General features: G+C 45.6%; 1 protein-coding gene across 1 annotated transcript; it reads right to left on the reverse strand.

The window, feature by feature from the left end:
• Positions 1 to 33,611: 33,611 nt before the first annotated feature.
• KPTN (kaptin, actin binding protein) lies at positions 33,612 to 231,596 on the reverse strand. The gene is made up of 13 exons (XM_086938644.1): positions 231,109 to 231,596; positions 226,695 to 226,777; positions 172,611 to 172,695; positions 171,992 to 172,046; positions 141,209 to 141,284; positions 140,162 to 140,235; positions 131,540 to 131,649; positions 115,721 to 115,819; positions 115,554 to 115,632; positions 69,521 to 69,656; positions 69,072 to 69,266; positions 42,103 to 44,729; positions 33,612 to 34,107 (listed from the first exon to the last, which is right to left on the reverse strand). The coding sequence occupies exons 1-12, from the start codon at positions 231,329 to 231,331 to the stop codon at positions 44,562 to 44,564; spliced, it is 1,383 nt and encodes a 460-aa protein (XP_086794770.1). The 5' UTR covers positions 231,332 to 231,596; the 3' UTR covers positions 33,612 to 34,107; positions 42,103 to 44,561.
• Positions 231,597 to 288,358: the final 56,762 nt, after the last annotated feature.

Consider the following 288,358-nt stretch of genomic DNA (forward strand, 5'->3'; position numbering starts at 1 on the left):
TTCTGATGTCCAATAATAGTGAATATACCAATCTGTGGATTAGGGAAGAAACCCTTAGCGATCATAACAGTATCTCCTTGACTCTATTGGGATGGGGTACAAAGTCATCCGCTAATGAAACCTGCTCCATGGACATAGCCCCCACGAGACTGAACGGCCCAAGGATTAAATGGGCCGGAATCGATCCAGCGAAAAAACATAAGGAGGTAGTAGAAATGTGTAGAAATGAGATTACTTATTGTCTTGGAGATGTCATCAATTCTGCAACCCTGCTTTCAAGCTTTATTAGGATGAACACAAACATTGAAGGAATATTCACAAAGAAACAGTCTAAAACTAAAGCAGCCAGGATGGGTTGGTTTGACAAACATTGCACCTCGTCCCTTCGCGACCTTAAAAAGGCACTAAGTAATAAACCTTGCAATAATATTAACATCAAATTATTGCGTGCTAATTACAAGGTGGCCCTTTCCAACAGGAAAAAGGTCCTGCAAGAAGAAGCATGGCATAATTTAAACTTAGCAGCTGAAACACAAAACAGTAAACTTTACTGGGGAACTATTAACAGCCCCATTTTAAATACAGACGGCATCCCGTAATTAACATCTTATGTAGCTTGCAATGCATGGATAGAACATTACACTAACATTTTCAATCCTGAGGGGAAGGCCTTAGAAACCCTGGCCCATGAGGATTCTGCTTGGTTGCCCTTACCATTGGGAAAAAGTCTGGATGAGGTCTATGAAGGCCTGTCCAATAGTAAAGGAGGAAAGGCTCCGGGTCCAGACGGAGTACCTATAGACCTACTTAAAACCGAAATGAATCTGTGGGCGCCTATTTTAGTGAGGGTTTTCAATGCCGCAGCAGAGGGCTGCCTTCCACCATTTTGGGGCCAGTCGGTCATCATACCACTATTCAAGAAAGGCAGTAAATCGGAGGCGTGCAATTATCGTCCTATTTCTTTGTTGGATGCATCAGTCAAGGTAATGAGCCGTATTATGCTGAAGAGACTGGAAACCTGGGCAAATGACAAGGATATTTTAACCAAGGTTCAATACGGTTTCAGGAAAGGCATGGGGACACTAGAACAATGCGTAAATCTAGATCTCTTAATCAACAAATGTACGGAAGTCAAAAAAGGCAGCTTGTTTATTTGCTTCGCAGACCTGAGCAGCGCGTTTGACTTGGTTGACTACTCTATATTATGCAAGGTTCTGATAGAATTGGGTGCACCCAAGGAGATCGTATATTTCCTGGCCAGGCTTTACGAGAGGCTGTCATGCAAGGTGCGCTATGGTTCCCTAGGCGAATGTACCTCTTTCTTCAAAGTTTCAAGAGGCATACGCCAGGGCTGCGTACTGGCCCCCCTTTTATTTTCTCTTTTTATCAACCAAATTGATTCCATTCTGTGCCATATTCCCGCAGATGCACCTTTGATAGGAGGGAAACCGGTCCCAATTTTATTGTATGCGGACGACGCTGTGTTATTGTCTCGCACACAGATTGGTTTACAGCGTCTTATCGACAGATTTATGTTGTTTATCGAAAGTAGGAGACTACTAGTAAACAAATCTAAAACCTTTGTAATGTCTTGTGGGACGAAAGCCAAGAAAGCTAATTCCAGTTTCTTCATAGAAAAAGTCAAGATGACACAAGTTAAAACCTTTTGCTATTTGGGCATTACCTATGCAAGCAACGGGATGTGGCAACCTGAGTTTGACAACATTAGTCTAAAAATGGCAAGGTCTACCAACAGTATTTTTAAATTTTCTTCTAAACTTGGGGTGAGGAGTATCAAAGATATGATGAACATTTATAATGTAAGATGTGTCACATCAGCGCTGTATGGTGCGGGGGTGTGGGGTCATTGCGTTGGTCCAACTGTGCAGAGAGATGAAAATAAGTTCCTCAGAAAGTTGCTGTGTGTACCGACTTCAGCATCTGTAGAACTGATTCACGAAGAAGTCGGAATCAATCGCATCTCGGATCTAGCAGCATTACGTCCCCTGCTGTTATGGATTTCAATCTGGGCCAAGTCTGAAACACAATTTACCCAGGGGATAATCCTCGATTGTCTCAGGTTGGACCACTCCTCACGCATTAAGTGGCTTAAGTACATACACTATTGGTTTCATCTTCTATTTCAGTTTGATATATTTCTTGACCCCAAATCTGTTGTTTCCATCCCCAAAAATGACATAAAACAAAGGTTTTTAAACTATAAGAAGGAGTGTCACGATAGGGTGTCCGGAACGTTACAATCTGTGATGTTCTACCGGGATTGCAATTTAAATACCGGTTTCCAACCTTACCTTTCTGGTGTCACTCGTAATTCTCACCGGTTTGTTTTAACACGCTTAAGGTTGGGAATCGTACACCATCTTGTTGCATTCCCTGTAATGAAAGCCAGATCTGATACCGTATGCCCTTGCAATAATATTTCACATCAGAGCTGCTGCCATTTTTTATTGTTTTGCAAATGTTATCATTCTTTTAGGGTACTATATCTAAAACCCATCTTTTTAAAAAATAATGTTCGTTCTACGAAGAATGCTTTACAGCTATTATGCTCTTTAAAGGATCTGGATATCTGTTTTTTCGTAGCGTCATATATACTAAAATGTACAGCTGCCAGGAAAGCCATAGTCATTTCATACATTTGATCGTGTTTTGTTATTAACTTTGGCTTCCCGTCTGTAGATTTGTTCGTATATCTGTATGTATTATAAATGAATTTAGTTTGTATTAGGAAACAGACCGTCTATCATCCAAATCCTAATTTTTACTGGTCAAATCATGTTTTTAGAATATTACATATTATGTTTATGATGGTTTTTAAATAGTTTTTAGATTTAGCAATTTTGATGAAATTTTAGGAATTAATGTTACATATGTAAAATTGTTCTGCTTGTATGGTTTGTTTTACAAATCGAATAAAAGCTTTTGAACTGAACTAACTATATCAATGGGGTATGAGCCAATCTAATCATGTTTAGAGGAAAGAGCACAGGCACCTTAGCACTGGTTAGGAAGGCCAGCAAAAACGATGTCAGCAAAGCAGGAGGTCTAATGGAAAAAGGTTAGGAGGAAACCACGCCAAGAATGCCAGGTCTAACAGCAGTGATAAAAAAATCTCTTCTAGGACTGAAATATCACAGTGAACGGGGACATGAGACACAATATGTAAAACGTGGTGTAGACAGCAATGTCCCATGCTGCTGCCACCAGAGTCCACCCGATACATACATTAAAGCATAAGGCATCAAGCACACAAGTATAAGGAGTTCACATTCCTTGTCCAATTTTAATTCCTTGTGTTAAGTTATTCTGTAATAGTAGAGTGCCAAACATTATGATTATTGCATTGCAGTGCAATGTCTAATCGGGGTGTTCTTTCATGCAGATCTTGGAAATCCATCAAAACATCTCTGAAAACAATTAAATTACAATGCACGTTGTTTTGCTGATGTTCAATTGTATGTGATTGGTAAACAGCTTGTTTAGTGTTAAGTTTCAAAATGGGTTGTGTGTGTTTGTGTGAAAGTAAAATGAGTTCAACTTTCCAAACAGATCCAACATGAACTATGGCCTTAGTGGACATGCGTCCGGTTTTGAAAAGCCAAAAGACCATGTGGAGGCAGTTTAGTATAAGTCCTTGTTCTTCTAGAGATTTTAGTAGATGGCGGAATAAGGCTTTAGTATGACCTTATAATTCTGAATCTGATATCTGTACACTGATTCCACTATTTCTTCTGTTATTGTCGCATGTGTGATTTGTGTTATGTCTATTTTGTCCAACATTATTATTTATTGTTTTTAAAGTTGTTCCACTCTGGCTGTCAACTGTTTCTACTTATGGGACTGATCAATCAACTTACCCTCTATGCAACTGATACAAGTTTTCGCCTTCTGAAGGGGAGCGATCTACATCTTTCATAGCTTTATTGAAATCTTGCAAGAGCTGCCATCTCTTAATGTGTGTATAAACAGTCTGATTTCTTCTCACGGCAAAGAGAATTGAAGATTTACACTTGATATTGCTGCGGTCACTCCCAACGTTTAGCGATGGTTGACTCTATTTTGCCTTTCTTTTCAGATCTCTGGCTAGCAAGTAAGTCTTTGATGGATGCTGTTTACAGCACTTTATTTCTGGCAGAGGCCTTCAGGTGTTTATGCCAACTGGTGTATTTAAAATGCTCTTAAAATGATTTGTTCTAAAAACATCCCGCATTTGCCCACAGATAATCACTTGCCGCGCAGATAACCAGAATAAATCTTGTTTCTCTTTTTCATAGTTCGATGAAGCAGACCAGGATTTTCTTTGAACACACAGCAAACAGAACTTACGGGCTGAAATCTCCTTACTGCCAGTGCTCTATTCAGAGAGCAAACATCCTTTCTTGTGCTCCCTTTTGGTGGACACTGTCTCGTCTGGTTATCTCCTTTCAGTCTCCAATGTGCAAGACTGATTAATGTACCTCAAACCACATCTTTTTGTCTGTCTCCTCATACTCCTCTTTAATTCTTCATTGTTACCACCACCCCTCACCACCTTACCACGGTGGTCTGGGATGCGACTACTGCCTCCTCGGCACCTCCCATGTAGCCCATCCAATAGCTGGTAAGCAAAGCGCAGTCTGTGTCACAGGCCAACACTTTCATTCAAATCTCCTCTTAGCTGGCTTTTCCGCATCCATCTTGGAAGTTCGGGTAGACTCGTTCAGCTGTGGGGGCATTAAACTGGGGTATTCTTCTTTTTTGGAAAAAGGGCTAGTCAGTGCTGCTTTTCTGCTGCATCAACCTTGAAGGAACAACTCAGCCATCTGTTGATGTTGTTTCGCTTTTGGGCTAGGCATACGAGCATGTTTTTTCAGTCGAAAAATCTTCTTGTTAAACTTTACTCCAGTAATATACATTTCTGATCTAGTCAATCCTGAATAACTTGTGTTCGACCTCGTTAGGCTGCTAAATCAATAACCTATACATTTAAAAATGATTATATTTGTTGGCTGAAGAAACGAGCGCCAGTTAAATCAAATATGCAGTCCTGTTAAACGGTAGATGGATTTAAAAATTGAATAGTCCTTGGCAAGGTAGCATTACTGAGGGAATTCAAATGTTTTCCGAAGGATACTTGTATGATTTTAGTCTATTTATAAACGTGTAATGATTATCAAGTATTAAAAGTTATGCCAGGTTCTAGTAACTTACATAATACTTCTAACAACGTCTCATATTTGTTTTTTTATTGCTTGCCAATAATATATTTTCTAATAAAAAGAAAAAGGGTGTTTATTATTGTATTGTAATCGCATTTATATAGCGCTTCCTACTCCTGGCGAGGCATCAAAGAGCTTTTTCGGCGAGTAGCACGCTACTATGGGACCCATAAAGGATTAGGGGTGAATTAGTATAGTGAAAATATGAAAGTAATTTGAGTGGTGGATATGTTAGTCAGTTATTTGGATTGAGATAGCGGAGGGATAGAAGAGGGGAAAAGGTTTTCATTTACATAGCGCTTGCTACTCTTGATGTTATCGAGCTAAGCCGCATCACTGAGCACAGCAAGAACGCATCTTCCTTGCCCTCTCTCTATACCCAAATATTATTTTTTTAAACTTGTAACGTCATTTTTCCAAATCAAAGTGTTGACCCACAAGTGCCAGCGTGCAAAGTACTGTTGACTACAAACCCAGGCCGAAGGTGTCACGCGTTACACCACATGGGACCCCTGGGCTGTTGCGGCCTCACAGGGTCTCTCCGCCATTTTGAGAACCGCTCTCCCACCGCGACGCCATTAACGCACACTATTTAGCTAGGGTGACCAGATTCTCAAAACAAAAAACGGGGACAGGTCATAGACATAGAAGTAGGACTACGGTTTGCAGTAACCATCGACATAAAAGTAGGATTATTTGACAGCTGTCATAGACATAGAAAAGGGACCACAACGACAGCTCCCTCCACTGACCGAGATGAAGCATTACAGACAACAAATCTGAGGTCTTTTATTGGCACCCCTCTCCTTTACACAGCAGCATTAGTACTTCTTACTACGTTTACACTTTTAAGGACTACAGCATATATTTGCAAAAAATCAATAAAACATCACAGGCTAGCAAATGCCAGTGCAAAGAGAGCATGCGCGCACATGCTCAACTGGAACAATGAAAAACAGGGACATTTCTGTGTTTACCTGGGACACTAGTTGAAAACGGGGACATTTGAGTCACTTGGAGAAAAGTGTCGGGACACGGGGACACTTCTCCAAAAACGGGGACCGTCCTGGGAAAACGGGGACGTCTGGTCACCCTATATTTAGCTCCATTTCACTTCCATCTGTGGCGTAATTAACAGAAAGCAGCTGCCGCCTCGCTGCTGATTACAGTAATAAGGAAAGCAGGAGGCACCTTCGGAAGAGGGGTGGTAATTAATGGAGAACGAGTGGGGAGCCCCGGCTGTCCCCCCTCCCCCGTCAGAGCGTTGCATCGACACCCTCACGAGCGTAACTGCGATCCTTATTTAAGGGTGCGCGGCTTTTAAACACAGGGTTACTTTTCTCTCAATTAAGCCAAACAGAAAACTCAATGAGATAACAGTAGCCCTGCTCTGCGTGAAAAGAAGGCAGGATTAACCAGTTCCGTGCTGCACAATTCATGTGCATGTGTTTTTTCAGGTCTGGCCTCTATGCAACTTTGGTTGTTTCAAGGCCTCGTGTAATAATCAGAAATAAAATATGCATTAACATATACCATATCGAGGGGCCTTACTTAGGTCTGCCCTTTTTATCCACTGTTCAGATCAATTGTCATTCAGTTTTGCTTCCCCCCACCACACTACTATACAGCATAGGGAACAAGTCAGCACCCTTTAGCCATTGGCTCTTTTGCACTACGAGTGACAGCATTATGTTCACTTCAACCTACAAGGATCGTGCACTTCAGTACAGGGCTGGTGGGTCAATACTTAACTTTTCCAGTGATTTATTATTTCAGTCGTTTTAAATGTGTTAATACTTCTTTTGTGTTTCTTTTTTTATTAATTCTTATTTTTTTGGGAAATATGCTCGCAGTAAACAATAAATAACCGTGGCACCAGCTTGACAAGTTCAGACACATTGACTTTGCCATTGCTTCTTAAATTTGGTATGTTGTGCCACAGCCACTCGATGGTACAAGGATTGTAGAGATGTTTGAAGAGGGCACGGCAGGCACAAAAGTGACAAGTCCTCATCACTTCTGTCCCTCCCACAGAAGAACTATTTTGCTATACATTTCTATAAGCATGGCTCAGTCATCCAGGGTGCAAACCAATGCATTATCAAAGAAGCAGGTATCAGTATTTTCACAATGTGTGCCCTGCTGGCACTTGGACTAGATATCCCTCGAATACCAAATTCCTGCACACCTGTCTTTACTTCCTCTCACCCCATCCCCTAGTACCATCTTTGCCTGTGGTCTGTCCAGCTCTGTTACAACATAGATTGACTAAACATCCTTTATCAGACTTCTGGTTATGCAACCTATGCAGGCCTTGGTACTAATTTACCACCCATTCTCCTCCCCAGCATCCCCTAAAGGAAGCGCACAGCTAAAATCTGCAAGAGCGCTGTGCCTGGCACAGAGAGAACATTGATGGCACATCTTTTCTAGAAACGGTTCTGCTCCCCAGACTCCAGAGTATGTTTGTGAAACTGCAACCACCATTGCCTGCCTGGCTCTACTGCTCAAAGTTCCTAGAATCACAGACGAGAGCTCCCGCTCAATATAACACAAAAACACAACATGGCTAAGCAGCCCGTATACCAGCTCAGCCAGGTGGAGTTGTCTTCTAGTTTATAACTGTTAATTCTTGATGACTAAACTACTAAAAATGGATTCAAAACTTCTTAGGGGAATTGGGTCCTACATCCCACCCACTAACTGTGCATTTTAGCACACCAGGAATGGATTAGCAGCAACACACACATACCCACTAAGAATTCAAGGAGAAAGTGCCGAGAGTTAGGGTTTGCAAGAGAAAGAGGACCACACAGCAGGTCCTTCCTCATCATCGGTCTGGCACATTATAGGTATTACCTGAATCCTGAGCCTGGTTTATTTAGCCTGGTCGCCAACTGCATTCACCACTCAGGTAACTAATTGTAACTCTACAGAGAACTGTTGAACAGGAAACCCGCTGCAGATTTTGACACTGGACACCAAGAGTGGGCCAGATTCTTGAAATTATGTATAGGACTTCAAAGGCATACACAATCTGTATGCACGCTAACATTAGATTAGAACTTACTTACAGTAGTATGCTGCTGCAGTGCTTGCTTCTTCTGGACCCCATTTAATTGGGTTCAGAACTCCAGGCCATTCCGTTGCTGGTTAGTACATTTAGGCAAGACCTCGTTGATTGTGGAATTTAATAATTTATAAGAAATGGGTGATTTTACTTCATCGACAAGTGCATGGAGTGCTTTGTGAAAATTTGAGTAGCACAGCTCACATGGAGTTCCATGTTGCTTATCCAGCCATGTTTTGTGGTAAATAAAATTACCGGGACTATTTTTCTATACATTACATGACAGATAGCTCAATAAATGAGAGGCAGAGTCCGTGGTATCTGAGTCATACGGGCTTTAATTAAGTGGCTCGAGTCACTGGACATCGGGTTCCATCACCACTAAGGTTCAGGAAGGGATATTCAACGTTTTATTAACATCACACATTATATATAGTACAACTGAACAGTTGCATTGAATACAGTAGGCGTAACAAGTGAAAAAGAGAGTGATAAGAACACATGGGCGTAAAAGAAGGCGTGTAAGGAGGCGTACACGGAGGTGTGTGCTGGAAACGTCACAGAAGTGTCATAGGTGGGTGGATGCAAAGAGAAATTCTGCAGGGCCAGCAGAAACCTTTACCATGGATGCGTGCGCAACTGAGCATGACGTGGTATTGACGTGCAACTGGGGAGAGCTGGGGGGCTTGACTTTAGCACTAGTAGAGGAGTCTGGTGTCTGGGATGTCAGAACGACCTGCACCTATAGCATATCTGGTATCTTGTGTTTGGAGGATGTGTTGTCTGAAGTAAAAGGTCTCTCGGGCAGAGGCCGTACATCACTGAATGCTAGTGGGTGCATACGTGTCTTTGTGCAATGCGCGGGGCCATGGGCCTACTATGGCAACGGGTGCAGTAAATTACTTGTAAGGAGACAGGAAGGCCGGGCCCTTTGCTCTGCAGGCTGGAATATGTTTACCTATTTCACTAGACTGGAATGTGTTTTTGCGGAGGCTGAGCAGATAACTGTAGGCAAAATACCGTCTTGCCAGGCCGAGCCGGGCACCGCTTCGCTGGGCAGGAAGTAAGGTAGAGGTCAGGGATGCATACCTAAACTGCAGCTTTCAGAGACAGAAGAGGCAAGGAGCCTCAATTAAGGGCCTGGCTCGACTGAGCCAGAAAAACGTGGAAAACGTGAGCTTTGCAATATTTAAAAGTGCACCATGTAAATGCATTGGAAACGTAGGCCCTAATGCGGAATCGGTACTTTATACATGGAGGGCTCACTAACTGACATGCTAACATTAGACGGAAATGCAGAGGCATTATTAAAACAGGCACGGAAAAGGAATTACATGATAACATGAACATACATGGGGCATGGGTGCATGGATAGGGTGCGAGTGGGGGTCACACTGGATACCTAAAAATTTCTATTTCCTCATTCCCTCCTTGGCCCCTACTGCGCCCTTTAGGATATATCTATTTTCATGAGACCATCTATTTGTTCGTATAACATCATTTGCTCATCTTTTTTCATTCGGGCACGGGAACGTTAACGTGGACGGGGAATACAAGACGTGGCGCACAAACCGCAAATCGCTGGCCCACATTGCAGACAGAGACAACAACTGAATACTATAAGCAATATTATTCCTAGAAATGACAGTACTTTCCATCCCCAGGCGGATATCACACTCCAGAGCCAACCGGACCAAGTCCAGGTGCCAGGATTCTGGTGTATCTGGTGAGCTATTTTATGAAGCCTTGTTATTGCTTTGTATACCGATGGTGCGTTATTAGGAATAAACACACAACAACTGGAGCCGATCACTCTACAAGCCCCGCCCCTATCGGCCAGGATGACGTCAAGAACAAGGCGATTTTGAAGAACAACAAGTCTCATAGCAGACTGCTCTTCGGTCAGGTTACCTAAGGCAGAAGTAGTCTCATTCACTACTGCTTCCAAAGTTCTGGTTAATTTGCGTATCAGTTTACTGTTTTGGACAGGACCTACAAAGAAAAAGAATCCTTTATTGAAATCCGTATATTGCTCTCACGCTGTCTCAGTCTGATCGACAATGGGGGACTCAATCTCCCTCTTATGTCTTATATGCACAAGATGGGTATCTCGATGATAATTGGATGGGGATAGAAAAACAGGTGGCAGTAGGAACGCAATATAACATGTTCCATCCCAATCTACTGGCAGACGTACATAAGCTGTCTGACCACAAATAAAATAAGAATGGCGGGAAGCTTTGAAAGTAGACTTTCCTTTATCGCTGAACTCGACCACAGTATTACAATCACTGTGTCCTAGGTGTACTGAACCATTCTTCCTGACGCATAATTCACCTTTCACTGGTAAAACTGTTATAAACGGCAAGTCCGAATTAGTCTCGGACTGAACGTTCAGAATCATGAGGCTAAGGGAAAAATTACCTAATCCATACACTTCATTTTCTAGATCGGTCCCTGTCCTTTGGGGAAGGCCGTCTTTGTCTGGGAAACAGGCTTTATTCATGACTGTATTCAGGTCTCCCCATATCCAATTGCCCTGGGAAACTTTAGACTTACTGTCTAGCGAGGACATTAAAGTAAACCATGCTCCGCACGAACCATTATGTGTAAACGGATAGGGAAAGAGGGGCAGAGCTCCCTTCATTTTCTGGTAAGGTGGGAGTCGGCCACATACCCAGCAATTCGTGACATTGCTGGTCTGGTGAGAATGGTGTAACATACGGATAAAAGTGTTGTTGCGCAGTGCTAGTCGATAGGATAGTTCGTGAGGGGGCAGGTCACTGAATGTGTGCTCTATGGTGTCATTGAAAGAAGAATGTACATGTGAACCAAGAGGAGGAAAGAAAACATGTAATGTCCAGCTTATACATATAATCGTAATACTCAGAAAAAACATAAAAAGCAATGTAACGATACATCTACTACGTAGATTTTTACAGTATTTCATTTTCTTGACTTTCTGTCTATCTCTCTCACTATTTGGGTCTATCTCATACATGTCAGAAACCTGTCTAACCGCTTCACCCGAGGGGGACTTAAACAATTAAACGCTGTCTGACTTACTAGACCGTAACTTAGCTTTGTACTCCTGCTGCGGAGTTTTCTCTAACAGAGGGAGTTTAGTGTCAGTATCAGAATCAGGGCAGTCCTTGGGAAATGTCTCTGGACACAGTCCATGAAATCTTTTAACATGGCTGGAATGTAGCCACCCTTTTCTTCCCTCTACTTTCACTGCGGTCCTCGTGGTCATCAACACCAGCTTCGGCTCCCGCCACCTGGGCTCCAGAGGGCTTGAGCGGTCGAAGTTCCGTATACATACTAGATCGCCCGGAACGATTTCATGCGGTTTCACTTGGGTGTTGTCCGGGAAAGCAGCCGCGACCTGTGAACGACAAGAGAGTAGTGCAGACATCAAGGAAGCCAGGTAATCTGTCAGCATATTACTATCAACATCAGTGATCTTTCGCGGCATAGGCGTACCCCACATATTCGGTGGTCTTCCAAAGACCACTTCGTACAGGGATAGTCCAGTTCTGGAATGAGCTACCATACGCATGTAAAAGAGGGCAACCGGCAGGGCTACCATCCAATCTACACCTTTTTCTGCACAGACCTTCGCTAACCGTGTTTTCAGAGTCTGATTATGTCTCTCAACGAGACCAGCTGCTTCGGGGTGTCGTACACAGTGAAATTTCCACTGGTATCCTAACAGGAGTGATACCTGTTTCATCAGTTCGGACGAGAATGGCTGTCCATTATCTGAGTACACGACACGGGGCAAGCCGTATCGCAGGAAGAATTCACGGACCAACTGTTTGGCAGTGGTCACGGCAGTGTAATCTGGGACTGGGTAAGCTTCTGTCCATCTGGATAGGGCACATACAACTACGAGGACATACTTGAATCCTCGGCATCGATCCATCTGGATATAATCCATCTGGAGGACTTCAAAAGGGTGGTCAGGAGGATGAAATCCACCTTGTTCCACGGGAATGCCTTTGCCTGGATTGAACTGACAACAGATCATACAGGTACGTACTTTCTGTTTTGCTGCTGCACGTAAATGTTTGTTGAACCAAAGGTTCTGGATACTGTCTAACATGGCTTTTTCTCCTAAGTGTGCGGGACTATGTGCTGTATTAATGATAACTTGAACCATAGAGTCGGGGAGAAACCATGTGGCTTTTCCCCTCGTCATCCATCCCTGATCTGTCTGGACCCCTCCTTGTTCAGTCCATTTCTTGATTTCGTCTGGAGTAGCATGTGTCTGTATGTCGAGTACATCTTGTGTGGGATCCCTGACGGTCATGCAATGCGTCAGTGATGGTACTTCAGTCTTTGTCGCGTTAGCTGGAATGTCTGTATGAGTCTGAGCTGTAAGCTTGGCTGTTCGATCTGCCAGGTCGTTACCCTGGGAAATAGTGTCAGTGACTTTAGTATGTGCTTTGCACTTCATGATGGCTATGGCTGTAGGCAAGTGTATTGCGTCTAACAGAGCTTGAATGAGGGGACCATGCTGTATCTTGGCTCCATGAGAAGTCAAAAAACCTCTCTCCTGCCAGAGGACACCGAAGTCGTGAACGACTCCGAATGCATACTGTGAATCTGTGTATATGTTTACTTTCAGGTTCTTGGCTCGTATGCAGGCTTGGGTCAGAGCGATGAGCTCTGCTGCTTGAGCAGACAGTGTGTCAATACGATGTGTTTCTATGACTTCAGTTTCAGTGGTCACTGCATATGCGGCCACTAACTCTCCTGTACTTGTTCTCATGCATGAACCATCCACATAAAGTGTCAGGTCTGGGTCGGGTAATGCAATGTCTGTCAAGTCTTGTCTTGGTTTCGTCATTGTGTTAATGACTTCCACACAGTCATGTGGTGTAGGGTCTGCTGTATTCGATGGTAACAGAGTAGCAGGGTTTAATATGTTGCAACGTCTGATCTCTATGTGTGGCTGGAACAGTGTCAGTTCATATCCTGTCAGTCGTGCTATGGTCAAGTGCTGAGTCTGTGTCCTGTTTAAGAGAACTTCCACGGAGTGTGGAACCTGTACTGTCAGGGGATGTCCTAACACTATCGAGTCGCTTTGTCTGATAGCTAGAGCTGTTGCTGCAACTGATTTCAGGCACGCAGGCAGAGCCTGGGCTACTGGATCCAATGTACTAGAAAAATAAGCACAAGGCTTGTGTTTTCCTACTTGATCTTGTGTGAGGACAGATAATGCTGTGCCATCGCGTTCAGTGACAAAAAGTGTAAAAGGTTTGCTGTAACATGGTGTCGCTAAAACAGGTGCTTGACATAGGGCTTTCTTCAGTTTATCAAAAGCAAGTGTATGTTCCTGAGTCCAAGGGAGGACAGTTGAAGTCGCTGCCTCCTGTGTTGTCAACTGTATGAGTGGCTTTGCTAGATATGCGTACTGGGGAATTCATTGTCTACAGTAAGAAGTGAGGCCAATGAAGGCCCGTACTTCCTTTTGTGTCTTGGGTTGTGGAAGATGTGCAATTAACTGAATGCGATAAGGTGTCAACTGTCTACCCCTCTTGGACAGCAAGTGTCCAAGGTAAACCACTTGCTGGGCACAGAATTGCAGCTTCGAAGGGGACACTTTATGCCCCTTTTCGGCCAGAAAATACAAGACTGTCAGTGACGCACGTTCGCAATCACGTTCTGTTCGTGCTGTGATCAAGAGATCATCAACATACTGGAGCAGGGCAGTGTCAGTAGGCATGTGAATACTGTCTAGTTGTCGTTTCAGTGCTTGGCTGTAAATACTAGGGCTTTCTGTGAACCCTTGGGGAGCTCTTGCAAATTTGAAGCTTCTGCCATTTAGACAGAATCCGAAGAGATACTGGCTTTCCGGATGAATGGGGACACTAAAAAAGGCGTTCTTGAGATCAATTACAGTGAAGAACGCAGCTTCGGAATCAATGGCAGTCAATAGGGAAGAAATGTCTGGGACCACTGGGTATTGGGGTATGATGCATTTGTTTAATTCTCGAAGGTCGATCACCAGTCTGTAGACCGGTGGTGCATTCGGGTCAGTTCGTTTAAGAATCGGGATGATTGGAGAATTACATACATTGGAGTCAGTTTCTACAACCACTCCTTGAGCAATGAGCTCGTCAATAATTTTCAGTAAGGCCACTACAGCTTCAGGTGGTAACTTGTATTGTCGGATTCGGGGCAGCACAACTCCTTGTCTGAGAGTAACACGATAAGGTGTAATATGCATGCAACCTACATCAGTTGGACCTTGCGCCCATAAATGCTGTGGTACATTCTGGAGTCTGGGGTCAAAATCTCTCAATACATAATGTCCTTTAAAATCACGTAAAAACAATCTCACTCCTTCCGGAGAACAACAAATCACTGCTCCTAGTTCTTTCAATGTTTTTATACCAAGCAAATTTTCTGGACATGATTTCGTAAGTAACAAGTCAGTAGTACGGGACAATGGACCAACTTCTAGGGAAACTGGCTTTGACACTTCATTAACAATAGGCTTTCCTGAAAATCCCAGGGAAACATTTCTTGAGCCTGAGAGGGGTGCCCCTGGAACCTCGTCATGACTGATGGTAGTTCTGCTCGCCCCTGTGTCAATCAAAAATTTTCTGTCTTCCCCTAATACCTGACTATGTACATAAGGACCCTCTTGATCTACAGGAACCTCGATAAGGGGGAAGCCAACCTCCCTCTCTAGGCTGTTTCATGAATACTGTTGATAATCGGGGTAATCTGACTGTGCATACTGGTACATTTGCTGTGTAACGTGTTGTGTGGCAGCTATAGGCTGGGGCACGGCTACTGTCTGTTGCGCGTTCTGAGGAGGTTGCGTGTTCTGCGGAACATGTTCCTGTCTAGGAGGACGCGGTCTTTCTTTCGTCTTACCTGTAGCTATATTGTGTTTCAGGACGGCACATTCATTTATATAGTGACCTGGCTGTTTACAATAATTGCACGTCCCTTTAACAGGAGCTGCAGATTGACTGGTCGGTGCCATACCCCTCTTCTGACCATCAGCTGGGACAGACTGAGCAACTAGTACTTTCATTTTCGTGTCTTTTATACATCTCTGTTCGTGTTCGTGTTCTTCTCTAATTCGGTTCTGGTGGTACTGTAACATTTGTAACATTTGGGAAGGGGTATTAGCTTGCCAGGTACTCTCAACCTTTAGTACTCTATTTTTAACTTGTGTTAAGGAATTCTCTACTAATTTGGTCACAAACAGATGTGGATACGATTCACTACTTGTTTTCAGGCCACTATTAATAATGAAACATTTTTCGAATCTGGAATAAAAATCGCTAGTGTCTTCGTCTTGTTTCTGTTTGCAGGCTGAGATAGCAGCCCAGTCTTCCTTTTTAGTTGTCAATAACCTCGGCAGGACCTGTACTAATAATTCTGGTAATGCTTTAGCTTTTTCCCCAAGACCAGTACCAGGGACTCGTGTATTTTCTTTGTGTTCTAATTCTGCCCAATCAATCTTTTTCTCTCCCACTTCCCATTCTTTTTCTTTAAGTTTTTCGTAAATGCCGGCTGGCAACAGTACCTTTAACATTTTAATGATATCGGGATACGTATACTCCCCCATGCGGAGCATGTCTTTTAATTCACGGTGGAACCCTGCTGGATCTTTATCATGACAGGGCACTAATTTTTTCATTTCCAATAATTCCATTTTCGTCTAGGGTGTGTATACGAATACTCGTTCAAGCTCACCACCTTTTGTCCGGACGGGATGAACTTCTCGTAAGGGATTCTGTCTGTCTATGTAAAATGTTTTCCTTACTGGGGGTGGAACAGGAACGAAATGTGGAGTCAGGAAAGTCCTGTATTTGTGTCGCTGTTCTAGAATGACATTAATTAAATCGGTACCTAGGCCTCTCCATCTACCTAGGAGTAACTCTTCCAATATATTATATAGGGGACCTGGATCAGAATGCTGACTTTCGTACGATGTAATGAGATGTTGAATCATGTACATACCAGCTAGTCGCTGTTCGTCTGGGGAAAGATTAAAAAATGTTTGCGCTACTATGTCATCTTTATATACGCTAGTATTGCCAGCCCATTGTACCGCTGACCGGGCTAGTTCCTGTTCATGCATGGTACTAAGTTCACTATAACCTATTCGTTGTTTCAGTACTTTATCAGTGGCTTGGAATAGATGTTCAAGAGAACATTGTTCTGGTATGGGAGAAAGAAAACTTTTCTTACATTCTGGGCGTATGGGTTTGTCAAAGGGTCTTGCCCTACCTACGTATGCTATTCTACCTTGGTTATTAGTTTCTATATCATCGTCTTCTGAGACATCATCCTCTTTCTCGGTTTTGTTCTCGTCGGCCTGTGCCAAGGCCCGTTCTTTCTCACGTATGTCAAGAATTTCCTTACGGATTTTCCTGTACATTGACTCCACACTACTTTGTTTATCATGTTTTCCGACCGCTATGTTATCACTCCAATCTAACATACGTTTAGTTATTTCTCTGTGCGGTTGATCTTGTTCCCTGATCAAACAATTTATCAAGAACTGTAAAACCATGCGTTGAGTTTCCACCTTTCTGTGTGCCATGGCCTCCTGTATACTTTCTGGTCCCTCCCCCGTTCTAATGAAGTGATATATCTTGTCTAATTTCTCTCTCATGCCTGGTAAAGTGATCAAGTAATCTGCAACGCGCCTTAATCGTAGTGAGTGTAAGACCAATGAGTCCTCATCCGGTACTGGATCGTATATACAATCAGTAAGGTTCTTTCTAAGATTTGCGTATGTTGCCTTTGGCGTTTGTTCCAGTGCTAAGTCTCGTAATGATATTCGTTTTACTTGAGGAGGGGTGGAGAAACCCCCTCCCGCGGCTCCTAGATGTGAGCCGCCGGGGCTTGCAGGATGCACTGGCACTGGTAATAAGGGTGCTGGTAAAGTAGGTCTGGGAGATGTAGGTTGGTCCTGGGTTACAGGTGGATTAAAAGGATTGCCAGGACCAGTGGCAGGAGAAACAGTGGGGGGAATCGTGTCATTAACAGGGTTGTGAGGATGAATATTTGGAGGAGGATTTGTATTTGCATACTCTGGGACAGTGTCATCTAAGTAAGAAGAAAGGAAAATTTCTGCTGCGGTCTGTTTATGACGGAGTTTAGTTGGAACCAGTGGTGGCGGTAAATTACGGGGTACTTCCGGGGTAGCCTTAGGTAGGCCCTCGGCGAGAAGGGGGTACATGCCTTTCATAAGGGCATTTCTTTGTCTGTCTAACTGTTCTGCTTTAACTCGTTCACCTTCTTCTAGTAACTCTAATTCTTGGGCTTTTTCTGATGATTCTCTACTTTTCTCTGCTTTCCTAATTTCTTTCTCTGTTCTTCTATGCGCTTCTTTACGCCACAATTCTATGGCATCTTTCTGGGATTGTCTAGCTTTCTTCTTCCACAATGCTTCCTCTACTCTCATGATGCAATCAGCATCCCATGTCCCTGAGACAGGCCATCTATATTTCTCTTCCAGATCTTTGGTATAGTCAACCCATAAGTCTAAGTACAGTATGGCATCTAAGCCATGTTTATGGTACATAAAATGTCCGGGAGTGTCCCTAGGCGGGACGGGAACTGCTTCTTCGAGTATCCCTTTCCTGGTTCCTATCTGACGTAATTTCGAAAACAGCGGCATATTTGAACTTACTTGAACGTGAACACAATAAACACAGTAATGAATTGCAAACAATCATTCATACCACGACATTAAACACATTTAAAAACATTTCGGACAGATACTACCTGGTACATAGAAAAACATAATTCTGAAAATCTCGAGAGACAATACTAGAATACTGAATTACTGGATGCACTGCTAAAACAGTACAGACATACCGGTCCCATAAAGAGACACGTCATACCGTATCCACCTAAGTGAACACGTCTGGACCGGGTCTGCGTACCCAGACCCGTCTGGACCGGGCACAAATTAATGAACCCGTCCAGATGCGTTCCCAACAACGGTACTCACCGGGAAGCAAAACTGAAGGCCTTGGAAACACGACACTGGACTGGACTGGACTGCTACGGCGTCTGGCTGCTACTACGCATGCGCTTCGGAACAGGTGGGCCTCCGGATACCTCGGACCTTGCTCTCTCGGCTTGGGCTCTGGTCAGGACTCTCCGCATTCCTCACCGCCTCGTCTGGATGCCGGACCGCAGTCTCCGTCTCCTCCGTGGGCCTGAGGGAGTTAGCAGGAAAACCCGCGAGTGTGCACAGAAAGGGGTCCGTCACGGCTGTAGAAGGGGTCAGGGGCCTGCGTTACATCGCCGGCGCGTGGGGAAGGGGAGGGGAGGGGTCCCTATTCGGGCGCCAGATTTTGTGGTAAATAAAATTACCGGGACTATTTTTCTATACATTACATGACAGATAGCTCAATAAATGAGAGGTAGAGTCCGTGGTATCCGAGTCATACGGGCTTTAATTAAGTGGCTCGAGTCACTGGACATCGGGTTCCATCACCACTAAGGTTTAGGAAGGGATATTCAACGTTTTATTAACATCACACATTATATATAGTAAAACTGAACAGTTGCATTGAATACAGTAGGCGTAACAAGTGAAAAAGAGAGTGATAAGAACACATGGGCGTAAAAGAAGGCGTGTAAGGAGGCGTACACGGAGGTGTGTGCTGGAAACGTCACAGAAGTGTCATAGGTGGGTGGATGCAAAGAGAAATTCTGCAGGGCCAGCAGAAACCTTTACCATGGATGCGTGCGCAACTGAGCATGACGTGGTACAACTGGGGAGAGCTGGGGGGCTTGACTTTAGCACTAGTAGAGGAGTCTGGTGTCTGGGATGTCAGAACGACCTGCACCTATAGCATATCTGGTATCTTGTGTTTGGAGGATGTGTTGTCTGAAGTAAAAGGTCTCTCGGGCAGAGGCCGTACATCACTGAATGCTAGTGGGTGCATACGTGTCATTGTGCAATGCGCGGGGCCATGGGCCTACTATGGCAACGGGTGCAGTAAATTACTTGTAAGGAGACAGGAAGGCCGGGCCCTTTGCTCTGCAGGCTGGAATATGTTTACCTATTTCACTAGACTGGAATGTGTTTTTGCGGAGGCTGAGCAGATAACTGTAGGCAAAATACCGTCTTGGCAGACAGGCCAGGCCGAGCCGGGCACCGCTGCGCTGGGCAGGAAGTAAGGTAGAGGTCAGGGATGCATACCTAAACTGCAGCTTTCAGAGACAGAAGAGGCAAGGAGCCTCAATTAAGGGCCTGGCTCGACTGAGCCAGAAAAACGTGGAAAACGTGAGCTTTGCAATATTTAAAAGTGCACCATGTAAATGCATTGGAAACGTAGGCCCTAATGCGGAATCGGTACTTTATACATGGAGGGCTCACTAACTGACATGCTAACATTAGACGGAAATGCAGAGGCATTATTAAAACAGGCACGGAAAAGGAATTACATGATAACATGAACATACATGGGGCATGGGTGCATGGATAGGGTGCGAGTGGGGGTCACACTGGATACCTAAAAATTTCTATTTCCTCAGTTTGACTCTGCATTCTGGTACTTGTAGTTCACTTTTTCAATTAGAGAATGTAATTATATAGTGCTAACTAGCCCTGACGCGGCGTCGAAGTACTTTTTGGCACATATCATGCTAAACCAGAATCCAAAAAGGATTAGTGGATTAGTATAGGGAAATATGTGTTAAATGAGCAGTGGACATGCAAGTCTTTAGTTGGATAGTATAACGGAGGCATAGAAGATGGAAGAGTCTAGAATTTTTTTTTGAGAGATCACAGTAGTAAGATGAGACTTGGTATAAGTAAAAAGAGACATGGAGGAGAGAAGAGTCTCTAGAAAGGGATTATGGAAAGGAGGAGGCAGTTACAGTAGGAAGTTGGTGTACGGTTATATCTGGTGATGAGGGCCTTACAAATCTTCTAAGGAAATGTCATCAGCTTCGGTGAGAATTATTGTTTTCTTGAATATAGTCCACCTTTTTTTTGCCTAAACGATTAAGTATAATAGTTTGAAAGCCTGGAGGAAAGGCTTCATGCCACACTGGAGCCACGTCATCTCCTAACCATGATGCAGCTATGAAGAGTAAGTCAGTTTGTGTGGTAGTGCGTAGGACGTAGATGTGGTTCTTGCTTTTAGAGAGTGATTGAGCATTATTAGTAAGCAGTTTAGAGATTGGGATTTGGTGGTGGATTAACATCATAGTCTGGAAGAGTGAGCAAGAGGTTTTGAACTTGTTGCAGGTGTATCATTAGTGAAGGTATTAACTGTATGAGGATAGCGATCATGTTGTTTTTCTATATCGTATTCCTCGTCAAGCAGAGTTAGACTACACTTTCTGCCATTGTGTGGTAGTTGGGATAGAAGTGTGTATAGGTGTGATATGTGGGATTTTGTTGTTGTTGTTAACACATTGAAATGTGGATTTGGTTTGTTTGTGGTAGGTGAGTAGTGTGCATTTGCTGAGTGTGTTACTATGTTTGTGGATGGCCTAAGCTGACAGTTGGTAAATGGTAAAAAGGGCAGCATTTTCTGGCCCTAATCCCGCCCCAGCCCTAACAGGCCGAAACAGGCAACTGCCCTTGTCCTCTCCACCCTTAGCCTCTCTGCCCGGGCTGAGACGCCATGACCCCTAAGCTTAAATAGTCCTAGGTCAGGTGACCTTTGGCCCATGGGAACCCTAGCCAATCAGAACCCTAAGTCCCAAGACCAATAGGAGACCAGGTCCTTTAAACCACTCAGAGCTCTTGCCCTGGCAACCAATAAAAAGCTAAACCCTAAATCCAATAGAAACCCAAGGAGCCAATGAGAACCCCATACCTATCAGCTAGTCAGAGCCCTAACCCTAAATCCAATAGAAACCCTACACATAGGAAACAATCGGAACTCCATGCGGCTAATCACACAATAGGGTATCCAGGCACTTGCAGGTCCCTGAGGCTCATTTGACCAGCCAAGTCTTGAGGTCCCTTCGCAAAGAGAAGGCACTCAAACAAAGGGGGGGGGGGGAAGCAAGCAGAAAGTAGTGAAAATGAAGGCAAAGTAAGGCGAAGGCACTCAAAAACCAGGGGAAAAGTAAAGCGAAAGCAGTGACAACCAAGGGAGAAGGAGAAGGCACATAAAAAACATGGGAAAAAGCAAGGAGAAAGCAATCAAAAGGAGGGAAAAGCAAGGAAAAGGTACTTAAAAACCAGGGGAAAGCACAGAGAAAGCAGAGAAAACGAGGGAAAGGCAAGAAAACAGGAGCAAGAGTGATGCAGCAGCACGGGGAGAGCTGAGCCTGGGACCTGTCAATGGGGTCACGCTGGTGCCCCCATTAAGTTATCCTGAGAAGAGGGAGGGGCACTGGAAGGCAGTGGGCAGGGATAGGCAGAAAAAAATGTCAGGTGGAAGTGGCAATGAGGGAAAAACAAGGAGAAAGCAGTGAAAACGAGGGCAAGTCAATCCTTTTGAAAGTTTGTTGAGCTCTTGTGGACATCAGGACCACATTTTTTTTTACCTCAGATGGCATAGCTGTAGTGTCTAGGACCCAGTTCTAGCCCCTGGACACCTGTTTAAATAAACATTATGAACTTTTAGGTTTTCAGATTCATGGGGTAAAACTCACTTTTCTACCTGAGGCCATGGAACTCCGATTCGGGTAAGAGTGCAGGTTTTTCACCTAAGCGGTTGTTCAAATAAATATATAAAGAATATGCTGCAAATATACCACCTATTTCCCTACAAAACATCAGATCTGAGCTCCCCAACAGGTGGGTCCAGGTTCTACCAACTCAAAAAGGGAGTGTTTTCTAGTCTGAATTAACGGAAATATTTGAAAAACTAGACAAACAAATTCTGACTGGTATTGCTAATTTTCAGTACCAACTCTATCTGTAGTTGTAAGACCAATTTCTAGTCTCTGAGCAACTGTCTTAGTTATAATTGTACATTTTTAGGTTTACAAGCTTTGGGGACAAAGTCACCTTTTCTACTCAAGGCAGCAGAACTCGGAATCGTGGGTTTTCACCAGACCGGCTGTGAAAATAATGGCCATGATTCAAAAGATAGCTAAACACCTTCAAAGCATCAAATCTGAGCTTTCTTGCAAGTTTATTTAGAACCTCTGTACTCAAAAGGAGAGCCTGACACCCTGTCTAAGTTATTTAAAAGATTAAAACCAAGCAAACAAATAAAAACAGAACATAATTCTCTGACTAGTTTTGCCAATCCTCAGTACCAACCCTCATAACAGTCCCTGCGGGCATCAGGACGCCACATTACACCTCCTATGGCACAGCAGTACTCTCCAGGACCCATTTCCAGCCTCTGGGCACCTGTGTTGTAGCATTTTTAATTTTTCATGTTTGAGGGAATTAAGTCACCTTTCTTCACGAAGCCAAGTAATTCTGAATTGCGTAGGTTTGCTAGTTTTGACCTTGACTGGCTGTGTAAAAAAAAAAAAAAATAACATGCCCCAAAAGATAACTAAATCGTGTCAAACCATCAGATCTGGTTTTTCTGGTAAGTGTATTTAGGTCCTTGTACTTAAAAAGTAAGTCTATTATACAATCTGACATAATTTAAACATTTGTAAAAAATAAAATAAAATAATTTTCTTACTGGTTTTGCATACTTTTATTAACAGCCCTCATGACAGTCTAGAGGTCGCTGTGGACATTAGGACCCGTATCACACCTTAGATGGCTTAGCAGCAGTCTTCATGACCTTTTCTATGTAGTGAATGAAGATTCATCCAGCTTCTGTTCTGCAGCAAGGTCAGCAGCAAGGTCAGCAGCATGGCACAGATTTGGTAGTTTGCATTTTGTTCAATCTTGATACAGCTCTTCTCTGACCAGCAAGCCTTGAGTGAGCATGAATGGCAGAGTCACTGATCAGTGAAAACAAGAAAAAATGTTTAGGTCGTCAAGAATTTACTGGAGACTTTCCCCTGCTTGTGAATATTATAGCCTGCTTGGCCATATGCAGCACAAAATGGGGTCCCGAAGTCCACAGGGACCCACAACTGCCACGAGGGCTGACACCCTACATTAGTGTAAGGAAATATCTCTTTTTACATCCTAACCCCAAACGTTTGGACTAATGCTGCTGGTTTTTTGACTGAGAGCGTGCGAAGTCCTGAAAACAGGCCTCGCGTGCGGCAACCCTTATAGTGACAATACAAGTGGGATAAAGTTAAGCATGATTCCCAGACTGCCATTGCCACCGCTCAGGGCAGTTTTAAAGTGCTAACTCAACCATGCAATTTAAACCAATGGCAAAGACCAAACTTTCCTTTTTATTATTTAGAAGTCAACCCTAAGGCAGGCTTACTGATCCCTAAAAGCAGGATGCAAAAAATTAAAAAGGAGACTTTGTTAACCTTACATGTCTCCTTCACTACTTGAAGCGTCCATCCATTTCCTCTCTTCCTTTAGGTGCTCCATTGCCCATCCTTTACAACCTAGTCCTTCCATCATACCTCATCTCCGCCTCTTCAGCCTATTCATCTCCCCTTATCTTTCCCTCCTTGGTTATCATTCCTCTCCATAGTAAATGTAAATCCCCATATGCCCTTCCCATATGCAAGGGCATGAGTCCCAGAATGCAGTCTGAATAGGACTGGCTGAATCACTGACAACTGACAATGGCCCACCTGAGCTCTGTGCAATAGTTATTATGATCATTTCATACACAGGGAACACTACAGGGTAATTTGTGACATTTAACGTTTGGCTGCGGATGCAGGTCAGTGAGAGCCTGAGGTGTCTGGTTGTACCGACAACGGCTGAAATGCCAGAAACCGGTCCCCGGTAGCTTGTCTCCTTTCTGGTGAAGAATTGGCTTGGTAGTTTAGTCTGCCCTGTTCCCATGATGCACTGGGCCAGGGACAGACTGATTTGCATATAGCCAGGTTCTGAACTGGGATGGTGCAGTGAGATAAATAATGGTGATGGATCAAGCCCTGATCTTTGGACTGGGTAAGAAAGTTCTGCTTAATTCAGACACTCTGTTCATCACCACCCCCATTTCTGAATCGTTTTTGGCCACTATAGGTGTGGCAGGGTATACTCAGACATGAGTCCCTTTCTCACTGCACCATCAGGATTCAAGCAAGCCGGGCCGACGACGGCTGAAATGCCAGAAACCGGTCCCCGGTAGCTTGTCTCCTTTCTGGTGAAGAATTGGCTTGGTAGTTTAGTCTGCCCTGTTCCCATGATGCACTGGGCCAGGGACAGACTGATTTGCATATAGCCAGGTTCTGAACTGGGATGGTGCAGTGAGATAAATAATGGTGATGGATCAAGCCCTGATCTTTGGACTGGGTAAGAAAGGTCTGCTTAATTCAGACACTCTGTTCATCACCACCCCCATTTCTGAATCGTTTTTGGCCACTATAGGTGTGGCAGGGTATACTCAGACATGAGTCCCTTTCTCACTGCACCATCAGGATTCAAGCAAGCCGGGCCGACGACGGCTGAAATGCCAGAAACCGGTCCCCGGTAGCTTGTCTCCTTTCTGGTGAAGAATTGGCTTGGTAGTTTAGTCTGCCCTGTTCCCATGATGCACTGGGCCAGGGACAGACTGATTTGCATATAGCCAGGTTCTGAACTGGGATGGTGCAGTGAGATAAATAACGGTGATGAATCAAGCCCTGATCTTTGGACTGGGTAAGAGTGGTCTGCTTAATTCAGACACTCTGTTCATCACCACCCCCATTTCTGAATGGTTGTACCGTAAGTTCTCTGTCACAGCCCGGGCTGAGAGGATTCATATCCTCTCCCTCATTTTCCCTGTACCTCCTGGGCTAAGTACTCTTTCTGGCTCCCCCACCTCAGTCACTGTACTCAACCTTCCTGTGGTCAGTCTGCCTATTCAAGCGCTTAGAAGAGATTATTTCAGGTTTGCAGGGGAGTGCCAGGGTCCAGATTGTACAATTTTAATTTGTGCAATTGATTGTCATTCGCATTCATTTTTTGGTAACCAAGGCTCATTTTCACCATCAGTCAGGTAGCAACGTCGGCATGGTTCTTCTAGATGCCTAGAAGGCTTTTCACCAGTTCTCCTGGCACTTCCTTTGTGGGGTCATGGAAACCGTGGGACTAGGCTCTGGCTTTGTCTCCTGAATCAGTCATCACCACACCGGCCTTAAAGCAAGGATTCACTGCTTGGACTCTCTTTCAGATACCACTGCTATCATCTTTCGTGGTACTAGGAAGGGGTGCCCTTTCTCCTCTCAGCTATTTTTCCTTTATATAGAACCTTTTATTCAACCCCTCAAGATGTCTGAAGAGATCCAGCTCCCCAGAATACACCAGTTCGAGGTCAAAGTAGTAGCTTATGCAGTTGATGTGGCAGTCCTAACCCCACCCCGATCAGTGGCTTACTTGCCGTGGTGGCAGCTGCTCAATCATTTGGGGAATTATTTGGCTATAAGCTGAATTCAGATATGACTACGGTCTTGTCTAACATTATTTCCCCGGTCATGATGAAAGATGGGTACAGTCGGTTGTGTATTTAGGGGTAACTTTATTCATCCATATGGCGGATACGGTCAAGAACAACTATGAGAAGCTTTATCAACATACAGGTAATGTTTTTACTAAAGGGAACCGTCTTCACCTGAGCTTGTTTGGACGCTGTAATCTTATTCAAATGATCATCCTTCCGTAGTATCTCTACTTTTTTTGTTGTATTCCTCTTTTTCTTCCAGTGGCTTCCTTTACTAAGATTGAGGCTTCATGACAGAGGTTTATATGGTTTTAGAGGAAGCCTTGCTGTAAGATTCCGTTCCTTCAACAGCCTAAGGAGGATGGTGGGGTTTTGCTACCAGTTTTGCAGTTTTATTATCTTGTATAATTTTTTTCTCACATTTGTATGGTTTTGGGGTGGGGGACGTGGGCAAAAGGGTGTAGGTTCACTGACTTATTGCCGTTGGGTGAATCGATTGTCCCAAAGTGTATTTCAAGAGAGCTCGATTTAAAACTTTAAAGGCCTTCCATCTCATTTGGGGTTCCTTTAAGCAGATATTCTCCGATATTCACCAGCTTATATATCTAGGATATAACCCCAATTTACCCTCTTGTGTTCACGAAAGCCTTTGGGAGACGGCTAAACTTTTTATCTTGGGCCATCTGTTTAAGGGAGATGTACTTTCATTTGAGAACTTGCAGCAGCAGTTTTTTTCTTCCTCGTACTTGTTTCTATCGGTATTCTCAAGGACGATACTTCATTTCTAGTCCTAATGAAGACCAGATTAGATGTACTGATAATCCCGTAGCGGAGCTTGTAACAAAAGCTCCAGCAAAGAGAAATATTGGTCTGGTTGACAAGCTAATCTATTTTTCCGCTCAGCTGATCTGTTCCAGGTAAGGGTTAATAAATGGAGCCAAATCCTCAATATAGAGGTAACAGCCGGTGACTTGTGGCGTAGTAATCTTCTGGCGCAGTGGGTTCTGAACGTGTTGCATATGAAGGTGCATCATTTTAAATGCATTAATGACCTGTAGTATACTCCTAGCCGCCTTTGTTATGAAGCTTCAGGCAGAGGGTCGTTGTTTTCATTGCGGGCTTGAGAGGTCCACACCTTCGTTTTCGGTCCTACTTTGCGTCTATTTTGGGACTTCATTTCCGTCAAGATGTATGGCATATCCAAGTTTCTGGTTGTGATTGATCCGAAGCTGATCATATTGGGACCCTTACCTGTCCTTACTCCTCATTTTAGCTGGTTTATATTTCTTCTCAATCTCCCTGTCCAGATTGGTGTAGGCACGCTCCTGGCTCTCTCGTGAGCCTCTCGATCATTGGAATTGGTAGCGGGAATTTCTGAACATCAGTATGTTGGAAATGACGCTGGTAGAAAACGTTCCATGTAGGTTCAGCCAGATTTGGGACCCAGTCAGCCTTTGGATGACAGATGCAGCTGCTGCCCAGGACTTTGGGGTTTAGCTCTCTTTAATACCATGTTGCTCCCCTCTATGACGAACAACAAATCTTTCATTTGGATGTCGATCTCTTTTGCTGCTCCCAATAGAATGTGTTTCTGCTTAAGCCTTGTTCCTATTCTCTGCTGGACACGTACTTTGTTTTGAAAAATACAGAAAGAGAAAGCTACATTTGATAAAGGGTCAAATCAGGATTTAAACTGAAACTCTAAGAGTGAGATAAGCCTGAGATAACTGGAAATATTGGGTGGTGGAAGAAAGTCGCTGGCGCTTGGAGCACCAGCAGTGGCTCTGAAGATAAACTTTGGGCCCAATAATTTCCCCCAGGAACATTTTGATAGGTCAAATCACCAGGAATATAAAAGAAACAAAGAAAGACACGAATAGGTGGATTTTGAAGCAGAAAGCATCAAAGTACACTTTTAAGCTCAATTTTAAACCAAATCCATAAACAGAGGCTAACCATCAACCCAGTTAAATTAGGAACCCTAATATATCAGATTTAACTTATCCGGGGCACTCATAATTTGAGGTCCTGCCTGGGTTCGCTAGGCCGGACCTAGTATTGTTACTAATTCTGTAAAATATACATATGTGGGGTGTTTCCCCCCTGAAGAGAGGTATTTCTCTCTCACGCCTTTCAGAAAGTGCTTCCATAGGAAAGAATGAGTGATTATGTTACATCTGAAAGTACTGCCAATCACCAGTTTGTCACATTCAAATTCTTATCTATTATGACCAATTCTTTTTTTTGCAGCATTTTCTCCAGCACTGGCAAAGGTAAGAGGTCTGGCTTCAAAGAGGTAAACAAAATGCTTACATGCAAACTGCCTTTGTGCATGCATGTGCTAGCATACATTATCACACAAGAGCCAGAACTATTGACTTTGCCAATGCTTATTTGTTATGGAATTCTCTAAGAGTGGAGTCAAGGTGTTATGTAGTTGTTGAGTTTCAAGAGAATCGTGAAACTCTTGAGACAATGAACTCCAGAAATGTCTGCCTTCCGAGGCATAGAGTGGTTTGCTAGTCCTTTGGAATTGACCATGCTGTCTGGTACAAACTTGAACTGAGGTAAAGCTATTCCAGGAACAAACTTTCATCACGCCTATCACTCGGTATTTCTGCATCAACTGTCAAAACACCTGGGCCACTGCTGTTAACCACAATGACAGAAAACGGGGAACAAAAGCAAAAGCAAATGCCAGAACACAATGGAGCATATTTACAATAGAAGTGACGGAGCGCAGAGTTAGCCTTCTTGCCTTAATACCGCGCTCTGCCACTTCTGAAACGTGGGGCTGCACCATATTTACAACAATATGGTGCAGCCCTGCATCTCCACCCGGACTGGCGCTAAATTTAGCTGCTTAGCGCCAACGCAGGCACCCTTTCACCATACTGAAAGGGTGTCTACGTTGCAGGGGAAGATGGTTTATGTGCAGGAAGGTGTCCCTTCCTCCACATAAATAATAAACGGCGCTTTGCTCATGTGTGCTGCACATGAAAACAGCAAAAATGAGGAAAAATGTAACATTACTCCTGATTGCGACAGGGTAAGACCAGGTTTCCCTGGTCTTAATGTTGGCGCTGCCCCATATTTACGTCACCCTTGTAAATATGGCACAACATCAAAATCAATGGGTGTTGTGGAGCAATGCCCACTGCTAAAACACCTATTTCCCTCCCCTTTCATGCTAAGTATAGCATAAAAGGGGGCCTTATTTACAAGGTAGCGGTAAGCGGCGTTAGGTGGCTTAACACTGCCTTGTAAATAAGGCAAAGCCCCTATCACCACCACAACGTCGTAAAAAGTGACGTGGTGGCAATATGGGCTTGTAAATATGCCCCATTGTGTTACCTGGATGTCAAAGCAAAATGTGAAGAAACTGGGCAGTGTCTTGACTTTGAACACCGACTACCCAGATCACCCAACAATATCTATTCAATAGATTACACTTAATCCATGATCAAGTGATAACTGCATAGAGAGTAAATTAAAATATTTTTAACTTTGGGCTTCTATATATAATATAACTTGGGTGTCAGAGCTAGGGGTTACCACTAACCACGGCCCTGGCTTCTGCTGCAGAGGGCTTTCAATAGAAAAACCCTGTGGGAGATTTATTCTGGGATTTGTAGGTAATGAGAACAATTCCTGTGTCTTGATGCATGGTGTTACCACTAAGACTTATGATGATATCTTCTCAAACGTAACATACCAGATACGTTTTAAAACACCACAACACGTGCATCACCGTCTGAAATTTAGCTGTTTTCCCCAAGTTCAGAGATGCCCATTTTAGTGGCAGTAAAACTGTGCTATAAATAAAGTTGGCATAACGAGGATTACATTGGCAGCAAATGTGAACAGCTTGCGTATGCAGATTGCATCATCTTTTTCATATTAAAAAAAAACCCAACATAAAATGGGTACCAGTCATTTTGCTGTCAGCATGGATCCATCTTCTAATAAGCCAGCTGTCTTGGTTAAAAGAGGTAGGGTGCGTGTGTTCACTTCAGCTTACATTCCAGAACGTTCCTTAGTGGTTCCTGGCACAAGATGTTTGCCTTGATAGAGCCATTAATAGAGGACAAGTGACAGTAGATATTTAAAGGGACTTTTAAGCATGGCTGTAGCTTCAGGGAGGTTCTTGGGGTGCTGCATTCCCCTAATAAATGTTTCCTGTAGTAAATAGTTGGGTACAGGTGCTTTCAGTCCGGTATGTTGAGGTGTTTGCGAATTCACTCCCCAGCACACGTCAATTCTAATTACGGTTTTCCCAATTTAGACAACCGCAAGCAATCAGTAACGTATCACACAGTAAAAATCAGTGTAAACATTTTATGTTCTTCTTTTCGGTATTTAATCATGTAGGCTTCAACATCAGCTCTCAACAGCCAACACATGTTTCGTCGCCATACATCTATACCCAATACCACGGTTCGGAGCATTGAACTGATGTTGAGGTGTTTGTCGGATTTTACTTGGAATTTTTACATACACATGCAGACAGACACACTCTAACGTACCCTTGTCTCTATTTTAAAGGTTGTGGCATGACTTTCCCCCTACCATTGCTCGCTCAACTCTCTTGGACATTAGACCCACAACACCTCCTCCTAACACCAAGACTGGAAGCATTAATGCCCCGGCTCCTCATGTTCAACCTAGCCCCACTGCTAATCCTAATGAAACCGTCCAATAGCCAATACTCTCTCCTTCCACAGACTCTAGTCATACACGGCTCCCGCCAAAAGCAAGGAGCTTTTTAGCTCAATTACCCAGAAACTGACCCGAATGGAGCAGAAAATAGACTCCCTAGCTGCCGATGTCCTACACCTACAACAAGACCTTCACAACCGTGTTCACACACTCCGGGTAGATATGCACCTTCTCCCCACACAGCCTCTCCCATGGCCCAACTTGGCACCTCACGGCCCTCCATTCCTTTGGTGAGTCAGGCACATCGACCTAGCCGAGAACTCCGCCTCATTTCAGTACTCGAAGCAGATTAGATCAACGACTCTTACCTCGCAATGAGCCAGAATAAGGCTCCTATTGCGATCACAATTATAGTTGGCACAAACAGAATCCCTAGAACTTTTTACTCGCCCAGACCTCCTGATCAATACACTTCTATCCACAAAGCACACACCAACATTGAGGCTCCCCGTCCTCTATCTTGCACGCCCCTCAACTGTAGATCAGCAGTACAACACGCCACGGACATTGTCGAAGTTTTACTCGCTGAAGAAATAAACATTGCATTCCTCACAGAATCCTGGCTCAATGACCACTCTACCCCCATTCTATAAATACTCACCCCTCCAGGCTACAACCTCATCAGGCACAACAGACAGATCAAAACTGGAGGCTGACTAGCCATCATTCACAAAGTAAGAATACAGCTTACCAAACTAAAACCCGCCGACTTCCGGTCTCTTGAGTACCTGGGTGTTGAACTCACAGTCAAAGGCACCACACCCATCAAATTTTACACCATCTACCATCCTCCTGGGGAGCGTGCCCTCTTCACCGAAGAACTAACAGACCTAATAACACGCATCTCCCTAACAGACACAAAAGACGTGTTCCTGGGTGACCTCAATATCCACTGGAATAACCCAGAAGACACCACAGTCCAGAACCTCTCCAACCTGCTTGAAATAACCAACCTCAAACAACTCTGCAATGAACCAACACACATCAAAGGAGAAACTCTGGATGCGATCATCACCAAAAATGAACTGGTCTCTCTGAGAGCGATTTCTCCCATTGACTAGTCTGACCACCACCTTATTCTGTTTAATATTGACTCACATGTCAGATACCAACCAATACGATCTGACAAACCTAAGCACTGGACCAGGAACATCAAAGAAGTCCCTAAAACTGAACTTGAATCCAGGATTCATGCCCATCTACAGCTCCAACCTTCCACTTTGACGGCTGATGACCTCACAGCTCACTTTAATTCTACAATGACGGAGGTGTTAGATCAAGTAGCACCACTCAAATTCAAACAGCTAAGACCAATCAAATCTAAATCTTGGTCCAACGTGGAGCCTAATATCGAAAGGCGACAACTCAAGATAGTCGGAAATGACTTGGAGACTAAACCTATTTACATTGCACCCTGCTCGGTTGGCATATAAAAACAGTTTTTTAGAGAAAAGGCCTCTTTCTTCCGCAGCCAACAAGACCAGGCGAAGAACAGACCTAGAGCACTCTTCAACATTGTTAAAAGTTAAACAAAAGGCACATTCCCACATGAAATCAAAGCCACCAAGGATCGATGCGAAGAAATTCTTCACAGATAAAGTCAGAAAAATTGAACAATCCTTCATCGAAACCTCAAATCCTTCTTTCCTCTTAACCTGCCTCCCCTTTAATCACCCTTGACCAAACAGAAAAAGATCAGGTTGAAGCACCAAAAAAGCTATGCTCAATACTTCTGACGATATACACAGTGCCTTAGATGAAGGTGAAGCTTGTCTACTCATTCTTATTAACCTATCAGCGGCATTCGACACAATAACTCATCCAGCTTTACTTGAGACCTTGAAGAGGCGCTCTGGCATTAACGGCATAGTAGTAAAATGGTTCATTTCCTTCCTTCAGCACCGTTCACAACAAATTAAAATCAACTCCTGTCTCTCTAGGCCAACACAAGTCACACTTGGGGTCCCGCAAGGAACGTTCCTCTCACTATCCCTCTTCATGGAACCCCTTACAATCGTTCTGAAACAAGCAGGAGCGAACTACCACCTATACGCAGATGACACACAAATCTAATGCAAAATCAAATCACCCAGAGACATCCGACACCTCAATGTCACACTAACCAAGATCCAAACTTGACTAAAAGGAAACCACTTAAAGCTGAAACCGTCAAAACGGAATTGATAATGTTCTCTATGAAAAGTAACCACCGACCAATCCAAGACTGGCTCAAGAATCTTGATGCCCTAAACTGCTCCCTCGTCCTATCCGATTCAGTTAAGACACTAGGTATTACCCTTGACAAAAACGGATCAATGAAGGCAAACATCAAAAACTCTGCAAAAGGTGCGCTTTACTCACTAAAACACCTCAAGAAAATTAAACCTTTCATTCCCCAAGATGATCTCAAGACAATAGTACAGTCCTAGTCCTCTCTAGACTGGACTACGGGAATGCCATCCTAACAGGGACACCAAGAGCTCACCTAGCCCCGCTAAGGTCAGTCCTTATCATGGCCGCTTGACTCATAACAGGTATAAAAAGATTTGAACATCACCCCAACCCTCAACTGTCTTCCCACGAAAGGGAGATGAATTTACAAACTGGCCTGCATCACACACAAAACCCTTCACTCACCTTCCCCCAACTACCTAAACAACAAACTGGTAAAAGCAGGAATATTCAGAACTATGAACTCCTATTCACTTCTCCTCATCCCTCCGAAATCGAAAAGGAAAACGACTCGATCCTTTTCTGGTAACGTACCCAGAATGTGGAACGCACTCCCTAGAGACCTCAGATGCAACCCCTCCTTCTCCTGCTTCAAAAGGGACCCGAAACTCCATCTCCTCAACAAATACTTTACCGAACAACGTCAACGAACCTAGGCTTCAATATCCTAGTTGACTCCCCTCTCACTTGACCATCAAGGATAGGTGGTTACTTAAATGTGTCAAACACCTGAGTTTTTTTCTCCCCCTTCACTATTTGCCTGATTATTATGTTTTACTTATATCTTTTTTTGCTTCCTTAGGTCCTGCTATGTAATGCAATTTTTTTTCTCTCCTGTGTGTATGTAAAGCGCTCTGATACCCACGGGTCAAGCTAGCACTATATAAAACTTTTAAAATAAAATAAATGAATAAAAAAATGCCAACGCTCAGATTATAATGTGATATACTTTACTGTAAAATGCAATGATTTCACCAGACACAAGTAAGTAAAAAAACAGAGGAACTGAAGCGTGACTTAATTTCTTTTAAACCGTGTCATGGTGTCCTCAGTCAATGGAAGGATTCAAAGTAGAAGGAAATTAATCTCAATTGACATTTGGACCACTTTTCTTTTTATAGTGACGCTATGGTAATAGTACAGTGGAAATACAATGTAAAGTCAACAACACAGTAAAATTACACTGACATTTAAGAGAATCTGAAAACGGGCTATGTGCCCACAGTGCAAGGGTAACGTGGAAACCAGCAGGTTATTTTAAATGGTAGTTAATAATATATACGGCAAGGATGAGCGCAGTGACTTCGACCTCAGTCATGACGAACTAGTGCAATTTATGACACAAATTTATAACAGATTATTGTACAGCTTTATTGCAAAAGTAAAATCTTAATGTTAGGAATGTCGATTGTTTTCCACCCTCTAGTGTCTCAAGGTGTGTGGAAATTGAAGAAATTGATGTACATAAACAGCGTTCATTTCCCCTTTTGTTTCCCACTCCTCTCCCTGTGGGCACCATGAATACCGTTAATTACTGACCGCATCACTCTGCCAGCAAGAGCCCGTACCCATATGTACATGACAGCCATTCTAGGCACCCGGGCCCTTTTACCCATTGGAATCCCCGGCTTCCCTCCTGCGCGTATCTTAAACCCCCTCTCTCATGTATAGACCATGAAACCCTCTCCCACTGCGCGACCCTGCCCTGCAAGGCGACTCTGTCCCTGTGCACACCCTGGCTTCCCCCCTCCCCTTCTCCCTCACACGAGCAAGTCATAAACCTTCTTCTTCTGCAAGACCCTGTCCTTGGGAGTCACGGCCGCGCCTGACCAGCACCTCCTTTCCTTTCATGAATAACCCCTCTGTTAGTGAACCCTCCCTCCGCGATTGACTGTCCACACATGTCTGAGGTCATCGCCTAAGCCGGAAGATACTGTTTATTGCCCCTTATGGTATGGAGTCACTCCTCTTCAAAGAACCCACTATTGATCCTGGCTTCCCCACCCCTTGGGATACGATCAGGCGCACATCTCCTAATAATCAGCGGAACACTCAGCTGCGTCATTGCCTCCCCTCTTATCAGCAGGTCAAGGGTCCCTATTGTGAACATATGTGGGGTAGGATTGACACGAGGATTATAGGGATATCTTTTCTTTGTGTCACAATGTCCCGATTGTAATGCCAAGTGTTTTGTAAGGTATAAAAGAAGACGTCTCAGCTCACTTGTTAGAGCACCTCCCGAAAGACACTGTGTTTTGTGTCCGAAATGACAGGCTCTCCTCATGAGTAATAAATCCTGTTCTTGATTCCCGCTTCCAGCGCCCGTCTCTTTATTTGGTAATTATTATAAATGGAAACTAGGAGGCGTCTTGCGCCAGCAGCCCGGGCATCGATGGTAATATGGGCTCACCTTTAACAATTGGCGTCCCAACGCGGGGTCCATCAGTGACATAAGATCCAGTAAGAGAGATCCAGACGATGAGGTGAATATCTAAATGATCGGAGTATACCTGCCTTGAGAGGGCCCTAGCCCGGCTGCCGATTGAAAGAACTTCACCGATTCTGAACGGACCTCTCTCGAGGGACCTATTGTCCTGACTGGAATCCCACAGGAATGCTACACGGAGTAAGAGAACGATCGGGCGCTGGAGGAGGAACACGAAGAACTATCCGTATGGTCCGGTCCGGGTAAGATTAAGTAGGGTGTTTTTACGCCTGATTGGTAGGGTGGTTCTATCCACCTGATTGATTGATTGATTGTATTGGAATCGGTATTTGTATACTGATATTGTTGGTATTGGTTCATTTAGCTTTGGATGCTACTTGAAATATTGGTTCTCTTCTTGAGAACGAGACATTCTCTGTTTGCAAACGGCGGTGAATAGGAACGTTCGTCCCTCTTTGCAGATAGAGAAGGGTAGGTAATGCAGACTTTTGTCCCCGTTGTAATCCGTCATGCCTACTTTTCTCCCCACTGATTGTTTGAAATCGATTAATAATCGATTGTTGCTCTTTGAGATCTTCCCTGTCCACAAACAGAGACGAATAGGAATATTCTGTTTCCCTTTGCAGATAGCGAAGGGCAGGTAATGCAGACATTTGTCCCCGTTGTAATCCGTCATGCCTGTTTTTCTCCCCACTGATTGATTGGTAGCCTGGACATTGTTGTTCCAGGAATTGTTTCGTTTGAGGTATTTTCTACCTGCAAACAACGTGGAGTAGAAATATTCTATCTAGTCTTTGCAAGTAGTAAAGGGTAGGTTATGCCCCTTTGTGAATTCGTCAGTCCTACCCACTCCCCACTGATTGTTTATTTGGGGGGTAGCTCGCATGGTCCGTCCAGGAGACTACCCTTATGGAGGACATATGCTCCCCACTCACGGGCCATTTAGTGGAAGTAGATCATCTGGTCCGTCCAGGAGGCTACCCTAGTAAGTGGAAGTACATCCTTTGGTCTGTCCGGGATGATACCCTAGTGAAGGAATATATGTTCCCCTTTTGATTGATAATCTAGTTCCACCCGGACCATTTATTGGAGGTAACTCACCTGGTCCGTCCAAGAGTACCCCTAGTGAAAGGACACATAAAAAAAATGAAGTGATCACCGTACCCTACTAACAGAAAACTTTAGCTCGAAACACGCTAAGGAAAAGAAGGAAAAATAAAAAGAAATCGGGCTAAGTCAGTAACTCCCTGATGAGCTTTCGACTTCACTAAAAATAAGAAACATTAGAAACAGTTCGTAATAGGAAGTATAAAATGGCGAAAAATCGACAGCAAGACAGCCACGAGGTAGCTAGGCTCCACTGCCTATTCCTGCTCCCAACATGCCTGCCTCATTGCCCACCACGCCCAAATAACGGTTGCAGGAAATAGAAACAATTCAATAGGTACCTACCCCCCATTCCAGAAGCTCCCGAAATGCAACAGGTCCGCGGTTACGCCCATCCGGAAGGCGAGGCCTCGATGCGTGCAGGGCTCGGCTGGCCGCAGTCGAAGGGGGAGGCTGTAGGGCGGACGGTCCAAGGAATCATGGAGGTCTCCCCTTTCCCTCTTCTGCCGCCCTGCAGGCCACGGGGGGAGAGGGGGCTGTCTTGCCTCGGCCACCGACCACCCCTCTCTTCTCACCCAATCCGGCTTTCATCGAAGGCCGAAGTCAAAGCGAGGATGGCGGCATTTCTTTGAGCTATAATGGCTGCAACTGCACCCAACGCCTGACAGTTGCAGATAGTCCCGCCACATGCCAACGCCTGGATAGTTGCAGGTAGTCCCGCCACATGTCAAGGGGGGGGATGTCTTGCCTCAGCCACCGACCACCCCCCCATCTTCAATGGCTGGCACGGCCAATACCGAAGCGCTGGAGCCGAAGAACGACGCGGGGTCGCTGGACGGGGAAGGCGGCGCGAACGAGCCTCCCCCACCTCCCTCCAGGTGGAGGCTTCCAGCGACACCCCAATGCTCTTGCTTAAAGAGGGTCAACATCGAAAAGCGGTCTTTTGCCCAGGACGGGCACACGCCCCATGCCTTCTCTCCTCAACTTTGAAGATTCTATGAGAGCCGGGGGGCACCCCGATCCCTCCGCATGGGCGCCCCCGTCCCCCTCACTGGGAACCGCGACATCGGCGCACTCCTGCCAGCGCCAGCCTCAGTTTGGAAATGGCTAACATACAGCCAAGGCACAGACTTGTTCAGTTCCGGAGGAACACCAGAATGACCCGGTAGGAAAAATTGTTACCGCCCTCCCCACTCTTTGACTGATGGTCCATATTGCTAAACTGTTAACCCATTGCGAAAAACTTTTGTAACCACCAACGGAAGGTTCTGGTCCTACTACGAGTCAGTGGAGGCAATCTGACTATGCAGGGACTTGCCTGACCTCGCCCAAAATGGCGCCGACACAAAATGAGACCTTTTAAATAAACCTTGTTGCACCCTGATTGCGCAGCTTTGATGCCCCAAGATATGTATGTAGTTTTTGGACAATGAAAGTAGATAAGAAGGATATTGAGTATGTGCTTGGAAAAGAAAGCGATATAAGATGGATATTGATTATGTGTTGGAAGCAATGAATTGGTATGAAATAGGAACTGATTGAGCATTTGGACGATGAATTGGTAAACATTAGATCTTGAGTAATAGTTGGACAGTGAGATAAAAATTATTGAAAAAATTGTATTATTGGCATACATCATACTTGCAGTATAGGAAAGTTCGATATGATTTTATTTTACTACTGCACTTTACGAAATAAATGACCGCCGACTTTTATTCTCCGTTGCCGGCCCACTGGTTTGTAGGCCCGTATCTGTGCGCCAACCATTTTCATTAAAATCTTTGAACACGCAAATATTATCGTAGCGTTTATATTTATGAATGTTGTTGAAATGTATGGCTACTGTCGTCGGCATAGGCAAAATACATGCAGTATGATTAAGGTTGAAGGTTAAAAAGGCCCGGTATTTAGCAGCTACACTATGTATCGCAGGCAGCCGAAAAGGTGTTTTTAGACGCCCTTGAGCGATACCACAGAAATACCACCTGACCGCCACCCTTGCACACGACCTATAAGGCCACGATCGTGTGATGCATGTAGATCCGCAGACCATCGATGATTATCTATCTGACACTGCTGGTCCCTCTGGGCTTAAACGCCGAGTTGGTAGAGAATGCACCCCGGGGAGATAGGTCGAGTATGTGGTAGGTAAAAACATTTTCGGATTTATGCACGCTGATGTGTTTTGAATGATGCCCCCACCCCCCCCCCCCCCTTCTTCTCCTCCCTTCTGCAGGTCCCGTTGGAACGTCGACTGAAGTATGGAAAAGCGACGATCAAGCGACCGACAAAAGGAGAAAAGGGGGATCTGAGCATAGTACTTATGCTGACAAGCTTTGACAGACGTAGACGTAGATATGACTGTTCCTCCGTTAGAGCCTAACGGCTGGGAGGATGGACTGACATAGAAAATTGACGGGTACTGTATGACGGAAATTGACTCGGCATTAGCACGCTAGATAACGCGATTATGACGTTTAATTAGATAGGGAAGGGACTAGGAAAAGTCCTGAGGTAAGGGTACCCAGGCACCACCCGTCTGGGAAGTTAGAAATATTGTTGATGTTCGAAATGTACCACCTCCTTCTCACCCTCTTATAGATATAACGAAACTGCCCGACTGTTCTCCTGATCAATACCCTCTGTTGCCTCAGCCTGAAGAACATCCAACCAAAGGAAGAAAATCAAAAGTGGTTTAAGACCCACCTATGGGCAATAGCCCGATCAGGTTAATTTCTGACCGGCTGACCGAGGTGTAAGTATTGACAAGTGGGAGCGCTGGTAGAAGTAGTAAACGAGAAGAGAAGAAGGAAAGGTAAAAAGAACTCAGCCCATGGATAAATAGGATATTAAAAATGCGCAAAATGCGCAAGGAGATTTTTTTGTTTGGCCAGCAACTGTTTTGTGTTTTGTCGTGAAACGCTTTTTTATGTAACACATGTACTGTCTTCCCTTGTCTGAGTTTGTGTGTATGTAATGAACGGATTTATGTCTTCCCTCTGTCTGTGTTAGGGTGTTACCTGACCCCTGTCGTTCTGTGTTGTGAGCGCACTAAATGACCTATTACCGTACACGTCTTTCTCTCTCTCTCCCCCGATCTCTCTCTCCCTCTATCTCTCTCTCTCTCTCTCTCTCTACATGTCATATGTGTACTGAATAGCTCGTTTAGGTTGCGGGCGACTCTCTCTCTCTACGAGAGTCCCCCTGTTCCATCTTCCTTTGTGTATATATTTTGTGCCCCGCTGGCACTAGTCTGATTGGATACTCTGTGAGCACAAAGGTGTTCAGTGAAATTGACAGAAAATAAAAACGATTGTGATTTGCCATATTACTACCTCTCCTTTCTACAAAATAAATGAACTCGAATTGGCTGAGAAAGAAAGGACAGGTGAGACGACTAAGGTCCCCTAATGTGGCCCTCTTAAAAAGGGAACTATATGTCATTGGCACCCTATTTTTTTATTGTTAGAGACAAACGTCAATGTCCAGATAGGCCCCCAATGCCCAGATTGCCCCACCCCCTTCGCACCCAAGCGCGAATACCCGAAGCATCCCCGCCCCACTTGATTGACCCCAGCTGCTGTCCCGGAGATAAACATGATGACCATGAGTAACTGTCGTCCCTCGAGAAAGACCTGCTTTTCCCTGACTCTCGATGATAGCGCCCCCGCCCAGTTTGAAAAGGTTAAGCCAGCCTTGAAGGGAAACGTTAGACTGTTAAAGCTCAGTTTAGAAAGACGAGTCTCCTTGGAGGTTCCGAGATGTTGAGTTTGATGAAATGAACAGTTGATAAGAGTCTGACTTTCCTCCATATGTGACATGTGTAGACGATGAATAAAACTTGGCATGAACTCAGTAGGAATGCTGACATATGCACTGCTTGGTAATGAACCTCTGACTGTGACCGATGAGCGTATCTCCCAAGTGCGTAGAAATGAGGGAAGAATTCACGTGCATAAATGTCTTCCCCTGACCAGTTCTCTAAAGCTTGTTTTGTACCTATTTCAAAGATATGCGATCACCGGAGGAGAAGGGTCGGACGTGACACACAGCCTGGCCGCAGATCATGGGACACATGCGACATCGACCAAAGGTGGAGCCCCAGCACGACAGGAATACGGGACGAGACAGCACTCTCCAATGTGGTGAAACGAAAGGATGAAGGGCTGTCCTGAAGCCTTTTGTCCACCTACCCACACGTGCCTGAAGCTTCCGTCCCCCTCTTCAAGCCCGATTGATGGGCTTGCTTGCCTGTTATCATTTGCTCCCTTGGTCCCTTTGGTGTGTCCCAGGAAAATCTGCCCCCACTCTGCCCTCTCACTCCCATCGACTATCGAAACCACACACCCTCTTTTCCACATGACTTCTTGTCGAAAGGAAGAACAGCATCCAGGTGGAAATGGGGTGCGCCGCAGGAATATGGGTGCCGAGCATAAGGCGCCACTAAAAGGATTGATTAGGGAACAGGACTGTGGTCTAGCAGCAGAGGATTGACCGCACCCTGCAACGCGTAAGGATGGACCCGAGCTGGACCTATAGCTCCACCGCCGGTGCTCAACAGCGCCAACGAAAGGACACGGACTAGAGCCTACCAGTGATGGCTTACTGCTAAAAAGACACTGTGACGAAGAGATCTTGTGTATTGAACTGAATTCCGCCCTCAACTACTTGGTCAAAATGTTCATTGGTCACATTTTTAAGTCAGAAACGTTTATGCTATGTAGTGCTTTTGGAATGATAGGAACTCGACAAATGCAATTTCCTATGTGCTGCATTCTGCCCATCACATGATTATATGCCACATGTTAGTATTGACAAATGCTAATTCTTCTACGATGCCTGTCTATCTGTAACCCCATCAATTACAAAAATGAACTCTGAAATGTAAAAAGGGGCGACTGTGGAAATTGAAGAAATTGATGTACATAAACAGCGTTCATTTCCCCTTTTGTTTCCCACTCCTCTCCCTGTGGGCACCATGAATACCGTTAATTACTGACCGCATCACTCTGCCAGCAAGAGCCCGTACCCATATGTACATGACAGCCATTCTAGGCACCCTGGCCCTTTTACCCATTGGAATCCCCGGCTTCCCTCCTGCGCGTATCTTAAACCCCCTCTCTCATGTATAGACCATGAAACCCTCTCCCACTGCGCGACCCTGCCCTGCAAGGCGACTCTGTCCCTGTGCACACCCTGGCTTCCCCCCTCCCCTTCTCCCTCACACGAGCAAGTCATAAACCTTCTTCTTCTGCAAGACCCTGTCCTTGGGAGTCACGGCCGCGCCTGACCAGCACCTCCTTTCCTTTCATGAATAACCCCTCTGTTAGTGAACCCTCCCTCCGCGATTGACTGTCCACACATGTCTGAGGTCATCGCCTAAGCCGGAAGATACTGTTTATTGCCCCTTATGGTATGGAGTCACTCCTCTTCAAAGAACCCACTATTGATCCTGGCTTCCCCACCCCTTGGGATACGATCAGGCGCACATCTCCTAATAATCAGCGGAACACTCAGCTGCGTCATTGCCTCCCCTCTTATCAGCAGGTCAAGGGTCCCTATTGTGAACATATGTGGGGTAGGATTGACACGAGGATTATAGGGATATCTTTTCTTTGTGTCACAATGTCCCGATTGTAATGCCAAGTGTTTTGTAAGGTATAAAAGAAGACGTCTCAGCTCACTTGTTAGAGCACCTCCCGAAAGACACTGTGTTTTGTGTCCGAAATGACAGGCTCTCCTCATGAGTAATAAATCCTGTTCTTGATTCCCGCTTCCAGCGCCCGTCTCTTTATTTGGTAATTATTATAAATGGAAACTAGGAGGCGTCTTGCGCCAGCAGCCCGGGCATCGATGGTAATATGGGCTCACCTTTAACAGGTGTATTTAACAGCCAGCTGGTTTACCCCTTCCTTCCACGAATCCATGTGCGCCAGCATACAACTCAAGAAGAGATGGAGAAACAACAAAATTCCGGAAACCCAAGCTACCTTCAAATCCGCAATCAATGCACACCACCTCCTCCTCAAAACCACAAAGAAAACAGCCCACCAAGACAGAATCAACGCCAACATACGCAACAGCAAAGAACTCTTCGGTATCGTCAAGAAGTTCGCCAGGCCCAACATAGAGACCGCAGACATCCCTCTTTCCCAAGATCTCTGCAATAAATTCTGCACCTTCCTCTACCACAAGATCAGGCATATCTATGACAGCTTCGACACCCTAGACCCTGCCACTTTGCCTACCACCACCGCCACCATCGCACGCAAACACGCCCCACCCCAACAGACCGTGCTCTGCTGCACCCCGCTCACAACAGAGGACACACTCAAGGCCATTGAAGAGAATCCACTCAGGAGCCCCATCAGATACCTGCCCATACCACATGTTCCACAGAGCAGCCGCTGCCATCGCCTCCTAGCTCCGCCGCACCATCAACTGCTCCATTGAATCTGCCACCTGCCCAGACGACTGGACTACTTGAACTATGAAGCAGCTATGTGCAGAATAGCATGGCTGAAACTACTGGGCTTTGGGGGCAGTAGATGGCAATCAATGTTCTGTTTATTTCTGACAGTCATAATGTTGTATAGTATGATACATATGAGAATTGCACTATCATAGACCCAGCTTTAGTACAGAAGGTAAATAATTCTTGTGGTTGATAAGGACTTTTTCAGTGGTCTAGAAGCTCCTCACTGCACACCCTCAAAACCCATGTCAAAGGACATGGGTAAACAATCTATGACGCCCACAAAGAAAAACCAAGACAATCTAGTTCAGAAAAAGTACGTTCTTGATCAATTTTCCGAAAGCGTCTACATTTTCCATACTTAACATTTGAATTCCAGTGTACTGCCTTTGCACCAGACTAGGACCCTCCCGCACAATCCACTGGGAGTTTGGGGGAGGGACTAAAGACAAATTGTGGTTTCTAGAACAAGGTTCTCGTGTAGTTTGGTCTGACCATCAATTTACATTAAGGTATTTATATACATTTCTGTAGTTAAAGTGATGGATAACGGTCTAGAGTGCAGGTACAAAACCTAAGACATGGCAGTATTAAATGTAAACATATTTTGAGGAAAATGTAGGAGTTTCTAAAACAGATGAAATATTTACTAAACATTACCTTCTGGAGGTGGTTGTGTTTTCCTTTTCATTCAAGGTACTAAGGCTGCCAGTGAAAAAGTATGTGCTTCAAGATACGAATCCAAACTTTGATACAAACTTCTTACATACCATAAGGAATATAACGAAAGACGATGGACATGACCCAACAGATTTTAATTGTCACCTGGGTATAAATCAACAATTCATTCATCTCCATTTATATCCATGCCCTGAGTAAAATATCCACCCAATGTGCTGAACACCTCCCACACTATTGGGTTATGAATTTCTCTCTCCGTTTGTCCAGTTGTGCATTCCTGGGTTCACCAGTTTTGAACAGTACCACTTTTTATTTCAGTGGAGATACAGAAAACTTCTCTCTCTCTCTCTTTTTTGTTTGGTTGTTTTGTGTGTATATATATAATTGTATATTGTTTGTTTTTTAAGTATATTTTTTGTCTATGGAATGTTGTTTTGTGTACTTGATTGTGTGGATGTGTGTGTGGATGTTGAATGTATCTAGGCTGTTTGAAGGCTCTAATGTATATATATAGTAATGTAAATAGATTGTATATATGTCCATGATTCTATCACATTTGTGATGCTTTAATGAAGAAAAAATAATAAATAGATATATGCTTTTGAAATAAACTGCTCTGTGTGGGACAATGTTGATATTTGAAAAAGGATTGGAGTTAACACCCATATGTATATTGCTTTCTAGGGGAGGTTCTCTGTTTTTTGATGATACAGAAAACTCCTACAAACAAGGGATGTCGCGCCTTCCAAAACTTCTCATAAACTCGTTTGACAATGGATTTGTAGATTGGAGAACGAACAGGAAAAACAGTCATTTTCATTTGCACTGACTGAAGACCTCCAGAGGCAGGTTCCTTCCAAAATACTTTGTGGATCACTTTTCTTTTAAGAAACACTTTTCTGGCTTAGATATTGTTTCTAAACTGGTACACTTAACTGACAGATAAGGTCTGTTTGCATATTCATATTTTGCAGAAACCTGTCTCCAAAGCCAGACTTAATCTCCCATAAGTCCTGCAGTCTGATGCTTTGTCTCAACATTATTCAGTGTTAGAATGCGAAGAAATGTGCTTGTTTTAAAACACTCAACCTTTGATAGGTAGGGGAAGAGATCTAGCACAGACTTCCTTTCTAAAGGAGTTTAGAAGAGGATTGTGACAAACAGTTCAATGTGTTTATCGGTCATGGGTTTTAGATTCTTGTCGGCCTTCAGAACTGACTCCTTTCTCATCCGTCTCCTCTGAAGTGAAAGCTGGCTCACCCGCCAGGCTGTTCTTCTGCAACTGGGCAACCTTCTGACGGAGTCTCTGCAGAACATATTGTGCCGTCTGTGTCAAGCCATGCTGTGAATGACAAAACCACCAGACTACCTTTAAAAACACAAACATAGTTCTAAAAACATTAAGAAAGGCTTCAATTACCCAACATCATCACTTATAGTCAGGCTGCTTAACTCCCGACAAGCACTGCAAAAAGCTCCGTTAGCGGCACTTCCATGCAAACATACAGAATTTACAAGCACAGCACAGTACAGTCTGGAGGAAATGGGACAGCACATTCATATAACAACAAACTTTGAAAAAAAGAAAATTGCCTATCAGACGCATACCTTTTTCACACTTTGGTTTGGATAAAGAACTCTCTAAGGGGATCAGAGCTCAAGAGAATCAACAGTGACTAAAGGGGGGGAGGAGCCAAGATGGCGACGGGAACGGACGTGTAGCCCCTCGGCTCCTCGATCCTTTGTTCCTCGCGATGATATCCTGACCTTTATCCTGCCGCTGGGTGATACAGAGAGGACGGCAAGCGAGCGCTGCATTTACTGGTGCTCCCCCGAGGTCCCTGCCTGCCCGAGATCCCGAAATATTACCAAGTGCTCTACGGTGTTCGTCCCTACCCCCGTAATCGAGACCCAGGCTGGGATGCAGATATGGCGGCTGCCGGAGCTACGAGGGGGTATGGCTGCAGAGTGACCCTTACGTCTTGATTGGCGCCGCTGTCTCCGAATGTATGGGACTGCCTGCCACTTTTGGATTATGTACCTGCCGACCGGGAGTTCTCACGAGTGCCGCTGCAACCGGGACCTACAGGGGAGGTGAGTGGCGCCACCCCCATGATGGGAGACATTTGGACACTGTAGCTTCCCCATAAGCCTGCTACCGCTCCGAATTGATCTGCGTGAGGTCATATCACGGATCGCCCACTGCTTACGGATCTGCCCAGGGACAGCGACCTGAGTCTCTGTGATTCTCTAGTATTTGCGCCCCGGTGCCACTGTGATTCCCCTGACGGGGCTGCCAAGATGGCTGATCCAGCGGCGCTGATTACCAACGTTGACTCGATAAGCACTAGACTGTGCTGCGGGGCCCTGAACACTGTACTAACTTTGGAGACCGCGCCTGTACTAGTGGAGAAGATGGGACCCCTGGCTGCTCTAACTCCTGGCTCTATTCTCAGTGCACTCGACGACTTGCGGGCGGACGCGCGTGAAGGCTTTCTGTCGCTGTCCGAGAGTCTTGATGCCGCCATGACCGGGGTGGATCCTACACCATTGGCTTTCTTCTTTCACCGTGACGCTCTGCCTATCCTCACTCTAGACCGGGCTACATTGTTGCGTCACGACTGCTCTCCACTTCGGCTCACTGATAGTGCCGGCGGACGCGTTCTGATGCCTGTTTTCATCACCAGCGCTACACTGTCTTCATGTCTGTCGGAACTTGTAACTTTTGCCTGGACTTTGCTGCCTTCTGGAACGGCGCCGCAGGCGCGGCATTTGGTTAGCCTTATTGTCCACGCTCAGCTGGCCCTGCTTCTGCCTTTCATCATTCTGCAGCATTGGTTGACACCACTCAGTGGTGTTCATGGATTCGGTCTAGACTGGAACCGTCCATTTTGTCTTGGAACAACATCTCCCTGTCGAAAGCGGCCATCTTGTTCCTTTGTTTTACTAGTGGGGGTTCCCCCACGAGGGTCCCGGTCGGGGGGACGGGTACGGACTGGCCAGGGTTAGCGGACTTAAATTGGTGGATTGTAATTTCCTGGCTGGCGAGATCTCGGATTGAAGCGCTATTATACAATACATCAGTGAGACTCTAATGACTTTAAGTGATGCTTTCATCTCCCCGCTTCTGCCGATTCACATGTGGGGTGGTGACGACTTGGTTTCGATTGGCGGGTGGGGACTCGGACTGGGGTACCTCCTAAGTGCGTACTGCTGTGATACCCGTGATCTCTCCCTATTTTCTCAGTATTGTATGCTATCTATTCTTTACTGTACATGGGGTAGAAGAGGTTGTATGGCTGGGGCGTCCGGGGGACTTAGTATTTGGTGGGCTCCTCCTCCCTTCTTTTCTTCTTTCTTGGGAGTTACCCTTCTGTGGGTTTCTTGGGGCGACAGGCACGTTTGTGGGGGGGGAGGGCCATAGCCTCTTCAACGTGCAGGGTGGGGGGGTTGGGGGCTTGATTTCCTTTCTTCTTGTTTCTATGGCCTTTTCTTCTTTTTCTTCCTCTTATTCCTTTTTTTCTTCTTGTCCATCTGGGGTCAGACGGGAGGTTGGGTTTGGTTCTTTCCGGGACGATTTTTTGTGCTTCGTATCTACGTCTTATCACATGGTCGATTGATTCTCTAACTACGATATCGACTACACTGCATAGCCACTGAATGATTACAATTCCTTTGCTCTTCCTTCCCCCTTTTCCACAATTGTTTGAGGGCGCATTATCTGTCACAAATTTTTTCCCATATAAGGAGTGCTTTATATACGTCGTCACATCCTTCCATTGCTGCTATTCCATGATCCCTCTAATATCCTATTATACTGTTGATAAGTTGGATTATAACTCCTTAATGTGATATATTCTTTGGGTGGGCGCTGACTAGGGCGATATGTGCTTCTGCGCTTGTGTATTATTATTGTAATAATGTATGCTAGTATTTTGATAACGATGTCTCCTTGTTGGATACCTTTATATGTTGTTCGCCCACTCAGCCACCCGATCTGACTTTAGGACGATTCGTCAAAATGATAAAATGAAACCCTCTTTATCCTTTCCCTCCGGTCCCTTGCCTGTTTAGCGCGGCGTTGTTACCTTTGTCATCTACTGTAGAGCAAGGTACCTTGGTAGGTTGGATATTGTCATAGCGGCCGGCCCGCAGTGGTTGTAGGCAGACGCTGTGTACTATGTTTGCGATAAATAAAGGTTTTCAAAAAAAAAAAAAAAAAAAAAAAAAAAACAGTGACTAAAGGGAGGAAGAGCAGCCAAGAGGGAAATCCATGCCAGTGCTTAAGTGAGGAAAAGAGTATGATGTGGGACACCTGCCAGAAAGCGTTTTCCTTTGTGAGTCTGCTGAGTGGAGACAACAGAGAGAAACAGCTCTGAGCAGAGCAGGAAGGAGCACCAATCAGCTGTACATCCAAAACTGGCTCACTCACTATGACAAGAGCATAGAGATGAGAGTTCTCACCAGCATGGAAACACCAACAAGGCACACAGACATGTCCAATGAAAGGCTTAAACTATCTGAAAGAAATAAAAGTGTGTCCACTCGGAGGAGTGAATAACAATGGGGCAAAGAGACAGCACAACAACTACGTACTACCTCAACAAGCACGTAGCAACAAGGTCCAGAGCGTAGTAGAGGAAAACAGAACCTGCACATAACATCAGTCCATCTCTTAAGTGCATAAATTGGCACTTTTAGGAGAGCACTATGAAGCCATCTACAACAAACAAGGGGTGTACTTAGGTCAACTTGGCAGGTATCCACTAAGTGTTAAGCCTCTTCATTCCTTTTCTTCTTTAAGTCGTCATCAAGCTCAAGCAATCGGACTCAAACATGATCCTCTCCAAACTGGCCACAGGAAAGGCAGTATTCACTACACGTGTCTGGTATGCCATATAATTTAAACAACAGCAACCTTCTTACCATTGCTAAACTTTACTCACTTACTTCAGAATACCTGCTATATGGCCATGTAACCCACTACATAGCCATTTTGAAAGAGGTGAAAAATCCTGTGCAAGACCTAATTCATCAAACCCAGGTTACTGTTATGTTTTCTTTTTAGCATTCATTTTAATATAAATAACCACCATAGAACATGGCAAAAAGATACTATACTGGCATAACTCCTCTATTCAGATAAATATGGCTTATATATTTTCTCTAAATAGAGAATGTTGTATGTGAACAACCAATTAAGCTTTTACCCTTGGGTCTGACGCGGAGGACATGATTATATTATTTTATTATTTTTAACCGTTCATCTATGGAATGAATTGTATACTGTATTTTTACGGTTTTGCTATGTATTTTATGCTTCATATTAATCTTGCCAACCTGTAGGGTACGAGTGAAAATGTACAGGACACTTTTATGGTCATACGACCGAATTAAGTTTGTTGACTGACTGACTATTCAGACAATTTGGCATAATCAAAGTGATTGAGCATTCAGAGTGAGTAAACATTATCTCACACCTTAGAAGTAATGCAGCCATTTCCAAATAAACAAACTGCCTTCTTGAACCTACGCACCAATCAAACTTTCAGCCATACGCCAGACCTGATTTATCTGACTCACAACACACTTTATTTAGTTTCAACTGTATAACTTTTCACACACTACAATTCCATTCAAAATGGCTCACACATAATAAAAGGGCACCTGATTATTTAGGCGTACATCAAAGGAAATCTGCAATCAAACTCCTCGCTTTGCTCTTCAGGACCTTACCGAAGAGGAGTCCTCTTTCGCAAATGTAGGCTCTGTCATTTGCTTTTACAATGCACGAACACTTGACATTCTCCCACTTAACACCTGGTTGATGGTAATACATGTTTATACGCATTGCTTCCCCTCCCTGCAGCTTATGATGAAGCTGATCATGATGTGTGCTGAACATCTTTTCCACTCACACAAGTTCAGAAGTAAAAGCGCATGATAGGCTCCAATCTTTACACACACAGGTACAACAAAACTGTTAAGATTGAATCCTCCAGAGATCGTTCCCACCCTGGACTCTGCAGGGACAAATTCAGGCTCCGACTCTCTCAAACTTCAATTTTATATGGAGCCATTACGAAACACTATAGCTAAACATGGCATTGCCATTTATCACTTTGCAGATGAGCAGATGAACCCACAACTCTACCTCAAAATCCCATTTATAAAAAATAATAATCCACTAAAAATCTTCTTAATCTACCATTGCCATTGGGGAGTAATTTGTCCTCCCAAACTTATGCTACAAAAATTGAATTTCTCATTCTTTGCTCTGATGTATCTTCTCTCTCTCGCTCTTCAATACTGGTAAAATAAATGTCTCCACGTAGGCTTTTTCTTTTCCTAAGTTTTCACAGTCAGATCCCTTAGCGTCATACTTCACGCACTTCTGCAAAATATAGCCAAACTGACTAACTATGCTTCTAAATAATTTCACCCTCTATGAAAATTAAACCACTGATGCCCCCAGAAGAGGTTCATGTCATGATCTAAGGCCTCATTCTTTCCTAACTATAGGTTGGAAATGTGCTACTCATGAGTCTTCACAAAACGTGTAACCACCACTAAAACCACTTTACCTCTGTGACTTGGCGGATCATGGACACACACAGGTCGGACCACATCTTTACTATACCTCCTGCTTTACAGTGGTTGTTTCTTAAAGCCTGAATCACTTACAACATTGCATGTGTAATATTTAAAGGCCCAGATGTAGGTAAATCACATTTACCGATTTTGAAATACCGAATTTTACCGATTCGGTATTTCAAAATCGGTAAATGGGATGTAGGTACCAACATCTGGATTTGTTACCGAATCCTTAAAAATTCGGTATTTACCGATTCGGTAAATACCGAATCGGTATTTGCTATTGATTCCTATGGGCCTTGAAGCCCATAGGATTCAATTCAAATACCGATTCGGTATTTACCGAATCGGTAAATACCGAATTTGTCAAGGGTGCAGGGGGTGTCACTTTGACACCCTCTAGCACCCCCAAAACGGGCATGTGTGCAATGTGGCACACAGACATGCCCTAAGGGCACGTCTGTCTGTCACATGGCACATGTGTACATGCACAGATGTGCATGTACACAGGAATCGGTATTTTACCACGGATTTGTATTCCATGGTAAAATACCGATTCTGAAAGCCATGTGCCAATGGAAAATTGGCTACCCACATTGCATTTTCGGTTATTTTACCGAATCGGTAAATATTACCGAATCGGTAAATATTACCGAATCGGTAAATTTACCGATTCGGTAATAATAACGATTCGGTAAAATTACCGAATATGTGTCCCTACATCTCCATAGCCCTTTACCGATCGGAAACGGCCGAAAATCGGTATTTTCGGCCGATTCCGATCGGTAAAGGGCTACCTACATCTGGCCCTAAGTTTTCACAGATGCCTCAAACACAAGAAGCTAGCTCTCTCAGGTGGATCCAATGTACCAGGAATCAAGACATATTTCCACCTAATCAAACCACATTCTGCTCATTCAAATCTGCCCTCGTCTGCTAAAGACGTCCAAGACCCTAAAGCAAGTGTTCTCTTTCGCTGTGCTCAGTATTCGGAATAATATACCGAAACACATCTGAAATATGTCAATCTTGAGAATATAAATTGCTCATTTCAACAAATGTAATTTAATGTTTATTTCTAGTCTGATTCACATGCTTTCTTGTTGAGTATCAATATTTGCATGATGCGTTAAATAATGGCAGGGGGCTTTTTATAAATAAGTTATCAATACATGCATGAATATTGTTGTGAGAAGTTAGCCTGGCACATGATGTCCACTATTCTAGTGGGCACCTTGCACCAGTCTAATCGACCCTTATTGATGGTGGTTGTAAAATCAACCTTATAGACATGCTATCCTAGTGGTAGCATGGACCAGCAGTCATAGGCTAAGACTTCAGAGAGCATGTGAAGTAAGCTGTTTTATTAATTTGTGATCGTGGGGGTGTTGCGGGCCGGAAAATCAGGCAAGGAGGCCGGATATAGTGGGCTATAGTTGAGATTTATTGGTACGAAAGTCAAAATAGACAGGATGACAAAGGCAGTCCGGTAAGACGGGGTGGTTCTTCCTGGTCGACGGTCTTCTGTTGCCGGCTCTCGGGATGGTCTTCGTCTCCGTTGCTGGGGAGGTACCTCGGAGGGCAATAAGAGAGAGAAGGGACCGTTAGACCGAACTGGGTCACAATCGTATGATGACGCCGACACCGGGATGTGCGAGGGAAGAAAAGAAGGACTAGTGAGGTAGGGTTCTATGGGGAAGAGGATCTTTACGGAAAGCGGGGAAGTAGGTCAGAGAAAAGAGTGTTAGGGTGACGGTGGCGGGAAGAGGGGCGTTTGCAAGGTGAAGTGCTTTACAGTAATCACAGTGCAGTTATCGTGCTATACGTGAATAAAGGGGAGAGGACTATACAATATATACACTGAACACCTAGCGTGCTCACGGGAGGGTTTACGCTACTCACGCGGTCCGCCGTAGCTCTCCAGTTGAGCTACGGCCGCTCTTCAGCCACCTCCTCAAGGGCTCCACCAGTCCTCCGACCACTCGTCTACTTCGGCTTGCTCTTCCTCTCGCTCTCCAACACCAGTCTGAGTATCCTGCCACAATGCTCCGACGTCGTCCTCACAGTGGCGTTCGCTTTTCACTGGTGCTGTCGCTGCCTCGGAGGTGGGACTTCCGAGTTCATGGTGACGTACTTCCGGTGCCTGCGGCCCGGTGATAGGTTCCTGGAACAGAGAGAGGGGCGGGGCACTGTGGGTCATGCTGTTCGTTCTGACACTGTTACGGACCCGAGGGGGTTGTCTAAAAGTGCGTGAGGGGGAAGTCCTTGACAACGGTAAGGTTTCAGGGGGGCACAGTCCAGGTGGGGGTGAAACAGGGACCGGGTCACATTCCCTTCCCCTAGCTGTCTTTCTTGTACCGGTGGAAGAACTGGGGTACCGGGACAAAAAGTCTGCGTTGCTTTGTTCAGATCCTTTTCGGTGGCGTGTCTGAAACCGAAAGGGTTGGAGAGATAGGAACCATCGGAGGACCCGGTCATTATGTCCCTTGTTCCGGGCCATCCATTCCAAGGGGGCATGGTCGGTGTAAATGGTAAAGTCCCTACCCTCTAGGTAGTATCTCAGGCTCTCGATAGCCCACTTGATGGCGAGGGCTTCTTTCTCTACAACAGCATAGCTAAGTTCCCTAGGAAAGAGTTTTCGACTGAGATACAGTATTGGCTTTTCGTTTCCTTGTGAGTCGATTTGGGAGAGGACTGCTCCTAAACCCTGATCGGACGCGTCTGTTTGGAGTACAAAAGGCCGGGAATAATCAGGGCTTACAAGGACAGGACTGGAGGTCAGGGCGTCTTTTAGGTCGTTAAATGCCTGCCATACCAGGGGACTGGGGTGATTTAGAGCTAGCTCGGTGTGGGTAGCTTTTTTTAACAGGTCGGTAAGAGGGGCAGCCCTTTGAGAGAAGTTGGGGACAAATCTCCTATAGTAACCTAGGAGTCCTAGAAACGCCCGGAGATCTTTCTTTGTCCGGGGAAAGGGGAGAGTCGCAATGGCTTTGGTTTTGGACTCCTGGGGACGGATCAGACCCTCCCCCAAAAGGAAACCGAGGTACTGGACGGTTTGGGCGGCCAGGGTGGTTTTAGCCGGATTGATGGAAAACCCAAAGGAGCCCAAGGAAGAGACAACCGCATGCAAATGGATGAGGTGTTGTTCCCAGCTGTCGCTATAGATGACTATATCATCCAAGTAGGCCCCTGCATAGGCTGTGTGGGGACGTAGTACCAGATTCATGGCCCGCTGGAAGGTGGCAGGGGCGCCGTGTAACCCAAAGGGCATGACAATGAATTGGAATAAACCCTCTGGGGTAGAGAAAGCGGTCTTCTTCTTATCCTGCTCTCGGAGGGGGATCTGCCAATAACCCTTGCAGAGGTCAAGGGTTGAAATATATTTGGCCTTCCCTATCCTTTCGACCATTTCGTCAACTCGGGGTAGAGGATATGTATCAAATCGGGAGACCTTGTTTACCTCCCGGAAGTCTATACAAAACCGGACAGAGCCGTCGGGTTTCGGTACCAGAACTATAGGGGAGTTCCACTCACTGACCGAGGGTTCGATGATTCCCATCCTTAACATGTCCTCGGTCTCCCTCTTTATAACTGCTCTGCGGGCCTCAGGGACTCGATATGGACGCAGTCTAACCACCTTACCGGGTTCTGTCTCAATCGAGTGTTCGGTGACGGTGGTACGTCCCGGACAAGAAGAAAAAACCTTCATTACAGGGGTCAGTGCTGTTTGGAGGGCTTGGACCTGTACCGGAGTTAAAGCAGGGTCCAGACAGGGGTCGAATGGAAAGGAAAAAGGGGGTCTACTTCCCATTAGAACAGGACGGGGTCCCTCCCACTTTTTTAGATGGTTTACATGATAGATTTGCGACGTGCCTCTTGTGGGATCGAGTTCTATCTCATAAGTTACGGGGGTGACCTGTCGTTGAATGGCATAGGGCCCTTGCCACTGGCCCAAGAGTTTTTGGTCTGAGGAGGGCATCATCAAGAGGACCAGGTCACCCACAGCGAATACCCTGGCCTTGGTACCCTTATCATATTGTTTTTTCTGCGTATTTTGGGCCTTTTCCATGTTCTGTTTCACTATCTCTCTTATCTCAGCTAAATGGGTCTTGAGATTGTTGACGTATTCTGGCAAAGGGCGGGTACGGTCAGGCTCGGCTTCCCAGGCTTCCTGGGCCATATCAAGTAGGGTGCGCGGGGGCCTCCCATACAGCAGTTCATATGGGGAGTAGCCCGTACTGCTCTGGGGTTTACATCTTATGGCAAACAGGGCCAAAGGCAGGATTTCCTCCCATCTTTTGGCTTCCAGGCCTAACAGTTTTTTCAATGTCTGTTTCAACGTTGCGTTATAACGTTCGACTAGACCATCCGTCTGGGGATGGTATGCTGAAGTTCGGATTTGCTTTATTCCTAGTGTAGAACAGACCTGTTTGAGTAGGGAGGAAACGAATGGGGTGCCTTGATCAGTGAGGATTTCACGGGGAAAGCCTACTCTGGAAAACAGTGTGATTAGTGCCTTGGCGATGTTCTGAGCTGTGGGTTGGCGTAATGGGAAGGCTTCCGGGAAGCGGGTAGCATAGTCTACTATGACCAGGGCGTACCGGCAACCTGTTCGGGAGGGTAACAGAGGCCCTATTATGTCCATCCCCACCCTAGTGAATGGGACATCAATGAGAGGAAGAGGTTGTAGGGGTACCTTAGGGGGTCGGTATCGGCTGTGTTTCTGGCAGACAACGCATTCGCGACAATAAGTTTTAATGTGTTGATGGACCCCGGGCCAGTAAAACTTATCAAGGACAGCCTGGCTCGTTTTTTCGTCCCCAAAATGACCGCCTAACAGGTGACTGTGTGCCAGAAAGAGGACCTTGTCCTGGAAGGGGCCGGGAATCAACAGTTGGGCGGATTGTAAGGGGTCTCCCTTTCGATATAACAACCCCCGCTTCTTAAAGAAATAAGGACCTACTTGTGTGGGGTCTTCCTGTTCTAAGGCCCTTCCCCAGGCTTCTTGCAGGAGCGGGTCCTCCTGTTGGGCGGCACGGAACTCTTGATCGGTTTGCCAGGGCGAATCATCCACATTCACGGGATAGGCAAAGGAAGGGTGTTTCTTCTCCTGTCTTTTCTGGTTCTTTGATTTGTGAGGTTTCGGTTCTTTGCAAGGAGAGGAGGGACCCTGAGGGTAAGGGGCTTCTTTCCACCATTGTGACAGGGAGTCCGTTGTGTCCTGTAGAAGGGTTGGGAGTCCAGGATAGTCGCTACCTAATATAGCTGGTTCGGGCAACGCTGGTACCAGACCAACCGTGAGTTGGGTTCCCGGGTCCCCGGGATGTTGTACCCAGACTTGGGTGGTGGGATATCGTTTGGTATCGCCATGTACACACTGTATTGCCACTGTTCCTGTTGGTGGTCCGTTGGGAAGAACCAGGTCTTGCGGCCGGAGGACGCTTTGTCTGCACCCAGTATCAGCGAGGGCCAGCATCTCCTGTCCTTCAATGGTCACGGGACAATGAAACGGAGGTGGGGTGTCCCTTGGGGTGTTGCAAACATAGTTCCGAACCAGTCCAATTTCCATGGGTACCTCCTTCTGAGGACACATGCGGGCAATGTGGCCAAAGTTCCCGCAATGGTAACACTGGGGTCCGGGATTGGGGGGACGATACAGGACTGGAGAAGGTAAGAGTGGAGGAGGTTCAGGTCTTCGAGAGGGCAACGGGCGGGTTGGACGGCTGGCTGTGGGGTTGTGGGGTCGGTGCGGGTTTTCCTCCTTACCGCGTTGTAGCTCCTGAGCACGGCCATAGGCACAGGCGATTTCTACTGCAGTTTCCAAAGTCAGCCTAGTATGTTGCCGAACCCATCTCTGAGTGGCGGGGTGCAAAGAGTTCAAAAACTGTTCAAGATAGATTTTCTCCAATATCTCGTCTTTGGTGGAGTTTTCCGGCCTAAGCCACCGGTTGGCAAGGTCCTTGATGCGGAAGGATAGAGCGCGCGGATTTTCTTGCGGCCCTTCCCTAGCTTGTCTAAGCTTCACTCTGTACGTGTCGTCGTCGACCCCCAAGCGCTCTAGAATGCACTTCTTTATGTCGGCATAGGGGTTGTTGCCTTGGATGTTAGCTTGTTGATAGGCCGCCTGTAGGTCTCCAGTGAGGAGGGGACCTAGATATTGGCCCCATCGATCCTCGGCCCAGTTTGCCGCTTGTGCCAGCCTCTCAAAGTTCGTAAAGAAATAGTCCGGGTCTTCCCCCGGGACGTACTTTTGCAAAACAACGGAGGGGAGAGAAGCCATGGCCCGTGGTTGTCCTAAGACGTCCGTCAGTTTGCCCATAGCTTGGTCATGAGCGGTTCCTTGGCCCTTCAAGACGTCATGTAGCTGCCCTCTGTCGTCTTCGGCGGTTTTCAGAAACTTCTCCATAAGCTTCCCCAGTTGTTCTTGGGAGTCGGCCATTCTCTTCATGACGGCCTCCATGCTTCCAGCTGATCCCACTTCTGACACCAAATGTGATCGTGGGGGTGTTGCGGGCCGGAAAATCAGGCAAGGAGGCCGGATATAGTGGGCTATAGTTGAGATTTATTGGTACGAAAGTCAAAATAGACAGGATGACAAAGGCAGTCCGGTAAGACGGGGTGGTTCTTCCTGGTCGACGGTCTTCTGTTGCCGGCTCTCGGGATGGTCTTCGTCTCCGTTGCTGGGGAGGTACCTCGGAGGGCAATAAGAGAGAGAAGGGACCGTTAGACCGAACTGGGTCACAATCGTATGATGACGCCGACACCGGGATGTGCGAGGGAAGAAAAGAAGGACTAGTGAGGTAGGGTTCTATGGGGAAGAGGATCTTTACGGAAAGCGGGGAAGTAGGTCAGAGAAAAGAGTGTTAGGGTGACGGTGGCGGGAAGAGGGGCGTTTGCAAGGTGAAGTGCTTTACAGTAATCACAGTGCAGTTATCGTGCTATACGTGAATAAAGGGGAGAGGACTATACAATATATACACTGAACACCTAGCGTGCTCACGGGAGGGTTTACGCTACTCACGCGGTCCGCCGTAGCTCTCCAGTTGAGCTACGGCCGCTCTTCAGCCACCTCCTCAAGGGCTCCACCAGTCCTCCGACCACTCGTCTACTTCGGCTTGCTCTTCCTCTCGCTCTCCAACACCAGTCTGAGTATCCTGCCACAATGCTCCGACGTCGTCCTCACAGTGGCGTTCGCTTTTCACTGGTGCTGTCGCTGCCTCGGAGGTGGGACTTCCGAGTTCATGGTGACGTACTTCCGGTGCCTGCGGCCCGGTGATAGGTTCCTGGAACAGAGAGAGGGGCGGGGCACTGTGGGTCATGCTGTTCGTTCTGACACTGTTACGGACCCGAGGGGGTTGTCTAAAAGTGCGTGAGGGGGAAGTCCTTGACAACGGTAAGGTTTCAGGGGGGCACAGTCCAGGTGGGGGTGAAACAGGGACCGGGTCACATAATTATAATCCCTTGAATACCAAATGAAAGGACACCACAAAAGGTATACATCAAATATATATGTATTTATTTCTAACACAAACCCTCTGCACTCTTTATGAGGTCAGAGCTCAAAGTACATTACAAGTTACTCAATTAGCATACGATAAGTTTCACAAATACAGTTACGCCCTAGGGGCCTCACAAACCATATACTAAGGAAGTGGTATAAGAACCACGTGAGAGTTAGACAGCAAGCCTAGGGCCTGTGGAATCGCTGGGACTACACTAAACAACCAAGGTTAGGAAGTAGGAGGCCCACGGGAGACGCGTGCAGTGTCTAAACACAGTCGCGAGTTATCATTGACTTATAATGGGAAACAAAGAAGTTACAAAGTTACTGTTTAAGGACTCTTTCGGATGGACTAGGATGGAACCCTTTTAAACTAGGACCCTTCGAGAGTCAAGACCCATGGGAGCACCGGAGTACTCGTGTTACCTCACCCAGGGAAGCCGGGTGCATAGGTGTCTTTTTGTGTCGGATTTCGTCGTCGTTTTCTATGGAGATCTGCAAAGAAGTGCTGCAGGCGACCAGAGGAAAAGTGTCCGGGTGGGTCCAAGGGTGGATCGGGGATGTGAAGAACCTGAAAGCAGAGGGGACAGATTTGGGGTCACTAGCCAGTGACCAGGAAGGAACCAGGCGATGTTGCGTGCTCGAAGGTGAAGAAGGTGAGCTTGTCTCTTCAGCCACGAGGTCCAGGAGGCATCGACGATGACCAGGCGCTGGATTCGAGCTGTACCACGAAGGATCTAGTGGACTGCGGTGTCGGTATCCGGATTGGACCCAACGAGCCTTGGCAACCGCAACCCACGCAGGATGTCGAGATTGGCTCTGTTGCAGGCCAGCAAGGTCTGTGGCGCTTTTTCTTTGAAGGGAAGCTGGTGCAAGCCTGGAGCAACCAGGAAAGCAGTTTAGTTCAAAAGAAAAGTCATCAGGGGGCTCACTAGCCAACGGACAAGGAACCGGGAAGACGCGTCGAGCTGAAATGCAGGAGCGGGCCCCACGCGGCACTCGTGCAGTGTGGAGGGCTGAGCTTCGGTGCAAATGGCGCATGGGTCTGGGGCTTCTCGTACCCCAATGCACAACTGCGAGGGTACCTCGGTAGTCGAGCTGTTAGCAAAATGCAGGATGTCCAGGGTGTCCGGACCCACGTCTCTCGTGTCCGTTACGGGTCTCAGCTTTGCTGTGGATGTGAATCGGAGTTTGAGAAGTCTGAGAGTCCAGTTCCTGTGTCACTGAGTCTTCGGGTTCCGGCGGGAGCGTCGACAAAGCAGACCGGCAAGTTACTGCTGGTGCCTGTTTGCACAGGGTGGTCACTCCTTGACCACAAAGGAGATGTCTTCCGTCTTCTAGTCAGAATAGAATGTCGAAGGTCCAAGAGTTCTGTATCAAAGTTTTTTTCCAGGATAATCTAAAGCCCTGGGGACACAGCTCCTATATTTATACTAAGCTAAGGGGCTGGATTACCTGCTAGGTCCCTCCTATGGGTGGACCTGGGAAGGGGGTGGTTACACCACTTTCCCGTTGTCCAGTTTTGCGCCAGAGCTGGGGCTGGAGTGCCCCAGCAACTGGTTAGCAACGGGCTATGCATGGAGCACCTTGTGTGCCTCAGGCAGTGTCTCAAAAAGCATCTGCTGATGCAGCCCTTCCTGTCCCAATACATATCAGCCTGTCTCGGGAGGTGCTGGCACCTCCCTGGACTGGAAACCTATTGTCCAGGCCTCCCCTGCCGGAGTTCCGTCCAGCAGCAGGAGGTCAGATTTGTGTCTGTGGTAGCAGCATCCATTTTGTGATGCTGGGGCTCTGTTTAACTTAAACTGGGTAAAGCAGTAACATACATGTCTTTTCCCTCTAGAAGGGTGGAATGCTACTCCCGCCGCCAGAATTGGCGGGGGGTAGTATTCCAAAGTGTTTGACACCTTATACGACATGTTTTGATAAAGCCAAACCAAAGTTAGCATTAATCGCGAGGATTATAATGCCCTTAAGAGTATATGGTATGGCTATATCATAGAACAGCTATAAGGAGATAGTTCCGAAAGCTGCAGAGGGGCTCAGCTCATGCTAGGGCACCCTCTCACATAAAACCAAGCACTCTGCCTCCAGGATTGTCGAGGCCTACCATAGGAGTGACTTATAGGTACATATGTGTCTATATATAAGGTAGATATAGGTATACTATATCTAAGTAAGGGGTGATTACACCACCTTACCCAAGCTGAGTGATCAGCCTGTGGTGTCACTTTGGAGGGCCAGCAAGGGGTGGCTTAATACATGCTGCAGCCCCTGGTAGGCCTTGGATGCACCTATGCCCTGGGTACCTATGGTTTACTATACAGGGGCTCACAGAGGAGACCCAATACCCAATCTGGTATGTACCTAAAGTACATGGTATCAAGTTAGAGAGAGAACAGCTGGGCTGTGGGTCCGATTAGCAAGCCCACAGCCACACTAAAGTCGAAAAACCAGAGAATCACAGCAAAAAGTGGGGGTGATCATAGGAAGCAGACCCTACTCTCCTACACAACCCCCCCCCCCAAACGCAGGGACATTAAACTAACCTTGACCAGTTGAGTCTTCATGTTCTAAGTGGAAATATCTGGAGAGTCAATCTGCATTGGCATGGTCAGACCCAGGTCTATGTTACACTGTAAAGTCCATTCCCTGTAGGGAAATGGACCACCTAAGCATTTTGGGATTTTCACCCTTCATCTGATTTAGGCACAAGAGGGGCTTATGGTCTGTCTTAATCTTGAAGTGAGTACCAAACAAGTATGGCCTCAGCTTCTTCAGTGCCCAAACCACAGCAAAGGCCTCCCTCTCAATAGATGACCAATGTTTCTCTCTAGGGGTCAGCATTCTGCTAATAAAAGCTACTGGCTGGTCTTGACCATCTTTATTCAGTTGTGAAAGAACAGCACCTACCCCAACTCAGAAGCATCTGTTTGAACAATGAATTCTTTAGAGTAGTCTGGACTTTGCAGAATAGGAGCAGTGTCCATGGCCTGCTTCAGGTCATCAAATGCCTTTTGACAGATTACTGTCCACTGAACTTTCTTTGAGATTTTCTTAGAAGTTAAGTCATTAAGGGGTGTCAAAATGGAAACATACCCCTTGACAAATTTTCTGTAGTACCCAGTCAGGCCCAAGAAAGCTCTGACCTGTGTCTGGGTGGTGGGAGCAGTCCAGTCCTTGATGGTCTGGATATTGCTCTCCAATGGTTGAACCTGACCTCCACCTACAAGGTGGCTCAGGTATACAACCTTGTTCTGCCCTATCTGGCACTTGGTATTCTTGATAGTTAGGCCTGCCTTTTGCAGGACCTCCAAAACATTCTTCAGGTGATCTTCCCAAGTGGAGCTAAAGACAGCAATATCATCAAGATAAGCTGCACAGTAGTCATCCAGACCGGAGAGGACTTGGTTCACCAACCTTTGGAATGTGGCAGGTGCGTTCTTCAGACCAAAGGGCATTACCACAAATTGATAATGTCCTCCTGGGGATGAAAATGCTGTCTTGGCTTTTGCATCATCAGCTAGTCTGATCTGCCAGTAGCAAGCCGTCAAGTCAAATGTACTCAAAAACTTGGCAGATGCCAATCTGTAAATGAGTTCATCTGCTCTTGGTATAGGGTGGGCATCTGTCCTAGTGACAGCATTGAGGCCTCTGTAATCCACGTAACACCTCATCTCTATCTTACCATCTTGGGTATGAGGTTTAGGCACCAGGACTACTGGACTGGCCCAAGGGCTCTCTGAGGGCTCAATGACTCCCAACTCCAACATCTTTTGGACCTCTGTCCTGATACAGTCCCTGACATGATCAGGTTGCCAGTAAATCTTACTTTTAACAGGCAGACTGTCCCCAGTGTCCACTTCATGAGTGCAACAGGTAGTCTGACTTGGAGTCAGAGAAAACATATGTCTGTAGAACTTGTCTGCAGTCCTGCTGCTGTTGGTCAGTGAGGCTGCCTGCCAAGGCTACACCATCAAATGAACCATCACCAGGGTTCTGAGAAAGCAGGTCTGGGAGAGGGTCAGTCTCCTCCTCCTGTCCCTCATCTGTAGCCATGAGCAAGCCCATGTCTGCCCTGTCAACATATGGTTTCAATCTGCTGACATGAAGCACCCTGTAGGGGCTCCTGGGAGTTCCAAGATCAACAAAGTAGGTTACCTCTCCCTTTTGCTCAACAATAGTGTGGGGTCCAGACCATTTGTCTTGGAGAGCTGCCGGGGCCACTGGCTCCAACACCCACACTTTCTGTCCTGGCTGGTAAACAGTCAGCACAGCCTTTTGGTCATGCCAGGCCTTTTGCAATTCCTGACTAGCCTCAAGGTTTTTGGATGCCTTTTTCATGTACTCAGCCATCCAGGAGCGGAGACGGAGTACATAGTCCACAATGTCTTGCTTGGGGGGTTGAGAGGTAACTCCCATCCCTCCTTCACCAGACAAAGGGGTCCTCTTACAGGAAGCCCAAACAGAAGTTCAAAAGGGCTTTAGCCAACCCCCTTCTGTGGGACCTCCCTGTAAGCAAACAAAAGGAAGGGCAGCAAGATGCCCCATCTTCACCTAAGCTTTTCAAGTAAACCCTTGATCATGCCCTTTAAGGTATTGTTGAATCTCTCCACCAGACCATTGCACTGTGGATGATAGGGTGTGGTGAACTTGTAGTTCACTCCACATTCCTTCCACATACCAGTCAAATATCCAGACATAAAGTTTGCACCTCTGTCTGAGACAACCTCCTTCGGAAAACCCACTCTTGAGAAAACTCCCAGTAGGGCTCTTGCCGCAACAGTTGCTGTTGTGGTCCTTAGGGGAATAGCTTCTGGGTATCTGGTGGCATGATCCACTACCACCAGAATAAACCTGTGCCCAGAGGCTATTTGGGAATCCATTGGTCCAACAAGGTCAATCCCTACTCTTTCAAAAGGAACCCCCACCACAGGTAGTGGTATTAAGGGGGCCTTTGTGGTGCCACCTGATTTGAAACTGGCTTGGCAGGTGACACAGGAGCGGCAAAACTCCTGGATGTCTTCTGACATGTGGGGCCAGTGAAAGTGAGGGACAAGCCTGTCCCAAGTCTTGTTCTGGCCAAGATGTCCCGCAAGGGGAATATCATGGGCTAGTGTGAGAAGGAAGCCCCTGAATGCCAAAGGTATGACCAACCTCCTGGAAGCACCAGGCTTGGGGTCTCTAGCCTCTGAAACAGGAGCCCGTCATCCCAATAGACGTTGTGGGTCCCACTAGCATTCACAGCAGCAGCTTGCTGTCTGAGGGGTTCAAGAGAAGGGCAGTCCAACTGCACCTGCCTCAGATCTGCCCTGGAGGGTCCCCCTGTCCCAAGAAGCTCAACCTGGCAGTTTCCTCCTGGGTTTCACAATCAGCTTCCTGAGAAGGCGGATCCCCTTCCTGAGGCAAGGGGGAAGGCACTGCCTAAATCCTACTGCTTCTCCTCCTGGTAGGCACCTGGTCCATTATTTCAGGATCCAGGGCCTGTTCAGTGTTGCAGTTTTTGACCTGTGACCTGGTCACAGCAAGGACATGTGCTGATATACCTAACATCACTGCATAAGTCCTATACTCCACTTCAGACCAGACTGGAGATTCTAGGTCATTGCCAAGCAAACATTCTACAGGGAGGTCTGAACTAACAACAACTCTTTTGAGGCCAGTTACTCCTCCCCAGGAGAAATTAACAATTGCCATACTATGGGTGGTACAGAGATTGCTTGCATTGGTCACTAGGTAATTGTCACCTAGTATTATCTGTCCAGGGTCCACAAAGCTGGGTGTCACGATTGTGACACTAGCACATGTGTCCCTGTAGGCCTGAGCCACTTTGTTATTAATTAAAGGAGTCTGTCTGTACTTGCCCAAGTTACTGGGGCTCACAGTAGAGGACATAGCCATGTCCACACCACAGACAATAACAGCTTGAGTTGGTATTCTGACTAGGCCAGAATCCACCTCAGTTAACAGGGTAAACCCTACTACACCCTTCTGTTGAGAACCACCACTATTAGCTGTACTAGGGGGAACAGTTGCCTTAGGGGCAATGGTGGCTGGAGCTGCCTCCTTCTTGGTGCAATCACTGGTCCAGTGAGTATTTACCTTACATACTTTGCACCATGGTTTCTTATGCTCTTCTTTCTTTTTTGCAGGTTGGGAACCCCCACCATTAGCAGCTTTTTGGGGACCTTGAGAAGACTTCTGGTCTTTTGCTTTCTCCCCACCCTTTTGGTCTTGCTTCTTCTGATCACCACCTTGGTTCTGTACCTTCTGCTTCACCCTGGTTCTGACCCATTTGTCTGCCTTCTTTCCCAATTCTTGGGGAGAGGTCAGATCAGAGTCAACCAGGTGCTGATGCAATAACTGGTTCTGACAGTTGTTAAGAATTTGTTCCCTCATGATCAAATTATACAATCCTGTATAGTCATTAACCTTACTGCCCAGTAACCAGCCTTTCAGGGCCTTAGTAGCACAATCTACAAAGTCAGTCCAGTCCTGAGTCTGTGTCTTCTGGGTGTCTCTGAACAGCACCCTGTACTGCTCAGTGGTTAAGCCAAACCCATTAGAGCACTCTTCAGGACATTGTAGTTGTCAGCATTCTGTTCACTAACTGTCAGGAGATTGTCTCTGCCTTTGTCTGCAAAGGAGAGCCACAAGATTGCTGCCCACTGCTCCTTTGGGGCCTTTTGAACATTGCAGGCCCTTTCCAAAGCCGTTATCCACTTGTGGATGTCATCCCCAACCTGATAGGGAGGAACAATCTTGTTCAAGTATCTATGGTCATGAGACCTTTACCTATCTCTAGGTACTATGCTGCCACCAGTGGGCTCTAGCCCACACAACTTTTTCTCTCTTTCAAAAGCCAGGGTCTCTTTCTCAAGGGCAACTTCTTGCCTCTTGACCCTAAGCTTGACTTCCTTCATCCTAGCTTTGTGCTCTCTCCTCTGAGGGGGAAGTCATCCTCCTCACAGCAGAGGCACTGGACCCTACTGAGGAATCAGAATGATCAGAGCCACTGTACAGGGATCTGGGCCTTCTGGTTCCATTGTTAGGCCTGTCTGGAAGGATAGAGGGGGGCCTACCATGGCCCTCTCCACCTCCAGGCAGTCCTAGGTTGCCCAGGGGAGCTTCATCAGCTGCATCATGGTCATCATCCTCATCAGAGACCAATGGATCATCTCCAGTGGTATTTTCCTCCTCTGTTGAAAGATAGCCCCCCTGTCTACCCCCTTGGCTACCTGGGACTGATGCATTCTCTACATCATGAGCCACTACGATATCTACCAGGTGGTTAAAGGTTGGACTCTTTCTGACTGCACACAGGCTTCTCAATTCATGAAAAGTGAATGAGTCATACTTAAAAGGCACTCTCTGGGTTTCTTCTCGAAAAGGTCCACTAGGGCCTGCTTCCAAGGACATTTTCTAGTGAGGTGTGGTGTGTGCACCTACCTACACTAAATGGTTTCCTACTAGAACCTCTCTAGGAGTTGTAGTCAGGGTGTGTGTGCTAGGCCCTTAACACCTACAACTGCTAAGTTCAGTAGAACTTATGTATTATAAGAACTTGATTTATATGTACCTACAGGTACCTTAATGTGATCTTTCAAATGATATCTCAAGATTATATGGTAAAAAACAGCAATCTCTTATCCCACCCGCTGCACACCAATGTGAGAAGTTAGCCTGGCATATGATGTCCACTATTCTAGTGGGCACCTTGCATCAATCTAATCGACCCTTATTGATGGTGGTTGTAAAGTCAACCTTATAGGCAAGCTATCCTAGTGGTAGCATGGACAAGCAGTCATAGGCTAAGACTTCAGAGAGCATGTGAAGCAAGCTGTTTTACTAATTATAATCCCTTGAATACCAAATGAAAGGACACCACACAAGGTATATATCAAATATATATGTATTTATTTCTAACACAACCCCTCTGCACTCTTTATGAGGTCAGAGCTCAAAGTACATCACAAGTTACTCAATTAGCATACGATAAGTTGCACAAATACAGTTATGCCCTAGGAGCCTCACAAACCATACACTAGGGAAGTGGTATAAGAACCACGTGAGAGTTAGACAGCAGGCCTAGGGCCTGTAGAATCGCTGGGACTACACTAAACAACCAAAGGTTAGGAAGTAGGAGGCCCACGGGAGACGCGTGCAGTGTCTAAACACAGTCGCGAGTTAGCATTGACTTATAATGGGAAATGAAGAAGTTACAAAGTTACTGTTTAAGGACACTTCCGGATTGACTAGGATGGAACCCTTTTAAACTAGGACACTTCGAGAGTCAAGACCCACGGGAGCACCGGAGTACTCGTGTTACCTCACCCAGGGAAGCTGGGTGCATAGGTGTCTTTTCCTGACGGGTTTCCTCGTCGTTTTCTATTGAGATCTGCAAAGAAGTGCTGCAGGTGACCAGAGGAAAAGTGTCCAGGTGGATCCAAGGGTGGATCGGTGATGTGAAGAACCTGAAAGCAGAGGGGACAGAGTCTGGGTCATTAGCCAGTGAGAAGGAAGGAACCAGGCGATGTTGCGTGCTTGAAGGTGAAGAAGGTGAGCTTGTCTCTTCAGCCACGAGGTCCAGGAGGCATGACGATGACCAGGCGCTGGATTCGAGCTGTCCCACGAAGGACCTAGTTGACTGCGGTGTCGGTATCCGGATTGGACCCAACCGCAACCCACGCAGGATGTCGAGATTGGCTCTGTTGCAGACCAGCAAGGTCTGTGGCGCTTCTCCTTTGAAGGGAAGCTGGAGCAACCAGGAAAGCAGTTTAGTTCAAAAGAAAAGTCTTCAGGGGGCTCACTAGCCAACGGGCAAGGAACCGGGAAGACGCGTCGAGCTGAAATGCAGGAGCGGGCCCCACGCGGCACTCGTGGAGTGTGGAGGGCTGAGCTTCCGTGCAAATGGCGCTCGGGTCTGGGCCTTCTCGTACCCCAAAGCACAACTGCGAGGGTACCTCGGTAGTCGAGCTGTTAGCAAAATGCAGGATGTCCAGGGTGTCCGGTCCCACGTCTCTCGTGTCCGCAACCGGTTTCAGCTTTGCTGTGGATCTGAATCGGAGTTTGAGAAGTCTAAGAGTCCAGTTCCTGTGTCACTGAGACTTCGGGTTCCGGCGGGTGCGTCGACAAAGCAGACCGGCAAGTTACTGGTGGTGCCTGTTTGCACAGGGTGGTCACTCTTTGACCACAAGGGAGATGTCTTCCGTCTTCTAGTCAGAATTGAATGACGAAGGTCCAAGAGTTCTGTATCAATGTTTCTTTCCAGGATAATCTAAAGTCCTGGGGACACAGCTCCTATACTTATACTAAACTAAGGGGCTGGATTACCTGCTAGGTCCCGCCTATGGGTGAACCTGGGAAGGGGGTGGTTACACCCCTTTCCCTTTGTCCAGTTTCGCGCCAGAGCTGGGGCTGGAGTGCCCCAGCAACTGGTTTGAACCGGGCTATGCATTGAGCACCTTGTGTGCCCCAGGCAGTGTCTCAAAAAGCATCTGCTGATGCAGCCCTCCCTGTCCCAATACACATCAGCCTGTCTGGGGAGGTGCTGGCACCTCCCTGGACAGGAAACCTATTCTTCAGGCCTCCCCTGCTGGAGTTTCGTCCAGCAGAAGGAGGTCAGACTTGGGTCTGTGGCAGCAGCATCAGGGCTCTGTTTAACTTTAACCGGGTAAAGCAGTAACATGCATGTCTTTTCCCTCTAGTATGGTGGAATGCTCCCCCCGCCGCCAGAATTGGCGCGGGGGGTAGTATTCCAAAGGGTTTGACACCTTAAACGACATGTTTTGATAAAGCCAAACCAAAGTTAGATTTAACCGCAAGGATTATAATGCACTTAAGAGTATATGGTATGGCTATATCATAGAACAGCTATAAGGAGATGGTTAGATGGTCCCGAAAGCTGCAGAGGGGCTCAGCTCATGCTAGGGCACCCTCTCACATAAAACCAAGCACTCTGCCTCCAGGATTGTCGAGGCCTACCATAGGAGTGACTTATAGGTGCATATGTGTCTATATATAAGGTAGATATAGGTATACTATATCTAAGTAAGTGGTGATTACACCACCTTACCCAAGCTGAGTGATCAGCCTGTGGTGTCACTTTGGAGGGCCAGCCAGGGGGGGGGGGCATAATACATGCTGCAGCCCCTGGTAGGCCTTGGATGCACCTATGCCCTGGGTACCTATGGTACACTATACAGGGGCTCACCGAGGTGACCCAATACCCAATCTGGTATGTACCTAAAGTACATGGTATCAATTTAGAGAGAGAACAGCTGGGCTGTGGGTCTGATTAGCAGGCCCACAGCCACACTAAAGTCGATTAAACAGAGAATCACAGCAAAAAGTGGGGGGACCATAGGAAGCAGACCCTACTCTCCTACAATTGTTTTTTCTTTTTCTGGTTATTCATTGTTTCTGATTTTCAGTTTACGCCATTGTATTTTGGAACTCAATCGGAGATTAACCCCTTAAGTGCTGCTGACGGCCAACGGTCGTCAGCAGCGCTACCTCCCCAGTGCTGGGCACGACCATTGGACGTCCATTCAGCACTGGTTCCAATGGACAGCGCAGCACTGGGGAGGGATGTTTACACGCAGCTAAGGTGTTAACAGCCCAGAGACTAAAGAGATCTATCCAAAATGCAAATGGGATGTAAAATAATGTACACACTCCGGGACATTTTGCAAATGGTGTTAATGGTGAATCGAAAGAAAGCCATTATCTGTAAATGGACCATATACCATGTTGTGACAATCAACAAAATGGTGGAGCAATAAAAGGAATCTGTGAGTATAAAATGATGGACAGCCCTGCTTGATTTGATGCCGGATTTAGCCGCTAAAGCAGTGTGTCTATGGGTCTACTTGACTGATGATAAATAGCATGGGTACCTCATCCAATCTCTCTTTCCATGTATTCATTCTCTCTTTCTCTCTCCTACCTACCCGATTGCTTTCTCTCTTCCCTCCTCCTTCCTCCTTTTTTTTGCTCTCTTGAAGACTACCCTTGCCTGCTGCAATTAAACTCCAGAAGCAGGGGGAAGTGACAGAGGAACCAAGCACAGCCCTGGGCTTTCAACGCCAGCCTCAGAAGGCTTCAGCCCACTGAGGAAATGTCTGATCGAATAAAAGGCTTATCCGGCCCTAATATTCATGAGTATTTTGCAACCTAGAACATAAAGTGCTCCCAGACCGCACGCCATAAGTAGATAAAAGTGATTTATTCAAGTCTGATAGAGAATCAGATGTTGTATACCAGGGACAATCCATTACCTTTATGGTTGCTCCTAATGGTAGTACAATATCAGAAATAGAGGTAAAAGTAATCATGTCATCGTGTTACTGCTCTGGTACATTCCAGACATTATAGTCCATGCAAAGAACATTACTACAATATTTATTTACATTTTACCAGACCGTTCAACCACCACCGGTGGGAACCTTTAGAGTGATAAAGCAGGTACACTAGGAGGCATGTTTAACCGTAATTACAGGTACGTTTTTTTCCATCCTAGCATGGATAAATGTTTACTAGTACAGCAATTAAACTACCAGACCTAGAAAGAGATTTTGGGAAAATTACCTGTAATATGTGCATTCCTTTGAGAGACACCACAGCCAGTTCACAGAGTCCATCACTGGTCAGGTCGACATATGCCATGGAAAGCAAAGGGCTTGGGAAACTACGCTTCCAGAGAAGATGGTACTCCCCATTAGACTGAAAGGAAGAGTCCAACCCAGAGTCACCCGAGCTCCAGTATTTGTAACATAGAAGCTCCTGAGAAATAAAAGAAAAAACAACAAACATATAATATCTGATCACATTGCAAGCTTATGCACGTAATAAGATGTCCAGAAAAATTATCCCAGACTATACAAACATTTTAGAACCCCCAAAAGGATAAACACATACTTGAACTTCCCAGAGATTGCACAATTAGGACACCTACAAGTTCCGCTACCATACAAATCATTTGCCCAACTCTTGTAATAGGATGATTTAAGGTAGACTGAGAATATTCATTGCCATACCTGCCCGTACGTGCCCAACAGGATTTCTCCAACACCGTCAAAATCAATGTCCGTCACCAAAGCACACAAAACGCTGTCATACTGGTCACTCTCTGGCAGAATTAGCTGGTCCTGCAGCCCCCTCTTCAAAACATTCCTGTGAGTAAAAATATATAGCATGAACTTCCTCTCATCTGAGTTGCTGTGCTATTGCCCTTGACTGCACTAAGAAAAAGCTCTGCATACTTTAGTTGACTCAAAACGTTACAGGATGATCTCTGAAGGTGCAATTAAATATTGCTTAAATCTTAAAGATTCAATTATGTGCAGTGGTGATGCTACTAAATGGATACGGGGCACTGGAGGTAGTCAGCAGCAGCTGCAGCATGCACGTGCAGACTCAGCCGGGTTCTGTTAAAGCCTCTTGGTGCTTCTGCCATTGGGCCACATTGAGCAAAGCAGAGGAGGGTGGCCCCAGCGGAATGGCATTGGTCCGAGAGATTGTGAGCGCCACAGAGAAGTGAGCCCAGGCCCTTGCGGAAGTGGCCCAGCTAATTGCAGCTTGCAGGGTATCCTGTGAGCTCCCGCTTGGACTCCACCTCTGTACCACTCCCTACACCTCATCCTCCGATGGGGGACTCATGTCGCTGTCGACCAGACGCAGAGACCAGATGCTGAGGTACCGAGAGATGCCCCCCCCTTCGGCTGCCTCTTCCCTGACATGATCAGGGCACGGAGTGGCAGGTAGCCTTGCATTATCATGAGCCTGGAGCATCGCCGCTGTAGCCATGCCTGCCTACCTGCCAGACAGCTCTCTTCCAGCAGCTGCTCCAGCCATCAGCCAACCAGCCTGAAGACTGTATAATCATTCAGCAAATTTTTGAGAGACAATATAGATATTATTAATACAACACGTTCATCAATGAATTTATCACACAGAATCATTACGCGTGGTTCTCCTCCGTTAATCCAATTCAGTCTTGTGCTTTATATTGTGCTTTTTAAAAGAAGCGCAGCAAACGCGTTTCACCTAACAAGGCTTCATCAGGGCTAAATATTATGTAGGGCAAAAACCAATTAGAAGTGTATTGCTCAATGGAGACCATTTTGCAATTTGGCCATCGTTCATAAATATAACCATTACTTCCAGACTGTATCTTCAGTAGGTCCTACTTCATATGTCCTTGGTAAATTCTCAGTAAGTTTTGCGACATGTTCGTTAGATAGGACACGCTACACTTCTACCATGTCCGGTAATTCCGGTAACATAGTTGAACGCCTCCGTACTTGAATTGACATTAACAATGCCTTTTATTTTTGTTTTCGTTTTTAAAACATAAATAAAAAGCATTGTCATTTACAAAGCCAATAGCTTAAACTTGCATAAATGCGAGAACTATTGCATTGCAAATGCTCGTTTCTTGAGCAGTTGGAAAAAAATGCAGTTTTGTAGGAGCAGTGGATGAGGGGCGTAGCTTAGCCTGTGATATTTGTGGTTATAATCTCAAATTTTCCAACTAAACCAACGGTGGGCTGTAGGGTGGACGGGTCAGATATTCCTAGGTTCGAGATGGGCTGTTATCATGAGGCAGTGGTGTAACACAGGCCCCCGCAGCCCCTGTGGCGTGGCAGAACCCCCAAGCTCCAGGCTCAGTACTCTGGACGGAGAGCTCACAATTGAGTCCGGAGGAGGCCCTCCACATACCTTTTGGTGTGTGTGTGTGTGGGGGGGGGAGGGGTACGGGGTCTCAAGTTTCCTTATGCCAGTGCCATGAGGAACAGGGTCAGTTCTGATTTGCATTAGGTGGCACTGTCTAGAGTGGTACTGTGGCTGAAAAAATTAGTTAGAATGATTAGTTAGAATGATACCCCGAGTGATGGCCACTGGTTAGGCTTTTTGCAAGTATACATTCCATCATCGTTTGAGTGTTTGATTGCTAATAGTTTGCCTGGTAAGTTGAGAATGGCTCAGCTTTCCAAGCCTACTATTACCAATACTATTACCAATAGTACCTATACAAGCACCCATTCAAGGAGTGCTTGTATAGGTACTACTTTTTTGGTGAACCAGTCACTAAATATATTTAAGATCCCGATCCCAAAAAATGAACAAGTTAAAACCTTGTAGTGAAATGAGAAAAACACACAAACATAACGGATGCGTTCGGATGTAAATGGATCTACCTGATCTTAATTAATTCATTTGGGTGGTTTGGCATCCCTTATTAAACATAAAGGGCATATTGACTGGTGAATATAAAAGGCTGAGCTCTACAGATTTGTCAAAGCGTAACCTCTTAATGCCTTTTATTACATGACAGGAGCATATCGTGCCCTTATAATGCCGTTCTGATTGACTCCAGCTGCAGTTGTGTTTCAGGCGTTGATGCACAAACTGTTTCAAGGATTGAAAAAGGGACATAGTTTCAAGATGAGATTCTCTTATATGGAGCTGATGTGGAAAGCCATGACAGGATGGTGTATAAAAGTTTTGAACTGGTGTTGAGAAAGGCAGACATCATTGGATCAATGGATAAATGTATGCTTACTTGGGTCACTCGATACCCAAAAAGATCATTAGAGTTAAAATAAAGTTTGATAGTTCCCATTAAAAAGGTCCCTAACCCCAGACATACAGAACAGCTGTGATTGTTTCCGGGACTTGCAAAACATAATGCTAATTGTGATGAACATTATTTAGACAGGATGAACTGAGTATGAGAACTAACGAAACCAGGCCTAAATTGAAGCCTAGTAAACAGTAGTTGGGAAAACACACTTTGGCGTATTATAGGAAATGTGTAAGGGAAAGTTTATGGCTCACTGTTAATTGTGTAAAGTTCATGATGTTTAATCCTGCAATTGGAATGCCAGTTTGCAGCAACCGCGTGAATCATAACCTCTGCAACCTTATCTGTTCTTCTGACAGCTTATTTAACATGTCCTCTGAAGGTTAAAGGTCTAACCCCAGTAAACATATCAATGGCTTTAGCGTGAAGAAATGGGGCACTGAGCTAATAACACCAGCTGTAAATATGTGTAACCTGCAGCTTAAAGGGTCCACGAAAATGGCGAAGGCGTGGGGAAATAAAGCAGTGGGCTAATGCTACAGATGCAAAGCTTTGCAGAATCCTTCCGCTCACAGGTTTCAAATGGACATACTATGCTGATGGCGGGAGCGTGCGGAAAAGGGACAGTGGGCTAATGCACCAGCAGCACAGAGCTGCGAGTACCCTTGCAGGTCATAGGTTCCTTCCAATCAAACATACGCAAAGTGTCAGTGAGTTAGTTCAGTGGGTGAATGTTCCAAATGCAGAAATCTTGGTGTACTCCGTAGGGTCTATTCACAAATCACACTTAGTAAAATAAATATTAACTGTGCTAGGGTGTTCAATATTTGCAATAGGTGTGCTAATGAGATAAATACCGACTTGGACGGGTGACACAAGTAGGGACAGTGCCAAAACGAATGTACTCAAAAACAAAACCAGCGGACAGCCTGGAAAGACAGACGCTCAGGAAAATTACACTAACTTTGTTTCGGCCCAGTTAAAAGTGACACTAAATTGTTACTTGCGCTACAAGCCAATCCTCCTATTCATTTCGACTAGACCCGTGTAAAGGTAGAGCTTACAAAACTAAATTTGAAATGAAAACGGATGCTAAAGTCTGTACAGCTTTCACCAAGATTTCAACAAAGTCTTATTTAGAAAAATACCGGACACAACAGTTAACTCACTAAGAAGAGAAGTCGCGACAGGGTTAAAAATCTGTTACAGTTCATTAAATAATTTGTTTACGTGACTGCACGAACGGGGATAACTCGCAATCGGCAGTTATATTGTGTAAAACAAACTAGAAGTTACTGTGGAAGAACAGCAGTTTGTAGGAAACGCCTTGCTTTGGCGAATGAAGGTGCAGTATCACACCCGAAAGGTGAAAGATTAAAAAAACGTTCAAGGCGGGAGAAGAGGTGAGAGAAAACGACTGGCAAACTCTAGCCGGCAACATCTGCCCGCAAAAAATTTATGATTTATCTGTGGAAAACTCCGCCCTCCCCCTGCACTCGTTCAAAAATGGTGCGGCCCATCCCAGCCATACACAGAAAGATACATAAGGAACGTTCCATTGGAGAGAGAAGAGGGGAGAAATTCAAAATGAGGCGACAACCATTAAACCAAATACCCTAACAAACTATTATATGTGGGTGATGTGCCCTTTCCCGGGAAGGGGTTATACCCCACCAAACCCAATGGTCCAGGTGACACAGCAGTACTTTCACTCACTGCGCGCCACAATATAGAAGAAACGCACCCTCACCTTTGCCCGGTACCTTGCTGAAATGCGCGGCCCAGTGAATCAGGGTCCGCATACGCAAGACGCTCCTCCTCCTCCTGGCAGTCAGTTAAACAAAGCCCCGAGGAAAATGGCAAAGCACGGCCTGGAACCAAGAAAAAGACGTACCTCAGCCCTTCTGTCATGCAACTTGCGCTCAACCTTTTACCTCAACTCCATTTCCTCTGTCGAATTCGGGTGGGTTCGACCAGCTAAGTAGACAAGGTTGTAAGCGCTCGCTAGGCAGCCGCAGTTGTGCCGTACACTTTTGTCTTTTTCTGCCGTTCCACTTGGACGGCCTCGACCTGACTTCCTGCTGGCGTAAAAGGTTTTTATTATCTTTATGGGGCCATGTGTTTAGCCCCATAAATATAACAAACCTTTTACGCCAGCAGGAAGTCAGGGCAGTCCGTCCAAGTGGGACGGCAGAAAAAGAGAAATGTATACGTCACACTAACCTCTTTCCCAATGGCCGGCCACCGTTTCGCATGAACAGTGACGCCGGCCAATGGGAAAGAGGGGCGGGGCTTAAAGCCGCTAGTGAAAGGCACTTAAAAACATAAAATCACGCGAGCGAGACTGCGCATGCGCAGCCATTGCAGGCTCGACCTAAAAACCCTCCTGTTCAATGGTAACATTAAACAGGAAAAAATTATAATATAAGGCCATACTCTCCATCTGTAGACACACTCAAGGTGTACCTACAAATACAAGTACAAAAATAAAGCATTCATTGTTAATCATGGTTTTTCATTTTGGTGTTTCTCCCCATTGTGATATCCCTGTGTGCTAATTACATAGTGATTGTGTTACCCCAATGTGACACTCAACAATGAACCACAAACAGGAAGGAAAGTACTCCTTACCTGAGTTTCGTTATAAACTCTCCAAACACGGTAGCAGAGTGGGGAGGTCGCCCTGTAGTCACATTCTAAGGAAAAATTAGAAGACAGGGTGCAAAAACCCCCCGACCCAATAGTAGATCAAAACCTCAGGATTCATATACTACATTTTTTCCTGAAGCTATGTGTTGCCTAAGTTTCAATTTCTATGCAAACTGGTGCTGCCTAATTGTTGGATATAATCAATGTGGTGGCTGGATACCCCTATCTATGTATTGTTGAATGATTATTTGTAAATGGTATAGTTTCATATCTTGTGTAGCAGTTCAAATGTATTATATATAGGAACCTTGCTTACTCAGAAAAAGTCAAAACTTGACTCTGATCGTGGTGATGGGTAAATATAAAACTCATTATTCTGTAGTTCTGTGGTTTGCGAGTGAGGTTCGAAGGTTCCGAACCCGTTTTATAAAGGTCGTCGGAAATGGACGATTTTGGTGTCAGCAGACCGCAAATAACGAGTGTAGTGTGTCTGAGTGTTTTCGCATGAATCGATCTATGAGAACACTCCGTATTGAAGGATTTAGTTTGAACCTTTGGGTTCCATTTTGTGTACGGCAGCCATTTTGTATGGTTGCCCTCACATAGGCCCGATGACTGTGGCCGAACGAGTCCTTGAGACACGTATGCCTTAGCTGACTTTTGAGTGACCTGGCCGAACTGACTCCTTGCCCGAGGCTGACCTCGCTGAGCCAGTTCCTTGTTAAACAGCTGGTCTGATAAAGATCAAAGAGTAGGACGTGCCCGAGTTTATGGTACACTGCTCCCACCTTTCTATCTCACTTCCAATCTGTTTCTGCCTTTCCTTTACGACATAATCACTGATTTGGGTTGAGGGTTTTATGATGGGTTTGTCCGGCCTGATCCGACAAGAAACATGGAATGTGCCTGGTAATTTCTGGTGGGCTGGACAACGGAAAGTGGATTGTCATCATACGCTACTTTTGAAATGTTACGCTACTATTGGCCAGTTTGTATGTACCTAATGCTAATTTGAAATGTTGCCTGAGGCTTGATTTTTGGCATAAAAGACCATGCCCCGCTCATTGAATTTGTGCAGTCTCTAGCGAACCACCCGTGTGTGCTTCGTAGATCTCTGTTCCTGGTTGCAGCCAATAAACTTTGGTCTTTGACGTCATCAAGAAGTATCCCGTGTCTCTGTTTGCCAAGACAGGTGAACTCAAAGGCATCAGGCGTTCTCCCTGACGCCGCTGGGTTCTAAAACCCGGTCCTTCAATTCCCTATAGAGCGTTCGGGTTCATGGGATCCCTACAAGACACTAAGGTTTGTTCCTTTGTCCTTCTAACATTTATTTTGCATAGGTAGACCCCATCTGCAAAGCCTTGGGATGTCCCCCTCTGTTTACTCCACTCCTTTCATATGCCTGTAGCCTGAGCTGGAACAGCCTATTAGTTACAGGGCTCAGCATATTTACATTGCTGCATTTTCAGTGGAGGAGATTGCTCTAGAAGTACAATGGGCCAAAGCAATTCACCTCAGCATACATCACACTAACACAAAGTACCTGCTCCTGTTCATTAATGTCTAAATTAACCTCACCAAGTCTGGGAAGAAAAATAAGCTCAGGGACTTAGTGTCCACTCTAACAAAACTTAAGCTAAAATTTCTGACGGTAAATGTTCAGCTATCTGTCGATTTTAATACCTATCTATTTGGGGTGGTCGCTTGATTACGAGGCTAACAACCTGGGCATCGCGTATGACATCCCAGTCCAATATCTACCTGCTGCAACTCGAAAGAGCAACTTGGCAAAGAGTGTGAGCCCTTAGGCCTCAGACTCCTCAATGGGAGCTTCTGCAGCGAAACACCACCAGGCTGAATGAGAGCTGCAGGGATACTCACCCCCTACATTGACTTTACCCTTGGGCTTTTAAAGTACATCAACTATTTCCTTCTAGGGGCCCACTTTGATAGTGACCATAGACCACAGCAAATCTATTTCTCTATCTGCACATCAAAACTGGAAGCCACACCTCTCACTAGCCCTGGAGTGTGCACAGAAAATCTTAAACAGCTAAAATGGGACAACAAAATCAGCCAGGAATCTCTGCCATGGGTGCGAGCTAAATACAACACATCCACCGTCCTAAGAATTTCTCTACAACAGTGGACCTTGTTCATTGACCTCCAGAAACTCCAAGCCAACTTTCCTTTACATGTCAAGCCATGATACTCTTCTTCTAAAACTAAATTCAAACTGACCAAATCCCAAAATATCCTGAAAGGTGAAGTCAACCACAACATGCAAATTCTTGTTCATTGGCCCTCCTCACCTACGGCAAAATCAAATCTAAGCAAATAAAGTTCTCTTTTCAGGACATCAAGCTGGCTCTCCAAAAAGTAAAGAAATCAGGATTTCTGTACACAACTACTGTTTGCTGGCAAGGAAATGTACAAAAAAACAATTCTGGTCAATCATGTCACAACTGGAAGTAAGAGGGGCTCCAATGTAAATAATACAGAATTTGCGTGGGTCTCATTCTTGACAACACTCTTCTCATCTGACGCTGAATGCTTGACCATTCAACATCCTCATCGTCCACCAAGAGATCGCACCACAGTTCTAGTAACTGTAAAAATGTCTGCAGCACAAACATGCTCAACAATGAACCATCCACTGACTGCTGAACACCTAGTCAAACAGAGGAAAATTGCCTCTCAAAACTGGCAGGGCTGCAGAAAGACAGGGCACCTGTACCTAACGGACTCCACACAGCTTTCTTTACATCTGACAGCATGTTGTGCCAAGTTGCTAACGCCCTGTTTGTACACTGCTTAGCAATCAACAACATCCCAGATATCGGGAGAGGCTCCATTATCCAGCTAATCTTTAGAGGGGGCACGAAGTCTGATCCTCACCATTATAGACTCATCACTTTATCCGATAATGACGCTAAGCTCCACGCCAGCCCGATCGTGGACCATCCAAGAGGCTGGGCAGAGGAAAGTCAGGCCATCCCAATAAAACAATGCAGCTTCGGGAAAAAATGCGGCACAACCTCAAATTTGATGACCCTGACCCTGATATGTGACAAAGCCCTTAGAAACAAATGAGCACTTTACTGCTGCTTTGTGGTCTTCAAAGCTGCTTTCGATAGCATACTAAGAGGCCTCTTATGGGGCAAACTGCGGGTCTGGGATCAGCCATCAGCCTTGCTGAGATCGATTGAGCAGTTGTATACTACCACCTGGATGGGGGTAAAACTTGAACACGGTTCTCGGATCTCAATGAAGATTCACACAAAATCTGGTCTGAAGCAAGGATGCATACTCGCTCCCCTGCTCTTCAATTTATATATTGCTGATTCATCAAAGTCTCTCCACGAGGCACACTGTCACCTGCCTAAACTGGGGGGCCGATGCATGACCCACCTGCTACACGCAGATGACCTTGAGCTCCTTAGCCAGACAAAGATTTGCCTTCGGCTGCAACTGTCCATCTCACATACCTATAAAACCGGGAACAGCCTTGAATTTATATAATATTTTAAACCTTGACGGTCACATTCGGTTCTAAACTATTCTGATATGCCAGGTGCCAGCTCAATGGCGCCAGGCTCCAACATAGCAGCGGATACAGATATTTGTGTGTGCACTTCGACAGAAAAGGATAACTTAAAGCTCACTTTAGCTATCTGAACAGCAAAGGCTCCAGCTCAATGTTCACTCTTTCAGCTGCCACTCAAAACCTGCAAGGACCAAGTCTTGAACCTGTTCTCCAGGTGATGTAAGCAAAGGACTAACTTATGGGTGCGAGATTACCCTGGGCAGGGAGGCTACCATGCTAGACAAACTCATCATTGGAATTTATAAAGGGGTTCTCCGCCTTCCAAACAGAGCATCTCCAGTGCAAGTAAGACTTGAGTTCAGCACAATAAAATATCACTGGGCCAGAGGCAGCTGTTTTTTAGACTTCTGCCACACTCAGGCCTGCACCGCAAGACATCATGCATGGTTTAATCTGGCACAAACAGAGGTCACCGGTCCAACTCGTCCTACATGGACCACCTTGAAGACAAACGAAAATAATTTTCACTCACCGAGGCCTGGGCCAAGCATCTCTCCCACCAGGTCTTAAGAAAACTAGTGGAATCCACAGCAAAAAAAAAGTTCCAAGCTGGACGATATGGCGGCACTGAGCAAGCACTCCCACGCATGGTCAGTAATAAACTCCTATTCCTCCAGTAAGCACCATCATTACATTTCCTGCAGCTATCCCCTGTGGATCAAGGCCAGGTTTGGGGCACTAAGATTGGGTGAGTGGAACTTGTGAGCTCAATTTCCAGCATGGCGTCGCTCAGATCCCAACGATAGAAGAAGTTGACTTTGTAGTTAGGTAAAAGAAACCTTAATTCATATCCTATGCACTTGCCTTTTTTGCTGCAGCAAAGGAAAATTAATCTCCGTACAGACTTCATTCGCTTAGGAGTTAGCACCTGCCGACAGGCAGTAATAGCGAGTCTGAACCCTGCAAACTCCCTTTTAAATGTTAAATGCGGATAGCTGCGGTCAAACTGCATGATGCTAATCCTAACCGTACTGCTAAGAATCTGATGACCAGTACTGCAGTTTAAGCACCCTTTCTTTTTTGTCTTGCGCAATGCACACTTTCTTTTTCTTCTAAATTCCTAACACCCTTGCAACTTGGTTCTGCTGGTCTGTGCTTATAAAATGTTTTGATACAAATTCTACTGTTCAAACGTTTATTGCACATGGCAGCACCAAGGGCTAGATGTAGGCAATCGTGAAATATCGATTCCTTAATATCGAATTTTACCGATTCGGTATTAAGGAATCGGTATCTCCGATGTACGTAAAGATTCGCTAAAAATTACCTAATCGGTATTAAATCGGTAAAAAATAGCGATTCGGAAAGGATCGGTAAAAAAAAAAAACGAAACCCCAATACCGAATCGTAAATCCCGAATCCCAATACCGAATCGTTAAATACCGATTCAGTAATTTAAACATTCGGAAAATTTGTAATCAGCCAATCCTGTGCATCCCCATTACCTCCCAAACAGGAAGTGGGCACACCCAGGCAGCTGCACTGAACCTGGAGCTGACTGTGAGGCAGGGAGCTGAGCAGAGAAGCCAGGAGCAACACAGCCTCTTCTTGCAAACAAACCCAAGCAAAAAGGCAAACCAGGAGAGAGAGAAGGAGGGAGCAGAAAGGAAAAGAAAGCAGAAATTTTGCGAGAGGGAGCTGGAGGTCCTATTCGAAGATGTCACCAAGGACCATGACAAGTTGTTTGGCAATCAGTCCCTGCATGCGCCCGAATTGCAAAAAAGACAGATCTGGCTTTCCATCCAGAACAAGATCAATGCCATCGGAGTCACCCAGCGCTCCATTGAGGATATTAAAAAAAGATGGTATGACCTGAGGAAGACTGCTAAGGCGAGGATGGCAGAGAGGCAGAAGCAGGCCAGCAAAACTGGTGGAGGGAGGAGCAGAGCACCTGCACCGATAGCCCTGGAGCTCATGGTTGAGTCCACCCTCCAGCTGGAGAGTGTGAGTGGCGTTGGCTACGCAGACAGCTCTGCCAGAGCTGCCAACAAACAAGGTGAGATGCATGCACAGCATGCTGTGCACCCCCCTCCCCACCCCCAATCCCCATAGAGGCATAGGGACTCCCACTACAGTCCATGTGTTACTCATAACCTGCAATGCATTATGGGAGATGTAGTCAGAAGTAACATGTACAGAACAGTCAGTCTAGCAAACCCAAAGGCATGAGACAGCAATTAGCAAGCAGAGGACAGCCAGTGTGATTGGCAGGCATAAAGTTCATTACAATGCAAATGCTGCCAGATAAGTGAGCATATCTACATTCTGTCTTCACAGGCGAGACATCTCGCAGTGCAGCAGAAGGAAGGCACCGAGGACAGAGGGGAGACAAGAGGAGGAGGACCAGTCGCCTGCAGGGCACACAACCCCACCACCACCACCATTAACGCCACCACCACCACCACCATCACCACAGCACCAAACAACGCCACCATCACCACAATCAACGCCACCACCACCGTCAGGCAGGAGGCATGCAGTGGTCACCCTCCAGCAGATGGAGGTGACCGAGGAGGACAGCACAGGGGGCCAACAGTTGACAGTGGCTGAGGACAGCAACAGGGCAAGACACAGTCCCCAACAGAGCGTGCCCACACATCTTCCAGACGCCGCAGGGTAAGGGCAGCCAGTCCTCACATCCAGGGCGAAGATGACAGTGTGCTTGCTGGGCTTGAAGGCAACATGCTGAAGGTCCAGCGCCTGCAAGGGAGAGCGATCAGGTCAGTGCAGCGGGAGATGGCACACACGAATGCTCACATGCATCGCATTGAAAAGTGCATCAGTGCCATTAACACCACCATGGCTGACGGAATGAGTGAAGTGGTGTCGGCTGTGAGGCAGCTCTGCAGCAAGTTGGAGGAGGACCGCCTGTCTAGGTGCAAGGAGAGGCAGAAACTGGATAATTACACCAAAGGCGGTGAACCGCCTGTCCACTGCAACCTCTCTTATGTGCAGACGCTCAATAGCCATGCAGGAGGAGATGGCACACTGTAGTCGGATGTGGCTAGGGGGATGGTCACAGTGACCAATGCTCTTTAACTGCTGCAAACAGACAAGGTGGCCACTACAGCTGATGGGGGTGAAAGTGAGGAGGCTACTAGCCGTAGAAGCATTACGCCCTCTCCCACCGAGACCAGGAGGTGCAGCGAGCGCCACAGCGCTGGCCCTGGACAAACTGGCAGTTCAGACAGTTGTGCAAAGGAATGTGACAGTGCAGCGCGTGGGCGCACGAAATAGAGCCAGCCATGATATGGTTGTACTGAAATGGGTGATGTAACCCATGGGTGTATGGACACTGCTCCTGATCTTGGTGGTGTGCACTGTTCATTAAACACCATCACTCAAATACAGTAACTGGCTATGTCTCCTTACTCACTCAGAAATAGTTGCATGTTATCTCAGCCCGTCTGTGTCTCCCATCCGGTGCTGCTGCCACACCAGCTGCGCCGTGCTCCAGCTGTGGATAGTCCTCACCCTCGACCTCAGAGTCAGTTAGTTCCACTGCTGTTCCTTTCTTTGTGGCAAGGTTATGCAGCATTGCACATGTTGCTAATATTTTGCAGCAGATGATGGGGCAGTACGGACGTGCACCTCCACTTTTGTGGAGGCAACGGAACCTGCTTTTTAGTAGTCCAAATGTGCACTCCGCAACGTTGTGCATGCTTTTATGTGCCACATTGTATCTCCTCTCCCTTGGGGTGGATGGATGAGGTATGGAGTTAGTATAAATGACCGGACGGCATATGCGCTGTCAGCTAAATGGGAAAGAAAGTACCATTAAGGGTCACCAATACGTTCATCCAAGGTATACATCAGGGTGTGTCACATTGATTTACCTAGAAGGTATCCTTCTCTGAATTCACCCACAGCCAGAAGTGTATAGGTCCAACTGCTCCTGAATATGTAGGAGTCATGGGTACTCCCTGGGAATTTGGCCACAATGTCAGTAATGATGAAGTCTGCATCACATATCACCTGCACGTTGATGGAGTGAGTGGATTTGCGGTTGCAGTATATGTATTCTGTAGCTGCAGGTGGGCAGATTGGTATGTGGGTCCCATCGATGCAGCCTATTACATGTGGGAATTGTGCCTTTTGGTAGAAATCCAGCTTTCTTTTCTGCAGCTCCGCCTCTGTGCTGGGGAAGCGTATGTAGTGATGCATTCTCTGCATCATGGCGTCCAGAAAGGAGTTGAAGAAATGGGACAGGCAGCTCTGTGACACACCACCTTCTGCGGCTAGCACACCCTGGTAACTTCCTGATGCCAGGAGGTGCAGGCAACAGAGTACCTGTACATGAGTGGGTATTGCGTGCGCCCTTGGTGTCTGATGCTCCAGGTATGCTTGCAGGTCCTGTATCAGGTCTAGGATGGTGTGTGGGTGTAGCCTGTACCTGTCATGTATTACTGGCTCAGTCATTTGGAACAGTGGGACACGCAGTCTGTACACACGCTCTTCCCGTCTCCAAACCCTCTGTCCTGCTGCTCGCAAATGTATCCGACTTGCTATGACGTAGAGGGCCGCCATTGTGCTCACACTGTTGCATTTTGGGGCTGTATTTATGCACTGCACCCGATTACCACCTGCTCTGGGTCAGTGGTAATTACTGATTCTTAAATACCGAATTTGTACAAATTCGGTATTACCGAATTTTGGTACATCGCATTACCGAATTTTTACCGATTCCTTATTTACCAATTCGGTATTTTGGGGTTTCAGTGTCGGACGATTGGTAAATAAGGAATCGGTAACTGATTTCCCTTTAGTTTAACGATTCGTTATTACCGATGGCATTCGGTAATACCTACATCCACAGGGCTAAATACCGGTCTGTAACGTTGAAATGTACCGAATTTCGGCTTTACCGACCGGTATTTAGCCACCTACATCTAGCCCCAAGTGCCTTAATGGGCTTGGAACTGTCTATGTTGCCAGTGCAATTGATTTTTAGAAATCAAATGTCCTGCGAAACCTGTGCTTTCGTTTTTAATAATTGGCTTAAAGTAAACCTTTTGTGCCTCAAACGGGCCTGATATTTTATATGCTGCTATTTTCTATCTTGCACACTGTCTTTAAGTGATCAAATATTCTCCAAATCCTGTTTTCCTGTTTCAACATTGGCTAAGCTTAATCTTCGTGCCGAGCTCAGACCTGCTTGTTCTTCTGGGATGTTTTAACTTTGCATGTAGAATGCTTTTACATTGTATGTCTGTTTGCGAAGATAGATAAGATTTTTTTTGTTTCAAGTTATTAAAACTGTTACAGCAAACAACTGATGGACCGAATGCTGACAATGCAAACCTTCCCCCCCCCAGTCAAAAGATCTGGGTTAAATCCATAGTTCTTTTGCCCACTACCCACCTCAGTTTGGACCCAGCCATATGCCAATCAGTCTTGACCCTGTACCTCATGGGAACAGTCCCGAAAGAACTGCCAGGCCAGGTCTTCCCTGGACCGGAAACAAGCATCCTGGGACCGGTTTCAGGGTATGTCACCCTTCTTCAGCCAGGCTAGCTTGAATCCAGTGGCACAGTGAGCAAGGGACCCACGTCTGGGCATACCCTGCCACACTTAGGGCGAAAAGTGTTACAGCAAACAAAGATGGACGGAATGCTGACAATGCAAACATTCTCCCCCAGTCAAAAGATCTGGGTTAAATCCATCGTTCTTTTGCTCACTATGCCACCCCAGTTTGGACCTAGACATATGCAAATCAGTCTTGACCCTGTGCCCCATGGGAACAGTCCAGACCGAACTGCCAGGCCAGGTCCTCCCTGGACCAGAAACAATCATCCTGGGACCGGTTTCAGGGTATGTCACCCTTCTTCAGCCAGGCTAGCTTGAATCCAGTGACACAGTGAGCAAGGGACCCACGTCTGGGCATACCCATCCCACTTAAGGCGAAAAGTGTTACAGCAAACAAATTATGGACGGAATGCTGACAAGTTATTAAAACCAATCACAATATAAAAACCGGAGTCAAGATAAAATACATAGCATGACCATCTAATAACTATAGCAGCATGCGACTCGGTTGGGAGCCGGTTTCCCTAAAGTGCAAGATACAATGCTAATCTCACGTAAAAGATTTGTCAGGAATAAAAACCAACTCTCAAATTATAGAAAATGTTATCTGTTAATGTTTTTATTAACCGTACAATAAACTAATTCTTCTACTGTGCATATTCCACCATCTAGTGGTTGGAATAGGAAAGTGCTACTTATATCATTTACACTTTCTTAAAAGGGTGCAAACATATGAATATCATATAAACATGGACTCAAGTAGAACAGTTCTTGGTAAACAGGCCAGAGAAGGAAACATCAACCCCCAGTATTGTACACAAACTGCAGATGGTAAAAAAGGATATTTACTTACACCAACAAATAATACTTTGATACTGTCTGAAACTGTTTCAGTATACTTATAAATAGATAACAGAGAGAATGGATTTCATCTTTAAAGAACAACACTATTGTTTTACCGTGGAATTTCACAAGTATTAAATAACATTTTAAAAATTAACAATTTTGTTCGCCATTATGCAATATTTCAACATTATTATTGTAGTACATAAGTAGCTGCTGCCTGCGCTACAATTATTTAGCTGGTACTGTGTAGTTTATAGGAGCAGTAGAAAGCACAAGGTTCCACTAATTAGTTTAACCAGTAGGCCACCTAATGCATCACTGAGTTAACTGATTTTCAGGGCCAACCAGGCACGCATCCAATGTCTGCATCAATAAGGCCTCTTATGAAACTTTAGAATATATTCCATTTCTGTTGTTTGGGCATGGTTGATAACGTGCATTATTTTACAGCCTTCGTCAAGTCATACATGCAAAAATATTTTTTCTATTGCATATGACATCAACCAAGTAAGTAACATAAACGTCACCAATTACTCAAATGAACAGGTTACTTAGGTAATGCTGTTTTTGGTGGATATTCTATTCAACTGCAGATTCTTTACCTTGTGAATTTCACCCAAGCACCAGCTTGGATCTGGAAAATTCAAAAGTAGCGCTCATGTGCACCGGTAGGTGGCCCCATGGTCAATGACATTTTGATACTAAAAATTAAGAGCAGAGGAGCAATTTTGCACCACACATGCTCAATGACGTCAGTTCCTTTCTTTGCACAACTTCAGACACAGATCCGATGCTCCACTTATTTTTCTTCACTCGGTGGAAACAATTTACTGCACAAAATTTTCCAGTGTGCAAGGAATATCACACCCTAAAATGAAAAGATGCAAACCTTGCAGGGACTGTCACAAAAAGATGTCTGGGGCAGATCCCCACGAGGGATGCATTTGCTTTTAAAGTTCTTCACATGACTGCAAGCCTGCAAACTGTGCCCAGATGAACCATCTGGAGGTTGCCTCTAAGCCAATGTGTGGCAGATTTTAATGCAGAGGACTATCCGTTGAAAGATGGCGTTTCTGTGCTCTTTTGCTCTTCTTTGTCCCTTAAAATCCAACAAAGATCTGATCATCCAATGTTCTCTGTTATGATGATGTCAAAATTGAGTGGCCTTTTGGTGTCCAGACAATGAAGTCTCTCTTGCGCTTTCGAGGGATGAAGCGGAGCACAGAAGGTCGGAAGAATGATGGCTTGTCCATCATTTAAAAAAAAGCGTCACAACCTTTGTTAGCTTGAAGGTCGCCCAAAATCACAGAAGTTGGTGGTAAGGACGAGCGGTTGTTCTTGAGCAAGCAGAGTCTAGGGAGCCAAGCAGTCAAGTGGGGTTGGGAAGGGTGTGTGTGGGGGGATTGGGCACACAAGGCATTAACAGTGCAGTGCCCCCCAGTGTGCTGAAGCGGTCGGTTTAGAAGACAGTGGCGCTTGCACCTAGGGGCTTGCCAGTTCTCTCCCAGTCTGGTTTAACTGAACGGCTTCCAGATGGGTCATGTAATCACACCTAGCACCACCACCCACTAGTCTCCTAGCCTTCTGCTAGCACTACTATTTATCGATCCAGAAAGTGAAGCCCAGAGAAGCCCCTGCAAATAGTCCTTATACACAAAGCGCGCCGTGCTCGCTGTTGTGCTCACTGTGTCAGAGACGTTTTAAGACAGGAGCAAAGTGGGCTCTGGCCCATGGCATAAAGTCTTGCCCCCATGACATTGAATAATTTCGAATACCGTTTTCCTTTAATTTATTTTTTATGTGGATTAGGGGAGAAGATGTGGCCTAAAGACTAGGGCGGTCGATCTCAAATCTTGAGAACTGGGTTTGAGTCTCCGCAATGACACTCAACATCCTGTGATTCTGGGCAAATCACTTAATCTTCCTGTGCCTAACAAAAATTAATGTGTCCTTGTGTAACGCAACTGGTGCTGACGTAAAACCCTCTGATACCCGATACCTTTGGGTCAAGTGTACGAGTTACTTACTTTCAGTAACAATGTATCTGGTAGAGATAATTCTAGCCCCAGATTCCTGAACGTAGAATTATCCCCAGGCGTGGGACTGGATCCGGAAAACTTTTTGCCAAAGCATCCCTGCGCGCCTACGTCAGTTTTCTTCTACAACGCGGAGCCATCACAAACAAAAACTGTGAGAATACGGGAACAGTGTGCGAAAAATTCAGCTAACAGAAAGGGAAGAAACGAATGGTGAGGAACAGCACCATCCAGAATAGTGCCAGGTGCAATGCACCAAACGTACTGGAAGGAAAGAACAGAGCACAGCTACTGCAAAGCAAGCCTGCACACAATAACAACAGCCTCCCCGGGGGCAGAAAGCATATGAAAAATTGCACAGCATGCGAGAAGTCTCCAACCACTGCCCAGAACAAAGAAGGGCACCAAGGCCAAAATGAAAGAGCAACGAGAATTCATCCCCAGACAAACCAGCAGCGAGAGACATCTCCAAAAGGAGCTAAGGGGCGGGACCTCAACCCCAAGGACTGCAAAGGAGTCAGAAGTGCAAGCAACGAAAGGAAGGACACAAGCGAACCCCACACTGGAGACCAGGGTGCAGGGGCGCAGAAGTAGCCATGAAATCATCAACCAATCACCAGAAAGGAAGGAATGGAGCAAACAACAAGACGAGCATCCCCCTAGGGAGAGAGTAAGAAAAGGCACTTGCAGGAGACAGCCAACCGCAGGCAGGCGAGTGCAGATCAAAGAAGGGTCTTTGCAGAACGGGGAGGAAGGGTGGGTCGTGAAGGAGTCTGCGGCTAGAATCGTCTCTACCAGATACATTGTTACCGAAGGTAACTCGTACATCTGATAGAGACTACTAGCCGCAGATTCCTTAATGTAGAATAGATACTCTAGCCATACCCAAGGGGAAGGAGGGTCAGCGAGAGGACCTCCCCAGCCTGAAAAAAGACAGGGACCCAATAGGGGGTGAGTCACAGGTACAGGGAGAATAGCCCAGTCCCACCCAAGCAGAAGAGACCTCGCCATCTCGGAGGAACACCGACCCCATAGGGGATGCGTTATGAAGACACAAGAGGCAGCCCAGCCCTCACCAAGCAGGAGGAAGCTTGGACAAGGCGAAAGGGAGTGGGCAGTGCACCCCAAGCCCAGTCAAGGTACCAGAGACCCCGCCAGAAGCCCCAGAGGTACAGGCAGCGCAGAGCAGTACCGGGGAAGAAGAACTACCCCAAGACTCCAAGGAGAAGAGGTAGAAATTAAAACAAAGGCCTCCACCGGAAAAAAACATACAGTGAAGAGAGCAGCCGAACCTATCACAGCCTGAAGTAGCCAGACAAGACAGAACGGCGCCTCAGTCAATAGGGCTGTTGGGAAAAGAAAGACGTAGTCTCACCAGACTCCAGCAGGACAAGAAGCAGGAGCGCCAAGGTCCCTGGCCGTAGACCAGAAGAGCAGGCCGGCGCAGCTGGCTTCTGACAAGCACCACCAAACTGAACTCCCAGACTACGCCAGGCTCAAAACACAGGCAAGGCCAGAAAAAATTCCGATCGAGCCCTGGAATGAGACTGCTCCGGTCAGAACCAATCCACACAGAAGTGCGACCAGATAAGAGGAGAAACAAGTAGGACGGGCCACACACAGGAAATGATCCCTTCTGGAACACCAGACAAGGGACACCAAGCCAAACGGCGGACAAAGGGCAACATCACCGCAGTACAACGCCGCAGATGGCAAGCCCAGGCAAGACCAAGAAGCTGCACCAGCAGAATACAGCAACACCAGGAAAGGCGAGGAACCCACAAAGGGAAGTCCACACCGTCCCAGCGTAAGACAGAGCTACACAATAGCTACAAGTACCCCACTGAGGGTATGACACGTCCCAAAGAAAATATTATTATAAAGACACCACGCGGATTTTTTTCCAACAAGGTATATGATTTGAGGTATAATGGATCACTAGAAGAGATAGTTTTTGCTAACCTAGGGTAATTGCACCCTTTCTGTTCTATTTTGTTTAATCCTTTTCACCTTGTTTTTGTAGTTAGAATGCGACACACTTGAGAGTCATGGTGTAATTCATATTTGATAAATACCTTCAGAGTATATTCATCACCATTGGACCATACTACAGGTATCCTTTTATATACAATTTTTTCTTTTATATGAATTCGAGCTAGTTATAGAAGCGTATTATCAATGTCCACTATTTGTATTTAGGCAGACCTTTACCTCCACCCTGGAACAACGGGTTTCTGCTTGGTTTGCTTGTAGACATCTTTTATCTAGTTGTCTACAACGCTCCAATAACACAAGAATGGGACATTTTTACTTTTCAATTGTCCCTCGATTTACATCAAGGTCCTAGTATCTCCCCGAGCACACCAGGGTCTTAGTATCTCCCCTATTGAATATGAATTTTGTGTAGTGGCCTATCTGTAAGCATATATTAGTTTTTTCCGTGCTCATTAGCATTTTCAAGCTAGGATCAATAACTCAGTGTATGTATGTATATAGTGTATAGATGATTAGAAAATACTGGTGAGATATAATTATGTATTGTAAATATGTATAGTTATGTATAAAGATGTGTAATTATGTAATGTATATTAAATGTAAATGAATTATTTGCTCTGCTAGACCAGTTTCACTTGGTGTTACGAGAGGTCTTTTCATATAAATAAAATACAAATATGTAGCTTAATTAAATCTTGTAAATAGAGAAGACGTTGTGATTGAAATTATAATATATCAAATTCTAATTGCATTTCATTCTTTATTTTATAGTAAACGTTATTGTGTAAGAAATACAGACTTCCTGAAGAAGGCTCACGCCGAAACGCGTTAAATGGGAATGTGTTTCTGTATTCTATGAATTGTTTTGATTCTTTGATACCATTTTTTTGTATTATCTATTCATAATATTTATGTCACATGTACAAGCAACTTGTCTGTATATATTCCTTATTAGCTACAAATTTCCTATAAAAAGATGAAATAATAATAAATAAAATATTAGAATATATCAGGAACACTTATAGTGTCAATTGATTCATTAGTACAACGTCTTTTCTCACTCTTTTAAATAGGCACATAACCCGGTGCATTTGTGCTTCCCTTTTTCCTAAATATTGTTTCCCTGCTAGGGTTCATCTCATAAGGCAGGGGCCCCTCTCTTCCAAACAGAGCGCCCGCAAGGCAGCATTGGAAGAAGTGAAGACATTACACCACCATGAATCCAGCCACCTGGCATCTTGAGTCGGAGGGAGCAATATCACAGGCAAGGACGGAAAAGCCATCATTTGAAGAGAACCTTGAGTAGAAGGGTGGAAGGAAAGGCAGACACGGTCGTGCGGAGCAGGACGGTGGCGATGCAGGAGCGGCTGAGGCACCGGAACACCCGTGGCAGGGCGCCCCCAAAAGGGAATTATGGAGCGACGCTTCAAAAGGAAGGAACAGCTCCCGTTCACCAGAGCCCTGGTGGAGAAAACTTCCAAAAGGTTCTCTGTAGGGAATGGGGTGACAGGTTCACCCATCCGCAGAATGCCAGGGGCTGTGGAAATAGCACGAACAAAGGCAACACTAGCCTCAGTAGGGGGTCACAGAGCAGAAAGTAATTCCTACGTGGGCGACGGCTGCAGTCTGAGCAGTCAGTCCCCAAGTCCAGGGGGGAGCGGCCAGCCCCGGAATAGTGGGGGATCCACAGATATGTGGGGAACTTGAGGGGTCCCAGAGGGGGAGGAGGTTGGTGGAAGAGTTAGCAGCGAGCCACAGAAAGAAGGGTTCGAGGATTTAGGCCGTAGGGACGGCGTGGAGCCCTCCCTGGAAGATGCCGGTGAAAAGGCAACAATGCAGCGCCCTGTCTCCAGGGAAGAAGACACCAACAGATGACAGACCTCTGGAGAGAAAGGAACCTCAGGAGACGAATCAAGAACCCGACGACGGCATGGCTCCGCGGAGTCCGCCACGGGCACCTGATCGACGTCGATCAGTGCTGGAATGGGCATGTGCGGCGCCAGGTCGACCTCTACCACCACGAGCTCCCCAGGAAAATGGGGCGGGGTCGACATCGGTATGACGAAGGAGCGGCGCCGGCTTGGCCTCAGACATGGCAGCCACCCACGTTGAGAACCGAGAGGGACTCGGGAAAGCACCCCAGGTCCCAGCCTCCACCCATGACTCGGCCAAGGTTCCCGGCTCCAAGGCAGACGCCTGCTCAGGGGACCGAAGGGGACTCGGGTCCAAGCCCGGGCGATCTCCTGCGAGACCACAGGGAGACCAGTAGGGATTTGCAGCGAGGCAGGGACGCCAGGTGCCGAAGAGGGGCGCCCGAAGGAGTACACCTCAACAACACCACCCTCCTATGACCTGAAGCCGAAACCTTCGGTGCCGGGGCCGGAGCCGCCGGCAACTCCGCGGAAGTCCCCGCACGAGGCAAGACGTCTCAAGAGTTGGGGGAGGGGCCAAAGAAGCCTGAAGAGCCGCAGCGTATGCAGTCATTTGGGCCCTAGTCACCCCAACGCCAGGAAACGGCGGGTAGGAAGGGGACAGGCAGGGGTGCACGTCCCGAGGGGAACCGGCGCCCACCGCTGAAGGAGGACAGGGCCTCAGAGACAAGTTGAAGGACCTACTAGTCAATGAACAACCCCCTTGGGGCTGTGGTGAGGGACGATGTCGCAGACGGAACCTGCGGTTCCTGGCCTCCGAGGTAGGGACGGAAGCTGGGATGACACTGACCTGGACAAGCGGGCCGACAGCAACTTCATCCGCCGCGACTTAGGCTTAAGGTGCTGACAGGCGTCGCAATCAGTCAAATCGTGGTTCTCGTCCAGGCACCATATGCAAATCAGGTGAGGGTGCATTGCCGACATGGGACATGCAACAAGAGGCACACGTCTTGAAGCCCGAAGGCATTCGCACACTGTTCCACAAGGCTAAAGCGTGAAAAGGAAAAGAAGGCCTGAAAACAGGTCAGGACACAATCCGGATCTGCGATGCACGCGGAAAAGAGAAAAAACTGACGTAGGTGCGCCGGGGTGGGACTTATGTATCCTCACTGACATCATGGACGCGGACGACGTCAGGGAGTCACATGGTGCCGTTCCCCTGTCGTGCAGGGATGCTGTGCAAAAAAAATTCCGGATCCAGTCTCACGCCTGGAGATAATTCTACGTTAACCCCTTCACTGCGGCGGCTATTCCGCCGCAGTGCTAAGGGGGCGGGGCGGCCGCGCGGCGGCTGCATGCTGGTGACGGAACCGCTCCGTCACCAGCGTCGGTTGACCTGTGCTTGTGACGGAGCGGTTCCGTCATGGCCCGCCCCGCTCAATAGAACGTCAGCGCAGGCGCGAAATTCGCGCCGCGCAGGCGCGCCGAGCGGGCCATGACGGAACCGCTCCGTCATCAGCACAGCTCACCCGTAGCTGATGACGGAGCGGTTCCGTCATCAGCACTTAAGGGGTTAAGGAACCTACAGCTAGTAGTCTATCAGATTTGCGCTATATAAAAGTCTGAAACAAAAATGTGAGCAATGCGTGAGTCTATTACAGACATTTTGCAGGGAAATGTTTTTTGTTTCATGCAACATCCATGAAAAAAATTTTCTTTTAGATCACAAAAGGACCAAACATTTAAGAAATGGGAGGGTGTCACAGATTATTTGCAGTAATATTAGTGAGCTGCTGCTGTGTTACAATATTGAAAACACGCATCACTATCCCAAAATATTAGATGCTAACACATTTGGAATTTGGGCCACGGTGCTTGTGCACTTTCAGTGACCTGGCCAAAGAGTTGAAATTGAATCATAAATTCAAACCTGTTCTGAACCGGGCCCCCTAAAAGCTTAAGATGTCCCTGCACTGTGTGCCTGGCATGTGTTCTGTAGTGCCACACCCTGCCTGAGCTTAACTCGTGATGCATCTGGATTCTTGCTGCTCTATAACCCAGAATCCTACTGTGTACCCGGAGGAGGGGCCGAGTGCTTATAAGGCACTTTGCAGTAGCGCGGGACACACCCGAACGTGTCCAGGCCACCGCTCTCTCGTCATCTACACAGGATTAGTCATCTGCAATGAGCACACATAAGTCCACATCCATGTGACTTTAAAGACACCCACATGACGTCCGAGATAAGACCTCCATTATAACCTTTTGACCTCTGCTGTGGGAGTCTTCAATGAGGAGATGACCTCCGTGGAGGAAGAAATGGCCGTGCACTCTTCCAGTCCTTCCAGGACCCTTGCAACTGTAGCTTATTCTAACCCTTCTTCCTTTAACAAAAACCTCAATGTCCTGCCCCTAAGGTCGCAGCTTGGATTGACACATGTGCTGGCTCATGCTGAAAATCATCTAGAACCCACCTTAAAATGAATGGGGTTTCTGGGTTAAATGAGGACTCTCGCTTGGAAACTGATCCTCCCGCCCCTAAAAGGAAGGAAAAAAGACAATGCACCTGTAAAATGTGTTTCTGCTAAGGCCTCTAAAGCCACTGTTAAGGCCGGGGTTGTGGCACCCCTGGACAGGCAGGGCTATAATTCAGTACGGATTAGTTGAAATGTATTTTAAGGTTGAGTGCCTGGTAAAGAGTTTGTTTGAGGAATGATTAAGGAGGATAGGGGCTATCGAAATTGCTCATTTGGACCCGATGACTGAGCTGAGGGTTGATTTAAACCAAAACCCTACCTCAAAATCAGCTAGGCAATGTTGAGGTAAACCTTTGGAGGCTCGGCGGCAATTCTTGCTCCTCCCTCGTCTCTCTAGCCAGAGGTGAGGTAGATAACCTTAGGGTTATAGAATGGAAGGTATCTGGGAAGAACATTAATAACATGAGTTTACAGGGGCTCATCATTGCTATTTCCACCATAGAGGTCTCGTTTTTGGCTGCTTCCTCAGTCCCCCTTAAGCTCATTGTAAATCTTCTCCTTTTCCAACACGGGGTTTGGTGGGGATGGTAGTTTCACGACTTTGTGTAGTTCCTCATCAGACTTGGTCATCAAACTCCCTCCTACAGTCACACCATATGTTGTTGTTTCGGGTAATGTCCCCCCTAAGGAAAGGGTTCAGTGAGAATTGTAATCAACTCGCGACATAAGGTGATGCATTGGTGGGTGGTCATGAAGGAAGAATACCTCTTAGTGCAATACATTAATAAGACCCATTGTGTTAGTTGGATCGGGAAAAGTACTAAGTGGTGGGGGATTTTGTAGTGGACAACTTTAATGAAGCTGGTCCTGGCACATTTTCCTGCCTCTATGTGCAGTCCATCTGTTATAAAGACGTTGCCCTTGTTTTTTTCTATAGGCCAGGCAAAGCTTCAACATTCAATCTATCTCTGTGTGTCATGAGGGCTCTGGCACGAAGCCAGCTCTGCACCACTCATAGATCATTACTAATCGGTTTGAACTGCGGACCACTCTACATGACTTGACATGGTGGAGAAGTGTGGCTCAGGGGTTAGAGGCGGCAGACCTGGAGCTTGAGTTCGGCCCTGGACCAGGGTTCAATTCCCCGCCTCAGCGGGTCTTGGGCTCAAAAATTCCACAGACTCGTTAATTCTCGCTCCGGTGCCTTCTCGACTCACGGGTTCACACTCTGCAACTCTGGGCAATAGCTTGCTTAATCTCCACACTGGCCCCTCGCGGTGGGATGCCTGGCTTTCACCTTGGGGAATACCAGGACGGGTTCCCTAAGCAAGCGCGGAGATGCCCCAGGGTAAGTCGTGCGCTATATAAGTTTCATTCATTTCATTTCATTTCATGACTGTGAGTGACTTCTATCTAGACATGGGAAGGGGCAGGTACTGGCCAAGTTGCCCTTAGTAAACGCCATATGTGTAGCGATCTAGACATGGGAAGGGGCAGGTACTGGCCAAGTTGCCCTTAGTAAATGCCATATGTGTAGCGTCTTCCCCCACAAATGCCTCTGATGTAAATTGGAACATTGCTGGCATTAAGATCGATGATTTGGGTTGGTTTCCTGCTTGTCATAGTATAAGTGAAGGAGAAGGCAATTGTGTTGACCTTAGAACCAAGAGTGTAAGGCCCCAAAATGGCTAAGCAGATATTGTGTTACTTTGGACTAATGACAACAAAAAAATCAATAGTTTGAACCAGTGCAATCATATTATCACATTTAGCGCAGATTGTCCACTTACGGTTCAACCATTTACGGCTGGAATATCTGAATCAATATTCCCAGACCTAAGACCAAAAGGAACCTATTGTGGCAGCTCAACTATTTGATGCAACAAGGGAGGTTATTTTGTTAAGTTGTGGGCCAGTTTGCTTTTTGTATGATGCAAGAGACTTGGGCTACTAAGCATTATTTTAGGCAAGGTAATTTTTATTTTCAGATACTGGTCAAAGAGCCCGAAGCAGGTCGACCCTGGGAGGCCTTTGCATTTGGGTAAAAGCTGCCCTAGATGTTTTGCAAAGCATACTGAAACAAAATCCCTTGATATTTTAGGTCAAATATATATTTTCCCCAACAATTGCCACTGAAATGCCGAACAGCTTTTTGGGCGGGTGCCTCCTCCATGACCTTGGCTGTCGCGTAAATATTTCCACCACCAAAGGCCCCCACCCGGAAGACTATGGAGCACACACGGTTCTAATCAATGCTTTATTTATTGGCAAACGCATTCCGGTGATTCCGCCTTCATCGATGCCATCATGATTATTATTTATTTATCACCACATTAGAAAACATCACTGTCCTTTTTCATTGGACAGTCAAACTGTTGTGATGGGAGAGCAGAATTCGGGTCAATTTCTCTGTTGTTCGTGCCTGTGTCCGCCATCTTAACCTTTCCTTTATTTAGACCTTAAGTAGGTTCTCTCTGCCAAATCATGCAACTTCATTTTCAAATAAATCTTGGTAGAGATATTCAATGCTGGCAAAAAAAAGTATAGACCAGGTAAGCTACATCGCAAAATTTGGGCTGATCCCTCGCCCGGCCATGCTCTGATCTGCAAATCAGCCGCGTTCGTTGGGGCTGGATTAGTATCCACATTCCCATCCATTTTAGCTGTTTGGCAGTTCAGTGGCAATTGGTAGGAAAAGCTGCAAGAACGGCTGCTGACCCTTTGATTTCAGAGCTCGTCGACACATGGCCGTCACTGTAAAGTGGGTGAAAATATGGATACTAATCCAGCCCCAACTAATATATTTCGGAGAGAATGCCTACTGGGCATCTAGCCACCGCAACATGTGACCAGATGGCTAGTGCGGCTCTACACCTAGTTGGTATTTCATTAGCCCACAGATTGCGTGAGTGCAAGGGAAGATATCATTCTGACGCACAGGCTGCACCCACAGTCAAAAGAGGCCATTATAGAAGTTGTATTGACTATGTACAAATAGATAAGAGTTCATGGAGCGGCTTAATTGATATGGAGATTTTATCAAGACAGGAAAGTGGTCATGATTCCTTGGTCCCCCATCTCTAAACATCACTGATTACAGGGCAAACAGACAGCTCTTCCCTTAACAACAGGTTAGTAATTAGAGATAAGAGGAAAAACATATACTATGGGATAAAATTATTAACACACCCCTCCCAATTATTGAGTCTGTATAATAAATAAAACAATTCCAGCCCCAACTTTGGGGCATTATTTAATTTATCCAATCTACTTGTACTTTGGAAAGAACATATTCAATCATTTGCAAGCTCAGGAACCTTTTATCAAGAAACTTTTCTCAGGAACAAACTCAACAGAAAGGCAAAGAATCGTTAAGTAAGGACTGTAGGATTAAAAAAGCTAAACTGGTTCAGGCAATAAAATTGGGGATTATTGAGTAAGAAGATATTCTAGAGCAGAATATAGGTAGTGCAACAAACAAACTAAACTTGATGGAGGGCATAGGCTCTGGGAAGATCTTCTTGATGCATCCAAGCGCAATGATATAAGAACGTTTTGCTGCATAGTGTCTCTCGGAACCCGGAACTCTACTATGAAACCAGAGGTGCATGCTCAGCCAACTGAATGGGTGTAGCATTTTGAGGTTTTGTACAATGATCGAGTGGTACCTGAGGTTACCAATTCCTCAAGTGAACCTCATCCAGATGAGTGTGTTGTGGCATCAGGAAATGTAGCTTTTTTTCCATCGCAAGACACGCTGACAGCCACTTAGAACCAAAAGACATTCAGTTCTCTTTCTGTCTGAACCGGAAATTTGGGCCCCATACATAAATACTATCTCTAATGCAAACATTTACAGCGCACCAATACAAGACTCCTGGAGGAGAGTGGAGATAGTGCCAGTTTACAAAAAAGGTAGCTGTACTTTTAAGCTGGATGATAGAGAACATTTTGAGTGAGTTCCAAGTCGACTCAGGCCAAAGACCTGCACCGCTGACTGGGTCTTTCTCTTGTTAAAGTGTAAGTCCATTGATTTTTCATGAGGAGCTTATATGTCGCTTTCATTGATCTACGAGCAGCCTTTGAAAACGTCACTGAGAGAGAAGTTGTGGAAAGTGATTGCTTCACTGGGTGTCATTAGGCGTTTATACACTGAAAAGTTTTCTCAAGTGAGGTGAGGTTGTAATGGAGAGGTGACTGAAAGGATGAAGGTCAAGAAGAGTGTTCGCCAAAGCTGTGTCTTGGCACTTATCCTTTTCCTCATCTTTATAGATGAATGTATGGATTACTTAATGAATTGTTAGTGATTCCCCAGTCTTGGCAAGTAAGAAGGTGCCTGCATTATTGTTCGCGAACAACAACTTATTTAATTCTAAAACTGCGAGAAGTTTGGAAACATTACTCCAAAGGTTTGTGCCTTTTTGCAAAATCATACAATTTGGAAATAAATACAGGGAAAATAAAAAGTAGGGCATTTACCCTCACAAAAATTAGGGGGAAATTAAGACTGGGTAAAAAAACTCTCGAAAAAGTAACTGAGTTTGATTACTTGGGTGTTAGGATATCAGATCTGCATGTCTGGCATGAGCAGATAGCAAAAAGTAGAGTAGAGAAGGCAGAAAATGATTTTGTGAAGGCTCTGTTGAAGCTCACAGAGGGCTCAGTTAATCCCTATAAGGTTAGATTTGGGCCTGAAATCAATCACAAGCTTTGCTGAGATGCGCCCCATTTTATTCTGGATAAGAATTCGGTCTATGGAGGGGTTGAGAATTTACAGAGAAGGTCTCCTTGACATAATTTCGTATTCACTGATGACAAATATTCCATGGCAGAAACATATAAGGATTTATTAATAACCTAGGGTTTGGGAAATACTGGCATAATGTCTCATGAATCAGCAAGAGTTTTTACTGTGTAAGGAAAGATATTGGTATAGTGCATTTGAGAAATTGCTCACCTCACAAAAAAAGGGTTAATTTAAAGGTAAGCTCCTGATGATGAAATGGGAATACAGATTTGAGGTTTACATGGATTTAATATTATCTCTGGCCATGCAAACCTTTGGCTGTCTTTAAGAGCTTGTGGTCAAAATCCAAGTCTGAAAGTAAGATCTGCCGGTCATATAAATCAGCAGATGAAACTGAGGAACCTTTGCATTGCCTACAAAAAACCTAGACAAAAATGGAATGGGTTAAGCCACTTTGTTTACAATAAGGAGTGAGACAGTGTCCCTCTGCTCTTAGAATATGTAACTCAGACACAAGTAGTGAGTTGCGTTTGTGATCTCTAAGTACCTCCGAACAGTGTGGCACATAAAGGAGGAAAATTGGAAATTACTATGCATAAGTTAACCCCTTTTAATGTATCTAATGAAATATATATTTTTATATTTTTTTTAATAGGAATTAAATTTATTAGGTAGCAAAATACTAATTATTACTCATAAGTCAACTCTTCCTAATGCACCTTTTCAACTGATTTGCATGTATTATCATGCCTTTTTCATTGGATTTTATTTATTAATCTTAACAGTTTGCAGCTTTGTGATTTAATGTGTGTAATTGTCGATGGATGGTTTTATCCAAACTGAAGAAAACAGATAAAGCTAGGAATGCGGTTGGAGTCCTTAACACCAGTTTGTCTGGAAAAAAGGTGGTATAGGGAGGTTGGCCCATACGAGATGTGTAGAAGCTATCACAAGTATGAAGACTATTTTAAGGGTAAGTAAGTGCCATGGACAACTATGTATTGGTTCAAAAGGGGTACATATTGGAAACGTGAAAACAAGATTTATTTCCCTCTATGGCTTACGCGGAAAAATGTTATACACCTTTTAGAAAATGCATCACAACTGGTGATCTGAATAAGGACGGTTGGTCCTGCAACCATAACAAGGCCGAAAGGGTTGACAGGTGACCTTTAACGGTGCCCAGAGCAAGTTCTTTCTGGGCTAAAAATACGAAGCAAATAAAACATTAACAGTTTAGCCTGCAATGGGTCCAACTGACAGGCACCGCACAAAGTTGCAAACTTTTCCCAGCAATATCACACACAGACGTCACTGACAAGCATTAGGCAGCTAAGATGATGTCAACTACCCAGCGAAGAAGGTTAAACAGGATCAATTGTTGCCACTTAATCTCTACACATGGAGGTGCAGTTTGCACAAGCACAGGTGCACAGCCCTGCCTTGCTGTTGTGACAGGAGATCCTGCCCAAGTGGCAGCCTGATTGGAGGAAAGATGATCACACCCAGAAGCTCTGGATACCACCCTGTCCTGGTTCAATAGGGATCTACTACAATGACTTGCACCTGGCTGTTTCATACCTTTTTCAAAACTAGGGGCAGGAAAGGGATCAGAATGAAGCCATACTGCAATTCTGCACTCTACTCTAGACAGAATGAGTCTTCGAGAGACAGTCCCCTTGGGAAATCCAACGCTCAAAAGTGCTGACTGCACATTCTCAGCGGTAGCGAAGCGATTGATCAAGGGTTCTTCCCATTGTTGGAAGAGGCCCTTTGGGTGATACTGACATTTGTGATCTGCTAGGCATCTCTGGCTGAGTTTTTCCAGCCTTAGTGTTTAAAGATCTCCCCGATGGTTCAGCCAGCTAAAGAGGAGGACAGCCTCAGCACAGGACCCAAACTGCTCGGTGTAGTACCACATGGAGGAGGTGCTGTCTGTGAGAAACTGCACCAGCCTTCCCTTGATGAAGTGGAGGAAGGGCTTCAATGTCAACTGAATCACCTGCAACTCAAACAAACTGATGTGGACGCAGACTTCCACTGGAGACCAGAGTCTTTTGATCTCCACCTCTTCCAGATGACCTTCCCCAGCCAGTAACGATACATCAGTCACCATCATCAACTCTGGGTGGGATGGGTTTGCCGCTGGTCCAACTGCAGTCGAGAAGCCACCACTGAAGGTCTTTTGCACTCTTTTCCAACACCATTATGGAATCTGAAAGGCTCCCTTGGTGCTTGGTCCACTGAGACTTCAGTTTCCACTACAAAGCTCACACGTGCAACTCAGCACGGTCTTCGAGCAGCATGCAAGGGGCTAGTAGGCCCAAATACCTCAGTCACTCTCATGAAATCCAGGACAGACTCTGAAACAAGGGAATCATAGACAAAGTCCTGGACTCATTGGTCCAAATGAAAACGTTCAAAAGTGCACTGTAGTCAGGATGGCTCTGATGAAAGGGAGACTCTGATGTGACTTCGGAAGGTTGACTGAGAAACCTAAAGATTTAGGAAGGTGCACAATCAACTCGAGGTTGTCAGTGACTAATTGCGGCGAACCCACCTTCAATAGCCAGTTGTCATGGTAGTGTGCCTGAACTCAGAAGATGGGCAGCTACAAACACCATCACCTTTGTGAACATCTAAGGGGTACTTGTGAAGCTCCAAGAGAGCATGGCAAAGTATAAGTGCTCATGGCTCATTGTGAACAGCAGGCAGTATCTGTGGGCCTGCAGCACAGGGATGTGAAAATAAGCATTATGCAGGTTCCACGCCATCATCCAGTTTTTAGAGCAGGGGGAACCTGGACCAGGGTGAGCATTTTATATTTGTCCTGGAGCAGAAAAGCACAGGACAGAGAGAGGCCTCTGCCCTTTGACACAAGAAGTTGGGAAATAATACCCAGTCCCTACTTCTGAGTCCGATGCCCTCTATATGGGATAAAACAGGCATGAGGTCATCCGGGAAGCAGTCTGAGGTGGGTGGCCAGTACGGTGGGACAAAAAGGAATGGCAGGGCAAAACCCAGTTGGACAAACTGCAGAGCCCGTTTGTCATGTGATTTGTTGCCACCCTTGCAGGAAGTGGATAATCCTGCACCTTACTGGGTAGCTGTCTGCTGGTAAAAGTGAACTAAGGAGGCTTGGAAGTTGGGGCCAGTGGGTTGGAAGACTCTGATGAACGCTGCCCTTGGTGGCCGGGTCGATCCTGACTTCTGTTGTGCAGCTGTGCACTAGTAAGGGTTCACCTGAGGGGCTTGAAGGTTGTGGCCGGAGGGGACTGAAGATTGGAATGAATGCTGCCCTGGGTGGCAAGGTCACTGTTTACTGGGCCCACAGCCACACACTTGAAAGAGTTTAGCAAGCCTACTGTGCAGGTGGGGGAGCCCGGTGCTGTTGATTCTCCAAGCCTCTGGCATATCATTGGCATTAACAAAATTGTTGGGGGTGGGGGAATTGCCAAATTTGAGCTGAAAGGCCCAAAGCGTGTTCTGAGACTCAGTTCTCCTTCAAACACTCTAAGCCAAATCTAAATTCTCATCCAACAGGGGGGGAGCCATCAAAAGTCATGTTCATCAAAGATGTCTGGACATCTACTAAGAAGCACTGGGTGCTGTGTGGGGAAATCAGGGTCCCCCTAGAGAAGTTCCATGGCGGCAGGAGGCCTGCTGGTTGACTGGGCCAGAGCAGAGCAAGATTTAGTCCAAGTACCCAACAGCAGGTCAGTGAGGGCTTCATTGAAAGACAACAGGGGTTCGATCTGTTCCTTGGCCAGGCTGTAGGACCTCTCTCTATATATTTGTTTTTACCTCCCTAGTGTGGAGTCGACGGTCAAGTGCTTTCATCAGTTAGTGAGCCAATGGGGGTTGTATGACGTTACAAAGCATGTCTTTACCACACATGGTAATTATAATAAGGTGACGCACTATTCACAAGCCCCCGTGGGATGCCCTATTTAAACACAATTTTTTGCCTCTGTTTAATGTTTATACACACTTTTGTAAATCACATTTTTTTCCAAACTTATTGTCCATGCAACTCTCAATTGTTGCGAGTTGCATGGACAATAAGTTTGGAAAAACAAATTTGATTTACAAAAGTGTGTATAAACATTGAACAGAGGCAAAAAATTGTGTTTAAATAGGGCATCCCACGGGGGCTTGTGAATAGTGCGTCGCTCTCAAACAGTCTCTGTTTGTTGTTTGTGTTTGGAACTGACGTGAGCCAGTCAGTTTGAGCGGCAGCACCACGTAATCATTAGGATTAAATGAAACAGTGTGTTCATTGAATATAAGATTTCTATTGGTGTGCAGAGGGTCAAACCTTTTTCAATTATAATAAGGTAAAATAAAAACGGGGGGGGGGGGGGGGGGGACATCAAAAATGTATGGAAAATGCTACTTACCAGTATGCATCTGTTCTTGGCATTCAGAGCTGCAGAGTCACACACTGTGCAGGGGAAACATCCTAAAGAACGAAGTGCGAACTACGACTTACCTGAACAACGATGTGTTAACAACGAAGAAACTCATTCAACGAAGTCCAGAACCACGAAGGCCTGAACCACGACTATTGGGATCAACGTGGAATCACATATTACAGGGTCCATGACAGAATTACGTCTTGTTTGTTTCCAGGAAGTATGTGTGGCACGTCACTTCTGTCCGCCTCCATATCCCTCATCTTCACTTTGATTAGGCAGTGTTGGAGTGTCACGTCACTCATCTCCGCCCCTCACCCTTCCGAACTGCACTGTAGTGAAAGTGCTAATGCCTCACATTAATCTGTGGCACATCAATCATTTTCGGCCTTTATACATGTTGAAAAGCATTTCCTAAATCCTGCTGGGGGGCAACGTGAACTGCAAAGGTCAGCCACTACGTCTAGTTTGCACCCTGGCTGGCGGACTACAAAGAGTGTTGGGAAGTAGTCTGCTTTCATCCTGCTTGGTTGTACGATGTGGGAATTCTATGAAATTAACAGGTAGGTCATTAATTTGTATCAATGAATTTGCAAACGTTAAAAAACAATTCTGGTGTTTTGTTTTCTAAAATTCGTGGTATTACATTTGTATTTAATGTGATGTAAACATTTTTACATCAAGACACAGGTTGTAGGTATGAAATGGGTAATGGTTTTGGAAGTAATTCAATTCTTGTTTGTCATGTATTTAAAAGTATTACTTTAACTTGGAAAATACGTTTTTTAAAGTAATCAAACCGAATTACAAAATATTAATCTATTATAATTTTTTTTTTAAACAAGCGCATGCTTAATTTATTAAAGCCTAACGAGTCTAATGTCCTTGATTGTGCTTGTGCAGAGGGACACAGCTTGAAGTGTTTGTGTTCGTTACTTGTTAGGTGATTAAGAAGATAAGACTTTCATCTCACTCTTCTTGATTGTTCACGCTGATGGGTTTAAACATGTTTACTTAAAAGAACATACTGGCGTTAATTAGTAATGGACAATTTAAAATATATTCGTAGTTTAGGAAGTCGTGGTTAAATAAGTAGTGGTTAAACATTGTTCGTTGTTTAACTTTCGTGGCTTAGGAAGTCGTGGTTTAGGCAGTAGTTGTTTAGTCATACATCCACTGTGCAGAGGTCCCAATCTGGTGGTGCGCCCGGATGATTACACTTTGTTGTTGTCCTAGAAGAAGTCTTTGAGTCACGAGATAGGTGACTCCTCCTATGGACTATAGTGCGCATGGGCATCAACTCCATCTTCAGATTGTTGTCCATGTTTGGTGCATCTAAGTAAGATAATACTGGTACAGATAAAGGTAGCCGGGAGGTGGGTGGGCGTGTGCGACTCTGCAGGTCTACATGCCAAGAACAGATGCATAATGGTAAGTACCATTTTCCGTTCGAGTAAATGTAAATGTAAATGTAAATGTATAGGCATTTATATAGCGCACTACTTACCCGTAGGGTCCCAAGGCGCTTCGACCGCTGCGAAACCCTTCCTGGCTTCCCTGAGAGATGGTCCCTTAATGGGTATCTCCAGGGTGAGACCAGGCATCCCAGGCGGTCTGGTGGGGCTGTTAGTGAAGATGAGGCAAGCTAATGCCCAGAGTTGCCGAGTGTGATCGCTGATCAGAGTGGGCACCGAGGCGAGAGAATTATCGAGTCCGCTGACCCTGGTCCAGAAACCTGCCACGCCGGGAATCGAACCCTGGTCCCGGGCCGTCCTCTGCTCTCGGGTCTGCCGCCACTAACCAGTGAGCCACACTACTTCGAGGCAAATGAGCTGTGGATCACACACTGTGCATAGATTGCATAGCAGTTCTCTTCCTTAGCAGCGACCACCAGTATCTGTTGCAGTTGTCTGAAATAGTGTTTTGAGTACAGCCTGGCTCGCACTAGCTTGTTGTTTTGCTTCACATCTACACAATAATATTTTGTGAATGTGTGCGGTGTAGACCACGTAGCTGCTTTGTAGATATCATCTAATGGAATGTTTCCTAAAAATGCCATGGAAGCCCCTATTTTATGGGTGGAATGAGCCCCAGGGGGACTGGATAAAGTACGTTTTGCTTTGTGGTAGCAAATTTGTATGCATTTTGCAATACACCTTGCAATACCTGTTTTTGAAATGAAATGGGATTGCCTTTGTATGGTGGAGAGAAAGACATGAAAAGCTGTTTTGTTTTACGAAAGGACTTTGTCCTATCAATATAGTAAAGAAGAGCTCTTTTAAGGTCTAGTGTATGAAGAGCTCTTTCAGCCACTGTTTTAGGTTGGGAGAAGAATACTGGCAGCTCAACAGATTGATTGAGGTGGATTGGTTAAATGACTTTTGGAAGGAATTTTGGATTAGTTCTTAGAACCACTTTATTTTGATGTATTTGTAAGAATGGTTCCTCAATTGTTAGTGCCTGGAGCTCATTTACTCTTCTGAGTGATGTGATAGCCACTATAAAAGCGACTTTCAATGTAAGAAATTGTAGCTCACATTTGTGTAGGGGCTCGAACGGAGGACCCATACGTCTAGTGAGAACAGTGTTTAAATTCCACACTTGTGAGGGTGGTACCCTGGGAGGAATTATTCTTTTGAGGCTTTCCATGAAGGCTTTGATGGCAGGAACTCTGAACAAGCATTTACAATGCAATGGTTTTGCCTTTGTTAAAGTTAGAGCTATTGGCATTGCTCTTGACATTATTATTATTTTTTTTTTTAACATAAATAAATGGCATTGTCATTTACAATGCCACTAGCTTTATCTCTCGCAAATGACACAAACACACACAGAGCCCCCCACACACACACCCACACAGAGCCCCCCACACACACAGCCACACAGAGCCCCCCACACACACAGCCACACAGAGCCCCCCACACACACAGCCACACAGAGCCCCCCACACACAGAGCCACACAAAGCTTCCTACACACACAGCCACACAAAGCTTCCCACACACACAGCCACACAGAGCCCTCCACACACACCCACACAGCACAAGCAGGCAACAGGGGCACACGGAGGCACAAGCAGGCAATAGGGGCACACGGAGGCACAAGCAGGCAACAGGGGCGGATTCCAAGCCCCATATACTATACTAATTCGTTTTTTCCTAGCACATGCGTACTTCGTACGCATTGGCTAGGCAAAACCTAAAAACTGCTTCTCTCGTGGTATTTACAGGTCATTGAGTTTCTATGGCCTGTCTTTTACTTTCTTCTCCAGAGCTTCATTTTTAAACAAAGAAGCAGTTGCTTCTGCTGCCTGGAAGCAACAGTGGGGCGAGGGGGGGGGGCGGGTGGCGGGGGGGAGATGCGAGGGTGGAAACCACTGGTTCAAATTAAGCACTGCTCTACTCCCTCTTTCCATCTTCGCTCATCTATCCTTCTTTCACGTGGTCTCCTTCCTATCGCTTCATGTGTCTCTTCCCCTTGTGCCTTTAACTCATTCTTATCCCCTCCCGCCCTTTCTCTCATTTTTCCATCCTCGTTCGCCTAAACTCTCATTTGTTTCTCTTTCTGTTCATTCTGTATCCTTCCTCTGATTCCTATATCTTGTCTTAATATTTCTCTCCATCTTCCATCGTCTTCCTCTTGTTTATTCTTTCCCTGCCATCCTTATTTCTGGTTCTTCCCAATCTCAATTGCTAGTTCTGTTCTCCCTTTCTTTTTTTGACACTTGTTTCTCTTTTTTCCACCTTTCCTTTAACTAATTTGCTCTCATATCTCGTTTCTGAGATATGAGAGCAAATTCTCCTATAAATTGGTCTGTTTTCCAAAATCTGCATTCTCCCTTCTAGTGTGAACTGTCTTGGGTGTGATCCTCACATGCCACAATGTTGGCCTGGTGGATTTTTTTCCTAAGACTTCTTTTGGTTCTAGGTCTGGTGGTGTACATTTCTCATCCCACTCGTTTAATACGTTTTGTTTACCTTCGTGGTGAGAGGCGGAGTTGGCTTGTGCACTGGAGGATGGCATTGATCCCTTGGCATACCAGAGTAGATGGAAAATAATTGAACATAGAGGTCAACAGGACAATTATGTTGTCAGATGATCTTTCAGCATCATCTCTTGCATTAGTGTTGTGACCACCGTCTGTACTGTTTTAAAACACACATACCTGTAAAACAAAACCTGAAGCCTAAACAGCCACCACCACTTGAATAAGTACTATGACATAGCATTCATGATACATGCAGATCAGCTGAGTGTAATAAGCCATTTATTACTATTAATAAGGCAGGGGGCATAGGGATTCATAGCGTATACGTCCGCACACATCTTATTTATATTTCAAGGCGCACAAGTGTGCAATTATAATAAAACTAATAAAAACACTTTCACACGTCTTTCACAATACGGTCATTTCCGCATTTAGGGATGGGTCATTCTTCCTAACATTTAGTCCAGGAGACGCCCAGAAAGCCTCTTCCTTGGTCTGATTTTCCCACCAGATAAATTACTCGCCAATGTATTTCAATATTATAGAGAAAAGTAAATACATATTAAAAACACCACAGCTCGGAACTAACCACCTTAAGTAGCAGCTATAAAAGTCGGTCTACAAGGTGGCCCATTGTCAGCGTGAACATTATGCGGTTTCTAAACATTATAAATAACAGTTCAAAACTTGCTGAGATTTCACTTAGGGTTTTCAAATCTACCTACTTGTCAGCAACCAGCATGGAACTTAAGCTGGGGAATCCCCCTTACAACCGCCCCCCCCCCCCCCCCCCCCCCCAAGAGAAACGTCATCGTCAACACACAGGGAAACCTACTTGGAAAGTACACTCTTACTTGCATGTTTGCAAAACACTAAAAGCATAATTGTTGGGCCAGCATACAATACAATTATTGACGTGTATCGTGTTCGTGTAAGATGAGCCACGGGACTGGTGACTTTTCACAGATACCCTCAGATTGCCCCTGCGGTTTACAACGTTAATTCACGGGCCCCATAAAATACACCTATACACCCTGTATCAGAAAGGGACAACCCCCCACGATTGCCCCTGCTGTTTACAACGTTAATTCACGGGCCCCATAAAATACACCTATACACCCTGTATCAGAAAGGGACAACCCCCCAACCCCCACTAAACACTTCGAGAAAGCAATATATTGACATCATTTCACCCGAAAGGTGTCGGTAAACATGTGACACCTCCTTATATATATATTTTTTTTTAATTGGACCGGTCTCAAACTGCCCATTAATTTACACTTCAAACAGCAAGCGTGAATTACAACCAACCCACTGGCTTCCCTACAAAACACACATCAGCCCGGATATAAATGCTTCTGTAAAAATTAAACATTCAGCAATTGAGAAGCTACTCTCTATCGCCACATATGCATGCCAAAGTGTAATGTTTGTCGAGCCTTCTTTTATGGGGCACAGCCTAGCAGAATTCAGTGGGGTTGCCCCCATGAGGTGGGTTTGGATTTTTAGAAAGCCTTGAGAGGCGCTACAGGAGGTGGTGGGTAAAGTTGCGAGACGGGGCTGTATACTGCCCACCCCGCTGCAGCCGCGGGAGAGGAGGCCCCGGAGGAGCAGGCACGCCGGCTTGCCTTTCAAATGAACCCACGCAGGCAGCAGCCGTAAAGTGCCCGAGCTCCGCCGCCGCCTCCCCCATAATGAGCGCTTTGTGAGCCGAGCGGCCGGTGGGGCCAGCAGCTGTCACACTGTTTGCACTCCTTGTAAACAGGCCTCGCACCCTGCGCCCGGCGGGGAGGGGGCGCCTTGGGCACGGGGGAGGGGCCCGAGAGAAGTGCCAGGCACGAGGTGCGTGCAAAGCGAGGGGGGCACTAAGGGTGTCAGGCACTGTGTGCTTGGGGGGGGGAGGGGGGTACAGCTGTACAGGGGCGGAGAGGGGCCAGGCATTGCCCCCGTGCATAAGGAGAGGGACAACATGGTACAGCTGGACAGGGGCGGAGAGGGGCCAGGCATTGCCCCCGTGCATAAGGAGAGGGACAGCATGGTAACGGCTACTATGCACGCAGAGGTGCCAGGCACATTGTGTGCCCGTAGATAGAGGGGGCGGAGAGCGGGAGATGCACGCACACAGTGCCTGGCGCAAAAGGACAGGAGACCATAAGGTGCCAGGCAATGTGCACGCAGAGGGGTGCCAGGAAAGGCAAAAGGGCTACCGAGAGAGGTTCCATGCTTCGCATGTGTTAGCAGAGGCACACTGGGTGGTGGTGGTTTGGGAGAGGGGTGCTAGAGCAGTGCATGAGACAGTAGGGGCAAGGGGAAAACTGGCCTAGTGAGAGACGGAATGAGAATTGTGTGCCGAAGGCACAGCGTGTAGGAGCAGCGGGCACCAGCAAGGGGAGCCACGGGGGTGCCAGGCAGGGTGTGCCGAGCTGGACACGGGACCGTCGGCCTAGAGAATGCCGGGCACTGAATGTCAAACTGCTGCTGGCTGCCCATAAGCGCTGCCAGCAGCAATTGGAGGGGTGCCGAGCACTTTCACGTGCCTTTGTATTCCTGCTGTACCCAGTTGTCTCTGTGGTTTTCAATAATAATGTCGGCGCATGGGTTAAAATTGAGGCTACGGGAGTTCGAGGCAGTCACGTTTTGCACGCCTCCTAGCCGACTGTGTTCAAGCAGGGAAATGTCATAACAAGGAAGGAGCTTTGGAGAGCAAACACCAACACTGACTCATGGAACAGACACACGGAGAGGGGGCGGGGGGGTGCGGGGGCGGGAACGGACACACGGGTAGCGGGAGGGAGCCTCCCCTAGTCCCAGCAAACAAAGCACTCACCTGGACTTCGTTCCGGGGCCGAGGCGGGACTTGCTCTTTCCCCGGGGCTCCTCCTTCGCTCGGGAGCCTCGCAGAAGTGCCGGCAATGCCGGACCAGACACGGGGGCGTTCCCGGCGTCCCGTGACGTCGGCAAAAGCCAAAGAATGTCGGGAACGCCCCCGTGTCTGGTCCGGCATTGACGGACAGGCCCCTCGTCCAATGGCAAGGCTCCGTTTACGGAGCCAGCCAATCAATGGCGAGGGCCGAACAAAGCCACACTACACTTCTCATCAGGTTTTCGCCTGCGCCGAAAAGATGCGCAGAGCGCATCTTTGGCGAGGCAAAACCTAACGACAGATGTTGTCTGTTTTGAAGGTAAGCTGCTTTAGCAGCTAGATGTAAACTGATGGATGTATATGCTAAATGACATCTGTGAAGATGTAGTAAGTAGCACATAATATGCTGGATAGAAACATCTAGTGGATTGATATTGTTATTGTTGCAGTAGATAACAAATCTCTTTCATTTAGCTGCAAAGCAGGCTCTAGTAGTTGGACGTCTAGCTTCTTTGATGACGTCCATGCAATCAGGCAGGAGGTTTAGGTAGCCAAATTCTAGGACCTCAGGAGCCAACTGGATAAGTTCAGTTGCATGGGGTCCGGATGCATGATCTCTCCATGGTTCTATGTTGAGAGGTGTGGAGAGGCGTAGTTTATGATGTGGTACCACAGAGTTGTAGCAGGATGGTGTACCACGGCTGTCTTGCCCAAGTTGGTGCGATTAAGATGAGCGTCAGTGAGTTCTGTTGCATCCTGCGTGCCACTAGTGGAATGAGTGAGAGAGGCGGAAAAGTGTATGCAAATATGCCTGACCAACTCATCCATATCGCATTGCCTTAGGACAATGGGTGTGGGTACCTGGCGGCGAAGCTTTGACATTTGGAGTTCAAGTGTGTGGCGAACAGGTCTCTGTCTGGATGTCCCCACTTTTGAAAGAAAGGCTGAATAACTTGTGGATGCAGTTCTCACTCGTGGATTTGTTGTCTCTGACGACTCAACAGATCCGAAATTTGATTGTGAACTCCAGGTAGATGTTCTGCTAGGAGAAAACTGTTTCGAGGAATGGCTCATCTCCATATGCTCTGTTCTAGTTGTGAGAGCTGTAAGGAGTGGGTCCCCCCGTTTTTGTAGCTAATACATGGCTGTCATGTTGTCCGTCCGGACTAAGACAGCCTTGCCTGAGACGTGACTTTGGAAGGATTTCAGGGCCCGAAATATGGCTAGTAACTCCAGATGGTTGATGTGGAGTAGCTTTTGTTGAGGTGTCCACCTGCCTTGTACTGTATGGTCTGATAAATGGGCTCCCCAGCCGGTGAGTGATGCGTCTGTGGTTAGCACTACTTGTGGAAGCAGGTCCAGGAACGGTCGACCTTTGCAAAGGTTTTTGGTGTTTCACCACTGCAGAGAGTGATGTGTTCGACCGTCTACCACCACCAGCTCTGTTAGCTACCCCTGGGCATGGTTCCACTGGCGTGCCAAGCATTCCTGTAAGGGGCACATCTAGAGTCTTGCTTGTGGTACTACGAAGATGCAAGATGCCACCATTCCTATGAGTTGCATGAACACTCAAGCTGGTAATGATTGTTGTGGTTGGAATCTTTGTATAAGAGCTTGCATGCTGTTTATCCTGACTTAATTGGGGGTTGCAAGTGCCTTGGAGGTGTCTATTGTGGCACTTAGGTACGGTTGACAACGGGACGGCTGGAGATGTGACTTTGTCTTGTTTATGGTGAACCTGAGTTTGTGTAAGAGATGAATAGTTTGATGAGTTTGCTGTATGCATTGGTGGTATCGCTTGGCTTTTATTAGCCAGTCGTCCAGATAGGGGAAAACATGAATGTTTTGCCTCCTCAAATGCGCCGCTACTACCGCGAGGCGTTTTGGAAAAACTCGGGCCGGGTAACTCCGAATGGGAGGACTTTGAACTGGTAATGCTGACTGTCCACCACAAACCGAAGATACTTCATGTGAGCCTGGTGAATGGGAATGTGGAAGTAGGCGTCCTTGAGATCTAAAGTGGTAAGGAAATCGCCTTGTGTAAACAAAGGAAGGACTTGTTGCAGAGTGACCATATGGAAATGGTCTGATTGAATGTAGAGGTTCAGTGGTCTGAGGTCTAGCATGGGCCTGAGAGCACCGGTCCTTCTTGGGTATGAGGAAATAGAGTGAGTAAACACCTGTATTTAGGTGATGCAGTGGAACTGGTTCTATTGCATGCTTTTGTAGGAGAGCATTGACCTCCTGTTTCAGTAGTGTCAGATGTTCTTGTGACATAGGACGCTGTCTGGGTGGTATGTGTGGAGGAGTTGAAGTGAGCTCCAGACAATAACCTGTATGAATTATTTGTTATACCCACCTGTCTGTTGTGATGGAGTTCCAGACAGGTAGGAACTGTGATAATCTCCCCCGGACCGGAGTGGAATGGTCTGGGGGGAGGGGAGGGAAGTCACTGTTTGGAAGTGGAGGCAGTACGAGTGTTGCTGCCTCTGCCTTTACCTTTGGTATTATTGCCTCTAGAGCCTCCTTTGTAAAATCCTCTGCTGGGTGAGAACTGGGTGGGAGTTTTGAAAGAAGAGGAGGCGTTGTCAGTGTGCGCCTCTGTAAGAGTGACGAAAGGACCCTCTAGCAGTTTGGGTTTGCAAGGCTCCCATTGACTTTGCAGTATCAGTGTCTTTCTTCATCTTTTCTAAAGATGTATCGACACTGGGTCCAAACAAATGCTGTTCATCGAAAGGCTGATTTAAAATAGTGTTTTGCACCTCTAGTTTAAATCCGGAGATACGTAGCCATGCATGTCTGCGTAAGAGCACACTAGTATTCATTGCCCTAGAGGGGCCGTCTACAACATCTAGACCACAGCGAAAGGAGGAGTTTGTGATGATTTTACCTTCTTGAATTAGGTTGTTAGCCCTGGTTTTATCAGGGAGATGTTCCAATAGGGTTTCCTGCTCATCATAATGAGCCCTATTACACCTTGCCAGTAACGCATGTGTATTGGCAATCCTCCAAACATTAGCCGCTTGGTATGCCATCCGCTTACTGGAGGCATCTAATCATTTAGACTCTTTATCAGGGGGTGGGGCATCCCCGAATTTTGTGAGTTGGCTCTCTTTCGGGCGTTAGAAACCACTAATGAGTCTAAAGGGAGCTGGCCTTTAATATAAGCTGGGTCAGTAGGGGCAGGCTTATATTTTTTCTCAATCCTAGGATTGATAAATCTGGCTCTGACAGGGTCTTTAAAGACCTCTGGGGCATTTTTGATGACCCCCTTGAGCATTGGTAGTGTTAGTGTGGACCTTTGCGAAGGTGTGATAGTGTCCAGAAGGAAGTCATCATCTACGGGGTCAGTGTGCATATCTACCCCATGAAACTGAGCAGCCCTGTGTAGTAGCTATGAAAATCCTATGGTGTCGTCTGGAGGGTATGGTACCCAGGGGTCATGTGATGGTGAATAAGGATCCCTATGGTCTTCAAATGGTTCTTCATTGTCTCCGTCCCCAAAATCCTCATCCTCATCTAAAGGTGGTGGAGTGTTTTGGGGGTAATGATGAGTTTTTAGGAGAAATGTCAGGGTCATGCACCAATGGAGGTGGTGAGAAGTCCCTTATGGGAGTAGTCTGGGCATTTTTCTTTTGAGGAACTGGAGCTGGAGCTGGAGGGTCCAATTTCCTCTTTTTAGGCTGCAGTATTATTTGACCTGTTTTGGGGTTTAGTAGAAGAGTCTTTTGGAATGGGTCTGGCTTAAAAAGCTCTTCATCGGCAGTGTCCTTTTGGGAACTGACTTTTTCGGGTCCAAGCGTTTGTAAGGTGTAGCTATGGGAGGTTTTTTCAGCTCCTTTTGCTTTTGATCAGTACCTTTCTTTGGCTGGGGACCGGAATCTATTTTCGGTTCGGAAGATTTAGGTTCCGAAGATTTATTCGGTACTGGTTGTTTACGTTCCAGATGTTTTTTCGGCTCCAGTTGTTTTGTTTAGGATCCAGATGTTTTTTCCGTTCTAGTTGCTTCGGGTCCAAAAGGTTTCTCGGTTCCAGCTGCTTTGGTTCCGAGTGTTTCTTCAGTAGGGGTTGCTTGGGTTCCAAAGATTTTTTCGGTTCCGGGTGGCTAGGTTCCGAACCTTTCTTCTGTGGGAGTTGTTTCGGCCCGGAAGGTGGTCGGAGTGGGATAAGGTTGACTCGAGCCAGAGTCACCTGAAGGTTTTAGTTTCGTCTTCTTTGCCGGGCCAGAAGGCGGGGCGTGAGAAGTGTTAGAATGGCGCCCACATAGGCCAGAGGGTGAAGGTGTTACCATAGCCTTGTCTGACATGGAGGGGTGAGAGGGGTCAGTAGGGTCGACGTCTGTACTTACAATCCATTGACCTGGTGGAATGCTGTTGCCATCGTCTGCTTCGTCATTGGCCTGCTGACCATCTTCAGGATCGGGGTCTTCGGCTTGCGAATCGATGACCAACTGTTCCTCTGTGTCTTCTAACTCCTGTTGCTCAAGAGTCTCTGGAATGATGTTGTCGGCAGGGGGTGCTGAAGCTTGAGCCATGGCCCGTTCGAGCCTGTCGATCCCTCATGGTTTTCTTCAACTTGAAGGAGCTGCAGGAATGGCAGTGTCGACTCTCGTGTTGTGGCTACAAACAGAGGTTGCAGACTTGGTGCAGATCAGTGTGGGGGAATTTGTGTCCACACTGAGGGCACTTTTTGGTTGGAGAGGGATCGAGATCGAAAACAATACCGACGATAGAGTTATGGATCGCGCGTCGAAAGGTCGATCAGTAACGAACCCGACCAGGAGCACGACAAACACATCCGAGCACAATGGCAGAAAAAAACAATCTGAAGATGGAGTTGATGGCCATGCACACTATAGTCCATAGGAAGAGTCACCTATCTTGTGACTTCAAAGACTTCTTCCAGGACAACAACTAAGTGTATTCATCTGGACCCACCACCAGATGGCGACCTATGCACAGTGTGTAATCTGCAGCTCATATGCCTCGAACATATAGTTATCTCTAATAACTATAACTCGTGCCCTAAGGTAACTAAGATGAGATGCATTTAGATCGATACAAAGCAATGATCTTTACTAGCCTAAGCTCCAACTTTGATGCAAAACAAAATGTTCCTTCAATTGTTCTTAAAAACTGGAGTGCTCTTAGTGACAATAAAGGGCCACATTTTAGCTTAAGAGTTAAAAGGGGCACCTAAACAGTTACAATTGTCCACTTTTAAGACTGCTGATCCCTCTATAAGATTTTTTTATTTTGGTACTTTTATGCCCAAAGAATAAAACAAAGGACTTTGACCAATTTACCCTTAAATCTAAAGAGGGCATGAACTCCGTAAAGCCATCCAACAGCCTCTGCAAATCATTTGCAGTCCTAGCTATGAGGACTACGTCATTGGCAGAGCGGAGGGTAGGGATGAAACGGTTTCCCACCATCGGTATGTCTGCCTTCTCTTGAAAAAGTTGCTTCTCGAGTCCATTTATATCAATTAGAAATAAAAAAAACGCTAAAATACAACCTTGACAGATTCCCCAACGGCAATTTTTGGCAAATGTGCAGTTTCCATAAGGAGAACTGTTAATTCTTATGGAGGTATCCCAGTGTAACCCCCAAACTCTCTAAGATATTTCACAGTTTTGAGCGATTTAGTGTGTCAAAGGCGCTTGTTAAGTCCACAGAGGAGAAATGAAAGGCGCTGTTTTAGGCTTGTACATATTTGCAAATTAACATTCAAAATCAAGTAAAAGGATCTATGGAACCTACAGGCCACAGGTTGGCCAATAGTTTCCCTCAGCTCCACCTGACTGCAGGCCACATGTTCTAGTGCTGTGAGACACACTAGTTCTAGCCCCTCATATGCAAGAGGACTACTATGCTCTAAATAATAAAGCAGCCCACTGGCTAAGAGACACATCCAGGTGGCATACTGAATTTTCTATGGTGATATTAATGGTCTGAAGAACTTACTGAATTGGCCTGGGAAAAAGGAAGTGCCTGTGGATTGTACTATCATCAATTTTAAGTCACAAAAATGGATGAATCCTTATTAAAGTATTTTTACCCCTAGCAACATGGTTTAGGGCCCATCCAGGTTCTGCCATTAGGATACTTTTTCCATCCACATTCATGCAAGGAAGATCATCATATTTTGGGGCGTAGACTCAAACTTTTAATGTAGAAGTCTGAAACTCTTTTGCAGCTCTTGCTTCACTGGAGGACTTGGACTGACTTCACCCCAGTCTGGAGGGGGTTGCACAGCTTGATTTGTATATTGATGTGAAAGGGCTTTGGAGACAGGCCCTTCTATTGATTTTGTGGCCCTTATGCCCAATTTAATGAACCCTGGGGAAGAAGGGAAAGGGCTTAGGAGTCCTTCATGGAATACCACATGTCCGGAGAACAAGTTGAAGAATCTTGACTGGCTATATATAACACATAGCTCATAAAAGGGACACACATCACCTACCTGTACACTACAGAAAGCTCAATGGTGCTAGCAACTAACACACTGTAGTCCTCAGGGTCTTTCTGCTCGCCAGAGGCCCCTGAAGGAGAACACAAGACAGCAATGGGTCAATGGCACCACTAACCAAACATAACCAATATCTGCATTGGGTTCTTTGTATTCATTACCTTCTTGTACGTCTTCGGTCTCCCAGTAGGATGGTAAGGTGAACACGAGGACTCTGGAGATAGGACCATCCTGCTGAATGTTCCAACTCTGCAGCACCACTGTAAATACAAAGTGTTTTTAAATCAATGATGCGTCTTTCTTGGGCCATGGAAGTGTGGTTAAGCGTCAGACTAGTTGAAAAAACACCATCTAGAAAATTTGTAGTCACATCTATCTTCGTCTCAGTTTTGCTTTCAATATAACTTTGTCTGTTGCAAAGTGCCAAGAATCAGCTTGCTTTAGAGTCTATGCTATCCAAATGTGCACTAGAAAGACATTCATTAGTAAATCTACTGATGCTCTAATGGGAAAGGCTACAAGCACAGAATGAATAGATGAATAGGTGACATGAAAAGTGACTTCATTGTATGATATGGCGACGAGGACAGCTAATCTTACAGGGAAAAACGTTGGTAGGGGCACCGGACTGAGGGTGACATGGATAATGCTTCTCCATAAGAAAATATTGTAAAATTGCATAGCTCTTTCAGAATAATGCTGCTGTAAAGGGCACTGGACTCGCTGAATGGCATTGCCTTGAAGGAAATTGCTGTTACCGGACAACACCATCACACAGAAATAGCAGGCCACGGAAAAGACTTGATATTGTAATAATTCACAATGCTTTCACTAAGGGCAACTCTAAAAAAGGTGCACCACCACACAAGGAGACAACTGCAGCACACTTCTCTAACTGAATGACACAGTATGTGAGAGCAGTGTGCTCCAGTACAGACACTGCTCAAAGGCAACGTGCTCTCACACAATGAAACTGCAATGGTACACCTCTCGCACACAGTGACACAACATAACATGTTTTTGTAAAGCACACATTCACCCTGAAGGGTATCTTGGAGCAGATCTTAATTGTTATCCAACTCAATGGTACTCATTTCATCAACTGCAGAAGGATAAAAGGCTCAGCGGACCCAGTGGAATTCCAGCCTGTAACCATAAAGTCCAACACGGATCCCTAAACCACTGGACCTGGCTTTGTGACACTGTAAGAAAACACTCACACAGCAAGGTACACTTCTCTCATACAACGTCGCTGTAAGAAAGTACACATATTTCACACAGTGACATTGTTTTGATGTACACATCTACAACAGGAACACTGTACTGAGATATGCATTTCTAAAAGTGGCAAGTACTGAGTCAGACTGCACTAATACACAGTGCTTTTACAGTGACACCATTTTAAGGCACACTGCTCTTAGAGATGTACTAAATTGAGGCCCCCTGCTCAGGCACAGTGAAACTGTACTCAGACACACTGTTCCCACGTGGTGACACTGTACTGTAACTAACATCCCTCACTCAATGACTGCACTAGAACAAACTGTTCACAAAGTGACAACATATGGAGACCTGTACTATCAGAGAGTGATACTGTTCTAAAGGACAGTGCTTTCACTAGGTCCTAAGGGACATTACTTTTACAGGGTGGCATTGGGCAAAGGGACTCTGCCCTCACAAAGTAAAACAGCACTAAGGGTGTCATGACTCTCAGAACACAATAATGAAAAAGAAAAGACTAATTTTCAGAGAAATTCTGCCCTACGGGGTACCGCTTTCAGAGTGATTCTTTGATAGGAACCCTTGTCTCAGAGTGATAGTGCAGTAATGGTCACTATTCTCAGAGACATACTTTGCTAGGAAACCCTGCTCTCACAGAACCTTACTACCAGGGTAATCCACCCATAGAGCTATAAACATTTAAAGCACAATGCTATTTAGGGGGAGCACTGCTTAGTGTATTCATTTAAGGAGGGGTTTTGTATACCACGGCGAGTTGTCTTTGGGTAACACCATAGCTCATGCAGGTACAACCCTGCAGACTGGAATTACATCTTGACTTTTTGAAGTAGAAGTTAGTGTCCAAAGAGGCAGGTGTGTAACCAGGTCTGTATTTCTTTATCCCCTTCATCGGATTCCACGTGGTAATTTCAGATCCAATAATTACTCTGACATTGATTGTGGGAGAGTAATAGAGCAATTATTTTGGGGTCTTTCGCTTCATCATGTTGACATAATAATCTATGAACATTTAGTTTGGCAGTTGGAGGGAGTTTTGATTGATATACTCTGCTGTGTTGTTTTCAGTCTCTTTTACTATTTGTTTATGAGGGAGACACACTTAACTCCCTATGTTCTGTTCCTATTCCTTCCCTCCGTACATACAATTTTTAAAAACTATTTGTTTTTGTTTACGCCTTTTGTTGACCTAGCCTCTCATAAATATCGGAACCTTTCCTACGGTTTACCTTAACATAGCCTGCACAATCAAAATGTCACCCCTTCAACCCTGTTCCTAGACAACCTCAGTCACAGGTGGTTCTGAAAGTTTCAATTATTAGGAGTTTCTATACTACTAGTGGTTGGAGTGGGTTCTTCGGTTCAGGTCAAGAGAGTTCCAAAATCTGGGTCTTGTACACTCACAGAACTGCTCCTGTGTTCCATTCTTTCAAAGAAACACTGGTTGATCCATCGTACCAATAGCAAACATTTGTGTTTGGTATATAATGAGGAGTCCGCTTCTGTAGGTGAGCTTGCCCTTTTCCGCAATACACTTTGAGAGGACACAGGACCTTGAATATATTGCCCGCAATGGTCATTATTGTAAAAATAGTAGCATCCTGTGCCAGAATATAGGCCAATAAATGATTCTAAAAATAATCAATGAACAAATAAATAACGTGATATGTACAACCTTATCTCACTTTTCAAATCCTACACTTCATCTTTAATTTGTAAATGTTGTAAAACCGGGGTTTGCAGTCTAATTTCCACAATGACAGAATAATAAAATACAAAGACACTGAATATGTCTGAGAGACACCTCTGTTGTAGCACGCCACACTCGAGCCATGCCTAGCCTTGCCTTGCCGCACCACGCCAGACCTGAGCAGAGCAGGGCTGATTGGAGATCAGACGTGCGCAGACCTGACAATCTAGCACAGAGGAGTGCCGTGGTTGCCGCGGGTGCAACGAGCGGGTGCCGAGAATCAGGCACGGAATTTCGGAGGAGCGACCTTAACCCCCACACTCAAGCCTTACCCACGCCAAGCCCACGCAAAGTACACTAATTGTCGAGGGGCCCCCCGCCCCAAGCCCCCTAGGTGTGGCGCGGTGGCCTGGCGGGTATAGAGGAGGATCAAAAGAACCTGAAACTGAGTAGGCCTGCAACTAGGGCAGGAAGGAAGCCCCAGTACCCAGTGCGGCGGTGGCCTGGTCCTAGTAAGGCGAAGGAGGGGCAGAGAGGGCCCAAACGAGTGGTAAAAAAAAGACTGCCCAGCTCAACCATTAATATCAAGATATCCATCCCATGGGCAGGAGACGACAAACGGAGATAGCCCCTGTGCGACAAACATCAAACAAGGAAAAAGGGCAGTATCCTTATAACCTTCAGCAAGGCGGGCTGGTGGGCAGCGGCACAACAGAGGTAAGTGAGTGTGAGTATATGATTAAACGCCGGATATATTAGCAGTGCCCTCCTTTCCTGTCAAATATTTTTTAGAAAGGAAAATCTTTTAGGGGAGAGCTACAGAGAAGTCCGAACCACGTCCCATAGCATTACATAAGTAAAAGGACTATGGGCCCAAAACGCAAACAAAAACAACGGAAAGAAGCCCCAGAAGATAGCCCGGAGACGAGTGAGATACTGACGGGATCAAGGTCATGGGTAGAGAGCCAGGAAAGCCAGGTCTCCCATGAGGATAATACCATGGGGCGACGCAAGAAGAGGAAAGGGAAAAAAGTTACTAAACAGGCCCCGCAAGCCAAAAAGGGGTGTACTTCAACATCTACCATAAAAAGATCACTACAACCTCTAATCCCATTAAAGACTGTGTAGGCAAACATTATAAAGTACCAAATTTACCTGTAATAAATCTGGAAAATGGAGAGGAACACCGGCCTGAGAACGCAACAAATATAGAAACGGAGGAGGTGGATCAGGTGGAAAAAACCAAGAGGGGAGTCCCAGAAGAAGATTTGGATGAAGAGATAGTGGACCCCGTGCTAATAAATCTCTCCCTCGAGAGCCAAAATTTAATAATGGCAGCACCCCAGCTCTCATCTTCACCAAAACTTTTTTCCCCGCAAATTTCGGGGAATGAAGGGCAATCGAGAAGGGAAAGCCTTGAGTCTAGCTCTGTCTGGGGGGCTCCTTCTAATCAAGTACTACAATGTCGCGAGGGGAAAAACAATCCAAACCAGCAGGACTCTGGAAGGACAGGGAGTCAAGTAATCCCAGAGAGGAATAGCCCACAGGACTTGGACATGTCAGCAGCACCCACATTGTCTATGTTGGACATACTATTGATGCTACAGAAAACCCTTCAGGGAATATTAGAAGTAACAATGTCAAACAACGGCGTATTAAACGCCCAAAAGATGTTCCTAAAAAAGATTGAAGGGGAGCTGGCAGGAATCAAAGGGCAAATGCCTGCCATGCAAAGACCAGTAGGGTCCCCACAGACAACAGATCTCTGTATAAGATGTGAACAGGCGGAGCCACGAGATAATGTGTGTATATCGAAGCGCCCAATGCTGGTAAAAAGGAGATGCGATCACGTAAGGGTCCGTACTAAAGGCAGGGCAAGCAAAAAGCAGGCCCCGCAAATAGTGACAAAGGAAAATAGGAAGAAAAAGGAAGTTGAGGGTATGCTAAATGTCTCGGCCCGGTCCTTTGTACCCTCAGGACCCCCAGCAATAGAGGTGAAAAGAACTGCGCCGAATACACAAAGGAAGAGTCAGTGTAGCAAGGACCCGAAAGAGATAGTATCAAAAAGCAATCCTGCAAACCAGAAGATAACCCAACAATTAAAAAGTCAAACGTAGACCCCTCAGAGGCATAGTAACCCGGAGACAACTCCACAGCCAGACATGCTAGCAACAGGGTCCCAAGGGAGGGAAGTGATCACACAGCCAACCCTAGCGCCCCCAGAGCAAGGTGGGGAGAGGGGGAATAATAAATGGGTTTATCTAGAACCGGCTTAAGCAAGCCAAAGGGGCAAGAAACTGAGGAAAATGACAAGTTCTGGCAGTCTTCTCCAAATGTATAAGTCTGAGTGGGATTGGTTCAAAAGATTTGAGACAGGTTGGCTTTATAGAAAGTACAAATGGTAGGGAAATAACAAAAGTACTACTATACTCGGACCTGGTAAAAATGGCAATTATGAAAGCAGCCAGCGAGATTCACCAAGGGGGAGTAAGGGTGATTACAGAGAAAGATCTAAGGGGCGAACTACAACCTGGAAGGAATTTCCTAAAGTGCCATGCAGGTCTGGGGAGGAGACAGGTGAGGCTACAAAAGGATAACGAAGAATAGGGTAGCCGCCTGAATATAGTAATAAATAATACTGTAAAAGAGGACTCGTGGGGTAGTTGGAGCCAATGTAGCTATCTAGGTGACCCCGCAGAGAGATATTTGAATGGAATGGGTGAAGCCGGCGGGCTAAGTGAGATAGAATAGGATGGGGGGGTGTGGCATTGCCTAGGTCTCTTATCGTGGAATATAAATGGGTTAGTGTAGTATCCTGCATATTATACTGTAAGGTGTTTTACCAGCCCTGCTCTGCCAGTGTCTGTGCCCTGACTCATTAGAATGTTGTAGTCTGATGAGGCTTCGGAATGTTGGGACTGAGGCTGGCAGAGTGACATTTGATCATGGGCTGAGCAGCTGACAGGCAGCTCCTGGTGGGGCTCTGATCTACCACTTATCAACATGATGTCCTGTACTTTACAACCTGTTACCTTTATGAATAAATTATCCTGAATTACTACCTTCCTGAGTGGACCTCCTTCACTACATATTTTGGCGACAAGGTGACGAAGAACCTACAGCTACAGCTACAGCTACAAGCAAATCTCAGGTACCTGATTGAAAAGTGGACCTGGAGATGGCGCAAAATAAAGAAACTACAGTGGCAACTACCACAATTTACAGAAGAAGAGGTAACCACAAGAAGGAATCAACTAGGAAGAAGAAAAAAAGTTTTTTACACAGTACAATGAAGACAACTACATGGAAGAAACTAGAAGCACAAAGAAAAGACAAAGAAGACAACAAGAAACAAGTAAGCACAAAGCACTTCGCCTTTAAGCCCCACCAGTGGCCTCACCATCGGCCAGCCCGAGCCAAGGCGTGCTGTGCAAATCTACATTAAGTACTTTTGTCTTGGGCTTTACCATCTTAGTCTGCTACACTGCCACGGGCTTTCTACAACTTACAGACACCTGGTTGTTTCATCTTGATTTTAAAAGAAGCGATAAGATGTGGCTGCTGAATGATATACCTTTTTACTAAATAAAGCTGTGTGCTCCTCAGCACTTGCTCCCTGCAATGTGGGATCTTGTGCACCTTTTGAATGGGGTTGCACTAGGGTGGCAGCTGTGATGTTTCACGACATATTTCTGTGGTGGCATTAACCACTGCGTAAAGGCTACAACCTGTGCCACATTCATCGTGCCTTCATCTACAGTGTTCCTGATATCGCCGAGAGGCTTTTCTGCAATAAATCAGCGAGGGACAACGTTGGAGGTAACTGACATTTTAAACACTTTTCATGTGTATTTTACTATAAAGGATTTCCCTCTACTGTTTTTATGGTGTTCAAAGAGTGGTTCGTGAGGATCAAATTTACACAATCTAGCCACAACCTAGAATCCACGCAGTAAGAAGCTATGCTTTCATCGATAAAAAAAAAAGAAAAAGAAAAACAGATTGAAAGACTTCCTTGTCAAGATGACATTCCCTTCCAAAGTAGAAACAGGCTTGTATATTTTCCTTTGTATCTATGAATTAGCGCTTGACCTTTTCTTCGTGAATTCGTAAACAGCTATCTATGCTACCAACATTTATTTAACATAAATAGTCTTTGCGCTAGTGAAGGCAAACAAACTGTGCATTATGAAGGGCATGCTGAATATTGCTGTGACGAGTACTGTCTCGGTTGCATTCTTCCTTTACCGGAAAGGAATGTGGAACATTTTATTACAGAAAAAGTTGACATTTTAGCACAGAGACGCTACGCTGTTTGTTATTGGGCATACAGTTACACTTAAAACTTTGCCGGACTCGTGTTAAATTGGTTTCATGTTGAACAACTCTGTCCTGCTATATTCAAACTAGCGCGAGGCAGTAATTGACATCTTTGTGAAACTTCATATGTATTTCCAAGAGTTCGGCTGTGCGTGTGCTAAAGAGATTGAGTGGAAGGCAGTAATTGGTGCTGGTGACGAGCAGCTGTTTCGACAAGGAAAATCACCCCAGTCACGGAGTCTTTTACTGTTTAACCGTCGAACTGTGGTAGTTTACAGGTGCGCTCATCTCACCTCAGAATGGATGCATGGAAGCGCGCGAATTAACTCTTCTTCAACTGCCTTTCATCACGCACGAGAGCCCTCTGTGACGTCAAGGAATGGTGTCTGGCAGAGTGTCATGCTTTAGCGCCCTAGCCTGCCCCGAGCCACCCGACACTGCGTCATGGACGTGCTGCCATGTCATCTCGTGATCCTGGTGTCCAGAAGCTTCCAGGCTCTGTAAATATACTGTGCTTCCTTTAGGCCCTTCCATTAACTGTCAAACATAGATTAAATGTGGGAGTGAAAACTGGCACATTACCGGGGGCTGTGCTTTACTTCTCATACTCTGCAGAGGATGGACTAGACAAATGTGTTAGTCAGGAGTTCGAGGTAAGAGAAGCATAAACAGAATTTATGGGACGCTCTATCAGCCGATATATGACTGTTTGAAAGGCGTCACAATTGTAAAGTATTTGCGAGCTGTTCTGGAAAAACGAGGAATACAAGATTGTGTTTTCATGTTTATGTGAAAGTGTTCACATCTTCTCTCTACTGGCATGCATCTGTGCGTTAATTTTGTGGTTAAAGAGGTAGAACAGTAATTTATTTGAGCCTTCGTGTGATTTTTGTACACTAATGGCAACAGTTACTTAGCAACATCCTTAACAACTCTGCCACCTTGTGGATTTTTGAAATAATTTGTGTGGCTCATTTTCTTTTTTTAAAGTAAAAATTTGACAGCAAGATTAAATGGGTCATGTTACAGCATATATTTTAATGGTGATGTTCATCAGCACTTATAAGTAAAATCTCAGAACAAGGAACACAAAATCCGGTGTTGGCACAGACAAAATAAAAGACAAGTAGCGCAACTGGAAATATAGAAAGTGCCACAGAACAGGTCAAAGACAAGAAATACAACTGGGAATTTAAAAGTGTTTTTGACAATGACTTGGAAGAGTATGGCAAGCGAGATGTATATATAATGGGACTCAAACCCAAAATCAGTGAAGTTAAAGGACAGGTCAGTAATGAGAGTGGCTAAAGCTAATCCAAGGAACTGCGGTTCCAGGAGGGGACAAGTGTCCCGGAAGTGGTCTCAAGTGGAAGTGGGCGTATATTCCACTGCCACTATAGTATGTCTCGAGACCTAGACGGAGTCTCCTGTGGTCTAAGGAGACAAAAGTTCTTAAAAGCAGAAAAAGTTCTCTGAAAGGAAAGAGAACAAAGGAGAAACGACAAAGCAAATTCCAGGACCGGCAGAACCAAGAAGGAATGGAGTGGACAGAAAAATGTCCCAGGACTGGTAGGGGACAAAGGTTCCAGATTTAGAACCGGGTGAGGACAAAGGACGTCCCAGGACCGCTGGAGGACAACAGTTCCAGTACCACGACAGAAAGTTGTGACTAGGTGGTTCTTTGAACCGGGATAAGTGTTCTGTGTTTACAACCAGACTTTTAGCCCACAGTACTGAGACAGTTTGTCTAAAAGAGGAATGAAATTCAAAAAAAAAAGTTTAAAAATTGTTTTGTGAAATATGATGGCACATTATTTTACGTTGAAAGATGATAGCTATGGGTCATAGCCCCATTTGCTTCTACAAAAATAAGAAGACTTGCTATGCACTTATTGCATCTTTATGTATGTCAAAAGAGATTTCCCTACACAGGAGTGGGAATGGGTGGTTCTCCTTTTTGCCCACACACATATGTGCCTGTTCACATTATTTTTACCCTACTTAGGGATGGGAATGGGTTATAGCCCCATTTGCCCATATACATTTGCCTACATAGGTTACAATTTTACCCTATAAAGGGATGGGAATGGGTTATAGCCCCATTTGCCCATATACATTTGCCTACATAGGTAACATACAAATTTTAGCCTTACACGGGCACTGTAGTTAGGGTCGTATCCCCTTCTACGTTTACACGAGTATCCTCACACTGAGAACCGTATTATGGGTAACAGTCCCATTTACATTTTTACCCTTACACAGGGCTTATTATGGGTAACAGTCCCATTTACATATTTTCCCTCACACTGGGCGTATGATGGGTCACAGTCCCATTTAATATTTTCACCCTCACACAGGGTATGTTATGGGTTACATTCCCATTTACATTTACGTGGTCACCCTACATAGGGCGTCACATGGGTTTCAGTCCCATTTATAGTGCTCCTCACACTCCTACACAGGAGTAGAGGACGGTCATGGGTGTTGCCCCCTGACTGATATTGTCTATTTACATTTAGTCATTATTTTTGCTGTTTTGAATAATGCAATGCAACATTTACATCGTTTTATCTGTTTATTGGAAACAGAGGGAAGTTGTAGTCATACTGTATGTATCTACTTTGCCCCTTCTCTGTTTCCCTATTCGTCCAGCTTTCCTCGTGATGTCATTCTCTTTGTCATCCCTGGTTCCTGGATCTACTCTTCTTGTTGTCGTCTTTTATCTCCAGCCTTCTTTTGTTCATTCTTTGATTCTTTTCCTCCCCGTTCTGGTGGGAATCTGTTACTCCTTTTTCCTGTGTCTATGTAGAGACTGGTGTCCATTCTCCGTGGTGCATTGTTCTTTCTTCCCCTCCTGCCTGCCTGCCTGGCCAGTGGGTGCGTTCGGGGGTTAGTCATTGGTGCGTGTGAGTTCTTCTGCTCCTTGTGGTTTTCATTTTCTGATTACTTGTTTCTTGTTCATCTTTTCTATGTCCGTGAGTCTGTGTTGTCTCTATCGGTTTCGGCATTACTCTTTGCTTCCTCCTCATATTCTTCCACCTGTCTCTTCACGCTGCTTTGTTTACGTCTTTCCTTGTCGTTGTTTCTGTTCCTCTGCTATTCTTCCTTGTTATCTCTTCCTTGGTTCTTCCCCGCTAGTTGTTATTCATGTAGTGGTTTAATGCTTCTGTTAGAACGAAAGGGGATATGTAGTATCCTGCATATTATACTGTAAGGTGTTTTACCAGCCCTGCTCTGCCAGTGTCTGTGCCCTGACTCATTAGAATGTTGTAGTCTGATGAGGCTTCGGAATGTTGGGACTGAGGCTGGCAGAGTGACATTTGATCATGGGCTGAGCAGCTGACAGGCAGCTTCTGGTGGGGCTCTGATCTACCACTTATCAACATGATGTCCTGTACTTTACAACCTGTTACCTTTATGAATAAATTATCCTGAATTACTACCTTCCTGAGTGGACCTCCTTCACTACAGTTAGGCAACGAGTTAAAACAAGAATATATAAAGAAACAAGTAAATAAAGTAGAAATTGCCTGCCTACAAGTGACCTGGGCATGCGGCGAAACCCCTAGCTTTGAGGGCTACCATCAAATAAATTGTTTGGCCAAGAGGCAAAGATTTGGATGCCCATCGGGGGGAACGATGACACTCATTTCGACAAAAATACTAAGCAATGTAGTACTGTTAAAAGTGAAATGTAAATGGCTACCGGCTTGCAGGTTAAAGCTTCTGACCCTGGATAAGACATGTGAAATGATAACTGTGATAAATGTTTACATGCAGTGGGACAATGTGGGAGAATATGCAGCCGAGATGGGGAACTTTAAACAGGATATAGACGCTATATTAGAAATGTATACTTCAGATGTATTGTTAATTATGGGGGATTTTAACCACAAACTGCAACCAAGGAAGGCCGACTGCTGGTATACAGAACTGTTGGATGCTTATGGAATTAATTATGCCAGCTTCCCAGCAAGTGTTTCTTCGAAACAGGATGTGGATTTGGTAAACTATTTAGGGGAAAAGGGTCTTTTCTGTTTAAATGGCAGGTTTAAAACAGACTGCCCGGCAAAGAAGACCTTTAAAAAGGCTCACAAAATTCCCCAATCGACTATGTTTTTCTGTTAGCATGGAACTTTCCCTTAGTGCGGGAATTTAAGGTATGTCAAAGTGAGAGTAGTGATCATAATCCGCTCCAACTGTCGATAAAAGGGGGAAGGGTGGAATCCAGAAAAAAGGTGATCCCACAAGATATGGATTACCCAAAACAGGCAACAACAAGACTAACAGAGGAGTACCTGGAAAAGTTAAAGTCATTTCAACTAAAGGTGGAACTGGTAATTTTAGAGAGGAAAAACTTGGAATGGTATGAGGAGAAGATAGCCCAAGTAGTCCAGTGCCTTAGGATAGAATTAAAAAAGGATAAAAGAAAAGGTACAATAAACCGGGCCAGTCTATTGAAATGGTTTTCAATGAATTGCCAAATTAAAAAAAGAGAGTTAAGGACAGAAACTAGAAGACAAAGGAAAGAGTTCAACCAAGAGAGACAAAATTATATCACTAAACTGAAAACGGAGTTCAAAAAGATGGTCTTAGATGCAAAAAGGGCATATAAAGAGAAATGATGGGGTGAGCTGTTAGAGTCAATCGAGGCTAAGAACTTGAGACAATTTTGGAAATTGATAAAAATAAGCATCGCCCCCCCCCCCCCCCCCCCCCCCCCCCCAGCGGGAGAAATGAAGTGTGTCGTAAGTGAGACAGCCTGGGAAAAATATCTAAGAGAACTGTATGGTGCCCGAATACTCCCAGGTGACACAGCACCTCAAGTTTGGCAGGAAATCTCTGAAGATTTCAAAATAGATTTTACTGAAGAGCGAGTGGAAGAAGTGATTAAAAAGTTGAACTTAACCCGGGCCGCAGGGCCGGATAACCTTCCAGCAATAATATTAAGGACACAAATAAAGTGGTGAGCAAGATTCCTTTCCCATCTATTTCAAGTAATTTTAACAGAAGGTAAAATGCCATCAAATAGGAAGGGTGCGATAATTAGACCTATCCACAAAAAAGGCAGTATGGGTGAACCTCAAAATTACAGATTGATAAACCTTTTGGATATAGGGGAAAAGGTTTTTTCAAAACTTGTCCTAAATAGACTAAATGCCTGGGTTGACGAGTACTCAATTGTACCCACTGAACAGGGAGGATTCCGAGAGGGGCACTCCACAATAGACCACTGTTTTTCACTATGGGCAATGGCAAGGAAGTCAACGGAACAGAACGGAAAGCTCTGCTGCTGCTTCGTGGACTTCCCAGCCGCCTTTGATTCAGTGGACCGGGAGTGCCTCTGGGAAACACTAATTAGCAAAAATATCCCAAAAGACCTGTTGACTATAATAAAAGAATTACACCGAGGCAATTGGGCTCGAGTAATTAGGGACAATGAGGGGACATTAACACCAAAAATACCTATTGAAAACGGTTTAAGACAAGGCTGTGTACTGGACCCCCAGCTATTTTCCATATTTCGTTCGGAACTTCCAGATTGCCTCGAAGTGGAGGGTGGTGCCAGCCCAAGAATGAATGGTAAGAAGGTGCCGTGTCTTTTATACGTTGACGACCTCGTAATAGTTGACCAAACGGAAATAGGCCTTCAAAGGAAGCTGAACTCTTTTAATGAATATTGTGTAAAAAAAAATTTAACGGTAAACTTAGACAAGACAAAAATTCTATGCTTTGGGAAAAAAGCGTCTAAGTTTAATTGGTTTTTAGGGTATCTTAAATTAGAATCCGTTAAAGAATGCCGCTACCTAGGGGTGTGGTTCGACAAAACATTAAATTGGCATACACACCTAGAAGCCCAAAAAGCGAAGGCACAAACATCAATCGCTGGTCTAAAAATGTTTAATCGAGACTATGGGGATATGTCTCATCGACCATTACTAAAGGCCTTCGGTGCAATGATTCCACCGCAAGTACTCTATGGAACAGAAATCCATTATTTGAGCGGTAAGGGAGCCTGGGACTTAGAGGAAGGAAAATGCCTGAAAAACCTTTTCTCCCTGCCCCCATCAGCAATGGTGCAAGCAATAAGATCAGAACTAGGAACAACGGCTTGGGGTACAATCACAAGTAGCAGCGATCAGATTTGGGAAACGACTTGAAAACGAAAAAGGACAAAAAGTCGCACAAAGGTGTCGGAAAGAGATACAATTAAGTAACCTAAATTGGGCAAAAACGTGTAGAAAGAAAATGGTACAGGCCTGTGAGATCATAAAAGTGGACATATGAAGAGATACGCTAAAGGTAGAGTGTACAAAAAAAGAGCTTAAGTTTAATGGACAAGAAGCTACTAGAAGAGCTGATAGGGAATACCTCGGCAAGAAAATATCAGTAGAATTTATGATGAACGCATGGGCAAAGGAAAACTGGTTCCCCTATTTGGACACCCTACCAAACCCGTGGTTTAGACAAGAGATCCTAAGGTTGCGCATTGGGATTAACCCATGGCTAATAAATAGAGAAATGAAAAATAAAATGTTGGATCAAAATGGGTGTTGCAAATGTAGGCTAGGTACAAAAGGGGATTCTGTTCATATTCTGTTGGACTGTATAGATATCTTAGAACTGCGTAAACTTTGGCTGCGCCCAATGTTTGTAAAATATGGTATAAGAACTCGGGTGAAAGCGATTGATCTCATTACAGAGTTGCCTAGTATTGACATTGCAAATGCCTTAGGGAAGTTTATAAAGGTATTACAGAGTTTCATAATAAGTCAGAATTAATATTTTAGAATTTTATAATGTATGAATTTAAATCTTGTCTAGGAAAATCGGTTGATTTTATTAACCCATATGGGGTAAGGATTTTACTAAGGAAGTGATTTTAGGAGTATCGATTTTAAATGGTACAAAGCTAGAGTGAGGATATTTTATTAATTGTGGAACAATACTTTATCTTTAACTAACCTGTGAGGATGCTGTGGAATATTTTAAATAAGTAAATTGCTATGTATTTGTTTAAAGATTAAGATCTAAATAAACATACCTTTTGACTTGACTTGACTCCTCTTTAATTTGTAAATGTTGTAAAACCGGGGTTTGCAGTCTCACTTCCACAATGACAGAATAATAAAATACAAAGACACAGAATATGTCATTGAAAGGCTAAAAACAACTATCATATGTAGGAAGTACAAATATAATCAGTACCAAAGCATTAAGTTCACTGGCGAGAGTTGCAGGAAACTTCTTCCCTTACTCAGGGGGGTTTACTAGAAATGGGGACTAAACCAGGATATCTTCATTATTATTCAGAAGTGCTGAGTATCACCACCCATGTGCAGATCCCATAAAAACATATTTCTGTGGGGCTAAAACCACATCTCTCAATAAAGGACTTCAAGTTAAGGCCTTCATTACAAGTGGTCTAGTAAAGAAGTCGCCAGAATACCGAAAATGTCCATTTCTGCCAGATTTTAAAAAACACATTTCACCTGCTTGCGGTTGGCTCTAATATTTGGATGAAAAACTCCCAACCCCTGGTATTCCTGCTGCCTTGTTATGGCAATGGATCTATGGCATCAACTGGCCACTCGGAATGGGGGACCAAGACTTGTTCAGTGACGTCATACTTGGAGGCTTGAAGTCTGTCTGATCTGAAAAATACTATTTTGGACATTCTTCGAATGACTGTTATATTTACTTAGCATTGTTTATGTATATGGTGTTTCACATAAATTGTGTTTCGTTGGTTTTTTGCAAACTGTCACCAGGGCATTGTGGGATATTGAGCATTTTGGTCGTGTGGTAAATGAGGGCGGTACACCATCACTGCTGAAACTCGAGGGGTGGAGTATGGGAATCATGCATCACTAATTGAATACAGGTGGGGTAGGTGGAGTTCAAGTTTGATAGGAACACGCAGGGAGACCGTGTAGAGCATGGCGTTTGAGTTCTGGGGCAAGTAAATCGTCCATGAAGCTGCAAGTGACCGTCAAGTAAATAAAGGGGGATTGAATCATTCTACCATGAGTGAGAGGGAAGATTAGGGAAGTAGTTAGTGGGGGGTTGAGCGCTTGGCATACAGGCGGTACAACTATCAAGGGTGTAAGTTTAGTTTATCTGTTTTGGGTGGTTTTGAGGTTCTCTGTACATGAAGTACAGGGTGTGGGTAAGATCGTTACGGGGAAGAGCGCGGGTACGAGGGAGTTGTGTGGGCAGTCATTTGTGGATATAAACTCTGTGGAATATGCACGTTGTTTAGATTTAAAAGAGGTTTCAAAAAAACATTTACAATAAGTTTCACCTTTATAGAATGTCAATTACGGTGGTTTGATGTATATTTTTTAATTATTGTAGATACCCCTGAAGAAGGTCTTTGAGAGACCGAAATGCATTGGGTGATTTTAATATTATGGAGCAATGAAGTTCATTTACGTGCCTGTGAATAGGCCTGGATGGGCAATTCCTGAGCAAGTGAAGATGTGTGAAATTATGTAACTTTGTGTGTTTGACGTGACGCATTAAGAAGAAATAAAACTGTCAATAAACTGGATGAATTTGGACAAGCAATCGAGTACGTGAAAATGTTTATCACAAATGTGGATCAGGCTGTGCTACCCTTTTGTGACACGCAAAGGGCATGTCACCACCTTATGATTGATCTGAAAAAGATGCCATCCGCCCTGTTTCACAACTGGACATTAAATTACTCACACCCCACTCCATGCACCTTTGCTCACTTGGTCCACGTAGGAGACACTAACGAAGCCGCTCTGGCAGCCATAGGCTGTGATGCGCCGGCTGCAGTCTGAAAGGTTGCACACGTTCAACCACAGCACACTGTCAAAAAGAGGATAAAGATGTAAGGACGCAAAGTAAAATATTAAAACACTCTTGTGGCCTAGAGAGAGTAAGCTTGTGAGTAGTCTTTACAGCCACCCAGTCCCCAAGCTTCACACTCGTGCCCTCTATCGAATGGACCTCTCTGGAAAATGCAGAACATTTGGCACAGTAGGTCTAACATGTATATGATGTAAACCAAGAACATTAAATAGTCCTGCTTTATCACAAAAGTCAATTTGCTTTTCTTTTTTGATTCAGTCTTGCCTCACTACCACTACCCTGCTCAAACCCTGGTATTTTCTAATTTGAACATGGTGATTCTTCAAGAGGTGCTCAAAACTGCAAATCACTCATCACCCAGAATGAAGGCGGATTCATAATACAGATGCACGTACAATCAGTACCAAAATTCCCATCATCGCTGAGATAATGCTCTTCATCGACCCAATGTCACACGTTTGGTTTATAGGTTGGAAAACAATCATGCAGTTTCGTAAAGAAAAAAATACCCAGTGCTGATGCAGTATAAGATATAGAGACTGTAACATCGTAAGAAATATTGCATCAATATTCAGTTAATTTTCATCTTTCATTTAACTTTTAAGGCCATGGTTTTCTTTATCTGCCTAATCTTGCTGTTCATCTCAGTGGTTTTCAATTGTGTCTCTCTCTAACTCACTTTCACCATTTCACCTTTCTCCTCACTATATCCCCAAAACCCTTTGCAAATTCTCACTTCTTTCATTAAAGGATCCTCATATCATTAAAACATCGTCATCACAATGCTCCCAATATCCCTTTCCTTTCTCTTATCTTATCTCTCATCCCATTTGTTCCATCCCTCAAACTTGACTTCTACCATTCAGGGCTGCAAGTTGCAGACATTATATAACATAACCAATGCTCACTATGAAATATTACAACATTGGCATGCTGGGAGCTCCAGTAAGGACAATGTATAATAATGAGCGACAAGATAAGGAGTTGGGGGTATTGATGTGGAATGACAAAACCCCCAGGATAGCATTACAGATCCTGTGTAGGTCATGCGATAACGGAGGCATTGCCCTCCCAGACCTGAGAGCGTACTATAGAGAAACTCAACTTTAATTCATTAAAGAGTGGGGATTTGTGCCACATTGTGCGCTTGCCAACCAAACTGAGAGAGCCAGGATGACACCAGGGACATACATTCACTATATGAGCGATCAGCCAGGAAAGACCTCCCACTCCGACTAGGACCACGCTAAAAGCGTGGGACGATGCCACCAAAGCATTGGGGTGGAGAGAGAGGATAACTCTGGCGACAAAGCTGTGGAAAGGTGAGGCACTCAAAGATGTCAGTGGCTTGACTGAGTTTGCCCAATGGTAACTAGTAGGTATAGAAACCTTAGGATTAGAAGGGGTGAAATTAAGACTTTCAAAGCCCTGCAGGAAGAAAACCACTTGACACCCACCCAACAATATAAATACGCACACTTGACACGCGCTGAAAAGCAGCAGTAGGACAAGAACTGAGAGCACAGCCCCTGCAGAGTTGGGTTTGGGGGGGCGAGATAACCCAGCAGTCGGCCTCCCAGCTCTACCGCACCATCATTTACAACACACCAGTCAACCTGCAGGCAGGGCTGGCTTTCTCGCTGGTGGCGCCCTGTGCGACAGGGTTTGTTGGCACCCCTAATTACCTCTTTCTCCACAGATTCCCTCACCAACACCATTGAAAAGGGCTCCTTTAGTCTCCATAACACTCTCTCTGTCACGCATTTCTTTTGTTTCATAGCACCACTCATACCAGTGTAGGGTATTAGATCACTTTACATCACACACACATTACAGAGACAATGAATCATACATGTTTAAATCAATGTACTGCAAATGTTGCATAAGACAGAGGACTACAAGGAGCAGGAGTCACATGCCATCCATACTGGTGGGCAGTATAGTTTAAGCGTACTTGGTTTGGAGAAGCATTAACTCAGAATTTAAAAGTAACACAATGGTTGGGGGTTGTCTTTACTAATAAGAAATAGTTTCTACCCAAATGAACCCTTTTTACAACATCAGGATAAAAAAAGATTGACGAAAATACTCTCTAGCCTATATCTTGCAGTTGCATGCAGCTCTTTGATGACACTTAATAGCTAACAGTTCTATTTTGGGATTTTAACATATATACTGTTAGCGACAAAAGGATCTCTCTGACAAAACAGTAACCCGCTGATCTAACTACATTATATGCACTTTGTGATCTGCATGGTTCACGTACTTTGCAGCAGGCATATTAACCCGGGCGCTACCTTATGATGAGTTAAAACTGCCACTAGACAACACCCCGATCTCTCTACAGGAACAACATTAATCACCGGAGCAATTTCGACACTTTTATTGTTGACTGAAAATTGCTGGAGGCAAGGAACGCGGCCGCTGGTGATTTTCACATTAAAATTTACTTACAAACAAGGCACCACCCCCAGTCAGCAATCGATGCGGTGGCACTGGTCACACCGCCCTTTAACTGGCCCTACCTGCAGGCACTGAGGGTCAGATGAGAGAGCTTGGTAGGCACTTTGGAAGATGTAGATAGGGCGGTATCCCTGATGTGCCCAAGAGAAGTGGCAATCAAAGCAAAGCAGAGGCTGATACAGCTAAAAATACTCCATCAGGTCTATTACAACAGGAGTAAACTTTATAAGATGGGACGGGCCGAGAACCCCAATTGCATACACTGCATCATAGAGAAGGGCACATTACTACACACTCTCTGGATATGCCCCAAATTTACAGGGTATTAAGGAGTCGATACTCCGGGAATTAGAAACTAGATGGGAGATGGAGATCCCCAGGACACCCCAGTTGGTTATATTGTGAATCCTCTAGCAATGCTGGCTTACCTAGGGCAACAAATAGCTGTGGGGCAAGCGGCAGGTTCCTGCGTTAGACAAATGGAAGGTGGGAATGAATATGAGCATGGAAGCAGAATGAGTGGTCTACAAAGGGAGCTGATGTCCCAGGAAATATAATAAGATATGGGGGAAATAAAGAACGTACTACGACTTGGACGAGGAGTGCAAAGATTGAAGGCAGCGGAGACTCTCAAATGGCACTGATTGGGCAGTTGGGATGAAGACAATGACCAGCAGAGGCGGGAGAGGTAGAGGGTCTAGAAGTGTGAGGTCAGGAGTCAGTGGGAGAAGGGAAGCCCACCTATTCCTGATTGTAGACAATGTATCAGACGAAATGGTATGCGTTGTTATGTGACAATTAAAATCAATAAAATTATATATATTTTTAAATTATGGAAGAAAGACCATCTGCTCCAAAATCCCAACTCTTGTCTTTCCAAGTCTTTCTGTTTAGTTTAAAAGATTCTATTCTCAGTTGGAGGAATGTAATAACAGTGCTACAGTCGTTCTGCTTCAAGCTATAAAGGTTATTAAAGGCCCTCTCCCATTTAACATAACATAGAATAGATAGTTCTCCTTTGTGGGCAAAATGTCTTAAATGCACTAAATTGTGCTTTAAATAAAACAACAGATTAAAGAAAATGTGGCAAAAACTGTTGAACGAAGCTGCAACCACAGGAGCAAATGATGGCAGACAGGTGAGTCAGGCAAGGAGTTAACCTGAGTTAGTAGACTAATGGAGTTTCAGAAACTAAAACAGACAGAGAGGAGAGGAGAAAGAACAGGACTGCTCAGTGGGCAATGGTATTGGCATTTTGAAAATCCTCAACTGCCTATTCAGAGTGACAAACTTAAAGGAAAGAAAAGGGTCAGAGGACGAGCAGAAAACGTATTGCAGTGCGTCCATGAAAAGGGAAAAGCGCTGAATGTAGCTCAATCTTTGAAAATGGAAAGAAAGCACTGCTTGGTAAAACCAGAGTTATTCTTCACCATTAGGATCCAGCATGCCCACACAGTCAGTATGCCTTGCATCTGGTCATTGCTGCGCTGGAAACAATGCAGAAGGCAAATGGGTTGGGCCTATTGAGTGCAGACGAGGGCTTCCCAACACACTAGTATTTTGGCTTGCAATAATATGCTTTTTGTCTCCAGACCACCAGCTATCTTCTCAATTAAGCGCCATACTGAATTATACAAAAAGTGATTGTGGAATGCGTGAATGAAGCTCAGCAACTGGCTTCATCCTGGTCCATCGCTATTTTGCAACCATGCCACCTCAGTTTCGACTCAGCCATATGCAAATCAGTCTTGATCCTGCTGCAATAGGAACAGGCCAGGTCTTCCCTGAACCAGAACAAAAGCATCCCATGACCGGTTTCCCCCCAATTGGGGCTTGTGAGTCGGTACAGCTTGGTTCCAAATACCAGTCTTGAGTTGCTGGTGTTCCACCTGAGATTAATTCAAGTATTCCACCCATCACCTTTTTGTATACTTCAGGGTGATGCTCTAAGTGCGATTGATATGTCCAGACGAGGGTCCCTTGCTCACTGTGCCACTGGAACCAAGCTATAGCTGACTGATGAGCCCAAAACAGGGCAAACTCTGTCCAGGGTTGCTTGTATTCCAGTTCAGGGAAGTTCTAACCTAGCAGTTCGGGCTGGACTGATCCTATTGGACAGTGTTAAGACTAACTTACTAATGGCTGTTCCCAAACTGAGGTGGCATGGTGGGAAAAATAACAATAGACTGGGATGCATCCCCAAGTAATATCCAGCGGCTGAGGTTAATTCAAACATTCCACCCATTACTTTTTTATATACTTTAATGCGACCCTCTCATTAGAGATGGACACTGTCAATTGACTTTATAGTGTTCAACACCGTACACCATGAAAGCAAATCACAGCAAGTGCGAGTTTTGTTACTGGGGCACAGGGCCTATACCAGTCAGCAAATCGAAACAAATCCAGAATTGGAGGAGTGGCCAAATAATAGAATAACATTCAGAAAGAAATAACAAAAATATGAAAAGGTTTATCTGCTTATGTTGTGTGGGACAGACGAACATGCTCATTCTGATCTGCAAATCATAACATCAGGGGGAGCATTGCTCAAGGCAGGGAGGATGAGCTTGTTAGTTGATGGTAGCCAACTGTGCACATCACTTGAGAGGATAGACTGGGCGTCAATGTTGCAAGACTTAAATTGAATACCAATCTCAAAAAAGAACCGAATGGTGTAGTAAAGTCACAACTTAAAAAGAGTGGGTAGGAAACACTTACAGTGATGGTTATTTCAGGCACAACCAAAGATAAATTTTTTTAAACCAGGTTAAGGAAGCACATCCACTTAGCCTAGACGCGCCAAAGTTCCCCTGCCAGACTACTCTAACTATGTCTGGTCTGCCATCGAAACTTCAGAGGAGCGCTGTTTGATGGGTTTAAGGTTGTGGCAATGGCTGCTTTTATATTCGAATTTTCTGGTAAAGCATGTGGGGACTTCAAATTTACAGACCAAATGTTAAGGCATCAGATGCGACAGCCAGAGTAGGATGAGGGACCTGCCCGATGGTCTGGACGATCATTTAGAGGCTGCAGAGTTGCCGGACTTGGACCCGGAACAGGGCACCAAACTGGGTGAAGCTATTTCACTGGGAGAAATCAGGGCGGCGGTTAAATACATGGCCAGGAGAAAGACGCCAGGGGCTGATGGACTCCCGGTGGAGTTCTGTGCATGGTATCTGGACATCCTGGCACCGCACTTGCAGTCGGTATACAGAAAGGCGTGGGACCTGGGTAGACTGCTGCTCACCACGAGAGAAGCGATTATCGTGCCGCTGCTGAAGAAAGGTGGAGTCCCCACCTCTAGGACAGCGTACCAGCTGCTTTCAATGCTCACGGTAGACTATAAGATCCTCAGTAAGATCTTGGCGACGCAACTTTTGGAACACATGAGCACCCTGGTGCACCCGGACCAATTGGGTTTCATCCCCGCTAGGAACACCGCGACGTGCATACGGCGGTTGATACGGATCATGGGAGACAGAGGGGAAGGATCATCAGGGGCCGTAGTGCTGTCAGTAGATATCGAGAAGGCATTCGATAGTGTGGAGTGGCCGTATCTGTTCCGGGTGTTGAAGGGATTTGGCCTAGGTGATCATTTTGTACGCTAGACCAGCTTGTTATATAGTTCCGCCACAGCTAGGGTTCGTACGGGACGCACCATCTCAGCGGCTTGCCAAGTGGAGAGAGGCACTCGCCAGGGTTGTTCTCTGTCCCGCTACTGTTTGCACTGGCAATTGAGCTGCTAGCAGCGCATGCCCAACAAGGAAGATTGTACGAGGGTTTTCTGCTGCGCAGGGAGCCCCATCCCATCTCCCTGTATGCGGATGACCTCTTTTTGTATCTGGCTGATGCAGGGGACTCCCTACAGGGCGCTAGAGCCTTGCTCCGGGAGTTTGGTCGCTTTTCGGGCTTACGGGTGAATTGGAATAAGAGCTGCCTGTTTCCCTTGTCCCCTGAAGGTCAGACGCCCCTGGCACTTGAAGACCTGAGGTGGGAACCTGTCTGCTTACCGTACCTGGGCGTCCGCATCTTTCACGCTCCTACCGACCTCTTTGAAGGGAGTGTGGGCGGCGCGTTGAGGGGGCTTAGAGGTAGTATGGCGTTCTGGAGAAACCTCCCCCTCTCGGTGGCTAGGCGTGTAGCGCTCCTGAAGATGGTGGCGCTACCACCGTTGCTCTATTTTTTCCGTACTTTGCCGATATGGATTCCTGTCTCCTTTTTTAAGACGCTTCGGGCGCTGATGACAGGGTTTATTTGGGGAGCTGGCAGACGGCGGGTGGCATTGACCACACTGATGCGGCCAAGGGAGAAAGGAGGGTTGGCGGCCCCAGACTTCGAGTGGTACTACTTGGCGGCACAGTTGCAATGGCTTACACAGGCCGTGGCGCGTGAGTTTAGAGGCCCGGACGGACCGCAGTGTAGGGTCATCCCTCGACACATGTTGTCATTCATTGTGCTTCGGCAGAAAGTTAGACTGGACCAGCTCACCCTCGAGGAGCGCACACTCCGGCTATGCTGGACTCGCAGTCAGAAACGGGCGGGTTTCGTAGTCCCATATGCCCCGGAAATTCCCTTGGGCATGTGCACAGCTCTCCCCCATGGTGGAGACTGGTCAGCGCTGGCTGGTTGGGAGGAGTGTGGGATCCTCATGATTGGGGACTTATATAGGGACGGTGTCTTGTTGCCTTTCCAAGATTTGCAGAGAGGTTCGATTTGCCGAGGGGGGATTATTTATTACACCCTGCCCTTGTGACGGGAATTCAGAAACAGTGGAAGATGGGACTGTCGGAACCCCCAACTTCGTTGGGGTGTCAATATGTCACTATGGTGGCAGGTACATTCAAGGCCATTACTTGTTTGTATAAGCTGCTATCCACAGAGAGGCTTTCGCCCCTGGATAACTTAAGGGGTAAATGGGAAGAAGATCTTGGTAGGCTCATTCCTGAGCCTACCAAGCTGTTGAGGTGGGCTTGGAAGGGCACGCGCAACGCTAGTTTTCAATTGGTCCAATTTTATACTCTCCACAGGGCCTATTTAACTCCAGTTAAAATTCTACAGTATTTTGGAGGGACCCAATCGCTGTGCCCTAGGTGCAATGCAGAAAGTGCTAATTTTGGTCATATGTTTTGGTCCTGTGTGGGGTTAGGCTCTTATTGGGCAGATGTGGTGGCGTGTTTGAATCGAGTGACGGAGTGTGAGTTGGAAGTTGAGATGGGAACTTGCCTTTTGCTTTGGTTTCCGCACACCCCCAGTACTAAAATTACAAGCAAATTGTATGATTTGGGTCGGATAATGGCGAAGAGGGAGCTTACCATGCACTGGAAAGCAAGAGCGGGACCCAACTTTCGGAGGTGGAAGGCGAGCTTCTTGAACTGGGCGGGGAGTGAAGGGACGCTTCGTCTACAACTGGCCAGTCGTTCCTCTAATGATAAGGCTCTGGAAGCAGCAAGGGCATGGGGAGCATTAGTAACAGAGCTCCAGTCTCCGGTAGGGCTGGACGAGGATCATGCTGATATGGACCAGGGCGTGGAGGCCAGGGTGGGGACTTCCGGGAATACTGAGGGAACGTTATGGATGGGGACACTTGAGTACATATAGGGAGGAATCAGTTCCTGCACGACACATTAGGAAATGTTGATTAGTCAAGATTGGGGTCCAGAGCTCGTATGGTTAACCAAACGGAAACTCCTGTCCTTTGGGACCAGTGATAATGTCATTTTCCAATGATTTGTGTTAGATTTTTTTAAAGCACAGGGTTCTATATGCTTAGCTGTAGGGGGGGGTAGATACGGGCACACTGACAGGGGGGGTGGGGGTAGAGAGGGAGGTGGGTAGGGGAGTTAGGGGGGAAAATGCTGAGAACCGGCTTCTCCTGTTTTGTACGATGACTGTTGGACCGTCTACAAGATGATCTTGCATGTAATATTGGTTTGCTGGTATGTTGGTTGGATAATTCAATAAAACCTCTTAAAATTTTTTTTTTTTTAAATCAGATGCGACAGCAGAAGCAGTTATCACAGCCAATCTGAAACAAGAGTCTTACTTGCTTGGGAGGTCCTTCAGTTCTGGAAAGAGATTTTCCACGGGCTGCTCTTCAAACTGATGCAGACCTTCATTCTGAGGAGATAGAAACAGGAGAGACATGAACTCCTATCTTATTAGAAAAGGGAAATAGAATGGGGAGGAGGTGTAAGGGGAGCTATGGAGGACAAGGTGAAGTGGACAGAGGGCACACAATTTGCAGGGTACAATATTTTTTTAAAACAAGCATGACAAGGAGAACGTCATCTGTATATATGTAACCCATCTTTGACAGCATCTTTTGCTTCTTTTTACTCTCTTTAAATAAAATGTATTGAATTTCTTTAACATATAAACAAACATAGAACCACGAGCATGGTACAGTTACTGGTTTACCAGCACAGGTGCATTTTGAACTTCGGCTACTCATATCCTTTTTTCATCACTCTGACATTAACAAGTTCATAACTAGCATCTGTTTTGCTTCTCAGACTTCTAGGAAACAGACCAGCACCACCAGCTTTCCAGACAACGCCTACCCTTGGCCAATCTCAACCAAGGAGAGAAGGCTACTGTCATTATTTGAATGAATCTGCTCTTCCTGTTGGGGATGCCTAGCACGCTATCCTAACCGCAAACTGTTTAAGGAGCCATACCTCAGGTAATTGCCACTCAAAAATCTATTTATAATACGGCTCACCACCACTAGAGCACTGGCAAGGGCTTACTGGCCTGCCTGTGCTGACTAAACCTACTTGATTTTGACCAACCAATACAACTCTATATCAGCCGTCTTGTAATTCATCCATCCCACTCTCAGCAGCTAATCATCTTTCTAGGGATGCATACTATACAGCAGCACGACTGCAGGGTTCAGAATGGTCTCACATCTACTGCAACAGAGCAAGAAAGGACCTGCAGGACTGCTTGTGCTTACTAAACCTGTTTTTGTTAGAAAAACCACTCTACTCTATGTCATCAGTCTTCCACTTCCTCACTCTCAGCATCTGGGAACACTTCCAGGCATGCCATATTAACTGCACGGTCGCATGGTTCAGAATGGTCTCACCTCTTTGTAGAGATGGATTCGCTGGTCATTGCCACTGAGAAGAAAGACAGTCTCCAGCTTTTCACCATCTTGGACCCTAAAAGGAGAGAACACATGTGGGTGTATCACAGGAGGAAAGAATAGCATGGGCCAGAGTGGGATGGAGTTCATGGTCAGATGCACTGCAGTGGACACAGCAAGTGGTGGTATGGGTGTTCAGTGCAGATTAGTTTGGGTAGATCAATGGGAAAAATAGGGAGTGTGGTTAGTGGTTTTGTAAAACCACATACCACATTCAGGCGTGTAGAGAAGGATAATTAATATAGATGTGTTGATGCTCAATAGTTATAGTAGATAAAAGACACCAGAATATCCTATATCTCTACTAGTAAGGAACAGCAGTGAATACTAAATAAATAAACTGCTCAAATCCTTACGAATGTTCTAGGCTTTTAATATGATCCACTTGCAAGTGTGAAATCCTTTTCCTTTTGCTAAACTGAATTTTATGTAAACTATAGGTGTGTTAAAATACTCTTCTGAGAAGGCAGTAATACTGTTTTGGATTTCCTTGAGTTTACATCAAACTGTTCGTGAGGCTGGTCCCACCGACAATGCAATCCTACTGGATTTAACAAATTGTGTATAAGGAAACAAGGGACCCTACTCACACGGAACCAGGGTACTTCCAGTTAGACAAAAAACAGAGGTTCCTGTGGACACTCAATGATTGATATTGCAATATATATAAGCACAATGGCAGTAAAAGGGGGGTACACAGATGTCAGAAAAAGAAACGACATGTAACACAGAGTATGTAGAAAGCAAGGTATTTTTATATCTTAAATTCACAGTTGTAGTAAAATTTCAGGTGCAAAGTGTCCCAAGTGAAAAGTGATCCATAAGTATGAAATGTGACTTTTAGTGACATAAAAGGAAGGTTTCAATATGCTCACAGAAGCGACCATTCAGTAGATACACAATCAATGTTGGCAGCCTCCTAGTGTAATCATAGGGGCTGAGAATTGGTTCGCTTCAAGTTGCCGACGGCGTTTCGACCCAACTAGCAATGCAGGGTCTCATCAGGACCTATCAATTTAGGGACACCTGTGGGCGGCAATGTAAGGGAAGGACAGAGGCTGGTTGATTAACTAAACGAAAAACAGGGGCATACCTGTGGTTGATTGACAGTGGTGTGATGAGCACCTGTGGAAGTGAAGGGTAGCAGGGGATACTCACTTAGGCCCGTCGGGGCACTGTCTGGGTAAAGGGTAAAAAGATTATTCAAATGAGGAAGTACATCCACGAATTTAGTCTGGGACTGAAAAGGATTTTCATGAATTTGTTAAATATTTGAATAATGTTCAGAAACATCTCACATTCACATCGATTATACACAAATCAGAAATAGCTTTTTTAGACCTCATGATCAAACACAATGAGGGAACATTGTACACTGATCTCCACAGAAAACCGACAGAAAGAAATACTTTCCTCTCATAAAACAGCAATCACCCTGTGCACGAAGAGATGGGTTACCTTTTGGGCAGTTTCTGCGTCCCCGCAGAAACTGTTCACGCAAAAAGGACTATATGAGGGAGGCACAAACACTAAAAGCAAAACTTTTAGCGAGGGGTTACCCCAACAGGATAGTGAGGAATGCCCTGAAACGAGCATGTTCTGTCCTAGAGAAGAACTACTGACTCCCAGAAAGAAAACCAATCTGGAAAAACTGATTTGAGTCACCACATTTGGGATACATACCAACAAAATACAGAAACTAATCAAAAAGAACTGGCATCTTATACAGAATATAGATTCCACTATGGAAATACCCATGTTCGCAACGTGAAAAAACATTAAAGATCGCCTCGTTCACTCCTCAAGTCAAAATTAGTCCAAGATCAGGAACACTAGAATCAGCTAGGGGGTTACCTGAAATCAAGGGTCACCATAGATGTGGCAACTGAGTAGCATGTACTCTTACTTTTGAAACCAACATCGTTAAGCACGGGAACATCAAACATTCTCTTAATTTATTTTCTAATTTCAACACATGGAATGTAATATATTGTATATGGTGCCCTTGCCATCTGCCCTACGTAGGACAAACTAGCCAACCTGTCAAGACACGGATAAGCCAACACCGAAGCGGAATAAGGTGTTCCATCCTTAATGCTCCTCTGGTAGCCCACTACAGTGAGAAAAACAACACTGCAGACGACCTTAGGTGACAAGTAGTGGAAATAGCATTTCTACCTGAACAAGGAGGTGATTTGACCCATACACTACAGAGAATGGAATGCCAGTGGATAGAACGTACAAAGTCCAATGATCAGGGACTCAATACAAGCGACGAATGGTATGGGTTTGTGTCTAGTATGACTAAATGAAATCCTGTGTCATTGACTGTTAATCACTAAATAATACTGAGCAGACATGTCTGCTTACACCGGTGTTGTGATACACTATGTGATCTCAAGTATAGACTGGATATAAACTAATGACACCTGATGTTTACATGTGTTTATGCTTTGCTGTAGCGATGCCCTATGTAACCTGTATATCGACATGTGAAGGTTCTTGGCACTGTACATGAGGATTGAAATTATTTGGTTCACGACTATGTCACGAAATTATTTTATTGATGAATGTTTATCCAATATGGTCAATTATTGTAACAGTATTGCGGTAATTAATCTGTGTTAAACTGGACTGGCATGATTAATAAATCACACTGGTGAGTTATATGCCACTACTTCGCATACACCCTATTAGGACTGCCTCCACATCGAAAGACATAGATTAATGCTTCCATTATGTGAATAGGTACATATTAGCAACAATGTTTTCTTTACATGACTGGTGCTGCAATGTGAAGCCCTGCACCAAATGCCGTCAGTATTTTCACTCTTTCCCCGGCCTTAGACAGGGACTCAAAATGTGTATTCAAACCAAGCAGATCACATAATGCATTTGTCAAATTATGCCAACAATTTCACTTAATTGACACATGGAGAATACAAAACCCTACTGATAGGGACTACACTTTCTACTCTTCCCCTCACGATTCGTTCTCCCGCATTGATTACATATTCATTACACAAAATGGCGTTGCAAGGATAGAGGATACTTCAATTGAACCTAGGGTTCTATCAGACCACTCATGCATATCTCTATCCATCACTAACATTAAACCGTCCCCTAAACAAACGTCCTGGAGACTCAATGAGGAAATCTTGGGTAAAGAACAAAACAGAACTCAAATTCTATCAGCCATTAGGTCTTATTTGGAGATTAATGCGAAAGGGGACACTTCGGACCTAGTACGTTGGGAGGCTTTGAAAAGTACAATTAGGGGTGTGTGTATCAAAATTCGCTCAGCAATGAACAGAGATTGTAATGCAAAGCTAGAAGGGTTAGAGACGGAAATAGCCATCCTAGAGAACAAACACCAAATGACGAGAGACCGGGAGACATTTAATACCATGACCAACAAAAAATACGAATATAACAAACTAGTAAGCGAAAGGGCGGGGGTGTGGCTAGACAGAAAGCGAAGGTTCAAGCTATGTGAATCTAATAAAGCCGGCAAGAGCCTAGCGGCATATTTGAAATTTAAGGTCCAAAGGAATGCTATTAATGTTATCAAGGACTCGGCGGGAGTTACTCACTCGGATCCCCAAAAAATAACCGAAGTCTTTAAAGACTTCTATAAGGACTTATACGCCAAAAACGAATTGGTGGATGAAGACAAAATTCAAGAATATCTTCAGGAGTGTGTATTACCAAAGTTAAAGCCTGAAGAACAACTCAGTCTTAATGAGCCGATCTCGGCTACTGAGGTGGAAAAGGCAATTAGGGGACTGAAATGTGGGAAGGCACCGGGCCCGGATGGCTTTACTGCCAAATTTTACAAAACCTTTCAATCAGACTTGGTTGACCCTCTTCTGAGCCTCTTCCACGAATTTACTGAGTCGGGGGAAGTGAGGGGTACGTTAGCAGAAGCGACTATTGCAGTTCTGCCAAAGGACGGCAAAGACCCGTCGCTACCAAAAAACTATAGGCCGATTTCCCTGATTAATTTGGACTGTAAATTGTTGGCCATGGTTCTATCAGCTCGCTTACAAAAGGTCCTCCCCACTCTTGTGCACCCATCTCAAGCGGGCTTCCTAAAACATAGACTCTCTAGTGATAACACCAGGGTGTTAGCCCATGCCCTAGAAAAAGCAAAACTTCTGACTACTCCCACGGTAGCTGTCACGCTGGATGCAGAAAAAGCATTCGACAAGGTGGACTGGTCCTTCCTTAAGGCGGTGTTACACCATTTTAACTTAGGAGAAACGTTCACTAAACTCGTAATGGCTCTGTACGCCGGCCCCACTGCAAAAGTCAGAGCAGGTGGCTCCTTCTCATCCTCTTTCTGCCTGAAACAAGGGACGAGGCAAGGTTGCCCACTGTCACCATCTTTGTTCTTACTGGCAATAGAACCCTTTTTGTGGCATATTAGACATAACAAAGCAATCGCTGGTATCCCATTTGATGACTGCACTGTAAAATTGACGGCCTACGCCGATGATGTGCTGATCTTAACGGAAAAAGCCGACGAGGCTATCCCGGCCTTGATGGACACAATCGAGGGGTTCTCTAGAGTTTCAGGATATAAACTGAATAAGGACAAAACAGAAGTCAAATTGTTAAACAATATCGGGAGTAAAGACATTCTAGGCTCCTCTGGCCTTACTTGGCAACCGAAAGCTTTTAAATATCTGGGCTTAGACTTTGAAAGGGATTTGATTACGACTCTGAAGCTAAATGAGGACTTAACATTAAAAAAGATATCCACATTGCTAGATAGCTGGTCACCAAAATATCTATCCTGGTGGGGTAGGGCTGAGACCCTTAAAATGATGTGCACGCCCCTAGTTAACTATCTAGCCTGCATGCTCCCTATGACTTTTTCAGAAGAATTCATCAAGAAGGTGGACAGGTTGTTCGGTGAGTTCCTGTGGCGAGGGAAAAAAGCCAGGATATCACTAAAAAAGCTGCAGTTAGCAAAAGACAAAGGCGGCCTGGGCCTGCCCTCGTTCAGGAACTACCAAACAGCCTTCCTCTGTAAACAAGGGGCCCTTTGGCTAGTTGATGATACATCCTACACTCCAGTGTGGCTAAATATCGAAAAGTCGTTAATGGCGCGTGCACCCCTCTCGGCTCTCCTCACCATGGATTTGACCCACATACCTCACTCTAAATACATTCTACTAAATACTAGAAGAGCACTCCTCCGACTTGACCAATCCCATAAGACTGCTTCGGTGATCAAGAGATCTACTCTACTCTCATTATGGCATAACCCTATGCTCAGGATAGAGGGGAAGACCCTTTATTGGGAATTGTGGGCGACTAAGGGTATACATATAGTGAATGACCTCTATGAAAGTGGTAGGCCTCTACCCTTTTCGATATTGCAAGAGAGATTTGAATTGCCTCACATAGAATTTTACCAATTCCTGAAATTGAAAGCTGCTATCTCCAAGCGTCTCCTTTCTACAGAGCCGCCTTGGCTGGTGAACCGCCTCCGGTTACTGTACCATGCTGGTCATTTTGTTTCTAGAGTATATAAACTGCTCCTCCCCCTGCCCAAGAAGCCACATAAGTTATCCGAAATCAAGTGGGAATCAGAGCCTAACTCCACAGGAATAGTAATCGATTGGGAGGTCATACATAACACCGCACTAACAAACAAGGTTTCCCCGATCCTATGCCAAACGAAATATATGTTGTTGAATAGAGTGTTCTGGACCCCTCAGAAACTGTTTAAATGTAATCTGAGGGACACGCCTAATTGTTGGAACTGCCAAGAAGCGCCAGGTGACTTGGCACACATGCTTTTTAACTGTACCCTATTGCGTCCATTCTGGGACAAAGTATTTTCATATATCCAACAGATATTTGGAATAACTCCTACTCAAGAATTTATATATGTCATTCTGGGCCCTCTGGAGGAACAATTGCCAGAGAATCATGACAGACAATTGCTTGATATCATGTTAACATTGGCGTGCAAGGTCATACTTTACAAGTGGAAAAATTTTGCTGAAGTCAACTTTAAAATGTGGCTGGAATGGCTTTCCTTTCTAAGAGGGGCAGACAATCCTGCGCTACAGTCAGCCACTTGGAAACCTTCGAACAACAAACTCTGGTCATCCCTGGATGCGTCATCCTGCCACTTTGAACCCCCATGAGGCACATCTCAATGGTCAACTTGTTCCATAGAATTGTTATTGAATTTTAGTGTGTTCAACCAAATATGCTTATTGTATACCTCCTAATGCATGCATGCCGAACCAGGTTTGGGTAAACTGGTTATGACCGCTCTGTGGATACACCTGTCCTCTCTCTTCTCTACTCTCTTCTCTTCTCTTCTCTTCTCTCTTTTTCCTCCTCTCCTTTTCTCTCCCATCTTTCTTCTATCTCCTCTTTGACTGGATTTGATTACTGTAAGTGTCTTGGTGCCATCATTCTGCTCATTTGTACCTTGGAAGAGTCATTGTATTGTCTTTATTTTCAGCTTTGTTCTTCAATAAAAAAGATTTGAATTAAAAAAAAAAAGTATTTTCACTCTTTCCTCTTCAATAGACATAAAGAACATCCCCGTGATGCTTTGAATATGGTATCCAATACACTGGATTGTACCCCTAATTCTAGTTTGTTTTTAATTGTTGACATTCCTTAATTAATTTCCGTGCCATACACTAGCAATTACCTGCAGATCGGATTCTCTCACACTAGAGAGATATTCCGTGAATAATCATTTTTTAGCAAGGCTTACCCGCATGCGCCACTCATGACCAGCAAAGAACATGGTCGGTCTTGACACTTTCCAAGCAGAGACGGACGAGTGCAGCTCTCAGTGCTATCACGGGCGAGATTTCTCTGCCACAGATTAATTCTGAACCCCTTATTGGACTTCCTGACACAGTTCATGTATCGGTAAGAGATGCTAACCAGCCCACAGACTCCTCGTGACACACGATGGTTTCTGCCACAATCTTAAGCATTTCCTGTTCATTTTAGGAATCCTCAAAGGAAATGGAGGACCTTTTCCGAAGTCTACTAAAGACCCCTCACATTGTTTCATGCTGCCAACTAACTAAGCGGTAAGAGAATGGCTAAACAATAGACCTCCTTTATGCCATATACTTTACATACTGATCGAGACAGGGTGTTGTTATAACTTTTTCAGACACTGCCTTCTGAATAAGTATTACAACTACACCTTTGAAATTCACTGATTGCCAGCCCTTTCCCTCCGTAGGGTAAGTTGTTGCCAGCCCCTTCCTTCCGTAGGGTAAGTTGTTGCCAGCCCCTTCCCTCCGTAGGGTAAGTTGTTGCCAGCCCCTTCCCTCCGTAGGGTAAGTTGTTGCCAGCCCCTTCCCTCCGTAGGGTAAGTTGTTGCCAGCCCCTTCCCTCCTTGTTGCTACCTGGTATTTTCCTGTAAAACTTCCTCATGTAAATAATCCTTTTACCCTTTACCCATACAGTGCCCGGACGTGTCCCCTGTGAGTATCCCCTGCTACCCTTCACTTCCACGGATGTATAACGTACTCATGCATGCTTTTACAACGCATGCCTTTACAACACGAGCATTACAACAAGCGCGTCGCTGCCACATGTTCTATTACAATGCTAGTCAATACAACGACTTGCTTTAGGGAAGCGCTGGACTTTGGAATATATATTTTACTATTCCAACTCCAGTCTGTGCCACAGTAAGGAAGGTGTTGGATTTACAATCCAACAATGCGTTCCCCAAAGCAAGTCGTTGTAACGACTTGCGTTGCAATGGAACGCGTGGTAACAATGCTTCTTTGTAGTGCCTGCGTTGTAATGACAGTTCGTAGTTCTGTCTGCGTTGTAAATGCTATTTCCCATGTAAAATGTTGCAGTAGGGAATGGTCTAGATTAGAACATATGAAATGGCCCAGTGAAGGCCCAAAGTTGCCAACTGAAGGTGCCCTTGGAGCGCACTGTTAAAGAGCTAGTCATTAAAAATCGACTCACACTGTGAATGGATTGTGTGTGTAGCTGCCACCAGTTACGAACGGAGATACTGCAATACAAGTGCCAAGCTCTTTGAACACAGTACTGAGTACCCTAGGAGTGAACATGTAAAGCTATCCTGTGCCTAATGTCATGAAGTTTAATGATAACTAGCAAAACCACCAAGCAGCACATATGAGAACATCATTAAAGTGAAGTCGCCGAGTAGATGGAGCAAAAGAATGATTACTTTACTAGTTAGAAGGGGAACTATCTTGACAGATTGAGAATCACTAAATGGTTTTGCCTAATTTCTGTAAGACATAGACAATAAAAAAAACAAAATACCATAGAAAAAGGAGAGTACCAGTAACTTTGGTTCCTGGGTAAGCAAGTGGTGCCTGCGAAAGTCTGAAATCTATAACATTAGTTCACTAAAAGCACATTTGATCATCCCAAAACAGCAGCTAACACAAAATGTAAGTCGCTGGAGGTCGTCGCTGCTAAGGGCTCCGGTGCTACCTGTCTGCTGTGGAATTACCAAGCATGTTCTCTCCCAAAGCGGATGATTGTGCACACGGTCAACCTCCCTCCTTGAGTGACAGCTGTAGGAACATTCAACGAAGGGTCAGACACTTATGTTCCTAGGAGAAGTGATATGAGAGGATGATCCCATATGTGATACTTCAACATAAGGACAAACTAGAGAGGTGCAATACTAAAACAATTCCCTTGCTTTTGGCTTCCCCAACATCAGAACCATGGGACTAGGCACAAGTGCCTTTTTTTTAGGTCTTTGTCCCATTTGCAGACCCCACTAGGAAGAGCCATGTAGGCTGCCTCCTCAAGTCCCTTGCTGGACAACTTTGAAGAAATAGCCCTGCTTGCACCTCAGTCGTTATTGGCTTGAGCCACGCATTCATTCATTAGTAAAAACAACCTGCCTTCGGACCCTCGAGACAAGGTGGAGATGTCATGGGGTGTGAAAATGTACGTTTATAATGCTAAGCAGAAGCTGAAAGTCTGGCTCGCAGGCCACTGGCTGTGGAGCAGAAGTAGGAAGGAACAGAATAAAACAGGTTTTGGAAGGACTCAGTAAGAAACTACTTAATTTGAGTCCTTGAAGTAGACTGATGTGGACGCTTTGTTGAAAACGAATGACTGAACTGAGATGCTTGACAAACGGCAGAGCACCCAGCTTACAGAGCTGGGTGCCCCAGCAGATAATCTATATTTTGACTCTCGCTACCATCAGGGACACACGAGAAAGCCACTGGGAACACAGTGGTAGTGGTAGGATGACCTGCAAAGTGGACGTACAAGATCCCACTCGCTACTATGAAGCGGACACGTCCTGCTTGGAGATAAACTCCTGCTGCTATTTCCAGAATGAAATTCCAATACCTTAATCAAGAAGATAACTTTGCTGGGCTTCAACCTTACAGCTATGAGGCTCCTGTCATTTAGGGATATCTGGCAAGGCTGAAGTTGAAGCACGAGGGAAAGTTCTAGTTCTAGTAGTTCGATTCCGTGAGGTTGCTTCTGGAGGGCCTGGGCTTTTTTCCTGGGGTGAGATATTTATGTGGTTACAAAAGGGAGTTTTCGGTGCATTCTTGAGGAGTGACATGAAAATCATTCATTGGTTGATGAGGGCCTAGGGTCTACCTCTATGTGGAACGGAGTGGGGGGTCTTATTGTGTGCATGTGTGAGGCATTTATGTCTCTCAGAGATCTCTTTCTCTGCCAATGCTTTTATGGCATCCAGTCTGGCTGCACTATTCCTACTGAAACAGAACCAAAGGAAATGGTGGGCAAAAAAATGATTGATTTGAATGCGACCAGAGTAATTATCTGTGGTTAAGAATAAACTAAGCATTACAGCCATCCATTATTTATTTTCGGGCTTTTATGGAAGCCATTGAGAATTTGAAGGAATTGCATTAGGTGAGAAATGCACTATGGAAATCAATATTTAAAGTAACTATTATTCTACTGACCAGGATTGGTGACAAGCTGTTAAGGTGTGATTTGGTTGAACGTGCATGAACCAGATATGCTACCAACTCTGCTTATATGACTTGTCTAATATTTGAAAATACATTTTAAATCCAGAGGAAGAATTGTCTATTAAAATACTATTAGAAAACTATTTTTTTAAAGTAAACAAATGTACTTTACAAATGAATTTCAGGAGCAGGATCCAGCAGTAACAAGCATTGGCAATGCCAATAGGTCAATTATTAAAATATTGCAAATAAATAGAATTGGAAGGTATATGTATTTGTGTGAAAGTAAAGAGCTGTAGAATAATATTGGAGTAGGTTAAAAGGTCAGGTGACAGTTGCAGTGTCAAGCCGCACCTAACATCCATGTAGGTTAGCGACTGCCGTCCTCATGCTTCTTCCAGAAGAGGAAAGAAAAACAGCATAAATTATCTTGTTATTTAGACACTTATACAGCATTACAATGTCATGTGTGTGCCTCTGAAAGTCTAAGCTCAGCCCGCTGGAAAAATAAACAAAATGATTACAGCTGTGTGGAGGCCAAGCACTGTTTTGGGAGGCACACAACTTCTGCCCAATCAAAACATGTACTCCTGACTCCCAACACGAGGGCGGAGCCAAATGCCCCCTCTAGTGATGCTCACATAATTGTCTGGCGACAGCTGAGCTGTCAAGCCAGGCCATAATAACGTATTGATAATCATAAATCAGGTCGAAAAGCCTATCAAAGTATATCCTGAAATAGAAGAGTTTGTAAAGAACATCAATATAATCCAAGAGTATTTTAACAAGTCTGACTTGAATGGCAAACAAACAGATATGACAGATAAGGAGGTGACTTCTAATTCAACATACAAGGAAAAAAAGATTGAGTTTTAAACCTGCTACAAACAAGCACCTCTAGTAAAAGTAATAATGCTGCTTTCCTCCCATTATGCAGAAATAAGCAACTCGTTTTCTCAAGCAGCAGTTCGCATTGACCTCAAAAGCCTGGGCTAGCTACCTTACGGAATAAATACTATTCAATTTGTGAAGATCCCTCCTATTTTCAGCCTATTGCTGATGGTCCTTCTTGACTAAAGATATTTATTTAAAGCTGCAACAGCATTACTAGGTGCTTTTCCACAGCTGTGGATGTGAATGCGGAATTCAGTAGAGAAACATTACTATTGGCGATGCTTGTCCTTTCTACCACCTCAAATAAAAATCGGTTGTAAAACCCAGAGTTATCGATTTCAAATCCTTCAATTGTTATGGATTTGTTCTGACTGTTTGAAAGTAAAACTGTGTTAATGGTCTTTACGTGGAAGGAATCTTTGAGGCATAGAATTTGTTAATATTAGGAACTAGCAGCCCGCCCCAGCGTTGCCTGGGGTAGAAAGTGGCTGGGGCAGCATTTTATTTTAGTCGCCGTTGTTCAGGGCCAACCTCCTGCCCACATCCCCCTCCTGCCCCGGCCCGGTTCGGCCCCCTCCCGCCCGTGTCCCGGAGAGCCTGATCCTTACCTCAACCGCCGGTCCCGATCCAGCGCCCCGCCCGCACAGGCCGCCACTTCGCCCAGCAGCAAGCAGAGCCGCGGCAGTCCTCCCAGCAGGTCGCGATCTTCGCCGCCATTTCAGGAAGTGTTCAGGAAGTGTTGGGAGCGCAAATGATGTCATCACTCAGACGTCGCGGCCGGCGCTACTTGCAAGGGACTACTTTATTTTTATTTCAAAATTTTCTAAACAACGTATATTTTTTGTTTTTAATAGCCTATGTCCTTCTGCTTGCCCTGAGGTTTTCAAAGATGCCTTGGGTGTTTTGATTGGTGGTGTACTTTTCGAGTTTACCTGGCTCAAAGGACACAGTTCTCTCTTTATAATAGTAGTATAGATGATCTCAGCACACTTCCTACAATCAGCATTTTGGAGATAACCTTAGACTCTTGCTTGTCTTGGAAAAACCAAATAAACCTGAAATCAGTCATAAAAAATTGCAACTATATTGAAGTGCTTATGAGACTTCTCTGGAGGAAAACAATACAGCACCTCTAGCTAGAGCGATCATTGTATCTCATCTGGATCATTGTACCTCATAATACTTAGGATGCACAATTTATAAATATAATGAAGCAACATGGAATCCAAAATATAAGGTCATGCACATATGTCTCCAGCGCTACCAAGATTTTATTAGTGGCTGGTGAAGAGGGTGATGGTTGAAATCATCAGTCCACTTGCCTGGATTACTTGAGGGCTACAGACAAACTGCAAAACAATTTTTCACTGGAAAGTGAGCTTTGAAAGTATTCAATTCTAAGAGGGGAAAGCCCTGGGTATGGCAGGTTCACGTTTTTCGAACAGTCTTCAACTGCATATTAGATCTGGAATCTAATCTCTTAAGACTTTAGTAAGACGCTGAAAACATGTACAGTGCAGTGGGCCATTGCCTTGGAGTGTGTATCGGATACAGCGCATACACACTGGATTGGGTTTGGTTTTCTTTGCTTTACAAATGCCTGGAACAACAGTAGAGGGCCCATTAGGATGTCGGGCGTATCGCCACTGCAATGCGGGCGGTGGCGATCCGCCCGACATCCTTGTCCACCCGCCACCCGTTTCCCCCCGCCATATTACTATGGCGGGGGGACCTACGGCGGACGGAAACACCGTCCGCCGCTTTTCCGCCCTGGTCGCCTTGTGGCCGGGGAGGAAAAGGGTGTATATGGTGGTGGTGTCTATCAGACACCGCCAACCATATTAGCATGGGATTTGGGAGATGCCTTTCCGTGGCGGCATGGCAGGTGGTCTTTACTTTGGGGGGGGCCCCTGTGGGCCCCCATGGTGAAGGCGAGGTGGGGGGTGCACATGGGGGGTACCTGTGGTACCCCCCCTGCATTTGCATATACAATGCAGCAGGCACCGCGCGGTGCCTGCCCCTTTGTGTATGCAAATGCATAGTTAACAACAAAAAGGGGGGACAGGAAGGGGACAATATTTATAGGGGTCCAGTGTGCACGTCCCAATGAACTATATCCCAACCAATTGCACAAAGTTCCCCTGGGGGTGGTATCTATGTGATGAAGAGTGGACTATTTTCCTCTCTCTGAAAGGGAGGTTGTATCTGGAAATCAGGGGCGGGTGTCCCTTGTCAGAATTAGGGAAACCTCACACAACAGGTTGGTTCTATGGCTACTGTCACATTCCCAACCGATTGCTTCGTGTCATCATCGGCTTCCTGCTCCTGCGTCAAGCCGGCGCTGCAATGCCTGACGGGTAGCACTTAGTGCTACACTTTGTTGGAGATCTTTTATTCCATAGCCGATGTTTGAGTGAGTGTGAGGGGCCCTAATAGTGAAGTAGTGAGCGTGGCGTGTGGTGATTCTAAAAAAAGTTAGTGTAGTCTACTCTGGGTATTTTATTCCTGTAGCTGCCTACTTTGTTAAAACTAAGAGGGGTATGGGATTTCAACCAACCTATGTGTGGAAAGCCCGTTCAACCCTCATAAGTGATCTAGTCGACATGTTTCATGCCATCACGGCAATTCATCAGGACCATAAGGTGCTCATAAACTTAAAAAGGAGCCCATAGTGGGCTGCAGAGTTAAGTGAATACAACCTGTGGGGTCAGGATCTGGAACAGGAGGAGTTCCTGTATCGTTGTCCGCCCTAAGGGGAGATGGAAGGAAAACAACAAATGGTGATAACTGCTTTCTGAGGAGTTATCAAGCAATCCTATTTGGAACATCACTGTCTATGCTTTCACCTGGATGGTGAGTATCTTATTTGCAGACTGAAGTATAGGAAGAAATTCGTGAATAGCATACCATGCGGGATTACTATCACCCATCCTCCCAATCAATGTCAATGAGGGAAAATCTCAATTTTGGAACTTGGGGAATTATGTGCCAAGGAGGGATCTCATGTGGGCTGTTAGGAGATTAAAAAGCTTAAAAAGCTCTGGACTTACCCACAGTCGCTGTTGACAGTATTCCCCAGGCTGCTTTGGTGGGACCTGCGTAATCAATTTGTGATCTGCAGGGATGAGGAATGGTTAGGGGAAAAATAGGTATTTTAGACGCGGGCTGTGGTCTAAGCTCAAGGCCAATTGAGCCCATAGTCGTAACGGAACACTGTAAACAGACAGACAATCCCGCTGGGATCTCACGAACCAGTCGGGGAAGTCCGCGGCAGCGCACCACTCAGAATGCACTGCAGCCCGGCACGGAGAACAGCAGGACTGAGCCGGGTTTATCATCGCACCCACATTGCCCCCCCCGGTGGAGATCCGCGGTGTCTTAAAGAGGACACGCCCAAGCAGGCCAACCCCCCACATCACCAGGGTCCCAGGGTTGGGTGGGTGTGGGTGGCGGGCCGCCAGTACATAACGGCTCACGGGGGTGGCTACCGCGGCGGCTCGACTCCCGGTCCCCACAGTCTCCCCGTGACCGCGCTCACAGCCCAGTAGAGGGCCACTCCCCCACGAAAGCACCCCCGGTGGCAGTGTATCCGCGGGCATAGTCAGAGAGCCCACAGCTCATGTCAATCCCGGTAGCATCAGGGACTGTATTCATGCGGTGTCACTCTCGGAAATATGTGGGGTGGGAGATATCTGAAGCTGGTACTGGCCGTGTGGTAACGTCCCTCACCTTGTTGGTGTCGAACAAGGCGATCGAGAGACACACAGCCCAATAGAGGCTTATCAGGTCAGTGTGTTCCATGGGACAGAGTCATTTAGACCCTCAGTGTCTAAATGCAAGCGGTGAACCCATCTTTGTTCAATTTTGAACAGGGCCTGTTGATTTGATGAGGGATGCCATTCCAAAACTACCCAGTGTATGTCCTCTGCAGCATGATTCTGTTGGTGGCAATGTTCATAAAGACGAGTGTGGGTCTGGTGGCAGCGGACATTGCTGTTATGTTCCATGATGCGTGTCTTAACTGTGCGTGTTGTCATTCCGATATATTTCAGATCGCACGGGCACGTCAACATGTAAATGCACTTGCTGCTATCCTAGGGGCATGTCCTCCACTTGAGTCACTGCTTGTAGAGCCTCGTCTGGTGTTATCATCTGAACTATCGTCCGAAGAATAGTTGTTCTTTTTGCTCTTGAAGTCATCTTTAAGGTAATGATATACCTTCTCCTTCTCAAATTTAGTGATGTCCTTCTGTAATTTGTCCGTTTTTTGCTTCAATAAATAATCATGGTGGTCAGCCATCTCCTGGTTGATGTCAGCCAGTTTCGTAGTGAAGGAGGTCTTATTATTTTTGTTGACGGCATTGGATGTACCTGAGGTAGAGGTGCTAGGGTTGTTCAGTAATGGAGGAGCCGTTCTTAGGGCTTCAGCAATGGCATCCTCATCAAAGCTTAGGCCTGGCACATCCTCCATGGTGGTTGGAGGGATGTCAGGGATGACCGGGAAGGAGGGAGGGTAAAAGAAAGATCGCAGGTAGTTTTAGTCTGCGTTGGTGTAATGGGCCAGTGCAGTGAAAAAGTTTCACTGTTGGTAACCTTACAGGTCCCGTGGGTAAAACCCACGTAGGTTAGTTAACAACAAAAAAGGGGGACAGGAAGGGGACAATATTTATAGGGGTCCAGTGTGCACGTCCCAATGAACTATATCCCAACCAATTGCACAAAGTTCCCCTGGGGGTGGTATCTATGTGATGAAGAGTGGACTATCTTCCTCTCTCTGAAAGGGAGGTTGTATCTGGAAATCAGGGGCGGGTGTCCCTTGTCGGAATTAGGGAAACCTCACACAACAGGTTGGTTCTATGGCTACTGTCACATTCCCAACCGATTGCTTCGTGTCATCATCGGCTTCCTGCTCCTGCGTCAAGCCGGCGCTGCAATGCCTGACGGGTAGCACTTAGTGCTACACTTTGTTGGAGATCTTTTATTCCATAGCCGATGTTTGAGTGAGTGTGAGGGGCCCTAATAGTGAAGTAGTGAGCGTGGCGTGTGGTGATTCTAAAAAAAGTTAGTGTAGTCTACTCTGGGTATTTTATTCCTGTAGCTGCCTACTTTGTTAAAACTAAGAGGGGTATGGGATTTCACCCAACCTATGTGTGGAAAGCCCGTTCAACCCTCATAAGTGATCTAGTCGACATGTTTCATGCCATCACGGCAATTCATCAGGACCATAAGGTGCTCATAAACTTAAAAAGGAGCCCATAGTGGGCTGCAGAGTTAAGTGAATACAACCTGTGGGGTCAGGATCTGGAACAGGAGGAGTTCCTGTATCGTTGTCCGCCCTAAGGGGAGATGGAAGAAAAACAACAAATGGTGATAACTGCTTTCTGAGGAGTTATCAAGCAATCCTATTTGGAACATCACTGTCTATGCTTTCACCTGGATGGTGAGTATCTTATTTGCAGACTGAAGTATAGGAAGAAATTTGTGAATAGCATACCATGCGGGAATACTATCACCCATCCACGGGTCCACGGGTGTCAAACAGCCGGAAGGGGGTGACCAGGATTGGCGACTGGATTCGGCCTGGTAAAGGTAAATGCACTGGGACCGATTAATGAATGAAGTAGATGCTGTAAACAAGACTCTACTGGCAGGAGGTTATAAGGAGTCCACACCATCTGAAGGCGATATGGCTGCAAGGGCCGACACAGATAAATCTCAGCCCAAATCCACTAGAGGTGCCAGAAATATCTAGTCCAACAAATTGGACCGTTACACTCTACCTAAAGGGTCCCCGACGGATGTGAAAAAGAGCCCCGTTGGGGAGACGAGGGAGGCTTCTACTGGCGGAGAGCCGACGCTGGCTGATCTCACGGCAGCCATCGCTGGAGTACAGACGTCCCTGGACAAGAAGATGGAGGCATTGGACAACAAACTTGATACGGTCGCAATTGAGATGGGGCTGATGAGAGCAGATCTCACAAAAGATCTCACATTTGAGAAAGTCAAACCGCTGGAAGTCAAGACAGCAAACCTCATCGACTATGTGAATTTGTTGCAGCAAGAGGTGCGTGATATCAAGACCTCAAAGGTTCTCACCGACAACAAGCTTGATGATTATGAAGGAAGGGCGCGACGCAACAACGTTCGCATACTGGGGGTGCCAGAGAAGTCGGAAGGGCAAACACCGGACTTATTCGTGGAAGGTCTCATTCTTAATCACCTGCAACCCAAAGGTTTAAGTAATTTCTTCACAGTCGAACGTGCCCATAGATTCCGGGAGGTAGGCCCAGACCGGGGGCTCCTCCCCATCCTATGATCGTTAGGGTTCTGAACTTTCGGGACAGAGATGTGATCCTCCAGGCGGCGCGAACCGGAGCTCCATTGAAATTTGAAAATGCGACTCTCTCCTTTTTCCCGGACTTCACTCAAATGGTGCAAAAGCAAAGACAAGGTTTCCTGGCGGTGAAGAGGAGACTGAGAGACAAGGGTATAAAGTACGCCATGATGTTTCCGGCCCGCCTTAAGTTGGAATGCAATGGGAAGGCCTGGTTTTTTGACAATCCTGATGTGGTGGCCGACTGGTTAGATAACACTCACATGCCGGGCACTGGATACTCAGACCGAGAGGAGGTGGAGGAACAATGAGCTAGTTAATAAGTAACGTACGGGTGGTTTAAACTGTCGCAAGTTGCTGCGGGGCTGAACGGGGTGTGTAACTAGATCCCCTGCATAGCTATGTCTTATATTATGGCGGTGAATTTTACACTACAGGGATGGCAATGAAGGGGTCGGGGGGAAGGAGGTGGCGGATCTGCCCGTTGGCCCTCATCTGTTTTTCTACCTTTAGATAATATTAGATTAGAGTGGGGGCGACAGGCACACTGCTAGTTGGGGGATTAGCGTTAGCTACATGCAGGGGTGCAGGGTGGGGGTAGAGGACTCAGTTTTGTGAGTTGGTTTGGGTTTTGGTTCTTTTATTGTGTAGTTCTTTTTCTTTATTTTTTGCATCAGGTGACAAAATCCTCTCACTATGTTAGTGGTTTGGGGTGAATGTCATATGCTGGTCGGGGGTGAAAGTGTGGAGTTGGAACGCCAATGGGCTGGGGGACAAGATCAAACGTGGGATGGTGAATCAGTTAATTAGAAGACACTCCCAGAGGTGGTATTGTTACAGGAGACTCATCTTGTTGGTAATCGATGTATGGCCCTGCATAGAGGTGGTTACAAACTAGTTGCACACGCTGGGTTTACATCTGGTTCTAGGGGAGTTGGTATCCTGCTCAAAAACTCCTTCCCGTTTGATTTACAGGCTACATGGCCGGACCAGAGGGGCAGGTATGTGGGAATTTCGGGGCAGCTAGGGGGTTGGACAGTTACCTTCTTATCTATTTATGTGCCACCGGGCCTTCAGTCAGAAACCTTTAAGGATCTGAGCTCCATTTTTCTGACCCTGCCTTTGGGTCTTCTGGTTCTAGGGGGGACTTCAATGCCATACTAGATGGGGAAATGGATAGATTCCCACCACGTTCATGCGCAACGTCGCAGAAGTGGCTCCCTGATTTTCTCGAATCACTGGGACTGGTAGATAGCTGGAGAGTGCGTAACCCGACTCAGAAATGCTTCACTCACATCTCTGCCGCACACAATAGCATGTCGAGACTGGACTATATGTTGGTTCCAGCAGCCGCGGCGCACACAGAGAGGCACGATACCTGGGGAGGGGCATTTCTGATCATTTCCCGATGTGGTTGCGACTTGAGATTGGACAGTCAGCAGTGGGTAGAATTGCTCCGATTAATGCATGGCATTTGAGAGACCCTGCCACAAAGAAGGAGGTATGCCAAGTATCAGATCATTATTTTCTGGAAATTTGGGCACGGTTGACTCAGCACAATCTCTGTGGGAGGCATATAAGGTAGTGCTGCGGGGGGCGATCCACTCTATGATTGCCGGGAAAAAGAAGGTACACCAAGCCGAGGTGCAAAAACCACAGTTGATGGACAGAATGCAGAACAATGTCATACATTCACCCTAGTACAGAGATCTGGGCCTAAATCCATCGTTTTTTTGCACTCCACACAACCCCAGTTCAGACATGGCCATATGCAAATCAGTCTGACCCTGTGCCTCATGGGAACAGTCCAGCCTGAACTGCCAAGCCATGCCGTCCCTGGACCGGAAACAAGCTTCCGAGGACCGGTTTCTGGCATTCCAGCCGTCTTCAGCCCGGCTTGCTTGAATCCAGTGGTGTGGAGAGCATGGGACTCACGTCTGAGCATACCCATCCCACTCGGGGTGACAAATGCAAAAACCACAGTTGATGGACAGAATGCAGAACAATGTCATACATTCACCCCAGTACAGAGATCTGGGCCTAAATCCATCGTTTTTTTGCACTCCATACCACCCCAGTTCAGACATGGCCATATGCAAATCAGTCTGACCCTGCGCAACGTCGCAGAAGTGGCTCCCTGATTTTCTCGAATCACTAGGACTGGTAGATAGCTGGAGAGTGCGTAACCCGACTCAGAAATGCTTCACTCACATCTCTGCGGCACACAATAGCTTGTCGAGACTGGACTATATGTTGGTTCCAGCAGCCGTGGCGCACACAGAGAGGCACGATACCTGGGATGGGGCATTTCTGATTATTCCCCGATGTGGTTGCGACTTGAGATTGGACAGTCAGCAGTGGGTAGAATTGCTCCGATTAATTAATGGCATTTGAGAGACCCTGCCACAAAGAAAGAGGTATGCCAAGTATCAGATCATTATTTTCTGGAAAATTTGGGCACGGTTGACTCAGCACAATCTCTGTGGGAGGCATATAAGGTAGTGCTGCGGGGGCGATCCACTCTATGATTGCCGGGAAAAAGAAGGTACACCAAGCCGAGGTGGGTAAAGTTGAGACAGAGGTAGTGGATTTAGAGAAAAGGGTGGCAGACACGGCGATTCAGGCGGACATACATTTGTTGAAATTGAAACAAGATGAATATAAGGGTCTATCGAGGGAGCGGGCAATCACACACCATAATGATGTGCAAAGCCGAGTGTACGAACACGGGGATAAGGCTGGGAAATTAATCGCTTGGCTGGAACGCGGAGAGCAGGCTTACCGTCTGGTGCCGGAGCTCGAGGGGCCAGGACCTGAGAAAGTTGCAGACCCACAGGCAGTGGCAGACACCTTCTCTGAGTATTAAATGTTAAATGTTAAATGTTAAATGTTGTATACTTGTAAAGCGCACAACTGCCCCAGCAAAGGGGCGTCCCGGCGCTGTATACCGCTGGGGAACCCATCCTGGTTTCCCTGTGAGATGGTCCCTCCTGGGCATCTCCAAGGTGAAGACAAGCATCCCCGGCGCTGATGGGGCCGTTAGTAGAGATTAAGCAAGCTATTGCCCAGAGTTGCTGAGTAGGACCAATGGTTAGAGTAGGCACCGAGGCGAGAATTATCGAGTCCGCTGACCATGGCCCAAGACCATGCCGCGTCGGGAATCGAACCCTGGTCCCAGGTCGACCTCTGCTTCCGGGTCTGGACCTAAGTCTACACCTCGGCAAATGGTTTTACCGAGATCGAGAACGGGGAGATGATTAGAGATATCGCCATGCCTAGCCTATCAGAAGATAATAGGGCGTACTTAGACTCACCCATTGCAAATGACGAAATCGCACAAGCAATTAGAGGTATCAAGTCCGGGATGGCTACGGGTCCTAATGGGTTGCCTATAGAATTATATAAAGTGAATGCCAATAAAATCGCTCCCCATATCCGTGCCATTTTCCTGGAAAGCAGGGATCTGGGAAAATTGCCATATGATCCACAGGTGGCAAATATTGTGGTCATTCACAAAGCAGGCAAAACTACGACGCCCCCTTCCTCTTACCGGCCGATCTCGATTCTCAATTCTGAACCCAAGATACTGGCAGAGCTACTCGCCACTAGGTTGGTCAAGGTCATCACGACTCCGGTGTAACCCGACCAATCTGGCTTCATGCCACGTCGTAATACAGCTTTGAACCTGCAGAAACTTCATGGGATCTTGGGCGGTGCTTCAAAGATACTGGAACCATCGTCTTAGTGTCCCTAGACGCCACCATGTCCTTTGATCAAGTTGAATGGGCCTACTTACTTGCGGTTCTGACTAAAATGGGCTTCGGCCCGGAATTTATTGGATGGGTAAGACTGTTGTATGCCGATCCTTTGGCCAAAGTGATTGTAAATAATTGTACATCAGCCGACTTTGCTCTCGGAAGGGGCACAAGGCAGGGATGTCCGTTGTCCCCACTTCTTTTTGCACTAGCGTTGGAGCCATTGGCGGCATGGGTCCGATGGGACCGGTCGAAATGTGGACTGCGATGGACGCCGGACTGGGAAGATAAAATTTCGCTTTATGCGGATGATATCTTGTTATATCTCACGAAACCCAGAGTATCCCTGAGTAATTTCCTAGACGTATTGACGATATTTGGCAGATATTCAGAGTTTGCAATAAATTGAACGAAGCCGGTGTTGTTTGTCATATCTGGTGATCCGCCTGTGATCCCACAGGCATGTCCTATAATGCTCGAACTAGTGGGATTTAAATATCGAGGCATATATATAACATTGGATCCAAAAATGAGGTATACTAATAATTTAGAACCCCCCCTTGCGCCGGCTGAGGGGAGATGTGGAACGTTGGAGAGCTCTCCCTTTATCATTGCTTGGAAGGGCGGTTCTGTTCAAAATGATGGCCTTGCCACGATTTTTATACATGCTCCAAAACTCCATGGATCCAGTGCCTGCTAATTATTTCAGGGAGTTTGAGGCGCTCCAGCGGCAGCTGCTATGGGATGGCAGGGCTCGTATATCATTGGTCAAACTCACTCTTCCTTGGTATGATGGCGGAATTGGACTACCGTATTTGAAGAAATATTATTGGGCTGCTCATCTTGCGGCATTGAACCACGTGATCTACTGCCCTCCCGGAGACCCTGGCTTTGCCATGGACCGTGGGCTTGCCCCAGTCGGGGACATAGTTAGAGCACTATATGCCAAACCTGGGAGATATACTCTGTCAGATCAGACGGCACATGCGGTACTCGTCTGGCATGCGGCAACCAAAGGTCTGGGATGGGAGGGGAGGCTGACTAAAGCTACCCCCTGTTTAGTTTGGAGCGGCTTGGAAGCCTGTGGCGGACCAAGGGGTTTTATAAGTGGGACCTCATTGGAATTAGTCAGATCAAAGATGTGTGGGGGAAGGGTTGTGTGCAGACCTTCGAGTCTCTCCAGACATAATACAACCTGCACGACAATGAACACTTCCGATATCGATAGATTAGACATGCCCTTACCGCCCACGTGCCGGTGGGCACGGAGCCTCCAGAAGCTTCCCCCCTCGAAGACCGAGTACTTGATTCACACCTACCTGAAAAGACCGTTTCCCTGATCTATAAAAAACTAGTCAACAACATAGAGAACCCGCTTGGTAGTCTTAGAGCTGCGTGGAGTGCCGATGGGTTGGAATTGGACGATGAAGATTGGGTTGAGGCGGTCTCTTCCCCAAAAGTAGTCGCGGTTCAGATGAGGCTTAGATTGGTGCAACTTAAAATCCTGCATAGATCATACGTTACGGGGCCACAGTTGGTTAAAATGGGGAGAGTGACTAGCGGAAACTGTAGGAGGGGATGTGGTGAAATGGGCACATTCATACATATTTTATGGCACTGTGATGAGATACAAACGTATTGGATGAAAGTGCATGAAGTTATGGGAGAAGTGCTGGGAGGGGTGATACGACCGGAGCCCCGTAGAGTCATATTGAATGTGTGGGAACCCACGGATTTAAACGACTATCAAAACAATGGGTGACATTGGCGTGTATGGTGGCGAAGCGTAACATTGCTCAGTTGTGGGGAGCCGGCCACTCACCCCAGCCTACCAAGTGGGCTCAGGATTTAGACTGGTGTATGTTTCGGGAGAGGGCAGTTTTCGTAGCTAGGGGCTGTCCTCAGAAATGGGGGAAGATTTGGGGGGCTTGGAACAGCCACCGAGGCAATATATGTACACCCCTGAAGTCGCTGAGAGAAGATGTAACGCTGGAATCCCCATGATCCCAAATGTTCTATAAACTGTAATTTTTATTTTGCACGTTTGACAGCATTTACCCTGCCACATTGTCATGATTCGCCTGCCTGATGCTTTTATTTAGTCATGTTTGTTTGTTCAATAAAAAGATATTTAAAAAAAAAAAAAAGTCTGCCATGGGTGCGATAGTAGTAGAGCAGCAATGGAGGAGAGAGAGAGGGACCCAGTCGAAGGAATCAACTGAGAGTGTGCTGTGGGAGAAGGAAGCTACGAAGAAGCTTGAGGCGCGGGTAAGAAAAAAATATAAGCCAGGGAGGGGTGCAGGAAGCAATTGACGAGCTTGGGGGAGGGTTATGAGGGAACAACACAGAGTGCAAGGGGCTGAGTGTTTGTCTGGAGAGAGCAGCGCATGCAGGAGAAACTAGAAAACAGATACACTCTCGTGGAGAGTGTAAGAAAATGCCTCTTTTTGCATGATCACTCACTTTTCTTTTGGATTGATGCCGCTGCTTTATTGACACTGTGCACTAGGACTATGCTAATCAGCCCCCAGTGCATATGATCTGAGCCTTAAAATAAATTGAAATTGGCTATACTTCAAATTAGCATATGTAACCTACTTATGTCATTAGTATATGGTACAAAATGGACTTAGATCCTGTAAGCTAATTGACACCGCTGAGCTGAAGCACCCATTGTGCTACCCACTACAGTGACAGGGCGAACATGACTATAGACCTACCATTGCAACCTTGCTGTGTGGGTTTAAATCTGCAAATTCGACCTGACAACATAATCCTTTTTGACAGGCCTACACCCTCCTTTTAATTATTTACAACTCACCCCTAAGTAGGCCTTACTGTCTCTAGGTAACCACTGTGAAACTGATTCTTGGACTTTTTAAAACATTTATTACACGCTCAATTGACTGGTAAAGGTAGATATGCACATTTTAAATTAGGGACTTTTAGAAAGTTATCTTTCCCTGCCAAAAGCCTCTAGGAGACCATTTACTTGATCGCCAACTCTCCCCCAGGAGCTGAAAAGCCCCCTTGATGAAGTCTGAACCTTGCTCCAAGAGAGGAGACGAAGGCCTTGGGTGGGGGGGGGAAGAGCTCTGTTCCTCTGGCAGGATAACCATCTGGGCTGTGAACAGAAATTGGATTAACTTCAAAGAGGCCTACCTTGTCACAAGCAAATGTTAGAACCGACAACACAACATATATACAAGCTGTGGTTTAGATATGTGCCACCCGTGTCGCAGCAGTAGTTATTTAGCGATCCTGAAGAAAGCCAATACACTGGCCAGGTCATTGGCTGAAATATGTCGATCACTATCCAGTACGACTGAATCTAATGATTTCATGAGTTCATCTCTGTTTTAGTCCTAGCACAAGGTAGCCAGAATAAAGGTTAAAAGGTGAACCTTTTTGTTAGTTTTAACTCACCAATTTACTTACACTGCACCCCTCATGACACTCTGTTAGCTCACTTTGGGTTTTAGTAAAAACCCTTCCTTTAGCTCCTCCCTCGCAGCGAGGGGGTTGTAGCCTGCACCATGACTAGGCTTCATGGTGCGAGGAGGATTCCCAATGATGAAGCATGCCATCATTGGTGGTTGAGGGTAACCGTCCTTAAAAGGGATACCCCCTGTAAGCTAGTCCCCATTTTTGCAGCTTCACGTCTCATTAGACCCAAGGGCCCTGTATGTATTGTGTGAAATGTTCGGACAGGGCCCTTTTTTATCCACCTAGTCAGGCATGTACAAATCCCAGTGGGAGAGGAGCTGCTTCTGGAACAGTTTTTTAGTGACCAGAGGGGAGGGTTGCTTATTTGCTTGGCCTCGCCTCTGGGGTAGGCACAGGTGCCCTGCACAGGAGAAGAAGGGTTACGTCATCTTGGTTTTAGGTAGTGAGGGGCACTGTGAAATTGTTTGCAGAAGTGTGCACAGAAACTGCTGCAAAAGTGTGTAGGGCTATTCCTGGGAACTTTTTCCATATTAGTTAGGGAGGGGCCATGAGTCACTTCCACCCACAGCCTTAAATGTGGCACCACTGAGCAAACTCTTCAGAACACTGCTAGACCTGTGGAAGACAAAAGAAGGTCTGCACCTGCTGCTGAGAACTATTAGGAGTCCTGGCTAGACCGGTTTCCTTTTGTACCCAGAATAAAGACTTAGACTCCAAGGGTCAGCTGGATGACCTAATGTTAAGCTACAGGGATACAAATGGCTGAAAGAAGTCCCTTCTCCTAAACAGCCCAGTAGACCAGTTCCAACAGGGCCTGCCCTGAACCCTGCTGGCGGCTTCTGCTCGAGTGTGTCTTGAGCCCAAGTGCATTTCCTGAGGTACTGGGATCCTTGGTTTTGTCAAAGTGTATTCCTCCTAACATCCTGAGAAACCTGTGACCTAGAAACCTTTTGGCTCCAAAGGACATCTGGACGACGGTGAGAAAACTGCCACGTCAATCTGATGAAGGTGTGTTGCCAACTGGCCAAATATTCAGGTTGCTCCCGAACGGAATTTCTCTGAAGCACCAATCTGTTTCAGTGAGATGTCGTGGAGTGGGTATTCGGCCCCGTGGAGCCGTGTTTGGCTACAACTTGTAGCACTGCTCAAGCTCCAAAAAAGTGATTACATTTGAGCATAGAAATCTTCCACAGGTGAAGGCGTCAAAAGTATTTGGCTCGTGAAGGACCTAGCTTGAGCACACATTTAAAATTTCTCTTGCTCAGAGCTTTCCCGCTAAAAGTTGACAGCTTTACAGGGACCTTGTCTGAGAGCTATCCAGCCGCAGGGAGCCCTCGTCAGCCACAGACTGCTGCCTTGCCCTGCAGTGAATTTCTGACTCCCATATCAGAGACTAAGTCAGTAGGTAACACTTACGACTGAGACAAACCTGGTTTCTGTATATGACCAACATTCCATTGTAGTCGACCTTAAAACGCACCTAGGTAGCAGTTAAGCACAACCAGATGACAGCAGTTGGTGCTTAACACTTTTGGGTGCTATTTTCATTCAAAACATTACATATTCATATCTCAAATTCCCCTTAAGGGGTTTTTGCCATTTTGCTGCCATTTTGTTTAATAAATTATTCTCTATTTTTATAAATGGGAGCGACATTTTTATTGTGTTGTGCTTTTCTACTTTTTAACTATTTTTGTACTTCTCAATCCTTTACACGTTTTCTGAATTTAAGCCTTTCTGCTCTGTGCCATAGCTGACAGGCATTGAGCTCAGGTTTAAACTACTGAAAACTTAACAGAATCTATCACGAATGGTTACAATTTTACTTGTGGTGGAATACCAACCACTCCAACTAAAACCAGCTAAAAATAAAGAAACAAAGCAGTATCATAAATTAGCAGTAAAAAGATACAGTCAGTCACCGAAAGGATTGTAAAAAGGCTATGCTCCATGGGAGGAGCAAGCACCAGAAGAGAAAGACAAGCCATCGAATATGTAAGCAAACAGGAGTGACAATAAAGCCAACCAATGGTAAGCAACAGGCAGGCTCCAAGGCGATTTTAAGTTGTTTGTTGGGATCATAAGCGGTCTTTTGCAAACAGACAGCTAAATGATGTATAGTAGACAAGACTTAAAAATGGTCCACATATGACACACACTTCATGAAGTTATCAAGGGAAAGTAAAAAGTGAACTGTTTGTAGTCTTGATTTCACAGCTTTCTTTTTGTTTTAGTTTGTGAATAAAAAACTATAGTTATGTCATAGATTCTAACAAAGGTGGCACTAGTGTTCCTTGGTGTGCACAGGTCAAAGTTCCACTTTAACCATAGGTAATGTGCCAACTCCTGGAATTCTACCTGCTCCTAGAACTCAATCATCAACAGACACCTTTTTCATATGTAGGAGGGCATCAATTAAAGTCTATGGGCCATTTGATTTTGCAGCTGTAATTACTCTTTTTCAATCATATGTACCAAGTTTCTTTTTCTTTCGACATTCGAATGTCTGGGTGTCACCACGGGAGCCCTCAGCGCATCGAGTAGATGGCCCTGATTAAGTCCCTATAAGGGATGAAACGCGTTGGCTGGGTCTGCCAGAAAAAGGGATTTTTTTTATTGAATAAACGATCTTAAAAGAATACTCAATGTTTGATGGTTCGCTTCCAGTAAAGAAAAATAAACTTAGTAAATATGATTGAAAAAGAGTGATTTACAGCTGCAAAAACAAATGGCCAATAGAAAGGAATAAGATTATAATTGTTGCTCTCCTACATATGAAAAAAGTATAGTTATGTTATCTCATTCTGACCTAATAAAGCAGGGCAACAGAATTTCATTGCTCAAACAGCAAGAGATCTTGCTTTTTACCCCACAAGTAACCAATGATTCTAGATACTCAGCTAAACTTATTTTTCTCTTCTTTTTAATAAGAATAATTGGGGCTGTAAACTGTGTACTCGATATTGAGGAAAAATCTAGGTTCTGGAAACCTGTCCAGGTAAGAAAGCGCCCAATAAAAGCAATCAATATTGTAATGCCTATATTTTCTGAGTCTAATATTTAGCCTCAAACAAATAAATTAACCATTAGATAAAGGATACACTCCCATCTAAGCATGAAGGTCAGAGCTGCTGATGATTCCTAAATCCTGCAACATCTGACAGTCTTAAAATGTGCTCATTAAGTTCCATGCTCTACAGACTCTGCCAGAATACCTCCCATGCGCAGTCCCTGCCGGGGGCCCCGCGACGAGCGGGGGGACCCAGTGACGGCCCCGGAGGAAATTGCAGCCAGCTTCGCACAGTATTATGCAGCCCTTTATGCCCCTCAGGAAGTTCTCCCCGCGGAGGACGTCGACAAATTCTTGACTGACCTTCCGCCACGCGCGCTCTCGGATGAGGGTCGCGATCGTCTGGAGCTCCCGTTATCACTGGAGGAGTTGGGTACAGCGCTTGGGGAGCTCAACACTGGGAAGGCCCCGGGACCTAACGGATTCCCATGTGAATTCATGAAAACCTTTCATCTTCAATTGGGGGTGCAGTATAGGAAAGCATTAGAGGCGGCCAGGGAGCGTGGTCGCCTTCCGGTGGACTGGCGACACGCCGAAATCGTGGTTTTCTGTAAACCCGGGAGGCCCCCCGAACATCATTCCTCATATAGACCGATATCGCTCCTAAATTTTGAAGCAAAACTCTTGGCGAAAGCCCTGGCCAATCGTCTTCTCCCCTACATAACGGACCTAGTTCACCCTGATCAGGCAGGATTTATGACCCATAGGGCGACAAAACATTCGTCGCGCCCAGGTGGTGGTAGAGGCGGCCCGGGCCGCCGAGATCCTGGCGGCGCTCCTGCTGGCCGACATAGACAGAGGCTTTGACTCCCTTAGTTGGGTCTATCTTCGAGCGCTTCTGTCCCGCCTGAATCTTGGGCCTCGTTTCCTCTCATATCTGCAATTACTGTACTCAGACCTGACGGCGTCGGTGAGAGTGGCGGGGGTGGTGTCGGACCCTTTCTCCATCGGCCGGGGCACCAGGCAGGGTTGTCCCCTATCACCCTATTTATTTGCATTGGCTATGGAGCCGCTTGCGGCTTGGGTGCGGATGGACGCACAGTTGCGAGGGCTCGAGTGGGAGTCGAGTCCGTCGGATCGCATCGCACTCTACGCTGACGACGTCCTCTTCTTTCTTACGGACATAGACAGGTCAGGGCCTAGAGTTCTTGCGATAATGCGTATTTTTGGGGAGGTATCAGGCTTACACTTAAATGTGCGGAAATCTACGCTGTGGGTGCTGGGGGGACGTAAAAAGAAGGGGCCCTGGGCGTCCGCGCTGCAGGAGGCGGCTGGCGGTATTAAGTATCTTGGCGTCTTCTTGACTGATGTACCAGGAGTGGCCTGGGCGCGTAACGTGGTACCTGTTTGGGATCGCGTACGATCTGATATCAAGACATGGTCCAGAATGCCCCTGAACATCTACGGTCGTTCGGCAATATTCAAGATGGTGGCCCTCCCGCGCCTTCTGTATCAGCTGCAAAACCATCCATACCCCATAGCGCCGCAGTGGTTTCGACAAGTGAACTCGGCGCTAAGCCAGTTTCTCTGGGCTGGAGGCACTGCAAGAGTGGCCCTTCGTACTTGCTTTCGCTCTACGTATTGTGGGGGCCTAGCCACCTCGGACATTCTGTCCTATTATCAAGCGTCTCACCTACTGGTACTCAACGAATGGTGGTACGGGGACCGGGGCGACCCGGCTTATTCCCTCGAGCGCTACATAATGGACCCGAACTCGTTACATACTATCCTATATTCAGCGACCATCAGAAAGAGGCTTCCCGTGGTCACCCAGGTGGTCTTCCGAGTGTGGCGGGGAGCTCTACGCCGTATGGGGTGGTGGAACAAATTGACGAGAGAGACTCCGCTGTGGCAGAATGGACAAAGAATGGGGTTTCGGGGCTGGGATGCCATCGGCATTTCCACATTGGGGCATGTTATGAAAGGCACGACACTTAAGTCGTTCCAGGCGTTAAGTGAGGAATATGCCATGCCCCGAACCCAATTTTTTTTTAAGTACCTACAGCTGTGACACGCCCTGTCCCCCTCCCTGGTAGGCCTGGACTCGTTGCCTGAATTTAGTCCCCTAGAGGCGAAGGTGTTTATGGGGGAACTAGAAGGAAAGAAAATATCCAACATATACCAGACTCTGGTCACTCCTTGCTCCTCTCCACTAGACAAATTGCGTTCCGTATGGGAGAGTGACCTCGAGGCGTTCGAGGAGGAGGACTGGCGTGAGGCCCTAGAAGCCCCGAGAGGAGCGGCAATAGCAGTGCGCTTACGTTTCATCCAATTCAAATATCTACTCAGGGCCTATTACACCAGGGACCGGCTGTGGAGAGCTAGATTGATTGCCTCCCCTGAGTGCTTGAGGTGCGAGCGAGCGGGCGTTGGGCACGTTTATCCATACAGTGTGGTTGTGCGAAAAATTGTCGAGATTTTGGATGGGAGTGTGGAATTGCTTGTCTGAGGTGCTGGGATGGGACGTTCCTCGCTCGCCGCAGTTGGGCCTGTTGCATATCATGGAACAAGTTGGAGGAAACATATATAAGCGCCATCTACTGGTCCTGGGCCTCACAGTAGCCAAAGAGACATTGCTCGGGCCTGGAAGGACCCCAGTGCCCCTTTGCTGGAAGTGAGGAAGAGGGGTTTGGACTTTTGCATGGGGTTGGAGCGTCCAGTATTAAAGGCCAGGGGCTGCCCCAGGAAACATTTTAAGATATGGAATCGATGGGCAGACCACAGAGGGCTATGGCTGGACCCGCCTGCGCAACAGGACGTTGATGCCGAACAATTCTCAGTTGAGCCCGGGTGAATGGGAGTACACACTGTTAGTGACTTGATTATCTCTGCTTTTGGACTCTGTAGACACTGTGAGGGGAGGGGGTTGGAACTGGGGTGGAGGGTAGGGGGTGGGGATTGGGAGGGCTGTTTTAATTTAAAAACGTTGATTGAACTGAAATGTATGCAATGCCGTATTATTTGCTCACTGGTCCTTCGGTGTTTTGAGGGACAGTGTCCCATATGCAAGCTGTCAAAGAAATAAAATTTGTTCTGAAAAAAAAAATGTGCTCATTACAACCCTGCTAGGTAGAATTCATGCTGTAAGGTAGCAACGCACTTTTAAAGCCAGAGAAACATTTCTAAGCTACTTAAAAAATGAAATTTATATTTTGCCATTTCTCAGTTTGACAGGTGTAGCTAACTTGTCTGAAAAAGAGAAGTAGAAATATGTTATAAGAATGTTTAAAGAAACCTGTGTGGGTGTGTACTCACTCTGCATGACACAGCTGAAATGGTGTGAACTGCAGCTCCAAGTTCAAACAGCTTTCTGTAATGGGAAAAAACAATGCTGAAAAAATTGTCGTTAACAAGGACCCACCATCTAACCATCCTCTGGATCTGCCCCACAATTACTTCAACTTCTGTTTCTAGTATTTTACGATTAAGGATATGGCAATTTGTGCAATCTTTCGGACTCACGGTCGGCCGGGCCAATGTTTCTACCTTTTGAACCACATTCTTCAGCATCTCTTTCTTGTGCATAGAGGAAGTACTTAAATATTCAACAGAGATATTTTTCAACTTGGTGCACAAAATTAATTTCACGCATATTGTAGTAAAAGACTTGGATAATATAAATTGGGAATACAGAGTAGAATGGAGTTTTATGGTTAAGTGCTTGGCTTCAGACTCCGCCAATGAGTATTTAATTATACAAACATTGACAATATGTTCTTGCACAACACTCACACTCTGTCCCCCAATTGTAAATGTGGGAGCATAGAAGAAGCAGGGTCTCTAAATAGCCCTTAAATAGGACATTATAAAATGCCCAATAATCTGAGGGTACCTATTTGCAAATGAAGTAGGCAATTTGTGTTGGATAACTCACGTGCAATCGAGTCCAAGTTATACTCCGACCCTGGTTCATAGTCACAGTAAATGTTCAGAAATGGACTTGCCTTATCACCAGAGTCCTAGTAAGAGAAAAGCAGTGATAAATACAGGTAGGAAGTGTACAACAATTCAGTTGCATTCACCCCATGGAAATATTATTTTTAAAAACACAAAATGCGCACAACCTCTCATTTTCCTCTTCAAGACTCGCAGTGAAACAAAATAAATCACAACTTTATATAACATTGTTCAAATTTGAGAGCACTTATTATATGCACCACTGCCCTGTATCTTCTTTGGGGGTCTGCCTCTTTTATATATGGCTTGTTTTTTTTTATATAATTTGTTTCATTTGATATTTGCGAGAATGTGGAGTGTATGAATGGTAAGACTGATGAAAGCTTATGTGTATGTTTCTGCCTTGTAGGTTCATTTCATTGTGTAGAGCTCTTCTCTGGGGTTATAAGAGAACTTACTTATTAATCTCATTATTCTGATCAGCCCAGAATTTTTTCTGTTGTGTATGTTCACTGTATATATGCTTTGTGTATACAGTCTTCTCATTTGCTTCGTGATGTATCATCTGAAAATCAAATAATATGTATGTACAATACCACCCCCTTGAATAACCTTTTGTTCCTTCTTATTCATTAATGATTATTTATCTGCATATTTGTGCACTGCCTCTAATGTTATGTAGATTCAATGATTGTACTTTTTAAAGTTTCAGCCTCATTGTTATCTCCCTGTATTTTTATCCTCCCTCTCCTCCCTTTCTTTTTTGTCCCTCCCCTCATTTTATTTCATCACATTTCTTATACTGCTCTCAGTTAATATTCATGCTATTCTTATTGTTTTCTCTTTGTATATTATGTTGCCATTATTCCATTATTTTAATAAATTTTTCTTTGAACTAAAAAAAATGTATGTACAATACCTCTAAATAAACATTGTTTTGTACTGTATTCTTGTTTAGATGTAATTTGCTGTGCATCATATTCTCCCTCGATTTAAGTAAATCTCCCTGGTGTTATCAATTGGAGACGTAGTTACGCTCCACTATTATTCTGTGGCAGGTGACACCTGCCTCCCTTGTCTTCGAGGGTGGACTAATCTTCATTGTTCAGATTTTAATCTGATTATTGGACATCAGTAACACTCACCACAGTCACCACTAGTGTACATGATCACCACTGCAGCCAGTGTCCGCCGCTTGCCTCTTTATCAGTAGCCCAGTCACAAGCGACTTTCAGTTAATGTCACAATTAATTTCTTTCATATAGTAACAGCACTGGGAGCTAAAAAAATCATCTTAGCTTGAAATACCTGCCATTTTGGATTGAAATAAATTATAAAAGATTATTGCAATTTAAGGAAATTTGCAAAACCTATTTTTTTCCTTCAAAAAAAAGGGTGTTAGATGTACATTAATGCCAGTACCCCTAGAAAGATAAGCAAGGCCTCTTAAATCGAGACTGTGAATAATTTCATATTTACATAATTACAATGAATATGTAACTATATAATATTCAAAAGGATTAAATTATATTTTTCAAATCATTTAAACAAATAAAAACAAAGAATTAACATAACAAGCAAATCTTGGACCCTATCAAGTGAGTTAACCATGTAGAAATATAATGCACAACATTCAAATAATCAAATAATGAATCTCTTAAAATATTACGGTTATTAAGCAATGTCATGACAAAAATGACACTACACAATTAAATTAGCAATTTGTGAGCTATGTAAATTACTAGTTCATTAATGCAAAAATTAACAATCAAATAATTATTTTATATTGCTATGAAGTTACATTATAATGAATGAATTATTATGCAAATCTAAAAATTGGTTCATTTACTTTGCATGTTAAATGTATTAAGATACAAAATGTATAAAATAAAAAACCTAGCAGTAATTCATAATTCAGTAATGTGTTCTTCAAACTAACTACTTATTAAATAACTAGTGAGCTTTGACCCAAAAATTTAAATAGAACCACAACACATCTGTTTTTGACTATGCCTACATTGCATTTCAGTGAGATATATGTATCTCGCTTACAGGGTTTTTTTTTAATTAGGGACCATTTTCAAAAAGTTCGATGTCTGACTACAGAAAAGAGTTGCAATGCCCAGCTAATGGCAGAATATGATCTATTTAAGTGATTATAAACAACCAATACCTATAAATGATATCCACTCAAAGGATATGCAATTGAAGAATACTTAATTTGGAACCTCAGTTTTACCGACTGAACTGCGCTAACCATCCAAAGAACTATCTTTCCAAGCTCTACAATAGTGACTAAAAATCAAAACACGCAATGCAGAAGAAAACATTAATAAATAATGATAATTAAGCCATTCAATGTCTTCTACACCAATAGGTGTGAATGACTAAGCTTCCCTAACAAAATCTGCAATGACTAAACAGCGTCAAAAATCAATATAGTAGAATGGCATCAATAAAAGAAAAGAGCAAGCACCGAAAATGCCAATAGGTCTTGATTCAACTGAAAGTGAATTTTCTGTCACACGTTAGTTTCTAGTCAGAACTCAAACAATGTTATTGGACGATAGGAGTCAAAATCATAAGAGTACTTACCCGGTTATAAAAACCTCACTAAATTCCCTTTTCTAAATGACAATAAGGGTGCTGCACCAGCTATAATATTATTAAATATAAAATGTAACTGTCTAACCAGTGCCACCGGATATATGTTATACATTTCTGCTGGAAGTCCACCTTCCTCCACTGCTTTGCTGGATGGGAGAGTCTTTATTACATAAATAATCTCTTCTTTATTGAAAAGCTGGATTTCTTTTACTTTCTACTTTACCTCTAGCTAAACTGGATGCATCCCAAAAGGGCACTAGATCACTATGGGGTTGAGTCATGTCGTCCAGATATAGGTCTTGACAGTACTATTTGAGGATTTCAGAGGTACAAGTGGGCTCTTTTTCAATGATACCTACTCTAGTTTTTCCTATTGAATTTGCAATAGATCAGCTTTCCATGCAAGAAATGTTTCTGTTCTATTAGTTGCCACAAACGTTTCTTCTGATTTAACAGACTACGTAATAACACTTTCTTTAACCCGATGTCTTCTACTATGCTGCTTAATCGCTTAATATCCGAGTTGAGGGATCAGTGAGCACTAGTGTTTGAATACTTATTAATTCTACTTCCTGGCTGTTCAACTCTTTATGTTCCACTTTATCTTCAGCCTCTCCTCAAGAGGTCAAAACTCCCCTTAAATGGACCTTTAGAATCATTCTTATATTCATCTGTTCACTCATCCATATTAAAACACATACACAAACTCAACAAGCAAATGCAAGATACATTATGAGAATACAAGTAGAAAAAGGAAAAATGTTGGAACCAAAATTTGGAGGGTGCATGCTTCCAATGAAAAATAAATAAAATAACATGAACCGTGAAAGGCCACATTTTGTGCATAATGTATCACTATTTTACATTTCCAGTAAGCTGCTACCTTTAAAAACAATGTGTTTGACATTCTGGAACAGTAATACGGTGACACACAATGCACAATAACTTTTCAAGGTGGCCACCCACTAAACATAACACAATACGGACATCTTGGAGTGATATTCTATGTAGTGTATCATTGTTGTACTGAAACAGGATGGCCACTATACATGGCAATAATCTTGGTCTGGCTAAATGATACACTAAGGACAATACCATTCGAAAATGGCCTAAGATGCAGTGGCAACACAGGATACGGCACACTGAAGCCGAAATGAGCAGCCGTAAGGGGCCGAGTACCACTTTTCGGGGACAGCCGAGTGCTCTTAAACAAAAAAAACAAATTAACATTAAAAAAAGGTAATGAAAGAAATTAAATGTGACATATAAAAGGAGAAAATGGAAAACAAAAGGATTGACCCGTCATCTCTGGCACCGAAGCTCACTCACTCATTTTCAAGCAGGAGTGCACATGTAATAAGACAAAATTCTATCACTCGTAGGGCAATAGAGTCAATGGTAGAAGTGGGATGACCTATTGCCACATAGCCCATGCTGTCATGAGTGGAAGGAGAATGTGAATAACCCTCGAACAGACCAATGACTGAAAAGGTTTGTATGTATTTTTTAAAAACATTTTTGATTATAAGACCCTGGCAGGCAACTAAAGTTCATAGGAGAGATCTAAAAAGTACACTGTCGAGCCGGACCTTATAATTGCCATTAACAGTACAGAGATTGGAACCTAGTCTCACATTATAGATCAAAAAGAGAAAGCATATGAAAGGAAAACTGCCTTACAGTGGATAGTACCACAATCAAAAACTTACAACACTCATAAGAAGTTAAAATGCAAGAAAGTGCACACAAAGCCCATTTCCTGGAAAAAAGAAACAGGACTTGCCCAACCCACAATACAATGGAGGGAAAAGGCTGCACATGAGGATAGGCCATAGAAATAGCAGCACAAGCCAGTTTTAAGAACTGTTTTTAGAACCTCACAAAACTGAAACATCTACTCCAACTGCTTTTAAAAATAAAGCATTGGTGGCTGAAGCCATGTTAAATGCTAGACTCGATTATTGTAATTTTGGTCTTTAAATGGGTTTGCCCACTACTGGAATTGCTCAGCAGTAGAGGGTTCAAAATGCTGGTGAGAGCTAAAGTAGGACAAAGATGGAAAGAGCAAGTCTCCCAGGCATGAAGGGGCTACATTGGCTCTTGTTTAAGGATCGGATAGAATTCAAAACGACTTTCTGGCTATTCGGATTTTACCAAAATCAACGGCCAACTTCCTGGAGTCGTCAGATATCTCCTTACAGGGCAGCTTGTGCACTCCGTTATCAGGATAAATCCTTGATGACTATACAAAGGTGTAAACTGAAATCAAGGTGAGCAAAGCTTTTATGACAAAGAAGCTCATTGCGTGGAATTCTCTTCTGGAGCAGCTCGGAGTGCTGACCACCATCTCAAGCTTTAAATCAGCCTACAAAGAAACATCCTAATTAAAGATCCCTTTGCAAGAAGAATGCCAATAGATCTTGTGAAAGGTGGTGGGCTTCTTAACCATTATTATTCGATCAGAAATGAAAAAGTCCAATGGAAGATGAAGGAAAGGGTGTGTGAACTGGGGAGAAAACCAGAGGTCATATGGTTAGGAGCATCCCTAGTAAAGAATACAAAGCAAGAAGAGAACATTGGAAAAAGGGCTTTTAAATAATTTCATCAAAGATTTCTTCACCAGCTAATTAGCCAACCACACACCGATCTACCTTGACTCGCAACACACAAGGTTAGCCTAGGAGTATGCAAGCTTTAGCCCCATGGGCTAGAGAGCATCTTTTTCATAAACATGTAGATACTCACTTTAAGTTAAATGTGTATGGTGCTTACACTATTAATGGCAAGCATACTGATTTCTCGTACACCTGCTAGTTTCTTTTAAACCGGAAACTTAAACCATTGGCTTAAGAAGATGCCAATCGCTGTTTTTGTTTTGACTATTTAGGAGCATCCTTCTGCTTCAACTGGTATGCATGAGGGCCTATTTTACATATCAAATAAGTCACAGAGTCGTCCTTAGCACTGGGGAGCAAGTGCTGACAAAAACATCTGAAAAAATGGATTCTATAGAAAAGAAAGCGACCCTTTTTTCTTTGCCATCCATTTTTTTAGGTGATTTTGTCTGTGCTGGCTCACCAGTACTGCCAAGCAAATAAGCATGTGCAAAGCCAATGCATTTGAATTTTACATGGTGGTTGTGATGAACGTAGCTTATCTTAAGGTATTGTTGTGAGACTTCACCGGTAATAAATTCATTACCTGTGCTGGGTCTAGTCAGATCCGTTTGAAAACCCTTATTCCAACCCTGCGTAGCTGTGTCTCTGAGCATTAAGACTTTATCAACAGAACAATTGTTAACTAATAGGAAGTACTAAAACAATTGAATAGGAAAGAAATAAAAAACTCATTAAAATATTCAACCGCAATTTATAAAAATAGGGTGCCTTTTTATCTTTAAGTAGACACCTCATTGACAAAAATCCATCAAAGGGTTTGGAGGCATGGATTTTCAAGGGAACAATAAATCACAGCTTTTTTGCTCAGCGTAATAAATCATTGTCATAGACTGTGCTCATATTCAACTTTGCAAACTTTGAAAAACTTTTATGAAGCTATAAAACACTACTCTGGCCCACTTTGGATGACAAACTAAACAGGACGTGAGTCACCGGGGGCAATCAAAGCAGTCTGCAGTCCTGTTCCAGGCTCCATGGCAGAACCGCCAGACACTTTAATGGAGTGGTCCTGATGCAAGAGATACGGGATGCTGATTCGGTAAACAAACACAATGGAGTGACTTTGGCCACAGGGTTCGATGTCCCTCAGAGTTTGGTTTAATTCTAGCCTAAAACCAGTTGGCACTGGTTTACTGGTCTCCGGTTACAGTGAAATCAGAGTTTTCCATATAACTGATGAGAACATCCTTCATGGGCGACACACCTTCACTCTGATAGCTCCACCAAATCCAGCAGACATGGATGCAACTTTTGAGGGTTGGGACTGGCTCTACCTCACAGTATGTTGGCAGTCAGGTGTACGTGGCTACCAACTCACAAAGGCAGAATGCTTCAGCTTTTGTGGTCTTGTCGCTGCAACAGGAAGCCCGCCTACTGACTCGCTTCTGTCTGATGCTCGGGATAGTTTTTCATCAAGAATGGCACATCAGGCACAGCCCTCTCTCTGCTAGCACAGGGAGCAGTCCAGTTATGGTGCAGTCTCTCTTTCCTGGGTCCGGGGAAAAGCAGGGCAGTCCTTCGGTCCACTCTTCAGTACAGCCATGGTATGAGGTCTTGGTGCTGGGGATGCCACTTGTATCCCCAGTTTGTGTCATCGTCAATGGGCTACCAGGTCCCCTCCCGCCTAGTGAGGACTTCCTGTAAAGTGTGGCCTCTAGCTATCCCAGAATGCACTATTCTGCCACTGCCAAAATGGTAGAACCCTTCGCTTAGTGTGTGGGGCACCCTAGCCCATCCCTGAGCTGGGGCTAACCATCCATGGACACAAACAGTTTGACAACAGCTTCCCCCTATCTGTTCCCGACGCCAACCTGTCTGCAAGAATAAATGAGCAGGTTCTCTCATGTGTGTCCACCATTTGCAATTCAACGGTGGCTGCTTCTTTGAAGCTCGCCTTTTGGGCTCACACCTTGTCTGTCCTTGCTGACCTTTGTGTTCTTTCCTGAGAGAAGTTCACACCTTCTCCCCAGGAGAAAAGAGGGCAGTCATGTGGCCAGCAACCGTAAACGCTCACTGGAAAACTATGGGCAACAAAGAGTCTACTTTTTAAAGCTGCCACTAGTACAAATCTAACATTACATTTGATTTGGCCATCAAGTCCGGTTCAAAGTAATGATTATTTCGATACACTGAAGTATCATATTTACTAGTCCCACTCAGAAGTTAGAACTGCAAAATTGTCAGCGTGCAACTCTGTACTCACCAAAGGTGCTACTAGCCTTTCCAGAGTAAAAACGACAATGCTGGGTTTTTAGTCGTTTTTGGCCACTATAGGTGTGGCAGGGTATACTCAGACATGAGTCCCTTTCTCACTGCTCCATCAGGATTCAAGCAAGCCGGGCCGAAGAAGGCTGAAATGCCAGAAACCGGTCCCCGGTAGCTTGTCTCCTTTCTGGTGAAGAATTGGCTTGGTAGTTTAGTCTGCCCTGTTCCCATGATGCACTGGGCCAGGGACAGACTGATTTGCATATAGCCAGGTTCTGAGCTGGGATGGGGCAGTGAGATAAATAACGGTGATGGATCAAGCCCTGATCTTTGGACTGGGTAAGAGTGGTCTGTTTAACTCAGACACTCTGTTCATCACCACCCCCTTTTTGTAAATCGTTTTTGGCCACTATAGGTGTGGCAGGGTATACTCAGACATGAGTCCCTTTCTCACTGCTCCATCAGGATTCAAGCAAGCCGGGCCGAAGAAGGCTGAAATGCCAGAAACCGGTCCCCGGTAGCTTGTCTCCTTTCTGGTGAAGAATTGGTTTGGTAGTTTAGTCTGCCCTGTTCCCATGATGCACTGGGCCAGGGACAGACTGATTTGCATATAGCCAGGTTCTGAGCTGGGATGGGGCAGTGAGATAAATAACGGTGATGGATCAAGCCCTGATCTTTGGACTGGGTAAGAGTGGTCTGTTTAACTCAGACACTCTGTTCATCACCACCCCCTTTTTGTAAATCGTTTTTGGCCACTATAGGTGTGGCAGGGTATACTCAGACATGAGTCCCTTTCTCACTGCTCCATCAGGATTCAAGCAAGCCGGGCCGAAGAAGGCTGAAATGCCAGAAACCGGTCCCCGGTAGCTTGTCTCCTTTCTGGTGAAGAATTGGCTTGGTAGTTTAGTCTGCCCTGTTCCCATGATGCACTGGGCCAGGGACAGACTGATTTGCATATAGCCAGGTTCTGAGCTGGGATGGGGCAGTGAGATAAATAACGGTGATGGATCAAGCCCTGATCTTTGGACTGGGTAAGAGTGGTCTGTTTAACTCAGACACTCTGTTCATCACCACCCCCTTTTTGTAAATCGGGTTTTTAGTCAGGACATGCAAAGTTAGAAACTGCAATGCTCCCTGCCTTTAGGGCCAGTAGGCCTGCCTTAGCAGTGTCTTGTAAGTACTAAAAAGGTAGGTTTGCGCTTTGCCATTACTTCAAATGGCAAAGTTGAGTTAACAACGAGTTGATAAAGTGTTCTGCCAGGCTGGGAGTCTTGCTTTTATTTGTCACACTCGTGATTTACAGGCCCGGGGCCATAGACAAGGGGCTTATAAGTACGTTAACTTATGCCAATTGTGAGTAAACCAATCAGACATATACCTTTTAATCTAGAAGACGCACTGTGCCACTTTTCGGTGTAACTGCCATTTGAGATCTGAAAGGCTGTAGTGACTGAGTTGATCCGCTCTTGTGTTTAACGGTGGTTCATGACCAGGGAGCTGCCCTAACAGTTCCAAAGGTGTAGAGCCTCCTGGCACAAAACCAAGACCCCACCCAGCCCCGCCTGTTGCAGTACCACATGGCTGTGGTGTTGTCCGTGAGAACCTGCACCAGCCACCCTTGATGGTTGGCAGGAAGACCTTCACCACCAAGCAGACCCACCACAACTCCAACAGGTTGATGTAGAGTCAGGTGTCCGCCAGTGACCAGTCCTGTGATCTCCACCTCTCCCAGATGGCCCCCCCAACCCAGGAATGGCATGTCTCTCATCTCAAGCAGCTTTGTGTGGGTAATAAAGGGGGGTTTGCTGGTGGTCCAATCACGGTTAAGCAGCGACCACTGTAGACCTTTTGCAGATCCTCTGAAACCTAGATGGAATCAGTTAGTGGCCGTTCCCACTGAGACTTCAGATCCCACTGCAGAGTCTGCATATGCCTCCTGGCACAGTCGACCACCAGAAAGCAAGAGACCAGAAGCCTGACAGCCACGCTCACTGAGATCCAGGACAGAGCCTGAAACATTAATCAGAGCCTGAATTCTGCACTCAGTGGTAAAGACACAGAATTGTACCATATCCAGAAGGGCTGTGATCAATGGAAGCGTTTGTGAAGGAGTCAGGTGTTACTTCAGCACGTTGTTAGTGAACCCCAATAATGTTAGAAGGTTTAATGTTGTCTGGAGTTAGTCTTTGACTGACTGGAGTGAGCATGCCTTCAATAGCCAGTCGCTGAGGTAGAGAACAACTAATACACCCAACCTCCAAAGGTGTGCCGTAACCACTGCCATCATTTTCATGAACACCCAAGGGACACTGGTGTGGCAAAGAGGGAGCACCACAAACTGAAACTGTTACTGGCCTACTATGAACCACAAATAGCACCTGTGGGCCTGCAGGATGGGTGTATGGAAAAAAGCGCCCTGGAGATCCAACACTACTATCCAGTTGCCGGGATCCTTGGCAGGAAGAACATGGGCCAGGGCGCACATCCTGAATTAGTTATTTGAAGGTGTTGAGAAGGCGAAAAACTAGAATAGGATGAAAGCTTCTGTCCTTCAGCAGGACAAAGAAGTACCAGGAATCAACATCCATTTTGTAGTTCTGAGGCTGGTACCCTCTCTATGGACTCTTTGGCCACAAGGACCTGCACCGTCTGCTGCAAAATCGACATATGGTACTCAATGAGCGCCCTTAATGGGAGAGGAATGTGTGGCAGGGTAGAAAGAAATGGAAGGGTGTAGCCCGGTTGGAAAATTTGAAGGATCCATGAATCAGAAGTGATGTCTTCTCACCCCTGGAGGAAATGGCGGATCTTGCCTTCTAAAGAATGTCTATGTGTTTTAAAGAATGCACAAAAGTGGTTTGGAAGTTTTTGCCAGAGGGGAGCGGGATTGGGCTCTGTGCTTTCTCTGATGTCGTAAACCTTGCAGTTATAAGCCGCCCCTAACCCGGAAAAGAAAGAGGAGCTTGCTGCATTCGCAGTGGTGTTTAGTGCTATCAATGTCAAACTCTGGCATTGCCCGGAAATGGGCAAAATTATTGGGGAAACTGCCTGGCAGCATGGAGAGACCCACAAAGCGAGCAGTGGCGCGACTCTCTTTGAACCCGTCTAGGGCTAAATCTGCTTTCTCACCAGAAAGGCAAGAACCATCGAATGGCAGTCCTCAAGGATGGCTGGACATCTCCTGAGAAGTCAGTGGACCTCAACCAAGCAAGGTGCTAAACCACCATACTCATGGCAATCACCCAACCCAAGCAATCGGTCATGTCCAGTCTAGCTTGGATCAGAAATTCTGCTGCATCCCTGCCATCTCGAATAGTTTGGGATAACGTCCCCTGTAAGATTTGGCACAACAAATCCCATAATACATGGGTTTATCGATCAACAAGACAGTTGGTATTTACTGCGCATAGCCAAGGCTGGCGGAAAAAAAAACATTCACTTGGCATATGCCTCCATACATTTGGATTCGCCGTCAGGAGGGGTTAAAGGAAATGTTTTAGGGTTGACCTTGGTGGTGAATGCCTCAACCATCAAGTTCTCTGGCGCTGGATGCTGAGTGAACAAGTTAGGATGCCAAGGAGCAGGTCTGTGGCGACGACTGACCCTCCTGTTGACTGGAAGGTCGACCCAGAGGGTATGTTATGTTATGTTATGTTATTTTTATTTGTACCGCACACAGCTGCCCCAGCAAAGGGGCGTCCTGGCGCTTTGAGAAGGTAAACACAACACAACATTAAAAGCGGGCAGAAAGGAGAAGAGACACAACAGATGAGCTAAACAAATGATGGGTATCCATAAAGCCTTCCTTAAAAGGTTGAAGAGGTTCAGTAGGTGCCTGGCAGGGCTGAAGAATCTCTGAGTATATCTGTTTTGACCTCCGTAGTTGGGAGCTGCAGGTCAAGGACCTCAGCAACCCTTCTGATCACCAACTCAAATGATGCACTCTCCTCCATGGCAGACCAGGAGGAGAGACTAACCAAGTAACTATGGAGATGCCCATACCACTGGCATCTTGTAGGTCTTTGTACCAGCTGTCTTTGTCATATTTTGGGACAAATTAATTCCCATTGTTAGTGAAAGTCTGGCTTTGCTCTGAGATTCAGCTGAAAATTGTATGTAGTGTCTGAGTCGCAAGAATTGGCAATGAGATGTGCCACAATGGAATCAGCGTTAAGACAAGTTCGGCTCAAACTTGAAAACCACTATAGGTTGTGGATCCTCCTTCGGCGCTGGTGTCAGTGCTGAAGGCGCAGATTACGGTGCCAGATTCAAAGCAGGCAACAAAAATATGTGGAACTCGAAGTGGGTTTGAGGAACACAGATGGCACTGAGGGGGGAACACGCTGGCAGTAAACATGACTGGAGATGTTTGTGGATCCTTCAGTCTGAAGGCACATCAGAGACAGCCAGAAGCATGGAGAAAGTTTGCAGCACAGCATCACTAAAGGCCTTGATTTGCTGTGAGGTTGCGGATGGCTCAGAATCAGCTCCTCAGGAGTTTGTCAGTGAAAATGGGTGGCATATCTATGCCCTCAAGCCCTCTCTGGAGATTGAGAATGGCAGTAAGAGGCCTAGTCCCGCTTGGACTTGTTATGCTTCTTCTATTACTTACCCAAAGACTTCGACTGCAACAAAGTTCTGCAGTGGGAATGGGATCTTTCTCTGCCTTTGCCTGGAAACGACATGGAGTTTCGCTGAGTTTTGCAACATAGAGCTTCAGTTTGTGATCTTGTATGCCATTCAGGTTTACATAGGTAGAGTTGTCACATGTCTTGCAGTCATGCTTGTAGGGATCCACCACAAATTTTTGTTTGCAATAGTCCCTACAAGGTTTAAACCTTGTCGTTTTAGGAGTGGACATTCCCCTGCACACTCCAAAAACTTTTGAGATGAAAAGTAAGACAAATCTTAGAGATGAAAGGAGTAGAGCATGGGATCAGTTCCTTAAGTCATGGAAAGACAGGAACTGACATCAGCAAGCATGAGTGCCGCTTATATACTGGTCCGTTTCTCATATCCGGAGAGGAATGAAGTCGGTGCAGAGCCATACAGTGCCTCCCTTCAGGCTCGCAGGAGTACTGCTTCAGTATTATGTGGATCAATCTGACGCTTGGGGAATATTCATAAGGTGGGGAATCTGCAGCTAGAAGTATTCATAATAAGGTCCATTTAACCGGCTGTGGCACACAAGATCACAGTGCTTCTTTCCTTGTAGAGCATCTCTTTTGCAAGCTTCCTTTGCATCCCCGGCTTCCACCTCACCAGCCACATCACAAAGAGGTGGCCTGCCCTTGGCAGCTCAGGATTCGCCTCTACACTATTCTTCTTGTTCACGTTCTTGGCATAGTGGTGGGCTTCATCTCATCCTGTCCATCACAGTCAGCGTCTAAAGTTCACAAGAGTCACTTCTACAAAAAAAACATTAACTTTGCCTCTGTATAAAACTGTATTTTTAGAGCTAGTTGCACACGGTCCTTCTAAGTTTTTGGGGAATTTACGGTACCGAGAGGGCAATGCAGAACTTGACAGCAGTTTTCTAGCCTTGTGAATTAAATCCAGAATAAATGTCAGAATTTAAAAAAATAAAACTCGGATAAAGAGGTCTGTACAAAGAAGAATATTTGCACTAATATTCATAGAGACAAGACGGGTGCATTTTAATATTTGTAATCTCAGATGAATTGAAGGAATAAAGAGATGCTGTAAAACAATCTTGATGGGAGAGGAATGTGTGGCATGGTAAAAAGAAATGGAAGGGTGTAGCCCTGTTGGAAATTTTGAAGGATCCATGAATCAGAAGTGATGTCTTCTCACCCCTGGAGGAAATGGCGGATTTTGCCTTCCAAAGGATAGCTATGTGTTTTAAAGGATGCACAAAAGTGGTTTTGAAGTTTTTGCCAGAGGGGAGGGGGACTGGGCTGTGCGCTTTCTCGGATGTCCTAAACCTTGCTGATATGAGCCGCCCCTGACCCCGAAAAGACTGAGGAGCTTGCTGCATTCGCAGTGGTGTTTAGTGCTATCAATAGATGATTTAAAGGAATAAAGAGATGCTGTAAAACAATCTTGGTAACTGAACTACATCTCATCCCCCTGAAACTCTGCACCAGACTACATAAAGAACAAGTATTTGCAATGAAATAGGTCTCGCATTCATGCAAGTTTGAGCTATTGGCATTGTAAATGACAATGCCTTTTATTTATGTTTTGGGTTTTAAAACATAAATAAAAGGCAGTGTCATTTACAATACTAATAGCTTAAACTCTCGCAAATGCGAGACCTGTTGCGTTGCAATAAAGGGCCTTCTCAACCGCTTATTAGATTATAAAAATCAGAGGAAGAGACCGGCCTGCGAAGTGTTCAAAGTAGTGATAAATAGTGCAGTGAAGAAGATGTGTACGTGTTGTAAATTACACAGACTCAAAGTGTGAAGTGAGAATTACAGATGATCCGAGCTATAAACACTGACGAAGCGCTTCAACACCTTTCGCTCTGTGATTACACTGTCGCTGTTCAGGAGGAGGAGCAGGGGGGGCTATTTCCTGCCCTCTCCATGCTTTATGGCAGGCATGGAGGGAGGGAGCACTGGTCTCAGCTGCCGCTCCGGCCTCCTACAGTGCCCATGGTATTACTAGTGAGCGAGAGGCGCTGAGGTGGTGGTGGTATTGGTGGTGGTGGTGGTGCTGCTGGTATTATTGGTGGTGGTAGTGGTGGTATTGGTAAAGGTGGTGGTAGTGGTATTGGTGGTGGTGGTACTGGTATTGGTTGTGGTGGTATTGGTGGTATTGATGATGGTGGTGGTATTGGGTTGGTGGTGGTATTGGTTGTGTTGGTGGGATGGTGATGGTGGTATTGGTGGTATTGGTGGTGGTGGCATTGGTGGTGGTGGTGCTGGTATTATTGGTGGTGGTATTGGTGGTGGTGGCATTGGTTGTATTGGTGGTGGTGGCATTGGGGGTGGTGGTATTGGTAAAGGTGGTGGTAGTGGTATTGGTGGTGGTGGTGGTACTGGTATTGGGTGTGGTGGTATTGGTGATGGTGGTGGTATTGGTAAAGGTGGTGGTACTGGTGGCGGTGGTGGTATTGGAGGTGGTGGGACTGGTATTTGTTGTGGTGGTATTGGTGGTGGGGTATTGGTGGTGGTGGTGGTGGTACTGATATTAGTGGTGGTGGGGATATTGGTGGTTGTATTGGTGGTGGTGGTGGTGGTATTGGCGGTGGTATTGGTGATGGTGGTATTGGATTGGCGGTGGTATTGGATTGTGTTGGTGGGATGGTGATGGTGGTGGTACTGGTGGAGGTATTGGTGGTGGTGGTATTGGTGTGTTTTGGTATTGGTGGAATTGGTGGCGGTTGGATTGGTGGAGGTGGTGGTATTCATGGTGGTGGTGGTGGTGGTATTGGTGGCGGTCTTGTTGTTAATAAAACAAGCTTTTGAAAACAACCCATCAGGTGGCTTTAGTACAGATAATATGTAACACAGATGTGCTGTTGTCAGCTTCAGCCCAATGGCACAGGATTATGTGCTACCTGGAATTCACATGACTTCATTAGCTAACCATTTCTAAATCCATTTTACTTGGGAGGGGGGTGGAAACAGACACAAGATAATGCCGGGTTAAGTGATTATACGCAGGCGCCCGTGTTACGGGGAAGGCCATGCTGCTTAAAAAGCACAAGCGGTTTTAGCTGAAACAGTGCATGCAGTAAGAAAAACTCAAAGTAAATAGTGCTCACAGACGAAAAACAGGCCCCATGTAACAACTGACGTAAAAGGGCCAGTCGCCATGGGAGGGTGCAAAGGAAGACAAGGCCGTACTAAGGAGGGACAAACAAGCCTTATAACGAATCCGAAGGCAGCATTTATGAAAGACAATGACACAAGCCAATGAAAAATATGGGAGGAGAGTGGGCGCGGCTTCACTCCCATACTCTACTACAGCAGTCTCGCAGAGCGAGCAGTGCATGCGCGCTGCCGCCGCTAGGCTTGACCTAAAAATGATCTATTTCATTGTGACATTTTACTGCAGCAGTTTATGTGTTCTGCTACACAAATTAGGATGACTTACCCATTGTTTTCTACGGCCATGCAAGGAAGTCAAGATAATATACAAAAAATGTCACATAAATTACCTTGATGTACAAATGCACCGGTATAACAGGTTTCACAACTCTGCCATCAGAAAGCCAATGGAGGAGTAGAAATAAGAATAATCATACACAGCAGATCCGGCATCACACCTACGACGAGCTTTTGCTCCTCGTGAAGATGCCCCATTGAACTAAAAGGACAATAGAGAAAAGCTAACCCAGTCATACTGAAAACCTTTAACACACCACCCATGTATGTTGGCGCGGAGGTAGTGCTAGAAGTGTACGCTGTGATCTATTACTGAACAGGCATAGCATCTCATGCCAAACCCTAATCATAAATGAAGTCCCACACAATTTATTTCCTCGCACAGCTTGTATTTTATACCACACACATTCTAAAAATAAGGACCTAACTCCGTATTGGGGGAGAACACTTGTATTCACAGCTGAATTACACTGCGGTGTAATAAGAGAGCACAGTTATTATCTTGGCTTCAGCATACTGTAATGCCCCTGTATTTTAACAATACTTGCAATTACGTTTTTAGTCACTGATTAAAAGGTTCGTCACAAAGAGTTTCCTACTTTTTGTAACATGGTTAATGTTGAATAGGATTGGTAAGATGCAGTCTTCAGAAACGATGAACACCATGGAGCGGCATAAGTAATGCTTTCCTGGTACATCTTATGTTATTATATTGCTCACGGTAGGTACAACGTTCAATACATTTTAAAAAGCAATATTTTTAAGGACAAACCATGCAGACACCAATCTTATATTGTTTAATAATAAGCCCTAGGGTTCAATATGGCCATTACCTTATTCCTTTGAACCAATAACCTGTGCACACTCACCCCCTCTGTGCACTTCCACACACGCATGCGGGTTCAATGTTCCCTACTTGTACACGCTTACGCACAAGTTGCCAGTTCGTTCCCTCTCAAGATAGCTGCTCTCTTTATGACTTTCCTTGTATCCACAAGCAAGTGCACTATACATGACCTACAGGGACATTTGTTTTAGCTTAAGGTACAGTGAATGGTGGTGAGAGTGAAGTAATTTTAGATTTTATAAGAAGAAACATACTGCCTGTAGTAAATGAGCGCAGAAACGCACTACACTGATTATAAAGTGCACGGGTGCTGGCAGATATCACTTCTCCGTTTATAAAAGTATAAATCCTTAGCATGCTTACCATGGGTAGGTGCGAACAACACAAGTAGGCTTTACTGGAGACACTCTGGGGTGCGTGTGCTCAGAGGCAGTCAGCTTGGCAGAGTAACTCAGTGGCCACATTCCAGAATGGTCAATGACATAACAACAATGAACCTCGTCATCATAAACACATTAAAGCATAAAGGCTGCCACGGAGACACGAGTGTGGCTGCAAGTTTACGTTCATAAACAAGCAGTGGCAAAGCCAATAGGCCTCTGCAATTCGAGATGTATTGACGTTGTCAATGTCGTTTAGCCATGTGTTATGGAGTTGATGTATGTGATGTGGATTGGATGTATGTGATGTGGATTGGATGTGTGTGATGTGGATTGGATGTGTGTGATGTGGATTGGAATTATGTGGTGTGGATTGGAACTATTTGTTGTGGTGCTGAGTGGAGTAATGTGTAGTGGAATTATGTGGCATGGTGTGCAGTGGAATTATGTGGCATGGTGTGCAGTGGATTTAAGTTGATAGTAATGATGTAGTATTGAGTATACTAAAATTATATGGAGTGGGTTTGTGTTTCATGGAGTGTACTTGTAATTATGTGGAGTGGTATCTTGTGTTGTGGAGTGACGTAGTGGAGTGGAATTTTGTGGTGTGTTGAATTTTGTGGTGTGTTGAGTTTTGTGGCATGATATGGAATTCTGTGTTTTCGACTGGAAATATGTAGTGTGTACTGGAATTGTGTTGTGGAGAGAAATTATGTGGTCTGGTGTCGTATGATGTGGCGTGGAATGGATCTGTTTGGAGTTGAATTGTGTGATGTGGAACTGTATGACGAGTGAATGATGTTGAGTGTAATTATGTCGATAGTTGTTTTGTGGTATAGAGTGGATTTATGTGGGGGTGTATTTATGTGGTATTGAGCAGAGTGGAATTATGTGGAGTTGATTCATGTGGCTTTGAGTAGTATAATGTGGAGTCTAAATACGTGGAGTGGTGTGGAATGGTGTGTTGTGAAACTGTGTGGCATGTGGAATTATGTGGCATGGTGTGGACAGGAATTATGTGGAGTGGACTTGTGGCATGCTGTGGAGTGGAATTTTGTGAGAAAGGTCAGATTATTACAGAGCACAGGTACCACGTTTTATCTGTACAAAGTCAAAGGCCCATATGTCAACAATGACTCTAAGAGAGAGGCGGGTGTCACAGAAACCCAAGCATTACTCTGGGTACAGATGGAAAACGTACAGAAATCCTTTCAAGTCCCAGCACAAATGCAAGACACTCCTGCAACTGCCACCAAAGGGTCAAAAGTACTGTAGACAGCCAGAGCGAAATAGAGGAGACAGGTGGAAATACACTGGGTGACATACACACACTACTATACAGATTAGAAGGAAGAAGAGACCATGTAAAACATCGGGCATTAATACAGTAAAGAAGGCACATTCCAATAAATCATACACAAGTAGAGCAAAAAAGAAGCACAAGAAATCCCCCAAACACCGAAACGACATGCAGTACAGGGTGGTAAAAACAAACAACCATAGAACACACAAGTACTGTACATGTGGAAAAAGGATAGAAGTAGGGGTGATATTAACAAGAGCTTAAGGGCATATTTTAAAATGCCCCTGGTCGGAGGCTCAGGTTTACTGTTACTTGCAGGAGACCAAGATTGCTACCAAACCCGGTATGAGTAAGCGTCCCATTCATGGAAACAAGAATACACAACCCTTTGTTAGCTTGCCTATAAATGAGCGAGCCCAATGCTTTTTAGCTGAGGAAACGAACTTCATATGTGCGATGGGTGATCTTTTGGAAACAAGTAAGTGTATGCCTGTAAAACAAATGGAAAACTCGACTTTCAGTAACAGGCGCACGCAATGCAGAGAGGGCGTGTAGAGTGTGGCTTTAGAAACACATCTATAAACAGCAACACAAGGGGGTGCTGAGGCGGGGCACCATTGATGTAAGTTTATGAGAAGCCAAAAAAAACAAGCATTGGCATAGCCAATAGGTCGCGCTTTTGGGACTTTATAAGTATTTAGTTATGCAGTACAATACCCTTGGTGCAACAACATTAACTTTTGCATGGTTAAACACTTATAAGGTCCCAAAGGCGAGACCTATTGGCTATGCCAATGCTTGTTTTACACTGCTGTAGTAGATCAGGCGTGATGGGATGAATTTCTTGCCTGATTTGTGTCGACATCACAGAAAATAAGGGACAGAAATTAGCATTTTACCAATAAACTTTAGCAGATCAGGCGTGATGGGATGAATTTCTTGCCTGATTTGTGTCGCCATCACAGAAAATAAGGGACAGAAATTAGCATTTTACCAATAAACTTTAGCACCTACTCTTGGTTATGCTTCCTAAGTGATCCTTTTCTTCCTTTCCACTTCCCCTGATTCTTCTGTAATTGTTGAACGATCACCTTTCAAAAGAAATCTTTACATGTATTCTCCGTTAAAAACCCTTTTTTATACTCAAATGTGCAGTGAGTGGTCTTTGCACACAAATTGAAGAAATCAAACCAATAAAAGAAAAATTGAAAATTCAGACCCCAGATCTATTGCAGCCCATTTACTCGATTGGCAAGGTGTTTTCTGGTAGTGGTTTTTGCTTCAGAATATTAAAACTAAAGTCTAAATTGTTTAGTAGGGGTGGTTGAATCGCTATTTTTGTTGCAAAATACACGCAATCTTCTCAAGAATTATGTGAATTGCTCAAGATGCATTTTGCCAGTCATCCACATGAAAATTGTATGAGGGCAATGTTGTGTGTACGAAAGTCATCCGAGATACAGGCGGCAGTCAGGTTGGAATAGAAAATGTGGTCTCGGTCGTGGCTCCCATCAATTTTACCAGCTGAAAAATGTTTGGACAAGAGAAAATTACATGAAAAAGTGTAAGCATCCGAGGAGAACAATTATGCAAGTGTGTGTAACCCAAACAACGGAAATTACGAAAGATTACACTGAAGCATTACAAATGTTGTCCGGCCTAGTTCGGGGAAAACACAAGTTCTCACAGGAAATTATTTGTTTTTGTATCTCCTTCTGTGCACACTGGTCAAATTCATACGCTTTTGTTGTGTATATATCTGCAATTTGATATAAAAATATGATGTAAAAAAGACAATGGCCTGAAGCACCAGGGAGCGAACACAAAACCAAGGGGAAGCGTCAGAGACCATAACCACAAGGCCGCAGTAACACAACGAGGCGAAGCCTGCTGTGAAACATGCGACCTAAAGCACTGCATGAACATTTACCACCATGGAACACTTTGAATTGTAACCGCATGACACAATCACATGAAAAACAGCGTACAAGGAGCATAAAGGCACCCCGTCCGGGGAACGCGCGCTGCACAAAGTGACAAGCAAAGCATAATGTCCGGTGATTACTAAGTCCCCAGGATTTGAACACATAGCCCGTGTAGTAAGAGAAAGACACCGTAAATGCAAAACGAAGCAACACAGGACACAATGTCACGGGGAGTGTAAGTGACTTGCCCAGAATCACAGGATGATGACGACGTTGCCGAGAAACGAACCCGGTTCACCAGTGGGAGGACAATCGCGCTAGCCGTTAGGCTGAATCCACTCCCATTACTGGCAGGATGCGAACCCTTGCCCCGCGAGAAACCTACACCACAATGTGAAACATAGGCAGGTGATAAGATGTATGGGAGCAAAACCGACAATGGCTTGCCACGTAAGTATGCGGTACCAACACCGAGCCGGATCGCCGTTGATACCAACGCAAGCTTCTGTGTGTGCAGGGCTCGAGGTGCAGCCCGACACCCAACGGATCCGGTTCCAATGAGGGAACAGAACCCTGGGAGGTGCTGCCATCACCCCACGATCACCATTCGAGAGAAAGGACAGACGCAGCGAAGGAGAAGGGCAAGCCTGCTCACCACAATCCACAGGACACAAGCAGAGGTGCCGGTGCCCAGCCCCCGCTCCAAGCAGTACAGACGGATGCGGGGGAACCAAAAAGATACCCAGCATAGGCAAGCACCTACATTCTGGCAGCAATAGATAAAGAGCTCCTCATCACTGGGAGGCAACAAGTGGGTCGCACATGAGTGAAGGCACCGCACAAAATCGAACCGCAGCCGAGACTCGAACCGGGAGTTCCAATACCTGATCGACAGTTCACACACCGGAAACAAGGACACCAAAAGTAAAAGTGCAAAAGAAACACTCAAATGAGCATGGCCCAGCGCAAGTTCCGCTGAAGAAGTACTGCACACAACACAGTAGCCCAAACCGTAGCAGCCTCCAAGAAACAGTAAAACATAAACGCGCCTGATCGCTCTAACGTAGGAGCGTTAAAAGCACAGCATGTAGGCAGAAAACGCCACCAACCCAGCACTGCCGCACCCCAGACGCTCAGTGCTGGAGCGGCGGTGCAAAAGCATTTAAAGATGCCGGGCAAAGTGGACAGCCAGCCGCCCCTATCGCTCAGCGCGGGACCAACGCCAAACAAAACCGCCGCCCCAATTCAAACATACAGTTATACAAAAATAGAAGGGGAGCGGCGGCTGAAAGCAAATGGGGATGCTAGAGCAGATCCCGGAAAAACAGTAAATCATACAATTATAATGGAGAACAGCAAGAAAAGCAGGAGCATGAACTTTACGAATAAGTGGTTTCAGTGGCGCGTTTCGCTTGCGGGAGCGAGCAGGGGCACCATATGTTTGCAAGTTAATTACAAACAGATGGTTTCAAAGCTCGCTCCCGCAAGGGAATCGCCAAACGTGCACGGGTTGCCGTAGAAAGCAATGCAAAGCGTGCACGTTTTTGCCCGAAAAAGCGAATCAATTCCTAAAGGTCTCCTCCTGCGTAGGCGAGACCTAAAAACAAAAACAACCTAGTTGTCCGCACCTGCCTCCAAAAAAGACATGGCCATTTATTTTATTTTCATTAATCTGTGTTGGATTGGTAACTTAAACGAACAAGCATTGGCATAGCCAATAGGTTTCGCCTTTGGGACCTTATAAGTGTTTAGCCAGAGCTATTGGCTTTGCCAATGTCTTTAGGCTATAGTGTAGAGGAGTGAGGCTGCTGGGCAGCATGTTGAAAAGTTACTGTGTGCATCGTGGTAGCATGTAGAAGCAGGGCATTAACAATTGAAAGGAAATCGATTATTAGAGAATGTTGAAATGTGGAGCACTGACATTTATGCATTATGAGCTCTGGGATTTATATTGGAGACTGTGCTGTAGTATGTGGGAGAATGAACCCTGTGATTAAGAAGTTAACTGTATGCCTGAGAGGCAGGAGGACCCTGCTCCAAAGAAAGTAGCTGGACCAGGGAGCATGTGTTCAGCACCTTAGAGAGAGCTAGTATTTGAGAAAGTTAAAAGAGGGAGCCTATGGCTTGTTCCTTGGAGAGGAAGAGAGCATGCGCTCTGCCTCAAGAGAAATTAAGGTGGATGAAAGAGGTGTGATAGGCCTTGGAGAGAAAGAATAGTCTTTTGTACCGAACGAAGATTAGAAAGAGAGACCAAGTGTGTATGTGTATGTGTGTGCATTAGAGAAAGACAGAAACAGAGGAATAGGTGTGTGTGAGAGATAAGGGGAAAGAGCCAATGAGAGACCATCTACTACGTACTTTATAGACAGACTGCAACTTAGTGAGGGAAAGTTGTGGAGTAAACACCAGTCTGTCGGTCCTCCGAGAGCACTTAAATGCCACTGCACAGGTCTGGTTTGTGGCAGGTATTGGTGGCATATTTAGCCTAACAGGATTTTTTCGAGGCATTTTATTCAGATTCAAAAAGGTGAAAAACAGGGACACGTTTGCTGTCAGCATGGTCTTTTTTTTGCCTATGGGAAAAAAGAGGGACACATAAGTTTTACAAGAACAGTGTCACCTTTCCCAAAATTGTTAAAAAGTAATTTGAACTTTCAAAACAAATGTGCACACTATAGCGTCTGTGAAGCAAACATGTTTAAAACAACACTGTAAGCACAAAAATGTCTTCAAATGTGACATGCTAAGCTTTGGAGTGCATGTTAATAGTTAAAAAAAATTGCATTAGATCTTGATAGAAGCAGGCGTCCATCAATTAAGTTGTGCGCCTAGACCAAAGCTGGTGCTAGATTGCTAATCATTACTGCAGGATAATAACCCCAAAACAAAAGGCTACCATATTAGATTGTGAACCCCTCCCATACGTAATGAGTCAGGTGACAGCACCTAAATGCATTACAGAAATTGTTTATAAATCTACTAAGGTTAGGTTTGCGGTCATATTTGAAGACAAGCACGAGTAACCCTAACAGACTTCTTGGAGTCATAGGTGGTCAGAAACTGGATGGGGTGGATTTTCCTGTTACCTTTTTTTTAAATTGTAATTACATTTAACAATCCATATTCCTCTGGGGCATTTAAGACCAAGGTTTCAACTTTGGATTGGTCTACTTTGTGACTTCCTTTATATTTTTCGATTTGTATGCAGCACATTTAAATGAGGTTTACTTGTTATGGAATGCGTATATTTTTGCTCACATATTTAAATGGGTTTGACTATATGAAGAATGAACGATAAACAAAAGGCCCAGTCTACCAAATGTGTTTTGGCGCAATAGTAAGGCAGCCCAGAGAGACTCAGAGGTGGCGGTAAAATAAATCGGATGCAGTTCTTAAAAAAGGTTTGGTAGTTAAAGTCTCTGAAGTAATTGAAAAGAAAAAAATTGGATAACCAGAGTAACAATTAGAGACAAGGCATGGCAACGGAAACCTTTCTACGGTGTAAAAATAAATCCTACAAGAGTTTAAAGCATCAACACAAAAGCAATTCAAAGGGGAGAAGCAGAGTCTGCACACTGCGGTACCCAATATGCTGAGGACCAAAACCGATCCTACTCGAACGAACGCACGTAATCCACCATACCCAAAGGAAACAGGTTGCAGAAAAAGATTCAAACAACCCACAAAAAAAACAAAGTGGTACAAAAATTGTGCACGCCCTGATCAAACCTTCCTTTTTTTACATAATTTCCAATGACGCTACATACCCTTAACTGCAACGCCCTCTCCTCGATGGTGCAGAAACTCAGCTTTATGGCAGCTGGAGCAGGAGGAGAGCCCGGGAGTGGTGTGTGCGTGCGTGCACAGTCTACTCATTTTCAAGCACTGCACTCGTGCTTGTGTCACGCCCCTGCTCGCTCCCGCAAGTGGATGCAGCCACAAGCACGAGTGTGTACTTGAAAATGAGCAGAGCGACGGCTAAAGGCCCTTCTATGCAGCGAATGATCGCTGCATAGGCGATACCTAAAGAAAAAAACGTGCAGCGCTTGAAAAGCAAGCAGTGGAAAGACACAAGTAATGCATTCATGTTACTGGGGAGAGACACATGTACGAAGAACAAAAACAGTACACACTATCTAGAGAATAAAAAAGCAAATTAGAATGACAAAGTCAACCAATAGTAAGCAATGTGCAGACTGTAAAACCACTGTAAACTAATAATGTACCAAGATTACTAGTGCTTAAAAGGCTACTGGCCCACACAGTAACAAGCATCGGCAAAGTCAGTTCAGACATTGTCTGTCTTTATGCCTTTCATCTCTGGCAATAGTTGTTCTGCTTTGACAGAGGTTTGTCTAACTTTACTGTTGGGGAATTTGGGAAGCCCTCGGCACACAAAATCCAAAATATTTATTTGGGCTGACAAAACACACCTTGTCATAACAGTCCCAGACACTGAAGGGAGCTACTTTGTCCAAGGAAATGCTCTTGCGAACAAACTGAACAAGGTCAGTCACAGTGAAGTTAGACAATGGTTGAAGGCACTCACCCACTGCCCTCTGTTTGATGAAGTGAGAGGAAGAAAAACATGAAGGACAACAACATATCAATGAAGAGGGCTGGCCAAAAGTCCCAATAAGTGTATTATACATATAATTTTAGTAAAATCAAAGGTCTTTGCTAACACCAAACCTAAACAAGCATTTACAATGCAACGGTTTCGCCTTTGGAAAAGTTAGAGCGATTGGCATTGTAAATGACAATTTTTTTATTTATGTGTTCGTTTTGAAAACCGATAAATAAATGGCATTGTCATTTGCAATGCCAATAGCTTAATGTCTCGCAAATGCCACACACACCCACACCGAGCCCCCCCACACAGATCCCCTCCACACAGAGCCCCCCCCACACACACAGGCCCCCCCACACACACACCCACAGAGCCCCCCCCCACACACACACACACACAGAGCCCCCCACACACACACACACACAGAACCCCCCCCCACACACACCCAGACAGAGCCCTCCACACACCCACACAGAGCCCCCCCCACACACAGAGCCCCCCCACACACCCACACAGAGCCCCCCACACCCCCAGACAGAGCCCCCCACACACACCCACACAGAGCCCCCCCACACACCCACACAGAGCCCCCCCACACACCCACACAGAGCCCCCCCCCCACACACCCACACAGAGCCCCCCCCCACACACCCACACATAGCCCCCCACACAGAGCCCACCACACAGAGCCCTCCACACACCCACACAGAGCCCTCCACACACCCACACAGAGCCCTCCACACACTGCGAGCCCCCCTGTGCAAGTTATACACTGTTCGAGATGAACCGACCGCATAGGTAACCAACAGGTGTAAAAAGGACTTCAAAGGTGACAGACTGGGGAGAGCGATGATGATGTAGGAGTGAGAGAGAGAGGGATTGTGCAGATAAAAGAGGAGTGTGAAAAGGGTTGTACACAACAAGAAGTCTGTGAGGGAGTGTGTAGATAATGGGTAGGTTTGGGTGGGGGAAGCTCTTTGTGTAACATCAGGTGTACAAGGGATTGTACAGGCAACAAACAAGTGTGAAAGGGGCTGCAATGATGTACACTGGTGAAAGGTAGTGCTGCAGACAATAGTGAGGTGTCACAGAGGAACAGTAGGTAGGTGTGAGATAGCTGGGCTGTAAAACTAACTCAAAACTAGAGAACCAGTGAATTGAAACAATGTTTCGGTTATTCATGTAACCTCGGTAATACAGCGGGCACTTCAAATGGGGCAAGTGTTAGGAAACAAGGAAGCTGCAAGGTTCCCAACCACTATAGCTGATACAAGCAAACTATACACAACATAGGCAGTGAACTCTGACAGTGGTTTCATAAACAGATATAGCCGGGAAAAAAATTGTAAAACTAAGATTTCTAAAATGTGTTTGGAGTAGTAGGGAAGCCTTCAGCATCTGCTGATTTTGATTTTTGTAAACAAATGTTATTAATTCGCAATAAGACATAACATACAGCCCGCGGGGTGTTATGGAAAGATCTGGTGTCCATCACAAAGTTCAACACAGTGGAACACAATAGGTGTGTAATAATCCTTATGCATCTATTGTCAAGCATCTGTTGATTTTGATAGCACTTTTCGTCTGTAATGACTCCCCGATTGTCAAGTTGTGCACTGCCATGTTTCTTGTGCAAAATATGTATTAATGTAGAATGACCATTGAGAGAAGTCACAGGGCATATGATGCCGCGTTTGCTCTAACTAGAACTTAATGATCACACGGCATATCACCTACAATCATACGAAGTGCGAAAAAGTACTACATTTTCAATTTCAATTTACAAAAAAACTAAATGGACAGGTAGGGCATGAGAGCTCTCACTGCAGAAAGAACCCCTGTTAGCATAAAAAAATAAGATGACTGGTTGCAGCATTGTCTAAACCACTTTCAACAGAGGACTAAAAACAAACGAAAATCCAGACAACCCTCATCATATAATCAAACAAGGAGTCTGTAAATGTGTTTGACAAACGGAAGCTGTTTTTATTGTATTCGACTCGCGATGAGCAGGAGGATTATAGAACATATAGAATTCTGCTGTCACATTTGTCAAATATGGTGAAGATTAGATTCAGATACGGAAGGGATTAAATGCTGAAATACAACATCAGTGGCCAGCAAGAGAAAAATAGGGTGCGGCCTATTTCAGCAACAAATTCCAGTAACATGTGGGTTTCGTACAAATAACTTCTGAGCAACTACAATCACAGAGGTAAAAATATCGCTGTACAAGATGTAAAGTCTTTCAGGCCGTGAGGTTCAACCCCATTCCTCCAGAGAGAGTTAACCCGGTCTGACAAGCAGCGGTGTCCTCAATGACCTACCTAACTCATCTTTGCGTTCCGAGAGTATGACTTCGTCTCAAAAAACAACGCAAGGAAGAATAACAAACCAATATATTTTTCTAAACAAAGTAGCTGGCCAATATTCTGCCTGCAATGTAGGGCATCAGTAAAGAGTTTCCCTTTTACCCCTCACCATTGCCTCCACAGCGGCAACAAAATACGCCATTTCGTTCCAAACAAACCTCTCCTTTTGCTAAACTTAAAGACACCCTTTTGTTACTTTTCATTGTGTACAAGAGAGAAGCCGTGAGAGTGGCATACTGTGGACTGCCCTACCTACGAAATAAAGTGGAAGCGATTTAGTTACTCAGTGGCGACGTGATTTTTGTATTCAGTGAGAGCCCTTGCCTGTTTAGTTTCTTCTTGGAATGTATCAATAGTTGCAAAGTGCAGACAGTGTTCGCAAACCAAGTGTTAATTTTACATCCCTGCTGGGTTGTATTATCTGGGCCCGGCCTCTTCTTTGAAATTCCGTACAAAAAAATGGTCTATTGATTCTGTTTTATTTCCTTATTCCTGTGACCATTTCAGCTACCTCAGCAAAAAGGCAATCGATACTGAGTGGAAGTCATGTCTGCATGGAGATTAAGCGCTCGAAATCTGCATCCAACACTCGAGAGAAGCAGCATGTTACCACGTCAGAACAGTAGCCTGCAGTCAACCCAGCATTAGTAATTTGAAGATGGTGATGATGAAGAAGACAGATACATAAAGCACACAGATGCTCCTGGGAGCGTCCTGGCGCTAGACAACAGGATCAGTGCACCACGAATAGTACGAGAAAATAAAGTTTTCTGCACTGAGTTGTGAGAAAACCTTTCTGTTTCTATCTTCCAAAGTTCACCAACTCTTGGCATATCAGATAAAATGAACAGTGGAAGGTATGCAGACAAAGAGGGCGTGATAATGACAAGATGCCGTGATATTACTGAAACCTTTTGAAGACAAAAACATACCCTGGGATTCATTTATACAATTCTTGCAATTGCACTTCAGCAAATAGTCAATAGAAAATGATTTCACATCAGTTCAAACTGCGATGCCGATACATAGTCTATAGGACGAAGGTAACATGCACGCTGGCTGAGCTTAGAATGGATTATCCACCTTCCAAAAGTTTAGGGATATATTTTACCTTCTAGATGTGTGTGCAGTGCATTCCTTTGTAGCAACATTGATGCATGTTAAAGACACCACCCTTTGCTCTGATATTAAATGCTGTGCGTTCTAAGTGATGGGCACGAACACCCACAAAAGACTTCTAATCTCATCACTGTGAACACCTATGTGTTTAAAAAACACACACACAAGCTGCATCCATGCACGGAGGTATCCATAAATATCAATAGCAACACCAGACAGCTTTCTCTGCGGAGGCTGGTTTTTCATAAATAAATAAGTATCGCAAGTAGGTAAAAATCTTGAGAGAACTTTCCACTAGGTAGTTCCATGTGAGTGTGCGTGGTGAACTTCAGTTCTGTGTTCAAACAATGGTTGGATATTGTGGTACTCGATGTCCATATTTTGACATACTTTGCTGTTCTCGATGAAACACTATGCCGACAGCTTTCAATGCAAAGGTAGTCGACGTCCCACAAGCCTTCTTCAGCTTGAACTATTGCATTCACCTGAGGAAGGACGGACTCAGGCTTACACATTTTTCAAACAAAATCTTGTTTTTTCCTAAAAGTGGCAGGCAGAAGCCGAAATGTGTTTACAATTGTGAGCTCAGTTCAATACTTCTACGACCGCTGAGGCAAACTGCTTTCCTTGTAGTTTAAACACGTCGGGAGGGGCGAATGTTTCAAAAAATGCTTTCTATAATCGTGTAGCTGCCATCGCCCCCACCCCCAAAACAGTCAAAGGGATCTAGTGTTCTTTCTGGTGGCTGACTAGTGTTAAAGTGAACGGGACGAGGATTGAGTACAGCGGGGTGGCCGACGGTCCCAGCGCTGCTCTCCAGTGCTCGGTGCGCGGCACCTCGGCCACGAGTTCCCCCTGGAAAAAAAAACCTGCAGTCTATAGGATAGGATCCGCTCAACACAGAGCGAGAGACGGGCACGCCTCCTCATAGCCTCCCCCACTGAGCAGAGCACTGCAAGTATCACATGCTTCGCTTCCTTGGACCAACCAAACCCCAAGGGCCAAAGACTGGCATCGAGCATGTACAGACTTTATATTTCACCACAGACTGCGAATGCAAGTGACAAAGTGAGTGCCCTGGCGTTGGGCTTTCCCAACCTGCGCACACCCACAAGCCAACAGGATGCAGCAAGAGACCTATATATATACACACCCCTTCAATCTGTACATTCTTGTACTGTCCAGCCGGGAGAACAAGCAGAGCACAGGAAATTACATGCAACATTCACCTTGGTCATCTATGGCAAACCTTTCACGCCAGCCAGCAGAAAACAGGAAGTAACAATACAGGCCACCTCCAGGCCATCACGATAGCGCAGCGAGTGACAAACCCATTGCCATGGGCAGCCTGGCAGCACAGCAAGTGAACAATGGCTTTCCTTCTTGTTACACAACAACACGTACACCTCTACCCAGGCAAGCAAAGCGACAATACAGTGTGTGCCAATGCACCCTCAATCTGGGCATCCTTGCAGCAGTGCACAGCAAGTGGCACACAACCTTCATCCTACCCAGAATCAGCAGCAAAGTACCAAGAGTGATGCACAACCCTTACTCAGGCCACCGCCGGCAGCATGGCACTCCCTGCTACCTACAACCCTCACCCTTGCCTTTCCTGGTAGGAGGGCACTGCAGGGTGCAATACAACAATCGCCCTGGCCATCATCCTCTACATTTAGAGCGCAAGTGAAATGTACCCCGCGCCCAGGCCCTTCATAGACCGAAAAAAAAGGAGAAACATTTCTCTGCGCTATAGCCGGGCCAGCAGAGCAAGTGGCAAAAATGCCCTCAAAGCTTGGATATAACCCAGTCTCTCACACCGAGCAATGGGTGATAGATAACACGTGACTCGTGGTCAACCCAACTTCCCTGACAGACAGCCAAAAGCAGAAATATCACTTGTTCAAGTATATTTGGCTGCTACCCCCTCCCCCAACAAGAAACCATTCTGGAAAATCAGATGGGCGAGTGGGACAAAAAAGTCAAAACCGATCTTTGCAGAGCACCTACCACGCCCGCAGCGAAACCTTCTACAAACAGGCCTGTGGCAGGGGGAGCAGGGAGTGCACGGAGCCCGCCCCTTCATTGATGGCTGTTCCTTGGGGACATCTTGTTTTTGCGAGGAGGAGCGGCAGGGGCATTGCTGTTCACCAAACACTATCTTTTAAGCGGGTGGGACGTTTGCTCACGATCACCGGAAATAAACGGTTATAAACACTAAGGGTGAGAAATTCCAACCCCAGACCAGCTATTAGAAACAAGGGAAATAAAACTAAACGAAGTAAAATAAGGCAACAGCACTGTGAAATAAACTTTCATTTGTTGAATATACGGCCAGCGTGGTTTAAATATGGCAACGTTCTATGCTGCGCAGACAGGGGGCTGACCATCGCATGAGAGTTAAATAATTAGTACAAGGAATGCTGTAAGAGCAAATAATAAACAAGCTCAGCGAACGTCTCCATCTCACAGCGCTACAGACCCCGGAGTTCAGAGACATCGAGGCAAGTGTTATTGCTGACAGTCCCCCTCAGAGAGTTCCATCTACAGGACTTCGCTTGCTAAGAATGAGCAGAGCGGTCGACAGGAGATGAGCAGTTCGGTCATGCGGGACCCGAGGAAACGTACCGAAGACCGGATCGCCTTCCACAGGAGAGGAGAGCTCGGTGATTGAGACGTTCTGGACGCAGACATCGGATCGGGGAAGCAGGCGGCCTGTGCTATGATCTACGGGTTGGTTTCCCTGTCCCGACCCCACCCCGCCATCAGCGCGTGAACCAGGGAAGCGGATAACGCTGCAGGGCTCTCCCGCCTCTGATGCCGCCGGGCTCCCTCAGCTCACGGGAGCCCGGCAGAGAGCCCGCCATGGTTGTTCTCCTGTCTCCCGGGCTGCGGGGGGGGCGGGACTTCCGGCCGGCCGCGCAGGGATTGGCCGGCCTCGCAGGGATTGGCCGGCCAGAAGAAACAGACAGCACAGCCGGACCAGATTCGGGGCGTTCCCGGCTTTTGGCTGACGTGGCATGACGTAGCCAAAAGCCAAAAATTCTCGGGAACGCCCCCGAATCTGGTCCGGCCATGATGGACGCCTCTCTGTTCCAATGGCTAGCCTCCATTTATGGAGCTAGCCAATGGGGCAGAGGGCCTATTCCAAGAGTCCCTACTGAAGACTAGAGATTTCTCTGGGGGCGGAGCTTACGCTCCGTTCCCCAGTCGAAACCTAAAAAAGACAATCAGGCCCATCGAGGTGTGAGCCAATAAAAGACCACTCCACCATTATAGGCAACTTATAGTAGGCCGATTCGGTCCAAATAGCCACTAGACACACCAAGTCCAAAAAACATAACTGGGCCATTTAGCATACAAGGCCACTATGATTAATATGTAGATTAAGGCGCTTTAGTGAGTTGAAGGTTTACTGCTGAAACATTCGGTGAGTTGCACATCACAAGTTCGAAACCCAGCAAGGCTGGCTCAGTCTTTCATCTTTCCAAGGTAAGTAAACTGATTACTCTTAGACTGCACAATAGCAAGTGCTTTGCAGTTTTATAAATGTGTGGTGTGAAGCGCTGTATATAAGATAAACTCATTGTCACCCCTGTGTAGAGTGAGGGTATTGTGAGTCACGAGAGAAGACCTGTAGAGTTGGACTTGTGTGTGAAGCGCCATTATTGTACACTTACAGACACTACAACTCCATGGTCATTTCATCTACATCACAGCTACCTAGAGACTAATTAAAATATTTGCTTGAAGTCAGAGAAGTGTGTGTGTGTGTGTGTGCCCTCTGCTGTGTAAGAATACATCTCTTTATTTTCTAAAGCCAGGCTTTCTTCTTCTGTCATCGGCAGAAGGCAGAATCTCCACTGAGCCAGCTCTAGCTGAGGCTTGGATGTGTGCTTTGCCCCCCTGCGAAATGTAAATTGTTTAAATGTCTTTTGTTTAGTTTTTTTTTTAAAAGCTAGGAATTCCTGGTTTGACACCCCAATGGGACGCCGGAGCTAGGAGTCACAAGCCGCCTTCCCAGGATCACACAATGTGGAAAGATGAGAAGCTGGTATCAGAACTTTGATCTGGTGCTCCCAGAATGGCCAACATAGCCCCTAGACTATATTTTGCATATGCTGAAAAAGCCTTTAACAACGACTCAGGGTTAAAATACTGCTGAGCACAGGAAGTGTGACGAGTAGCCAGAGTAAGAAGCATGGTCTGGATAATGGTAAGACTTAAGGATGCAGACCCATTGCTAGAAAGAGACAGGAGAGGTCTAAAGGGCTGCCTATAGGTTACTCAGTCTCCCCAAAGTGACCTGTGGTGCTCAGAGGCGCAGCTCCAGGGAGATTCCGCACTAGAGGAGGCCCCGATCTGCTGAAAAGATCACACAGCATGTGATCTAGAAAGCGGGACTCTAAATTCAAATCTCTGAAAATTAACCAGGAATTAAGCCCACTTGGGTGGATCTTCCTAGTCATTTCCAAATGTTATAATTGTCCTTTCCTTCCACTCAGAAGCACATTCGAAAGAGCCAGCTTACGGGAGGTCAAGAAACCTCTCCCAAATTTCCTTTTTGGGAGGCTGTCAAGTATTGGAGAGGAGGTGACATAGGAGGGGCAGATGTGCGACAGCAGAACACAATAATGCCCTGTGAACACACCACCACTCCGGGGCAGTATTGCAGCTCCAGGCCCTGGCCCTGGAGCACAGAAGCACATGATGGCTGGCGCACTCTGCTGTTTCTCTCTTCGCCTCTCTGCGGTTTATGAAGGAGGAACTGGACCGTGCAGTGCAGCAATCAGAAGGCGAACACACGGAGAGATAGCTCTGCTGTTTACCAGCAAGTGAAGGTCTTTCAACAAGCCACATGTTTTAAAGGCACACATAATTCTACCATCTACTTGGTTTGGACACTCTTAACAGGCCATACGTGTCAGACTCCAAGGTAGCTCTACTGTCCACCGAAAAGTGAAACTCCTTCAACTGCTGCCATGCTGCTGAATGAAGTTACTCAGACAAACCCCCAGTCACACACTGTAGGAAAGCAGGATCTTCTTCTTATGGTTAACCCCACTTTTTGCTTGATGTTGCACTGTTTTTGACTAGTCTGACTGGGATCCTGCTAATCAGGACCCCAGTCTATCTGCTTTCTCCTTTAAATTTTCATGTATGTACTTTGGTATACACTCCAGATTGGATACTGAGGTACCCTTATAAGTCCCTAGTATGTGGTACCCATGTACCCAGGGCATAGGTACCCCGGAGGCCTGCCATGGGTTGAAGCATGTATTATGCTACCCATGAGAGGCCATGCAAAATGGAACGACAGGTCTGCTATTGCAATCTGTGTAAGCTGGTTCTTGCACCACTTACTTTGGCTATAAGTTCACTATATCTATTGGTCACTACACTTAAGACTTATAAGTCACCCCTATTTCAAGCCTGATCAATCCTGAAGGCAGGGTGCTGGGTTTTTAGGTGAGAGGGTGCCTCTACATGAGCAAAGCCTCTCTGCAGCCTTCGGAGACCATTCTCCCGTGTTGTCTGCGACTCAGCCGGACTTATAGGTAGCGGTGCATTATAACCTCGCGGTAAATGCCATCTCGAAAACAGCTGCATAGAAACATTTCGTGTTTGGTATCAAACACCTTCGAATCATACCTCCAGACTGGTAACTAGTGTGGGAGGTATGATTCCACCCTTCTGAAGCGAACTTCGTGGGGTCACTGGTCTATCCGGTGGCAGCTTCTCGGCTGAGACAGCACAAAATGGATGCTGCCGACCAGAGTCACATTTCTGCCCTCCTGCTGCTGAGCCAAGCTCGAGCAGAGGAAGGCAGCACAATAAGCATCCTGTCACAGGGAGGTGTGACCATCTCCCAGACAAGATTTAGTGTATTGGGGCAGGGCCGGCCTTAGGCATGTGCAAGCTGTGCACCTGCACTGGGCCTCCAAACCCCAGGGGCCACCACACCAATATATATCCTTAATATAATAATCCTCTGAGGATGGATACATATTTGCGTGGTGGCCCCTGGCAGGGATTTGGCGGCCTCCAGCTCTGTTCCGCTTCCAAACACCCTGACCCCCCCCCCCTTTTCACTGGCCTCCGTGCTCCGCCCCGCCCGGACCCCCTCTTCCGGGGCCCCCTACATATACTCTCTGCCCAGGGCCGCCATGAGCCTAGAGCCGCCTCTGATTGGGGCTGGGTGGGTGCACTCTGAGAGTGCCCGAAGGTCTGCACCTGGGGCACATTTGGTGTCCCTGTGCATAATCCAGCTCAAACCAGTTCTCTGAGCCATTGGCTCCTGCTCTGGCGCAAAACTGGACAAAGGACATGGGAGTAACCTCCCCTCTGTCCTGCCCCTCCCCTATGAGGGTCCCCTGAATCTGTCCAACCCTCTGCCGTGGCTTACCTGGCTGTAAGACTTTAGATTTTACGTGGACAAGATTCTTCAAGAAGAAATCACTGACCTTCGACCATCTGGACACTCTGGACTTAAGCTGGACTTTGACTGGGTCCAACTTCCTCTCCCTCTCTGTCCAAAGATTTGCCTGTGCCCTTGCTCCATACAGGCTCAGTACAGGACCTGTGGTGCACGAAGGACAACTGAAGAATCTCCCTTGGGGTGAAGAAGTCACTCCCCTGTATTTGCAGACTCCTCAACGCAACTGACTGGTCTTCTGCTCCTGAGCTCTTGCGGTCTCTGAAGATTTCAGCAGCACAGGAGGCGGGTTACAAAGGGCCATGAGGTTGATCTGCCCTCTCAGCAAGTTTGAGGCGGGTACCCCTTGTGGGGACTGCATAACCTGAACCCCTATGCACCGTGTCTATTGGCAGTTGCATATGCTTGTTGGCAATTCCCAAGCTTGTGCATTGGACTCTGTAGTGTTGACCCTGAGGAGTATTTGCACCAAAGAACTCCAGCCTCGGAGGAGGAGGAGCTTAGCGGGCATCCAAGATGGTCGCATGAGCACAGAGCTCCCCGGACCCTCGCCGCTCCTCGCAATTTATCCTGAGGGTATCCTGATTTCTTGGACAGCTCTTCGAAGATGAACCTCAGCTGAGTCATAACTCTTCTCAGAATCGAAATCGGACATCGGCGACCGAAGTTATGCACTTTGAACCTTTTTGGGGCACCTGGAGGCTGTGCCGGGGTCTTGGCTACTTGCGGATCCGGGACGGAGTTGAACAACAACGGCGTGGGACCTCCCTGGTGGTCGCATTTCTACTTTCGGTTTCGTTCCCGGATCTCTGCATGGTCTGATTGAGAGACAGTTTCGCCCGGTCAGGGACCAGCCCGGCCCCTACTTAGTGTCTGCACTGTTTCCACATTTCATCTCTCTTTTGAACTACATCGTGCCTTTTCGTGGTCCCACGAGCCTGCTCTTGTGGTCCTGTTGGTACCCTGACTGTCGGCGTCCATTTTCACCAGGTCGTGTGGGCCCCTCCGGGGAACAGTTTCCAGTATGGCGGGCAGGGGGGATACCGAGAAGCGGAAGACAAAAACGTCTCTTCGTGGTGGACCGGTCCAGACAAACGTTATGGATCGGTACACGCAAGCCAAAGGCTTCCCTGGACTTTCCAGCCGCACCCCGGAGGACGCCCAAGACGACCCTTCCGCTCCTGCCGAGTTGTCCCTGCAGGACATTATGGGCGCCATTACCGGCATGAGGGAAACCATCGGCCAGCAATACGAAGCCCTGGCTAGTAAAATTGACACGGTCGCTGTGGATGTCACCCTGATCCGGGCCGACCTGTCTAAAACGAATGAAAAGGTTAAGTCACTTGATCTGAAGACCTCAAGCCTCACGGCTGATGTGGTGGAACTCCAAACGGAACTTGGGAATTTAAAATCGGTGAATGACCAAATGTCCCATCGGCTGAAGGACTGTGAAAACAGGGCAAGACGCAATAACATCCGCGTCATTGGGGTCCCGGAAAACCCCGAGAATCACTCTGTGGATCTCCTGATTGAGGATCTGATCCTCACCCATCTTGCCCCCACTGGCTTGAGTAAATTCTTCGCGGTCGAGCGTGCACACAGAGTTCCGGGTGGACAACCCCTCCGAGGCCTATTATTGCGAGACTTTTTCGCTTTAGAGACCGTGATGCGATTTTGCAGGCATCGAGAGTTCATGGCCCGGTGAAATTTGAAAACTCCTCGATTAACTTTTTCCCGGACTTCACGCAACTTGTGCAAAGACAACGGATGGGCTTTCTTGGAGTGAAGCGACGTCTTCGGGACCTGGGCCTTAAGTACGCCATGCTTTTCCCTACCAGGCTTCGTGTGGAATATCAGGAACGGACCTATTTTTTTGATCGACCAGACAGTGTGAGCGACTGGTTGGATTCCCTGCCAGGCCGAGGCGATCGTATGGAGCACCTTGGCGGTGCCGAGCCTACGCATAAGTGACTCTTTGGGCCCTGATCTCTGAACATTGGACTTTGCTCAGCTGGGTACTATCTTTCTGTTTATGTTGCCCTGTAGTAGTCCACATTTGGGTGGTGGGTGGGAACGGGCCTTTTTCCTCCTCCGGGGTCTTTCTGTAGAATGGGGTTGTTAGGGCGACAGGCACACTGCATTTTGGGTTGTTTTTTTGTTTTTTGCAGGGGTGCAGGGAGGGGGGGGGGGGAGTTGAAACGGGTTCCAGTTGGGGGGTGGGGGGGGGGGGGGTGTTTGTGTTTTTCTTGCTCAAGGCGGCGTATTGGTTCTTTCTCTGATCCTGATGTCCTGCTCTTCATGGGGAACCCCATGCAACATGTTTGGGAATGGGGGGTAGTGGGCTGAAAATTATATCTTGGAATGTCAATGGTTTGGGTGATCGTATAAAACGGGGTGTTGTTTTGCAATATTTAAGACGTTTGTCCCCCGATGCGGTACTCCTGCAGGAGACGCACGTAGTTGGCAATGTGTGTCACGCGATGAATAGATGGGGTTACAGATTGGTTGCACATTCCGGATTCACCACTGGTTCCAGGGGTGTGGGTATTCTGATCCGGTCTTCCCTCCCTCTTGAGATCGATAATGTTACTCTTGACGACAGGGGGCGCTACGTCGCCCTCACTGGTAGGTGGGAGGGTAAGACTCTTTCTCTGGTTTCTGTTTATGTACCCCCAGGCCTCCAGGCATCTACCTTTTCTGATATGGGTCGGTTGCTGCTGGGGCTCCCTGATGGTCTCCTCCTTGTGGGTGGGGACTTCAATTCGGTACTTTCCGGCGACATGGATCGTCTCCCCCCCAGGGACCTTTCCGCGTCTCAATCATGGTTAGGTGGGTTCCTGGACACCTTTGGTCTGGTGGATGCCTGGAGGCTAATGCATCCGACGCTACGCCACTATACCTTTCACTCTGGTGCTCACAGGAGTCTCTCCAGGCTAGACTACTTTCTTATGCCTGCTGTCCAGTCCTCATACATCGGGGAAATCAGCCACTTGGCCAGGGGTATCTCAGATCACTCTCCCGTTTTGCTTCTTTTTGACGTTAGGTTTACATACTGCGGGACGGGTCGCCCCTATCAACCCCTGGCACCTGCGCAACCCCAAGACTCGTGCCAGCCTCACAAAGTCACTTGATCACTACTTCCTGGAGAATGAGGGGTCTGTCTCGTCCTCGGTGTCCCTATGGGAAGCCTTTAAGGCTGTTATTCGCGGACACGCCCTATCTTTAATAGCAGAGACCAAGAAAGCGAGGGAAGGGGAGGTCGAGAGTCTGGAGGCTGAAATATTGGGCTTAGAAGACGACCTGGACACGGGTGTCACCCGGGATAAACTCCACGCCCTTAGCTTGAAACAGTTTGATTATAAATCCCTTGTGACAGAGGCTGCCAAATCGATGTACAGAGAACAACAAGGTAGAGTGTATGACGTTGGTGACAAGGCGGGTAAGCTGATTGCCTGGCTTGATAAGAAGGAGAGAGCGAATCGTGTGGTCCCTATGATTCAGAATCCTGATGGTGTGGAGGTGACTGACCCTGGTGAGATTGTGGAATGTTTTGCTGACTATTTTCGTGTGGTCTACTCCCCGGTGTCCGACAGGGACGAGGATGACTCTCGTTTTTTGTTGAGGGACATCACGCTGCCCTGCCTGTCCGAAGAAGATCGGGAGAGTATGGAGGCATCGTTGTCGGTCGATGAGATAGCGACTGCCATTCGTTCCCTCCGTTCCGGCAAAGCCATGGGGCCAAACGGCCTGCCCATTGAATTATATAAACTTCGCCCGGACAAGGTCGCACCGTACCTTTGTGACATGTTCACGGAATCGCGTGACCTTGGCTACCTTCCCGTTGATCAGCGCCTGGCCACTATAGTTGTAATTCCCAAAGAGGGTAAACCTCGTGACCGTTGTGCCTCATACAGGCCTATCTCCTTAGTAAACGCAGAGCCTAAAATTCTTGCGAAGGTTTTTGCCAACCGCCTCCTCACTGTTATTTGTGACCTGATCCATCCGGATCAATCTGGCTTTATCCCGCACCGGAACACTGCTCTAAATCTGCGTCGCCTTCATGGCGTTCTCGCGAGGGCGGAGCTTCTGTCTGAACCGGCCATTTTGGCTTCATTAGACGCCACGATGGCCTTTGATACGATAGAGTGGCCGTATCTTTGGGCCACTCTTGAAAAGTTTGGCTTTGGTGCGGGATTCATTAGTTGGGTGAGGCTACTGTATGCGGACCCACTGGCTCGGATGCCCGTTAACGGTAGAGTCTCCCAGTCCTTCGCTCTTGGGAGGGTTACTAGACAGGGGTGTCCGCTGTCCCCCCAGCTCTTTGCCCTTGCCCTGGAGCCGCTCGCTGCCTGGCTCCGATGGGAACCCTCGATAAAGGGCATTCGTTGGACCCCTGACTTTGAAGACCGGGTGTCGTTGTACGCAGACAACATTCTTCTGTACCTTACTTTCCCCGTAAGTCCCTCAACGTCCTCTTTGACGTCCTAACTTCCTTTGGCAAGAACTCCGGGTTGATTATCAACTGGTCTAAGTCCTGCGTATATGTTATCTCTGGTGGTCTTCCTCCCCTACCGACCAGGTTTCCCATTCAAGTTTCCCACTCTGGCTTTAAATATTTAGGGGTTCACATATCGTTGGACTCGGCTGCCCGTTACGAGCATAATCTCCTTCCACCTTTACGGCGCTTGAAGCGCGACGTGGATCGTTGGCATAGATTGCCGCTGTCCCCACTTGGTCGAGCGGCGCTGTTTAAAATGATGTCCCTACCCCGATTTCTCTATGCACTCCAGAACTTCTTTGATATCATTCTTGCGCGCTACTTTCGGGAGGTTGAGGGACTCCAGAGGAGACTTGTTTGGGACGGCCGAGCGCGCATTGCTCTCTCGAAACTGACCCTCCCCTGGTACGATGGGGGTATTGCACTCCCGGACATCAGGAGGTACTATTGGGCCTCCTAGTTGTCTGCCATTAACCATGCCACATACGCTCCCGGGCCAAATCCAGCGTACGCTATGGATAAATACTTGTTGCCCGGTGGCGACTTTAACAGAGCACTCTACTCCCGGACGGCGGGGAGGAACCTTGCGGGACCCACTAAAATCGCAGTGCGTGTGTGGAAGGATGCAAATGTGGCTATGGGATGGAATGATCGACTGACGCAGGCGACCCCTTTGTTTGCTTCAGAACTATTGGGGTGCTCTGGACGACGAACGGTTTTGAGAACTGGGATACGATTGGACTTAGCAGAGTGGGTGATCTTTGGGTGAAGGGTGGGGTGAAAACATTCGCGGAGCTTCGGAGTGAATATGAATTGAGTGAGCGGGAGTTCTTCAGATATGCACAGGTGCGTCATGCTTTACTGTCTGTCTTCACGGCCGGTACTGTGGTCCCTGAATCTTCCCCACTTGAGGATCGTATACTTGACGGTCATCTGCCCGATAGTACGATTTCTTTGATCTATAAAAAGTTGATCAACAATCGGGCAGATCTCCTTGTGCGCCTCAGGGAGACCTGGGCTGGAGACGGGTTGGAATTGGACGACGAAGACTGGCAGTCTGCTCTATCCTCCCCTAAAGAGGTTGCCATTCCGGCCCGTCTCCGCCTTGTCCAGCTTAAAATTCTTCACCGCGTGTATGTAACTGGTCCTCGTTTGGTTGCCATGGGTTTTTCGTCGGATGGGTTGTGTAGGCGAGGCTGTGGAATGAGTGCCACCTTTCTTCACATCCTCTGGGAGTGCCATGAGGTCGCTACGTATTGGCGCAGTGTGCACGCTGTGATGGAGTGCGTCACTGGGGTCGCTCTGTTGCCTGAGGCTCGAAGATGTTTGTTGAATGTGTGGGAGCCGAATGATTACAACGTTGCCCAGACCCGGTGGGCGGCTCTTGGGAACATGATTGCCAAAAGGGACATCGCACAGCTCTGGGGTTCCCAACGGCCTCCCACCGTGTCGAAGTGGAAGGAGAACATGGACTGGTGCATGTTCAGGGAGAAGACGGTATATATGGCTAGGGGCAAGCCTAGGGCGTGGAGTACAAATTGGGGCCAATGGAATGCATACCGAGGAGACATCTGCACTCCCTTCGTAGATATCCCAGACGCTTCTCTGTCCCCCTGACCTCTGGGGTTCCTTGATTACCATATTCTTTGTTTGAATGTCCTGACCTCCCCACTGCCTTCCCCACCCCCATTGGTTCTCCAACGTCCTCCTGATTCCCTATCCCTTATGGTAGGTCCCCAGTGTTTGAGCTCGACTTCATTTATCGTTATTCGCGCCTAGAGTTGTTTGTTCTTTTGTTTTTCTTTGTTCCTTTCATAAAAAATAAAAATCGCGTATCCTGCATACATCCTGTGTTGCCGAATGTGTATCATGTACCTCTGCTGGACCTACCCGGGGTCAGCTGCTGTTTTACTGACTGCCTATTTACTTGACGACCGCTAGCGGCCGGCCTCTGGGTTGTAGGCCCATACTTGTAATTTTTCTGTTTTGCACAATAAAGTTTTTCAAAAAAGAACTCCAGCCTCCTCGCACTGAGTGCTCCGTGGGCTGGTACTTTGCAATCTTGCTCGAGGTGCCCTCATGACTCCTGGTCATTCGGTCTGTGGGTCCTCCTGAGGGAGATCTTGATTTCTGTGGGCTTTCCTGGTTGCTCCAGGCGTGCCCTGACTCCCCATAGCTTGGTGAGTCCTCTGGACATTGCAGTTCTACACTGTAACCTGCTTGACCTTCCTGCATGGGTTGCTTTTGCCAAGGCTTGTTGGTGCTCCAGCCAGACACCGACCCCTCAGCACTCGACATCCTTCGTGGGACAGCTCGCATCTGGCTCCAGGTCATCGTCGATGTCTCCTGGCCCTCATGGCTGCAGAGTCAAGCATCCCTTCTTCGCACCTGAAGCACCCGACATCGGTGGGCATTCACGAAGTGACCCAGACTCTGTCCCCTCTGCTTTCAAGTTCCTCCCTTCCATAATCCAGGCTTGGATTCCAACTGACCCTTTTCTCCTTCACAGCAGCAGTACTTCTTCACAGCCCTCCATTGAGAACGACAGCTTTTTCTGACACCAATCCAGACCTATGCACTTGGCTCCTCTGGGGTAGGTAACTCGGGTACTATGGTATCCACAGGTGGTTTGGCTCTCCAACCTATTAAGTTCCAAAGGGTTTGCTGGAAGTCCTCCTAGAAGGGTCCCTAAACTGTAATATTGCAAACGCAACGTCCCCATAGAATTGTACGGAGCCCGCGGTCGTGTTACCACACTGCACCCGTCTTCCGTGGGGTACCTATCTACTCACCTTGGGTGGTTCCTTGGGGTCACAGAGATTCTACGTGCTCCAGACCTTGTCTTGACCCAAGTCGTTGCTATACCACTATGTTAGTATATGGTTTAGTCTCCCCCTCAGAGCCCACTGTGTATTATGATACTTACAACTGTTCTATTGATCTCGTATTGTGTGCTTTGTGTTCTATCTTTGTCTAGAGGATAGTAGAGAGTGTTTTATTAATAAATACATATTTTTATATAACTACTGTGTGGTTCATCTTCATTTGATTAATTGGGGAGGTGAAATTCTGGTAAAACAAGCCGCTTTAAGGCATTCGACCGCGTGAATTGGACTTACCTGCAGCAGGTCCTGCGTCGCTTTGGCCTAGGTGACCGCTTTTGTGCTCGTATCGCAAGCTGCTACCACCATCCACAGGCTAGGGTCCGCCTGGGAAGCCTGCGCTCGGCTCCGTTTGAAATTCAACGCGGCACTAGGCAGGGCTGTCCCCTTCCCCCCTTTCTGTTTGCCATGTATATCGAACCGCTGGCGCAGACGGTCCGAGATAATCCAAGAATTACAGGCATTAACTTCGGACATGAACCTCACGTCATTAGTTTATATACGGACGACGTCATAGTTGCCCTGGACCAACCTAACAGCTCCATACCAGCCTTTATGGAGGAACTTGCCTCATTCGGATCAGTTTCGGGATTCCGAATCAATATAGATAAATCCTTGATACTGCCGTTGGGCAGGAATGCGTGCCCGAATGCCCAAGCTACTGGTCACGGGAGTGGTCTCCAGCTGGCTGCCCAGGTAACGTACTTGGGGATTACCCTCACCTCCTCTACAGACTTAACGGTATCGACCAATTATAAGATTCTCACCACCCAGATCCGGACTGATCTAGCACGGTGGTCTAAACAGCCCCTCTCCTTGCTGGGCAGAGTGGCGGCAGTGAAAATGTCTATATTACCTCGCATCCTATATCTTTTCCAGACCGTCCCGGTTACGCCCCTTCTGGCACTTTGAAGAACTTACAGGACACTCTGCTTAACTTTGTCTTGGAGGGTAAACGGGCACGTATCCACAGACAACTGGCTTACAGGAGCATGGATGAAGGAGGCCTAGGCGTCCCCAATCTAATGCGCTACTTCCAGGCGTCTCAACTCCGTTACTTAGTTGAATGGTACAGACCTGAGTCGGGAAAAAGGTGGCTCTTCCAAGACAGGGCTATGGCTCAGATGCCACTTTGGAGGATTCCATTCCTCGCCCGGCAGCACCGGCCACGATACATGTTGCGGTCTCCTATCACACGCACGACATTACAGGTATGGGACAAGGTGGCGCTCAAACACGGGTTAACAACCTTTCCCTCCCCCTTCACCCCCATCTTGGACAACCCAGATTTCCCTCTGGGCAACAGTGAAGGCGCATTCCTCCAATGGCGTGGCACGGCGTGTTGTGCAGCATGCGATCTTTTTGACCAACGGGGATTTCTCCCCTTCACAGATGTTCAGCAAGGATACGACATTCAGAACCCTCACCTATTCCAGTATTTTCAACTAAGACATTGGCTCACTGCACCGGACACTGCAATGTTGGTGGGTCGCCCCATGTCCACCTTTGAAAAATGGTTACTTACTAAAGATTCAGATAGACATCTTGTCTCGGAACTCTATAAAATGCTCACACCACCACACACTTCGGAGAAAACACCTAGTCAGAAACAGTGGGAGGCTGAATTGGGGAGAACCTTGTCATATAAAGAATGGAGTTACGTTTACTACAGGGCTACACGCACGACACGCAACACGAAGGCGAGGGAGGCTGCTGTGAAATTGGCTATGTACTGGCACCTCACCCCAGCTCGCCTACACAAGGGGAACCCGGCGCATAGTGAGCTCTGCTGTAGGGGTTGTGGGGAAAAGGGCACTCTAACCCACCTCCTTTGGGAATGTTCGATACTGAGAGACTACTGGAAAGTGGTCCTGGACGATATTGACTCTACCTTTAACACTGAAATCCCGAGATTCCCTGCATACACACTGCTGGGTCTCCCCAATGCTCTGACCTTCCCATGAAATCATTGAGGGGCCGACAGATGGGAATCGCCATGCAAGCAGCCACGCAACATATACTATCTCTATGGGGTTCCACAACCAGCCCTACACATACGGGGTGGCTCCATAAACTTTGGTTTACACTCGGGATGGAACGCATACAGGCAACACTCACTGGGACCGCAGATGCCTTTCAGAAAACGTGGCTCCCACTGCTGACCCTTCTGTCCAGGGAATTTAATGAAATCACATGCCCCAAATACCTTAAGATTTTGCGTCTTACTGATGTCACTAGTGACGCTCAGTGACTCCCTAGACGGAGGCTCTCCGCTTTGCGAACCTGCTGACGGACCTTCCGGCACTACAAGGCACACTGGTCGGGGCGGGGGTGGGGGGCTCGGAGGAGGGTGGGAGGTGGGTTGTTGGTTGTTGTTTTCCTTCTTATGTCATTTTATCGAATCGCAAGTCATTTGCTTCCAGGATATCTTACTGCCAGCCAGGCATATGTGTTTACATCTGTCAATCAATGTTAGGGAAGACATACTTGTCTGTCCCGTCCACTATATATGCCTCTTGCCTTTTCAATATGCAGTAATGTCCTTGTTTTGTCTGCTGGAAAATCCAATAAAACACATTTTGAAACTAAAACAAGCCGCTTTACATTCCTTCAAGATTAAGCCTGAAGGCTGCTTCCACAGCTACCACTAGGATAGCTTTCTAAAGGTTATCTTTGACCTCATACACCATAAGTGTCATTTGGACTGGTGCAAGGTGTCCACTTTAATTAGTGAAATACATGTAGAAAACATTCCTTGAGGAATTATTCATGTAAGCATTTTACACTTATTTTGGTCATAAATATGATTCAAGCAGTAAAAAAAATGACATCTATAATCAAGGATGTAGTCCAATTTCTATGTATTCTTTTATAATAAAAGGTAATTCATTGGAACATTTCATGATAGAATATGTATACACACATTATGGGCAATGTACAAAAAGCAACACTGTCACTACCAAAACAATCCCATACAAGGCACCAATTTAATAAGGGATTGGCGATAGTGTAAACACCCTTTCACCAACAAATGATATGGTCAATATACATACCAGCCTATATTTTTCACTGTTCTCAAAATTCCAAACAGCTTGAGATAAATTTAAATCCAAGAGGATTTAAGGCTGGCTTCTCCCTATACCCATTTCAGATCCCTCCTTAAGACTTATCTGTTTCGCATTGCGTACAATTAAAAAATGTTATCTTCTTCCCCGGTCCCCTTTTTCTTTCTCTTTTTCCCCTGTTGCTGTTATGCACTCCCTTGCCCTGTCCTTTGCCGCAGCGACAAGAAACTGTACAGTGTATGTTGCGCTTTATAAATGCCTTTCACATCACATCACATCACAAGAATTCAAAGGTGAGAAGGATGTGTTGTCGATGTTTCGGTATTTTAGGGCCACATGGGTCCGCAAGACCATCGTCAGGACTCAGCGTTGCACATAGGTAAATTCCTGTGAACACTTGCCGGAGTCTCACTCACATAGGCTGAGATTGCAAAAGAAAGGAGTGATATTACCCGATCACAACTTGTTGCCGAATTTATCCCTCTAGCACATGGGTCAGAACTAAGAGGTGAAAATGACAAATGTGCCTGATATATTTATGAATTTGGCATGTCCCCTTTAATGATTTGACCGTCTGTGTTAGTCTGGATTAAAAAAGCGACCTTAAGTCATTTGTGGTGGGAGGTACTCAACCCACAATGAAGCCACATAACTGAAGCCAGACACCACAGGCGGTGGCCTGCAAATGCATACTTACTGTTTTGCACAGGCACTATCACAGCCTGAAAATTTCCAACCATGCACACAACACCCGCTGCTTTAGATGCAACTGGAATTTGCTGCCTTCCACACCACACAGAGCTTCACAGATCTATGTGGCCAAATGTCACTTCCGCACCCCAACCCACTTCAACCCTATACTGCATGCCACTGGCTCTATATGGAGAAAAGTGCATCAGGAAATAGGAGTGCACCACTGTAGTGCATACCTCGGCACCCACTGGGAACACGGGCATCTGTATTGGGGCACCAGAATGCATTGGAAGCAGAAAGGGGTCATTCACCTAGGTCGACTTATCACAGACAGGTACTCTGATGCTTTGAGCAGAGAATTACTGCAGTTTTGAAGTCCTACTAATAACACTGACACTGACCAAATCACCCACCTAATGTTACATATTAAGACCTGTGAATCGTTCCAAGGAGTGCTTTCATTTTTATACAATGCACTCATTAACAGCCTTTTCTTTAGGCAGACCCTGTCGTGCACTTTTCTGGAAGCTACATTCAGCAGGGACTACAAGGTAGAAGACTTGTCACTACTAATAGAAACAAAAAAGGTACACAAAGTAAGCAAGATTGAAATTCCTATATTTTTAAGATATTACATGAATGGTTCTGGATCCCGCAAACTGCACCGGGTGTACTTACTGCCAAACTATGACTGATGGTACAGCAGCACCACCGACTGAGAACTGTTTCACATCCTATCACATGGCCCTATGCGGACTTTATACAGTACTGAGGTGTGGAAAGAATTTTTGACTGCTTTTGATTCCCCCGTGATCACATCTGGGCCGCCTGCACGATATGGGTGACTTAGGTGGCATGAGAAACCAGCACAGAGATGGATTACAACATTTCCGGATGCAGCCAAAATATGTATGTTGCTCCCCTGGAAATCACAATCAGTACCCACAATATCTAAATGGCTCACAGACATGATACAGATCGCTGCCTGTGAACAGATGGTGTACAAAAGTCAGGACGAATTGGATATAGTCACCAATATATGGGGGCAGTTTCTGACTGACACCAATGCACCCTAACAACTTCCTCTCCAACTTCATACCCCTCCAGTGTGCATCAGCCACCAAGCACCATGTAAGCACGCCTGTGTTAATCACTCTATAAGAGGACAGCTCTGGTTCAGTAGTGCATTCCTCTACAGTACGAGTCGCCCACCTCAATAGGCACTCAGCACCAGAGTCAACACAATTATGGAGTTGCAGCAAGACGTCTCCAACAAGTACATGATTACCTGTTTAAGGGATTGATTCTGGTGATTGTAGTGCCTTGTAGCGCTACCAGGTTCTCCACCAGATTCATGGACCAACATGTGGCTTCACCTGCCCACTCCTCCACCCACAACGCCCCACCCATACCATAGAAGCTGTATCAAAGACATCCCTTCCTTCTCCTATCCACATATCTCCTTAGCTACACCTACCCCATATTATATATTGATATGCTAGATCTTCAGCACCACAATTGTCCTATATGTGATGAAAGGAATTAGCTAGCAATCTGTCGGAGGTGATGGTCCCTACAATTCTGAGGACTATACCTTCTTTCCACTGTTACCTTCTCTAGCCATCACCCAGATATGTATAATAATACTTTGAAGCATAGTGGCACCCCGTAGCCATATCTCCTTTTATACTGTTCTATGTAAGTGATCATATGGCTTGTATTGAATTTGAAACTGTTCTTTATCCTTCACTTTGTTTTATGTGCAAACTTCTGAAATAATTGAAATAAAATATTAACAGATGTAAAAAATATTGGGAAAATCATCAGTTTCTCTGTGGTCGCATGGTAGTAGTTCTCCTTTTTAGGTCTCGCGACCTATCAATGCGCGCAAGCGCATAGAGCGGAGCGAGAACTCAAGTGCTCAAAATGCTCGTCAAACCAAGGGTTTCGTTCCTGCGGTTTTCTTTAAGTTCATGTGAATCACGTGACCAAACAAGCACGCGCATCAGCCTCCCTCCCTCCCTCCTAATCCGGCTTCCCTCCGGCCATTTGCCACACTCCTTGCCTCTGCCGCAAAGGACACCTCCCCCCGTCGACACCCCCTACAGTCTCACCGTGAGCTCCTCGCTCACATTCGACGTTCTAGGTATGATACACTTGCATTTCAAGATTTGTTATGTTTTACATTTTGCTCGCTGTAATTTCTCGTATCCGAATTAGTACTACGTGTCCATTTGTTAAAATGTTACACCCATTGAGCATGTTGAAGTTTTTTCACTTTTGAGGCTCGTAACTTTATTATTCACATTCTCCATTTGAAATTGCATATCGTGACTTGCCCCTTTACCCACCAACTACACGCACCGTCACTTCCGTACTTAACCACACCCACTTTCACTACGTCACACGCTGACTTGTTTTCAACGGCATGTACTTAGAATTGCCGGTAGTACCGCGTACATATGCCGTATCAATTGTGCACACTGGTATGCGCCTAGCACTTGACTTTTTTAATATACGTCTTTTCTGTTTATTTTAACCCCGCACATGGTTTATCTTGCCACGGCCATTGAGAGGGTTCGTTAATGGTTCACGGACGCCTCTTTAGTCACGATTGCCATGGCCATTGAGAGGGTTCGTTAATGGTTCACGGACGTCTCTTTAGTCACGATGCGTCGCAGTTCCACAGCGTTTTATTTACCTCGAGTCTTATCATGTTCTGTACACGTACCCGTATTGACAACATGAACTCCTTTTACTTTTATTTGATAAGCACGTTTTCTGTTATCCAGAAACTTGTCACTTCGACAATAGTATTCATTACATCGAGTCTACTTAATGTTCACCGCGTTGTTCACATTCATGAAACCTACACTTTCTTGAAATGCACAGTGGATCTCACACAGAACTACGGTGATGGTCTCACTCAGTGGTGATTCCACATCAGTTACGTTGTCTACTTTTATTTATCATAGATACTCCCCTGATGAAGGCCGAGTGCCAAAATGCATAGGGAAGGAATTCACGTGCAAACAATATCGATGATGTATGCTGCAATACTTTAATCAATTTATTTGGATTGCAAACAACAATTGAGATTAAGACTTTTCATGGATCTATGTTTTGAAGAATAAAAACATTCTCATTCAAACTTGTTCTTGAGAACTTTTTAGTTTAGTTTTGCTGTGTGATACAGCACTTTAAGCTACAGTGCCCAGAGAGACACCTCTACGGGTGTGGAGGTGCTACTTGGATTTATATTATTTACGTTCCCGAGCGGGGAACGATTCACTGGCGCACGGCACACGTCTTGAACTGGACCCAATAACACGCAGTGCACGATCACACTTCATAAATATAATAAGAACACAACTCTGCTCCTCACGCACATCAATACCCAACTTATATAGGCCACATGACCGGTGCACTCTTCCATCAAGAGCACTTCCATGAAGTAGCATGTTACTCGTCCACAAATCAGATTCTGCACTGGTCAAGGTAATGAAGCGGTGTGTAAATGCAAGAATAGCACAAAGGAAACACATTCTGCCTTTTTATCTTGGTAGCTAGGTCCTACAAATCAAAGAACATGGGGAAAAGCCTAAAACTGCCAGTACCAAAGAAAGTGGGTCAGCTATAGTCCAGTGGACTCAAGCACTTCAGTCTAAACAGGACCACCTCAAACTGATATTTCAGCACGTTGCCTACTATACATGAAAGCCTTGTACAAACATTGATGACACTTACCCCGTAATCTATACCAGTGCAATCTAAGCACTCACACTGCACTCTCCAGCATTTTCAAGCAGCCTCAGAGCACCCAATGTTTCGACAAAACACAATCGCACATAAAGGAATATTACAGTTTTTAAGTGTCTCAGTGCAGAATCTCCCACAATTGGGCAATTGATAAAATAACCACTCTATTAGTAATGCTTATATTGTGCCATAACTTGCATTTATTATTTGTTTTACTCAAAACCAGGCAGTTTGCTTTCTGCCTCACCACATAAAAATACCCTCCTAATCTGGCTTCCCTCCGGCCATTTGCCACACTCCTTGCCTCTGCCGCAAAGGACTCCTCCCCCCGTCGACACCCCCTACAGTCTCACCGCGAGCTCCTCGCTCACATTCCCGCCCCCCCACCAGGCTCTCCCGCCCCCATTCGGCTTCTCTCCGGCCATTTGCCACAGTCCTTGCCTCTGCCGCAAAGGACTCCTCCACCAGTCACTCTCCAAAACAGCTTTGTTTGCTCTTCTTTTCGCTTGTATTCCGTGAGCTCCTCGCTCACATTCCCGCCCCCCCACCAGGCTCTCCCGCCCCCATCCGGCTTCCCTCCGGCCATTTGCCACACTCCTTGTTTCTCTCGTTTTCCTTCTCTCTCATTTCTCTTCTCTGCAATTTTCTCCTTTCTGTTTCTCTTTCACAAAGTTTCATCTTTTTTCGGGTTTCCTTTTTTCTTTCTTCCCGCATGCTTTGCAAAATGTGTGGTAGATGGCCTTCACCTCTTCTCAGAAGGCCAATTGCGGGTGGGAAATCGTAGTGCAGTGCAGCCCTACTGTACTGAACTTTGTTGTCTAAAGGAGAGCCTTCCAACTATGTGGAAATGTAACAGAATACATGTGCTACCACTATAGTACTGATTCGTATTTTTCTACCGCAGATGTGGGACGAAAGTTCTCTTTTACCCTTAGTCATACATGCAAACCCTTCAGTGGGTGAGTTATAGAAATAGTGACTGATCACTATTGCGAACGTGTGATGAATGAAGACTGAACTTGATCACGTGCATCAATGTACACTGACGTCACCGACACCGACCATTCTATTGCGCGGACGGTCACGCAGGGTCACCGTTCTGAAACACATTATGTCGTCAGGTGCTTTGCATTGTGATGTCAGATGCTGCCTTATGGTCTCGAGACGCAGCAGCTCGGACATTTTCATTCCACCGCTGCGTGCCTGACTGCAAAGGGAGGTTATTATTTATTATATCCGTGTTTTGTTCTTTTTAACGAATTCGTATTATTCCAGAGGTGTAAATATCTGTGCTGCAGAAGGTACAGTTCCACCGTGGCCGGTACACCCCTATTGATGCGTTTTCCTATAAACTAGGGACAGTTGCTTGCATTAGGGCCCTTGGCATCCCTGCTATGCCACTGCATTTTTCAAAGCACGACGTCCCTGTGCTGTATGTAACAGAGACATGGCCAATGAGCACTTTTCTTGGGGCAGATGTGTTCTAGCGCCTGCGTTATTGCTTTTTTTATTACCGGTTTGAAAAAATAAATGCTCCAGGTGACCGATTTGAAGGCATGGGTATAACTATCCTTAGCGCAGCAGTTGCCGTGAAACCAGGACCTACTGCACAAACAAGCACTGGCGTTGCCAATAGGTCTCGCAGTAGGAAAGTTGGAGCTATTACAATTGCAAATAACAATGCCTTTTATTTTTGTTTTCATTTTAAAAACATAAAGGGCTTTGTCATTTACAAAACCAATAGCTCCAACTTTCCTACTGAGAGACCTATTGGCAACGCCAGTGCTTGTTTATATTTTGTAACGGTTTTTATAATTTTTTTCCTAAAGAAAACAAAACTGCAATCAGGAATAAAAGGTCAGCATTTCAGCAGGCACATACTGGTGATCCTGCATCAAACACAGGGTAGACTAGGTTCACATTACCAATCTATATATATAAAAACGAATGTATGTCTGTCTGTCTGTTTGTCCTTTATGCATTACCACACCATTCATCCGATCGCCATGAAACTTTGGGGAGTTGTTGAGTACACTCCCGCGAAGGTTTCTGGCATAACATTTTTTTTAATATCGCCCCCCCAGAGCCCTCATAATCTTTCGAATACTGAAATTGTCAGCGAATTTGCGAGCATCATCGACAGTTATGCCCCCCAAACGGAAATCGATTGGTCGATCTACATCTGAAGCACGAAAGAAAAAGGCATTACGAGCTTCAGAAACAGACGAGCAACGGGAAGCAAGATTAGAAGCTGTTCGAATACAAACTGCTCAAGCCCCTTCTTCTTAAACGAACGAGCAACTAGAATCAAAAATGGAAGCCGATCGAGTACGCACGGCTCAAGCCCGTTCTTCTCAAACGAACAAGCAACGAGAATCAAGATTGGAAACAGATCGATTACGCACTGCTCAAGCCCGCTCGAATGAAACAGGAGAGCAACCAGAATCAAGATTGGAAGCCGATCGAGTACGCACTGCTCAAGCCACACTTTGAAATGTTTTCCATATTAAAATGACTAAGTTTCAATAAAAATGACAAAATGTAAATCGAATATTATCATAACGAGTTTCCTTGAATTTCCTTTCTTCTGAGATCGCAGCAACGTGCGACGGGTGAGCTAGTATTTATATAAAGTTTTGCTATCACGTGTACATTCATTACGCTCTGCTACTTGTGAACCCATGTTCACTTCCTTCCGACTGGGTCTCTTCATCATCCACAAAGCTTTAGTTGTCATGCAATCTACTTTCCTGTATTTGTGTGGCACCCCCTACTTTCATATACACATTTTCTGCTGCCAAGCACATGCTCACGCCTTCTTGTCAACTTCTCTTCGTTGGGGGTTGTTGGTACTATCACTCTCTGGCTATGTCTCTTTTTCCTATGATGAATCCCAGTGCACAAAGCAGGAGTTTGATGCTTTGTAAGCCTACATTGTTCTGAATACCCAATATGACAAACTGAGGAGTCACATGTCTCTCAAATTCTAGCATGGAGTATAATGTATTAGTTATACCTTCCAGATCGCATAGTACACCCAATATCCTAGTGGGCATCTAGGTGTACTCATCCAAGTTACATTTTATTTGTGTTAGTGATCTAAACCCTACCCATTTTGTGGCTTCAACTTCTGTTATGGTACACTCTGGATAATATTTTAAGCTGTATCGGTCTTACTCTTGCTTTTATTGCTACTTCTTTTGTATGCCTGACGGATGTGTCTCACTCTAGTGGGCCCAATTCGTTTTCCTATGCTCCTCTCAGGTTGCCAGACAGTCTGACTTGCTATTAATAAGAGTTTTGTATATGCGTGATACCACCCTTTGTCACAACTTGTCCTGTAGGACAACTCTACTTTCTAATGGGGCTGCATTTGTTTTTGTTGTCTGGTCTATGTTCTCTGTTTTGTGAGCATTTCTAAGCGGAGTATAGTATATATGCCCACGTTTGAGTCAATTAATGTTCTTCTTGCAGATTTTTAAACATTTTTAAGCCACCCTCATCTGTTACTTCTCCCATTCTTGAAATTCCAGTGTAACCCCTCTGCCCAGAGCCCACCATTTTACAAGTCTCCTTCAGGCAGTTTCTGAGGCAAGCTCCTCTCAACCGCTTTGTCCAGAGCATTGATGGTGGCAGCAAAGTATAGTTTGTGGTGGGATGTCCCTGCACCTCTGGCGATCTCTAATGATCTTGCCTTGTAAATGAAGTCCAGTGACCTGTGGCAGATGAGACACCTTCATTTTTTAATTTTTGTTAATGAAGGTTAGTGTTTGCAAACATTCTGTAGATAGTTTTTGCAATAGTTAAGGCAAACTTTGAAACAAGTGGATACGCAAAATTGTTCACAATCACGTTTGGGGCACCTCTCCTTACAGTTATCTTCAGATGATTGCAAAACAACTTTCTACTAAGAAACATTGACCGCAAGACGGAAAATGGCTGCCCAACGCAGAGAAACAACCCACATGTAGAGTGCCATCACCCATTTGGACATCCCTTCTTTTTGCAGCTGGTCCTGTACAAGGAGAATACACAAAATTCCCAGCCAGAGCAGACCCCTGTAGATTGTAGAAGTCTGGTGTCATTTAGGTATGGACCCTACCATGCATTTTGAGAAGAAGGCAAGGGCATTTCTGCCCAGAATCCTCTCTGAAGTGAATTTCAAACTTCTAAAATGCACTGGCACTTACAAGTAGGGAGACACTGCTCAAATTCTATGGACTAGATCAGCCAGCAGGATCCCTACTGCAGCTCTGGAAAAATCTACATTGCATCAGATCTAAAGAGATCTTGGTGCGGATATTTTTGAACATAGAACGCTATGACGCAAGCTTCTTAAGGCTAGGACTAACCCTAAAAGCCTGCAGAGGCTCATCTGGCCTACCCTGCAGCTGCACAACTTGCTAGCATGGAAGCCCCAAGTCGGCGAAAGGAATCCGTAGCTCCAGAGAGGAAAATAAGAATCCCTCTCTAGTGCTCACCGAAGGCCAGTTTTCTGTTACATACAACATTTCAAGCAAACCCCATCTACCAGCTGCAACTGCTGTCCTCTGCCTGAAGGCAAAGTGCTGTGGTATGTGAGACAATGGGGCTCTTGCTAATTTGCAGCAAACAAATATGGTATGGGAGGGCACAGAAACATACCTTAATGAACGTTATTCCCACCACCAGGCCTCTCTTCGGGGGAGACTTGTTGAAATTGTCAATAGACACGATCTCTGCATCAACTGAAAGAGAAAACAGAATAGTTTTCTTGCTTTATTTACCATAGGTATTGCTACTTTGTGACAGAAAAATTGCCCAATCAGTATAGTATTAGCATAGTTCCCCCAATAGAAACTATGGCGCTTACACTTGAAAGTTCTGCATAGCAAAACACATACATGCACACGTAATCTAAAGAGAAAATAAAGACTCTGGTAAAATGCACTCCAGTCAACCATACAATTATATATTGCACTGCACTACTATCACTTCTGATAAACAGCAAAATCCTATCAAAACACTTGGATTATAGACCTTATAAAATCTACCATTCGCCCAGGTAAACAGAGATCTCGTATAATGCTCAGCGACAGCTGCACTGTCGAGCCAGACGATAAAAAGCCCTTTCCAAGTGTTATAGTACATTTTCAAAAGTTAATTTTCACCTCTTTTATAAAAACCTTTTCGACTTGTTGAAGAGAAATCACACCATTTAGACACTCCCAATTTAGTTAGTTCTAATTCAATGCATTTCATATATGGAATTCCTATCCCGGCGTCTTTAGCCATCTCTTTTGGTAATAATATACATTGGCCTGATTTGTTAAGTTCAGGGTTCTCCAAAGTTGGTCCTGGATGCCAAATCCATGCCAGATTTTTAAGATCACTACATTTATCTAAATATGGATATGCTACAAATCTGGCATGGATCCAGTCCTCCAGGACCGACTTTGGAGAACCATGGTTAAGATAAACAAGGCTACGCTATCAGCATTCTTGGTGGACATGAACATTTCTTTAAGTTTGAATGTTTCTCAGTCTGTAGTATGGTATCTTGTATATTTTAATGTGAGACTTTGTTCTCTGTTGAAGTATAAATGTTCTAGCATAGAACTGCATGCCTAATTGGAATGTTACTTTTTGCCACGTGACTTTAGAATGTGTTAAGGAGAGTTTACAGTTGGAGTTGAGCTGTGCCTGGTGGAGCCACTGCTGTCGCTGGCTCAACAACCATGTAGCCACCGAATACACTAGCTCAACCATACTGAGCATGCAGCGTTTTTAGGTCTCGCTGATCCAGCGAGACATTTAGTAAGCCGCTTTTGGAAGTGCTTCCAAAGCGGCGAAAAGCGGCAACCAGCTTACTTAAACGCGCACAAGCACGCATGCACAGCACTTTGTTCGTCGCGTGCGCACAACTCGCGTTCTTTTAAATTTTATTATTCTATTTCGCGGCCCGGCCGCGCGGCCAATGCTTTTTTCCAGTGGCGCATGTGGAGACCCCTGTAACCATTCTGTTTGTCACTTAATGGAAATACCTTGCTCCAGTCGTACTTTCTACTGTTGCCTGCCCACAAACCTCTGTTAATGTATGGATCGGAATTCTAAATGCTGTAGTACTTACTACCCAACCGCATTACAGGTGTTGTAGCATTCTTGAGGACGGTGGTCTTGCAGGTGAGGATGTTTTCGAGTCCAACCACGATTGTGTTGCAAGTGCTGATTGAAATGCAGAACTCAGGAGGAATTCTGTGAAGGATGGTTTTAGCTTTAAAGGATGGGAAGTCATCCACTCTTAGTCTTAGAAGCGCTTCTCTGTGACAGCAGCAGTTTGTTTTATTTTTAATATCGCCTGCATGGAAGTTTGGGGGCAGTGCATCGAAAAAGTATAATAAGGCAGTAACTTTATGAAAAACGAATTCCTGTTACCATGAGCACAACGCTCCTCCCCCTCCCCCACCACAGAGCGCGTCCAGCTCCTCCCGCTGGCTGCTGCTGCTCCCGGCGACATCTGGCTTTTCTCTCACTTTCGTCCTCTTTCACTTTCTCTCTCTATTTCTTTCGTCTCTGCGTATGTCTTCTTCCTGTCTCTTTCTCTCTGTCTTTCCTCTTATCTGTCGTTCTCTCCGCCTCTGTCTCTCTCACTTCCTTTTCTCTGCCTACTTTCCAATCTCTCTCGTTTTCTTTCTCCTTCTCTCTAGCTCTCTTTACTCGCACTTCCTCTTTTCCTCTCAGGCTTGCTCTGCTGAAGCTGTTTCCTATGGAAAGACTGTCATGGGACTTCAGGTGCACGTGGATGGGTTCAACTACACATGCATGGGCAATTCCACTAGCAGAATAGATGCACAGAGCACTGTAGCAAGAGACTTTGTCAACTATCTGGTGTGCATTGGAGAAGTTAAAAATTCAGAGGTCCCGACATTTGTGGTGAGTGACTTTCCTTTGCTGTGATCAGGCTGTACATTTTTCTTCAACTGAAACCTAATTGAAAGTTGGAAGTCGTTCACTTGTCCCATGCTGGCTGTTTGTTGTGTAGCCCCTTTATTTGCTTACTCAGATGAATGTGCTACTTTTCCTATGTGTTCCTGCTGCTGTCAGTCATTGACTCTTCTCTAATATAAATTAACTCCCATCATTTCTCCAATTGCCTGATCAGGAGGATATTTTAGAAAGTTGTTTCTTGAAAAGGCAACCCCTGTGCATAGTTGCATTAGCCAAAGGCATATTGAACCAGTGGGGATTGCTGTTACTACGTTTATTGATTCGTTCACATTATCTCTTAAACTGACAAATCTCTTTTGTGAAGCAAGAGAGGTTATTGCTTAGTTGAGGAAAGCTTATTTGAAAAACATCTGTTATGGGGTATTATTAATCCACGAGAAAGTTTCCGGATGCTGAGCGATTCCATGGCCATTTTGGTAGTTCATGTCTTATTCTTTGAAATGGTCTTATTGCAAGGCCCTGCTTCTCAGGCGTGTACTTTTCCAGATACCACACTCTGTGACTAGCTGTCACTTCTCTATACCATCCATTACACTTCTTTCTCTGTCGCACCTTTTTTGTCCCATGTCTCATTCCTTTACCTAAACACTCCCTTTTTACCGGTCTATTTATACAAGGCTACGTACCTACCACACTATTGCTCTACCTTTAAACTCTCTCTGTATTTCACACCTCTCTTTCAATAAACCTCAGTGCCCCACAGCACTTACCTCTCATGACCTCAACTTGCCACCTCTCTCCGATCCTACCTCTAGATCTCTACCTCTCAGTCAGCTCTCTGCCCCTCTCTTCTCCTCAAGTGCCCCTCTCTCTACTTTCTATTCTTTCTGCATCTCATCCCCCTTCATTTCTCTTCCATTTACTTCACTTCCCTCTTAATTTCATCTCTCGTATCTTTCTATAATTTTTTCTATCATTTTTGCAATCTATACCTTAACTTTCTCTACCTCTTGCATGCCTCTTTCTACCTCACCATTCTCTCATTCATTTCTCTCTGTCTCACAACTCACTGCCTCATCTCTCTCTTCCCGACCTCTCATACAGTATCTAGCCTCTCAATTTACCTCACCTATTGGCCTTCTATGCCTCTCTTTTTTTTATGTCACCTTTCCCATTATTTTATTTCTTTCTCTCTACAATGCTCTCTCTACCTCTTCCACTCCATCTATAACTCCCTTTGCTTTCATCTCTCTTTCTATCTCCTTCACTGTTTCCGTTGACTCTCTCTGCTTCCAATGTCTCGCTCGTTTAATACATCTGTCTAACTTCTGTCTCTCTCTCCCTATTTCACCATTTTCTACTTCTCCCTCGCCCTTCCTCTGTATTAGCTTCATCTCTCTACCTTATCTGCACCTCTTTTCTCTCTACTTCTCATATCTTTCTATTTTTCATCCCACCAGCTCTATCTGCCTCGCTACTTTGTTTACCTGACCTGTCCTTCTGTGCTTCACCTTTCTATGTGTGCTATTTCATTATAACTCACTTCTCTTTCTATCTTATTTCTCTCTAGACTTTACCCCTCGGGTTGGCACCTTTCTTACCAGCCTACATTTAAAACTGCATGCCAGGCCTCTAAAAACAAGCATTGGCATTGCCAATAGGTCTCGCCTTTGGGACCTTATACGTTTTTAGCCATGCAACAGTTGATGTTATTGCACCAAGGATATTATGCTGCATAACTAAATACTTATAAGGTCCCAAAAGCGAGACCTATTGGCTATTGCTTGTTACTACATTGTCATTTTGTTAAAGGGATAGTGGAATCACTTCATTTGATTTCATAGAATATGCCAATTAGTTCTCCTAACAACTTCCAAAACTTGAGGGTTATGTCAACACGCGTCCAATGTAGCATATTCGGGCGAAGCAATTAAAGCCAGCTAAACTGGACTCTCAAACTTGTCACATTTACCCAAAACATGATGGAGGGAAGATGTGTTTACCCGCAGAATATTCCTCACTGATTATTTCACCATGCATGTCCACGTACTGACTAGTTCACCAACAATCAATTACAATGGACAGAACCATCAATGTAGGTTTTAGCCTCAGCCTGCCGCCGCGCACCTACCAGGAATGTACGTGAAGGTGGCCTCTCTGGCCACAGGTCGAATCTTTTGCCGCAGGTCTTGGTATCTGAAGCTGAAGACTTTCCCCTTTAGGGTGGCCGCCAGTAGCTGGTAGCCGCCGCCAGCCGCAGGAGAGGCTGCCAGACCGTACACATTGCTCTGGGAGGAGAAGCGGCTAAAGCTATCTTCTACGAAAGGACAGTGGCGAGCCCAACCTAAGGACATGTTTAGCTCGGGTGTGTGGGGGTGGGGGTGGGGGTGGGGGGGGGGGGGGGGCGATAATTATCCAAATGTATCGTGCCACTAAGGTTTACGCCGTACCATAATGACTACATGCTTTGCTTAGATGATGACACTACTAGCACAACCAGGATCTCACAATACGAATTATGACGAGATCGTTGTGATTGGTTCGTAGTTGGAAGTTCCAGTAGTGACGTCCTCCATGGTTGTACCCTAGACGGCTCATGCCAGGTCTGATGTTGATCTCTCTGAACCGAAGACAACTGAGTACTATTTTCAATGTGGCCGCCATGTTTGAACGTTTACGGTGGACTTTTAGTTAAAGGCGTAAACGTTTCAAGGATGTGATTCGAATTCATCGGTCTTCATAAGACGGAAAGAAAGTATTATCTACCGTCAATAACTGCCACCCTGGGAAAGAGGTGTGTCAACATTCTATAATAATGGGCAAGTTATTTAATTTCTGCGTGCCTACATAAAAAGTGAATGTCTGCGCAATGGAATATGGTGCTCGTGTATTGCGCTTCAATGCTATTTGGTCGAAATCGGGTATCTGAAACATTATAAAACATGGTATGGTGCCTTTGCGTACCGTGTTCCATTTCTACTTCGGTGCAGTTGAAGCGCACGACTTGTAATACGAGGCGGCCATTTTGAAATGGGCAATGTGTGTATAATACAGCACCGTATAAGAATCCGGCTAAAGACCTGGGCCAGTATTAGAGATAGGACAAAGTGGCAAACTGTCCTTGTTTGCACCATGGCATATCTTTAAGCAGGTGCACGGCACAAACAGGGACAGTGCGCCCTATTACAATTAATACACTGCCCTCTTGGCATCTGCAAACCCACACCTGACCCAGGAGCAGCAGATTTATTGAAATACGCTATCAATATTGCAGAAGGAACTGTACAAGTGATTGTGGCCTCTAATACCATAGTGACCCGGGAGCTCAAAAAGTGGCACATATACCTTTTGCACACCTGCGGCACAATGTGTAGTATACCAAGGGAGTATTCATTTACACAGTATGCTGCACTGGACAACATGTTACTTGGTTTGGAAACTGTCCCTTCGTATTCAGCATTCTGAAGCAGTTTTTATTGTGTAGAGATAGCCCAAAGGCATGAGAGGGCTTTAAATAAGACATGAGAGTGAATAAATTACAAAATAAATTACAAATGACATGACAAAAATAAGCCAACCAAACATGATAATGAAAGAATATATTACACGAGGGAGGCAAACACAGCAGGGACAAGAAGTACAATACAGAATATCAATGAGTGGAAAATACGAGAAAAAGGTAAACAATAGGCCGGACTGTGATTGTATGTTGCATCCAATTGGTTAGCAAAGATCAGCCAGTAATTCCAGTTGGGCACTAAAGGTGTTATCAATACGATGTGAGATGGTGGCATGGAGACATTATGAGCTGCAGCCAGGTGGGGAGATGCTATTCCTTCCTACCAATTAGCATGTCGGAGGAGACTGAGCACAACCTGAAATGAAACAGGCGATATTATTTAAATTTTTTGCAGTAGCGATTTATATCTAGGTCCTGACGAAAGCAGTGGCGTATCTATAGCCACTTATGCTGAAACATGTTGACCCTACTAGCTTGCGTATATTTTGTTAAATCTGCTAGTTCATTCTCTTGGTTTTAATGTTGGGAGATCTGAGAGAACCTATTAAAATTGCATCTTTCTACTCATTTTCTACCCAATTTTATATACTTTATTTTTGACCACACATTTTCTGCACTGCAATTCAGTTACCCTGATATATTTAACATTTTCGGTCCTATCTTTCACATACTTTACTACTCGCATTGGGTTGATTGTCTATCACGAAAACAACCAGTGATAGACTACACACTTTCTCCTGGAAAAAGGAGAGCCCATATGATGAATAGGGCGGTACCGTGTGGGAACTGATGGGCACCTTTTCCAAATTTAGGAATTGTGTGTTGCTGGGTACACTTTCTGCAACTTTTTGCTTAGTCACTTGTTTTTGGTTAGGCTACACTCAAGTTACCACAGTTGAACCCTTCCTTTCTCTTCTGTTTGACCTACAGACATTCTTTGTTGTTGACATTATGAGAAGTTCTAAAAAATTGAGCAGTAGAGAGTGCAGTAATAAAGAAGGATGTCGGGCAGAAGAAGTAGCCATTAAAAGAAATGTGGGAAAGTAAGGGCACGAAAATCAGAGGAGGACCTTAGTAAAAAAGTTCAAAGTGCCTTGTGGAAAGAATACAGAAAGAAGCCAGCGCAATAGTGATCAGATGTAATTTTGTCTTGATTAAAAGTATCTTTTGGAGAGAAGAATTTTGAGTTAAGATCACACCAGGGACAATGGGGGCCCTCTCAAATGACTCATGTGGTCCATAGTTTGATCTGTTTCTGTCACGAGCACTAGGCCCAGCCACACAAGTGGGGTAGTAGGATTTTTATCGGGCCAAGTGGGGGAAAGCTGGGCTGTTCCCTTAATATTCTAAAAGTTTACTTCACTGAAATGCAAGGGAAATGTGGGAAAAAAACATCATGGGATCCATGCAACGCACAACACCTTGGACTCCCTGAGTGTCTAGTTTTCTGAAGTGTCTTGGTTTAGTTGGTTTTCTTGGGTGACTGTCGAGCCCAAGCCCAAATACCTCAGCTACCCCCATTAGCAAATCAGGTAATTTCCTTGACAGGGAATGTTGATGTCTTTACATTGCGTTTTGGGGACTTTGCTGCTGTGGGCACTAGGCCCACCCATACATGTGGGGTAGTGTTTTTATCGAGGGACGTGTGGAAACACCTGGTGGTAGGAAATTTGTGGATCCCTGCAGATTCTGGAACTTTTCCTCACAAAAATATGAGAAACGTCTGTTTTTTACCAAAGTTTGAGGTTTGTATGGGATTTTGGGTAAAAAAAACCTTGTGAAAACCGCAAAAGTCAAACCACCCTGGATTCCCACAGGTAACTCGTTTTCAGATATGTCTGGGTATGGTAGTGATCCAGCGCAAATACCAATAATTGATCAGGGATCGATACTCAACAACATCACTACGATGGCCTATTAATGGGAAGTAGTGAATGCTTGGAGGTAAACAGGGATGGCTTTGTTATCACATAATTAATAAATGTTTATTTCTATTTACTTAGTGTGCTGGAGGAAGACGCCATTTTATTTAACTTGGCTATGGTGGGAGGGGGGAACTGTTAGGAGCGAGCTCGTTCTGCCACAAGGAGAAAAAGATGTGCTGTGCAGCGCGGATTACATGAAGGAGTGAATGCCAGTGTATCAGTCGCCTGCCAAGTACTGTACCTGAGCGTGGGACCAGAGATGTTTTCTGCGAATAACTTTAATCCATAATAAAAATAAAGTAAATTTGTAAATCATGTGGGGAACATGTGAATAAGCTGAGATTCACACCATGGGAATTGTTGTACACAATAAATGTGTTGCATAAAAGGTGAAGTCATGGTGGCGCGACTACGCCACCTCCCCAGTCCACCAATCCCTGTGCGTGTTAGAGGGTAAAATGCAACATTTGAGGGATAGACATGTTAATTAAGACTAGAATTAGGGTGCCTTTAGGGGTGTGTCTGGGTAGGTTAGGCGATCAGGAGAGAAGAGGGGAGATGTGTCGCTGTCTGGCGATTTGCAGAGAGGCCTAGCTGTTCCTCTCCTGTCCTGTTCCTGACCTTGTATCTTGCGTTTTCTGCTTACCTTTTGGGGAACCTCCATCATCTTCTGGGTCCAGTGGGTGGTTTTTCCTACAGATCGATAGGTTTGTATTTAGTCTATATCGTTCTCAGAATCTCAGCATTAATGTATTTGTCTCTAAATCTTTTGTCTCTCCACCTATCCACTCCGTCAACAATATATTGATATGCCATATTTTAGATGAACCTATTTTCTCTTCAACTATCCCCCCGCTATGTATAGTAATACCTGGCATAATTACTTGCTGAATCTTTTGTCCCTTACTCTATCCACTGCTTCGATGCATAATGTCATTCCATAATGAGTCTGTATAAAATGCATAATTTCTTCTGTCATGAGATTCAATGTTTGTAATTGTGACCTAATGCAGATGAGTATTTACCTTTAAATTAAGATAAAATGTAATAACTAACCTTACCGTGAGTCAGCCGTGGCCCGTGGAGGGAGTTGCGGTGGGGCAGAAAGGTGGGGCGGGGGAGGGGCAGGGTGGGGGGTGCTAAAAAACGGAATATGGATAATTGGAGGTAAGTAAACAATTTAATAAATAAAACGAATTTCGTAGCGTGCCCTGCATCGCAAATTGCGATGCAGGGCACGCTACGAAATTCGTTTTATTTATTTGATTATTTAGTGGATATCAAGATTAGTTATTTGATGGATGTCCCTAAGGGATCTATAAAAGAAATATTTGATGAAACAAACAAATTGACCCCCGCGCATCAGGGATACTGGGTGAATGTGTATGTTACCTAGCATAATCCTAGTGCGAAAAGCGACATTAATCATTACTTTATAGCATGATGCAATAGGCAAAATATTGGTGCACATGCGGACTATTCATACAATTTCTTCTAAACCACAAAGTTATTACATTATTATTCATTTACGTGTGAGTTCAGGCATGCGCAATGCAGTTTTCCCATGTTTATGTTGGGAGCACGTTAATTTTACTATATCTACTTATTGTTAGTACATATTATGTGGGTACTCAATTCGAGCAGTTTTCATTTTCACAAAACCCTGCTCCATCAGTAGGTTTCCCTGGGTGGTAGCAGAGCTAGAGCCCCCCAAAAATGTTTTTGCTGGGTGAAATATGATGCCTTTTTTTGCTGTTGTTGCAGTTTTATATAGCGCAAATTCAACCGAAGGTGCATTTTTGAGTCACAGGCACTGGGCCCAGATACACAAGTGGGGTACCATTTTTATCAGGAAATGTGAAATAACAGAAAAGTAGAATATTTGGAACTACCAATTGACTTTCTCTACATTTATGGCTTCAAAATGTAAGCCAGTGTGCAATAAAGAAGACATTTTGCAAAATGCGCTCTGATTCACATGATAGTATGGGTAACCACAAATTCAGAAATGTACAAACAACCACTGCTCCTAAATTTAGTATTTTGTGTACATTTCAGAAATATAGAGGTTTCCTTCATGCTCATTGTTCATTCCTTATATTTTACCATACGAATTGCTGTTTAGTTGGTACACAATGAAAAATCATTGTAAGGTGCTGTTCATTTGTTGGCTCTGGGTATTGTGTGTTTTTGAGAACCTTCAAACCTTTTATATCCCCACAACCAGAAGGGTTTGTCGGATGTCATTGTATATTGGGTTTGAAAATTGCCCATTGTGGCAAAAAATTACAGATGAAAATTTCAAAAGTGCCTGTTTTTTCTTATTCATGTTCATTATATATTTTTATTTCTGCAGTTAGTTAAATTAGCAAATCCTTGAGGGGTGTACACAAATGACCCCATGCAGAAATTAGAATTGTGATTTATAAAAGGGGGTGGTGATGAACAGAGTGTCTGAGTTAAACAGACCACTCTTGCCCAGTCCAAAGATCAGGGCTTGATCCATCACCGTTATTTATCTCACTGCCCCATCCCAGCTCAGAACCTGGCTATATGCAAATCAGTCTGTCCCTGGCCCAGTGCATCATGGGAACAGGGCAGACTAAACTACCAAGCCAATTCTTCACCAGAAAGGAGACAAGCTACCGGGGACCGGTTTCTGGCATTTCAGCCTTCTTTGGCCCGGCTTGCTTGAATCCTGATGGAGCAGTGAGAAAGGGACTCATGTCTGAGTATACCCTGCCACACCTATAGTGGCCAAAAACGATTTAGAAAAGGGGGTGGTGATGAACAGAGTGTCTGAGTTAAACAGACCACTCTTACCCAGTCCAAAGATCAGGGCTTGATCCATCACCGTTATTTATCTCACTGCCCCATCCCAGCTCAGAACCTGGCTATATGCAAATCAGTCTGTCCCTGGCCCAGTGCATCATGGGAACAGGGCAGACTAAACTACCAAGCCAATTCTTCACCAGAAAGGAGACAAGCTACCGGGGACCGGTTTCTGGCATTTCAGCCTTCTTCGGCCCGGCTTGCTTGAATCCTGATGGAGCAGTGAGAAAGGGACTCATGTCTGAGTATACTCTGCCACACCTATAGTGGCCAAAAACGATTTAGAAAAGGGGGTGGTGATGAACAGAGTGTCTGAGTTAAACAGACCACTCTTACCCAGTCCAAAGATCACGGCTTGATCCATCACCGTTATTTATCTCACTGCCCCATCCCAGCTCAGAACCTGGCTATATGCAAATCAGTCTGTCCCTGGCCCAGTGCATCATGGGAACAGGGCAGACTAAACTACCAAGCCAATTCTTCACCAGAAAGGAGACAAGCTACCGGGGACCGGTTTCTGGCATTTCAGCCTTCTTCGGCCCGGCTTGCTTGAATCCTGATGGAGCAGTGAGAAAGGGACTCATGTCTGAGTATACCCTGCCACACCTATAGTGGCCAAAAACGATTTAGAAAAGGGGGTGGTGATGAACAGAGTGTCTGAGTTAAACAGACCACTCTTAACCAGTCCAAAGATCAGGGCTTGATCCATCACCGTTATTTATCTCACTGCCCCATCCCAGCTCAGAACCTGGCTATATGCAAATCAGTCTGTCCCTGGCCCAGTGCATCATGGGAACAGGGCAGACTAAACTACCAAGCCAATTCTTCACCAGAAAGGAGACAAGCTACCGGGGACCGGTTTCTGGCATTTCAGCCTTCTTCGGCCCGGCTTGCTTGAATCCTGATGGAGCAGTGAGAAAGGGACTCATGTCTGAGTATACCCTGCCACACCTATAGTGGCCAAAAACGATTTAGAAAAGGGGGTGGTGATGAACAGAGTGTCTGAGTTAAACAGACCACTCTTACCCAGTCCAAAGATCAGGGCTTGATCCATCACCGTTATTTATCTCACTGCCCCATCCCAGCTCAGAACCTGGCTATATGCAAATCAGTCTGTCCCTGGCCCAGTGCATCATGGGAACAGGGCAGACTAAACTACCAAGCCAATTCTTCACCAGAAAGGAGACAAGCTACCGGGGACCGGTTTCTGGCATTTCAGCCTTCTTCGGCCCGGCTTGCTTGAATCCTGATGGAGCAGTGAGAAAGGGACTCATGTCTGAGTATACCCTGCCACACCTATAGTGGCCAAAAACGATTTAGAAAAGGGGGTGGTGATGAACAGAGTGTCTGAGTTAAACAGACCACTCTTACCCAGTCCAAAGATCAGGGCTTGATCCATCACCGTTATTTATCTCACTGCCCCATCCCAGCTCAGAACCTGGCTATATGCAAATCAGTCTGTCCCTGGCCCAGTGCATCATGGGAACAGGGCAGACTAAACTACCAAGCCAATTCTTCACCAGAAAGGAGACAAGCTACCGGGGACCGGTTTCTGGCATTTCAGCCTTCTTCGGCCCGGCTTGCTTGAATCCTGATGGAGCAGTGAGAAAGGGACTCATGTCTGAGTATACCCTGCCACACCTATAGTGGCCAAAAACGATTTAGAAAAGGGGGTGGTGATGAACAGAGTGTCTGAGTTAAACAGACCACTCTTACCCAGTCCAAAGATCAGGGCTTGATCCATCACCGTTATTTATCTCACTGCCCCATCCCAGCTCAGAACCTGGCTATATGCAAATCAGTCTGTCCCTGGCCCAGTGCATCATGGGAACAGGGCAGACTAAACTACCAAGCCAATTCTTCACCAGAAAGGAGACAAGCTACCGGGGACCGGTTTCTGGCATTTCAGCCTTCTTCGGCCCGGCTTGCTTGAATCCTGATGGAGCAGTGAGAAAGGGACTCATGTCTGAGTATACCCTGCCACACCTATAGTGGCCAAAAACGATTTAGAAAAGGGGGTGGTGATGAACAGAGTGTCTGAGTTAAACAGACCACTCTTAACCAGTCCAAAGATCAGGGCTTGATCCATCACCGTTATTTATCTCACTGCCCCATGCCAGCTCAGAACCTGGCTATATGCAAATCAGTCTGTCCCTGGCCCAGTGCATCATGGGAACAGGGCAGACTAAACTACAAAGCCAATTCTTCACCAGAAAGGAGACAAGCTACCGGGGACCGGTTTCTGGCATTTCAGCCTTCTTCGGCCCGGCTTGCTTGAATCCTGATGGAGCAGTGAGAAAGGGACTCATGTCTGAGTATACCCTGCCACACCTATAGTGGCCAAAAACGATTTAGAAAAGGGGGTGGTGATGAACAGAGTGTCTGAGTTAAACAGACCACTCTTACCCAGTCCAAAGATCAGGGCTTGATCCATCACCGTTATTTATCTCACTGCCCCATCCCAGCTCAGAACCTGGCTATATGCAAATCAGTCTGTCCCTGGCCCAGTGCATCATGGGAACAGGGCAGACTAAACTACCAAGCCAATTCTTCACCAGAAAGGAGACAAGCTACCGGGGAGGGGTTTCTGGCATTTCAGCCTTCTTCGGCCCGGCTTGCTTGAATCCTGATGGAGCAGTGAGAAAGGGACTCATGTCTGAGTATACCCTGCCACACCTATAGTGGCCAAAAACGATTTAGAAAAGGGGGTGGTGATGAACAGAGTGTCTGAGTTAAACAGACCACTCTTACCCAGTCCAAAGATCAGGGCTTGATCCATCACCGTTATTTATCTCACTGCCCCATCCCAGCTCAGAACCTGGCTATATGCAAATCAGTCTGTCCCTGGCCCAGTGCATCATGGGAACAGGGCAGACTAAACTACCAAGCCAATTCTTCACCAGAAAGGAGACAAGCTACCGGGGACCGGTTTCTGGCATTTCAGCCTTCTTCGGCCCGGCTTGCTTGAATCCTGATGGAGCAGTGAGAAAGGGACTCATGTCTGAGTATACCCTGCCACACCTATAGTGGCCAAAAACGATTTTGAAAAGGGGGTGGTGATGAACAGAGTGTCTGAGTTAAACAGACCACTCTTAACCAGTCCAAAGATCAGGGCTTGATCCATCACCGTTATTTATCTCACTGCCCCATCCCAGCTCAGAACCTGGCTATATGCAAATCAGTCTGTCCCTGGCCCAGTGCATCATGGGAACAGGGCAGACTAAACTACCAAGCCAATTCTTCACCAGAAAGGAGACAAGCTACCGGGGACTGGTTTCTGGCATTTCAGCCTTCTTCGGCCCGGCTTGCTTGAATCCTGATGGAGCAGTGAGAAAGGGACTCATGTCTGAGTATACCCTGCCACACCTATAGTGGCCAAAAACGATTTAGAAAAGGGGGTGGTGATGAACAGAGTGTCTGAGTTAAACAGACCACTCTTACCCAGTCCAAAGATCAGGGCTTGATCCATCACCGTTATTTATCTCACTGCCCCATCCCAGCTCAGAACCTGGCTATATGCAAATCAGTCTGTCCCTGGCCCAGTGCATCATGGGAACAGGGCAGACTAAACTACCAAGCCAATTCTTCACCAGAAAGGAGACAAGCTACCGGGGACCGGTTTCTGGCATTTCAGCCTTCTTCGGCCCGGCTTGCTTGAATCCTGATGGAGCAGTGAGAAAGGGACTCATGTCTGAGTATACCCTGCCACACCTATAGTGGCCAAAAACGATTTAGAAAAGGGGGTGGTGATGAACTGAGTGTCTGAGTTAAACAGACCACTCTTACCCAGTCCAAAGATCACGGCTTGATCCATCACCGTTATTTATCTCACTGCCCCATCAGGTTTGCCCTGTTCCCATCATGCACTGGGACAGGAACAGACTAATTTGCATACAGCCAGGTTCTGAAACTGGGATGGTGCAGTGAGCTAAAAAACGGTGTTGGATCTAGCCCTGATCTCTTGACTGGGTGAGAGCTTTCTGCTTAATTCAGAGACTCTGTTCCTCACCACCCCTTGTTGTAGAAATTAGAATTGTGCCTACTCTTCAGAGATGTATACCTTTCCAGGATCACCCTAGGGTTTCACATCTGTTTCCTCTACAAACTGCAAGTAGGTTGACACCACAACATTTCATAAAAATTGACTACCTCTTAGAAAAATGCAAAAACAAACAGTGATTGAAAATTATTTTATTCTATAACTTGTCTTGCTCTTGAAATATGGGAAGTCTGTGGTCCTAGAACAGCAAGCCTTTTGTCAATGCCATTTTCAGAAACAAAAACATAAGTTTTCATGCACAGTACGTTGTTTCCATGTTTGCCATAAAAAATAAAATTTGGCTATATTTTGGCTATTTTCTTGGATCCCTCCAGGGAAATATACAAACCCTGGTGTGGACGGGGTGTTTGGATCAGGGAGTATAGATACACCCGGTTGTGGGTCAGGTATGAGAGACACACCGGGTCGTAGAGGTAAAGATGGTTTTATTGGAATAACACGTTTTGCTTTTAACATCAAAGTCCTCCTGGTTCGGAAGGTTAGTCTTTCTTTCGCAAACTGACTGGGATCCGTTTTGGCGTTCGGGTGGTCTCCTTCTTGGTTTTCTAAACGTAGCTAGGTCTGGTCTGTAAGGTGACTTCCGGGCTCCGGTTTCCCATGTAAAAGAAGACCAACAGAGAGGGAGCCGTTAGTTCAATATCCTCTGGGAGGGGTTGCACCTTGGGGCCCAGGGGTAGTGAGACTGGGGATCACCGGTGACAACGTGCTACTATCTGGTGTCAGTGGTGTGAGTCAGGCTTACAGATAGTGAGGAAGATAACGCGGGGTAAGGGAAACGAAAGGAAGGGCAAAGACGAGGGAGAACGAACACGGGGCTATGTACACTATTTACACACGCTTGCTTCCCACCCAAGCCGCCAAACGCCCCCGTACCTGGGACAGCCACACTCCTCCCCCGGGAGCGTGGCACGGCGGCTCACGAGGTCGTTGGCCTCCTGGCTCTCCGTGGGACTCTTCTCTGCTTCCTCCTAGATGTTCTTCGGTAGTTCTCCGTACTCCGTCGCTGCAATCTCCAATCCGCTCTCCACCTCCGCGCCTCGCCTTCTCCTCCGGGGTGATGTCACACGCCACTAACAACACTTCCTGGGGTTTATCCAATCCGGCGTTGCTGACGTGTACAGAAGGAGTGTCCTCCTCCTCAGTGAACGCCCAATTAAAGGCGCCGTGTTCCTCTTCTGCAAGTCCGTCCTGTCCTGAATTCCAGGGGTCCGTCTGCAATGAAGGAGGCAGTACGTGGTCAGTTCCGGGTGTCCACCACTCCTCGTCTCCTCTTAGACTCACCTCGTTACACTCCTCCCCCCCTGGATTCTCCCGATCGGGGAGAACTGGCATACGGGATAGAAAATCTGCGTTCCCATTTTCCCTCCCTTTTCTGTGCACTACTGTAAAGGCGAAGGGTTGAAGAAACAGAAACCATCGCAGTTTCCGGGCATTCTGTGTCCTGTTCTTTTGCATCCACTGTAAAGGGGCATGATCAGAGTAGAGTGTAAATGCCCTCCCCTCCAGGTAATAACGCAGTTTATCAACAGCCCAACGTATGGCTAGGCACTCTTTCTCAACAGTGGGATATTTGCGTTCACGTGGATGTAGTTTACGGCTTATGTATAGTATGGGATGCTCTGCATTATCTTCCCCTATTTGTGAAAGAACCGGTGTCTGATGCATCAGTGGCTAGGGAAAAGGGCTTTTCGAAATCAGGAGGTATAAGCACAGGGCTGGTGGTAATAGCTTTCTTCAAGAGAAGGAAGGCATTTCTGGCTTCTTGGGAAGGAGGTTGAGGTAGGGTGTTTTTGATGTTCTTCTGCAATAGATTAGTCAGGGGTGTGGCTATGTCGGCGAAATTCTTTATAAAACGCCGATAGTAGCCCATAAGGCCTAGAAATGCCCTTAGATCCCTTTTGGTAGAGGGAAAGGGCGTCTCTGTGATAGCTTTTATTTTCTCTTCTTGAGGTGCGATTACACCGTCCCCTAGCATGAACCCGAGATATTTCACCTTTGGGAATGCTGCTCGAGATTTCTTGGCATTTACATGAAGTCGGGCTTCTCTCAAAGAGGTCATTACTTTTGTTAGGTGTTCTAAGTGGTCTTTCCAAGAGTGACTGAAGATGACGATAACATCAAGATAAACTGAACTGTAACTGGTATGGGGAGCCAACACCTTATTCATAAGTCTCTGGAACGTGGCAGGTGCCCCATGGAGTCCGAAAGGAAGGACATTGAATTCATATAGTCCTTCCTCGGTGGCAAAGGCTGTTTTGTGGCGGTCCTCCTCCCTTAGGGGTACCTGCCAATACCCTTTTGTTATATCTAGGGTCGTTATATATTTGGCTTCCCCTATTCGTTTGATCAACTCATCTACCCTGGGTATGGGGAATGCATCAAAGGTGGAAACAGCGTTTAACGCCCTGAAGTCCATGCAAAAACGGGTAGACCCGTCAGGCTTGGGTACCATGACTATGGGTGATGACCAGTTGCTCTTTGATGGTCTGATGACACCAAGGTCTAGCATGCTAGCGACTTCCTTTCTTACGTCTGCCCTTTTTGCGGCTGGGATGTGATATGCTCTTTGTTTCACTATACACCCTTTGGCTGTATGAATCTCATGTTCCGCCAAGTGGGTGCGTCCAGGCGTGTCTGAGAACAGGGGAGAAAAAGGGCGAAGATCTTTAAGTAATTCCTGTTTCTCCACTTCGGTTAGCTCTGGATTGATTGGTAGGTAGTCTAGGGTTGATTTAGAACTATCTTCAGGCAGGACTAGATTAGAGGTACGTGGGACTGGGCCTATCCACTTCTTCAGGAGGTTTATGTGGAAGGTTTCTTTGCGATTGGGCGACATTTGTAACCTAACCACAAAAACTTGGCTCTTTCCTTAATTACCCTCCTGCACTGACCCCTTCTGGAATAAACTAGGTCCTCTTAGCGCTGGGATGCCCAAGGGTAGCTATGCGCTCTATAAATCCACTTCCAAATTCCAAAATTCCAAATACTGCCGAATCTCTCTAATACTTGGTACGGTCCCTTCCATTCCCTCCTAAACTTTTGTGTAGATGAAGGGAGCGATACTAGGGCCCAGTCTCCTTTGTTCAAGGACCTCCATCGTTTACCCTTATCGTAGTATCGCTTTTGGTGATTTTGGGCCGACCTCAGGTTTGAATAGGCTAAATCTCTCAGCTTACCTAATCTGGACCTTAACTGCTGGGTGTAGTCGAGTAGGGAGCGTTGTTCATTTGCCTCTTCTCTTTCCCATGCCTCTCTGGTTATTTCGAGTAGGGATCTTGGTTGCCGGCCATACAAAAGCTCCAAGGGGGAATATCCGAGGCTACTCTGGACTTGTGCTCTTACCACATACAGAGCTAACGGGAGCATTTGGTCCCAGTCCTTGTTTTCTGAACTCAACAGTTTTTTAAGGGTAGTTTTTAATGTCCTATTGTATCTTTCCACTAAACCATCCGTTTGTGGGTGGTAAGCAGAAGTGCGGATGTGTTGGAGATCCAGGGTTTTGCATACCTCCCTCATCATACGCGAAACAAAGGGTGTCCCTTGATCCGTAAGGATTTCACGCGGAAACCCAACTCTTGAAAATAGTTCTACTAGCTTCTCTGCTACATTCTTGGTGGTTGGGGCACTCAGAGGAAAGGCTTCGGGGAATCTGGTAGAATAGTCTACCACCACTAGGGCATAGGTGTGACCCCTGGAGGTACGAGGTAGAGGCCCCATAAGATCCATCCCCACGCGTTCCCATGGATTGCCTATAACGGGCAAGGGTTGTAATGGCACTGGCGGGGGTTTGGTGAGATTTTTCCTCTGACACACCTCACATTGTTGGCAATAGGCCTTGTCTCTTTATATATCCCAGGCCAGTAAAACAGACGCAGTATGTTTTGGGTGGTCGTTTCTGCCCCGCTATGTCCTGCTGTTAAGTGAGTGTGTGCATAGAACAGTATTTGTTCGCGGAATTCTTTTGGCACCACCAGTTGTCTATGATCCCCCTCCTTTCCTTCCCGATATAGTAGATCATTATCGATACTAAAGCGGGGATATATTTGAGATGAGTCAGTTGTTTGTGCAATGTGGGCGGCCTCCCAAGCATTCAAAAGGGTAGGGTCGTTAGATTGTGCAAACTTGAACCCCCTATCTAAGACCCATGGTTCAGCGGTCAAGTAAGCCTCAGCAGGACGACTGTCTAACTCCCTTTTAAATAAGGACAGGAAATGAAGATTATCTACCCCCAGGATCAGTTCTTCGGGCAGTTACCCCACCACCCCTACTCTCACTGAGCAAGGTTCCCCTCCTATCGGGTGTATAATGATGCGTGCGATGGGATAAGTCTTAATGTCCCCATGGACACACCTGATGTGTACTACGCCCTCCTGACCTATCTGAGAGGGATACAGTAGTTTTTCCCGTATAACGGATTGTCTGCACCCCGAATCTAAGAGAGCTTTCACAGGAGCGTGGTTCACCCGTACCCTTACATAAAATGAAGGTCCCATTTCTGCGGTGTACATCACGGTTTTGGGTATATATCCAACTTCCATGGGTTCCTCAACAGGTTTTTTTCGGGGGCACAACCGTGCTATATGGCCCCACTCCCAGCATTCAAAGCACTGGGGTCCCTTCATTGGTGTTACATCCGGGCGGAAGGGCCGTGTTTTCAAGGGTTCATAGACGGCCTTTTTTTTCTCTATCTTAGTGGAGGGGGCTGGTGTTTTAGATGTTTTTTCCGAATCCCATGGAAAAGATCTAGGTGCTGCCCTTGTGTAGTTGGCCGCCATCTCAATTGCCTGAGCTGCAGTCAGTCCTGGATGTTGCCTCAACCACCTTTGAGTACCATAGGGTAGTGCCTCCATGAACTGCTCCAGGATTATACTCGTCATTACGTCTTCTTTGCTTCTGGTTTCGGGTTTTAACCATTTTTCCGCAGCCATTTTAAGACGTAAATACAAAGTTTTCGAGTTTTCCCCGGTTACACCCTTTTCCTTCCGAAACCTGAGCCTATAGGCTTCTGCATCCATCCCTAGGTGATCTAATATCATCTCCTTGATCTCTGTGTATGTGGAGGTCCCCGCGTGGTTTGCGACCTGGTACGCTGTCTGAGCTTCACCCGTTAACAAGGGTGCGAGAAAGAAGGGCCATTTTTCTTCCGGCCTCCCACAAGCGCGTGCCGCTCTCTCGAAATTGACCAGGAAGGCATCCAGGTCTTCACCAATGACATACTTCTTTAAGGCTACTCCTGAAGGATGGGGGCCGGCAGGCCTCCGATCCAGTGAAACTGCGGTCCCCGGGGTCTGGACTACTTTTTGCAGATTGTCCATTTGTTGAGTCATTGTAGTGCGGAATAATGCTCGATCTGCGTCTGCTGTACTGATTTGTTGGCTGATGGCCCATTCAAGCTTCTGTTGCCCGTCAATTAATGTTTGGATAACTTGTTCCATTTCCGAGTCTTGACCTGAGGGAGTAGATCCCACTTCTGACACCACTGTGGACGGGGCGTTTGGATCAGGGAGTATAGATACACCCGGTTGTGGGTCAGGTATGAGAGACACACCGGGTCGTAGAGGTAAAGATGGTTTTATTGGAATAACACGTTTTGCTTTTAACATCAAAGTCCTCCTGGTTCTGAAGGTTAGTCTTTCTTTCGCAAACTGACTGGGATCCGTTTTGGCGTTCGGGTGGTCTCCTTCTTGGTTTTCTAAACGTAGCTATGCACTGCAAGGTCTGGTCTGTAAGGTGACTTCCGGGCTCCGGTTTCCCATGTAAAAGAAGACCAACAGAGAGGGAGCCGTTAGTTCAATATCCTCTGGGAGGGGTTGCACCTTGGGGCCCAGGTGTAGTGAGACTGGGGATCACCGGTGACAACGTGCTACTATCTGGTGTCAGTGGTGTGAGTCAGGCTTACAGACAGTGAGGAAGATAACGCGGGGTTAAGGGAAACGAAAAGAAGGGCAAAGACGAGGGAGAACGAACACGGGGCTATGTACACTATTTACACACGCTTGCTTCCCACCCAAGCCGCCAAACGCCCCCGTACCTAGGACAGCCACACTCCTCCCCCGGGAGCGTGGCACGGCGGCTCACGAGGTCGTTGGCCTCCTGGCTCTCCGTGGGACTCTTCTCTGCTTCCTCCTAGATGTTCTTCGGTAGTTCTCCATACTCCGTCGCTGAAATCTCCAATCCGCTCTCCACCTCCGCGCCTCGCCTTCTCCTCCGGGGTGATGTCACACGCCACTAACAACACTTCCTGGGTTTATCCAATCCGGCGTTGCTGACGTGTACAGAAGGAGTGTCCTCCTCCTCAGTGAACGCCCAATTAAAGGCGCCGTGTTCCTCTTCTGCAAGTTCGTCCTGTCCTGAATTCCAGGGGTCCGTCTGCAATGAAGGAGGCAGTACGTGGTCAGTTCCGGGTGTCCACCACTCCTCGTCTCCTCTTAGACTCACCTCGTTACACCTGGATACCATTACAATCTCCAGAATGTTGGTAAAAGGATGCACATTATGCATGGATACCTTTTGTAGAAAAAAGTTATGAAGGTTTAAGCAGAGTCAAAGGAAAAACTTACACTGGACATGCGACTAACACATAAACCTGGGGAACCTGAGAACTCTGTGCATCAGCCCTTTAGAAGCAATTCAGCTGTTTAAAGTCTGTTTGGATAATTTCGACAATCTATCTCACTACATGGATATAATTGCTTAGATCTACCTGTGGTACACATAGATCAACAATACCCTGCAGCTAGACACTTCAACACACACCACAATAGAGACATCTTCAAGCTCAAATTCTTCATCATTGACAGAATACCGGCCAACAAAAGAGGTGGTGACAGAGTAAAAGCACTTAGCTAGAATCCTAATAAACAATTGAATTTAACACGAAAACCCAGAATTGGTTGAACATGGATAAGGAACTAACAGTTCAATTTGGGTGATGAAACCTCAACAGGGGAGTCCCAGAACATAGAATTTGGTGGTTATTATTCTCCCTATTCTGCATGTCCATTGTCTGTGTTTTTCCTTTGCCCATATCGCCGCTAGGTATTCCTCCATAGTCTGTAATCAATCCTTTAGAGGGCTTTTTAACTGATTTTAGATTTTCATAGATTACGATGTTGTTTGATGTTTCTTTACCTCACTGCTTTTCAATTTTCACTTTTGTACATTCTGTTTTGTGTCTCATGCAGTTCTGCAAATCAGCGGAATGTACATTATGGCCTAGAGAATATTGTGCTGGATTAGATTTGGAGACTATTTTTTGGACCTCGGAGGGAGACAATGTTTCTTTTGCCTCGGTGATCTCACAGGGCAATAATGAATTTTCATGAATTTCAATTCCTACTTGAAAGGAACCCTACTGAGCTATATCTATGAGCACTATCAATGATTACCATCAATCATACAGGTTTCTGATTGCTTGCACTGTTGTGAAAATGCGGCATTGCACTGTGAGGGCCTCAGTATGATATAAGTTACCATGTTCTTGGTGAAGAATCACAAATATGGCATTGGCACTGAAATGTTACACATAATTAAGTGCTGCAAACACAAAAATGTCATGCATAGACAATCACATGGGGCATATTAGCAAGTAAGGGCAATAACCGTGTCAAGTATCAGGAGTTTTGTTATCGCCTCCTTTCCCTGATCATTTTCGGCTTCTTACCGACGTATTATCAACACGTCTGTAAGAGGCGATAGTGTCAGGGAAAGGGCGCAATAAACCCCTCTAAGAGGCAATAGGTATTCAGGCGATACCTTGCCATCGGGGGTGATCGGCGCGTTAGCGGCATTCATATTACAGCTAACGTGACACTAGGCCTGCAAACACGGGTGGCCGGGTGCCAAAATCAACATGTACTGCAGTGCCAATGCAGAGAACATTACCTCTCCTGCTGCTCTGCCACACCTGTGCTTGCAGAGTTAAGAGAGAAGTACTCAATATCGGATAAAGTGCAATATTAGAGGATTAGCAGAGGATTAGCTCCTGCTGCCACACAAGGAGTACATTTTTATTTTGTGGGTTTTTGTTCCATGGCCATGTGAAAGGCTCCAATATTGTGTGTGTGTCACTGTGTGGCCCCCAGTGGGTTTGAAAGTCTGACTTTCTGCTAAGGGGCTAATAATGCAGCATACTCCTTACCTCTTTGATGTCTGTAGGTCTTCTGATGGAGATCTGACTTTAGTCAGGTTTTTAGCAGGTATTAAATCCTGCGGCTATCGGGGATTAGCGCAACTTTATTTATCGCGGGACATCTTTGATAATAGAGCGTAGTGGTGTAAGCGATATTTTCGGTGTCATTTTTGTAAGGAACGCCTTCCTTGCATGTAATTAGTGATAATTATCGCTGGCATGCAAGGCGATAGAAAAACCGGCAGCTAACAACGGAAAGCTGGCGCTAACCCATGTTAGCGCAGGCTTGCTAATAGGGCGATAAAAATAACGCTGTTTTGTCGGCAAAAAGGGCCGCTAAAGCGGCGATAAGGCCCTTGCTAATATGCCCCAAAAGGTGTCCGCTCTGTTTATGAAAGGCAATGTGATGGGACAATGTTGCTCAGTTGGCACATGCAGGGAACACTCAGATGTGCACAAAGGAACACATATCCACACTCTTCACAGTGGCCCCTTGTAGGTGGTCCATCAGTTTTATCAATACATCATTATGTGCACCATCTAATATTAACCTGTAGAGACGCCACTGTTTAGATTTTAACATAAGATTAAGCAGTTTCAGTAAGTCCCACTACAATTTTTAAGAGCTGATTTTCAGCATTTCGTTTACTTCCTCCTACTTTCGTCTGTACCTCCATCCTTTTGGTTTATTAGTCCCTGGAGGTCGGCATTGTTTTCATGCAGGGAGATGGGTTCATGCTGGGGTGTATGATAATCTTTCATAGTGTTATCTTGCAAACATTATTTATCTATATTTTTGTGCTCTTGTTCGGAGTTTTGATCCTTAACACCTGCATATAAAAACTGCACAGAGTCTGTCCCAACTTTTCAGGACTGAATTACTATAGTTATTTGTAGGTACTGGGGGGTAGTATATATCGGTGTAGGTTATAAGTTATTGCTTTCAAATGCCTCTTTGATTGGAGTTTGTTCTTAGTTTATAAATGCAGTGTATTTCGGATTTGTTAATACTCTCACTTTTGAGTACCAGGTTTGCATTGGTAATCAAATCATGTTTATTTTGTCTGCTATTGTTTGAGCCTGGCTACAGGCAGCTTTAGCTCCCCGAAAGAATGCATATCATCAATGTCTTTAAAAAAATACAATAAGATGTGCAGAGAGAGTGAGTTTTGGGTCACCGCTTCATCCACTTAATTTATTTATTTATTTATTTTTTGCTTGGTTTGCCATTGCTTGGAAGGGCTTTCCACCAAGAGCATTGCATTTTGCAGATGGCTGCTTTTTCCTATTTGCGTTCCAATTAAGATTGTGGGAGGGTCAATCAAGTGATCTTTCTGGTTAGACTAGTGTCAATGTGTGTTCTTTGATGTATTTAAATAGCAACAAGACAGTGACAATTACTGCTTGTGGCTTTTTTTGTTCAGGAAGTGCATGCTGTTTGGATGTATTATCCTATCATAAAGGCACAGTACTGTTCACTACCTGCTCTTCCACATTTGTTTGTATAACTCATGAAGCCATGTTGGTGACTTTACAGTTTTTTTGTGCACATAGATGCAATAAAAATATAGATAATTTGCCAAGTACCCTACAGTATTTGTTGTGTATGCCGATTATGCTCCACACTTCTAAGACAAACTCCATCATCAGACCCATTTTTATAATGCACTTCTCTGAGAGTACAGCTTAAATTTGCTAATGCAATCTGTGCAGCAAAGCAGCCACGCTGTCAGCTTCCTTATTGTTGTACCCCAGGTTGTTACTTCATTATCAGATTATCTTTCTAGGGCAGCTTGGGGAAATGCGCATAATGTCACACAAATATTGCCAAAAGATTACCAGGAAAAAAAATCAGACCTATTGATTTTGAGATGTAAGTTTTTATTGGTTTGAAACTTGACTAATTTGCTAACCAGATTATCTTTTGGTGCTCTGTGTAGTGTTTCATTAAGCTGCCTTTATGTATGATTCAGATGTATTTTCATCTTGATATCAGCTTGATACAGCTGCATGATGATTTGCAATTGCTCTCTGATGTTTCCCTTCATAGCATCTCCTACTGGTCTGGCCTGGCTTTAATCCTTGGACAAAAGTTGAAAAACCTTCACCTCCTGCTACAGGAGTTCTAACTGGGTGCCCTTAGGCAGAATAAAAACAAGAAAGTGGGTGATTTTTACTACGTGAAATCTTAACCTGGTTCATTAGTTATAGCTCATTCATCAATATGTATACAGAGTGAAGTTGGCGCACTTCCGGTCACAAGAAATAATAAGACTTGCAACATTCAATGGCACAAAGCACAGGAATTGAGGAAGTGAGTACAATATCTCATTACACTTATCTGCACCAAGGAGGATCAATTCTCACATAAGGGAGTCATTGTTACATATAACCCAATTGAATAATCTGGTAATGTCTCCACAAAAATGACATAGCAGTGGAAGCACAATACACATGCAAAATACATGATGCAACTTCTCTAAATCTGGCAGAAACATAGGATACATCATTTTCACAACTTATTTTGTTTAATGTTTGGGATGTATAATATCTTAAATTAATATACATCAGTTGTTGAATTTAGTGTTTTTGCAACCCATCAGGATGCATGCTGTCTCTAAATCCTCTTTCTCAGACACAACCCTTTTTTTCCCATCTTTAGAATCATATGGGTTTTCCATTCTGACTCCGACATATTCACTGCAGCTGCTTGAAGCCACTGTAAAATAGGATGTTACCAATTTCTTTGGACTGCCTGTCAGATGTAATAGCTGTATATAGTTCTCTGTCTGCAAACAGTGACAAAGTAAGATTTGAGTTGTGTGTTAGCCAAAAATGTCTATTGCTATTCTATGTTGGCACATAGCTCCTGATCGAGGTGTAATTGAAGGGAAATTCCTGGAATGCCTTGCCAATATCATCCTCTGTAGCCTGAGTCAAATTTCCTACCTATAATCTCTTAATTGATTTACGATTATGGTGCAGTGTAATTTAGACTCCACCCTCATATGCCACAGAAGTACAGACTATATACGTGAACTTGAGATTATATACACTGTGTGCCTTAACTTTACTACCGTGTGTGAAACATTTAAACATATTACTGATATGTATTCACTGTAAAAACTAGGGATTTATAAACATGTGAACTAATATTCAGTTTAAATATTACGAGATGTAAGTCTTATTTACATTCTTCTCTCATTTGCTCACGTTTTACATTTATTCTAAAAGCTTCATGTGCATGCACAATCATGCATTCGAAGTGCACATTAAATGCTTAACTAAAGTAAGCCTGACCGCAGGTCTTAGATGAAATGTATTTTGCTTTGCCAGCAGGTTTTATTTTCCTTGCAGGTTTATTGTCATGATATTCGCTAGCTAGGTAAAAGCTTATTGTCTGTATTAGATGGCTGATAGAGAGGCCTGAGAGAAAACTTGGAGAAACAATGGTCGAAAGAGGCCCTCTGTTCATCCTGTACCAGATGTCAAGATGTTCAAGGTTGAGAACTGGAGCTGAAGTTTGAAATCTTTGACGACTTGACTAAGAGTATACATTTCAAGGCCCAGTGCTCTTTCAGGTGGTAGTTTGTCAGATGGTCAGCTACTGAAGAAAAGGGAGTTAGTGACCCGACTTAGATTTTCCCAAATCCATTTCCAGTCCTTACAGCCCATGTCTTGATTCAGAGGATTGGCGTAGATTCAGCAGTTCGGAAAAGAGTTGTAGCAGCAGAGGTGTGAGTATTAATAGAGTTGCGTAAGGTAATTGTTAATGTGAAGGCTTTGGTAGTTTGCTAAAATTGCACGTTGCGATGCTATGATGTTTTAGTTGTGGTACAGATGAGAATGCATTTAATGCTGAGCAGTTGAATTTGTTATCGGGCTGGATGTAGCGTAAGAACCTAGGATATAGAGATATAAAGTGTGGAATACACTGTATTGTAATTTGTCTGATACCTTTGGTGATGCTAGTCATGAGACATCGTCGGCTGCACAATTGAGATAGGGACATATACTTTTGTGTGAGAGTAAGGCAGGGGTCTTCAAACTGTGGGCGCGACCCCCAGGGGGGCCGTGGAGTGATGTGAAGGGGGTCACGCATTCACAGTCACACTTCTGCCCTGGCCTCTAGGGCTTCAGCTTCCCTCCTCCCCCGTCCTGTGTCTCAGCCCCGGCTGCTGCAGCTTGGGGGCTCGGCTGGGAAGTGTCTGGAGTCTTATCTCCAGCAGGCCTGAGTTTTTCACAGGTCTTTAAAGACCATTAGCATGTTTACATGCCTTTGTTAACTGGTTACCAAGGCTTAGTTTTGCTATGACTCCAGTACCCCCTGGGCCCCCACTCTGTTTATTCCTTACATTTGTATTTGTACACTTACTGCTGTAGTGCGAGAATGCATTTAATGACAAGGAATATAAATGGGGTTGCCAAAAGAAACATGCCTGCTGTGTGTTTTTTAAAGAGCATGCAGAGACCTGCTCTTGACACTAAATAGAGTTATAAATATAAAAGTATGTATTAATTAGTTATGTGACTTTTCTGTCTTTGTTCTCTTTAATTATCAGTCATGGATCATTGAGGCATCCCTAGAACACAATTAAAAGTGCTTTCTATTTATATTTGCTGTTCTAAGTATTCACAGATACGTGCTAACAATACAGCTTTAGGTGGCTGCTTATTTCTGGGCCATCAAAATAATGAGCTGGTAACCCTAATCATAAGACTGGAAGTTTGTTGCAGGATCAGCACATTATTTATTTCCTCCAACCTCGATCCCTGATTAATGCCATCATAGCAATAGTTTAACTTATACCTGAAACACTACGCTTCAAGTTTCTGGGAATACACCTTGCTTTCAGACAACTCACTTCTCATTCTCGCCTTCACTTTCATGCTCACCCTGCACTCCCAACGATCACAATGCACTCACACTGATCACCATGCACTCATAGCGATCACAATGCACTCATACTGATCGCCATGCACTCACAGCGATCGCCATGCACTCACAGCGATCACAATGCACTCACAGCGATCACAATGCACTCACAGTGAACACAATGCACTCACAGTGAACACAATGCACTCACACCGATCACAATGCACTCACAGCGATCACAATGCACTCACACTGATCACAATGCACTCACACTGAAAGTAACCATATCCACAAACAGTAACTAATTAGGTTCCGCCCTTAAGAGAGCGGTATATAATTTTGAGCATAGATATTATTACAGTAACTTAACACTGCAATGTTATCTGTAATAATGTTTTGCTGTGTTTCACCCAATTTCTTTTGCAAAATGAAATAACGTTTGGTTAATAACAAAAACAGGGTTGTGCTGCAGTATGGGTCCCTTCAACACTTTTTTCGACATATCCTTTCTGAAGAATAACTAAACTGTGTTTATCAGCGAAAAATGTAGACCTTTAGTTGGGATTACACAATGCACTGTGAAATGGAACAGCATGTGGTTAAATACTTTTTGTTTATTTTTTGGGTGCCAATTCCAAGTCCTTAAAAGATGGCAACGTTTATACTGTTCAAAGGCCTTCCGACGCAAGTGCCAGACAGGATGTTTAAGGGACTGTTTACCAACACAAAACAAATAATGCATGTGTCTGTTCTGAGCTGGTTTCCCTTACTGAAAGTCTATGTGTACGTACATGATTGAATTGATAAAGCAGCGTCAAAACACATGCTGCACTTAAATAGAAAATATTGATGAAAAGGCCACCAAACCACAAATATAAGAAAACATTACGTTTCCTAATCCATACAATTATGTTATTGGTGTAGGATGGGTCCCGACAACAGTTTTCAGAAACATATATTGCAGTGCATTTCCTTTGTTGAAGCAGAATTTGTGTGTGTTTAGCAGCGAAACAATTTAGAATACTTTAAAAAAAATGTGTTCAATAAAATACTTTGAAATAAACATGCCAAAATAGAATATGTTTTACTATAGGAACATTAAAATTTTGTGTCATGGTGTTATAAAGAGAAAGCTGATTAGCATGGCTCGGTGAACTAAAAGCCGTGTCTGTTCCAAAAGTAAGGTTGCAGAAACCGGACAGCAAGTTATGCCTAAAAGTGGAAAAACATACCGTACCTCCGACAGCAAGTTCAAACAAGAAATGTTGGAAATATTGGCCAGCAAGAAACTACCAACAACACATACCGGGGTATTAAGATTAAAACAATGTTTTACAGTTGTTAAAGTACACAGCCCATTTAATACCATTGTAACAACATCTCACGGCGCAGTTAAAGGTGATCTTACACCATGTGGTGTAAAAGAATGTAATGCAAACACAAAATCTTATGTGTTATACTTGTTTAAAGTCTAATTAAATGATACCTAAACACAGTATAAAACGCGCATTTGCAATGCCATAGGTCTCGCATTTGTAAGAGTTTGAGCTATTGGCATTGGAAAGGATAATGCCTTTTATTTATGTGTTTAGTTGTGGTAAAGAGGTGAATGCGTTTAATGCTGAGCAGTTGAAGTTGTTATCGGGATGGATGTAGCCTAAGATCCTGGAATATAGAGGTATAAAGTGTTGAATACACTGTATTGTAATTAGTCTAATAAGTTTGTTGATGCTAATCGTGAGACATTGTCAGCTGCACAATTGAGATAGGGACATATACCTTTGTGTGAGAGTAAGGTCTGGTTGGTGTAGTGGATCCTGTAGAGTTTGTAAAGCACACTCTGAGGATTTCATCTAAACTAATTTAGTCTGCCATCACAGGAATTTCAAAATGTTGGAATTAAATGATTGTTTGAAAGCTGTTTCACTTTTTTATTTACAATTTACATTGGTGCGATCTTTAATTGTCTGTAATATTTTAGAAACAGAAATTGTCTTTGCACGAATATTTCAAATAAGTGAATAAAGTCAATTGGTGTATGAATGTGGATTTACTGCTCTTTCCAGCATTTAGTGCCTTGTAGGGTTTTGCAAATGTGTTTGCTTTATTGTTGGGATAAAGAACTCCTCTCTATGGCAAGTGAAGGTTTTTAGCGCATGTTGCTGGTATAGTTGATCTAATTGAACCACATTCATTATTCATGAGTTTTGCCAGGTTTGTCTGTCCAGTGATTTTTTGTTTATCCTGATCTTTTTGTTCAACCAAATCAAACCAGCATGTCACTGTTCCCATGTCAGAGGTATTTCTGCATGCATATATTGATGAATTTCCTGGTTTTCATCATAACCAGTTACATTTACGGTACTCCAACCAATCGAAATCTTTTATTGGTGCAGTAATCAATTGTCGTTCAAGATTACATTTCACACGAGATGGTTTGTTATAGAGGAATCCTATATTGGGTCCACCAAATCTCCATTCAACAAAAACATTTTTTCTGGCCGTCCGCTTAGCAGTAGAAGGCTGTTCAATCTCATGACCAAAATGTTTTAAACAATTGTGATGTTAACATTAATAGATGGTAGGGGCCTTTAGTGTTTTGAAATTGTGGAGTCTTTATCTCACGGGGGTATGAGGGTAATGATTGCATTCTGGGGTTTGCCCCTTTATCTCTGTCAATTGTGGGAGACTATTTGAATACATCTAAACTTTTATGGGGAAAAACTGGCATATGTAATGTCCAACTGTCCCACAGAGTTAGACTGGAGATCAGGGTGTGGAATGTTGTGTGATCTTTTTATGAGGGAACATGACTTTGCATCTCCTGTCTCAAAAACATACCGGGTGCAAGTTACAGTTATAGCAAATGTATCATATTTTACCTTGGGTTGTTTTGAATAAAATTTCCAATTCATTATCAAAGTATTTATATTTGTTTGAGTTTGATGTTACATGTTATAATTTGGCTCTTTCATATTTTGTTTTATAATGCTAACATCATTTTGCACAGATCCTTTTTATTGGAATATTCGTAGAGTGCATACTTTTCTGTTTTTCGTAATCCTACACAAACTTTGTAACTGTGGTTCAATGCAGAGTTGATTCAAATAGAACTGCATTGTAAGAACTTTCAACCTGGATGTGTGGCACATGTGCTGCACCAGAAAGTTCCATTTGGTTTACGTAAGCTAGAAAAGCACAAAGGAAAGGTTGAGGGAAGGAGACCTGTAAAAATTACAGGTGCATGGTCACCTGGAAAAGCTTCTAAATGTTAGTCAAATAATACATGTGGAACGGTATACCCTTAGATTAAACGGGGGACTTTAGATTGGCTACTGAAGACCTTTAAATGTGGAAAGCAGGGAACGTAAGAGAGGCAAAACTGCTGCAGCAACAGATAAGTCCATATCTTCTCTTATCAAAGACCCTGCAATATTTTTAGTTTGTTAGGTTTATTAAATATCTATTGCTTTGGACTTGCAGGCCATTTTATATTTGCAGAGAGAGATGAGCTTCTCTATCATAGCAAAGCTTTGGGTGCGGGTCTAAGGTCAAAGGATCCCTTGTTTTCAGTCATGGTGGCACTGCTGATAGGTTCAAATATTATGGTCTGTACAAGAGAAATTGGCTATCGTAGGGAGCTTCAGCAGTTAAACCACAAACATTGACAGATTTTTCCAGATTTCTTCTCCCTCAATGCCTTCGGACTTACCATTGAGTCAGAGATTGTTTCTATAGAATCTGCTCTTCAGTATGTTACTGGTTTTTGTCAAGGATTGCATCTTACCCATAACACTTTTCCATGCATTGTATCTTCTATATAATTTAAGCCTTGGTCCCCATTTGTAAACATTAGTTCAACTTCTTTGGTTTCTTCTTCTCCATGGTCATCAGTTTATCTCCAGAATTTCATCCGTCTGTGTTAGTCGCCATAAATGGCAGCAATGCATTGAGATCTTGTAGGATACTCTCCAGAGGTGGATGCTGTGGTGTGGTGGAAAATGTTATCCAGAATGGAGGGTTTCAGTCTCTTGAGGTGTGTTTAGTAGTAGCCTTGTTGCTTGTTCTTCTATAGTTGTTGTAGGGTTGAGGAGTTGTTGGATGTGTTTTGATTGAGTCCAGCAATGACACAGCCAAGTGTATTCTCACAGAAACAGAGTGAAGAACTCTGCAAACCAAGAGTGAGGAGGTAAATTCAGACGTACCGGATGTGTGCAGTAAAACGCAGAGCAGAGTTTTTAGTGCTGGTAAGATCTGTTCATCATGGCCCGATGACTACTGGATCTATTTGTAGATGGGATTGTGCTATGCTCTCTATTTATGCAGCATCAGGTGGAGGTAAGTTATGTGTAGAACAGGAATGAATAGCATGTGGTTCCGTGGTGTCACCCGGGGATGTAGAGGAGGGGTGTACAGCTTGAAGGGTGTGCAGTGTAAAGGGGGTGTAAACGGGTGGTGTGCAGCATGCTGGCTCTGCAGTGTCAACAGGGGTGTAAGTTGGGGGCACAGCATACTGCTCTCCGGTGTCAGCGGGAGGGGTGTAAAGCAGGGGTGCACAGCATGCTGGTTCTGCCATGTCAGTTGGGGTGTAAAGCAAGGGTGCACAACATGTTAGGTCAGCTGTCTCAGCTAAGTGTGTAAGGAGGGGTACTCATCTATGCAGGGCCGACTTTAGCGCTGATGGCGCCCTGTGCGACAATCACTTTTGGCGCCCCCACATCACATGACCACCTCTTCGGATTCTCTACCTACCACCTGCAAAAGTGCCCCTTATCTCTTCCATCATAAGATATTGCTAAAAACAACGTGTAGTGTAGTTCCTATTTCCCTAATAGGCTCTGCGCATTGGAATAATATACACTATAGGTTTGGCATAGGACTGAGGTCAGTATGCCCCCATCGAGTATATTAAACTTAATTACTTTGTGTGCCTGCTAACTCAGAGACCACTAGAAACTCCTTGTAAATAAGAAGGGAGTAGTTTCTGGCAACCGCATAAACATGAAAAATTTGTTTCTCTTTATAGAATTGGAACACTCTCAGAATCGTGGAAACAATAGATAACAGTTTCACTCAGCTAATCGTGCATGCTTAGTTTCTTCAGAGTTACACAGAAAGAATGGACGGGTTTTTCAATAAAAAGGATTTATTGAACAGTCTTTTCTTGTGTAAGAGATATGAGCTGTTACAATCATAAGACAGTATGCGAGATATATTATGTACAGCGTAAGCAGTAGAAAGAAATAATACTGCGCTAGCATTATCTTTTAGCTACGACACAAATATTCATATACATAAATTACATATGCTAAAAATGCGAGTACTCATAAAATGCTTCTCTAACTAGTTCTACCCCAGTGTACCTAACCTAAGTGTAGTACGAGGTAAGAAGTAGGTGCTATAGGCTATAGTATGGTAGGCTATAATTTGTATGCTAAGTTTGTATGCGAAGAGTCACTCTAGGTTCTTTATTCTTATTCTTGATAACTTTATTTCTACTTTTTCAGTCATAAAAGTACAGAGATTAAAATATAACAATTTGAATTGATACATCAATATCTTAATTGTGGTTGTGGCTTTGCAATTTACAGTAGAAAACAGTAGGGAGCATAATATTCACAGAGCATAGACAGTATAGATTTTGGTTTCCAAATATCTAAAAAAACTAAATAGTAAATACTTTGTTTAAAAAGAATTACTAAACATTGTATTAAAAGTAATTAAGAAACACTCCAGAATAAGACATATTAGACATCAATTTCTAAGAGTCGCCCTCGTTTTATCCACATTGCTTGGAGAAAATTAGAAATTCCAACAACAATTAATGGTTCCATTTCAGATCGTAAAATTCTAAGAGTCACAGAGTAGTCCCTCATGCCCAGGTTCCTACATAATTGTATGATCCGTTTTTTCCTGGCCTCCTTATAGGCCGGGCAAAAAAAAAAGACCACATGGGCTTCGGCTTCTTCCTGCACATGGCAACCAGGGCAGTGATAAGAGTACTCCTCTGTCCACTTGTTTGTTGTTGCAAATACTGGGAGAGTGCCATATCTAAATTGAAGGAAAAGCCTCCTTACCAATGGCGGATCTATTACATCCAAAACATGTTTAAAAGAATAACCAGATTTGTGATTCAAAAAGACCCAAGTCTAGCTTGTAGTGGAATACACTAGCATTAAGAGCAACAAATTATGGTCTTTCAGCAGTTTAGAAAGGGTTTTTTTCGGGGTGTTTACACATGCTTCCTCAGGGGTTGCCCAAAGATCATCTCTACCAATAGCCTTAAAGGAATCTCTTACAAAGGACAACCATGGTATTTTTCCCACTGCTCCAGGTGACTGTAGGAGCGACCTGAGCTCCTCCCTGTAGTTGCTCAGCTCAGCCATACTCCAGAGTCGGCGCCAGTATAATAACAGTGGACGACCAGCAATAAGATCTGCCACAGGGAGGACACCCAGGTCCATCCTCAGGGGAACCAGTGGTGTATTAATTGGCAACGCCATAATACTTCTGAGAAATTTATTTTCAGTTATCGTTAGTGTTTTAGTTTTACTGTGCCCCCAAAGTTCCGCCCCATACAATGCAGCCGAGCGAGCTTGGACTTTGTAGATCTCTAGCAGGGGGCTAATAGCCTTGAGTGAGCCACCATTATTGACTTTCCTTATCCCCCCTAGTGTCTGGGTAAGCCTCAGATTTGCTTTTTCAATTTGGGGGTTCCAGGTCATTTTGTCATTCAGGGTTAATCCCAAATATTCAAAAAACGCTGACGCGTTCCAACGGGATATCGTCCATAACTGGGTGGGGATAGGAAGAAGATTTGGCGCCAAACACCATATATTTTGTTTTACTGATGTTAACTTGGAGTTTCCTCTTTTTGCAGAACTCCGTGAATTCCCTTATTACTCTCTGCATCCCCATGGGTGACTTTGAAAGGAGCAGGGCATCATCCGCGAACATCAGAGCGGGAAACTTGCGGGAACCTATTTTAGGGGAGTCAAGATCTTTTGCCTGGTATAGATCTTCCACTAAACCATTAATAGAGAGTGAAAATAGTGTTGGCGCCAATACACACCCCTGGCGGACCCCCTTATCTACCGGAAATGGGGCGGTCAGTTGTGCGTTTTTCCCATACCTCACTCTAGCGTAGGTACCCTCATGGATACAAGAGATTCCATAACTGATCTCTATCGACCGTTTCGAAAACTGACTTTAGGTCAACAAAAGTAAGGCATAAACTCCCTTGTTCAAGTATTACATGCTTCCAGAGGCTCAGCTGTAACCTAAATAGTTGATCCACCGTGGACATCTTAGCCCTAATGCCTGCTTGTAATGGACTTAATATGGCCTGATCTTCAATCCATTCCTGCAATCTCCCCAGCAGTAATCTCCCATATAGTTTTTGTGGAACATCAATAAGGCTGATAGGCCTATAGTTTGATGGTTCCAATGGGGATCCCTTTTTATAAATTGGTACGATTTCAGACCCTGCCCATGTTAGTGGTGCTGGGAGGCCGTACTGGATTGCATTAAAAAGAGCTAGTAGATAAGGGTCCCAGATTACCTGCTCACTTTTGAACAAGTCACCCAGGATTTTATCCAGCCCTGGCGCTTTATTAGACTGCAATTTAGCCAGGGCGGATTCCACTTCTCCCATAACAAATGGGGGAGCCTCAAGTAGGCTTTGGGGGTTAAAATTGCTAACTGGAGTGTTATTGGGATTTGGATAGGTGGGGGAAGAATAATATAATTCCCTAAAATACGAGAACCAAGCACCCTCATCGATGTTAGGGTCCAATGTGGTTCTACCTTCTACTGTCCCATGGTGGACAAGATTCCATAAACATTTGCTGTCTTTGCGATCAAGGTCCATCTTGATTTCTTGCCACCTTACAGTTTCCCATTAATTTTTAGTGTCAAAATGGTACTCTTATAAATTTTCCTGGCTTCCCTAATACGCAGGTAATCAGACCTTTTCAATTCTATCAAAAGGGTCTGCTTCGCTAACCTGCATGCTTTTGTATACCAAGAGTTCCTGGAACCGCCAGGTTTAAGATAAATCACGCTACTTCTAAAAAAGAAGACAGACAGGGCCTCAGTAAGACTCTGATGTATAATCCCTAATTCACTATCAAAGTCAGGGTAAGTAAATCTACCAACACGATCACTAGCTCTCTCTAGTACTGGGACAATGCTAGCATACAGTTTAGATAACTATTCCTCGGATTGTTTTACCTTGGACCATCTTATCCTCCTCCCCCCCTCTACAATTACCAAATTCTTTTGGAACACATCTTCACTGGTTTGATTAGCCGCAGACCACTGGTGGTCCCAAGTCATGACTAGGGGGTTATGGTCGCTCTCACATCTTTCTCCTACAGCAAAGTCAGCCACGTTTTGCCATAGCTCCATGCTAATCATAATGTAGTCGATGGCTGAAGACTGCCCAAGCCTCTTAAATGTCGGCCGACCAGGGCAGTCACTGGGAAAGTGGCCATTACAGGCCCTTAAAGCAAAATTCAAGGTCAGAGATGTTATCTGGAGGGCTAGTGGAGTCCACCGACTGGTGAGATACATGTTTACAGTGGGGATTGACCAAGTTAAGTCCTCTTCATTAGTTATCGCATACATGTCTCCGCTTAATGGCTCGAAGTGGCAGTTAAAATCACCACAAATTACAAATTTAAAATTACCTTCCAGTCTGCCTAGAAGATTTGACAGACTGATAATTGTTAGTGAACTCCCACCATATTGGATCGGACGGGAGTAGACATTTATAATTGCAAGTTTTTGGAGGTTCGTATGGGTCAAAGTAATGCAGGTTATGTCTGGTGAGTATGTCTCAATTCGCTTAACCTTGAAGCCAAGGTCTAGGGCAACCCATACACAGAGCCCCCCTGATGGTCTCACCATTGGACCCTTGAATGCCCCCTCGCAATACACCACAAAACCTGCCCTGTACTTTGGTTCTACCTCCCAGGTTTCTTGAAAAGCACATATTTCCTAGGAATCAATGTATTCCCCCCAGTCTGGCTGTTCAAGTTTGGAGGCAAGGCCCGCGATGTTCCAGGACAATATTCTTGTGCCTACAGTAGTTAGCTGGACAGATAGCCCTCCCGATCCTTCATTCAACGTGCTCGATACACCAGCACATGGAAGATTACTATCTACGATGGGGGTCCCGGGTTTAAGTATTTCAGGTATGACCAACACATTGCTACGTTCAGTTAAAATGGACTCTGCTCCGATTGTGCAGCATAGAATTTCTCCACCATTAGGGGTAATTGGCTTTGCATTATAGTTAGGTTGTACTCTGTCCAGGGGCTCTCCAATGCGCCGGATAGTTAAATCAATTCCCTCTCCCACACCCTCCTTAGACAACTTGGATTTCAAGTTACAGCCAGATGGACACGATTTCTTTGTGTGGCATTTTCTCTGCATGTCCCCAGGCATTTCAGTCCAGAGTGAAGCTAAGGGGGGTGGTCCGGCCAGGCCTCCTCTGGCCCTGGATGGCCACAGACGATCCCGCCCTTGTCCCGGGCTTAACCCGGTGCGACCCGCGTGCGATCCGGCGAAGCGGGGGCTAAGCGGGAATTTATGCGCCTCCTGGCGCGGGATGTACGTTGGCGGCTTCCTGCCGCAAAGGCTCCCAGTATTTGTGGTCCCCCCCTCTCTGCGGCCGTGCTCTGGTGGCAAGGAGCTGCGGCGGCGGGGGAGACCAGCTACGGGACAGCAGGACCGGCAAAATCAGGGCATCAGGAGCAGGACCGACAAAATCAGGGCAGCAGGAGCAGGGGACGTCAGGCAAGTACCCCCGAGTATTTTTTAAACACCTGCTCCACCGGGGCTAAGCGTGAATTTATGCGTCTCCTGGCATGGGATGTACGTTGGTGGCTTCCTGCCGCAAAGGCTCCCGGTATTTGTGGTCCCCCCCCCCTCTCTGCGGCCGCACTCTGGTGGCAAAGAGCTGCGGCGGCGGGGAGAGACCAGCTACGGGACAGCAGGACCGGCGAAATCAGGGCAACAGGAGCAGGACCGTCAAAATCAGGGCCGCAGGAGCAGGGGACATCAGGCAAGTACCCCAGAGTATTTTTTAAACACCCGCTCCACCAGGGCTAAGCGTGAATTTATACGCCTCCTGGCGCGGGATGTACGTTGGCGGCTTCCTGCCGCAAAGGCTCCCGGTATTTGTGGTCCCCCCCTCTCTGTGGCCGCACTCTGGTGGCAAGGAGCTGTGGTGGCGGGGGGAGACCAGCTACGGGACAGCAGGACCGGCGAAATCAGGGCAGCAGAAGCAGGACCGACAAAATCAGGGCAGCAGGAGCAGGGGATATCAGGCAAGTACCCAGAGTGTTTTTTAAAACCTCTAGGTTCTAGTCAGCTCCATACCTTGAGAATGAAAGAGGTGGGAATCTCTTTCTGGGCCTCGAACTCTAACACCCCACGAAGGGAGTCAGAACACTGGAAGCTGGATTCTCTGCGAGCAGGGATGACAGAATCTTGTGAGTGTGTCAGGCCAGGACACGGGCTCTTTGAAAGTCGAGGTCTCCTCCTACTTGCTTGGCAAGGGAAAGTATATTTATACCTGAAAGGTGCCTTGGAATGTTAGCATTGACGTAAAGTCGGGCAGAGGAAGATTTCAGGAATGAACCCTTAGGGAATAGCGGTTCATGCATAATAAATGAGTTCTTGGAGAAATCAATAAATAAACAGTTGTCTCGCTATCTGACGGATGGTAACTGGCTGGATCATTCTCAGTTCGGTTTTCGGGAGGGACACGGAATGGAAGCGGCTCTAATTACAGCAGTGGAAGAACTCGGGAGGGTGCTGGATAACGGAGGGAAGGCCGCCTTGGTGCTATTAGACCTATCGGCGGCCCTCGACAGGGTCAGCCATGAGATTCTCTTGACCCGTCTGAGAGCAGCAAAAGAGATTCCGCATGTGCCCTCCTCGCCTCTTACCTAGGCAACAGAACTTTCTCGGTGGAATTAGAAGAGGCAAAATCTAAATTATTCAGCTCATCATGTGGGGTTCCTCAGGGGTCCTCTTTGAGCCCCACCCTTTTTAATTTATATGTTGCCCCTTTAGCAGAAATTATAAGGGGATGTGGCTTCACTCCAGTGTCCTACGCCGACGACACCCAAATCGTGGTGTCCATCAGCAAGGATGTGAAGGAGACGGCAGAAAAATGTAAACTATGTATGTCACAGGTCAGCCAGTAGATGCAGAAGAATTGCCTAAAGCTTAATGGGGACAAGAGCGAGGTGATGATACTGGGGGGCGACGCAAATGTCTGGTCCCCGGCATGGTGGCCTAATAACCTGGGCAGGTGTCCAGATTCGTTAGAAAAAGTGAAGAATTTGGGCATTACTCTGGATACCAGTCTTTCATTTGACGCCCAAGCCAGCAAACTGGCCTCAACAGTCTGGTTCATCTTAAAGATGATAAAAAAAATACTGCCATACCTACCAGAGGATTCTCGCAAGACAGTGGTGACAGCTTTAGCTTTGTCAAAACTGGACTACAGGAATGGTTTGTACGCCGGGGCTAGAGTGAAGATCCTAGCCAAACTACAACGCCTGCAGAACGCAGCCGCTGGGCTGGTGCTCGGCACACCTACATTCGAGCCAATTAGCCAGAAATGAAAAACCTTACACTGGCTTCCAATTGCAAAAAGGGTGCAATTCAAATCACTATGCCTAGCCTACAAGGCACTTCAGGGAATAGGATCACAATTCCTGAAGTCCCACCTAAAACCGTACGAACCGGCCAGACTTCTCAGATCCAGCCAACTGAAACTCATCAGGGTCCCGAAATTTAGACGAGCCAGTTGGGGTGGAAGAAGTTTCCTGGTGCACACAGCACTAACCTGGAACCGGTTGCCTCTTTTTATAAAAAACAGTCCATCTTTGGGGTCCTTCAGAAAGGCAGTCAAAACTTGGCTGTTCACTGTATAGCTCTAGCTGCCTGTCTCAATAGTCAGCGGTCTGTCATAGCGCCAAGACGCCTTCGGGCATTCGCGCGCTTTACAAATGGATAAATCAAATCAACATCCCATGTGCAAGATTCATATCAATAATCATGCACCCATTTACATCACAGGTGCTGCAGAAGCAGAGACCACAGACAGCGAGGCACTCCATGTCGAGGAGACCCCAGAGGAGACGGAGGGAGAGAGCCATCCTGACCCACAACCTGGACCATCACACACACCTGCACCTGCACCAGTACCACCACCTCCACATGCGGACAGGGCCACCCCTGCAGCCACAGGAGGAGTGCAACCACCCCATACGTCACGCATGGCAGTGGAACAGGCCCCACCACCACCCAGGAGGCAGACACGCCGCACAGCCACTGTGCGGTCGCAGGCAAGCGGCCGGTTGAGGCAGCAGCCCAAGGGGGCACACGTGCAGAGAGGGAGCAACAGGCCCAAGATCCAGGGCTAGGTATCGAACGCCGGATGCTAGCTGTGCACCGGAAGCAGGCACAGCACATGGCAGCCATGCAGCTGCAGCTGTACAAGACTGCACGCAATGTGAACCAGCTCACCGAAAGTGTGCAGGAGTTGACTGCTGCAGTCAAGGAGAACAAACAACTCATGGTGGCGCAGCAGGACATCACCCACTGCCGCCACCGCCAGCTGCTGACCCGGCTATAAGCATATAACAGGTCAAACCATCTGATCAGGAATGCAACTTCCCAACTGTCACGCCGGTCCCTGGCAATGCAAATTCAAATGGTGCAATGCAGCCAGGATGTTGCAAGGGCCCTGGAGCAGGTCACCACCGCAATCCAGAACCAACAGGTGTGTGGCCATGCCCATGGGGGGATGATGATGCCGGTGAGGGCACATCCAGCCTGAGCAGTCTGTATGTGCCGGTGGTACCAGAACTGTGCCGCAGTACCAGGCCCAGTGCAGCATCATGGCCGGACACTGCCGAGGTTGATTTGGAGAGGTGACAGGGTGCGTCTGGCAGGAGGCGCCAGTGAATGGCTGAACATTAGCAGCAGTGCCATGCTGATGTACCAAGCACGCCTGCTCTGCATTCAAGAGGCTGTATGATGCAATACAGCAATTATGCTGTTTCTAAAAACTAAAAAGTTATAGATCTTGGTCAACAAAAGAATAAGAATTTATTTTGAACTTAAATATTACTCTTGTCATTATTTCATGTGGCATGCATGAGTGCAGTGTTGTTTGAGGGGTATGGGTGCACTAGAAATAGTTCAGTGTAATGTTGTTGCGGCGCCTGTGTCCTTCTGCAGGACTCTCCCCGCGTGCATGATGCAAATGTGCAGGTGGGCGGTCGTCCCCCTCCGACTCACTACCAGAGATCTCCACAAGTATCCTCCGCTTGGTAGCAATATTGTGGAGTATGGCACACACGGCCACGATGCGGAAGCAGACCTCAGGCTGGTATTTGAGGGCCCCACCAGTCTTGTGTAGAATGCGGAATTGGCTCTTTAACATCCCAAATGTCCACTCAATGACATTTCTTGTGTGAATGTGCGCAGCATTGTAACACCGTTCCTGTGGTGTGGCAGGGTTGAGGTATGGGGTGAGGAGGTACTCACGGAGGCCATAGGCGCTGTCACCTGAAGGATGGGAGCAGAGGGTAAGTGCCTGTTATGCGCAGCTACATGGTCTTGACATACTGTATGTGGACATGTGTACTTACCTAGGAGATGTCCTTCGCCAAAGTCACCCCTGGCCAAGCGGGTGTGTATGCCGCTGTGCCTGAAGATGAACGAATCATGCGTGCTCCCCGGGTATTGGGCCACTATGTCGGTGATGAATGTCTTTGCATTGCAGACCATCTGGATGTTTAGTGAGTGGTAGGATTTGCGGTTCCGGTACATGTATTCTGCTTCAGCGGGTGGGCAGATGTGGATGTGGGTACAGTCAATGCAGCCAATTACATGGGGGAATTGCGCGGTGTTATAGAAGTCAAGAAATGTTTGGGTTAAGTCCTGTTGGGTGATTGGGAAGGTTATGTAGTGGTGTATACGGCTCAGCATGGCGTCCAGGAAACTCCAGAGGCAGCGTGACAGTGTGCTCTGGGAGGTCCCCCCTGCATATGCAACTATCCCCATGGAAGCTTCCGGAGGCCAGGAGGTGCAGGCAGCACAGGACCTGGACATGGGTGGGCACGGCATTGGTCCTCCTTGTTGGGTGCTGCAACAGGGGGTCAAAGTCTTGGATGAGCTTAGTTATCCTTGCCCCATTCAGCCTGTATTTGGAGTAGATCTCCTCTTCAGTCTGGCCCAGGAGTGTTATCCGCAGCCAGAAGATGCGCTCCTGGATCCTGCGTTGGTTCCGGGCTGCAGCCTGGAGCCTCAGCCGCCTTGCCACGATGTATAGACCTGGCATTGTGAATGTGCTCATGCTCCTACTGTGTCTCCTTAAGTATGTTTGTTTCACCCCGCACCTGTTTCTTGTTAGGATTTTTTTTTTGTTTACCAATTGAACTTCATGGTTACCACCTGGTTTGACTTCTCCTTAAATTGCGACTCGCATTTAGCGATTTTGGTGTTTTTCGCAATTTGCGAGGTTTGATGAATAGAATTTGCGATTTATTTGCAAATTCGCAATATAATTCGCAGAATAAGTGGAAAATCGATGATACAGATTCGCTAAGGGTGTTTCACATTTATTCAGTGAATTTATATTTGCGAATTCGCAATTTGGTGCTTTTTTGTTTAATGATTTGCGGGAGCGGAAATTGCGATCGCAATAACTGTTTCGCAGCTATTGCGATTGCAATTTCGGTTGATGAATCTAGGCCTAGATCCCCAGCTTTTGGGATCCAGACAGGCCTTGCTGGGACTGCTGGTTTTCCCCAGTGGTGGTTGACTTCAGGAACACATTTCTTTGTTTCAATCTTAGTTCATTTAGATCCTGTAAAACAGCCAAAGGATCTTTGATATCAAAGGGTTTATTTTTCACCACTGTGCCTTTACATTCGAGATCAGGAGCCCACATTCTTGTCCCAAATAGGACCTAATATGGAGTGACCTCCCCCCAGAGAACTTCCTGGCAAATTATTTAATGAGCGTTGGACCACATAAAGATGTTTGACCCACCCATCACTCGAGTCTAATACTATGGCGGTTATAGACTGCTTTATGTCCCGAGTTTTCCTTTCCACAACAGAATTTCCCTCAGGATGAAATGGAGAGGAGTACCGCAATGCTACGCCCAAACTGGCCATGGCTTCTTTGTAAGCCTGAGAGCTAAACGCAGGGCCCTGGTCAGAATGTAGTGTGCCAATTGCGTATGTGCCGATAAAGACTCACAAGGCCACATCCATAGGAATCTTGAGCACGAATCCACTGCGACCATTATATATTTATAGTTACCATCCCTTTGCAAGGGACTGCAGTGATCCAGGTAAACACAAGCTGATGGTTTGTCTGAAATTAACTGGAGCGTCTGCGCAGGACGTTTCACTGCGGAGACTTTCATTTGTTGGCATATTTTACATTCCAAAACATAGTTTTTGGTCCCAATGCCAGGCCACCAATATCTTTGTTTTAGTAAAGATACTGTTGTAGAAACACCTGCATGGGCAGAGGCTATCCCTTCATGTGCTGCTAGTATCAGTCCTAATCTACAATCCTTATTTGAAATTACCCTATCCCCCACTCCAGGGATTCGAGCAAAAGGAACGTTGTTCGCATCAATTACATAAGAGTACTCGAGTGGAATTTTTTTTGGTAACGTTGAACCACTGCCTTTGCTTGAAGCATTGACAGCCAACAATATCTCACTGTCTATTCTCGTTTTTGAACAACTGATTGCAGCTACGGAAGCCGTCTGAACAGCCTCCTTTGCGGCTTCATCCGCCAATGAAGTCCCTGCAATGTGAACGCCATCACGTTGATGACTCAGCGTTTGTATCACGTGAGTATTTTGTAGTTCATTTCATAACTGAACTACTTGTTCCCAAAGCGTTTTATGCTTTATTGTGCCACCTTTTGTATCTTTGAATACGTTTTGTAGCCAATTCTGTAAATATTAATTATATGACTGAACACAGTAAAAGGAATCGCACACTATAAGTGTGGGGAATTCGCGATCTGTACTTTCAAGTGCCAGTTTGAATACTTGTAGTTCAGCTTGCTGAGCTGTACAATCTCCAAGAGATTGAGTTTTAGTGACCATAGTTCCGAAGATACCACCGTGCATGCGACCTTCAACAATTGCCCATCCTCACTGTAAGCTTGCTTACTCCCTATAGCGGGTTGTGCTGATCCGTCAGTATAAATTATAAATTCATACTGATCGAGAGGCAGAATTTCAGTGGGCAGAGGACATTCATGTTCATATTGCAGGAATGCTTGTGTTTTTAGATCAGGATCAAAAACATATTGAACATCTGTTGAAACAAGAGAATTAACCCATTGTATCCAACTAGGAAGTTAAGTTTCTGCATTTGGAATGCTCGCTTTTGTAACTGCCTCTAAGGCTGGTATTCGAGTCACGGCAATAATGCGTTTCCCCTGAACTAGAGCTCTTTCTCTTGCTACAGCAATTTGAACTGCTGTCAGGATTTTTTCTGTTGAAGTGAAGCACATTTCTGCTTGTGTATACAAATGTGATTCGTATGCTATTAGTATTTTTTCAACCTCATTAAATATTAAATAGGTAAATCTGCATTGGCCTGGAATTATTCGGATCACTAGATTGCGTGTATTGATGCGTGTTTGTAAGTGATTTGTTGCTAACATGTTAGCTTGGAGTGAACACAGGATTTCTGTGCGTTCCTGTGTCCAATGTTTTGTTGAAAAATCAGGTTTGATTAATTCGTAGAGAGGTTTTATCCTTTCTGCGTAATTTAGAATATAAGTTCTTCCAAAATTTAGGAAACCTAGAATCGACTGTACATTTTTCAGCGTTTTTGGTGGTTGGAGCAGCTCACACTTTTCTAAAAAGTTAGCTGCCAGGCTTTTGCCTTCACTTGAAAGCGCATATCCTAGGAAAGGGACATTGAGATGGGCAATTCTGGATTTTTTTAAGTTGAATTTATAGCCCTCAGAGGCGAAGCCCAGTATAATGGTACTCACCCTGTTCAAGTGCCTATCTAGGTCATCGTCTGTCAGATAGATGTCATCGACATATGACAATGCCTCATCATCATACATTTTTAGTAAGTCTGTTAATCTTGCTGAGAATAACCCCGGGCTCTTCTTAAACCCTTGTGGGAGTTGACAACATTGACGCTGGGTCCCCAATATTGAGAAAGCTGTTAAGTACCTGCTTTCAGGTGCTATGTTATACAAAAGAAACCATTTGAATGTCTAATGTGGTTTTATATTTTTTACACACAAGGTTATTCATTAATGCTGTACTATGTGCATTTTGCACTGCAAATGTTTTGGAACAAGTTTTCAAGTGTCTGTAATCCAATTCTAGGCGATATGTATTGTCTGGTTTGGATACAGGAAACAAAGGATTGCTCATCGAGGAGGTGCATGTTTCAATCACCCCTTGGTATTCAAGTTGATCTAAGATTTCCCTGACTGTTTTTTAGCTTCTTGCTTTATTGGGTACTGCCTTTGTGCAGTAGGTTGATTTTGTAGCTGTATTTTGTAGTGAGGTGAGTTTTCATCCCATCCTACATGATTTTTGTATAATGCTAGGGCCTGGGAAACTGCCCATTTCCTGGCATAAGTATATTTTAGGTGAATTGGAATATGGTTGGAGAAGGCTGGCGTAATGATGTCCTCACCATGTGGGCACTCCCTGCCAAGTTCTGGTGGACAGTCCTTTTCTGCTAGAAGCATATCATAACCTCTTGAAAGTTTCTCCCAAAAGAGTGCTTTTTACTTTTCTTGGTATATCTCCCTCCATCCGGAGTGTTATTTCATAAAACTTTTGTGGAGTACTAACCCTGGTGTCTACAGTTTCTACTGTGATGTACTCACTCAAGTTCACTATCCTTGAAAGTTCCTTCAGGTTCTGGCGAGCTATTGTTACTTCTGCTGCACTGTCCAGCATTTTTTGAGCCCATTCTCCGTTCTTGACTTATGTTCTCAGTATTCTCGGCATGTCTGATCTTCAGACCTGCTACCTTCTTGGTGAATAGAGGTTTTGATTTATTCTTCTGAACGTGTATATCGTCTTTGGACTTCACACGTTCTTCTTTGTGATCTGACTTTCCTCTTCTTTTGAATGTCTGTGACGATATCTGAAAGGTATGAGAGGAACGTGTATCAGTATCCTGATACATGTCAGGTTTTCTTAAATTATCCCTATTCCTGAGGTTATACCTCCTTTCAGAGGGCTCCTTTTGAGGAGACCTACCTCAGGATTGAGAATGTTTCTCTTTTGAATTCTGTTTATTGGCTTCCCACTTCTTTTTAGAAGTTGTAGGATTTTGTTTAATAGAGTCCTTTACAGGACCTTCAGACAGTTGGGGCTTCAAAGGTTTTCACCCAAACTGTCTAATTCCGCATAAGATTTTACTATTATTCTTGGTATTTCATGTTGATGGTCTGATACATAAAATTCCCTTAAGCGTTGGTGGATCGCCAATGATGCTCCCTCCCCTTTAATATTAGATCATATTATTGTTGGGACCTGGTCGAAATTTTTCAGTAATTTCATACCTAAATTCCCATTGGTAAACAGATTGTTAGGATTCTGTGTTTCTCATAATGGCTAGTATTAGAAATACTGCTTCGATGTGAGCTATCCAGAATGGAATTTGTTCACGTTTTGTGGGCATTTTACCCATGACTGCGTGTAAAGTCTGTGGAGTAATTTTTAGAGTATTACCATGTTGAGGGGTTTGATTTTCAATGGTCATTGATGGTTGGACTGTGAAAGTCCGCATGACATATTGGACTAATTGTCTGTAAATTTTTATTAACTCTTTTAGTTGAGTGAGTAATTCATCGTCTGACATATATTCAATGTCAGGGTGAGGTGTGTAGCCAGCTAAAATCGGCCATGTCGCTCCTGGTCTACCTAGTGGACCGAGCCTGGTAATGTTTTGGTGATGTTTTAGGGCGCCTTTAAACCAGAGATCATGCTCCTGGTATGTGAGTGGAATTTCAATATCCTCGAAAGGAAAATATTCCTCAGGTGGTTCATCCTCTTTAAAGAAGTGAAACACTTTTGTTACTGGATTTGATTCAGGGAATACAATTCATTAATAGAATACCCCTGTTTGAAATGATTTACGTGCCTTTATCACGAAAACTGCTTTACCACCTCTTGGTGTTAGGTCGTGTTGTATAAGTTTTAGAGTGATGTCTCTCCCTAAGTTTGGATGGATGTTTATAACACCCTCATCGGTTTCATTTTAACCTGTAAAATTTAAAGCTGTTACGACTGGGTCAGCTGCAGCTACACCATTCTCGATGTTAGTATCCCCGTTAAGGGACATTGCTTGTGAAAAATATAGAACAAGTTTCAAGGAAACAAAGATAAGGTGCACAATATTTTTGAACACTGTATCCTTCAACGTTGCACAAACCAAACAGCTAATATATAGGATTTTTGTCCTATTCAGCTTTGGCGGATACTTAACCCTACCCACTCCAGATGTCTTATGGAGTATGTGAGTAGGGGTCTCTCAGAAAAGCACAACTGAGTTACTCAGTATCTAGTGTTAAATTACTGCCTTACCAAACCGTTGGGCACCATGTAGTTTAGTTCCTATTTCCCTAATAGTCTCTGCGCATTGGAATAATATACATTTTGGGCCTCATTTATGAGCCGTGCGTCAGTTTTGCACTTCCGATGCGTCACTTTTTGTGATGCATCGGCGCCTTAAAACATGCCTCCTGTTGCGCACTATTTACAAAGTAACGCATCTATGCAGATGCGTCACTTTGTAAACCCCTGCGCTACATTATACCTGCGTCAGGTATAATGTATGCAGGGGGGGGCGTTCCCCCGCAAAAAGCCTTGTAGAAGGGACGCAGTGAAATCTATGAGATTTCACTGCGTCACTTCTAGGACACCGTTGCGTTGAGTCAAAATCTTGCGCCTTCCTCACAGCAGGCGTAAGACTGATGCAGGCCCCTTCACATGGGGCTTGCTCCATGTGAAAGGACGCATTGCTGGAGTTGCGTCACTTTTGTAACACACTACAGCAATGCGTCACTTTTGCGCTTACAGATATGTCAGAAATACTGACGTATCTGTAACTCCTTGCGAGATGATGCGTCATACATTAAATATTCTGCATCAGGTATGTCGCAAAGAGTGCGCACTGAGAAGTGACGCATTGCTGCTTTCACGTAGCGATTCATCATTTCTCATAAATGAGGCCCTATATGTTTGGTATAGGACTGAGGTCAGTATGCCCCTATCGAGTATATTAAACTTAATTACTTTGTGTTCCAGCTAACTCAGAGGCCACTAGAAACTCCTTGTAAACAAGAAGGGAGTAGTTTCTGGCAACTGCATAAACATGACAACTTTGTTTCTCTCTAGAATCGGAACACACTCAGAATCGTGGAACAAGAGATAAGTTTCCCTCAGCTAATCGTGCATGCTTAGTTTCTTCAGAGTTACGCAGAAAGAATAATCGGGCATTTCAATAAAAAGGATTTATTGAACAGTCTTATTTCTCGTGTAAGAGATATGAGCTGTTACAATCGTAAGACAGTATGCAATATATTATGTACAGTGTAAGCAGTAGAAAGAAATAATACTGCGCTAGCATTATCTTTTAGCTATGACACATATATTCATATACATAGATAACCTATGCTAAAATTGTGAGTATTGATAAAATGCTTCTCTAACTAGTTCTACCCCAGTGTACCTAACCTAAGTGTAGTACGAGGTAAGAAGTAGGTGCTATAGGCTATAGTATGGTAGGCTATAGTTTGTATGCTAAGTTTGTGTGCCAAGAGTCCCTCTCGGTTCTAGTCAGCTCTATACCTTGAGAATGAGAGAGGTGGAAATCTCTTTTCGGGTCTCGAACTCTAACACCCAAAGAAGGGAGTCAGAACACTGGAAGCTTGATTCTCTGCGATCAGGGATGACAGCACCTTGTTAGTGCATCATGCCGGGACACGGGCTCCTCAAAAGTCGAGGTCTCCTTCTACTTGCCTGGGCAAGGGAAGGTATATTTATACCTGGTAGGTGCCTTGGAATGTTAGCATTGATGTAAAGTTGGGAAGAGGAAGATGCCAGGAATGAACCCTTAGGGAATAGCGGTTCATGCATAATAAATGAGTTCTTGGAGAAATCAATAATCCTGGGCTAGGGAAACTCCCAACAGCTTAAGGGTCTGGTTTCTAAGAACTCGTTGTGACGTTGGGGTGGACGGATGTAGGTGACCATGACCAATATTCGGAGTTTGGAACTACATGAGAAAGCCACCCATAAATAAATGTTTTGTAAAGGACATGCTGTATGTGCTTAAACTACTATAGTAAACAACCCCCTGCCTCAAACAACAGTGGTCTAGAGAGTACTGTGTCAACTGACCATTATATTTTGCCCTTATCACTACAGGTACAGCAACCAAGTTAACACAGATTCAGAATATTCAAATTACAATTGAATGTGGAAAACATTTTAGTAGTCAAGTTTGACCAAACCTTCTGCAGGGAAGGAGCTCTTGTTTGAACTAAGGGAGAAAACCAACATTACAATAGACATCTTCACATTAGTAATTATTGGGGATGTTCTGTATACCTCACAGGGGTACTCAAAGCTCTGCCCCATGTTGGCCACTAAGATGCATTTTTGCAAGCATACCAGGAAATACAGCCCAGTTTTAGAAATTCAAAACCCTCTGGAAAGGACAGAATGAACTAACTTTCAAACTTTTGCAGGGAAATTGCATGGACTATATATAACCCTCGAACCACACATACATTATTTGAAGATGGTGCATATAGCATATAGGACAATAATCAGTCATGTGAGACTTCAGGATTATTTGTATGAGCGAGTTCTGGAGCCGCATTATTACATAGATGAACACCCACACACAAGAAATCCACCCAAAGAGTCCTATTCACAAACTGCATTTTGTAGTACATTTATTAGTACTACAATAGTGCTATTCACAAGCCTATGTGCGGAGATATACATCCTTGTCACTCCTGGCTTTTCTGCCTGGAGATGTCTGACCCAACAGTGGAGATCTCTGAACACATGTGCCTACATTTTAGTAGTAAATGCAGGAGGAATAAAGGAGTGTGGCTAGAAAATTGGAAAGACTTACTATTAAATAGTATGGATTAAGGAAGGGCTAGTGAAGGGTTTAGGGAAGGAATGTACCTCACCCACAAGACTAGGCTCATTGCTATCCAAAAACTGCACTTTTGTAGTTACTCTAGTCAAAAAAGACCCACAATAGTAGTACATTTAATCCAGCTCAGATGGTAAACCCAGCAACACACATAGCCAACCACTGGTACTGCAACACACTCCAATAGAGAACGATTGGGGCAGGGACTTAACATAAACCCCCGTAGGAAATACTGATGAAATACATTATTTTATTTAGACTTTTTTTTAACAATATAGAGACATTTAAATTAATGTTTAAAACAATGAAATAGAAATAAAAATACATTTTATTATAAAATATTCCAATAGCCAATTTTAAAGTAAAAACACATGAAACTTATTCATAAAATAGAATTAAAATAATTTAAATTGATTCTATACTTAACTTTTAGTAACTTTTAATACACAATAAACAAACATTTTACTTTGGGGCCACTTTTTTAAAAGATACACAAATATTTAAAGCATTTTAATTTGATTTCACACTAAACTTAATTAAATAATTAACTTAAATTTTAGATACTAGCCATATAGCATGTTGGTAATGTTTAAAATTACATGCATAAAATTTACATCAACATAAAATTATCTTTACTATTTCTTTTTTAAAGGCAAATAAATTTAAGAAACTTTTATAAATGTCCCTATACTTTACCTTAGGGAGTTCTCTGCCTTGGTTGGCGAGGTCTCCACCAAGTATGCAGAATGTAAAGTACATTCATAAAGTTATTGGTTCTAGTAACGATAAGGTCACATTTAATGTTTTTCCAGACTCCACCTTTTGGTTCAGAGGGTGGGGACATGTAAGCCTACACTTTGTAACTTTACACACAGAAATTGCGAATAGCCTAAAAAACAAACACCTCTACCTTACTTTGTTTTAGTGTCAGGCTTTGCTACAAAAAATGTTTGTCAGTGATTTGTGCAAAAGAAATATGTCATTGAAGAAGTCTACTCAATTAAAGGTTCTTTGGAGATGGTCTATTGTCTAAGCATAATGTAAGGTATTTTCTACGTAGGTCCAGGATGGCCCAAACTAGTCTAGTTTTTCAAGCTATCCTTGTATGGTAAATTTACATACAATGAATTTATGGATCAAAGGTCTCTCGGGCTGAGGTTCAGGGGCACGTCCTTCTGTAAGAGCATGGATTTCAGTCGGTTCAGAGAATCAAACCGTATAAAGGAAACATTCAACGAAGGCTATAACTGCACCTCCCTGACTGTGTGGGTCGGCGGAAACAAGACTTGCATACAAGTAACCCTGGAACTTGCTCTGACTAGATATGCGATGCCTGGAAGTCTCCCACGACAACCTTGATCATTCAGCATTAAGTAACTCCAATTCGAGAGCAGCCTGAACACTGGATTAACCACAGCAGCTGGGGATCCCTTTAAGTGACAGGATAAGATTGCAACTGAACCAGTACAGGCCTATAAAACACATTATCCTGGCAAATTAGAGACCCACTTAATGAAGTCTTGCAGTCTGTACTGCTGGGAAACACTTTAGTGTCCCCATTCCTGAATCTAAATCTATACGGTAACTCCCAAGATTCATGGATGAAGACCTAACCATTGCATCATATCTGCCTCCCTGCTGGTATTTTAGGCAGTACTGAAATTGGAATGTTGTCACTGGCAAGGTTATATGGCCATGAATTAACCATTCTGTGGATGATGACTGCCACAGTGAAATGAAATTGGTCTAATTTTTCAATGTGCAGCATTGTATATTTTGCATCTCTTTGTGCCATTCTCATCTGCCTTTCTGATAGATTATATGCGGAGAATAGAGATGTGCTGTTACTATATCGACAGGGCATATAACCAGAGTGAAATGATTGTAGTGTCCAGCTTAATAATAGAATGGATCGCAACTGCAATTGCCCATATTGTAGAATGGACAGATTCTGTTCCATTATATCTATAGCAGAAGACACAATGTTGCCCAGTGAATAAATCCTGGATGTTAGTGTGGTCAAACCATTGTCAACCACAGCCAAATCTTTTTCTAAGTTAACTGTCAATTTCATGCAATCTCTCAGCAGCTTCCTGTTAAGAGATCTTCCAAACTTTATAGTAAATATCTTATAAGAAGAGTTTATGACATGGTTTCCGGGGACCTAGCAAAAAATCCCTTAAATCCATGCCATCTGAAAGTAAGGACAAGTGTTGTTTCATCTGGGACAGTGTTGGGGTTCTTAACCAATCCAGGCATAACCTGTCAACCAGTGGCGTAACGAAACTTGAGGAGGTCCCCCTGCAAACTACATGGAGGCCCCCTCCCCCGTTCTGCATGATATTCTAGAGCTCTCAGGCCAGCGACCCGCCATACTGCAAGGGATGCGGGGCAATTGTTACACCACTGTCACCAATACAGCCGTTATAATTAATACTGGATGGTGGAGTTAAAGGCTGGGCTTAGTCTGCCAGGTGGTGGTCCATTCATTACAGGGTCCCTGCCATCAGTAGGCCGGGGAAGTTTGCCCAATTTTAGGTGGGTTTCCTGATGCAGGCGCCTGTCATGATATACAACATCGAGCTCACTCATCGTTCAGTTTTGACAAAAGTACATCCACTACTCCTTTTCGTGTCCGTTTTAAAACATTAGACAATGCGACAATGCAGTATTTCAAAAGCAGATGTAACTACAAAGAGCACATTTTGATAATACATTTTTATTAGTAGACAATAGCAATCTTAAGAGGCATTGCATAGCTTCATACACACTTTGACCCCAATTCCATCACAGACTCTCTCTCTCTCTCTCTCTCTCTGGCAGTCTCTCTCTCTCTCTGTCAGTCTCTCTCTCTCAGTCAGTCTATCTCTGTCATTCAGTCTCTCTCAGTCAATCTCTGTCAGTCAGTCAGTCAGTCAGTCAGTCAGTCAGTCAGTCAGTCAGTCAGTCAGTCAGTCAGTCAGTCAGTCAGTCAGTCAGTCAGACAGTCAGTCAGTCGGTCAGACAGTCAGTCGGTCAGACAGTCAGTCGGTCAGACAGTCAGTCGGTCGGTCAGACAGTCAGTCGGTCAGACAGTCAGTCGGTCAGACAGTCAGTCGGTCAGTCTCTCTCTCTCTCTCTCTCTCTGTCAGTCAGTCGGTCTCTCTATCTCCGTCAGTCTCTCTCTTTCTGTCATTCAGTCTCTCCCTTTCTGTCAGTCAGTCTCTCACAGTCTCTCTCTGTCAGTTTCTCTGTCAGTCAGTCTCTCTCTCGGTCAGTCAGTCTCTCTCAGTCAGTCAGTCTCTCTCTCTGTCAGTCAGTCTCTCTCTCTGTCAGTCAGTCTCTCTCTCTGTCAGTCAGTCTCTCTCAGTCAGTCTCTCTCTTCGTCAGTCTCTCTCTTCGTCAGTCTCTCTCTCAATCAGTCTCTCTCGTAGTCAGTCCCTCTCTCTGTCTATCCCTCTCTCTCTGTCCCTCTCTCTCTCAGTCCCTCTCTCTTTCAGTTCCTCTCTCTCTCAGTCCCTCTCTCTCTCAGTCCCTCTCTCTCTGTCTCTTTTTCTCAGTCAGTCTCTCTCCCTGTCAGTCCTTCTCTCTGTCAGTCTCTCTGTCAGTCTCTCTCTCTCTCAGTCAGTCAGTCTTCCAGGCCGTCTCAGTCTCCCTCTGTCAGTCTCTCTCAGTCAGTCAGTCATTCCCTCTCTCTCTCTCTCTCGCAGTCAGCCAGTCTCTCTCAGTCAGTCTCTCTCTCTCAGTCAGTGACTCTCTCTGACAGTCAGCCTCTCTCTGTGAGTCTCTCTCTCTCAGTCTGTCTCTGTCAGCCAGTCTCTCTCTCAGTCAGTCTCTCTCTCTGTCAGTCTCTCTCTCAGCCAGTCTCTCTCTCAGCCAGTCTCTCTCTCAGCCAGTCTCTCTCTCAGCCAGTCAGTCTCCCTCTCTCTTAGTCTTTCTCTCTGTCAGTCAGCCTCTCTCTCTCCCAATCAGTCAGTCTCTCTCAGTCAGTCATTCTCTCTACCTCAGTCAGTCTCTCTCTCTCTCAGTCAGTCTCTCTCTCAGTCAGTCTCTCTCTCTGTCAGTCAGTATCTCTCTACCACAGTCAGTCAGTCTCTGCAGGCAGTCAGTCTCTCTCTCGGTCAGTCAGTCTCACTCTCTCAGCCAGCCAGTCTCTCTCTCTCTCTCTCTCTCTCTCTCTCTCTCTCTCTCTCTCTCTGTCAGTTTCTCAGCCAGCCAGTCTCTCGGTCAGTCGGTATTCAGTCTCTGAGTCAGTCAGTCAGTTTCTACTCTCTCTCTCTATTCTCTCTCTCTCCATTCTCTCTCTCAACTCTGTCCACTCTATATCTACTGTCTCTCTCTCCACTCTCTCCACTCTCTCTCTCTCTCTCCACTTTCTCTCTCTCTACTCTCTCTCCACTTTCTCTCTCTCTACTCTCTCTCCACTCTCTCACTCTCTCTCTCTCTCTCTCTCTCTCTCTCTCTCTCTCTCCCCACTCTCTCTCCACGGTCTCCCTCCACTCTCTCTCTGCTCTCTCTCCACTCTCTCTTTCTCCACACTCTCTCCCTTCTCACTCTCTCTACTCTCTCCACTCTCTCCACTCTCTCTCTCTCCACTGTCTCTCGCCACTCTCTCCACTCTCTCACTCTCTCTCCACTCTCTCTCCACCCTCTCTCCGCTCTCTCTCCACCCTCTGTCCGCTCTCTCTCCACCCTCTCTCTGCTCTCTCTCCACCCTCTCCCCGCTCTCTCCACTCTCTCTCCACTGTCTCCCTCCACTCTCTCTTTCTCCACTCTCTCTCTCTCTTCACTCACTCTCTCTCTCCAATCTCTCCACTCTTTCTCCTCTCTCCACTCTCTCTCCATTGTCTCTCCACTGTCTCTCTCTCCACTCTCTTTCTCCACACTCTCTCTCTCCACTCTCTCTCGCTCACTCCCTCCACTGTCTCTCCACTCTCTCTCCACTCTCTCTCTACTCTCTCTCCTCTCTCTCTCTCTTCTGTCTCTCTCCACTCTCTCTCTCTACTCCCTCTCCACTCTCTCTACTCCCTCTCCACTCTCTCTCTCCACTCTCCCTCTACTCTCTCTCCACTCTATCTCCACTCCACTCCCTCTCTCTCCACTCTCTCTCCACTGTCTCCCTCCACCCTCTCTCAACTCTCTCTCTCCCCCCACTGTCTCTCTCCACTCTCTCTCTCTCCTCTCTCTCCTCACTCTCCACTCTCTCTCTCTCCACTCTCTCCCACAAAGTAGTGTGCGTTCCATGGACGTCTGCAGAAATGTTTCCAGTGGGGGCACATTTTTAACTTCATCACCATCCCCCTTGCACCCTTCTCCCCTTTGCCTTGCACCCTTCTCGCCCTCCCCCTTGTACCCTACTCCACCTCCATCTTGCACCCTTTTCTACCTTGCACCATTCTCCCCTCTCCCTTACACCCTTGCACCCTTCTCCCCTCTGCCTTGCACTCTTCTCCCCTCTGCCTTGTACCCTTCTTCCCTCTGCCTTGTACCCTTCTCCCCCTCCGCCTTGCACCCATCTCTACCTTGCACCCTTCTCCCCTGTCTTGCACCCTTCTCCCCTCCACCATGCACCCTTCTCCTCTCTGCCTTGCACCCTTCTCCTCTCTACCTTGCACCCTTCTCCTCTCTGCCTTGCACCCTTCACTACCTTGCACCCTTCTCCTCTCTGCCTTGCACCCTTCTCCCCTCTGCCTTGCACCCTTCTCCCCTCCGCCTTGCACCCTTTTCCCCTCCGCCTTGCACCCTTCTCCCCGTGCCTTGCACCCTTCTCCCCTCTGCCTTTCACCCTTCTCCCCTCCCCTCCCCGTTGCACCTGTCTCCCCTCTGCCTTGCACCATTCTTCCCTCTGCCTTGCACCCTTCTCCCCTCTGCCTTGCACCCTTCTCTCCTCTGCCTTGCACCCTTCTCACCCTCCACGTTGCACCCTTCTCCTCTGCCTTGCACCCTTCTCCTCTCTGCCTTGCACCCTTCTCCCCTCCACCTTGCACCCTTCTCCCCCTCCCTGTTGCACCATTCTCCCCGCTGCCTTGCACCCTTCTCCTCTCCACCTTGCACCCTTCTCCCCTCTGCCTTGCACCCTACTCCCACGCCCCGTTGCACCATTCTTCCCTCTGCCTTCCACCCTTCTCCCCTCCCCTCCCCGTTGCACCTGTCTCCCCTCTGCCTTGCACCATTCTTCCCTCTGCCTTGCACCCTTTTCCCCTCTGCCTTGCACCCTTCTCCCCTCTGCCTTGCACCCTTCTCTCCTCTGCCTTGCACCCTTCTCACCCTCCCCGTTGCACCCTTCTCCTCTGCCTTGCACCCTTCTCCTCTCTGCCTTGCACCCTTCTCACCTCCGCCTTGCACCCTTCTCCCCTCTGCCTTGCGCCCTTCTCCTTTCTGCCTTGCACGCTTCTCCTCTCTGCCTTGCACCCTTCTTCCCTCTGCCTTGCACCCTTCTCCCCCTCCGCCTTGCACCCTTCTCTACCTTGCACCCTTCTCCCCTTTGCCTTTCACCCTTCTCCCCTCCACCATGCACCCTTCTCCTCTCTGCCTTGCACCCTTCTCACCTCCGCCTTGCACCCTTCTCCCCCTCCCTGTTGCACCATTCTCCCCTCTGCCTTGCACCCTTCTCCTCTCCACCTTGCACCCTTCTCCCCTCCGCCTTGCACCCTACTCCCACGCCCCGTTGCACCATTCTTCCCTCTGCCTTGCACCCTTCTCCTCTCCACCTTGCACCCTTCTCCTCTCTGCCTTGCACCCTTCTCCCCTCTGCCTTGCACCCTTCTCCCCTCTGCCTTGCATCCTTCTCCCCTCCGCATTGCACCCTTCTCTACCATGCACCCTTCTCCCCTCTGCCTTGCACCCTTCTCCTCTCTGCCTTGCACCATTCTCCCCTCTGCCTTGCACCCTTCTCCCCTCTGCCTTGCACCCTTCTCCCCTCTGCCTTGCACCCTTCTCTGCCTTGCACCCTTCTCCTCTCTGCCTTGCACCCTTCTCCTCTCTGCCTTGCACCCTTCTCCTCTCTGCCTTGCACCCTTCTCCTCTCTGCCTTGCACCCTTCTCCTCTCTGCATTGCACCCTCCTCTACCTTGCACCCTTCTCCCCACTGCCTTGCACCCTTCTCTACCGTGCACCCTTCTCTCCTCTGTCTTGTACCCTTCTCCCCTCCACCATGCACCCTTCTCCTCTCTGCCTTGCACCCTTCTCCTCTCTGCCTTGCACCCTTCTCCTCTCTACCTTGCACCCTCTCCTCTCTACCTTGCACCCTCTCCTCTCTGCCTTGCACCCTTCTCTACCTTGCACCCTTCTTCTCTCTGCCTTGCACCCTTCTCCCCTCTGCCTTGCACCATTCTCCTTTCTGCATTGCACCCTTCTCCCCTCCACCTTGCACCCGTCTCCCCTCTGCCTTGCACCATTCTTCCCTCTGCCTCGCACCCTTCTCCCCTCTGCCTTCACCCTTCTCCCCTCTGCCTTGCAACCTTCTCCCCTTCCTGTTGCACCCTTCTCCTCTGCCTGGCACCCTTCTCTCCTCTGCCTTGCACCCTTCTCCCCTCCGCCTTGCAACCTTCTCCCCTCCGCCTTGCACCCTTCACCCCCTCCCTGTTGCACCATTCTCCCCTCTGCCTTGCACCCTTCTCCTCTCCACCTTACACCCTTCTCCCCTCCGCCTTGCACCCTACTCCCCCTCCCCGTTGCACCATTCTCCCCTCTGCCTTACACCCTTCTCCTCTCCACCTTGCACCCTTCTCTCTGCCTTGCACCCTTCTCCCCTCTGCCTTGCATCCTTCTCCCCTCCGCCTTGCACCCTTCTCCTCTCCACCTTGCACCCTTCTCCTCTCTACCTTGCACCCTTCTCCCCTCTGCCTTGCACCCTTCTCCCCTCTGCCTTGCACCCTTCTCCCCTCTGCCTTGCACCCTTCTCCCCTCTGCCTTGCACCTTTCTCCCCTCTGCCTTGCACCCTTCTCCCCTCTGTCTTGCACTCTTCTCCCCCTCCCCTTTGCACCCTTCTCCCCTTCCCCTTGCACCCTTCTCCCCTCCGCCTTGCACCCTTCTCCCCTCCGCCTTGCACCCTTCTCTACCTTGCACCCTTCTCCTCTCTGCCATGCGCCCTTCTCCCCTCTGCCTTGCTCCCTTCTCTCCTCTGCCTTGCACCCTTCTCCCATCTGCCTTGCACCCATGTCCCCCTCCCCGTTGCACCCTTCTCCTTTGTGCCTTGCCCCCTTCTCCCCTCTGCCTTGCACCCTTCTCCCCTCTTCCTTGCACCCTTCTACCCCTCCGCCTTGCACCCTTCTCTACCTTGCACCCTTCTCCCCTCTGCCTTGCACCCTTCTCCTCTCTGCCTTGCACCCTTCTCCTCTCTGCCTTGCACCCTTCTCCCCCTCCGCCTTGCACCCTTCTCTACCTTGCACCCTTCTCCCCTCTGCCTTGCTCCCTTCTCCCCTCTGCCTTGCGCCCTTCTCCTTTCTGCCTTGCACGCTTCTCCTCTCTGCCTTGCACCCTTCTTCCCTCTGCCTTGCACCCTTCTCCCCCTCCGCCTTGCACCCTTCTCTACCTTGCACCCTTCTCCCCTTTGCCTTTCACCCTTCTCCCCTCCACCATGCACCCTTCTCCTCTCTGCCTTGCACCCTTCTCCTCTCTACCTTGCACCATTCTCCCCTCTGCCTTGCACCCTTCTCCCTTTCGGCTTGCACCCTTCTCCTCTCTACCTTGCACCCGTCTCCCCCCTGCCTTGCACCCTTCTCCCCTCTGCCTTTCACCCTTCTCCCCTCCCCGTTGCACCCGTCTCCCCTCTGCCTTGCATCATTCTTCCCTCTGCCTTGCACCCTTCTCCCCTCTGCCTTGCACCCTTCTCCTCTGCCTTGCACCCTTCTCCCCTCCGCCTTGCACTCTTCTCCCCTCCGCCTTGCACCCTTCTCCCCCTCCCTGTTGCACCATTCTCCCCTCTGCCTTGCACCCTTCTCCTCTCCACCTTGCACCCTTCTCCCCTCCACCTTGCACCCTACTCCCCCTCCCCGTTGCACCATTCTCCCCTCTGCCTTGCACTCTTCTCCTCTCCACCTTGCACCCTTCTCCTCTCTGCCTTGCACCATTCTCCCTTCTGCCTTGCATCCTTCTCCCTTCCGCCTTGCACCCTTCTCTACAGTGCACCCTTCTCCTCTCTGCCTTGCACCCTTCTCCCCTCTGCCTTGCACGCTTCTCCCCTCTGCCTTGCACCCTTCTCCCCTCTGCCTTGCACCCTTCTCCCCTCTGCCTTGCACCCTTCTCCTCTCTGCCTTGCACCCTTTTCCTCTCTGCCTTGCACCCTTCTCCTCTCTGCCTTGACCCTTCTCCTCTCTGCCTTGCACCCTTCTCCCCTCTGCCTTGCACCCTTCTCTACCCTGCACCCTTCTCCCCTCTGCCTTGCACCCTACTCCATCTCCACCTTGCACCCGTTTCTACCTTGCACCCTTCTCCCCTCTGCCTTGCACCCTACTCCATCTCCACCTTGCACCCGTTTCTACCTTGCACCATTCTCCCCTCTGCCTTGCACCCTTCTCCCCCTCCCTGTTGCACCCTTCTCCCCTCCACCTTGCACCCTTCTCCCCTCCGCCTTGCACCCTTCTCCCCTCCGCCTTGCACCCTTCTCCGCCTTGCACCCTTCTCCTCTCTGCCTTGCGCCCTTCTCCCCTCTGCCTTGCTCCCTTCTCTCCTCTGCCTTGCACCCTTCCCCATCTGCCCTGCACCCTTCTCCCCTGTGCCTTGAACCTTTCTCCCCTCCGCCTTGCACCCTTCTCCTCTGTGCCTTGCACCCTTCTCCCCTCTGCCTTGCACCCTTCTCCCCTCTGCCTTGCACCCTTCTTCGCTCTGCCTTGCACCCTTCTCCCCCTCCACCTTGCACCCTTCTCTACCTTGCACCCTTCTCCCCTCGGCCTTGCACCCTTCTCCCCTCCACCTTGCACCCTTCTCCCCCTCCGCCTTGCACCCTTCTCTACCTTGCACCCTTCTCCCCTCTGCCTTGCACCCTTTTCCCCTCTGCCTTGCGCCCTTCTCCTTTCTGCATTGCACGCTTCTCCTCTCTGCCTTGCACCCTTCTTCCCTCTGCCTTGCACCCTTCTCCCCTCTGCCTTGCACCCTTCTCCCCTCCACCATGCACCCTTCTCCTCTCTGCCTTACACCCTTCTCCTCTCTACCTTGCACCCTTCTCCCTTCCGCCTTGCACCCTTCTCCCCTCCGCCTTGCACCCTTCTCCTCCCTACCTTGCACCCTTCTCCCCGCTTCCTTTATAAAAGTTCAGGCTTCAGCCGAGTGCTGTGGCCAAACCCACAGGAATCTCGAGCATGAATCCACTGCCACCAAGCTATACTTGTAAGCCCCATCGGATTGTAAGGGGCTGCAGTGGTCCAAATAGACACAAGCGAGAGGTCTGTTGGATATAAGTAGTGGTGTTAGCGGTGGACGTGCTACAGTGGAACACTTCATATTCTGACAGATGTCGCACTTAAGGACAAATGTTTTTGTCTATTTCTTGAAAACTGGCCACCAATATCGTTGATTCAGTAGTGAAACTGTTGCAATAATCCATGCGTGTGCTGAACCTAGACCCTCATGTGCAGCCAGAATTATACCTTATCTGAGATCCATGTTTGATATTTCTCTATCACCCACTCCTGGAATTTGAGCATACAGAATATTTTGCACATCTAACTTGTAGGAGTACTAGAGTGGAAAGCCTTTTGGCAAGTCTGTGCTGTTTCTGCCTGAAGCGATGACAACCATTATCTGTCCGTCTACCCTCGTTTTTGAGCGAGTGATTGTAGCTATGGCAGCAGTTGGCACTGTTGTCTTGGCGGCTTCATCCGCCAATGAATTCCCTTCAACGTGCACGCCAACACGTTGATGACTCAGCGTATGAATCACGTGAGCCTGTGGCAAGCTTCTTTTTTTTTTTAGCTCTGCCACTTGTTCCCAAAGTAACTTGGGCTTCATTGTGCAACCTTCTGAATCTTTAACCCCATTCTGACCCCAGTAGTAAAAATATTAATTGTATGACTGGACACAATAAAACGAATCACACAAAATAAGTGTGGGGAATTCTCGATCTATATTTTTTAGTGCCAGTACTAAGGCTTTTAGTTCTGCCAGCTGAGTCGGGCAATCTCCTAGAGACTACGTCTGTGTATTGCTAGGACGGAACTTGCAGTCCCACATCCAATCCTTTACAATCGCATATGCTGCGCTGTATTGCTGTTTACTTCCTACGGCAGACTGAGCAGATCCGTCTGTGTAAATAATGTATTCATACTAATCTAGAGGCATTATTTCATTTGGTAGAGGATATTCTTGTTCGTACTGCAGAAAGGTTTGTGCTTTAAATGTAGAATCAAATTTGTATACTACATCTGTTGTACTGAGATAATTAGCCCATTGTATTCATCGTGGATGTAGTGCTTTTGTTTTAAGAACTCTATCTTTTGTAACAGCCTCTAAAGCTGGTACTGGAATCACGACAATTATTTGTTTCCCCTGCGCCAGTGCTCTTTCTCTTAGTACAGCAGTCTGTACTGCTATTAGAATCTTTTCAGTGGATGCAAAGCGCATCTCAGCGTTTGTGTACAGATGAGATTTGTATGCTATGGGTACAGTTTCGCTTTCATTGATGGTTAGGTAAGTGTCCCCGGATTGACCTGCGACTACACAGATCACCAAATTGTTATTGTTTATACGTGTGTGTAAGTATTTGGAAGCTATCATGTCAGCTTGTAAGGAACGTAGGATTTCTGTGTGTTCCTGTGTCCAATGGTGAACTGAAAAATCAGGTCTGATTAAGTCATACAATGATTTTACTTTTTCTGCGCAATTTAGAATGTATG

The sequence above is a fragment of the Lissotriton vulgaris genome, chromosome 9 (assembly GCF_964263255.1).
Source record: "Lissotriton vulgaris chromosome 9, aLisVul1.2, whole genome shotgun sequence".
Lineage (NCBI taxonomy): Eukaryota > Metazoa > Chordata > Amphibia > Caudata > Salamandridae > Lissotriton > Lissotriton vulgaris.

Coding starts and splice junctions, on each gene's coding strand:
- KPTN (XM_086938644.1), bottom strand. CDS start 231,331: ATGTCCTTAGGTTGGGCTCGCCACTGTCCTTTCGTAGAAGATAGCTTT. Junction 226,778..231,108: donor CACCTTCACGTACATTCCTG/GTAGGTGCGCGG, acceptor TTTCTCTTTCAG/TTGATGCAGAGATCGTGTCT. Junction 141,285..171,991: donor TTTCAGCTGTGTCATGCAGA/GTGAGTACACAC, acceptor CTCTCCTTTTAG/GGTCCAAGATGGTGAAAAGC.